Genomic DNA, 288,358 nt, shown 5'->3' with positions numbered 1-288,358 from the left:
AAGAAGTATACATTGAGTGGCCAGATGATTATGCTTTGACTAATGAAAAAGACGTGGTATGCAAATTTCACAAGGCATTATATGGGTTAAAGCAAGCACCAAGAGAATGGTATGAAAGGATTCATTCACACCTGATGAAGATAGGTTTTTAGAGAACCAGTGAAGATAGTAACATATATCTCAAATCTAAAGGAGATAAGATACTGGTTAGTGAAGTGTTTGTAGATGATATCATATTTGGAAACAGTTATGACATGAGCAATGACTTTGCAAATGAAATTAAAAGTGAGTTTGAAATGTCCCTAGTAGGAGAGATAAAAAATTTCATAGGCTTGCAAATTCAGAAAATGAAGAGTGGTATTTTCATCACACATTATAAGTATGTGAAAGAGGTATTAACGACATTTGGTATGAGTGACTGTAAACAAGTTGGGACATCAATGGTTACAGGTTGTAAATTGTCTAAGGAAGATGAAGCCACATTTTTTGATGAAAAGGAGTACAGGTCAATGATTGGGAAATTGCACTATGTTGTTCACGGCAAACCAAATATAGCTCATGTTGTTGGTCTAGTTGCTAGATTTCAAAAGAATCCAAAGGAAACACATTTGATAGGAACCAAGAGGATATTTAGATATTTGAAAGGCACTATTGACTATGGATTATGGTATCCATATGCAGGTAGCTTTGACTTGAAGGTGTATACAGATGCAGACTGGGCAGGTAACACTGATGATAGGAAAAGCACAACCGATGGAGCATTCTTTCTTGGAGGAAGACTTGTTTCATGGAGTAGCAAGAAGCAGAGTTGTATATCATAGTCTACTGTTGAAGCTGAGTATGTTGCAGCTTATATGAATTGTACCCGGGCTATCTAGATGAAGCACATTCTGGAAGGTTTCAAGATGAAGTTTTCAGAACCTGTAAAGATCTTATGTGACAATACCAGTGCCATAAATATTTCCAAGAACCTTATTTTGCATGCATGACCCAAGCATATTGAATTGAAGTATCATTTCTTGAGGGAAAAAGTGCAAAGTAACTATGTGATCTTGGAGCATGTTTCTACCAAGGAGCGACTTGCAGATATCTTTACTAAACCTCTACCTAAGACTACATTTGAGTATCTTAGAAGTTAGCTAGGGGTTGTACCCCTTCATGAGGTGAATGGAGCATGATGTAGAGTACATCAATCCTAGAGCTACTTGCAGAATTTTACAGCAGGATTGGTATAGGAGTGGAGTTATTCCATAGGGGGAGCATCAAGTTGTAGGTTGTTGATGTTGAACAGTGAAGTTTGACATTGCATGTTTTACTTTAACTTTGGCATTGTTGTCAAAGGGAGAGAAGAACTATATGATTATGGGGAGAAGAATTGTATGATTGATAGATAGAAGATCTACAACCAGCTACCAACTGAGGACAAGGAGAGTACATGGTAAAATAGGATTCTTATTCACAATCATAGCAATCAATGGTATTGATATTTGTATTGCCATCAATGCCAAAGAGGGATATTGTTGCAATTTGCATGAAGATTGCATTAATGAAATATTATGTTGTCATTGATGTCAATTAATCGGTAATGATGTTGTTACAATGTTGTTTTTGTAACCGGTAGGAAGAGCTAGTGAAGGGAACTGTAACCAGTAGGTGATTTTGTGGAGTGAACCAGTATTGCTAAGTATTAGAGAGTTGAACCAGTAAACCCACCAGTTGATTTGATAAACCCTAACCGATGAAGTTTGTTATATTGGTTTATGATCTGGTGATGAGCGGTAATGATTATGACACATATGTATATTGCATGAGAAGAGTTTCAAATAGTTTTTGGCGCATTGAGTTAATGTTTTTTGTCTAGGGAATGAGCAAGTATATTGGATGTAATACAAAATGCGTGATGAGTTATTGAGTTCGATGAAGCGGTGATCAAGGAGCGATCGAGGCTATCTTGAATGGTGTGCAGAGATTATTATGTAATCTAATGGTCATACTTGAACTGACTTGTTTGTAATCTCTATGAGAGAATTAGGTTTTTTTTGTGTTACCGACCTAGTGATTTGTTTATAAGGTCGATGAGTTGTTTTGTTTCAGAGTTGGAAAAGTTTTAGTCGAGTGTGTGGTTGCCAAACCAGATGATGTATCTACAATTTGTGTAAAGGCAGATAGGAGCATGAAAAGAATTTGAACAAGCAAGTGTAGTGCTATTTAAATAGATCAGTAAACTCCTGTTGTTTTCTAACAATTACAACAGTAAAATCCCCTAACTGGGTAAGCTCTAACAAGCTTAGTGTTATTCAAATCCTCTAACCAAGTGGTCCATTAGCTTGGATTTCAAATCCTCTACCGAGGTTACTCCTCACATGGTATTGATTTTAATAGGGCATTATAGTCAATCCCTTAACCAGGTGGTCCCTAACAAGATTTGTTCTTAATAGGACTTTTTGTAAAGCTTTAACAGGCTTGGCTCCTAACAGGGCAAACTTCAGAAGAGTTTAGAATACTTGTGAGTCTCATCTCACCGTGGTTTTTCCCATTTGGGTTTCCACATCAAAAATATTGTGTCAAGTGGTGAATGTTTTTTTGGTTATGTTTACTATGGTTGATTTGCTTAACTACTTAATTCACTTTGATATGTTATGATAACCGACAACAATATGAAATGAAGTTTTACTTATGTCAGTAAAGTATTTGGATGTTTGTGAGTTTCAAGTTGTTTACTGTTAATTTGCTATAACAGTCAATCGGTTAAACTTGATAGTGATATTGCATTTAAAGTTTAGTGGTTTAACTTGTCAGTTCTAAGTTTACTTTGAGACGTTGATTCTGAGATTGGTGAAAGTTTATATCAGTTTTCTATCTACCAATCCACCCCCCCCTCTCAGTAGTTGACTGGATCCTTATTCTTTCATCATACCATCAGACTAAAACCTATGGTTAGGCAAATGGGTGAGGTTTAGAGGAAGGATTAGATGAGGGTTAAATTTAAAAGACATGTGGGGAAAATAGAATTAATTAATTCTATGAGAGAATTAAGAGGAAAAGTCAAAATGAGTTAAATAATCAATTTATGGATTTGATGTATTTAATAGAAGAAAGGGGGCAAATTTACTTAATTAATTGATTTATGGTTATCAAATAATTGATTAAAAGGGGACTATAGTGTAATTATTGAAATTAATTAGCTAGAAGGAGGGAACACTGATTATTTAAATAATGTATAATTATTTAATTAAAGACGCTCGAGATAACTTAATCCAATTAATCAAATTAATCAAATTTAGGTCTCTACAGTTTTGCCACTAGTATTTTTAGATGATCTTAAACCAATAATTTTCATTGTGTCTCTAAAATTGAAATTTTGTATCATTTCAACAATTAACTGGCATCTTCCAGTTTTATTTAAACTCAAAATATTTTTTCCATATTCTATTAGCCATTCTTCTACAAGTGTGTTCAAGGATTTTAGCAAGCAGTGCTTCAAAATATTCTCATCAACGTCAATTAGATATTTGGTTTTCTACAAATAATTCTAGGAGGTGTTAATATTGGTGTGTGTTCTTGGTTTACATTAAGTACATTTGCTTGATCATTGATTGGCACTTATTATTGGTTAGCATTAGGTTCATTTGGTACATGTAATTGAGTTGGTGTAGATGGTGTACCTTCTCCTCCTACTGTTCTCACTTCACGTAGTCTTCTCATACGCTCCCTTTGTCTTTCCTTTGCTACCTCTTGTGATTCGGTTGTTCCTTGCTTGTTCCTTCCCATCCTTAATACCAGTTGTCCTAAATAACATCATATGTGTTAGTAAAAATTATACAAACTAAAAAAATGAATTATGTCATGAAAACTATGAAAATCATTAAATTTGACAATCAAAAGTATTAAACAAACAAAAGAACATTGAAAAATAAAATTATTTATATATTTCAATTATTTGAAGTCATATAAAACAAAACAAACTTTTACAATGTCTGTTGATTGTTGCGAGTACAAGAAATAGTTGTAGTGGGACCTTCATTAGAGGTTTTTTGGGCTTTTTTGGTCATTGTGAATCCATTTTAACTCAACATAACAAGTACGGATTAATTTTGCTTAACCCATTCACATTGTTTCACCTAAAATGCCAGGGTATCCAACTGGGTTTCCAAGGTCTATAGTGTTAAAAAATTGTACGGGTTTTTAATGATAAAAACCGCATACAAATTTTTGACACTATAGACTCAAACAAGGCACAAACACATTTTTAGGGGCAATATTGCGAATGAATTAAGTAAACTTAACCTATTCATATTGTTGGTCATGTTGGTGCCCAAAACCACAGATTGGAAAACCAAAGACTTGCCTAATCTTCAGTTAATCCAATCAGCCTTGGCCAACGAACAGGGATGATCGAAGACCAAATCCCTTTGCACTTTAGGCTCCACTAAACCCAGGTGGGTGTACCTTACACTCTCAAGAACAAAAGAGGTTTATTTTAAGTGAACTTAAACTATGAGAATTAGTAGTTGCAGGGACAACAAAAGGTTTTTCCTGTAACTATGCTAACAGAAGTGCTTTTTATTGAATACCCTTAGAATTGATGAAATAAGTGTGAATGTAGTTGTGTTATGTAAAAGATTACTGTTAGGACTTTAAGCCATTATGAAAAAGAGCAGTACTGATAGAAATTAGGAGATTTGTTTCTTTGATAAGGACCTAATGCATATAAAATTATTCAACAAAGATTAATAACAGACCAGTGCCTTATCTGACCATTAAAGAATAACTTTGTGGACAAGAATCACTATCAACTCAAGAGACAATTATAAGACCATCACTGTGAAAGTTTCATTATGTGTTGCATGAACAATGAAAACCCAATCTTATATTCAATACGACATCATGTGATGGCACATCACAATAAATCTAAAAGATTTATCAAGAGGACATATGATTCCATCAAACACAAAATTACACATAACAGTAAGAAGATAAAAGCATGAAATCTTGTATGAATGTACACCAAAAATACACTTACAAGTACTCCAATATATTCAGTTTGCACAAAATAAACTCCTCATTCCCATTAGACTTTCCTAAAACATAATACTTGTAGCCCAGCTAGTGGCAGAATATTGTCTCTCTCATGATACAAAAATGACTCACTACGTGTATGTGAGCCAAAGGATTCAAATGAAAGGACACGCCCTTTCATCTTGTTAAACTAAACTTAACTAAAACCTAATACCTAACTGCCTAACTGCCAGACATAAAACAAAATTACAAACTAAGAAGTCAATTTTGGTTGTCCCATAATGTGTTACATTTCTGAATATGCTCCAAATACTTGTTGTCCAGGTGAGTGCTGGTGTTATATACAGTATCCCTAATAGAGATCTCCATGGTAGCCATTCTCTCCATCTGCTCACCTTTCTCCTTCATATCCAAAACATCTGCCTGGGCAACATTAAGGGATGTGTTGAGTACATTCTGGCATTCTACAATCCAAATCCCTTTGTCCTTTAACTGCTCTGCCTCATCCACAATATCTGGTATACCATATCTGACAATATCCTTACAATCAGTAAATTCCTGCTTGATGTCCACACCGAATGCCTTATGCTTGTTTAGCCTTCTCTGGATCTTCTCAACAATTTTCTCCTCGGCACTCTTCTCTTTCAACAATGCCTTCAGCTTCTTCAAAATTCTTTCGTGAGAAGACATATTATCCTGATTCTTCTAACAGTTGGTCTAGAATTCTTTAAGAACTTCCAACAAATGCTCAAACCTGTTGGTCAACAAAACACAAGCAGCATCCACCCTGGCAGTCCTGATTTGCCTTCTTAGCTTTATGTTTTCTTTCATTTGGTCCTCATATTTCTTCTTCCACTGCACACCAGTATCAGTTATATGTGGTACTTCATGATCACGACTTTTTAACAGGTCTTCATATAATTTTTTTTATTTTTGACCCTCCTTTAACACCCACTACATTTGGGCCTTATTCAATTTTGCATTGTCAATCCCCAAGTCTGCAATGACAATTGGATTAACCTCTCCCACTTTCAGCCTCATCATATACCCAAATGCTTTATCTACATCTATAATCTTGGGTCTATTATTTGGTGGGTATAGGTCCCAAAGCAACATTTCCTCTTCATTTGGATCATATCTTGATCCAATAAAAATGTCATCAACTCCCTATATGTCTAATTTTACATATTTTCTATCTGAATGCAACAAACTGTCAAAAATGAAAGAGGCACTTCAATCCCATCCTGGGAACAAAATGATGTCTGCCTCATTGAGAAGTTGCCTCCCTCTTTGTGGTGTCATTGTAGCCACCTCTACATTGATGTATTCCTTCAATATTTTTAGCATTTCTGCTTCATTCTCAGGGGTGACATTTGGGATGCTCTCCCTCAATATTTTCCCTTTGTAGTGGTACAAGAAGGACTAAAACTCTTTGGACTATACAAAAACTTCATCTGCAACAAAAGCTACATGCTCTTCCATCCTCACATTTGTGTTGGTGTTGAGTCTCACCATAGCTTGCTCCTGAATCTCTGCTAGTTCTTCTAGTTCAGGTGCTCAGAGCGTTGATACAACTATGTTTTCATCAAACTCGCTCTCAGAGTCTCCCTTAAGTCTCTCATTTCCTGGAGCTTCTATTTTCTTTCTTCTAAATTTTGGTTCAACTCCTCTAAGACTGCATTAGCCTCATCCCGCTCCTTGTTCCTAAATAAATCATCAGCCTCCATGGGTATGTGCAAATATTCTCCCAGGTTCTGGCTCTTCTTGCAGTAGTGAATATATCCTTCTGGATCATAATTCTTTTGAGCCTGGTGTCCATACAGATTGTACTCCTCTACCAGCTTCTTTTCAATCATTTCATATGCCTTGGTAGAGACAATGGTGAAATCTCTGAAATGTAAAGTGCCAGGCATGAAAGTCTATTTATGTGCACCACCCAAGTGCTTTGCATTTGACATACTAATCTACCTAACAATCTCTATATATGCAATTATGTTAGGCACTAATGTAGGCAGCATAAATGGAACACCTTCAAAACCATAAACCCTGAAAAAGTGAAATTATGGCACACAAACCAGTCGCCCCAGTTGTGGTTGACCCTAGTGTCTCCAAAAGAATGGGGTCTCAAGAATCTCTTAATCTCCTATGAAATAGACCCGTCACATTATATCCCAAATAATCTATATAAGGGCTTGACGAAGTATTCTTCAAACAACACATAGTGTGATTTGTTGAACCTTGAGTCCCATAGGGATACCCATAATTGGATTGGTTGGTCTTGTCCCTCTTTGTTCTTGGAAGTCATTTTTAATTCTCCTGGCCACAAACCTTGCATCTGACCATAAAACAAAATCATATGCATTAGTAATGAGTAAAACTTGAAAGTAGGGTTAGGCTCTGTTTGCAAACTCAAAAATCCTTCATGCAGCTTCTCTGCCAAGTAGGTTGCATAATCAAATTGCCTTGGCTTATGCATTTGAATATCCGCAGCCAACACCAATGGGCCTATTCTTGTAACATCGGGAACTTCTTCCCCGCAGACTTGGCCGCATGCCCAATATGTGTATTGCAAGTATTCCCTGAATAGGGTAATCTCAAAAGGGGGACCATCCTGCTTCGTGAGTCATCCCTTCTCTTTTTTGTGAATTTCCAACTTCCACACTATGTGGGCGGTGTCCATTTGGATATATTCTCCTTCTAAGTTTGTAAAAGATAGGGGCATGTAAGGCTCATATGTCATGCCAAAAACCTCCTGAATAGACCCGGCAGATATCCGAATGAATGGATCCCCATTGGGCAACTGGATGTATCTTTTTTCCTTGTTGTATTTCCTTTTGAGCAATTCCAACAATATGAGATTCAAAAAAATATTTGGTACCACCAATCTGCCTAAATTTGTCATCCAAGGGTTTGACAATGGCATCTCCTTGTTCCTCTTGAGGTAGTGATATAAAAACAATTTGTGGTCCCTTATGGTTGTCCATATATCCCCAACCCCTTTATACTTATCTTCCAATTGATCCTTGGGTGGCAAATTTGTTTTAGACCTCCTCGACTTAGCACCAAATGACTCTATCTGGTCAGTCATATCCTAGTTCAACTTTTTCTTTTGCATACCCTCCATAGAATTCGCCCTTTTTTATTTAGTTGACTGTGTATCTAAAATCTTTATGACCTTTCTCTTTCCTTGTGAACCAGAAGCCTCCAGGATTAAGTGCTTGAATTCTTAATTACCCGCGCTTCTTGTCTACAACTTCAATGTTAATGGTTGAAGAGACTGTGAAAAATTCCTGACACAAGAACTCTTTCTTTATGCTGGATATGCAACGGCTAGGGTCTGTAATGATAAAAAAACTCATCAATTTTGCTTTATGCAGATCAAATCCTCCTGATCGTGAGCATTAAATAATGATTGTCGTATCAGACATTCTAACGACTAATCGGCGTAACCCCACCCGATAATTCAATTATTTGGCACCATGCATTCCTTCAATTACCTTTTTGTCTTTCTAATAGCTATAGGTCATTCCAATCAATGCATCTGATCTTGCTCTGATCGTTTCACTTTTTTCCTTGAGGCTTGACTTATTCCAATGGATCCACCTTTCTTTTTTATTAGTCAGTGTTTCTTTATATTACATTAGGGTATGTCTCTCCGATGAAACCTCCTTTTGTTTATTTCTCCAGTTGCTCCATCAGCCTTCAGAACGAAATTACTTTACACTTCATCCGATGGGCCCATGACATCTAACTTTCTCTTTTATCAACGTAACTTTCACTGATTACTTCATCGAGCATCGAAGTAGCGTATTTCCCTCACTTTTGATAGTTATTGTCTCCCTGATAGATCGGCCCTCTGTGGCATTCTGCCCATTGAGCATCGACACAACTCTAAAGATGTTTCTTCGGTAGTGTAGGCTATCCCGATGAGTCTTTTGCACCTTACTCTCCTTATCAGGCTGCTTCGGTCTATCGGTGTAGGCTTTCTTGATGTAGTCAACTTAGCTTGTGTCGAGCTCATCTTCCTCATCGGGCATCGAGATAACCCAAAACAATCTCCCTGACAATGTATGTTATCTCGATGAGTCTTACCTCCTTTCTTGTTTGGTATCACTTTATCGAAGAGAGTCTCTTCGATAGAGTCGCCTTCTCCATTTAGTGCATCGGGTATCAAGGTAACATAAATTGAGACCTCCCGATAACCCGATGTCATCGCTATGAAGACATCACTCCATTGGTTGTCGGCAAGAGCTCCACTGATAACCTCATCGGGCATCGAGATGACATTTTTCCTCGTTGCCGATAGTGTATGTTACACTCCGATGGCTCAGACTTCATCGTCGTAACTTGCCCCGATGGATTTCCACTTAGTCACACCTTTTCTTTCTGCTCACTCTTTAAGAAACATCATCGGCATGAGTTACTCTGATTAACATACTCCTTCCTCCTTAGGCGATCTCATCGGGATGACCTATGCCGATAAGCAAAATTTTGCAATTTTTGCAAAAGAAGGCCCTCTTTATGGATGCAACTTTTAATAATCATACTGAAGGGTTTCTCCCACACCATTTACCTCTCTGAACATGCTCACAACCCCGCTCTATGCTGATTTTCCAAAAAGTGCTCTTGCAATGAGACTAATTGTGAAGATGAGGATTACCAGATTGCCATCATACTCAACACTTCCCTTGAATATGCCCAAGTGATGCCTTTTTATGAAGACACTACAACACATCACCTGCACATACAATCTAGCAATAAGTGCTCCTATGATGAAATTATATGCAAAAGCATCCATACATAGCACAAAAATATTTTGTAAAAATATGTGCTAACAGGTCCTAAACATTGGCCTCCACATAAGTGTATGAAGGGGGGTGGGGAAAGGGAGGTGAGAGAGAGGAGGGATAGAGAGAGAGAGAGAGAGAGAAGGGGAAGGGATAGGAGGGGGAGCAAGATTGAGAGAGGGGGGATTAAGATGCTAATAAAATTTGACGTTTGTAGAAGCCTTTCTAAATAACTCTTTCAATGAAAGGTTGTCAGGAATAAAGGTTTCATTAGGCACACATAATTGGATATGTTCACTGCTTGTGTGAAAAATAAAGATAAGGAGGTTTCTCAATAGTAGGAGGAAGTTTCTCAATAGTTCCACCTCTACAAAAGCATTTCCTAATTCTAGAACTTCATCACCCAATATCAATTAGAATAAATCATCAAAGGAAACCCTCATCTTCTTCAAAAATTACCTAAGTTTTTTATGCTAGAGCATATGGTTGACTACATCAATATCCAATCCTACGATGCATCCAAGATTTAACATCTCAAAAAAACCTGCAAAAATATCTAGATGTTCTAATAATAGACATTTTGAAACTACCTCAACAAATTCAGTTTCTAGGCACATCTTTTCCTTTTGGTTGTGTACAAAACTATAAAAGGTTTAGCGACTTCATATGATAGACATTCCAAAAGAGCTCTCATAATTATTTACAGGCCTTTCCTAAACAAAGCCTCTCTTAGTTAAATCCTATGCAAATAGTTGTTACTTGAATCAAACACCTCCTTTACTATTACTTCTTTTGTTAGTTTTTGAGATTCAAGAGATGCGTACATTGCAAACAAGTCCAATGGTATCTTGGGATCTGAAGAAACTAGATTCTAAGAAAATTTGACCTTTGTAGAATATTTTTTGAAAAAATCATTCAATGAAAGATAATTAGGAATAAAGGTTTCATTAGGCACACATAATTGGATATGTCCACAACTTGTGTGACAAAGAAAACTTGAAACAAACATCTCCCTTTTCTTTATTGCTTTTGATAGTTTTTGAGCTCCAAGAGAATCATACATTGAGAACAACAAGTATAATGGTATCGTATGATCGATGGGTTACAATGCCAAGAACATTTTATCTTAAATAACTCTTAAATTCATTCATGTTCCTCTTGTAGAAACAACAACTTGGTCTTCTCTAATGGGACAAGAAATTGCAAAAACCTTAATTGTGAAAATTTTGAGAGAAACAAAGAGAGGAGGAAGGGAGAGGAGGGGGAGAGAGAGTGATCATATACTATGTGGTGACATGGTGGTTTACAAATTGAAAATGACAAACATGCCATGGTTTTGGGTTGTGGGTCTATCGTACTCAACCCATATTGATTTACGTCCTTCCATTCCCTAACCATGAGCAATAAATGGGGCATAATGTTTAGTAGAGGGTCTATTATTTTTTAACTATCAAAGTGAGTATTCACAAGAAGAAAAGAAATGGGGAAATATTGGTGGAATAATTCATCTACAACTATAGAGGAGAGAAGATATGTATGATATGGGTGTGGGCGCATTCACTATTGTTTGGGGGAAAAAAGAGGGTGGAGATGGAGGAAGTGGATGGAGAGGCTGTGAATATATGTATTATGGATGAGGAAAAAACTCCTTCACCCATGGATTCAAATTAACCATCGTGGCTTATACAGATACCTATAACTATTGCATGCAATCCTCAAAACAAACCTCTTTAAGATGAAAAATTTGTATGGGTGAAATGAAAGTATGTAAACCCTGATTGTGAAAGCTTTGGTAGAAACATAGAGAGAGGGGAAAAGGAAGCATTTTCCAAGCATACCATATCGTTGGAAGTAGGATCTTACACTATGTGGTGACATGGTCATATCCAAATTAAAAATGATGAACATTCGCTAGTTCTAGTCTATGGGTCCGGCATACTCAACCCATATTGATTTGCCTCCTTCCATTCCCCAACCATGACCAATAAATGCCCTTCCTTGTTGTATTTCAACTAGGGTTTGTTTTGCATGTCTGAGGTTGAATTAATCCACAATGACAACACCCTCATATTTTTGCTATAGGTGGAGGACTCTAATGAGACCCCATGTTCTCAAATTTAGGTGAAGATCTTATTCAGAAAGCTTAGGTGGGATAGAAGTGAGAAGCAGGCTATGAGAGTGAGCAATTGCATAGGGTTGTAGTTTCATGGCTATGGAGAGGCCATCAAAGCTTTCTAGGAAGGGTAAACTAGAATGTGTGTAGTGTTTCACATTTTCAATTGCTTGCCTAAAAAAATGCAATCTATTTTCCCATCTTTCCACAAAAAAATGGTGAGAAAAAGAGGTTGAGAGAGAGAGAGAGACAGATTGATGGGATTTAGAAGAGCCACTTACCATTGGCCTTGGTTTATTACAAGTTATAAAATATCTAGATAGAACCTATGATGAAGGTGGTGCCTGATGCTCCTGCAACAACTAGAGACTCTGGTACACAATTTACTTCATTAAGAAATCATTATTCCTTTAAAACTTAACCTCGTGTTTCAAATTTATCCTTGAGAGGATAATCTCTCACTTGTCCAAGACTTCATTTATTGTATACACTAATCTTGGTTCCAGTCTGTATATTAAGTACAAACCTTTCTTGAATAGGCCCTCTCCTGCTTGAATCCTATGCAAATAGTTGTTGTAGGAATTTAAATTTGATTACTTTTATTATTCGAATTTAGTTGCCTTTTTCACACCATTGATCAAATAATTATATTATCTAATTAATGTCATGTCTTTTGGCTAAATTAATTTAATTCATTCATTCATTCTCCAATTAATTAATTAATGTCTCTCATTGAGCATTTTATTAATTAAATCCCTTCTTCCACTATTAAATAAAATAAATATATCTATTTGTTTTATTTAATTCATTACAATCCCTTATCTTCCTAGCCTTTTTATTTGAATTAAATAATTCAAATATTCCTATTTTGAGCACATGGCTCCTAACTCTAACTCTCCTCTAACCCTTTTCCTAAGCCTAACCCCACTAACTAACCTTGGTTGCTAACCAACCTTATCCTTCTAACCAACCCTATCCAAATAATATGCACGTTCCTTATTTTTCATGAATTTGAAAAAGAATATAATATTTGGGTGTTTTATTCCCAAATTGACATGTGGCCTCCCTTCCACTTGTCATCTTATGCATTGACACTTGTCCTTAGAGAGGAAATTTGTCACCTCTTGCATTGCCATTTATCCTCAAGTAGGACAAGCAACACATTTCCAAGCAACCTCTCCTCTCCATCCTTTCCTATTTAATCCCTCCCTTTTCCTTCATAATCCATCACATTCAATTGCATAGAAAATTCATAATGTTAGTTTGAAATCACAATCAATATACATCATGCATTAACCATTTAGCTTAATTTTCATTTTCACATCATGGAGCAATTTTGAGCACCTTTGGATATCAAGTGAGCACACATTGAAGCAAGGAAAACCAAATAAAGAAGGACCTTTTCAGTTTGCATTTTCTCATATTTTGTGAATTTAGCTTCCTTTTTTTAAGCATCCTAATCATGAATGTAGGCTTGATAACTGTGTAGTTATATTTTCAATCAATTTAGTTTACTCACATTTTCATGCACACAATTGTCACTTGAAATAGCTAACTATCCCTTGTTTCCACTTGTTGTCCCGTGTAATACTTTCCCTCAATGATGCCAATAGATGGAGACTAAATGATTCACTTCCCTCATTCTTCATGTTCTAAAATACTATTTCCTAGGACCAAAGACTTCATTCAATTAGGTATTTTGATTTTGGACATCTTCATGAATGAAGAGTCTTTTAATTTTGGACATAAATAAAATCATTTATGGGTGAATGTGACCAAGGTGGCCCTTCACCCATTCTACCTTCTTGGGGTGTAAAGGGAGAGTTATAACAATATTGGGAAGCTTTTCTTTGTATTCGCTACAATATACTATTTTGAGATCTTCAACATTTCTCTTGTCAATCCACTCTGGAACTATAAACCAAATTTTGACCCATGGCTCCAATGGTGAGAGAGAGAGAGAGGTGGGGGAGGGAGAGAGAGATAGGGAAGGGAGGAGGGAGATGGAGAGAAATTCCTATATATATATATATATATATATATATATATATATATATATATATATATATATATATATATATATATATATATATATATATATATATATATATATATATATATATATATATATATATATATATATATGACATTAAGTCAAGTTAACACATACTGGTTCCTTACGCATAAAAACTCGATTGGGTTTTTAATAAATAAAAGTGAGATCAAGTTTTTAACAAATAAAATCCTGATCAGGTTTTGTACGTTAAAATCGTGAACAGTTTTTTACACATATGCATTAAGGCTTGTAATTAGGCTTGGATGACAAGGCTAAGGCTTGGGAACCTTATTTCCCTCCTTTTTATTTGTTTTATTCTTCAAATCTAGTTTGTCAACTTCCTCATCATTAAGTTTGCGCATTAGCAAGTGGGTATTTGTAAAATTGCCACCATAATTTCACACATCTTCAGAGCTTTCTAAGCATATAATTTTTTTAGATTTGAACAACATCAACATATTAATTTTTAATTTCTTTTACCAATGTCTCTAGAGTTCTCGGAGACATATGTGTACCATTTTTTAATAATTTTTAAACTACTTGTCCAAATTTGAAAGAAATTATATATTATTGTTCTACACATCATTCTTTACACTTTTATAAAAATGTGACGTGCACAAACATGTAATTGATTTTCAAGATGCGTCCACTTTGAAAAATCATAATAAAAAAATTACTCAACAAAAAAATACACAACTTCTAGTACTCACTCTTAGCTATCTTTCTACCAAAGGGTTTTTCAAAATACTAAATGTAACTATAATTTTTTTGACATGCACACTAGACACTATGTTATGTTTTGCTGAAAAAAATAGGAAAAAAATTTTGTGCATGAAAGATTTGACTGCCTTAATCTTATCCATTTTTGAAAAACTTTTGTAGTTTGGAAAGTATATTCAAAGTACTATTTGTTCTTTTGGTATCTTCAAATTTTGAGTGGAAGAGTCTCAAAATTGCTCCTCCAAGTTTAGTCTTAGATGATTTTAGCAAAAAAGGTGGCTACTTATACTGTCCTTTTTGTTCACTATCTTGGTGCACTTACCTAGACTAGAGATTATTATGTTTCTAGAATAGAGAGAATGGTTGAACTTGAGATATTGTACCACCATGAATGATAATGATCTCCCTTATAAGGCTACAAATATTATATAATAAGGAGCAACAAGCGAAAATTATATCGATTATGATGGATAGGACAAAGGGGAAACCGAATGTCACTTCTCATGTGAAGAAAAAATAGGTGCATCAACCAATGAGATGGTCATATCACAAGAATCAAGAAGTTGTTGTACTTTATTCCTCAAGGCCTGACATTCATTAGTAGAATGGCCAAGAAGTGGATGATATGCACAAAAAGAATGATTATGTTTATGAAATTTCTTATGTGTTGGAGGAGGAAGAGTAATCAAGTGGGATTTTAGGGGACTCATCAATATTTTATCTTCTTCAAAAGAAGAATATTTAAAAAATGGAAGAGAGGACATTAACAAAGGGGAAGGTTGAAAACCTAAAACTGTTCTATAAAGAAACAATGTAGTTTTATCAAGAGCCTTAACTTCTTGTTTCATGCACCCTAAACCATTTCCATTATATCCAAGTTTAGAAAGAATTTTTAATCCAAACCCATAATGTGTCTCCAACTCACATGGAGGTCAAGAGGCCACATTACTAGCCTTGTCTAGATGAGAAGTGTTATTCAATTTTGAACAAGATTTTCATAGTATAATTGACATGAAAGAGGGATTAATTCTTTTGGAAGAATGCAGATCCTTAGTGGTTGTTAAGATGTCAAGATGAGGAGAATCAAACATAGACTTAACCAATCAATGAGGGGTGAAATCCAAAGAGACCCAATCATCATCAAGGTATTTATTAGAAGTGTTCAACACACCAAATGACTAAGGGGAGGGGGGGTGGGGTGGGGTGGGGTGAATTAGTCTGGAGCACAAATAATACTTAGTTTATGATATTTAAACTTTAAACCTTGGCCATATAGTCACAACAATAATAAATCATGAAAGCACAAATCACAACAAGCATGTGAAAACTAGATTTGAGTGAAAAATGCAAGTAGGGAAAAACCATAGTGAGAATCAAACTATGAATATAATTTATTACAATTCCACCTCTAAAACTCACTTCTCCTAAGAGGACTTTCATAACTAAGGTGCACAACCTAAGGGCAAGATACAAATGACTTGCATAGCTGAAACACTGGTGCAGGAGCATCTTCACAATTTTGGCTTGTTTGACCCTGATGGGATCAAGAATTGAATAAATGAATATTGTAAGAGTCCAAGTTTTTTTTTTTTAGGTTTCATTATGGTTTAGGTTTATCTTAGAGTGGTTTAGATAATGTTACTCAAGTTTTCTTTCCAGTTTTGGCCCATAGTACCTTGTAAGCCAAAAATGGCATTATAGTGAAAATGTGTTAAAAACCTTATAACAAGATTAGAAAGGAATTGGATTAGGTCTATTTAATGATTTTACACCATCTCAAATGGTTAGGTGGAATATATTTGTCTTGTAGGTCAAAAAAGACTCAAAAATTGCCAATGTTGTCAAGCAACATTTTGACAAAAAGTGAGAAAAGTTGTAAAATCACTCTACAAGGTAGTTATGGATGCCATAAGGGTTGAAATGGTTTTATTGTGTCTATATAAGGACACTTCAAACATTTTAAATAGGTTGGCTTGGTATTAGCAAGAAGAAGTTAATGAAATATGACTGTTTTTCATGCTTTTTTGAGCAAAAATTGTTGTAACAGTCCGTACAGAGCACTATTTCCATACTTATCTTTCATGGGAGTTTTTTTCATGGTTATATGAAGGTTTTTAATTCTTTGTGTTAGGGTTTTTACTGTGTTTTGGTTTATTAAAAAAAAATATTTTAGTTTTTGTCTGCTTGCTGCCTTGTCAAGGGTTTGAAGCTCTAAAATGTCACCAATTGACTAATCCAGGTCTGGGATGCCACATAATGGATTTAGTCAAGTTGGAAATAATGTATATACTATACATATTCTCTATTGTGTGCCAAAAGTGTGGTTGGAAGAACTTAAGCGAATACTAGGCAAGTATGGTTATTTGGCTAGTAGCATGAACAAAACTCAAGATTTGCACCCAAAAGTGATTTGGAATGAACAAATGAATGAGGAAGAGGTTTGGGAATGTGAAAAAGGTTTTTAAACATCATTTGGATGTGTTATAATAGCTTGTTTCATTTAATCATTCTCTTGTTGTAAGCAAAACAGTGAGTTCACTATTTTTTTGGAATTTATGTTTGTAAAAATGCTCATGGAGTGCTTCAAAGCATGATCCAAGCCTTGTAACTATAAAGGATATGTAATAGGAGAGTTAAAAAATATTTTATAGACCTCATGGAAGTATACTTTTGAGTTCATACTCTTTGTCTTGTAGGGCCAAAGAGATAGCAGCAGATTCACTGGTAAAAGGGACAGTTTGACTGTGACAGTGACAAATTGACTGATTTTGCAATTGTTGGCCAAGTGTTTGGTAAAATTCTTGTATGGAAAGGGTAGGGGAAGATCTAAATTTTTATGTCAGAGGTCTCCAAGTAGTATGGGAGGATGAAACAAGTTTGATGGAGTGAATCCATGGTGGAAGCACCCAAACCCTCTTGAAACCCTATGTTTAAGCCTAAAATGGTGGACAATCATTAAACCACTTTGAAGGAGTCCAAAACCAAATAAATATTTTATCTTAGACCTAATCCACACTAAAAAAATCATTCCCCATGGACAAAAATCCCATCGTTGGGTGTCATGAGCAAAATTTGGCCAATTAGGCCTCCACGGGCTAGTAGCCCTTGACTGCATAACACATACTTTTTTGGAACCCGATTGCAAGGAGGACTTGGGAACTTGTTAAAACTTATGTGATCATCCTAAGATAGTGAAACAAATGGAAAATGAAACCTTGGATAGTGTGTAGCCCCTTTTGAGGTTTTTTGACCTTTGGTTGGAGTATTGAGTAGCTAAGGGCCATGAGCCTAAAACCAAATTGTGAGCATCAAACCTTGAAGAAAACTTTTCTGCCCCTTCATGTCCATGTAGAAGACTCCTAATGCATTCTGAAATAGTATGTTGAACTCCAAGAAAAGAGGTTTGAGTATGAGTAGCTGGGTGGAGTGAGCAATTGAAGCAAGTAGAGTATGGGTGTGAGCCATCACCAACAAGAGGAGGTTGTTAGTGGAGGCTTGTAGAGAGATCTATCAGGTGTAACTAAACTTGTCATTGCAAACATCAGGAACAGATACAAACAACACTCCTTGTTTCCTATTGTTGGCCTTCAGTCAAATTGGCCCTTTTGAGCACTCTCTTAGCAATCTCCCTATTTTGAGGAAAATGGGTTGAAACACTTGATCTCCATGGGTAACCAAGCAACTATGAACCTTGGAGACCAAGTTGGACCTTTGTACATATTTTATTTTAAGTTTTTGTTGTCTGTTGTGATGGAAAAGGTGAATTTGAGCACTTATTAGGCAAGTTAAGTGAGTAACTTGGCTAGTAGATTGAAATTTTGAGCAACATGTTGTTCTCAAAGTCTATTTCAGCTAACAACGTTGGGAAAAGGTCTACACCTTACCTATGAGTGATTTGAAGCAATTTGGAGCTCCATGAGAAGCTATCTTTCCCTTGAAAATCACAACAAACTATTGGGGCAGCAGGTTCCCTGTTTTTGGAGAATTAAGTGGTTTTTGGCAGCAAATTGTCTTTTGTAGCTTTCCATGTTTGAAGACTTCACCAAACTTGTCAATATAGGGTTGATTTATTTTTTGAAGGTTTAATCATGCCATGGTGTAATCATTTTTGAATTCCTAACCCTCTAATGTGCAACAAAGATAGTGAAAAATTAGAAAAACAGTGATTTTGACAGTGTTTTGTTCTTTTTCAATTTGCTTGCCAAATGTTTGGCATAATGCTTGATTGTTAGTGGTAGGGAAATAATTGGTATGTTGTGGCAGAGGTTTATCAATAGTTTGGGATCTTGATACAGAATAGAGAAGTGATTTCTAATGCATCATGGTTCAAAACCCTCACAAAAACCCTTGTTTTGAGGCTACAAAATAAGACAGTCATAAAATGACCTTCCCAAGACCTCTCTTGGCACTAATTCATGATTTTGGCAAAAAGGGTACTCAAAACTATTTTCCTTTTTCAAATATTCCAAGTTGGGAGTGAGTAATGAGCAAAATAGTGTTTTAGGAGGGCTAAAAAGAGCTTATTCCTTGTAGCCCTGTTTTGCAAAAAGTGTGAACCCGATTTGTGCAAGGTTGATTGGTATTGAAGAACCTTTGGAATCCATTTTAAAACACTCAAGAAAGTCTCCTAACACCTTAGTATGAGCAGTGGTACTATATTTGGGGTTTAGACCTATAGTAAGGGTTTGAGTAGGCCATGAGCAAGTGAGCTTGAACTAGATCTTTGAGAACAAAACCAAAAGCAAGTTTTTAACTCCTTGTCTAAACCTTTTTGAAGAAGTTGAATGCTACCAAGAAACATGTGTGGGGGAAAAAGCGAGACTAGGTTAACATGCCCTAATCCTACCTTTTGACACACATTACGGAATATGAAAGAGCCTAGAGGTATCACACAATTGGCTACTTCTTTTTGTGAAAGAGAGAGCCACGGGCTACCTATTAGGATTTCTATTCCTTTGTTGTAACTGAAAGGTAAAATTATGCAAGTTCAATTCCCAACCCTAAAATGCAAGTATGAACTAATAACAAGATTGCAGAATTGAACTTAAACAATGGAAAGTTGTAAACACAAGGATAAAACAAGAATGCAGATGCGTACCCGGAGTCAAAATTTGACTGAAAATGTTCAGGACGAGGGCGCGGGCACCACTGTCCTGATTCTATCCCGGAACTACACCTGAAACTACTGTTTTGCACTCTGGAAAACTGTCTGAAATGTTGTCTGTCAGGAGGACCAGGCACCCAGCGCCTCTGTCCCAGAGACCAGGGCACCCAGCGCCCCTGTCCTGGCAGGACCAGGGCACCCCACGCCCCTGTCCTGGTCTTTGGCTCTGCAATTTGGTGTGGGGTGCTGTCTCGATCGGCTTTTCTCGGATCTGTAACCTGCGGCGTTGTCCGAGTCCTGAAACCTGCACTTATATCTGAAAAAGGGTGTTTGGGCAGCTATATAGGGTTTTGCCTTAGTCAAACCCCCGCTTCGGTGATTTCCACCTCCATGAATAGCCAAGTTGTATTGCAAAAGTAATGTGTGTGCAGACCTTGTGTGTGTGCAAGATCTAAAATGCAAGTAAGCAAACTAGAGCAACCTAGAAAGTAAACCCTAATTGCTTGTAAATGATAATGTAAATGCTCTAAATCAAGATGCAAAGTGATCTAAAGCATGAATAAATGAGATATTGAAGCTTATGCAAAGACATGAAAACAACATGAAATCATACCCAACCCCCAAGGGAGGGGTACAAGCCAATCTTCAGTCGATAATCTCCTATTGTTGTTCAATGTCTTCCAAGCCCTAAATGGATGAATAGAATTGATAAATGCTTGATAGAGGGATGTTGAATGTTGTTGAAGAATTCAAAGATCTACTCTTTTGCTACATATGAGGTTCCTGAAAACAAAATTTCGATCCCTTCAAATGAAGAAAGAGAGCTCTTATGTATGAAACCCTAGGTCGTAATTTCGTCTTTTGGCCGACCTAGAGATTGAATATCCTGCCAATTTCTTGGGGTTAAGCTTTATTTTATGATTGGATCGTGCTCCTAAAATTTTGGGAAAAATGTCTGGGACCGTGTGCACTCCGGGCGCCATGGTCCCGGCAACTTTTCACCAAATCTTCAGGGCCGTCAGATATGATGATTTTAGAGAGAATCCCGAAGTTACAGGTGATTTCAAGATGTTTTGACCCCCGAAATCAAGCCCCCAAGTTCAAAATAAGACTTAATTAGGGTTTTTGATTAGATGATGTATTGGAGGAATAACATGAAAAGGGGCACACTTTAATGAAAGGGCCCGACTTTATGATGTGAAGAATGATGAAATAGGACCTTAGACCTAATTAATTTGATTAATTAAGTGCTAAAGGAGAAATGCAATGCAAAATGTAAAATGCACCAAGGCGGGTGCTAAACTAGGTGTGAAATTGTACCACCCTAGCAAGTGCGTACAATTTACGTTGCTACATTTAGCCCCCACTTTAGCGGTCATATGAGTACTACGTGCATATGCAAGCTAAAGTACAGAAAGTAAACATCATTTGAAAAAGGATATATCCATAAGTTGTCCGACGAAGCCCCCAGCGGTATCTGCAGTACACAGTTAGGAACCGCACCCTACAAAACACACGTTAGATCACAAAATCACCTAATGCTTACTAAGGAAAGTGATGAAATTTGTGAGTAGCTATATGCCCCCCCCTGTTTCGACTTGCTTATTAGGGAGGTGAAATAGGGTAGCATGTTTACTTACGACAAATTGTGTAAGAGAGTATTGATGAGGGATGTTCACTGAAAAGGCTTCATCAGAGCACTTGTTGGAGCATCCCGAGAGTAGGGGAATGAAAATACGATTCCTACGCAACAAACGGTTCAAAAATCGCATCTCCCAAACTCAAGTTATGATGAAATGAGTGATAGAGGAAAATTAGGTTTTTGAAAGTAAAGGTAAAGGAATGAAAGTATATACCTTGAAAGTGACATTAGCATTTGTCACTTTGTTGATTTCTGAATATTGTCTATTGCAGCGGAGCCCACATAGCCATCATCATGCCCTCACGACGACTGGAGCGTCCCACGAGGATTGAGATCCTGCGACAGGCCATGATCGATGACGAGCCACTGGACGAGGTGAGTTGACTGAACGTTGACTTTTGATTTTCTGCATTTGACTTTTTGTGATCATTTGCGGGCCCTGGAATCTGACCGTGGGTCCCACACAGGGCACCATGGTCCCCTCAGGGCGCCATGGTCCCTGACAGGGCGCCATGGTCCCAATCAGGACTTGGCGAGAGATACCAAGGTTAGCATACAATGTTCGACAGTTTGCATGAATGATTTTGATGATTGAGTACTGATTATAGTTATGTTTTTGTGTTGTAGGGTCTCCCATACATGAGAGAGCATATGGCGGGGTAGATTCTTCGCAGTTTGCGAGATCAGATTCCTCAGCTGACTCAGGCAGAGAGAGACACATTGTCGATCGTGGGTTTATGGTCTATGGTTCTTATGCCGGCCATTCGATTTCATCCCGTGATGCTGATGGCACTCATGGAGCGATGGGATCCTGACACATGCATGTTCCAGCTTCCAGTAGGGGAGATGATGGTGACACTTGAGGATGTGTACCGCATTCTTCGCCTACCGATCAGAGGAGCTACCGTGACATATGCGACCGATCGGTCAGTAGAGGATCATCAGAGGGAGCGGGTATATTGCATAGGGAGAGTCATGTCGAGTGAGACGAGAGGTCATATCATGGTCAGCTGGCTCTTACATCCTATAGGAGAGGTGCCCCTCATGAGACGTCTTATGATAGCCATCATTGCACTAGCTATCTGCCCTAATGGGCGAGGTACGCACATACATGGGGATCTCACATGGTGCATCAGGGCCATGGAGAGACATAGGAGAGTATATGCCTGGGGTCGGAGTATGCTTGCACATCTCTATCACGACCTCGAGGAGTATGTTTTCGGACAGGGTTGCAGCTTGATGACATGCACACTTCTGCAGGTGTGGATATTTGAGCACTTTACATGCACCAGGCCTGTCGGCTATCTGATGAGTGCGGCTAGCGAGCGACCTAGGGTATTTGCTTATCCACTTACCAACGAGTGGAGATTTGGAGATCTACTATATTGGAGAGTGACATTTGACAGATTGACAGCTGAGGTGACTGTGTGGAGACCATATCTGCGGATGCACAGATGGGATGGGATGGAGAGACAGTTAGCATGTTTATAGAGGCACCGCCTACTAAGAGGGCGATATCCACACATCATAGTCTCATTCTACTTTGACCGAGTATGGAGGCAGTTTGGGCTAGAGCAGTGTGTTCCAGCCGATGTGCCCATCTACACTCGACACTCCCAAGTCCTTCCCAGACCCAGAGCAGTAGCGAGACCTATGATAGATGATATCGAGATCACAGATATAGAGGGGTCCGACCAGGATGTGGTCACTGATTATGCTGCAGATCCCGAGGCACAGCGCAGGTATCTCTCATGGTTTATGAGATCATACCCAGGGCCTATCTTTCCACCAGATCACCCGACAGGCCATCCAGGCCCATGGAGACATGGAAACTGAGATGAGGATCAGGGATCCAGGTCGGATGAGGGAGAGGGTCATGAGGAGGCAGGAGATCCTGATCCACCCACAGGGGATCAGCCTAGTGCCGAGGAGGAGGAGGATGATGACATAGATATAGATGAGGAGAACGAGGATGCAGGTGAGGATACCGACGAGGATGAGGATAGAGATGATGAGGAGGGGTCAGATGCTGCTCCCCACCATTCAGGAGATGATACGATAGCCCTGGATCCTCCTCTTATTCCCCAAAAGGGGGAACATGAGGCGATACGGAGACCTGTTTCTAGTACGGGCCAGCCTACACCCATTGTGCACAGATTATTTGAGCGTGGGGAGCCTAGTAGTTCCCAGTCACAGATGCTACCATATCACGATCCCTACTGGCGTGAGGGAGATCCAGGTATAGTAGGTTTATATTGATTGATTGATGTTTTGATGATATAAAATGGTACTAATACATGATCTGTTCTACTGCTATAGCTAATGTGCAGGAGTGGCATTCTCTGATCCAGCAAGCAGTGACAGATATCTCCACGACAGCGCAGATCCCTAGTTCCTCACAGGTTGCTTATAGACCTCAAGGGAACGCGGGTCGGCATGATGATTTGTTTTCTCCATTTCGAGTACAGGTAGAGATATGGAGGGAGAGAGAGCGAGCTCTATAAGAGGACCTTCAGCGGGCACAGCGTGATCTAGCAGCAGCTCAGGCCGAGGCTACCTCGTATCGCGCGATCCTTATGGATAGGGATCGTAGGAGTTCCTCTCGGAGCCATTCACGATCTATATCATTGCATACCCCTATGGGTCCACCTACATGACCAGATCAGGAGGGAGCTTCTAGTCGTCACTCTCCAGCCACCAGCCCTAGGGATAGGAGATGATCTTATGATGTAGGGTAGGTCACATTTTGGATGTGTAGTGACCTACCTTTGTATATTGATCCACATATATATATATATACATGCTTCTTTGTCTCAAACATGTTATCTTTAATGTCTAAAAACAATGTGTATTTTGATTAAAGTTAATACATTTGGTAGATGTACATGTATGTTCTGAATTTAATTTCCACGTGATTGATTTCTCAATGCTCCATGATTAAATTGATACATGTGTGACTTAATTAAAATATTTAATCAAGTACTACATTGATGATAGGGAAGAAAAATATGTGTTAAGCCTAAGAATCATATAACTAATGTGATTTAATTTGAATTTAAACACAACATGACACGATTCAACTTAACACATAAAGATATTGTATAATATGTCAGCATAATGAAAAATGTAAATCTTTTGCAATTTACATAAAATGAATTCAAGACAAACCATAAAGTAAAGAAACACACTTGTCAGGAACGAAGCAATATAGATTAAACAAAACATCATTTAGTTCCATTTGCTCTAACAAAGATATGCTAACATATTATCCAATTTTGAAGAAGTGAGAAAGGAAATAGATGAATGATAAGGAATGAGGAATTAAGCATAGTATCTACGCAAGTGCATAGCGTTTATAGGGTCTTTAAGAGACGTACCGTCTACACCCTCTATTTTGTAAGCACCTGATCCATAATCTTCAATAACAATGTACGGTCCAAGCCAATTAGGACTAAATTTTCCCTTTTCTTCAGGTAAGGCATTCACATTGCGTTGATTCTCATAGAGCACTAAGTCACCCACTGAGAAGGAACGTTGAATAACCTTATCATTATAGCTTCGTTGTAGAGTTTTGTGATATGCTTGAATATGCTCAAGAGCATTTATACGTTGTTCATCAAGCATCTCAAGCTGTTGAAGTCTTTGTTCTCTATAAGCGTCATCATCTACTATACCTTTGAGAGAAACTCTAAGTGATGGAATCTCTAATTCTAAAGGCATAATAGCATCAGCACCATAAACAAGATTATAAGGTGTAGTTCCGGTAGCAATTCGTACGCTCGTTCGGTAGGCCCAAAGAGCATAAATTAGCTGAGTACTCCAATCCTTACCATGCTTATTCACGGTTTTACGAAGAATTTGTTCAATTATCTTATTGGATGATTCGGCTTGACCATTTGATTGAGGATAGTACGGTGTAGAAAATCGATGTTTGATATGATACTTCTCGAGGAATTTCTTCACATCCTTGTTCTTAAATGATGTCCCATTATCAGAGATTATAGTGGAAGGTATCCCAAATCGAGAAATAATGTTTTCTAGAAGGAATCGACAAATGACTTCAGCAGTAGTAGAGAAAAGGGGAACGGCTTCTACCCACTTTGTAAAGTAATCTGTTGCGGTTATAATGAAAGTATGTCCTTGAGATGGAGGAGAGATTTTACCGATAAGATCCAGCCCCCATGCAGAGAAAGGCCAAGAAGCTACATGAGAATGAAGTTCTTGGGCAGGAGCATGAATCAAATTATTGTGTTGTTGACATTGATGACATTTCTTAACAAATGAAAAAGAATCCTGCTGCATAGTTTGCCAATAATATCCCATGCAAAGCAATCTTTGAACCAAGGATTGCCTCCAAAATGCCCCCCACAAGCACCTGAATGGGCCTCTTCAAGGGCAATAGGGATTTCTGATTTGTTAAGACAACGAAGGAGAAGACCGTTATAACCCCTTCGGTAAAGAACATTAGAAAGATTGATATATCTAGCGGACAGCTTGCGAACTCTAGCCCTAGTGTTCCTATTAGCGGAATCAGGAAAGGTACCATCAGTCAAGTATCTTACGATATGAGAATACCATTCATCTGAGTCTATAAAGTCACAACATGTCACCAAGCTAGAATCATCTACAATAGCTGGAGAAATAAGGTTGTGAATAACAAATTTAAGATCAACCATAGGGTCCTCTAAAGATATCAAAGAAGCCACACATGCCATTGCGTCCGCATGTTGATTATCTTTTCAAGGAATAGGTTCCATGGTGTAAGAATCAAATTTTTGTAACAAAGAGATAGCAAGGTCTTTATATTGTGATAACTTGTCTTGTTTTGCTTGATATAGTCCTGTTACTTGTCTTATAATCAATTGAGAATCTCCAAAAATATGTATGTGTTTTATATTCAAAGCTAAGGCTGCCTTTATTCCTGCTATAAGAGCCTCATACTCAGCGATGTTATTGGTACATAGGAAATTGAGACGATAAGACAAGGGAATAGACTTCTTTGTAGGAGAAATCAGAACAACACCTGCCCCCGATCCCGTACGACACTTAGAGCCATCAAAGTATAACTCCCAAGTTTCATCTTTCTCTATACAAAGAATGAAGTCGTCAGGAAAAGACTCAGGGTTAGGGAAGGAGAAAGGTGAAGGGGCCTCAACTAGGTGATCGGTCAACGCTTGCCCTTTAATTGCTCTTTGTGAAACAAATTTAAGGTCAAATTCAGTTAACATCATTTCCCACTTAGCTAGGCATCCTGATAAATCAGTTTTAGAGAAAAGATGCTTCAAAGGATCAAACTTTACCATGACATGGACTTCTAAATTTAAGAGATAATGTCTCAATTTCTGAGTCGCAAACACCAAGGCCAAGCATTGTCTTTCTATCGTAGAATATCAGGTCTCATAATCAAGTAAGGTACGACTTATATAATAAACCGGACACTCCTTACCGTCTTTATCATGTTGTGCCAATAATGCTGCAAGAGCATGAGAGGAAGCAGCTGTATAAAGAAGGAAGGGTTGAGAAGGTTCGGCCGGTCGAAGGATAGGAGGATTAGCCAAATACACTTTTAAATCTTCAAATGCTTGCCGACAATCTTCATTCCATTGAAAAGTGATATTCTTTTTGAGAAGTTGAGTAAAAGGAAAAGTACGATCCGCAAGTTGAGATACAAATCTACGAATAGCTTGAATTTTCCTTGTAAGCTTTTGAGTTGAGACACATTTCTAGGAGGTGGCATGTTGACAATAGCATCTATTTTCTTAGTATCCACCTCAATCCCACGATGAGAAACTATGAATCCTAATAGTTTTCCACTATCCACACCAAAAACACATTTTCGGGGATTCAAGCGCATGTGATATTTATGAATTCTTTCAAAGATTTGACGAAGGATTTTAATATGATCTATGCGAAGAATGGATTTGGCCAAAATATCATCAACATAATCCTCTAAAATCTTATGCATATAATCATGAAAGATAAGGGTCATCGCTCGTTGATAAGTTGCATCGGCATTTTTAAGTCCAAAAGGCATCATTATCCAACAAAACGTACCCCAATGAGTGGTGAAAGCAGTTTTGAATTGATCTTGAGGGTTAATGTAAATTTGATTGTATCCTGAAAAACCATCCATGAAGGATAACAAGGCATGTCCTGCCGTAGAATCAACTATCATGTCAATGTTTGGAAGAGGGAAATCATCTTTTAAAGAAGCCTTATTTAAATCTCAGAAATCGGTACACATTCTTATTTTATTATCTGGTTTAGCCACAGCCACAATATTTGAAATCCACAGGGAATAATCAATAGGGCGGATAAATCCAGCCTCCAATAACTTTTCAATCTCAGCCTTAACAAGCAGAGCCACCTTAGGATTCATTTTTCGAATCTTTTGTTTCACGGGCTTAGCATCAGGAACTAAGACAATATTATGGGTAACAATCTTAGGATCTATACCAGGCATGTCAGAGTATGTCCAAGCAAAGATCTCGGGGAATTCATGCAATAAATCTTCATATTGTTTTTGTTCCTCTTCATCCAAACATTTTCCAATTTTAATAACTTTTTCTTCATTGCAAGGATCCATCTTAACATCAGTGGTGTCACTTATGAGAAGATTACTTTGTTGAGTATCCTTTAACTGAGGGAATTCTTTCACAATCTCATCATTATCAATCTCTTTTCCAAAATAGGCTTCAGTGTTCAAACAATAAGGGAGTCCCCTATTGTGATGATAACGAGGAAGAGTATCATATGCTCCTAAAAACTCAGCTAAAGCATCATCGGTAGGAAAAACATCCAAAGCACAGGCACACGAAGGATCCTCATCAATGTACTCGGGGTGTTGCATTGATAGAGATGTAGAAATAGCATTAACACTAATACATGGTCTCTTAGAAGCTTTAGTGCGCTTGCAGGGATTATAGCCAAGTCCAAAGGCATAATTGTGAAGATTATTCTCTAGAGGAACTTTTATCCATTGTTCGTGAGCGCCACAACCATTTCCATGGTACCCATGCTTAGCAAAAATGCGAAAACCACGACCATAACGATCAGCCATTTCAGAAAGAGAAGGCGGTTTTTCATAAGACAAAGAGTCAAACTCTTCAGAATTAGAGGTGTGAGGAGAAGAAGTTTGAGAAGTGGCCACAAAATTATTGCTCATAGGCTCAGGTAATGTTGATTGATTTTTAGTTTCTTCCTTCTTTTCAACTTTAAGCTCTCTAGAAGGAACCTTATATTCACCTACAAAGGTGGGATTAAAATCAAGGGATCCCCAATCGTCGTCTGCGAGAACCTTCTCAAGATCAAAATCCTTCTTATGTGTAGTTTCAAGTCGAGAAGAGTTTTCTTCAGGAGCTCCAGACTCACCCAAAGAATTTTGATTATCAGAGGGTGATGATTCATCCATAGGTATCTTGTTTAACGAGTCATCACTAGAAGAGGAAGGCTTAGAAGAACTCCCTTTGGAAGTAGATGTTTGCAAACAAGCTTGAAAATTAGTATCACCTATCAAGGTATATGTCTTATTGTTATAGATAAATTTAACCTGTCTATGCAATGTAGAGGGGACAGCTTGCATACTGTGAATCCAAGGTCTCCCTAATAACAAGTTGTATGTTAGATTTCCCGACATAACATGGATAGGAGTAGGCAAAGTAACAGGCCCCACTATGATGGGTAAGGTGATAGTACCTAATCAAGTTTTAGCCACATTATCAAAGCCTCGAATAGGACGAGAGTCTGGCTCAATTAGGGATGTATCCACATTCATCTTATGCAAAAGATTAATGCTACACACATTAAGACCAGAGCCATTATCTACTAGTGTTCGTCTTATAGCAATGTCTTTCATGATAACCACAATCATCAAGGGATCATATTGATGTTGAATTTCACTAGTAGGCAACTCATCTTGGGTAAACACAATTTGAGCTTTAGGATTCATCACAGAGTTAACCAAAGATGCTATATTACTAGATGTATTCGGTGGAGGAACATTCAAATCTTTCAAGGCATCTTGTAACATTCCATGATGAGCGGAAGAAGTTTGAATCAAATCCCAAAGGGATATCTTAGCAGGGGTAACTTTAAGTTGTTCTATGAGATCATACTCCTTACTAAGAACTTGTGAAATACGTGGAGCTTGCGGAAGAATCGGTTGAGGATTCGGAAGAGAAACTGGAATAACAGGAGGAGGACTAGGCTGCCTATTATTTCTGGTATGATAACTATGGGCAACCGCATGATAACTCTCTCTAGTTATTTGCTTGGCATAACTATAAGGACTTATAGGTTTTCTTCCTTACACAGTGATGATTGGTTTATTCAGAGTACGAAAGGAATCATGATCATACCCTCCTTGGACAATAAGGAGAGGTGATTTAGGAACTTGAAAGATGGGAGAAGGATAAGCACCTTGAACTTCAAAGAGAGGCTTTGTATGCTCATTCAAGTTTATCATGTTAACCAATTTAGAAGTCTTGTTCTTGTTTAAAGATTTTGATAAAGCCACAAAGTCATCAAGAGAATCATCCAACAAAGTATGATCATAGCTATCAAAAGGTTTATCTTTTGGTTCAAAAGGAGATATCTCTTCATAGAGGGGATTGTTGAAAACAACCATGTTACTAGATTTAGTGGAAGAGTTGATAGGAATGTACCCTTGAGAGGAATCATTCAACTTATCTTTCTCATCACAACGAAATGGCTATACTCATAATAGGGTTCAAAAACTCATCTAAAGCTTCATCTAATTCATCTTGGCTATACTCATAATAATCATCATAAGCATGAACATTTTGCAAATAAAAGTCTGACATTTTGAAATAAAAGTTGCATGAAATTTAAACACACAATGCAAAGAAACACACTCTCTTTTTTTTTTTTTTTTTTTAATGAAAATGAAATGAAAACACACTAAATCTAGATCCAGATCTAACAAATGCAATGCAAGAGGAAGCAATGATAGATTTCACGTCGGGTTCACCAAAATGTGTGGGGGAAAAAGCGAGACTAGGTTAACATGCCCTAATCCTACCTTTTGACACACATTACGGAATACGAAAGAGCCTAGAGGTATCACACAATTGGCTACTTATTTTTGTGAAAGAGAGAGCCACGGGCTACCTATTAGGATTTCTATTCCTTTGTTGTAACTGAAAGGTAAAATTATGCAAGTTCAATTCCCAACCCTAAAATGCAAGTATGAACTAATAACAAGATTGCAGAATTGAACTTAAAAAATGGAAAGTTGTAAACACAAGGATAAAACAAGAATGCAGATGCGTACCCGGAGTCAAAATTTGACTGAAAATGTTCAGGACGAGGGCGCGGGCACCACTGTCCTGATTCTATCCTGGAACTGCACCTAAAACTGTTGTTTTGCACTTTGGAAAACTGTCTGAAATGTTGTCTGTCAGGAGGACTAGGGCGCCCAGCGCCTCTGTCCCAGGGACCAGGGCACCCAGCGCCCCTGTCCTGGCAGGACCAGGGCACCCCACGCCCCTGTCCTGGTCTTTGGCTCTGCAATTTGGTGTGGGGTGTTGTCTTGACCGGCTTTTCCCGGATCTGTAACCTGCGGCGTCGTCCGAGTCCCGAAACCTGCACTTATATCTGAAAAAGGGTGTTTGGGCAGCTATATAGGGTTTTACCTTAGTCAAACCCCCACTTTGGTGATTTCCACCTCCACGAATAGCCAAGTTGTATTGTAAAAGTAATGTGTGTGCAGACCTTGTGTGTGTGCAAGATCTAAAATGCAAGTAAGCAAACTAGAGCAACCTAGAAAGTAAACCCTAATTGCTTGTAAATGATAATGTAAATGCTCTAAATCAAGATGCAAAGTGATCTAAAGCATGAATAAATGAGATATTGAAGCTTATGCAAAGACATGAAAACAACATGAAATCATACCCAACCCCCAAGGGAGGGGTACAAGCCAATCTTCAGTCAGTAATCTCCTATTGTTGTTCAATGTCTTCCAAGCCCTAAATGGATGAATAGAATTGATAAATGCTTGATAGAGGGATGTTGAATGTTGTTGAAGTCTTCAAAGATCTGCTCTTTCGCTGCATATGAGGTTCCTGAAAACAAAATTCCGATCCCTTCAAATGAAGAAAGAGAGCTCTTATGTATGAAACCCTAGGTCGTAATTTCATCTTTTGGCCGACCTAGAGATTGAATATCCCACCAATTTCTTGGGGTTAAGCTTTATTTTATGATTGGATCGTGCTCCTAAAATTTTGGGAAAAATGTCTGGGACCGTGTGCACTCCGGGCGCCATGGTCCTGGCAACTTTTCACCAAATCTTCAGGGCCGTCAGATATGATGATTTTAGAGAGAATCTCGAAGTTACAGGTGATTTCAAGATGTTTTGACCCCCGAAATCAAGCCCCCAAGTTCAAAATAGGACTTAATTAGGGTTTTTGATTAGATGATGTATTGGAGGAATAACATAAAAAGGGGCACACTTTAATGAAAGGGCCCGACTTTATGATGTGAAGAATGATGAAATAGGACCTTAGACCTAATTAATTTGATTAATTAAGTGCTAAAGGAGAAATGCAATGCAAAATGTAAAATGCACCAAGGCGGGTGCTAAACTAGGTGTGAAATTGTACCACCCTAGCAAGTGCGTACAATTTACGACGCTACAAAACAACATAAACAATGTGTGGTGAGCAAGGGTATCCATATGTTGAATTTGATGGGTTGAGGAATGAGAGCATGGTAGTTTGAGTTGAGCAAGTGTATGAACAAATGATGGGAAGAGCTCAAGGAGGAAGTTTTGAGTTGAGTGAAGCTTGTGAACATTGAAAGTGGGCCTTACCAAGAAAACCAAAACCTTTCCTCTCTCATTTGAAGGAGTCTTTTAACAAGAATATTATACTTAGCTTTAATTGGTCCTCCTGTGGGTTTCTCCCTGTCAAAAGTGGTATCAGAGCTAGCGAAAGGTCTGGGATATAGGGGTGAAGATGGAGTTAACAAAATCTGAGAAAGAGATAGTAGGTGCTTACAAGAAGTGGAAAGAACTAATGTATGGTGGACAGAAGAAACGAGAGGAAGAAGAGTTGAGGAAACAAGAAGTCGAAAGAACGAAGAGAGAAGAAGAAGAAAAGAAATGAGATGAGTTGAGAAGTTTAAGAAGGGCTTTAGAAGAAAATGAAGCAAGATTGAGGGAGCTTAAAGAGGAACTAGAAAAAAAGAGAAAGGAAGATGTTGAAGAAGCAGATGGTGCAGCAGTACACAATGGAAGTTTAGAGGAAGAAGTGACCCCAAGTACCATAGAAGGTGAAGTTAAAGAGGTAGACAGTCCATTCAGTAACTTTTGGCAGCAGGTGCATGCTGAAGTGAAGAGTGAGCAGCAAAGAGATGAAGAGGAACCTTATATGGCAAAGGTTCTTGAGGATGAGCAAGGGTTAGAGACCAATGTGGCTAGAGCACATAGTCTTTATCCTGATGATGGAGTTGTTGAGTAGATTGGACAAGAAGAAGACATGGCACAAGGGTCACATGCACTTGAGAAGCCTATTGACAAACTGGATACAGAGATAGTTGTTACTGATCATTATGTTGCTACAGCGGTCTACATGCATGAACACTATCAGATTAGTATTAGTCTTTATGAAGGTTTCATGACCTTTATGGGAGCAATGCTCTATCCTAGGTTACCTATGCATGACACCAAGCACATCTATTGGTCCCCACAAATGAGCACTTCTCCTCACTTTGAGATGAAGTTCATTGAGATTTCTCATATCTATTCATGGAGTTGTTCTTGGACTGAGAGTTTGCTGGAATGGTAGTTGATGGTATCATCTACACCTTGTGAGCAGCTATAGCTATGGTGGATGTTGATTTTTGAAGCAAGGCCTAGAGTGAAGATGAAGGAAGGAGCTTTTCATTTGGCCATGCATGATGAAGCCGAAGACAAGTAAATGCCAAGGGTCAAGATGAAACCTATTTATTTTGAAGGTATCATTTATTTTGCAGGTATCATTTCCAAGAGGACTTGGAACTTTTTCAATTTGGGGGAGTATGGTGCAGGAGCACCTTCACAATTTTGGCTTGTTTGATCCTGATGGGATCAAGAATTGAATAAAGGACTATTTTAAGAGTCCAAGTGTGTGTTTTAGGTTTCATTATGGTTTAGGTTTATCTTAGAGTGGTTTAGATAATGTTACTCAAGTTTTCTTTCCAGTTTTGGCCCACAGTGCCTTGTAAGCCAAAAATGGCATTATAGTGAAAATGTGTTAAAAACCTTATAACAAGATTAGAAAGGAATTGGATTAGGTCTATTTAATGATTTTACACCATCTCAAATGGTTATGTGGAATATATTTGTCTTGTAGGTCAAAAAAGACTCAAAAATTGCCAATGTTGTCAAGCAACATTTTGACAAAAAGTGAGAAAAGTTGTAAAATCACTCTACAAGGTAGTTATGGATGCCATAAGGGTTGAAATTGTTTCATTGTGCCTATATAAGGACACTTCAAACATTGTAAATAGGTTGGCTTGGTATTAGCAAGAAGAAGTTAATGAAATATGACTGTTTTTCATGCTTTTTTGAGCAAAAATTGTTGTAACAGTCTGTACAGAGCACTATTTCCATACTGCTCTTTCATGGGAGTTTGTGTAATGGTTATATGAATTTTTTCCATTCTTTGTGTTAGGTTTTTTACTGTGTTTTGGTTTATCAAAAAAAAAATCTTTTAGTTTTTGCCAGTTCGCTGCCCTGAATTGGGGTTTTGAGGAAAATGGGTTGAAACACTTGGTCTCCATGGGTAACCAAGAAAAAATGAACCTTTGAAACCAATTTGGATATTTTTACATATTTTATTTTAATTTTTTGCTATCCGTTGTGATGGAAAAGGTGAATTTGAGCACTTATTAGGCAAGTTAAGTGAGTAACTTGGCTAGTAGATTGAAATTTTGAGCAAAATGTTGTTCTCAAAGTCTATTTGAGCTAACAACATTGGGAAAAGGTCTGCACCTTACCTATGAGTTATTTTAAGCAAGTTGGAGCTCCATGAGAAGCTATCTTTCCCTTGAAAATCACAACAAACTATTGGGGCAGTGGGTTCCCTGTTTTTGGAGAATTAAGTGGTTTTTGGCAGCAAATTGTCTTTTGTAGCTTTCCATGTTTGAAGACTTCACCAAACTTGTCAATGCAGGGTTGATTTATTTTTTTAAGGTTTAATCATTCCATGGTGTAATCATTTTGGAATTCCTAACCCTCTAATGTGCAGCAAAGACGGTGAAAAGTCAAAAAAACAGTGATTTTGACAGTGTTTTGTTCTTTTTCAGTTTGCTTGCCAAGTGTTTGGCATAATACTTGATTGTTAGTGGTAGGGAAGTCATTGGTATGTTGTGGTAGAGGTTTATCAGCAGTTTGGGATCTTTATATAGAATAGAGAAGTGATTTCTAATGCATCATGGTTCAAAACCCTCATAAAAACCCTTGTTTTGAGGCTACAAAATAGGACAATCATAAAATGACCTTCCCAAGACCTATCTTGGCACTAATGCATGATTTTGGCAAAAAGGGTACTCAAAAATATTTGCTTTTTTCAAATATTCCAAGTTGGGAGTGAGTAATGAGCAAAATAGTGTTTTAGGAGGGCTAAAAAGGGCTTATTCCTTGTAGCCCTGTTTTGCAAAAAGTGTGAACCCAATTTGTGCAAGGTTGATTGGTATTGAAGAACCTTTGGAATCAATTTTAAAACACTCAAGAAAGTGTCCTAACACCTTAGTATGAACAGTGGTACTATATTTGGGGTTTAGACCTATATTAAGGGTTTGAGTGGGCCATGAGCAAGTGAGCTTGAACTAGATCTTTGAGAACAAAACCAAAAGAAAGCTTTTAACTCCTTGTCTAAACCTTTTTTAAGAAGCTAAATTCTACCAAGAAACAACATAAACAATGTGTGGTGAGCGGGGGTATCCATATTTTGAAGTTGATGGGTTGAGGAATGAGAGCATGGTAGTTTGAGTTGAGCAAGTGTATGAACAAATGATGGGAAGAGCTCAAGGAGGAAGTTTTGAGTTGAGTGAAGCTTGTAAACATTGAAAGTGGGCCTTACCAAGAAAACCAAAACCTTTCCTCTCTCATTTGAAGTAGTCTTTTAACAAGAAGATTATACTTAGCTTTAATTGGTCCTCCTATGGGTTTCTCCCTATCAAACACACTATCTCAGGGCAAGATACAAAAAGTTGCCAAGAGACTCACTTTTTTCTAATAGAGAAAGGAATAGCTAAATTGAAAGAAACAAGATCTCTTAATTATAAAATTTTCCTTGAACCACTATGTCAAGCGACCAAAATCATGGCAATCATATCTAACTTCAAACACTGTCTCAAGACATTGTCATACGAAAGATTTTATATTAAAATTTCTTCACAATTATTGATTTTCACACAAATCCAACATCAAATCTACTTGTAAATCATTAACATCTAATGCTTGTCAATTCACACTCTTCACATGCCTTCACTCATACATCCACACTCCTTTGCATGTAAGATTAATTTTTAAAACCCTTAACTAGGTTGACCACTGATAAAATAAACATATTACAAAAATTTGGTAACCTGGACCTAAAATATCCATATCGATCCACTCTAGGAGATAGAGGGGACCCAAATACATCACACACATACTTTCCAAATGATTCTAACGAACTACACATGCTAACACATCCTCCAAGGTTGACATCGTGTAAATAAACATAAAATCACATTAACTAGTTGGCCCCCAAAAAATCTCTAATGCAAATTACACAACATGGATCTCCACATGCTATGGTGAGACCTAAAAAATTAACCAAGCTCAATCTCCAAAGCAAACTTGGACCAAAAGAATATGATCTAAGTAGGATACATCACCATTGTCAACCAAAAACCAGACTAGCTGACAACACATAACTCAAAACATCAAAAATCCACTTGCCAATCAAATCATCACCTGAAAATTGAATTGGAACACTACACAAACCACATGAACACGTCCTCCAAAATGCAACACTTGAATCCACATATATGGAAGCCACCAGGTATTCTTCAGACCTATTCTAACAAACAAACTTACTGTCAGAGATAACAACAACCAATTCTACCATCTAAGAAACAAAGGACTTGCAAATCTGATAGTGCAATATACACAAATGATAAACATTGTATCCAAAGCCAAAACACATAATCTTCACATACTAGAGGAATGTAAGGCATTCTTCCAATAGGACATTAAAAAAACTCTTTCCAACATAAATATTGTTTCCTGCATGTTGAAATTTCCACTGCACCAACCTTTCGGAAACACTTCATCATCTCTACAAGACAACTCGGCAATACCAAAAACACATAAATACTCTTTCCTACATATCAAACTTTCACTACACCATCCTTACTTCAACATATCCATGCGACAACTCAAGAATACTAGATCACATAAATACTCTTTCTCGCATATTGAAACTTCCACTACACTATCTTTACATCAACATTAATGACAAGATGAGATAGGTTGACATCAATGACAATGCAACACAATAACTCATGTAACTTCCAACATTCTCCCCCTTTGTGATTGATGGAAATATTTGTGTACCATCAATAGCAAAGGCAGTTGAACTCAACTTGTATATCTCTCCCACTTTGACATCAAGGACAAAGGGCACTACATTGATTTTTCTCCCCTTTGACATCAAGGACAATAAACACAAATTTGAATAACTCTTCCTTCAATTGAAACTCTTTCTCCTAATGAGTACATCACATTAGACTGTAGCCAAAAATATCATATGAGACCACAATACTCCCCCTAACAGGGATATCATTCTTCTATAACTATCTTTAAAAAGAATCATCCTTATCTTCTCCCCTAAGAGCAACAACAACATCAATCCAGGAAGCAAAACCAAAGCCTAGACAACTCCCCTTGGACAAATGCACCACTAATACTCTTTCTATCATCTATATTTTCATCATCTCATATTTTGTGTTTCTTCATGAATCTTCTAGAGTCATTCCAACAATATTACCTTAAGTAATTTCTTCCTTTGTCATGTCTATATGATTAGTAGTCACTTTCAAACTTGCTCTAGCATAGCAGCTTCTAGGAGCCCCAATATCTAGACCATTTCTTCTACAATTTCAACAACTTCTCCATCTATTTGCATGATCAATCCTCTATAGACTTCCAAATCATAATCGATGATGAGGTAGACTCTATAATTTGTATTGAAAGCACAAACAATCTCTATTATTTCTAGGCAATATACATCTTTTACCAACAAATCAAGTTTTAAGCCAAAACTTGATAAACTGTTGTAGACACTTAAAAATAATTATTTTAATTATTTTTAATTCCTCACATAATTAATTAATTAATTATGTTAATTCAAATTCTCCTCAATATTAATTAAATATAATTAATATTGTCACTATAGTATGTGATTGATTTATTTAATAAATAAATCCCTTTCTTTATTCTTCTAAAAAATCAAATCCTCACAAATCTTCCTCTTAGATAATTAATTTCAATTAATTATTTAACCTACATGATTCCTACAAATCATCTTCTTAATTCATCATTAACCTAATAAATTCTTCTAGAAACTCCCTAAACTCACTTAACATTATTCTTCTAATTTTTTTTATTCCCTCCACTCATTCTCTCTCCTAGTCAAATTATCCTAATCCCACCTAAAATTTCCTCTAATCCCCCTCTTAATGAATCGTTAATGGCTAATCAGCATGATTAGCCACAAATTCAACTCCTTGCTTTTAAATACTCTTTTCCTAGGTGAATGTAAGATTTTTGAAATCTCACATTCCTCCAAGCATCCCCTCTCCCAAGGAATTTTTAATTCTTTTTTATTCCTCCAATCCCCATGATATCCTTTTTTGGAGAATTTTTAATTCCTCCAATGCACCTTGTGGAGTGTGGAGATACGAAATGCCTTTAAGGCATATTTCTTGGTCTCCATACCCTCTCTTGGACCTTGTGTGAGCTCACAAGTAAATCCTGGCCCTTCATCTCGAATCCATCCTAGCCATCCATTTTTCTCTCCTCTTCCTATAAATAAAGGTCTCCATCCCTTCATTCAAAGACATCTCAAAATCCAGTAAGCTTATGCTGCCCTTTTGATCCCAGGAAATCATCTTGGCAACTTGATCATCTCATCCTTATCATTTTCCAAATCCATTTCATTTGTGCACAACATTGAAGAGCCATCCACATCCAACAATCAAAGGAGCACATCAAGTGGAGCATTATCAAGGGGCGCCTTCACTTCATCAAGCTCAATCCGAAGGAGAAGGTAAAATAGCAAAGTGAAATGGTCTTTTCATGATATTTTAGCATTTTGCATGTTTATTTCGTTATGTTTTTTATCATTTGACCTTCTAATATGTTTTCCCCTCTTCAACTGCATCATTAGACTAAACAACATTGTTCATCAATAAAACCATTTTAAAAAACTCAAAAAAAACTATGTCATGCTAAAAACAACTTCAGCATCCAAACCACAAGGGGGGTCATAAGATCTTCATTTTTCTCCCCCCTTAGACAATCCATAATGTCTAGTTACTAGAAGAATAATCAGCACCACTAGAAGGAGAAGACCCATCCTCACACTTTTCTTCCACCTTTTCTTATGATTTCTTCACACATGTCGTATTCACCTTCTCCTTTTCTTTGTTATCAAAAATCCTCTTTATCGAACCAACAAAAATTTCATTCCTTCTTCTACAAAATTTAGCAATGTGTCCAATTTAATTGTAGGTGTAACAAGTTGGTCCTTGTTCTAGAGAATTTCCATTTCACCTAACATTTCTATCTCTTTTGATACTTCCACTCCTTTTGATAACACTTCTGCACTCAACAACCTTATGACCAAAATTATTACAAGCATAACAATATCCATTGAAAGACTGAACATTCTTACCATTTAAATTCCACATCATCTTGATTCTGTACTCATTAGCCTTATGACAAACCTAGTTACAATTGTAACATTGATGATTCAGTAATTGAGATCTAATCTAAATTCTGCATTCACTACTCCATGTGTAAAATTATTGCATGAAAAATAGTTACAATTGAAAGTAGATGAGTACCTGGTTTGAGTGGGAGGAGCAAGATACCTCTTGAATACTTTCTTGTTTTGGATTTGAGGGAAACCATTTTGATTAAAATTACTTACTTCATCCTTGACCTTTTCTCTACTATCTTTATTCAACTTGTTCATGTACTCCCACTTGTCTTCTGCTATATTCTTCTCTACCGAGTTAGGTATTGGTTCTAATGTCTAGCTTTTCTATGTTAGATTCAATTCTTCTTCTACTATCTTTGCCCAAATTTGATCTTCTGAGGAATTCATCTCTTTTATAGTCACTTTACAGTAGCATGGATAGCCTCAGTAACATGCACATCCTCAATTTGATTACAAACTTGTGCTAGTAAATAATTACCTCCATTATTGTCCTTCACATAGTAAGCATTGCCATCGGTCCTTACACCTTCTACAACTAATCTTTTGGAGCTTCCTTTTATAATTTCACATCCAAACCCATGAAATGTGACCTTATAATCTTTGTTATGCATTTGATCCACACTTACAAGGTTATGCCTTAGACCTTTAACACAATGGACATCATCAGTTTTATGCTTACCATCAACAGAGATGCTTCCTTTTCCATAAATAGGCTCAACTTCTTCTCTTGCAAAATTAATTGATCCACCATCATATTTCTCAAAGTTATAAACTTACCTCTATCATCGATAATGTGCTTTAAACATTCAGAGTCGATGATCCATGCTTTTGGTTCCACTTTTGTATGCAGTGTCGTCATCACACTTATAGATTTCACATTGTTCTTTACATCTTATGATCTCGTGGGATGCTCATCATTCTTTTCTTCTATAGTTAGGAACAAAGATTCTTTATTTGAATTGTTGTCATCTTCTTCTTCAGATGAGTAGGCCTTCATTAAAAAAAACTCTTCTTTTGCTTGTCTCCATCGTATCTTTGTTATTCCCTCTATAGTTATCCTTTCCTTTGTTATAATCATTAGGTATTTCACCATAATATTGTTTATACATGCATCTAAAATCATAATGACCAATTCTTCCACAATTGGAACATTTTAGGGGTAACTTACCTTTCTACTTCCCAGTTCCTCTTTTCAATCTTCACATAAAGTTTGCTTCAATCTCATCCATGTCTTCAATTTCTTTTGGTTCTTCTTCAAGATTCTTTGTAATTTTTTATATAGTTTCCTTCCTTTCCTTTTAATGTCATCCAAACTAGCAATATCAAAGGCAAAGACTAAACCAAGGAGTTGATCCATAATGTACTTATTCAGGTCATGGCTTTCCTCAATGACATTCTTCCTAGATTTATAGATTTTGGGCAATGTTGTCATTATCTTCCTTACAACTTCACTTTCTTCTAGCATTCCATCAACAACTCTAAGAGCATATACAATCTCATTTACTCGATGAATATAGCCTTTAATGTTTTCATCTTTAGACATTCTCACATTCTCAAACTCTTTCTTTAGATTTGTAATCTTGGATTTCTTTGTCTTTTCATCACCTTCAAATACACTCTTCAACTTTTCCCAAATTTATTTAGATGACTTTCCCCTATAACTTTGCTAAATACTACATCACTCAAGCAAGGGACAGTTGCAACTATAGCCTTTACATTACTCTCATATGCTTTGATTTCATCTAGAGTTGTACGACCGTTCTACAGAGTATGTATAACCCTTACTTATGCTTTCCTAAATTTTAATTGACATAGTTTCCAAATGGCATTCCATCAATTTTCTCCAATAAGCATAATTTGTGCCATCAAACTTTGGAGCCTTGAAGGTATAATCCTGTGCCATCCCAGATCTTCCTCAAGTGGTTAAGCTTCTCAAGAGGAACCTCACTCTGAGACTAATTATTGAACACACCACGAGATTGACCACGAGATTGAGAGGGGAGTGAATCAGTCTTGAGCATAACTTATAGTTTGTTTTTTATCTTTAAACCTCAACCATATAATCACAATAGTAATAAATCATGAAAGCACAAAGCACAACAAACACATGAACACCAGATTTACGTGGAAAACCCAAGCAAGGAAAATCCAAGTTGAGAATCAAACTCACAATATGAATATAATTTATTATAATGTTTCCTTTGAAACTCACTATTCCTAAGAGGACTTATAGAACTAAGGTGCACAACCTTAGGGCAAGATACAAATGACTTGCAGAGCTGAAACACATTGTCTTAGGGCAAGCTACAAAAAGTTGCCAATAAACTCATTATCTTCTAACAGAGAAAGGAATAGATGTATTGAAAGAAACAAGGCTTCATAATCATAAAATTATCCTTGAACCACTATGTTAAGTGACTAAGATCATGGGATACAAATCTAACTTCAAACTCTATCTCAAGGACTGTCATACGAAATATATTATCATCAAATCTCTTCACAATTGATTTTCACACAACTCTAGCATCAAATCTACTTGCAAATCATTAATATCCATTTCTTGTCAATTCAGACTCCTCCCATGCCTTCACTCACATATCTGCACTCCTTTATATACAAGATTAATCATTAAAACCCTTAACTAGGTCAGCCATAGATAGAATAAACAATATTATAAAAATTAGGCCACCTAGACCTAAAATATCCATTTTGATCCACTCCAAGAGATAGAGGGGACCCAAATACATCACAACACATACTTTCCAAATGATTTTAATGAACCACACATGCTAACAAATCCTCCAAGGTCGATATTAAATGAAACGTGTAGATAAACCTTAAAGAATGTTAACCACTTGGCCCTAAAATAAATCTCCAATGCAAATTACACAAAGTAGATATCCACATGCCATGGTGAGACCTAAAAAACTGACCAAAATCATTATCTAAAGAAAACCTAGATGAAAATAATATGATCCAAGTAGGATACACCACCATTGTCAATCAAAAACCATACCAACTAACAACACATAACTCAAAACATCATAACTCCACTTGCTAATCATATCATCAACTAAAAACTAAATTGGAACACTACACAAACCATATGATCAAGTTCTCCAAACCATGACACTTGAATCCACATTTCTGGAAGCCACCAAACATTCTCCAGACTTATTCTAACATACAACCTTACTGTTTGAGACAACGACAATCAATTCTACAATCTAAGCAATAGAGGACCTACAAATTTGATAATACGATATACACAGATCATATTGTATCTAGAGCCACAACACATAATCTTCACATACTGGAGGAATGCAAGGCATCCTTCCATTGGGTCATTAAAAAAAAATTTCCTACATAAATATTGTTTCCTGCATGTTGAAAGTTTTATTGCACCAACCTTTTGGAAACACTTCATCATCTCCACAAGACAACTCAACAATACCAAAACACATAAATACTCTTTCTTGCATATTGAAACTTCCACTACACGATCCTTACTTCAACATTAATGACAATGCTTGAGACGGGTTGACATCAATGACAACACAAGATAGGTTGATATCAATGACAACACAACATAACAACTCAAGTTTCCAATAAGAAGAAGGCATATCCTTAATTAATTTAATTTGTTTAAAGGCAATACAAGCCATCATTGGGGTCTTTGGTTTTAATTTTGAGACTTTATATTCCCCAATAAAGGAAGGTGTAAAGTCTAGCGACCCCTAATTATCGACAAAGAGTGCATTCATAGATGAATTACAATCCTTGTGCACTACATTTTTATTAATAATAGGTGGTGGATCCACAATTGCTGAATTTTGAATCAAATTGCTAAGAGATACAAATAAAGGAGGTTGACAATTGACCTCTACGTATAAACAACTACTCAGATTATTATCAACCTTAATTGTATGGATTTTGTTATTGTATACGAGTTTAATATTTTACTGAAGAATAGATGGGATTTCACCTGTGACACAAATCCACACCCAAACATTAGGCATGACATGAAAGAGCATAGGTAAAGTCATGAGTCTCACCTTGACTAGTAGCATGATTGTACCTAACGAGTGTCTATCCATATTACCAAAGCCACAAATAGATAAGGATTTAGTTTCAGTGAGAAATGTATCTACACCAATATTAGGGAATGAGTGTATACTAGAAACGTTAAGGCCTAATCCATTATAGATTAGAATATGCTTCATTCTATTTTTATTAATGACAACCATAATCATAAGAGAGTCATTTTGTTGTTGAACTTTCGAGTCAGGTAACTCATATTGTGAGAATATAATGTCCAAGCTTGTCACATACATACAATTTAATAGAGTTGCTACATCATTCAATCTAGTAGAATATGGGACAATTATCCTTTATAAGGCCTTCTGGAGCATTCAGTGATATGTAGGCAAAGTTTGTATCAAGTTCCATAGTGAGATCTTAGCAAGAGTAGTACAAATCTACTCACAAAGATCATACTATTTACCAACATGTTGAGAGAGACAAGGTGCTAGAGGAAATATAGGTTGAGAAGGACGAAGAATAGTTGTTTGTTTAGGTTATTTATTATTTTGAGTATTATATGTGTAATTGCATAATAATGGGATTTCTATGATACATATTGATTATGGTTATTATTTTGAGTTATTTATTTTGCAATGTTTAAGACGTAAACATGTGATCATGATGGTTTTTTAACACCTAAAACAATTATCACTACTTTATTTTGTGATTGGGAAACATCTTGGCAAAGATGAACAACAATTGTACGTTTCACAAGTTCATTTTGATAATAAAAAAACATAAATTATGTTAATCAATCTTCAACAAAGAGATGTTTTAGGAGTCATAGAGGATGACTACATCAAGATCAATTCATCACGAGATTCATCTACCATAACCAAATCATCACTATTGTATGACTCATCAAATGAATCAAAAATATGTAGAAAGAGACCCAACATGGTTGAATAGTCTTATTCTCTCTAAAAGTGTGCATGTATAGAAGAAGAGAGAGGAATAGAAGAAAGAAGGTGACAAGATCAAAAATGTTGATTGAGGGATAGATGAAAGTTTGTTTGAGGTTTTTTTTTTCAATCTATAGGAAAAGAAAAACTTGCTTAAGATCTATATGCTTTTGAAATATACAATAAATGCAATCTCTAATCAATGAATCAATGCAACTATCTAATCAAGTTATCAAAAAAATAGATCTAAGAAATTAATTCTGAATGAAATACAAATGAATAAGAATAATTGTGAGTGTAAGCTAAGTTGGGTTCACCAAAATCTTGTGTAGAAAATAAGCCCTAGACTAGTATGTGCATTAACCTAGGTCCACCCTTCTCCCATACAACATTGAGATATGAGCGGGATTGACTTATTGTCCATAAGGAAGAGCAACATTATCCTAGATTCACACTTTTGTTGATTGCATATGATTGGGATTGATTATGTGTGAGATAAAATAGGTTAAGGAAGGCTAAATTGAACAAGATTAACAAAATACAACAAGTACATAACAAAAATGCACAAGAGAGTAACATATCTAGAAATAAAATATAGAGAAGAACTTAGTGTTGAAATCTGGTGTCGATTATGTTGGACACAAGCATTGAGTGCTCCTATCTTGAAGGTGGTTTTTATAAGCCAATGTCATAAATGAGGTAATGAGCCTATTGGGTTGTTGTCCTCTAAATTTTAGGAAAAAGTGTTCAAACACTAGCTCCCAACTCTAGTCTCCTAGGGTTTTTTAATTGTTCAAAGTCAAATTATTCACCACTGTCTAAAGTGTTCATCTATATAATTTTTCTAATCACAATATTTAGAATTGAATCTATACACATTAAATGAGGGGAAAAGGTTGTGTTGTATAGGGGCTTACCTAAGCCAAACCTCATGTTGGTGTTTCCACCTCCACAACATGTGTAATGATTGATAAAGAGTACATGCACTCAAGGGAGTAGAGGCAACTAAATAATATAATTGAAATGATTATCTTAGGCATGATACCCTTTCTTGAATCTCATGCAAGATGATGTTGACTTGCTTTCATGAAGTCTTACAAAAGGATTAGTACAACATGATTAAAATGATAAATCATAAATAATCACTAGTACATTTGGGGCTGATTTTCGACGGCCTATCGTCGGAATTTTGACTATTTTTCATTGGATTGCTGACAAATGAAGCCTTTGAAAACTCATCATCAGTAATTCCAATGGTGCCATCTAACGTCGGAATTCCGACGATATCCTAAACTCTTTTGACGATGGCCATGATCGCTCATCCGGCCAAAGAATGTCATCGGGCGTAAAGCATCCTCGTCGAATGGACGTCGGAATTCCGATGCCTACTAGGAACTTGCAATGACGACGATTACAACGAGCGACTGACAATAAAGTATCGTCGGACATACAACATCCTTGTCGGATGTTTCTTCAATTGGCGTCGAAATTTCGACACCTGCCAGGAACTATGCACCGATGAGGATGTTGTTTGTCTGACGGTTTCGTCATTGGTGCAAAGTTGGGACGATGTCGGAATTTCGATGGTGATTTTTTTTTTTTTTAAATACACATGCCAATTACAATGGTGTTTGTTGGTTCCCTTTTAGCATGTCCTACTAGATGGACCCAAGTAGTTCAATTTCAAGTATACTGGGATGAATTTCAATGCCATTTGGAATCCCACATGAAGCCACATTGATATTTTATCGATAAGACTTCCTATGCACTACTTCATACAATAAAAAATTGACTTGATTCTCAAATCTCTTATTCCAAATATATCTTTAACACATTATTTTAGGAGAACAAAATCAACACAAAGTCCAAAAATTAGTAAATTCAAGAAGTATCAAGTCAAGTTCATCCTTGTGGTAGTTTGATTATGGTTGCACCCAAGAAAGACGACATATGGTGACTCTACATTGACTCTTATGTCTCAACAAGATCACAATGAAGAACAAGTATCTCTTTCTACACATCAACAATCACTTGGGTCATCTCTAGGCACACTAAACCAAATCAACATATCATCAAGTTTCGATCCAATAATTTTTTTTTTGGAAAACTATATTCAAAATGTGAGGACTCTATGAATGGATGACTATGCCTTTTGACAGTTTCTAATGATCTTGTGACACTCGTGCTTGATAAAAAATGTTATCATTGTCTACATGGATGACATCCTAATCTTTAACAAGATCTTAAAAGAATACATGTTACATGTTGCACAAGTACTAAATACACTAAATCAACACAAGTTGCAAGCTAAACTTGATAAATGCATTTTGGCACCACACAAAATTAACACCTTGGTTACATAATCAACCACACTTGCATTCATGTTGATCCAAATAAAATCAAGGTGATTAAATACTAGCCTATCGCATACAATATTGGAAGAACATATGTTACACATTGCACATGTGCCACATATGCTATGCCAACACAAGTTGCAAACCAACCTCAACAAATGCAATTTTGGCACCATGCAAATTTAGTTACATTATCAACCACTCTCCCATTCAAGTTTATCTTGAAAAAATCAAGGTGTCATGATACTAGCATACCCATGCAAACTCAAATAATTGCACAACTGTCTCAAACTTGAGAACTTCTATAAAAGGTTAGTCCTTGGATTTTCACATGTTCCTTGATCACTCAACAAGGTTATATGAAGCAAGGCAACATTGCTATGGACTCCACAAAAAAACATGCCTTTAATAGCCTCAAACAACACCTCTACTTTGTGCTAGCATTTACTCTAGTGAATATTGCAAAATCATTTGATATTTAGATTGATGCATTTGATTATGTACTAGGCATCATGCTAATTTAGCATGGCCAACCTATTGTCCATCACTCAAACTCTATTAATGATACCTTGTGGCACTATTCAACTTATGAAAAGGAGCCTTGCACCCTCATACAAGTTATCAAACAATGGTGCCACTGTATTCTTAACAAAGAGACTACCATTCAATTGATCATCACCCACTTCAACTACTACACACAAAGTAAATTGGAAAATGTGTGGCATGTGAAGTGGATGATCTATCTACAAAAATTCTCTTTGGCCATTAAGCATTTGAAGGGGCACAACAAGGCTACAAATTAATGTAGTCATTAATGGTATTCATAATTCCAAGGGTGGTAGGTTGAGAGGGGTAATAAAAAATGACAGGAACGTGGTTTGAAGGTAGGGGTTGGCAAAAGGGATCGATGATGGCATGTACAACTCTAAAGTACCAATGAAGAGATGAGTGAAAAAGAAAGTAATGTTGCAACCTTTGGTAGAATGAGAGAGAAGAACAATATCATCAACAAGTAGATTAGCAATAACCCCTCATGTAAAATTACAACTATCATCCATATGAGTATGTAGTCAAATAAGCTCCACCAACTTGTCGATGTAGATGTTACAAAGGGTTGGAGATAGGACACCCTTGTTTGACCCCAATTGTTTTCCTCACCTAGTTGAAGATATTGTAAGCATGAAGTTGTCCAATAAATTTCATAAAGCCTACAAGCAATGCTAATGAGAGAATCCAAAATGTCGGCATCATGTTTTTGTTGGAAAAGCAAGTGTCCCAATTGAGTCAAAGTCCTTTGAAAAGTCTATAAACAACAAAAGACTATGTAAGAGTGGCGATGAGCCTTCTCAACAATATCCTAGAGTGTAAATATGTGGTCAATGGTTTGATAATCTCCCTTGAAGATAGCTTTCCCACAAGCTCAAACATTACCTTTCTCTAGGTACTCATAAAAAAATTGCATGTCTAACATTGTGGCAAAAAGTTTGACAAATGTCTGACCAATCATTATAGTCCTATAGTTGCTAGGATTGGAGAGATTCCTGAAGCCATGAATAGAATGAATTTATGTTGAGACCAAGATCGGGGAAACCTTGAACAAACAACTCTATTGAAAATGTTTGTCAAAGGGGAGGCCAAGGAATCCGGATCATATTTGATAAATTTAGCTTGGAGGCCTTAACAATCAACAACTCTATTGGTAGCTCACTTTAGAATGACTGTCTAAACATTACTTGTGGAGGAAATGGTAGAAGTTGGTAGTGAAGTAGGGACCATGACAATAGGTTAGTTAGGCACATCGTAAAGAGAGAAAGCATAGGGAATCCACTCATTAAGGCTTATGTTAAAAGTTATATTGGCAGGTTTTATTGGGAGAATAGTTTGCGAAAAGTTTGGGTGAATGCTAAAGATCAGCTACATTCAATAATTTTTTTTGAGCTACAAATTTTGTAAAGGAATCTTTCAAATAATCTTCCAAAGTGTGAAATTTTTAGGAAATTTTGATTTTTGTGGAAGAGCCTTATTTTCTATGGTCTAGGAACAAAAATTCCATTAGAAAAAATATTTTGAACTCAACTTCCACACCTAGAAAGTAAAAAACCAAATACAATTGATGAACATGAATTTGTGGGGAATAGCCAATGGTGTTAATGTTAACTGCTCTTCCAATTAGAAAGGAAAGCTCATGTACAATAAAAAATCAACCTGCTATGAACAATATGTACTTGCAATTTACAATGCCATTCTACGGATCACATGTCAAGCTATATAAACTTAATAAACTTTAAAATGAGTCTTTTTGGGTTTGCCTAGGTAAAAGGTTGAGATGCTCTTTCAACACGAGACAAAGAATTCTATGCTTTTTTTATTGAAAATAATTCCTAAGATTAAACACTCCTAATAATGCAAGCACACACAAATTGGATATGTTCAAGCACATACACACAATGTTATATGTTAAGACACAATAGTTGCATTCAAAGCTACATTTATCAACCTAAGATCTACTACAATACAAAGCTTTTGTTGATTGTACATTTTAACTCATAAAGCACAATAACACATCAATAATAAATTAGATATTTTAAATATTAACTTAAAACCTACTACAATACAAAGCTTTTAGTGATTGTTAAGTTTTAAGTTATAAAACATATGGGTGGTTAATAAATTTATACGTACCTGTTTATCTCTTAAACCATATGCTAAATCAATTTCCCTTTGCGTAACATTGGAATCTCCATTATGATGAGCTTCTTTAACCAATGAAGTCACACCTTCCCATGTTAATGTGCAACCAAAATGTTGACAATGTTCAATCCATACCATCATCCAATCAAGATTGTTTGCAATATACAAATGTAGTGCATCCCACTCTAGACCAGCTGTACAAAAAATAAATAGACATCTTACAACCGATTTATTTTGAAGATTAATAATTAATTAACTATAATAACATCTTATAATTACCTCTCACTTTCCTCAATTTACCTTTCCTTGTCAAGTACTCCCCTTCGAATTTGTTAATAGGGTTGGGATCCCAAATGTGATCCATGTGGATCTTTGCTGCAAACTTAGGAAGATATTTAGAAATGTACACCATAGTCTGGTATAGCATATATCCCTCCACCATAGAACTCTCAGGATGTGCTCTTTGTTGAACCAAAGCCTTCAAAAATTTCAAGTGCCTCTCAACTATCCACATTGACCTAGTGTGTACAGGTCCACACAATTCAATCTCCTCAACTTGGTGTATGAGGTAGTGTTCTTGTGCATTGAAAAAAGCAAAAGGTAGACACTTTTGCATTTCACACATTAGATGAGGAATTTTTCTCTTCTATTATTTTATATCTTCTTTATGGATTTCTTTACATGACAACCACCTATAAGATATTCAAGACGCAAAACTATATATTACATAACAAGTAAAACAAATCGCAAATATAATATCTATACAATGAACTGAATAAATATCACTACTTAGCTCATTTATTTTCCAAGATCATGACTTGCTTGACATTATTGTCAAAGTGGTCTGGGAGAGATAGAGGTAGAACGTACTGCAACAATTATAAATTTATCTTTTCATTTTTTTCTAACATAATACAATGAAAAGTACATGCCCAGTATACAAATATATAGTAAATACACAAGAACATGAATTACCTTAATGAAGGTATGCCAATCATGCATTTTCATCCCTAACCCAAATTCACTTTTCTTTGATATGAGATTGTTTATGTTCGCAGCAAATCCTGTGGGAAATCGAATTTTTCGTATGACTTCTTTTATAGCATTGCTTTGCTGATTCGTTAATAACCGAGGAAGGTCACTTATATTAATTTGGTCTCCATGGATATTTGATTGAATGACATTTTTCATTGCATGATTGGATTCGTGAATGTCACTACAAATTTTGACAATTTTTTCTTTGTCACGCCTTCCATCCAAATTTTTCCATAATGTCTCTGCTATATTCTTTCCAATATGCATTGTATCAAACAAATGCACAATTTGTAACTTCTCGTAGTAGGGAAATCTACTAAATTATTGGGGATAACTTTTTAGTCCCTTAGGAAGGTGGTCATTAATGCCCTTACGACCCTCACGATCATCAATCACATCATCAGTAAACAAAACACAATAGAAAAGATGTTTTATGACATAAACCATTAGATGGAATGGCATTACCTTGAAAATTAATTCTATTATATTCCAACGTCCATGGGTGAGGTGTCATTCTTCGTGGCTTTGATGTAATCTTTTCTTTCCCATTGAAAAGATGTTTTTTCAGTATTTCGATACTTATGATTTTTGTGGAGAAAGTGCCTATACTCATCAAACACCAACTTTCCTAAACTTTTTGAATGACGAGATTTCATCTTTGGACGACAAACCAGACATGCAAATTTTCCCTTTGTTTGAAGACCTACAAGATAATGTATAACTGGATTAAATATGTTAATTTTTTTAATTATAATTATCATGCGCAACTTGAACACTATAACATACCACAAAAATGTGTTAGCCCTGGGGCATCATGTATTGTCCATACAAGCATCACATGGAATTGAAATTATCTTTGTCCTATTGGTCTAGAGACATCATACATAGTGACACCATTCCATAACTCCAACAACTCATCGATAAGAGGCTCAATATATACATTCATATCTTTAACTTGGTACTTACCTAATCAAATGAACAAAAACATTACATAATTATTATGACCATGTTACTGCAATATTTATAATTAAATGTAGATGTCTATTAAATGATAAAATACCTAGAACAATCATTGCCAACATTATGTGCTCCCTCTTTATTGACATCCATGGAGGAATGTTATTGTTGATAACAAAAACAGGCCACACTAAGTAAACAGATCTCAGCTCTCCAAATGGATTGACATCGTCCACTGCCAATGAAAGCCTAAGATTATGAGGTTCTTCTTTAAAGTGTGGCCACTTTTCCTCTATGTCCATAAATGTTGAACCATCCGCAGACATTCGAATAATGTCATCTCGACTTCTATTGTGTGCATGGTAATCCATAAATTGTGCCAAGCTAGTGCACTTGAATAATCGTTGCATACGTGGAATAATGGGAATATAACAAAGAACCTTGCGAGGCACCTTTTTTGTTATTTGATATGTTCGATATCTACTGATATGACATTCAGGGCATTCAATTTGAAATTCATGTTATTTGTGATATATAATATGATCATTGGGACAAGCATCTATTGCTTGATACTCCATTCCAATATCTTTCATAATGGCAGATAATTCTCGGTATGAGCGAGGTAGAATATTTGATGGTGGTAACAAAAACTCACTTATCAATCTACAACAAAAAAATATAATTTGTTAATAATAAGAATATTAATGGTACATGATTCATCACTTATTAACTATAATGACATATAGACATACCTTAACATACGTGAGATTGTTATGTTGGATAAACCATTCATAACCTTCAAGTTCACCAACAACAATACAATGGAGAGAAGAGTTGTCTGGGAGCCTTCATAAAGGGCCTCATATGCCTTCTCAAGTAGAGGTAGATCATGAATAACATCAAGGTCATCTTCATCATCATGATCTGCTCCAGTACTAAATGTGTCATGGATCAATGTATTTGTACCATCATCTTCAATTGTGTTTGGTGGCTCATGATCGTCATCTTCCATGGGATCATTATCTTCAACTTCGATATTCACACCTCCATGTTCCTCCACTTTGAAAACCATGTTCTCCGGGTTGTGTTGATCCATATCATGTGCTTCGGGGTGCTCAACCTATATAAAAATGATAAACATAAATAAACCATGATCATGATCTCATCATCAAGTGATTTCTTATGTATATAAATTGTTAAAACGATATAATGAAAAACTTACCAATGGATGATAATCATGTCCCCCTTCAATGTGACCATGCAACCTACAATGTTTCTTAACTATTTTGATTAGAAGTCTTCTAGTCTTTAACCCCTTACAAATTTTGCAGGGACAATAACATTTTCCATCACCTTTTCTTTTCAAGTTAGACCACAATCTAGCAATTGTCTCCTTATTTTGTTGTTCGTTGATATTGTCTGACATGGTCTTTCTTCATAGGCAAAAAAATCGGGCTATAGAACTAGTTATATAGAAGTTGAAATGTTAGTTATGAAATCACATTTTAGTATAATATACCAAATTAAATTACTTGAAGATAGAAATAATGCAAATTGAACCAAAACCATTTAACTCTTATTTTTCATCTCAAAACATATCTAATGGCTTTGTGGTGATTTAGCAGGTGATATGCTAATGGCTTTGTGGTATGCAATCCTTGTATCATATCTTAAGTTGACTAATGTCTAATTGGGGTAATCCATGAGTGTCTAATGTGAATTCATTATCAATGTTGTGAATTCATCGAGAGTATAGTGATAGTCATCCTTACAGGATCCTCTCAATACTGTCCAAATCAGTCTAAAAGGAAAGTAACTATCCATTCCCATGCTCATGTATACTTACATGACTAATGTTGCCCTTGTGTATCCTAAACATTGGAGAGACCTTATTTGACTTGCCTAATCAATGTGGTTGCTGTCATATTATGAAATACTGAGTTCTACCCTTGCCTCTGCATCAAACTTCTCACATCATGTTTCTTCAACAAAACACACTATTCCAATCCCAATCTTCCTCAATACCCTTAATGGAGGAGCATGTATAATGGTTTCAACATACAAAGTCAATGATCATACAGTCCATTCTTCTAGACACCCTTGGATACATTACTTGGCTTCTAGGCTTGGGAAAACTCATATGAATTGAGCCAACACCATGAGGATAGGGTCAAGTATCATGGCAACCAATCATAATATGTGAAGATGGGGTTCACACCTAAGTGTTGGCTCTCAACAATGCCACACTTCCAAAATTGCCAGTCTCAAGACTTCTCCTATTGGGTCAACACTCATTGATGGCCACAAGGCCAAATCAATGTATCTAGGCTTTAAACTCCTTACTCTAGGCTTGCAGGACCCTACACAAGGTCTATGAATACTCACTTGGTATTAAAATAGAAAGAGCCTTCCTCTAGAACTTTGTTTGCAATGCACACATCATTGGTAATCATTTTTATGATGGATGGTCTATTAGGACAATAAATAAAATGCTTATTATTTTTCCACCCTTTGAAACTACAACAAGGCATTTGACTTGGCAGGGTCCCCACATCACTTCAACACCAAACATTAGGCAATTCAACCTTTTGACTTCTCAATGCATTTTTTTTGTCTTTCACTAGTTTTCTCAGTCTGATACATAGGGATATCAGACCTTTCATGGCTTCATCACACACACAAACTTCCCCACATGTCCCTATAAGTCTATTATATTAAATACATTTCACCTAGAACTCTCTGGTACAGATTCTTGTGTCCTATCCATATAGGATGTTTGCACACCACACTATCATCCTTGACTCATGTGTATGATGCAGAGGTAGGGGCATGTATAATGGTTTCAACATACAAAGTCAATGATCATACAATCCATTCTTCCAGACACCCTTGGATACATTCATTGGCTTCTAGGCTTGGGAAAACTAATATGAATTGAGCCAACACCATGAGGATAGGGTCAAGTATCATGGAAACTGATCATAATTTGTGAAGACGGGGTTCATACTCATTGATGGTCATTTTGCAACTCACCTTGAGTCTACACGAGCTGCAAGAGTTTGTGATAAGTATGGATAATTGTCTCCTTCCAATATGTAATCCTTTCATATTTTAGGTGTCTAAACACTATGTTGTTGTTAAGTATTGATGTAGTCTTAAGACATCTCATGAATCCATTACATGTCCACACTTGGGTTTACAAACACAACTTTGTCAAAACAAAAACAATATCACTAGTAAAACTATGACTGTGACAATTAATACCCTTAGGACAGTCATAGAAATTTAATCTATTTCATTTGGTTTTGATCCAAAAACCCTTCTAAAGGTTGCATAGGGTCCCCTCACCCCTCTCTCTATCATCAACCCCTTCAAAATACCAATCGCTTGGTCTTCCCACCAAATTCTTCATTGTTACTACCTTTTACTGTCTGATACATAGAGATATTAGACTGTCCTCATGCCCAAACACGTACCAAATCTAATTTGGAGCCTTTCACACAACATAATATGATACATAGCATGAACATGGGTCTTCCCACACATTTTGGTGAATTTATATGCATGGGAGACCAAACTATACATTATTTACTCCTCTTGGTAAACACTAGGCAGGGTTTTGACATTTTTTGGAAAAATTATGATATCTTCTTTAAAACACAATGAAATTCAATTCCACAAAAATAAAAAATGAAGTTAACTCACTTATCTACCACATCCAATTGACTACCCATCAAATTATGATGATTTTCACAATGAAAAATGAAGAGAATCAAACCAAAACGTCAAAAAATGCACAGAAAACCCCAATTTCATTAAGCAAAACTCTTGGATGACATTCCAAAGGCCTATTTATTCCCATCCAAGTGGGTTAAAACCTCAAACCACCATAAAATAACTTTCCAACCATATTTTTAAGAAGTTGCTACAAGAAATGCAAAAGTTGTCATGGCAAAATAACAACTTTTTTCTCAATGGACCTCAAACTTTCACAATTAGGTCCCAATACATGAATATTTGAATGGTATGGCAGTTTCCAAAGAGGGTAAATCTTGCAGACAAATTGAACTGACATAAAGATTACAATAAAATATTTATTCAAATATGCAATTAACAATCTCCATGCACATCTCCTCTTCACATTTAATGTCTCTCCCTAGCGTTTCAATTTTTTAGATAGTTATTGATTTGATCAAACACATGGCAATTACATTTATGGTAGAGTTTCAAAAGCCTTTACTCTTTGATGGATATCATACCCTACTCTATGGCTCAACCTTGCATCTTTTCTATTCTTGTTTCTTGCATAGCCTGTCTCTATATTGTGCAACACACCATCTCTGCAACCTTCCAAAGTAGTATTATGTTTGTTCATTGCCCCTTTTACTAAACTCTATAAACTGCAATCTTGTATTTATTTTTAATGGATGCTTTCCTACATTGTTTCATCTGCCATCTTGTTAGAAATCTCCTCTCTATTATGCTTTGATGGATGTCGCATCTTGTTACAAACCTCACATTTTGGCACTGGCAGAAAGGATATTAGCAAAGGTTGTGGAATATGGATTTTACACCTACCAATTGTCATTCCATCTTGTGCATATGGCTTGTACATGTAGAAGAAATAAATTTGATAAATAGGCCATATGGTGGATGATAAGTGGAGGATTTAAGTACTAAAGGTGTGACACTAGTGGCTTTGGTACATGAAGGTGACTAGAGGTTGTGGAAGGAGAAATGGTGGAAGTTGGATCTATGGTAGAGGTGGGAGTAGATGTTATTTGTGCATGAAAATGTTAAGCTAATACTCATAAAATAGCTAGGAATCCAACTTAAGGCCTTCTATTTGTTAACAAATTTCTCTACCATTGAGCTACTACCCCCTTTCTTACCATTCCATTGTTGGCTTGAGTGTAGATTATTTTCAACACCCATTATAAGACACATTATAGGTTCTTGGGGCTCCTAACCTAACCTAGCTTTGATAACATTTTGAGCTACTACTCATGGACTAGTTAGGTTACCAAGCTATGACCTTCTATTTGTTGTTAGAATGCGATCTATGACTAAGTATTAGAGGATCTTAATAACTTGGGTATCATGCTTTTATATGTCTCTAACATGACTCCCAATAACTATATAAGGATATTACTAGTCCTAGATCTATGCCTTGTCTTTTTTATATGGTTGAGAATATATGAATCTTACTAGTTCTAAATGTCATAACTTTGTGTTTTTCATGCTCCATGTGTGTTACGAATGTTACTCATATTGCTCACTTTATACTTCCCTTTTATCTCAATATTGTAGATTGACAATATCATAAGTCTTGGGAGCTACCACCTTTCCAAACTTGTAGTCATCTTGACTCTTCAATATCTTGGTGAAAGAATATTTGGTTTCTCCATATTTTTCAAACAGTACATGAGCATAATTTCATACTCTTGTTAAGAGGGGGCTAAATATTGCATCATAAGTTGTATCTCTTTATAAATATACACTAGGTTTGGACTCACTTTATGGTTGTGCCTTTTTTATGCCTAATTGTACTTAGTTTTGAGAATGTTTCCATAAATTTGGTTCATTCCCTTATTCATGATGTTCCTCATGGCTCAATTTTCTAGGACTAGGGTCTTGGGAACCCTTATTCATGGAAATTGGACCTAAAATTTGAAAGATGAATGTTGGATTCACAAATAGTAGAAATTTCCTCTCCAAATTTGGACTTTTCCAAAATTTCAATTTGAAAAGGTGCAAGTTGCAGATAGATACAAGTCTATTTCTCATTTCAAACCCCTATCAACTCCAACCCACATCTACCAATTTTTCAATCAAGCAATTCAAATCAATTGAGCATAGATCTATAATCAAGGAACAAGGCATTCAAAGATACAACTTTGTTACATCATTTATGATCAACTACATTATGTTTTTCCATGATGAAAGCATACACTAACATGTTATAGAAACATTAAGGCTTGTATGGAACTTCATGCCAAGCATTTCAAATTTGAGGTATATTTGTCAATTTTTTATTTACATTTATATTTGGAACATATTAACACAAACTCTAATGTTATGAAGCTTCCTCTGCTAGATACCTCCCTAGAAATGGTTCAAGATTACTCTCACACACATTTGTAAATGTGCAAGGAAACACAATAGACAAAAAAAATAGTAGAAAAGGAAGATGGTTTTCCAACTAAAGACCTTAACATAAAACATGAAAAATTTAAGTAGCTATCCGGAACTACCTCACTGTTAGAGGGGGTGTGGTTGATAACTACAAAAATAGTTTGACAATGGCCTCTCCTACTCCATCTTCTAATGAGAACTAGAAACTCATCAATGCTACCTGTGAAAGGTTGATCCTTTAACCGGTTAGCTCGTTCATCGCTGTGTATACATCCTAGTGCCATGGTAGGGGCAGGGTGGGAGAGAGAGAAAAGAGAAAGAGAGGTCGATTACCCTCAGGGCCGTATACAATTCATGGTGGCGAAAGGGGAAGACTGAACATTGACAACTGAGGCATGGGGGCAACATTAAAAGACTTTCGATGATGTTGACCTAGGAACGACAAAGCATGAGTAGTTATGAAATGTAGTGGATAGCTCAAGCAATGGGTGGGATGCAAGCAATTCAAAATATATGCAAATCAATGAATGAAGGTGAAGATTCAACTACCTCGAATGGTGAAGATTCTACCCAAGCAATTCCTCATATTATGCAAATCCAAAATTCCTCATGCAAATATTATGCAAATCCGAAGATTCAATGAATGAAGGTGAAGATTCAACAATTCCTCATATTATGCAAATCCGAAGATTCAATGAATGAAGGTGAAGATTCAACAATTCCTCATATTATGCAAATCTGAAATGAAGGTGAAGATTCTACCTCGAATGGTGAGTGTGTGAAAGTACCTCGAATGGTGAGTGTGCCGTTTGATCTTGCTAGGGGTTGAGGTCGATGCGGGAGCCTGCGCGGGATTGAATGCACAAATGACTTGCCCTTTTTTTTTTTTAGGTAATGCCCGTTGTCATCGAAATTTCGACGAACGTAGACAATTTTTTGGAAAAAAAAAAATTTTCATTGCTAATGCCTTCTCCGTCGAAACCAAATGTGAAATTATCGTCGGAATTCCGACGAATTCAGACATTTTTTCAAAAAAAAATCAAATTTGGTCAAAATATACCTTCTTCGTCGGAATTCTAGACCAAATGTATTAGTGAATGAATGATACTTGATAGCATATTACAATAAGCTTGATATCCCCCTCAAAATTCTTCACGTGATTGATCATGATTGCTTAGGATTGGAGAGAGATCTTAGAATATGTTGGAAATGAGAGACAAAGTTTCTTTTTATATGCAATTAACACCTACTCACAAGCAACATTTTCAGGAGAGGTTGACATTTAAGATTATATTTGATAAGGGCTCGAGGATTACATTCTAATATTCAAATTTGGAGCCAAATTGGGAGGATAGAGGTGCTATGAAATCTTGTCTAGCCCTTTTTGGTTGTACAAAGGTCTAGGCACAAGGGTTGAGAGCAATATTGCAAATCGACACCCAATTGAGCTTGTTTGAACTAGGTTAGATACAATCATGAATGCTAAACATAGTATGAAATTGTATAGGGTATACAATTTATGACATTACAAATATAACTATGGGCTAAAACCATGAAGCCAATATAATAACTCCATTACACAGTCCAAATAGTTAAGTATTTCTCCATATGACTAGGATGTCAAGTGTAACTACCCAACATGAACACCTTCTCACTACACATGAGAACAAGGTAAAAGAACAAAACCACCAAACAAGAGAATATTCACATATTGTTAAACAAGAACTCTGAGCTACCATTGTGTAAGAAACATGAACAACTCCATGAAGATCCATAGTCATGAGCTTCTAGTGCCCAACATAGATCACAATGACAATATACATGGCTTCTAATCACATAGATTTGTAAGACAAGGTTAACTCATAGAACAATCATTGCATCCCACAGGTATGCAACACTTCAAGAAAGGTAACAAATCCCTCTTCTTACCAATATAATGGTTCTTACACCAGATTATCTCCGATACCACTTGTTCAAAACATTTCAATCTCTATCTAACAAATTGATATTAAAGATATATATTCTCAAGTTATAACATCAGTTGTTGAGATACCAATCTTAGATTACTACAATATGACAATCTAAAGTTTGTATGCAAATCTAAAATTATGTAATTTTAACATGAAATTCCATGATTAGATCTATATTCTTTATGATGCTAAAAATCAACCAACATAGCATGCTTAATAGCATCACCTTATGTAAGCTTAGAACAGTAAATAAAAGACAACAGTAAATAAAAGATAAAATAACCATAATATAGCAACAAAGAGGGATAAATCAACAACATAAAAGAATCATGTGACATGAGATTTATGTGAAGAAACCTTTGCAAGAAAAAACTCCACCAAGAAAAAAGGTCAAGTATACATTATCTTTAAAACAAGATTATAACTTATCACACACTTCTATTCTCCTCTCTGCCTTTATTATGGTAGTTCTAGTGTACCTATGAATGACCTCTCTCTGCTTCAACTTGTTCCTTCTTAGGTTCTTGTACTTGTAGTATACCTCCAAATTCTACTATTGCACTATTTTTTCACATTGAAGGAGTTTAATTTATAGAGTTGTAAAGAGACCTTATGCACCAAACTTGGTGCCCAGAAATGTATCTTCATTCCAAACATCATATTCTTTGATTTCCCTCCTAGAATCTAAACTAATCATTTACTATAGGCTTAATCTATTTAATTAGTACAATATTGATGTAGTGTGCTTTATTCCTTTACAATTATAAATTTTATTTTAAAAAGTTAGAAATTTTTTTATAGAAATTCAAAACATATCTTTCATAATATTTATTTAAAAGAACAAAAATGAATTTAAATTATATTTTCCATCATTATATACAAAATAATATAAAATCAAATCAACTTTTTAACAATTTTGAATTTTTAAAATAACATTTATTTAATACCTTTATTATTAAAAAAATATATTCTCACTCATTTAAACATACAAAACATAATTACATTATATATGTTAAATAAATAACCAAAACAAATTCAACCTAATACCTTATTGCCTTACTATTTCTTTTAATTGCATCTCACTCCTTGAAATTTTACTTTGGTTTTTTCATAATCTCTTGAACATTATTAAAATTTCTTGTATCAATCATAAATCTTAAGGTTAAAAACAAGAATTTTCATAATCTCTTGAACATTATTAAAATTTCTTGTATCAGTCATAAATCTTAAGTTTAAAAATCTTAAGTTTAAAAACAAGAATTCAAATTAAGGTTTCCCATGAAATTGAAGGAAATATAAAACCTATCTTAAAACAGACTACAAATTCAACTTGATCCACCCATCACATATGCTCACGTAAACGAATTACAACAAATTTGGCTTTTAACCAAAAATTTCGGGGAATGTGTACAATGATCTAGAACTTTGGCTGACATTCCCATTTTCTCTACCCAGTGAGCGCTTTGGGATTGGATGGTTAACTCCATCGACCCATGGCTTCTTCCTCTGCCATTGCAAAATCTTCTCCTTCTGCCATTGTAATATCTTCTCCTTCTGCCATTGCATTCAAACCCTTCCAGAAATTCTCTAACAAAACGCTTGCCTCTCATAAATTATCTACAAAATCATCCAAAACCAGTCTAAGCCTACCGGTTAAGAGTAAGCTGCAATCGGATGGCAGCTTTTCAGTCCAAAGCGGCCCTGGTTCGAGTCCCTCCCAAACTATAGATTTCAAATTATTCTTCTCCGCAGGCAGCTCTGCTTTGCTCAAATGCCATCGAGGTGTCGAAAAGCTCTTAACTTCCATAACAGATGCTGATCATTTATTTGTGTGGTGTACAAGCTTAGCGGTAATGTTTTCTGTTGTAACGTGTAATGTGGATAGCGCCAATGCTTTTGTGGTTACTTCTCCTCGAAAACTACAGACTGATGAACTCGCCACTGTGAGACTCTTCCAGGATAATACTCCTTCCGTTGTTTACATTACCAATCTCGCCGTCAGGTAATATTTATATTTTTGTGCTGATTTCCCTGTTAATTGGAAATTACTTTTTGATTTCTATTCGTAAATGGAGTACAAGTAGAGGAGTGATGCCATTTCTGGGAAGACACTTTCTGAGTTAGTTTACATCAATGTTTGTAAACATACTCTGATTTATACCAGTATGAGGTAGAAATTAAAATTAATGGACACCTCACTTGAGAAATTTAGCAAATAATAAAAAATAAGTTCATTACTGAAATTTTTTACTGAATTGTTGAGGGCTAGTTTCAGCACACTGTTAAATGAGGGTCAATTTCTCAGGTTGTAATTTTTTTTTTTTTGCTTTGTAAGTTGTGTTTTTTATTGAGCGATTAACTGTTGAAGCCACAAACGGGGGTGTCATTCCCATACATTGAAATATTCAGGCAACTAACCAACCCAACCAACAGGACAATATGTGGGGTTTGAACTGGATACCTATGAACAAACATCCAATATTCATACCATTACACCAAAGATCAACTCAACCAAAACCACAATATCTACTTTGGGACTTGTAAGGATCAACTTAATACCTATTACCAAACATTCAATAAACATACCATTACACCATGCGCCCATGCGCCATGCACTACTTTGTAAGTTTTGTTACAGAAATGATTCCTGATGATTTGTTGTGAATTTATTCTTGGGAGTCTGTAAAATTTTGGCATTATTGACTTTTTGTTGCTTATTTTTTTAGAGTTTGTTCCAATGCTCTTTAAAGAACTGAAATTTCAGTAAATTATTTTAATACCCTTTATGATTACTTTTAACAGTTACCATTTTTGATTATTCTGTTGAATTCTGTAGTGCTTATTTCACCAGAGTGTGAAATCCAGGGCAAGTTGCTGCCTGTTCTGATACTTAAAAGTCTTGGCTGATGAACATTTTTCAATTCATTCCTCTTTCCTATCCAGAATATAGAGATACTTGGATATTCAGTCTTATGAGAGATGTCCTCTTTGAGAGAAGACTTGGATGATCAGAGAAATTTGCAAACGGACATGGTATATGATAAGTCTGGTTGCTTTCGATTTGTTCTAGAAACAAGATTCAAAGCAACCTTTCTCAAGGATAATACTCAATTCAGCTTAGGAGGGTTTAGTAGTTTTTGAAACAGACCTACCTATGTAGATTTTAGTCTTTCTACCTATCATAGGATGGGAGTTCCCTTGTAACTGTTTCTCAGCTGATGTAAGGCCACCCTGCAAAGGGAAAGTACCTAAAAAAAGTGTTTAGGATGGAGCCATAACAACAGGGAGTTCAAAGCGGCTGTTGCTTCTTGCTCACTAAAAATCGATACTTGGTTGCAAGAGAGAGTTTTATAGGATCAACTTCACTAAACCATGTTAGGCTGTAATTTAGCAAAGGTTTATTACATCATTTCACTTCTACCAGTCTATGTGCAGTGGAATTCTTTCTGTTTGAACTAGATGTATGGATCCATCAATTGTTCTACTACTGTTAACTTCTAAATTATGACAAAATTTTCTCAAAAATGTTGTGCTGTTATGTTGGGAGTGGCCATTTAGTTTCTAATACTTAAAGTGCACTGATATATTATGTTCATCCATTGTTACAGGCAGGATGCTTTCACACTGGATGTTTTGGAAGTTCCTCAGGGTTCGGGATCAGGTTTTATATGGGATCAAAAGGGGCATATTGTTACTAATTATCATGTTATCAGAGGTGCCTCTGATCTCAGGTTGGTTATGTGTATTGTTCATGAACTGGTTGTAGATCATATATGAAATTAGTGTTGACTAATGATGTGTTGATCCAGAACATAAGGGTAGTTACCTGTGTAAATATGAATCCATGACAACTTTTTATTTTTCTAGATGGTATGTATTTTAGGATAATATCCTGGAGAACATTAAGTAGTCTTAAAGATGAGTCATGACAGCATGTTCTGTTGGACTACAACGACTAAAATACAAAATTTGCATCTGAGAAAGGAATATTTGTGAAGTCAGCTCCCCTAGCTGTTGAGTCCATTGAGTTTAATCACTTAACAAGAATTTATAAATTATAGTACACAATTAGAATAAAGCTAGTGCAATATGCTTGCGTTCTTCGTGTGAAGTAGATAAAGATAATTTGTAATACAAGTACTTTTGAAATACAATTAGATATCAGAAGAGGGAAATCATTTTTTAAACCAAGTCCCCTAGCTGATTGAGCAATTAATTTTAATTTTTTGGGGAGCTCTAAATGTCATTTATATACTTTTGTTTCTGAAAATGATTAAACTGCATTTGAATATTGAACCGATCTAGTTCAATGGTCCCACCTTCTGCACTTGAAATAGATGAGGGCAAGCACTTACACTTATTCAAGCACTATGACACTGCAATGATTAAAGCTAGTATTATGTTTGAGTTAGATGCACCTTCACACCTTTAGAGAAAGCTATATGATCAACCAAATCTCTCATGAAGTCTCTTTCCCAATGATTCTACTTGGTTAGCATGTATCCTATTGTTACATGGGCGTGTTGGTGAAGGGATACACAGATTATTGGTACATAGTACATCGTGAGGGAACTAGAACTCAGGTAAAGGGGGATAGGGTTGTGTATATTAATTCCACACAAAGAATTAAAATTGCCAAATTCTATATAATTGTAAAATAAGAAGCTTTTTCACCTAAAGCTACCTTGGGGTGAAATGTAAGAGCTACATCCAGAAATTGAGATTTAGAGTCAATGCAAGTTACAATATCTAGGAACTACCAATAAACCTAAAGTGAAAGTTAGAAGAAAGGAGAAGATGGTGCATCTCTCTGCAGCATCACAAGGGTGAAATTTCCAGGTAGGAGAGTACCCAAATCATTCCCAATTTCTCTCCTGATGAAGACAACACATAGCAACCATTGTTGATACAAAGACTAAATTATATTAAATAAAAGGAAAATTGAATTTTTTTTCAATATTGGCTTGAACATTAACCGATTACTTGGGTAATAATGAGTTGAGTAGATATCACCTTGAGAGAGCATGTAGCTTAGAAATCACACAGAATTACTTAGTAGGAATTTTCAGTATTTAAGATTTAAACAGTTTGTTTAGGACAAGGACTTCAGAAAGTAAACTGTACTTAATAAGCCAAATAGTCAGTATGGTGATGAATATGATACATGTCTTCACACCCAATTGATTGTAGAAAATTACTGAAAATGAACATTGAACCAAAATTGCATTTGAGGTTAGAATCTTAGAGATTCAGGGTGGGTTGATGTTGAACACATTTAAAAATTTGTGCTTCCCTCAGGGTTGGGAAGCCAGGTGCAGAGCTAGTATTTGCAGAAACTTGAGCTTACATTGCCAGCTTTTCCCCTTGAGGGAACCTGTAAGGTATGACTGTCCTGGACTGGTATTTGTAGAATGAAGACTTCCATTCGCCACCTCTGACAGTGGTTTTAAAAGATCTGAGTGTTGGGGCACATGCTGTTTGGCACTGGATTCCTGATTGTTTTTTAACATAACCTTGCAAATATTCTCTTTTCTCTCTCAGTTGTCAAGTTTTGCTCAATAGTTTCAGTCCTGCTTTGAAGATTTTAGCAATTCTGCCTCAAATCATTGACACATTCTGTGTGGTTCTTGAGACATTCCTGCGTAACATCTTGGCACTCTTTCTGTTGCTGGATGTAAGTTACAAGTAGAGCAATACATTTTTCAAATAAAGCAATATCAAGCCTCTTTTCTCAAATTCGCTGCCCATGTCCTGGATGCTGTCTTTCATTTTAAACAATGCACGATGTAAGTTGGAGCTGCCTTCACTCACAAATCTTTTTGCTTTGGACTTGATCAGTTTCATCATCTTGAGTCTGATTGCTATTGGGAGGAAGAGGAGAGTGTACTAAGAACTAGCAATAGCCCAATTAGCATTTTGAAGAGAGTGATATTCCCTCCTGTAGTCCAGCCCAAGTTAACCTGACTGTGAATGGATATGTACTCCACAATGGAAGTCACATGTTCAAATCCAGAGGGTGGTTAGTGCTGTACACCTCAAGTTAATATATATTAAATGGGAAAAGAAAATGCTTGCATAAGGGATCTTTCCTACACCAAATCAATTTTCCACTTGGTGGTGACCCAGAAAACTACCTATACATTTTAAGTTTTATCTTTATGCACTTAAGGAATTTGACATGAAAATTGTGGATATTCAAGGAGTGAATCTGAGCAGGATTTTGCAGATTGGATTGGCTTTCCTACACTACATTGTACCAATTCAGAATTATAAAAAATTATGCTGGCAGAGAAAAAGGGGAATGTGTTGATCGGCAAAGTTTACACTTTCTGTCAATGCAGAATAAAATATTGAATGTATCCTATCATCTCTTGTATAAGGAGATCCTGTATGCCTCCTAACTGTCCAAACAGAAGAACCTCAAGGTTCCCATCGTCAGGTCATGACTATGCCTAGGATAACTCAGTGTCGATGTGATTTGCTGGTAATCATGAGGGGACTTATGCATCTGACAAGATGGCTTGCATCTGGTATGGCAATCTGGTGATGCTTTACTTCTCAAATTGGGTGAAATAAATAGCAAAGGGACAAGGTTTAGAAAACCTAGGGACGATGATATCGATGGTTGATGCCGCAGATAGATAGATTTCCAATAAACTAGTTCCTGCTCAGCTAGAGATAAACTCACAACTCCACAGGAATAGTGCAAGCTCCAAAGGGGAATAAAAGATTTTCAGACCATGAACGTTCATTTGGATACCCGATTCTGGCGCAATCAAAACAAACATTCACAATTGAACTAAGAGCAGTAATAGGCTCAGACTAACCATCCACAGGGACTTACAATCAACAAGCCTCTAATGGTATGAACCTAAAATCAAATCAAATACCCTCACACTTAACCATTAAGACATTGAACTTCAACTAACTTGATGAAAAGAAACCACGCAATCAGGTTAGGGCAAATAGCAAAACACCATGCTTCAATGCTTTATTCATTTGTTCTAACTGCTATTACAACAATTCCTGTCCAACAATTCCTATTCTATTCTACTTCGACTTCTAAGTACAGCTACTTCTAACTTGCTAGCTTTTAAAATTCTAACTGTCTAACCCTTTACGATGAGAGAGGCACTGGCCGTTTATAGATTTTACATTTTGAATTAGTGGCCAGGATTCAATTCATCCAATGGCCCTGATCTGCCTTCTAGAAACCTTGACAGCTTTTGGTTAATGGCCTCAACAACTTCCAACCACCTTTTCAGCTACCTTCAACTGTTTTCAATTAACCCCACTAGAAGACAAAAATTCATGGGGCCCGAGGCACAAAAAGGTAAACTTGGCAGTAGGGGAAATAACTAACTTTTGGCTCCCTTTTGTATTGCATTAAACTGGGCCCCAAAGTAAATATCTTATAATAGGTTATTTGCTATTATAATAAATTCATTTTTCTGTCATCTCTAGCTGTTCTTTTTCTATTTCTGCATACTCTTGTAGCATTCTGGGCGTCTTGTCATTGTTTTCCAGAGTTTTGGAAATAGCACTAATTGGACCTGCTGAACACTACTCTGTGACTCTTCCTTCAACCTTAAGCCCTGGCTTTCATCTTGTTGCGTCGTTGTTGGTGGTAGTGGTCTCCTATCCTCGTACTTTGTATTTGGCACTGCTCTATGATCACACCTTCAATCCTACACGTTGCATCTTCATTCTCTAGCTTGATCACGATCATATCTTCAATCTGTGCGCTGGACTTCATCCTCTAGCTTGATCACGATCATATCTTCAATTTGTGTGCTATACTTCATCCGCCCTTTGGATCCATGGGTGGTCCTTATCTCTTTGGTCCTTCCATCCCTCGGGTTCCCTTGGTAACCACCTTACCCTGCATGGACAAACAAATTCGAGGATCAACCTTATTTTCATCTAGTCATTCATTCATTATTATCACATTCATTGGAGACTTGCTCTCCGCAGCATTTAGCCTTTTATTGAACATCATCATGCCCTATGGACTAGGGCCTGGAAAGTCATCTTTGCTTCGGTATTTGGAAGAGTTTTGGAAGTAAAGGGCTTAGTTTGACTTGGAGTGTCATCACCACATAGAGTATCTCCCTTGAAACTTGGACTTAAGACTGCTGCAAACAGAAGATTTTCTGATTCAAACTCTTAAGTTAGGAGAGGGCTGCGAATTTAGTATGGTGAAACTTACTTTGGAATAAAGCACATTCTGATTTTCAGTGAAAATACCAAGTCTGCAGCAGGGATGGTGAAATTCAGCTTCCTCTTCGGTACTAGGACACCCCTTAGGAATAAGTCCTAATCCCCCTTTGTGTGTTACCACTGAACCTGGAGCATTTGTGCAAAGTTTGGTCTGAACTTAGGCAAAAGGAAACCCATTAGGATTAAGGGCTAATGTAGTTTTAGTGAAAATGCCGAGTTTTTGCAGTGAAAAGATGAAATTCAGAGCTAAGTTCAGAGGTTGGAAGGCCAGAGGAATTTAGGCTTAATCCTCTTTTCATTGCAAATACTGAACTTAGTAAAGATTAGATGAACTTCGGCCTTAGGAATGCCAAAAGGATTAAGGTTTAATTCAACATTTTATGCAAATACCGAGTTTGTGGCTGAAAAATTCTAACTTAGGTCTGAATCTCAGTAAGAGAAAGGCCTTAAGGATGAAACCCCTATCCCTTTGTGACTGCAAAATCAGAATCAGGTCTAAATCTTGGTGTTAGGAAGGACATTTAGAATAGGAGATAAGTCTGATTTTTTTCTTGCTGACATCAAACTTCAAAGGCAAGGTCAGAACTTCAGCTAAAACCTAGGGGTTTGGAAAAGGTTTGGGAAAAGAACTTAACCCAGAACTTTATGCAAAAGCCGAACTTTGCAGAGATTAGATGAACTTGGCCTAAAGTTCGGCATTTGGAACACTTCTAGGAATAAGACATAATCTGACTTTTGAGATTAAAAAACACTGAATTTTGAGTTGCCTTTGTTCCGATCCGGCTTGGGACTGCCATGGCTTGGGCTCAAAACCTATTGAATAATTTCAGCACATGGAATGTCTTAGCAACAATGCTTATTCCTTTTCCAAAGCCAACCACTGAACTTTGCAGAGTGGAGGGCACAGTCTTTTCTGCCTGATAAGAATCAGTCCTCGAGCAATTTTAGAGTGGGATCCTACCTCACTTGTTTAAGCTGAGTTTGTCATGAGTCTTATTGTTTTCATTATATGGCAATCTTTAGACTTTACCCTTTCAATAATCTTTATGCTCTTTTTCAACACTTCTCCCTGGGCCAAATCAGAGTTTTTTATCACAGTCAAGAGTCTTTCATTATTGGCTTGAACTTGAATTCTTGATTCCGTCTTCATGCCCTCATATTCCTTTGCATATGGCCAATTTTGGGGATTGATTCTTACCCCTGCTTTTGGATTTGGGGAGGTGTGGCATTGGGTTCCTCTACTTGGAGTGCCTATGGAACTTGGACTTGAGATTCTACTTAGATTGGGTGTGGTATCTCCCTTGAGATTGGGTTTAGAGCATAGGAAATTTTATGAAATAGAGTGTTCATAGTGTTCCATTTCCATGTTACAATTGGCTTGGTATGCTCCTTTTATAATACCAAATTAGGGTTCCTAGTTCCTACTATAAATTGCTTGCTTCATTTAGCCAAGGATGTTGTCAGATATCTCATAAATCTCTCCAAGACTAGGAGAGTCTATGTGAACATACCTAATCACATGCACAATGGATGAGATGAAAGAGAAAATGCATTTGCAAACAAAAAACTGAAAAAAAGAATAAAACTTAAATCTTAAATCTTGTAGTGCATTTTGGATATTCTTAAATATTGCCCTAAAATCACAAGTTCAATTAAAATAAGAAGTATAGTTCATAAAAATACAAACTTACCAATTAACAATGTCCTTTCCAACATAAACTTTGGTTTAATCCTTGCATTAACGTTTGTCAACATTTGAAATGTAATTCATAAGGCCAATTATTTCCATAAGGGCCAAGGATCCAATAATATATAAATGCATATATAATCAATTGTACTAATAATAAAAAAGTATACTATAATCAAATCATACAATAGCTATTGAATCTTTAAAAAAAACAAATAAGTATTTAAGTTGAATAACATCACTCATTGGGGTCTAATCTACATTTCATTTCCAAGAATCAACCATAGTAGGAATTGGAGAGAAAAGCTTGATTGGGTGCCCAGAACCATTTGCCGCAGCTAAGCCCAAGGGTATAATATAACAACCCTTGGCCCACAAGTGGCAGGAACCCTTGTCCATCCAACATGGGGTGGTCTACTTAGAGGGGGAATCCGTATTTGCTCTCTCAAGCGTGTCTCCTCACTAACCCATACACAATTGCTTCTATTCTTTAGTTTCACTTCCCACAACCAACCATCATAGGGATTGGAGAGGATAACACAAAAGGGTGTCCGGAACTATTCATTGCAACTAAGCCCAAGGGCATGATCTCCCTGGCCCACAAGTGGCAGGAACCCCTAAAGTATGTGCCAAACTCCTCAATTCTTACAATTACATTCAAATTTCACATAAAATTGGCCAGTGGCCCAATACCTCTAATCATCCCTAAAGTATGTGCCAAACCCCTCATCAGTCAAATTTTTGGACTCCTTGAGGTCAATCTCCTCCAAATCAATATCAAATTAACCTATCTATTTGGCATCATCATCAACTTGTGTTGGCTCCTCTGGCCCTACATCTCATGGGGCTGCTAGATTGTTCTTGTATGCAAGCATGTTGTGGTCAATGAAACACAAGGTGCCATGTACAACTACAAGTTTCTCTATCCTCTTAGAGTTAAGGTTGTTTCTATTAATACAGTGGATGAAGTTATAAGTAGACCAATTCCTTTAGTAGTAGAAGAAGTGTCATGTGCCCCCCACTCCCCTTTATAAAATTAAAAGAATTAATAATGTTGGGCACAATCACTTTATTTTCAAATGGGTTACCAAAATATGAATCTTAGGTCCTATGTGATGCTTAATAAGTGTTTTTATTATTTTAACCCTTTATTCAATGTATTTCAGAAAGGGCCTTTGGATGTAATTTCGAAGTATTTAAAGTACTGTTGTGCGAATCGCACACCCATCCCCGTCTTGGACAGGGACCCCCAGTTTGTGCCTTTCTGTCCTGATCCTGAAATTTGGCTAACTCTGAAAACTGAGGAAACCTCCAAAAACTAGAATTTGCAATATAACTCCTGGAGGGCCGAAACCACTCTCAAACATCCTGAAAGTATATATGGAATATAACTTAAAGTATAAGTGACATTTCCATATGTTCACTTATACTTAAATGTTATATTCCATATGCTCAATTTCGGACCCAGAAGCCAAAAGTTGGAAAAGTTAAAAGTTGCCAAACGACCCTCAAGGTCCGAAATTCACTTTAAACATCATTTTCGGACCCTAGGGCCGAAAATTCTAAATATAACAAAATCGCAAAAAGTGTTTCCAGGTCCGAAAATCACTTAAGCACCAATTTCGGACCCTAGGGCCGAAATTCGAAGTTTCTTCTAAATTTCCAAACGCGTTTTTAGGCCCGAAAAGTGAAAACGCGATTTTACAAAAGCGCCTCCAGGTCCGAAATCACTTAAGTCTCATTTTCGGACCCTTGGAAGAAAATAAAAGAAAACGCGAAGTTTTAAAATGGACGCTTCAGGTCCGAAAGTCCTTAAAACCCCATTTTCGGACCCCTGCGTTTAAAGTGAATCGTGAAATGTTTAAAACACGCCCCAGGTCCGAAGTTTAAAACGCAAAAACGCCTCCACCCCCCGAAATCACTTAAAACCTTATTTTCGGACCTCAGGTCCGAGGTTTTTGAACAGGGCGAAAAGTTTTAAAAAACGGACGCTTCAGGTCCGAAAACCCGAAATACCCATTTTCGGACCCCTGGGTTTAAAAACGCGAAATAAAAAAGGACGCACTAGGTCCGAAAACTGACGATAGCGCTTCAAGCCCCGAAAATCGTTTAAAGTGTCCATTTTCGGACCATGGGGCGAAATCGAAAAAAAGGTATAAAGGTGCGAAATCCTACAAAGCTCCTCTAGATCCGAAGTTTGCCTTGGACACCCATTTTCGGACCCCAGCCCCGAAATTTTAAAACTCAGAAATTTGTAAAACGCCTGTAAGCTCCGAAATTTGCAAAAGGATGGCAAGGTCCGAAATTCGCCTTAAGTCTTCAAAATCGGACCCATGAGCCAAAAGTGAAAGGTTTTGAAAACTTGCAAAAAACGTTCAATGCTCCGAGTTTGCAAAATCTTACAAAGGATCCGAAGTTGTCTTTAATTTGCAGAAGTGTTCAAGGTCCGAAAATTACCCTTCAGTTTGCATAAACTCCCCATGTTCCGAAAATATCTCCAGTTCAAAATGTCTAAATTCTCCAAAATTCACCAGAAAAGCATGAGTGTTATGATTTTAAAATTTGCAGAAGTTCTCCAAATCTCCGAATCGCGCCATAAGAAGATTTCAAAACGTCCAGGACTCGAAAGGTAAAAACGCGTAGAAGTAAATCGCCCGAACACCATCAAGACCAAGGATCAGATTTCACAATCGAAGAGAAGGAGAAGCATTTTCAAGATACATCTCGCAAAGAGCTTCTCAAGCCAGACGTTGTAATTGAATTAATGTTTGTTAAAATTAAATTATTTAATTTTTTCAAATTAATTTAATTAAGTGAAATTGGTTGATCGCAGGACGTCATCGAAGAACCAGGAGAAAGACTTGAAACGCAAATCGAGGAAGGGTCGCAATTCAAGGCCAGGTGCTAAAGATTGAAAAAGAAAGATGCAGGAGCGCAAGAGCAACCGAGCATTGGGAACCGTGCCATTGAACATAGATGAAGTCCATCGGCGAAATTGAAGGCAAAAAAGCAAAAGAACACTCAGTCTATGCATTCTCGAGAAAAGGAGACACAGATGGATTTAATTCAAGGAATTCAATTCCTAAAAAGCTGAAACTACTTTATTGTAAACTACCTATGGGTCCCGTGCAAGATATTTTTGTGGATAACTATTCCCAACCACCAAGAAGACCAGATAGACCTGAATTAAAGCCAAAAGTGGTTGCTAGTTGAGATATTTGTTGGTTGGATAACTGAGAATTAATTAGGCATGGGTCAAGGCTGCCAGCTTCTGGAAGACAGATCAGGGCCCTTGGATGCAGTCCATCCTGGCCTCTGATTCAAAATTGTAATATCTATAAAAGGCAGAGGCCTTTCTTCTGTAAAGGGTTAGATAGTTAGATAGTTAGATTGTTAGAGAGAGATTGTTAGAAATTGCTAGATAGTTAGATTTTAGAGTTAGAATAGGTTAGATCTTAGCAGTAGCATAGAGATGCTACAGAAATTGTTGTAATAGGCAGATGAGATCAATATATAAACATTGATTTGGTGTTTATTGTCTTGTTTTCATCCTGTTCGCATGGTTTCTTTCAGCATTTTAGATAGATCTTTATGTTTTAGGTGTGCAGGTATTTGATAGATTCGGGCTCATACCACTGAGGATCTGCTGATTGTGTATCCTTTTGTGTGGTTAACTTGAGCCTTCGATTGTGCTTAGTTCAATTGCAGGTGTCCGTCCGAGCTGCGCCAGAATTGGGTGCTTAGCCGTGCGTCTCCAATCTGAAAATCTTCCAAGTTCCTTTGAAGATTGCACCGTTCCTGCAAGGTTGTGAGCTATTCTGGCCAAGCAGGAATTGGTTATGTTGAATCCGTCTACCCGCATACCCGTGTTGTTAGTTTTAGATCTCCTAACCCTTTCCTTTTGCTCTTTATTGCATAATTCGAGAATCACAGCAGACTAGCTTGTTGCCAGTTAAACGTAAGTCCCCCTTGTGTTTCCAGCATAAACACATCAAGCCACTGAGAGATCCCGCAGTCAAGACCTGACAAAAGAAACCTTGAGGTAGTCTCCTTTGATCAAACTTAGAAAACAGCATTAGAGACTTCCTTATCTCAAGAGAGAGTAGGATAATCAGTCGGCTATTCTATTCTGCGTTGGCCGTATGGAGTTTGCAGCAATGCGATTTCAGACACGTCAACAAGTACTTGGAGGGAATAGTAAATAAAAATAAAAATCAAATAAAATAGAGAGCCTGAAGTAGGCACCTATAAAAGAAATTTCAAGGCTCAAAGCAAATCATCTGATTTTGTTATTGCGTTATTTGTTCCATTTTGGAGATTTAAAATTCAAGGACAAAACCCTTGGCATAGGAGATTCATAGGATGAAAACTATTTTGTCTTTCCACGGTTGGATTTGGGGATGAAAACCCTCATCTCCATTTGAGGTGATTCTATTCAATGATCACACTTGGGCCTATATATTGAAGTCATTTTCAGCTTGTTGTAGTGATTTATCAAAGATTTCTGCTTGTGGAGGTTTGGGTTGATTAATATTTGCAAGCAAATTAGATGTATTTATTTGTTTGGCTGATTGGAAGGCATTTTTAGATCTTTTGCAGATCTAATATAGATATTTTTGAGGGTTTGTTGCTGCTGTTGTATACATTATTGTTGATTGCATTGGCTGTCATAAATAAATGTTAGATTTGGGGTTTCTATGTTGGTGTTTCCATGTTTATAGCCGCTGTCATAATTAATCTAGCAACTCATTATCTAATTCTACTTTCTTATTTGATTAAATTTAAATGTATAAGGGTTTCATATAAACATTGGTGAATGATAGTATGACTGTCCCTAAGAAATCAGTCATAAATCAAGATTGATAATTGATATTTTGACACATATAATTTAGATCTGTTGTTTATGTTGCATTCTAGGATGTATACCAACATTATGAGGGTTTGAATTTGCTGTTTGGAAGTGTTAGGTTGATTGTACAAAGGGTTTACAATATTGCATTATTGCTAATCAACTAAGATTTGGCCTCTACATTGGTCATTTGATTATTGTTTCAGCTTTCACATGTTTGATAAATCACCCATTTCCTATAGTTGTCTGACTGGAGACATTAGTAGACTTTGGCCAATGGGCGAATGACTAGTGTGGTTGTCAAAGAAGTAGGTCCATGCATATTCTGCCATAGAATTGGGTTCCTTTGTGCCATAGTTTCCCTATCAAGCTTGGCTTCTTTTGGATATCCCCTAAGAGTGGCAAATTTTGACTACTCAGTACAAATGATGTTAGCGTTTTTAGTATGATACATTTTCTGTATATGCTCTAAATAACTATTTTTGACCTCTGCACATACCTCTTTGGATTGAATGCATTGCCAACCATGTGCAATGGAGTGTTGATCTTCTCTCATCTTCAATAAATGATTGGTTGAATATGTTCATTGTAGATTTGCAATGAGGGGTCTTTTATCTGGAAATCTTCACCACTTTAAAATTGGCCCAAAAATGCTAATTTCATTGTAGCGACACTGTAGTAGCAACATATAAACTTGGAACTTAACCAAAAATGTTGATTTGATTATGTGGTACAATTTTCTTGTAAATATGAATTGAACAACCACAATCAATAAGCACAAATGCAATCCTTGAGTACAACTGCCTTAAAGGATCTGAGGTTTTTTGTCCTCCAAGATCTCCAAAGAGCCAAGGTTTTTCATTCTCAAATGCAAACGTGAACACAAAGCTAACTAGAAATTCAATCGCAAAGTGATGACAAAAAACATGAGATCCAAATGAATTCAAATTCCATCCTTTCATAGCACTTCAATTGGGCCCATGATTCCAATTTCCTTAATTATTAACAAATACTTTTTGTTTTTAAGTATTTAAAAATACTTCTTATTTTACTAGTGCTAAAAAGACTTTATTTTAATAATAATATTATTATTGCTGCTCCTTAAATAAAATTTATTGGGCCCAACTTGAAGTAATATTAAAACAATTCTTTGATTTAATATTGGGCCTTAGAGTTTTTGGCTCAGTTTTTTCTTCTTTGATAAACAACTCTTTGATGCCTTGAAGATTTCTTTCATACACACTCACTCTTAATTTGTGCAGTCTTTGGATTGTCTCCTAACTTCCTTCGTCTAGAGGATGTATTGACTTTTCAACTTGGTTTGCAATATTGACCCATGCTTTGTTTGGTAATGGAAGGTGTCTTGCTATTTCCACCCACTTGTCCTTCATGTGATTATTTATTTGTTTTTTCAACTACGACTCTGACTCTTGTGTAGGCTCCAATTTCTACTTTGAGATGGAATTTAGTTTTGAATTTGTATTACTAGGGTTTCTTTTGCTACTTTTTGTAATCTTCTTCTTCGTTCTTTTTCTCTATCAATCTTAGAGATCACCCGATCTCTTGGTCCTAACCACATTGTGGTCTCTTCCTACTTTTATCGGAGTCTAAGGACGTGGATATCTTATATCAGACTTAATTTCTTTTAAGGCGATGGTGCCAAATTTTTATTCTTCTTTCTGATAAAACTAATACTTGAAATGATGAATAAATATAGTATTAAAATATATCTTTATTCACACATGAAGTTATTGCAAAAGTAGACTAAAGATGATCAAGTAAGGATCAGAATCCTTTCCTTGACATTTCAAAGTTTTATTAAAGACCCTATTAGTTGCCAAGCATAACATGACTATCCACTGACTCCTATAACTATCCGGAAGCCAACAAACAATTAAGATATAGCTGGATAAAAACATAGTAACAAAATATGATAAAGGTATTGTATACTGACAACATAGTTCTTATCCATGTTTGTTGTCTTCAATTTTTTAATCCTTGGTGGCACATATGATGGTCTAGCTCTCATCATTTTTGCCATAGCCTCCTTATAATATGGAGAGCTAGTCACATGGAATAAAATGACATCATCTACCTCATCCTTATTATGCATATTGAAGTCCTAGTCCTAGTAGTAGGATGGCGACCCCTCAATGGTAAAGTAGCAGGTACAATTGTTTGGTTTTCACCACAACCCCACAACTTGTTTATTTCAGCTCTTTTTTCAAGTGATGATTCCTTACATGCATCTACACCTCGGCCTTGGATATGAAGAAGGTGTGCATTAACTGTTGTGATGCTGTCTTGAAATTATATTTTACAGTAATGACATCTCCATAGCCTAGTGCTTCCATTACCCTAGGTTTTGCTTGTAGTTTGGTTGCAAATTGTCTTAAAGGGGACTTCTTATCAAAGGAACCCTTGGAAATTTTTTTAATAATTTGGGGGGGCCAATTAAAAGCAACATAGCCAATAGAATTAGTTTTCGCACCCCTTTATCTGTACTTGGAGTCTCAGATTCAATCCCCATAGCCTTTTCCTCTTGCTGACCCTCATCATCACTCATTTTGAGAAGTAAAACTCATAGTGACATTGCAAGAAATGAAATTTATAGTTACCATACATATGTCATTGAAAGATCCTTGATGGATCTTTTAAGCTGACAGGCTGTAATTTTTAATTATTTGTTTTAAAATAAATTCTTCCTGTTTATTAAATGATCTTTCAGAGAGAGACAGAAGTTGCAGAAAGGTTGTGTCTTTTGTTTTTGTTTGTATTTTTCCAGATATAGGTAAACAATGAATAACAACAACAGCAAATATGAAATAGGCTGGAAAATAATGTGCAATAATATAATATTCAGCCAATCCAGAATAGCTACAAATCGTACCAGGCAAAATACATAAATGATATGCTAGCAAAGTATCTACCAACCAAAATAATGTTGCCGGCTGCAAGAAAGACCATCCACGCACAATGAAAAGAGATGGCTGATGAATACCAATCAGCGACCCACGTGCCAGCTAGGAGGAGGCCGTACGGCTGCTGCAGTCACATCTAGGCAGCCAAGGAACTCCCACGTGCCAAGCAATATACCCAACATCCAAAGCCAAAGCTCTTCCAATGCTGAACTTGCACTCCAATCAAAGTCTGAAACCAAATGAAGCTGCTGAAACCTTCTATTGAGGTTTGCGTCCCAATATCCAAGCCCTAGGGTTTGCGTCCCAGTTCTCCAGAAATCGCTCCTCAGAGCAAATTCACAAATGCCAAGTTTGAAGATGTAAAAAGATAATAAAATAATGAGCCAACATCTCCTTTTATCTCCCTCTCAAAGCTACTCGAACCCTAAAGGGAGAATATGCTTTTACCTTTATTAAATAATGGCATATTCTTAATTAAAAGGCCTTTATGTATAGGAAAAACACCCCTTTCATCAAATAACAAAACTCAAGGTGCCAGAAGGTCTCCGGATGATGAAAATAAGTTATAATAATTCAAGACCTTTCCAACGAGCTATAACACATATGCTTGCCTGACCAGAAGAAGCCAAAATCCCCTTATTACTCCAATTAGCTATATAAATAGCTTTATTTAATTAATAAGACGCTAACTTAGGAAATATTAAAAATATATCCCAAATAGCCGTATAATGCTCATCCGACTCTACAAGTCTGAAACGGACCCTGCCACCTGTCTGTGACTGTTGTCGGAAATCATGGATCCTCGAGCAATCTTGTCCCTAAAATCTAGGGATACTCCTAGAAGCTAGGAAACATACCCAAATCTCTTGAAACTGAACCCAAGGAATAGTCTCATGGTAACCCAACCTGGGTACTGTCAAATCCTCCTAAATAGTAGGAATAGCCTCCACAAAAGAAGGAAATGCCTCCTAAAATTAAGGAACTGCTCCAAACTAGTCTACTACTGCCAGAATACCAAATCCCAAACACTGAATATCCTCTCTGAGTCTCTATCCACCACTGTCAGCCTACAAGACCCTAAAATAAGCTGACTCACATGTCTCTGCTAGACAGAGCTAAAGAGGGGACATGACAGTCATAATGTCGTTAAATCGAATAATTAGGTTCCTCACCCCTCCATCTGTACTTGGAGTCTCAGATTCAATCCCTGTAGCCTTTTTATTTTGCTGACCCTCATCATCACTCAAATTGTGAGAAGTAAAACTCATAGTGACATTGCAAGAAATGAAATCTATATTTACCATACATATGTCATGATGTCATTAAATTGAAAATTGTGCATAAGCCCAAGATACAAGGAATATCTTTCTGTTTTTCTTATTTTAGGTTGCACAAAGTGAAGAAGCAGATGATAGACTTTCTTGTTCTTCAACCTTCGTCAAAGAAGGATTCCTATTTTTTTTTGTACTTGCATGATATTTACTTTTAACCTCCATAGGATACTCACTTCATGATTGCTTATCTCTGTTTTGGTGTCTGCTACCTAGGGTCTGCCAGGTATTTGTTTCAACTTGGGGCATACCTAGGTCTGCCCATGGTCTGCCTGGTTCTCTTAGGATCAATTTCTACATATGTAAGTAGTTTTAACTTATTGATGTGGCAAATGTTAAGGGAACTAGAACATGGTAGTTTGAATTATAGGAGAAAAGGTGCAAACCCCTAAGAAAGAGCTACTTTCTACTTCAAAAATAAGTAAACCAAACACTAATAAGAAAGATGTCAGCCTGCACCTGCATATCTAATTATGATTATATACAAATGCTTTGAGCACTGACGACAGGGAACAAGTAGACTTATATTTTCTTTGCTTTTAATGGTGCTGCTTCTCTTTCTATTTTTTTGGTAGCATAGATTAGTTCAATTGCAAAAACTAACAGGCAAAAGTCACAAATTCTCAAACAGAGTGACCCTTGGTGACCAGTCAACATATGAAGCAAAGGTAGTTGGATATGATCAAGACAAAGATGTTGCAGTGCTACGAATTGATGCCCCAAAAGATAAATTAAGACCCATACCGGTTGGAACCTCTACAGATCTTTTAGTAGGGCAGAAAGTTTTTGCAATTGGAAACCCAGTTAGTGTTCTTCATCCCATCATTTTCCATCTATCAATTATCTGTTCTCTTCTATGTTCAGACAATATATCATTTCTTTGTTTTGCATGTGGCTTTTCTTGGATTTATGCTTAAACTGAAGACTGTGATCTGTAAGTTGTCGTCTTTGTTAAACAAAAGATTGATTTCGGAAATACAACACTATCCCGTTTCCTTTGAAAATATAAGCATTTGTTTTGAATCAGAATCAAAACATAAGGTTTCCAAAAGTGTATATACGAAGGGAGAATGAGTACAGTGCTGGCTGTCAATATTTTTGGTGTAAGATGCAAAGCCATTGTCCTGTGTAATTGTTTTTCAGTAAACATGTTCAGTATTCATGGAGAACAACACTTGGAAATTCATTTTAGTGTTCATTTATTTGTTCAGAGAAAATGGAATTTTAAAAACATGGTAGGTAAATGTAGTTTCTCAAGTTCATGGTTTGTTTTTTAATCCATAATATCTGGGAGACTGGGACATTCTCAGTGTCTAATGTTTCTATTTTTTTTGGTTCTTTTTCTCTTTCTTGCTGTGAATATGTGCATCTGTAGCATTACCTGCTTGTCACTCACAGAATCTCCAACTCCGAATAGACCTATCTTGGTCTTATCTTAAATGAAGAACAGGGATGCTTTGCTATCTATCTCCAAGAAAAGTGTTAAAGAGAAACACATGATTGAGTATAATAAGGTAGCGACCATTGCTGATCAAAGGAATACCAAAAAGATCAAAGGAATACCAAAAATCTTAAACTGATTGATAACAAGTCCAAACATGCATAGGGAAGAAGTCAAGTGTCTCTGAAGGATTCGTACAATTTGCAAGCCTATTGAGGACTTAGAACAATTCACGATTTAACCTACAGGACTTAAGTTCACAGTTTTGAACAACCTAGAGTCAGGCTGATGTTGGGTTTTGACATGTCAGCAACACAATAATTTTCTATTCAGCTTCATCTTGGCCTATATGGTTTTAAAGTAATGTCTTTTCAATGTAAGATCAAGACTAGAAAGAGCACACTTACAAAACTAGAAAGAACAAAACTAAAAAGAAAATGCTCACCCTAAATCAATGTTATCACCGACTTGACATATACAAACCCTAAACTAGGTCTTTGCTAACAATTATCCTGTACTGGAGGATCAGATCCCCAGTTTTTATTGAGAACAATAATAGGTTTGAAATTGATATAGCCTTGGAGTTAGCATTAAAATGATTGAAAAATAGTATACTTTATGGGAAGCTATGTTTGGATGAAAAGGGAACTAATTTAAATAAACCTATTGAACCTTTAAATCATGGCGTTTGGGACTCTTCAAAACTTGCCACTTCTCCAGTGTACATAAAATATGCATCTTTCTTATGTTTAATGTGTAAATGTTACTGCTCTCACTGTTGTGGGTCTATAGGTCGTGAGAAAATCTTTATTGTTGTTGCTTTGATGTCCTTGCTAATGTATTGGTGTTTGCAACTGTTACATAAAGGAAATAATAAAGCCCTTCAAGTAAGTATTCAAACATATATATTTATCTACTGCTGTATACCAAACCACATTTTTTCATACTAACAGAGAAATAAGTTTGAAAACAACAATTAAGTTTATTCATCTTATTCACGCAAGAGTTTTGTAAATTACTTATGTCAATCAATTCAGAATATTGACAATACTTAAGATTTTAAAAGATAAGATCAATTTAGTGCAATATAACATATTTAGAAACATAGGTTATCCTATTTCCAGCTTTGCAACAAGATCACATTCTCATAGGCATATAAATGAAAGTCTCATTTATGCCTTGTAATTCGATTCATTCATATTCATAAAAATCCGTGGAACAAATTACTAGAAATTATGATAACAATCTCAGGAAGCAAGCACAATTGCATACTACAATTCCCTAGCCTCACATTATCTATCCATAATACATCATATCAGAACATACAACAAAGCTGAACCACTCTCCTTTCTAACTCAGCGTAGAGTTGAAACATGAACTTATAGATCATAGTTTAGGCTAGACAATACTTACATATTGTTTGCAAATACTAAATAAAGGAATCATAGGACAAATACTAATGAATAATGCCGTTTTCAATATTGTATAGACTACATGCAGCATACTGAACATCAAGTGAATAAAGGAGACTGATCATCTTGGGAGTTGTTTCCCACCAACCATAAAGTTGCATGACTCCCTCTCATGCCACCTGTAAAGATGGGACCCTACCCTTCACAGATGAAGGGATCAGAAGAGCATACCGCATAGGAAGAGACTAGGACATGTGTAGAAGGCCAGTATGATTCAAATTGCAAAACACTAATACCTTCACAATTTACAATCCCTTGTGTTAATGTGTTTTTATGCACCTCCAATACAGAATAAAATACCAAAAGTATTCTATCCTCTTTAATCAAAATCTTCCTAGATGCTAAATTGAATGATCAACCGAGATGACTCCAAGGTTTCTATAGTCAGGTCTTGACGTGTAGATAGCTCAATTGGTTGATGTGATTGCTGGTAATCCAAGGGAACTTACATTGAATACTTGAATGTTGAACGTTTGGATGTTGCTGGAACTTAGATTCTAACTACTTGCTTGGAAAATAAAATGGCAAAAGACATGAGGTTTGAGGAGTCTAATCTAATCCTAAGAATGCAAGAAACAATGAATGATTGAGTGAAATTCAACTAAGCTTTGCTTCGCCATCAAAGAACAACTCCACAAAGCTAGTGCGATCTTCTAAGGAGAGCAAAATGATGTTCAAATCACCACCAATGGCATAGACACCATCAAGGCAATGCATATCAATGAGGCAAGTAGCAATTGAAGTTAAGCTCATTTAAGGATTCCGGTTGACCACACAAGGCAAACTTACAATCAACAAACTGCTAGTTGTATGGATAAACGAATTTTACCATCAAAATCATTCACAATTCCTTTCATTCATCTAATCAACATGGAAACAAATGAGAAGTAGAAATCATGCAACTTGTTGAAACAATACATTTCACGATATCTTCAATGAAAAGAGTACTTCCATTTACAAGTCTTAGCAACAATTTCCTCTTCTCCTACTCTATTCTAACTTCTAACTTCTAATCTATCTATTTTTTTTAACTGTTGTTAACCTGCTATTAACTTTACAAATGAGGAGAGTGAGCCTTATATAAGGCTCTCTTTACAATGAGTGGCCAAGATCAAATCAACATCAAAGGCCAAGATTACAAGATGAAAACCCTAATTACGGTTTCTCACAACAAACTCCTGGCCAATGAGAAAATTACATTTAATTTGACATGTGTTCCACTTTGAATGTGAACCAATAGAAAATGAGGTTAGGTATCTCGAAGTTTGTGCCTCCATGGGTGAGTTGGGTGCATTGCATTTGGACACGACGATGTGGAGCTTCTTGGTTGGTGGAATGATGACTAGGATGCCACCTGAGCTAATTCCTTCTCTTGTAACTCATCATGAATTGTAGGTGATTGAGGTGTATCTCTTGATACTCAACATGTCCAAATGCCTGATGTGATGAGGACTTTGCTCAAATTGATCTTCTAACTTTGATTAGCTCTTTTGGAACTATCTCTTGTCTTGATTAGAGCTTCCGTCTGGCTATATTGACAATGATTCTTGGATTTCCGGAGGAAATTCAAGATTGTGTAAAATTTTTCTCTTTTATCACATCCATTTCTATGCTTGCTCTTGTGAATATTGTGCTTCATTCTTCATCTCTTTGAACTCCTCTATGTTGATCCTTCGTGATGTTGACCTTCATTTTGTGAGGATGATCTCATCCTTGATGCCGGTGACCTCCACTCTTGCCTTATAATGCCTTTCCTCTGATGTTTCCTTTGAATAACGAAGTCTTCCTTCCATGTTTTTGATGTAGACTTCCGTAACATATGCATGCTGGGTGTGCATCCATCCCTCATGCTGATGATTTTGATTCTGACGTAGCCAGTTGATCAGCTGCAACAACAAGCATGCAAGCATCAAACACTTATCATATATGCATTTCCAAGTTTTCTAACCTTATATATCTTTCTAATGATGTTCTGATTTTTGTCCTTATGTCTGATTTGTCATATTCAGTCTAAGACTTTGCTTTCTCAGGTCTGATTAAGGTCTGATTTTGCTTGATTTCAGGTCTGATTCCTATCTAAACATATGCAGAGTCAGGCTTTTAGGAGTCATTGATAGTGCTTAGGAGCAGATTTGACTTTGACAGTCCACTTGCTGGACGAGCTTTTAGCATGGCAAAGGAAATGTATCAAAGACAGATCATGGTTTAATAGGCCAAAGGAAATGGGCCCAAGCTTGATCGTGGATCAAAAGGGTCAAAGACAGTTCGTGGATTTTGGACCCCAAAGAAAATGATTGAAAGGAAGCTCGGGTTTTAAGATGGGCAAAGGCAATTCCAACCTTTTTACTCCTTGCTGATTTCGGGGGTCAAAGGCAGTGCTTCATAAGCTGGTCGTGGATTTGACCCAGCAATGGAAGTCAACCCTTAGGCTAGGCCGGGGATTAGCAAGGGCAAAGGAAATAGGTCCTCAGCTCGGTGGGGGATTAGCAAGGGCAAAGGAAATAGTTCTTAAGCTCGGCGGGGGATTAGCAAGGGCAAAGGAAATAGGTCTTAAGCTCGGCGGGGGATTAGCAAGGGCAAAGGAAGTACTTGTCAATGCCATGGAAGGGCAAAGGAAGTACTTAATGGCTAGGAAGGGCAAAGGAAGTACTTGTCAATGCCATGGAAGGGCAAAGGAAGTGACTGTCAATGCCACGGAAGGGCAAAGGAAGTACTTGTCAATGCCATGGAAGGGCAAAGGAAGTACTTAATGGCTAGGAAGGGCAAAGGAAGTGACTGTCAATGCCACGGAAGGGCAAAGGAAGTACTTGTCAATGCCATGGAAGGGCAAAGGAAGTGACTGTCAATGCCACGAAAGGGCAAACGAAGTGACTGTCAATGTTCAACTTTGCTCATTTTATTTCTCTACCCTAAGCCACTTCATGATTATTCAGGCCTTGGCTTACCCTCCTTCCAAGTATTCACTCTATATTGACAATTGACCTCAACCAAATTCAACACTTCATCTCTGATCTTGCAAGCCAATGATGATGATCAAATGGAATGATCATCATATAACCATTCATTTCCTAAGTCCTTGAGAGCTAACTAACCTTAATCCACCCAAAGAGATAGACATGACTTAATTGTTTTCTGGCAATCTAAGACACCGCACTTCCTCAAGCACAAGGTTCATAGCCAAAAAGGCTACAACTAACCTAGAACAGGAGAAAAAAAAGTGGGGGGTCCCCATTTGCAATGGGGTGATGTGTGAAAACGTCACAACACCTTGACTTTGACATGTCAAAACTATGAGCAGGTATTGACTCATTTCATCACAAGGTCAAAAGATTCTCTATATTCTTTCATATATATATCACTGATGCTAACATTGCCTCATCAGACAAACAATAGATCATATCATATTGCTGCTAGGACTGCCAATCCTTATCCAAATGAAGTCTCATGGCACCAACAATATTCATGATCAATGTTCCATCGAGTTTCTTGACATAGGGATAGGGGGACCAAGGGCCTAAGTTTGGCGATGGCAAGGGGACTGTGACTGGGGGCGGTGCCGATATACATATAGTACTTGAAAAACTAGTAACGAAAAGATTTATAAGAATTACATTTCAAATGAAACTTTGGTAAATTAGTAAAATAGCAAAATTGCAACTACTAAATACTAAGATTTAAGATTTTATTTTAAATACTTGAATATTAAATAAAATTTGACAAATGAAAATGTCAAATTGAAGTTTTTTTATTATATCGAAAATATCATAAAGATGATTACAATGAGTAGCATGATATCAAAATAAGTACAAAATGTCAAAATGTCGTTTTTCCACCAGGTCTTTTGTGACAAGTTTTGACAATTTTTGTCTGGATTTTCATCTAGACTCGTAGGAAATGTTTTTCATGACTTTTGAGTCTGGATTTTCATCCAGACTGAGGTCGTTTTTCCACCAGAGGGGTATTTTTGTGTGATGACTTAATTTTAAGTGGAATTTTTTCATTCCACACCCATATCGATTTTCCCCTAGCCCCATTTTGTGCACATTCGATGATTTTGAGTCCGGATTTTCATCCAGATTGGGATCTATTTTCCACTAAGGGGATATTTGATGATTTTTAAAGTGATTTTGTGAGGATTTTTTAATCCTTACTAGGATTGATTTTCCCAATTGGCCCATTTTAGATTTAAATCGAAATATTTTAATAAATGAGCCTCATTTTAATTGTTTTTTAATAAAAGGCAATGATTATTTAAAAGATGAAAAACAATTAATAAATGATTTGCAATGAGCATTTAATGTTTTTCAACCTTCTAGAAGCAAATTAGTTTCACCCAAGCAAGTATAAGAACAAGTGTTTTATCTCACATTGCTTGTGTGGTGAGATTTGATGATAAAAGCAGGTTTAAAGGGAGGAGTCCAGTATTATTTTATTATTAAGTTTGCCAGGTGTCTCCATGCAAGGGCGATTTTCTCCATAGTTGGCAATTTTGGAGCAAGTGTTCAAGTGAAGTGTTTGATTGAAGACTTATTTTTTCCTCCATTCTTTCCAGCTGGGCAATCCACTCCATTGCTGCCATTGAAGCTTATTGACTCCATTGACTTCAGATTTTCGATTTTGGGAGATAGCGATTTCTAAGTGGCGATTTTCCTCCAAACTTTTGCGATTTTGAGTTTTGCGATTTTTCCTTGGGTGAAATCTGCCATTTTTGTTGCTGTTATCAGACTGATTTGCTGCCATTGAAGACCCCCCCATGCCACGATTTTTGGTGAAGTTCGCCATTTTTGAAAAAACTGTGATTTTGGTGAAGGGCGATTTGTGCTGAGGTTTCAAACTTTGAAGATTTTTCCTTGATATTGCCTAGTTTATTTGCTGTTCTCAGACCATTGTTGGCAGATTGGAGTGTGCTTTGATGACATTTTTCAGACTTGTGTGAGGTGGCGCCATAGTTGGGAAAGTTCGATTTTTTGTTTGGCAAGTATTTTGTGGCATATTTTGGTGGATTTCATGCATGTTTGATACCGCCATTGCTCCCTACTTGCTGCCATTGCCTCAGATCTGAGTTTTGACGCCATTGCTTTAGCTGGTTTGACCTCCATTTTTGGCTGTCCATCAATCTTCAGACCTAACTTTTATTGCCCAGCCAGCTGCAACTATAGCGATTTGCATTTGGAGACATTTTGGAGGCATTTTGGTATCATTTTCAGACCATTGGAGGGTTGTCTCAGGTCTGCAACTGTGTTATTGGCTGCTTGTCCTCAGAAACTTATCTTTTACCAGCCATACCTATGCTCCCAAGATTGATTATTTTCATCATCAAGATTGCTTTTTTATCAAGTTTGTGCATTTTTTTTGAAGGATTGCAACTTGTTTTGAGAGGTTTATTCATTTAGTTGCAGGTTGTCTTCAGATATGTGACCTCCATTGTTGATTGCGGAAGGTGTCTTCAAACATAATTTTTTGTGAAAACACAACCTTTCACACCTTTCCCTAGTCACTCTTAATCCGATGTACTCCTTTACAGTATGATTTGCACAAAATTTCTAAGTATAAGGAGGTGTTGACTTCATGAGGGTTTCATACCCTAGTCTTGTCACATTTTGTATTTGAATTGTTAAGATCTACCTAGAGTGTGGACTATTTTTCTGACTTCATACCCTAATTAGCCTAAATCAATAGGAAGTCAGGAATTTTATTAAGAATATTATATTTTTCCTAAGTTCTAACTTCAAGCTTTGTACAAGTGCGATGTCGAAGTCCGGATTTAAGGAAATAAGAGAACAACAAAAGATACTGGAGGCTGGATTCTATCCAGAGTCTAAGATGTCATCCAGATGGAAGGAGATTATGGATACAAACATGCATTTTCTGAGCCTGAACCTGATGCGACAGCGGATGTTTGGAGTCGGAAATCAGATTCCTTTCCCAACGTATGTAAACATTATGAAGAGTGGTATTTTTCAAGCCACTGGATTTCCATAGTTCATACTATGCAGTGAGCTTATCTTGGAGCATGCACGATGTTATGATCCTTGCTCGCGAATGATCAAGACTCCTAAGGGCGTTGTCATTGCCTACCTTGTTGAGGATGCGATTGCTGAGGTGTTTGGAATCCCACTTGGAGCAGATATGAAGAATGCAACTAGGGATGAATATGAAGAGCGGTACACAAAGAAGATGGATGCGTGTAAGAGTATAATAACAAAGAGTGGATGATCGAGCCTAGGCTTCATCATTCCAAGGCTCCCAAGACACTCATGTGCACAGACTTCAAAGAGGAATATAGTGACTTAGTATTCCTGCTTAACAGAGTGATGGAGATGCCGCAGGCTGCAATATTCGATGGATGGATGTTCTACTTCATCCAAGATTGTCTTAGAGGGACATTGATAAATTGGTCTAGAATCATAAGTGACAATCTGGACTTTTAGCTGAGGAATGTAGAGCGGTTCAAGTCATTCACCTTGACTTCCTACTTGGTATACCTGCTTGCACGGTTTGTTTCATACAAAGGATTGATATGCAGAGGTGAAGTCGGGAATGGGCAAGGACAATTCAGGAGTCATGAGTGCTATCCCCAGCTGAACATGTATAGAATTGAAGACTATAAGAGAGTGAGTGATGTATTCACCATGTACATCACGCGGATGCTGCAAGGCGGAATCCACAGAAGATTGTCCAAGGAGGCAATAGAGCTAATAGAGAAATATGGATCATGGTATATTCAGTTTCCCACTTTCACGTACCTTACGATTCATGGGTTTCAATCCGAACCCTACAGGCTTCCTAGGTATCATTCCGACATAATGATCTTGTTGGAAGTGGTGAGACAACTTTTAGAGTTTGATTCCATTCAGAGAGAGAAGTATAGGACATGCATGACATTCCCTATTTCAGTTGGGAAGATGTTGGAGGTTTGCCAGTTTGCCTTAGCCGCCAGCACTACGAGTGAGGAGCTTGCATTCTATTGATTTGCAACCTTCAAGAAAAGAGAAAGATTTGATCCCGATAAGAAAGTTGGAAGGATTAGGGGAGAGAAGTTCATCCACAAGGTAGACATAGAAGATTATTGGGCCAATCTGATGGACGAGCAGGCAGTGAAGAGACGAATGTGGTCTAGAATGTCAGTGGAATTCATGAGGAAGTATGGACTTTTCCCCATTCCTGATCAGGTGTTAGATGACAGGGATCATACGCATCCACATTATGAGAATGAAATGAAGAAGGCAACCTTATTGCCTAATTGGTTAGAATCAGAAGAGATTGATTTGAATGTATTGATGAGAGAAGTCTTGAGTTTCTCCCGTGCATGGGTAGATATTTAGACGAATAAGTTAGTTGATATGGGTGTTTCCTTCACTTATGAAAAGATGAAGTCGGAAGAGTCTACTTCTGAAGATGATCAGAGGACTATCAGTGATGTCAAGATTCATGCAGATGAAGAGAGTCAAGCCCCTAAGAGAAGGAAAAACACCCCAGAAGGAGTCAAGGCCAGAGAGAAGAAGATTTAGGAGGTGAAGAAGAACAAACAAAAGACTATCATTCCTTCACCTATCATCCGTTCACCACCTCTCAATGTCTCATCAATTAAGGAAATTGAAATAACAGAACAAAATAAGGAGACCCAACAATGTTCCAACACAGTGATACTACCAAAGAATATTCAGGAGTTACATGCCACAACGACATCTGCTCCACCAAATGAGAATGACGATCAGCCGGGATCCCCTACTGTCCTTTTGGAGGTTAGTTTGGGAAATGAGATATATGATTTGACCAAGAGTAATCCTGATGATGATGATGATGTTATTTCCACATTGAGAGGACTTGATCGAGATATGTGTCTCGATGATGGAATGGAGATGGCCGCTATTCCTGATTGGTTGATGAAAAGTATGGAAAAAAGTAAGAAAATGATAAAGGTACAACTTATTGATAACATTGATGACTTTTGTTTGTAACTAGGTCAATATATGGGTTCGGATTGCCTTAAGGCAACATCCGAACCCATTTAGGACTTTGCCCTATCCTAAAGGGTAACGTGCCCCCAAGATTAAGCCCAACCATATGCTTGCACGCCATCCTAAATACCTGTTGTGACGTATTCACACATCGCCCCATTGCAAATGGGGACCCCTGCTTTTTTCGCTTTGTGGGGTTTCGCTTTCTAGGTTTTAGAGTTTTGTCTGTTAGCCTTTTCTTTTTGAGTGTCGCCAGGGGGATCACTTGGATAGCAGGCTCTGCTTGAACTAGGTTGAGTCTTTCGGGCCCCAGAATTAGGGTTTCTTTGATAGTCTTCCTTAGGGCTTGGTTTTGCTCTCGTTGCTAATTGTGTCTTGTTTGAGTTCAAGGAGGTCAATGAAGCTTGGTGAGTGAATATCCTCTTTGAAGGTCCGAGTTAGGTCAAGTTGGTGAGTGATGAAGACTGGAATGTCATCCTGATCTTCAAATGCCCTGAAATTTGGCTAAGTCTGGAATATCCTGATCTTGAAATTTTTGACTAACTCTGGAAAACTGAAGAATCCTCCAAAAACTAGATTTTGCAATATAACTCCTGGAGGTCCGAAACCACTCTCAAACATCCTGACAGTATATATGGAATATAACTTAAAGTATAAGAACTTATACTTAAATGTTATATTCCATAAAATGATCCTGACGGAGAGACCAAAATGTCAAATTTCGCTCCTGACCCTTCCAAAGGGTCCAAAGCGAATTTCACTCCTGACCCTTCCAAAGGGTCCAGAGTGAAATTCTCCATAAGACATTCTACTTTGACCAAAACCTAGAACTAACGCATTCCCAGGCTTGAATGAAGGTAAAAACGCTTGTTTGAATGAGGAAATGTGAAAATGAAGTCAGGATTTGAGCCCAAGGATGATTTTCGCTCCTGACCCTTCCAAAGGGTCTAGAGCGAAATTCATTTTTCTCCACTTTTCTCTTTGATATGACCAAGTTTGTTGACTTCTGGGGTGTGATGGGAAGGTTTTGATGCACATTTGTCTTTGAGAGGAGATTTAAGGTGACAAAATGATGGAAATTAGCCCAAAGTAGGAATTTTGCTCTTGACCCTTCCAAAGGGTCTAGAGCGAAATTCTTGAAAACCTCATTTTCTCCCTTGTTTGGACCAACGTTCTAGTTTTGAGGTGATGGGATGTGAAAATGTGAAGGATTTTGGCCAAGATTAGGAATTTCGCTCTTGACCCTTCCAGAGGGTCTAGAGCGAAAATCCTTGAAGACCTCAAATTCTCACTTGTCAAGGCCAAATTTCTAGTTCCTAAGGCATGTTTGAAGGTATTTTTGAATGTTCTAGCCTTAGGGAGTGAGTGAAGATGAAGGATTCCAGCCCAAAAGATGAATTTCGCTCCTGACCCTTCCAGAGGGTCCAAAGTGAAATTCTTGAAAACACTCATTTTTTCCTTTAGCCAAAGTCAGGACCAAGGTGGAAATGAAAGGAAAGTAGTCTACGTTTGCCTCCCAAGGAAGATTAGAATTTGAAAAATCAAGAATCAAGGTCAAAACATGATTTTCGCTCCTGACCTTTCCAAAGGGTCCGGAGCGAAAATCCTTATATCTCTTGTTTTCTTCCTTGTTTTGGCTAGGCGTTGACATGATGGGGGATGAATTGGTATGTTCTTGCCTTGAGAGGGAGTTGGATGATTTTGAAGATCAAGATTTTAGCCTAAAAGAGAATTTCGCTCCTGACCCTTCCAAAGGGTCCAGAGCGAAATTCACTATAAACCTCATTTGCTACTTGATCTTGGCATCAATCCTTGTTCCTTAGGTGAAAAATGATCTAAGTTTGCCTCTTGAGGTGGTTTGAAGTTTGAAAAGTGAGTGATCAAGCCTAAACTAAGATTTTCGCTCCTGACCCTTCCAAAGGGTCCAGAGCGAAAATCCTCCTAAGGCTCATTTCCTCCCTAGTTTGACCAAATTTTGATTTGCAAGGCATCTTGAAAGGAAGAATGGACATCTTTTGCCATTGCAAATGTTTGAAAGCATTGAAAAATGAAGGATTTTGAGCCAAATAGTGAATTTCGCTCCTGACCCTTCCAAAGGGTCCAGAGCGAATTCCTAGAAACACCTTTTTTTCCTTGGATAAGGTCAAGTCCTTGGGTTTTTTATGGCATGGATGGAAGTGAGATAGCATGTCTTTGCCTCTTGAGGTGGTTTGGAATTGGAGAAATGAAGAATCAAGCCTAAAAAATGATTTTCGCTCCTGACCCTTCCAGAGGGTCCAAGGCGAAAATCTACTTAGACCTCTTTCCCTTCCTTGTTCTACCAAATTTTGATGTCCAAGGCATGTTGAAAGGGAGAATGAACATGTTGTGGCCTTTGGGAATGTTTGAAAGAGTTGAGGAATGAGTGTTTTAGCCAAGGAAGGAAATTTCGCTCCTGACCCTTCCAAAGGGTCCAGAGCGAAATTCCTTACAAGCCTATATTTTTAACCTTGCTTGAGCTTAGATCTTGTTCCTAAGGCGAAGAGAGAGGAGATTTTACCTTGCAAAGAAGATTGGGATTGAAAGAATGATGATTTTGGTCTAGAAAGGGAAATTCGCTCCTGACCCTTCCAGAGGGTCCAGGGCGAAATTGTGCAAAACCTTTCTTTTCCCTTAAATATATGCAAAGTCTAGTGAGGATTGAGATCAAAGAAGGCCTTAAGGATGGCTTCAAATCGCCAAAAATTATCAAGTTTGAAGGAATTGAGTCAAAATTGGAAAATCGCTCCTGACCCTTCCAAAGGGTCCAGGGCGAAAATTCTTCAACCACCTATTTTCCCTTGCAAAATCAAGTCAAGCTTGGGTTGGATGTGAGAGGAGAAGTGTTTTCTAGCCTTTTGAGGTGAATTCAACTTGAAATGATGGAGGAATAAGCCTAAATTAAGAAATTCGCTCTTGACCCTTCCAGAGGGTCCAGGGCGAATTTTCCCAAACCCACCTTTTTTCCCAATATTGTGCCAAGCCTGGTGCAGACTAAGGTGAATTGTGGTGGTAGAAGTCCTTAGGAATGATTCCAAATTGCTAATGATTATCAAAATTGAAGGAATTGAGCCAAATAGTGAATTTCGCTCCTGACCCTTCCGAAGGGTCTAGAGTGAAATTCCTAAAATCACTTATTTTCCTAGCAGAATCAAGTCAAACTTGGGTTTTTGTAGCTTGGATGAGTGTCAGGATTGGTTTTCTTGCCTTTTGAGGTGGATTCAAGTTGAAAAGATGGAGGAATAAGCCTAAAACAAGATTTGAGGAATAAGCCTAAAACAAGATTTTCGCTCCTGACCCTTCCAAAGGGTCCAGAGCGAAAATCCTAAAATCCACCTATTCCTTTCAAATTTGTGCCAAGCCATGCCTAGACAAGGTGAGGGATGCCCTTGAGATTGCCCTTGAATTGATTGTTGTCTCAAAAAATGATGATTTTGGGCTAGAGAAGAAATTCGCTCCTGGCCCTTCCAAAGGGTCCAGGGCGAAAATCCTAAAATCCACCTATTCCTTTCAAATTTGTGCCAAGCCATGCCTAGACAAGGTGAGGGATGCCCTTGAGATTGCCCTTGAATTGATTGTTGTCTCAAAAAATGATGATTTTGGGCTAGAGAAGAAATTCGCTCCTGGCCCTTCCAAAGGGTCCAGGGCGAAATTGTGCAAAACCTATCTTTTCCCTCAATTTTATGCCAATTCTAGTGTGGATCAAGATTAAAGGTGTCCTTGGGCATGTCCTTGATTTGCCAAAAGTCATCAAATATGAGGAAATGAGCTCAAAACAAGAAATTCGCTCCTGACCCTTCCAAAGGGTCCAGAGCGAAAAACACTAAAACCATCCTTTTCTCCAAATTTTGTGCTAAGTCAGGCCTATACTAGGGTGAGAGAAGCTATTTGGAATGCCTTGGAAAGATGTTTGATCACCAAAGATGCAAATTTTGAGCTAAAATTGAAATTTTGCTCCTGACCCTTCCAAAGGGTCCAGAGCGAAATTTTGGATAGGTCCTGTCCCTGGCTAGGTTTTTGAGTGAATGTGACTTTTTAGGCCTTGTGAAGATCAAACCAATGTTGCCAATTTGGGAAGTGGATTCAATATGGGGGAGTCCAGATGAAGTGAAGTGAAGAAAGTGAAATTTAGTGTGAATAGGCAAGCAAAAGGTGAATTTCGCTCTTGACCCTTCCAAAGGGTCCAGAGCGAAATTCATCAAAGTCACTATTTCCTCTTTGTGTCAAGACAAGATTTTGATTCCTAAGGAATGAAAAGACTGGAGAGAGGTTATTTAAGCCTTGCAAGATGATTTGAAGTGAAGGAAAACAAGCAAAGAGAGAAATTTGCTCCTGACCCTTCCAAAGGGTCCAGGGCGAAATTCTCCAAATCAACCATTTTTCCCTTGAGTGAAGCTAAAATGTTGATACCTATGGCATCGTTGAGGCTGGAGTGAGATATTCTTGCCTTGTAGGGTGAATTGAAGTAAAGGAAGTGTAAAATAAAGCCTAAAGAAGGAATTTCGCTCCTGACCCTTCCAAAGGGTCCAGAGCGAAATTCTCATTATCACCTAATTTGCCCATGTGAGAAGCTAAAAGGATGGATCCCTAGACTTTGTTGGACTAAAACAAGCATATGCTCACCTTCTGAAAGATTTTGGAGTGAAAAAATGGGGTAATTGAGGCCTAATCAAGAAAATCGCTCCTGACCCTTCCAGAGGGTCTAGGGCGAAATCTTTTGAAAACTCGTATTTTTCACCTTGTTTGGGCTAGGCAAAGTGCAGTTTGTGAGGTAATGTTGAAAAGAGGTCTAATTTGGCCAAGAATGCAAATTTCGCTCCTGACCGTTCCAAAGGGTCCAGGGCGAAATTCTTATAGGGCCTGTCCCTAGGGAGAATCTTGAACAAGCTTTATTTTTTGTATCTTCTTGTTGATGATTTAAGGTGGAAAATGCTATGTTATATGACCTTAATCATCTTTTGGTTTGTTGTGCAGATGAAAGAAGACCAGGCCAGGGCAAGGACGACCTTCTCCAGTCCAACATCATCAAGGACGATCTCTTCCAGTCCAGCATTTCAAGGAAAGGTACACCATCCGTCCTGCACATCAAAGACAAAGGAGGTTAAAGCAAGGGTCCGTTGAAGAAGCAAATAGTTTCAGAAGAGTTAATTAAAATTATCTTCTCAGCATCATCAAAGTGAACATCTACCAAGTTACAAGTGTTAGACAGGGTGGCATCCCAGTCATCTTTCCTCCAGTCGGATTGGTCCACCTCAGCGTGTCCAGATTCAATGTACCTGACTCATCAAAGATGACACAAACTTCGATGTACCTACCCCGGTTATCCATTGGTCGAATATTCCAGAGAAGACATGTGTCCAAATAATGCAATTATTTCATTGGCCAGAATTGAGTTTGTTGTAACAAACCCTAATTAGGGTTTTTATTGTAAAATCTCAGCCATTGATCTCAAATTGATCTGGGCCATTGAATTGTATTGTGAGTGCTATATAAGCTCTGGCTCCTCATTTGTAAAGGCTAATAATAGTTAGTCAATGGCTAGAAGGTTAATAGTTAGTTCATAGAGGTTAGAATAGCTAATGATTAATAGCAAATAGAATAGCAGTTAGAGTAGAATAAAAAGAGAAGGCAAAGATTGTTGCCAAGATGTTGTTGTAAAAGACTTGTAAACTTCATTGAAGAAATGGTGAAATCTATGGGTCGATTCAACAATTTGCATGGTCTCTATACTTCTCAGATTTGATTTCATGTTATTAGATGAGTGGATGAAATGTGTTTGATTGATGGTGAAATTTGTATATCCATACTACTAGCAGTTTGTTGATTGCAGACTTGCCTTGTGTAGTCAACTGGAATCATTCAGCTTAAGCCTAACTTCAATTGTCGCTTCTTCACTGATATGCATCAGCCTGATGGTGTCTATGCTTGTAGCGATGATCTGAACATCATAAAGCTTTCCTCCGAAGATCGCACTAACCTTGTGGAGATGGTCCTGGGATGTCAAAACAAGACTTAGTTAGAATTTCATCAAAGGTCATTCATTGCTCCTACATTCTTACTGTCAGAATTAGATCCTTTCCTCGCCCTCTTCCTTTTTTCTTTTTTTTCAAAATCTAGGCTAGTGAAATCCTGTGTTCCAGCAATATTCAAAGCAAATCAGACGTTCAGTCATCAAGTGTAAGTCCCCTTGTGATTCTAGCAAAATCACATCATACCATGAAGAGCTTATCCACACGTAGAGATCCTACATAACAGAACCTTGGAGTTACTCTGACTGATCCTTCGGCGAGATCTTCAGCAGTCGGGAAACTTTACTCAAGAGAGGATAAGATACCTCTAGGTATTTTATTCTATGTTCGCATGTGCATAAAAAACACATCAACAATACCCCACGCCACAATAACTATATTGGCGCCAAAAGGAAGGAGGCCGACTTGAATCAATAAAGGCTAAGACACATATAAATAAAGATATCTTGCAAAGACAATTCATTCAAGTATTCAGTGAATCAGCTCTGCATGAAAAAGTGCGAATTTACACAAGGAGGGTGCGAACTTGTCTAGACTTATGCGAACTTGTCCAAGAGGACATAGGCAATTTTTGGTGCAGACTTGAAGAGCTTAGAAGTGCAGATCTGTCATACAAAAGGGATCAGATCTTACAAGGAAGCTAAGTATTGTACTTGTGATATTAAGGGAGAATATATAATTTGACCCGTGGGTCTTTAATGCTGGGTTTTTCCTCCTTGGAGGTTTTCCCAGGGTATTTGTGTTTGTCTTTTGTTTGCTTCCTTCATTTCTGAGTTTACTGAATTATGATTTACTAAAATGTTACAAATCTGATTAACAAACTAGGGCATAATTAAAGGACATAAATCTGATTACTGATCTAGGGCACAAAAATTACAATGACTACCTAGCTAGGAGCAATAAGGAGAAAGAAACCAAGAGAGCTGAGATTTTGTCACACATAGCTAGAGATGAGACAGGAATGCAGATTGTGTAGGTGGCTGTTCCTATTGGAGGTGTGACAACAGACATTGCTACTCTTATGGATTTCTAGATTACTTCAGTTGCCCTTGGCCGTACATCAAGAGAGCAAGAGTTTCAGGAGGTTGGTGATAACCTTAAGGTGATCAACGCAAGGTTAGATAGAGAAATTGAAGAGAAGGAGAAGTACATAGAAGAGAATATCAAACTTAGAGAGTATATTGCGGGGATAAGGTCTGAGAATCCTACCCTTATTTCCCCTATTGCGGTTGATCATGGACTACATTCACACTATGAGGCAGTGAGAGATACACTCTCGGAGGTGGAAAAGTGGATTGAGAGTGCAAGAAAACAGGCAAATGATTTCCTTACTCAGTTTGCCCAGGCATATGATGGACAACAGGGCTCATGTTTAGAATCCAGTATTTGGAGGGAGTTTGGGAAGAATTCCGGCCTATTCAGGAGAAGACTATTCCATGCCTTAGAGATTTGAAGAAGATTCCCAAGTCCACGTTGATCAGCGAAAACGTTGTGTACAGTGGAGACAGATACGATTTCCATGGCTAGTATTGTTCATTGACCATGAAGAAATCAACTTATGAGAATGCCCAACTGAGTTGTACGAAGATGGAAGGATTGATTCAGGACATTCAGATGAAGATCCTTGCCTCAATTGAGGAGTTATTGGGTGTTGATGTCAGTGATGCTAGTGGTTTACACTTAGTCGAATTAAGAGACAAGATGAAACTTATGTATTTTTGTCAGTTGGACAATTTGAAGAAGAGTCAGATAGATGATTTGGTCTCTTTGTTGATTCATGTTCATAGTTCGCTGAAGCTCATGCCAGATTGGGAGAACACTTTGGACGCTTGCTCGGATTCATTGGACGTGATTGATTTGCAGCAGGATACTTTGCCTAGCATTTCCATGGAGGAGTTAGATTCTGTATTGGCTAGATTCTTGGAGTATGCTAGGAGAGAGAGAGATGCAGGGATGAATCTTCCAGAAGATTCCCTATTCGATGATTAGGTATCTTTTTATTAGACCATATGTTGGTGGCACCATTTTTGATGTGAACCTTAATTAGGGCAATTCTAGGGTTTTGTTGCCATGATCTTGGTTGTTGATCTTGAATCAACCTTGGCCATCCATTTTTCTAAGAGACTCTATATATACCTCCTTGTCTCTCATTTGTAAGAGAGTTTTTGTAGAATTGTTGGTATATGCTGCAACTATTTGAATCTAAATCATTGTTCAATTGTTGGTGATTTTGCTCTTCAAATGTTGTCTTTGCATTCATGGTTTTCAATTCTTCCAAGTTAGATTAGAATTTATTTTCATGTTTATTAGATTGAGTGAAAGATTTGTTGAATATATTTGTGTGGAATCTTTAATCCATACCACTAGCCTCTTGCCGCTCGTAAGTGCACCTTGTCTGGTCAACTAGAGATTTGAGTAAGCTTAACTTCAACTATTATGCGTCCCTTGACAAGCATCAACTTGGATGGTGTCAACGTTTGATGGTGATAGTTTGAAAATCCATAAGTATACCTTAGATGATTGCACTAAGCTTGTGTCAATACCTGTTTGTGAGACCTTGCCTAGTTTGATTCCACTAAATTTGTTTATCATTTCCTACATTCGTAGGTGTAGAATAGATTTCCTGAACCGTATTCCTTTTGCCTATTTTTTAGTAAGAATCAAGTCCAAAACTACATTGCTAAATCCCAAGTTGTCAGCATACCTATTTGGCATATTTCATGATCGAAGAAGATAATCCTAACATTTGTGTAGGTCCCCAAGTGAACACAACAATTCACATTGACCATTGAGTTACCCACTCGTCAAGACCTGACATGTAGAAACCTTGGAATCATTTTAGTTGATCTTACCCTTAGCATCTTGTTGATGTGTAAATACCTAAAGGTACCTTATCCTCTCTTGAATAAAGCTTCCCCGAATGCTGAAGATCTCGTAGAAGGATCAATCGGAGTAGCTCCAAGGTTTTGGTTGTAGGTTCTCTACGTGTGGATAAGCTCTTGCGGTATGATGTGATTTTGCTGGAATCACAAGGGGACTTACATTCGATGACCTGAGCGTCTGATTTGCTTTGGATATCATTGGAACGTGGGTCTTTATTGATCCTTGATTTTTAAAAAAGGGAAAAGGATAAGGGTTGGAGAAGGATCTAATTCTAGCACTAAGAGTGTAGGAGCAATGGATGACCTTTGATGAAACTTTAACTAAGTCTTGCTTTGACATGCCAGGGTCATCTCCACAAGGTTAGTGCGATCTTCTAAGGAAAACCTTATGATGTTCAGATCACCGCTACAAGCATAGACACCGTTAGGTTGATGCATATCAATGAAGAAGCGATAATTGAAGTTAAGCTTAAGCTGAATGATTCTAGTCGACTACACAAGGCAAGTTTGCAATCAACAAACCGCTAGTAGTATGGATATACAAATTTCACCATTGATCATACAAATTTCTTCCATTCATCTAGTAACATGAAATTAAACTTGAGAAGTATAGAGACCATGCAAATTGTAGAATCGACAAATAGAATTCACCATTCCTTCAATGAATTTTACATGTCTTTTGCAACAACATGTTGACAACAATCTTTGCCTTCTTTTTCTACTCTACTCTAAAATGCTATCTCTATCTCTTTTTGCTAATTCTTAACTATTAACTAATCTCTGACTATTAACCTTTACAAATGAAGAGCCATGGCTTTATATAGAGAGCCCTTTACAAATTGACGGCTCTAATTGACTTAGAATCAATGGCTAGGATTAAAGTATAGAAACCCTAATTAGGGTTTGTTATAACAAACTTCCTTAACCAATGAGAAAATTACATTCCAGGAGTGAGGACCAATAGGAAGCAAGGGTAGGTACACCGAAGTTTGTGCCATCCCCGATGAGTCAAGTACATTGAATCTGGACATGCTGAGGTGGACCAATCTAATTGGAGGAGCAGTGACTGGGATGCCACCTTGTCTGACGTTTGTGCCTTGGTTGATCTTCCTTCGTCCTGATGTACTTTGATGAAAAGCATACCTCCTCCCATATGCTTGATGAGGCCTCCTTACTATCAAGTCTTTCCTTCTTCTCTGATAATTCATATTGCTTTGAAGTGCTTGCAAAGCCTTTCTTTGTCATCTTGTGGTTCCTTTGTGTGGCGAAGTGAAGGTTTTGGAGATAGCTGGCAACTCCTCGAACACTTGAAATCTCCCAATGCTTTTCTCGAACACTTGAAGTCTTCCTCCATGCATTTGGAGTGTCCTTGATGATGGTGAGCTTAGAATAGGTCGTCCTTGTCCTGGTCTGATTTTCTTTCACTTGCAACACAAACAAAAAGATGATCAAGTACACATGATATATCTATCTTGTTCATAGTATTTCTTACCTTAAATTATTAACAAGAAGGCATCGAGATAGAATTTGCCTTAGAATCCTTCCCAGGGACAGGCCCTATAAGAATTTCGCTCAGGACCCTTTGGAAGGGTTAGGAGCGAATTTTGACAAAGTTGCTCAATCAGACCTCATTCTCAACATTACCTCACCAAGATCAAGTCATTAACCTCCAAAATTGCCAAGGAATAGGTTTTGCTCAAGGACCTAGGCAAAATATTAGACCACTTAGGAATTTCGCTCTGGACCCTTTGGAAGGGTCAAGAGCGAAATTTGCATTCTTGACTCAAATTATTCTCACTTTGTGACCATACTCACTCAGATGCATGTCTAAGGATGCCCTCAATCTCAACCAATACCAAGATTGATGCAAAATTGGAGAAAAATGGAGTTTTTAAGGATTTCGCTCTGGACCCTTTGGAAGGGTCAGGAGCGAAATTCCTGAACTAGGCTCAATTTCTATCATTTCTTCACTCCAAAATGCCTCCAAGACAAGCATATGCTAGCCTTCTCTCCACCAAAGCCTAGGAATCCACCACTTGACCTTCATCATGAGCAAATTAGGTGAAATTGAGAATTTCGCTCTGGACACTTTGGAAGGGTCAAGAGCGAAATTCTTGACTATCTTGTTTTCCTTCACCAAGGTCTATCCTTTTCACTCTCTATACTTGGACTCTCATCTTTGGATCCCTCTCTCATGCATGCAACAATTGTTTGATCCTCAAAATGGCTAGAAAGGAGAATTTCGCTAAACATCATGGCCAGGGACAGGACCTATTTAAGATTTCGCTCTAGACCCTTTGGAAGGGTCAGGAGCGAAATCCTTGTCCTAGCTCAAAATCTTCATTTTTGGTGGCCAAAATCCATTCAAGGGCAATCCTAGGGGCATCTCCCAACTTATCTCATCTTGATCAAGACTTGTTTTGACACAAATTTTGGAAGATAGAATAGGTTTTAGGATTTTCGCTCTGGACCCTTTGGAAGGGTCAGGAGCGAAATCCTTGTTCTTGAGCTCATTCCTTCATTCTTCCACTTCAATTCACCTCAAAGGTCAAGGAAATGTTACTCCATTCCTCTCTAGGCCATAAAAACCAAAAGTTTGACTTGTTTTGAAGGGGAAATAGGTGATCTTAGGAATTTCGCTCTGGACCCTTTGGAAGGGTCAGGAGTGAAATTCTAGTTTTTGCTCAATTCCTTCAAATTTGTTGATTACTAGCAAATCAAAGTCATGCCTAAGGATCTCTTCAATCTTGATCCACACTTGGCTAGACACAAAATTGAGAGGAAAAGATAGATTTTAAGAATTTCGCTCTGGACCCTTTGGAAGGGTCAGGAGCGAAATTCTAGTTTTAGGCCAAAATCCTTCACTTCTTCACATTCTATCACTTCAAAAGGCAAAGACATGTCATTTCCCTTCCAAATATGCCCAAGGAACAAGGTTGGTAGTCTAAACAAGGAAGCAAATGAGGCTTATGAAGAATTTTGCTTTGCACCCTTTGGAAGGGTCAGGAGCGAAATTCATCCTTTAGGCAAAATCTTCATCTTTCAATGCTTTCAACCACTTCTCAAGGCAAGAACATATCAATCCACCTTCCAACATGCCTTAGAAACCAACACTTGGCCAAAACAAGGAAGGAAATGAGAGCTATGGGGATTTTCGCTCTAGACCCTTTGGAAGGGTCAGGAGCGAAATCCTCATTCTTGGTTGATTTTCCACTTCATTCATCCAATTCTCTCTCAAACTTGATCAATTTCAAGGTCCTTTCATCATAATCAAGGCAATCCATCATCAAACTAGCTCAAGACAAGGCCAACCTAGGGCTTAAGGTAAAAAAGAAGGTCAAATGGAGGATTTCGCTCTAGACCCTTTGGAAGGGTCAGGAGTGAAATTCTCCTTCCAGGTTGATTTCTATCATTTCATCGCCTCTAACCTCCTCTCCAAGGCAATTATGCATCCAAGTCTTCCAAACCATCCCTTAGAAGTTCCAAACTTGGTCAAGTTAAAGAGCAAAATAGAGGAAATATGAATTTCACTTTGGACCCTTTGGAAGGGTCTGGAGCGAAATTTTCCATCTAGGCTCATTTTCACTTTTTTCCTCCCTTCTTTGGCTTGGATATAACTCATTAGGCTTCTCCTGATCATCCTCCAGTCCAAGTTAGCATGCACTTCAAGGTTTTGTGAAGAAAAAAAGGGTCTTGTATGAATTTCACTTTGGACCCTTTGGAAGGGTTAGGAGTGAAATTCCTCCTTATGCTCAAATCCTGACTTCATTTTCATATTTCTTCACTCCAAATAAGTGTTTTGCCCTCAATAATGCCTGGGAATTCACTCTGAACCTTTTTGGAAGGGTTAGGAGCATAGATGAAAAACTCGGCGAGCAATTCAAAAACTCGCGAGTAATCGCGATCCATAATCCCGCGCGAGTTAATCGCGGAAATACTCGGGGCGATTTTTTTATATACTCGCCGCGATTTTTTTGGCAAATAATCGCCGTTAATGGCCAAAACCCGCCCGAAACGCGGCACAAAATGCGAGAAAAACGCGACTTAAGTCGCAGGCAAAAAAAAAACCGAAGTCTTTATTCCATTTCGCGGCTCGCGCGACTCCGGAAGGCAAAAAACGCCACGCGATTTGCATAGGGTTTGCATTTGCACGCACGACCAGGTATCTTTTTGTATTGTTTCATTTCGAATACACAGTCATTTTGACTGTGTAATACACAGTCATTTGAAATGACTGTGTATTACAGAGTCAAAATGATTGTATTGTTTGCATTTGCACGCACGACCAGGTATCTTTTTGTATTGTTTTATTTCGAATACACAGTCATTTTGACTGTGTAATACACAGTCATTTGAACAATGTTATTTATCTCTAAATGTTGCCTCTCTTTTGCTAGGTTCTTTTCCACATCTTTTTGAAAGAAAATGGATTCAGCTTCTACAGTTAAAGTTGGTGGCAAAAAGAGAGACCCTTGTTGGAAACATGGGAGACCAGGTCCAAAACGAGGAGATGTTTTTTGCAACCATTGCAAAAAAATTGTAAAAGGTGGCATTAATAGGTTCAAATATCACCTTGCAAAAATTCAATGCCGAGATACCACAAGCTGTACGGAATGTACTGAAGAGGCTACGAGAGATGCAATAGCAACGCTTGAAGCATATGATCAAAGGAAGGCAACAAAAAAGAGAACAGCAGAGGCAATGGCAGCCCCAAGGGCAGATTTGAGTTCCATGGGGTCACATACAGATGTGGGGACATCTGGTTCTTCCCTTGGTCCACGGATACGAGCAAAGGGAACTTTGGACAGCAACATGGAAAACTTCTTTATTCCACGTAACACTCCTGGTGCACAACCTGGATTGCTTGGCACTGCATGGAATAAAGAGGCTCACCAACAAGCCAAGGTGGCGTGTGCTAGATTTTTTATCTACAACGATGTTCCGTTCAATGCTATTTCTAGTCCATCTTGGGACCAATTGGTCACCGCGTTGACTGTGGCAGGTAAGGGGTTCAAATCCCCAAGCCGTTACGAGGTAAGTGGACCGTTATTGCAGGATGAGGTCCAAAACACTCATGCATTAGTGGAAGAGCAAAGGACTATTTGGGAAAAGAATGGCTGCACCATTCTTTCTGATGGATGGACATATGGTAGGAACAGGACACTCATCAACTTTCTAGTTGCTTCAGGAGGACAGTTAGTATTTTTAAAATCAATTGATGCCTCCAATGAAGTGAAGAATGCGGAGACCTTGTGCAACATGTTGGATGAAGTGGTGATGGATGTGGGAGTGCAGAATGTCATCCAAGTTGTGACTGATAATGCAGCTGCATATGTGGCAGCCGGCAAACTTCTAATGGCTAGACATCCGACATTATTTTGGAGCCCTTGTGCTGCCCATTGTCTTGACTTGCTCCTTGAGGACATAGGGAAACTAAGTTGGGTAAAGAAAGTGGTTGAAGATGGAAGGAATATCACCAAATACATCTACAATCACACATGGGTCCTGAATCTTATGAGAGAACACACTGAAGGTAAGGATCTTGTGCGGTCGGGGGTCACACGCTTTGCTACCAATTTCCTCACCTTGCAGAGCATACTTGCTACATTGCCCAACCTGAAGCGGATGTTCGTGAGTGAAAGATGGTTGGGGAGTCCTTATGCTACAAAGCCTGAAGCAGAGAAGGTTGTGATTGCCATTTTTGATACTAATTTTGCCAAGATGGTGGAGGAGATCATCAATGTAAGTTTTGAAACTTTAATTGATGATTTATTATTTAATTTTCTAATATTTCAATCTGCTGATTTTGTTAGATTTTTTATATCTAGGTGTCGGAACCGTTGGTGAGGGTGCTACGAATGGTGGATGGGGATCATAACTCCATGGGGTATCTATATGAGGCCATGGATAAGGCCAAAGAGGCGATTCAACACTTGTATGGGTCGAACAAGACCAAGTATGAACCCATATGGCGCATAATTGATCGGAGGTGGAACCATCAACTCCACCAACATATTCATGCTGCTGCCTACTTCTTGAATCCCAAGTTTTTTTACTCTCCGAGTTTCAAAGCAGATGCAGAGGTTAGAATTGGCCTTGACACATGCATTCGGAGATTAGTTGATGATGAGATCCTTCGAGACCTGATACTTGATGAGTTGCAGAGTTATAAGAAGGCCTTAGGGGAATTGTTTTCTTCACCTGATTGCAAACGTAGGAGAGCCACCTTACGACCAGGTAAAAAAAAACATATGTTTAATTTTTACCATTTATTTCTCTCTTTAAGATTATTGAAATCTTTACAAGTTATAAATCACATTTTGTATCCTTGCAGATTTGTGGTGGGAAGATTATGGTGCCACAACGCCTAATCTTCAAAAGCTTGCCATCCGCATATTATCACAGCCTTGTAGTGCTTCTGGTTGTGAGCGCAACTGGAGTGTTTTTGAGAACATCCACACAAAAAAGCGCAATAGGTTGACTCAACAACGCTTGAATGATCTTGTCTATGTGCGGTACAACATTCGATTACATGAGAAGAAGGTGCTAGGGCAAGATTCACATGAAGCACTTGACTTGGATGACATTGATCCATATGCAGCAGAATGGGTTGCTTCTCCTGATGATGTTGATAATGATTTGGATCCATTCCTTACTAATGAGCAGCTGAGTGAGTTGGAGAGGGCAGGAGAGGAATGGGATGCGGAAGTGGCAGCACGTGAGGAGGAGCAGGAGGTTGATCATGCAGAAGAGGCACCTGTTAGTGTTGAGGATGTTGCCACTACTTCAGCACCACCCACCTAGCGGCCACAATCTATTTTGAGCTTTAGTCGTAGACGCAATTTATGATTTCTTATTTTCATAATTTCATTGATACCAAACTTTGAACTTGATATGTAATCAGAATTTCAGAGGTTCTTGTTTTGTGGTCTATGACTCTATAACTCTATGAGACTGTCACTATGATACGTTGATATGTATTGAACTCTTATACATATGTTGCACTTGGTTTTTGGTTTATGCTATGATACTTGCATTTGTTGCTATGTATTACCAAAAAAATTTGATTTATATATCATGGAAATCATATATGTTATACAAATTTGGTGTAAATGTGTGTTTTTGAATTATATATAAAAAAAAAATGTATTTTCAAATGTTCGATAAAGTTGCCGAGTTTTGCCGAGTTTTTTGCCGAGTTTTGGCGAGTCCTGAGTTTTTAAAATTTTTTGGCCTTGCCGAGTTATTGCAAAATCCGAGTTTTTCATCTATGGTTAGGAGTGAAATTGAAATTCGCTTTGGACCCTTTGGAAGGGTCAGGAGCGAAATTTGACATTTTGGTTTCTCCGTCAGGATTCATATATGAAAGTATAAGTGACATTTCCTTATATCTTTCTTCTTTCTTATACTTTAAGTTATATTCCATATATACTGTCAGGATGTTTGAGAGTGGTTTCGGACCTCCAGGAGTTATAATGCAAAATCTAGTTTTTGGAGGATTCTTCAATTTTCCAGACAGTCAAATTTCAGGATCGGGATGACATTCCAGACAGCCAAATTTTAGGACATTTGAAGATCAGGATGACATTCCAGACTTCATCACTCACCAATTTGACTTAACTCAGACCTTCAAAGATGATATTCACTCACCAAGCTTCATTGACCTCCTCAAACTCAAACAAGACACAATTAGCAACAAGAGCAAAACTTTGTTCTAAGGAAGACTTTCAAAGATGACCCTAACCCGGAGCATCCACTGAATCACCTTTAGCTGAAATAGAGCCTGCTATCTTAGTGATCCCTCTGGCAACACTCAGCATGCAAAGGCTAATAGACAAAACCCTAAAAGACCTAGAAACAAACCCTAGAAAGCGAAAAAGTAGGGGTCCCCATTTGCAATGGGGCGATGTGTGAATACGTCACAACACATTTGAGGTGATTTTGTTCAAGAGAGGGTAAATTACTTTGGTATTTTATTCTGAAATGTTATGTGCATAAAACACACATCAACATAACTGTAATACAAAATTTACCCTAACTGAAGACATTTTATTATGATATTTAACTTAAAATTTGAAGAATAGTTTGAACAATAGAACTTATCTTCACAATCAATGCTATCAACCCTTCTCGTCAAGTTGCTCTACAAATTTGTTATAGGTCTGCAACACTACTTTCTTTTTAAATCTACTATAATAAAGTTCTTTATTTCCTCTCACACTTTATATCTTCATGAGTAGAGATAAATATCATACACGTCTTTATTAGTTGCGCTTTTTGACTTTATAAACTTTATTTCTTCATCATATGCTACTCGTATCGTTTAATTTATTCCTCTTGCTTGATCGCTGCTAATGACATAGTTGTTAACTGCCTTTTGGACAACCAGCCACCTTACAATTACGTCTCTGGGTTATGACAAACGTATCTAATGACCATCACACCTTTCTAGTAATTAATGAATTGTATCATCGCACCTTGGTCTTCATGACGTCTCGCTACTTCTGTCTTAAACATTGTTTGCCTAATATAACTCACAAATATTTTAATGAGTTTCTTCAAACAAACCCACATACCTCATAAAACTAAATGAAGCCATCTTTCCTTCAAGGTTATGGTTGTATGGGAGCTGACCAATATAATGATTATATTAACTGCGATAACATTTGTTCGCAAGCACCAGCCACTTCACTACTGCTCTATGGCTCCATTCCTGAACGTCGAGGATTTTCCTCTTTACTATGCTCCGATCTGTCCAGTCACCAATATGTGTTTTTTTGTTGTATTTCCAATGCACACCTATTCCTTACTTCGACTTCAATGTACAGACTTCTCAAGGTAGTTTCTGTGACATTTATGGTATGGTACATTGCTGTCTAAAACAAATATATTTGTTTATATTTTTCTTGGAGAATCGACTACAATGTAGAATGTTATCGCTATTCCCTTTGACTCGTCTTTGCTGTTCTTGTGAATGGTAGTATCGTTGTTTACAGTTATTGTCCTGTCCAACATAGTCGCTACCCAAGCATCGGAAGTCGGTTCTATCATGAATTTGCACAGTCTTATTGCATATGATTAACATAATCTCCTTCTAGCTCATGGACTGGAATATTAAATGATCCCATTAATGAATTGTACTTGTACTGTCTGAATCTTAACCATACCTCTTCTTCCTCAATCGCTGCATTTCCTTATTTCTTCCACTACTTCAAATGCTGCATATAAATCCTTATAAAAGGTCGCTGTATCGTCTTATGAGCAAAGTCTGACAGCTAAACAACCAGCATCATTGTAAACTCCTTTGAGCGATCCAAATATGGATAAGTATCCACAAAGAGATAATCCCCATAGAATATAATAAACAAAAGTAAATTCCCCTCCTTTTTTGAAATGGAGTCGATCCTCATTAAATATATTGGTATCAAATGGTTGCATTCTTTGGGAGTAGACATATCTTTGTCAAGGACTAATTAATCTTTCTTAAGATCGTACCTTTTCATTATTCATGAGTATTTGTTATTTATACAGAATGACTTTTCCTCTTAATCGCTGCCTTGAATCACTATTATAACGGTTGTCTAAAGAGTAGTCATCTTTTGAATAACTAATCGGTTGTCAGCTAATATATGTAACAAATCCCTTCATGGGTGGTGATATCAATAATATTTTGCTGATTAATACGTACGTGGTAATCTACGAATTTTATTGCTGACAGTAGTCATCCCTTGGCGAAAGCTAATATATTTGTATCGCTTAATATTCGTATCTTTCCCTTATGTGAATCGCTGGCTTTAATGGCTTGTTATCACTGCTATCGTTGGCTCCATCAACCTATTAATAGAACCAATGTCTAATCAACTCTATAACTGATTCTTATATTCATCTTTATATTTATTATTATTATTATTTTATTTATTTATTTCTGATTTCATTTATATGATTAAAGAATATTATTAAATATTAATTAAATAATAATATTTAATAAATAAATAAATATTTAATAATTTCAAATAACCATTCGTTAATAATTATTATATTGATAATAATAAGTGTTTCATTATGCTATATATAATGATTGAGGGGACATGACAAATTGACATTAAAATATAAGCAATAATATCATATATCATACTAATCATTAGTAAACATCATAAAATCATATAACATTCTCATATTAAGATCTAATTAAGGCATTAGCCATTCCAATTTGGATTCTCATAATAACGTCTTTAGGAATTAATTGAAACGTTTTCAAACTGCAATCTCAAGGTTGGTTGCCCTTGTACTGCAAGAGCATGGAAGGCGGGCTGCCCTTCCATCCCTCAGTTCATCTTGGAGGCTGGCTATCCTCAATCGAGCCTAGAAGCACTCATCAGCTTCCAATCCCATGCGGCTTAACCCTCGATGGGTGGCATGCCAGATAAGAGTATGAAAACTGTTAATTTTAAGCAATCAGATGTAAATTTAGGCAATTAGATTATAATCAGACTGTGAATAAACAGTAACAGCAATAAAGCGCAAGACAAAAGACACCAATACCCTGGGAAAACCTCCCTCTTGGAGGTGAAAAACCCAACCTTAAATACAATATGTATTATCTCAAATGTAGGCAATTACAATATAGCGAACTTATCTCAGATTGCTGTCCAAACAGCAAGTTAGCAGAGCAATGAAGGATGCAGCTCTAATCAATAGCAGATGAGTAAAAGAGATCAGTAGCAGATGCCTAAGGTAGGCTGGAGCAGAATCGCACAAGGAGAGCCTTCAAGTTCGCTTGAAGATCTTGACAACTTCGCCTAACAATAGCCTTAAATAAATTTGCACAAGTGAAGGAGAGTTCGCCAGTGTAGGAGAGCAGATTGTATCCGTGGTAGATTGATGATCAAATGACTTCATTTTGTTGTTGGTTTTATATCAACCTTTTGGCGCCAAATATCCCCAAGTCGGCTTGCATGTTTATTTAATTATGTTACATTGTCATTGTACATTCCTCATGTTACACATTTGGGTCCAGCCCAATAATTACATTTAATTGCCTTTCACGTTACATGCTTCCTCACGTTACACATTTGGGTCCAGCCCAATAACACATTTACATGAGAGATAATACATATGAATTTTAATTGTCATTGACAACATTAAAATTCAATAATCAGGTATCCGAGCTAGCTATTATTTCAACACTCCCTCTTAGCTAGGGAGGATATCTGCCATTTGTCATGATCCATTCATGACTTTCATCTTGCATTGCCCGCAAAGATGAATGTATAACCTCTATAGAGTATACCTGCAATAAAATACATAAATATCATGAACTTATTTCATGATGTCTGTTAATGCATTAGTAGCTTTTGCAAGATAAGACTCTCCTAACCTATTAATCTCCTTTGTTCTGTTTTGATTATACTATCTGATTTATGCTTTCCAAACTGAATATGTCTTTCAGATTATAACATTGATCATGATTATGATATTGACATTGATAAAGATGGATTAGATCGACGACTTGCTTAACATAGTTAAGCGTCGATCTAATGCTATCGGGCTAGTAACCCGATAGCACATTAATGTCTATCCATAAATGGATCGGCATTAATATGCTATCGGGGTATTAACCCGATAACATATATAATGCTATTGTTATCGAGTTTAGTTCATAAACATTTTCGGGCCATTAACAAAGCATCATAACTAAACACCGCTTCGATAACAATATGTTTAAGTATTAATGTTAGTTACCAAACATAACATAGATCGGATGTGCAATATGAAGAGGCGCCGATCAATAGGTGCCTTGATCGGTCATGTCTAAATGACATGACCGGTCAAGACATCTGACCGGTCCTCTTAACATATAAAGCCCAATATGAATCATTTGGAGAAGACATAGAAAATTCTAAATGATCTCTCTCCTTCAGCCTGCATACGAAACAATAAAATATTAGACAATATTATCACATATATAATAAGTTCTTTTATTGCAATTGAATATAACTTTACAATGTCCATCTTGCATTGCCCGTAGAGGATGGATCCACCTTGCATTGCCCGCAGAGGGTGGAAGAGGTCTTACACCTCAGCCTTCTCCCAGAGAAGGATACAATGTCACCTTGCATTGCCCGCAGAGGGTGGAAGATGCAAATTGAATTGCATCACTAAGATTGAGACTCCCTCTTAATCAATGCCATGTTCTCCACAATTCCAAGCTTCTCTCTGAAGTACTCAAACTTCACCCGAGCTAGAGGCTTGGTGACAACATCAGAAACCTGTTCATCAGTGCTGATATATTTCAGCTGGATGGCACCTCTTTGTGCCATATCACTAATATAGTGATAATGAGTTTCCACGTGTTTTGACCTGTCATGAAATACAAGATTATTAGACATTTTAATACAACTCTGATTATCACAATAAATAATAGTGGATTCCCAAGATTGTGCAAACAACCCAACAAGAAGCTTGCGAAGCCAAATTGCTTCTCTAGTTGCCACACTTGAAGCAATTTATTCAGCTGTTGTAGTACTTAATGCAACTGAGGACTGTTTCCTACTGGCCCAAGAGATCATAGCGGAACCCAAGCTGAAACAGATTCCTGAAGTGCTTTTCCTGGCAATAGCACTTCCGGCCCAATCAGAATCAGAGTAGCCTTCCAAATTGATTACTATGTTGATTGGATACTTCAGTCCATAGCCAACTGTTCCATGCAAGTATCTCAGGATGTGCTTGGCTGCCACCAAGTGAACATGCTTTGGCTGGTTCATGAATTGGCTAAGTGCACTCACTGCATAGCGAATATCTGGTCTAGTGTTGACTAGATACATCAAGGATCCAATCAACTACCTGTACTCTGAAGGATCTGGAAAATCAGAGTTAACTGCAGAAATACTTAACTTCTTCAAGTTAGTTTCTATAGGAGTAGACATGGTTTTACAATCCATCATACCAAATCTTTTCAATATATCAATAGTATATTTACCTTGACTTAAAATAATTTCATTAGGTCTTTGCCATACTTCTAACCCTAGAAAGTAATGCATTAGACCTAGATCCTTCATTTCAAATTCAGTAGCTAATTCTTTCTTACACCTAATAATGAGACTATTTTCACCAGTTAGAAATAAAATATCCACATATAAAACCAGAATTAGCATTTCACCATTAAATACTTTAAAGTAAATGTTAGGATCAACATCATTCTTATAAAACCCTAAACTAACTAAGTACTTATCAATTCTTTCATACCAAGCTCTAGGAGCTAGCTTGAGGCCGTAGAGAGCTTTCTTCAATCTGCACACATGAGTTTCTCTATTATGAATCTCATAACCTTCAGGTTGTTCAATATAGACTTCTTCCTCAATAACACCATTAAGGAAGGCAGTCTTTACATCCATCTGATGTAACTTCCAACCTTTGGCTGTAGCAATAGCTATAATAGTTCTAATGGAAGTATATCTAGCAACAGGAGCAAATGTTTCTTCATAATCTATGCCTTCTTTTTGAGAAAAACCACCAGCTACAAATCTAGCTTTATATTTCTCTATACTACCATCAACAACATGTTTAATTTTAAACAACCATTTGGAAGAAACAACAGACTTACCGTTAGGTCTAGGCACAACATCCCAAACATCATTCTTGATGATGGATTGATACTCTTCATCCATAGCTAACTTCCATGCTTGCTGGTTTATAGCTTCTTCTATGCTGGATGGTTCAGCCTCAATGATGTTCCACATCAGTGCAACATAGTTGGAGAACTTCTGAGGTCTCTTACTTTCTCTGAAAGTGCCACTAGGAGCTGCAAACTTTTCTGCATCTTGAATTGTGCTTCTAACTGTTGATGTGTCTTTTGTACACAACCAAACACAGAATAAAATACCTAAAGGTACCTTATCCTCTCTTGAATAAAGCTTCTCCAAATTCTTAGGCATATCATGATATACTGCATATTCTAATGGTGATGGATTATCGATTATCCATGTAGCGCCGTTGAGTGCATAAGCAGGAGGAGGAGGAGGAGGAGGATTGTGAGCCATCGTGCTTCCCGAAGGTTGGAAACTTGATTGAGAACTTGATGAACCGACTTGACTGACTGGCTATGTAATTGCCTGGATACTTGCCTGAATTGCTACTTGTACTTGTTCTTGAAGTGATGGAGCTTGTGATGAATCAAAAGTATCTTCTAACCTCAATTCAGGTTCTCTTGAAGTATTTCCCTCTTAGCCCACTTCGTTCTAAAAGTGAACTGAAGTTCAGTCAGATCCTTCATGCCTGGTGTAGACCTCAATATCCTTTGGTGCTTTTTGGGCGAGAAAGAACCAATACGATCCAGCGTGAAGATCTTATCTTTTGAGAATTACTGCAGGTTCCTTTGGTTACAAAGTTCTCTGGCAGCAGCTCTTTGGCATTCTTCAGCTCTATCTGCTTCTTGCTTCAAGATAATTCTAACTCTAGTATACTCAGCGTCACTTCTCCTTAGGTTCCATGCAAGGTCATTCAATCCTGAAACAATGTCTTCTTGTATGTTGCCTATCTCCAAATTGGGTTGTACTACCTCATTCAATCCTCTATGTGGCAACACCATAGTGATACACGTTCATCTTAAAATTTTCCGAATTCTTTTGAGGTAGGATTTTCTGAATAGCACTGTTCCTCTTGATGATCAAATTTTGTATAGAAAAGTAGGCAGGCCCTCCTTCTAGTGCCAATAAATGAGGCAGAAAAGATGAAGAACTTAGCCTAACTCATGAGTACATGGATTGATGGATCCTACAAGGTAGCCATGTAATTTGTAGCAAGAATGATGAAGACAGTCCACAGAGATATCCAAGTCCTTGAGATCATTCATAATCTAGTAGTGACTGTGGATGCCTTCACTCATACTAGAGATGTTGTCATCCCTGTATTATAGGTAGTAAGATGGACATCAAGACAAGTTTTAGCACAAGAGAAGATAATTGGTGGAGGAACCCATAATCTTCTACAATGGTCAACTTTACTCCAAATGAAGGAAGTTCTATCCGAGGACATCAATAGTAGATGCAGCCGAGTGGAGAATACTATCCATCCTATTCAGGATAAGGTGTTTGATGTATTATGTACAATCCTTGACAGAAGGATACAGATCGAAACAGATGTGGATGTCCAAGAATTGGAAGATAGGATCAAGGTTATTTTTGCAAAGAGGAGAACATGATCACAGAAAAGCAGCGAGATGAGATGTATGCTACTATGTTCCTGATCGAGAGAACAAAAGAACTAGAGCACGGGTGGGAGAGGACCCTTCTTACAGCCTTTGATCAGGTCCTTCACTTGGAAGAGCGGATGAAGAACCTGCATGAGATTCCCGTTGCAGAGATCGAAGGGATTACGTCCAGACTCATTGAATATGCCAGAAAAGAACATAGAAAAGGGAACAAAATTCTAGATGAAAAGTTGTTATGAAATGATGTGGCAATCCAATTCTTATTGAGCTATGTTTCCTTGTTATTTGTGCCAATTTCTATTGGCTATGGGGTGATAATACTTATCTAAATAGGGTCATTTTTGTAACAAACCCTAATTAGGGTTTAGGTGTCAAAATCTCAGCCTTTGATCTTCTTTAGATCCAGGCAATTCATTGTATTTGAGAGTGCTATATAAGCCCTCACTCAATTCATTTTAGGGAGTTAGAAAAAAGAGAAGAAGAATAAGATTGTTAGCAGCAGAGATAAAAGTAGTGAAGAGAGAAAGTTGAACAATTGTTGTTATATTTTGCTATGAGATCAATGAAATATTGAAGTTATGGTGTTTTATTGCAATCTTTGTGGCTTTTTACATGGTTGTTTATCTTCTTGAATCACTCTTAGTGGAGATAGTACTCAGATTTTAGAGTTAGATTGAGTGACAAATGTTGTGTTTGATCTTTTGGTAAAGCTCATAGTCCAAACCACTAGCCACTTACTGATTGTAAGTGTGCCTTGTGTGGTCAACTGGAGATATTGAAATTGTTTAGAGTTCAATCATTATTTGAATACCAATACGTATCTAATTGATAGTATCTATGTTCATTAATGATTCGAAAATCCTTGAATTCCCTTAGAAGATCGCACCGATTCCAGTAGAGTTGTTGTTTTATGGCAATACTGAAATTGGTAGAGTTTCACCAAGATCGCTCTCCATTTAGTCATTCTTAGGTCTAGTTTAATATAACCCTCTCGAATCCCCTATCTTTTGCCTTTTTTTGAAACATCAGTTAGTAGTAGGAAAATCCAGTTTCCTCATTGAAAAGTAATTGCAAGAACAAGCTTTCTTAGAAAGTACGTAAGGCCCCTTGATGAAACAGCAAACACAACAACCACTGGTGCTTATCCACAAGTAGAGAACCTACATATCAGAACCTTGGAGCTGCTCCGATTGATCCTTCTGCGAAATCTTCAGCATTCAGAGAAGCTTTATTCAAGAGAGGATAAGGTACATTTAGGTATTTTATTCTGTGTTTGGTCGTGTACAAAAGACACATAAACACTAACCAAAAGTGGTCTTTTCTTGCTAACTGCAATATCTCTAGGTCCATCAGTTGGAACCAAAGGCTCAGGAGAATCATCATGCTCAATAGGTTCGGGAGGCTCAATAGATTCCCTCTGTATCTCAGGGTTAGTATCAATATCCATATCTTGATTATCATTAACTTCTTTATCATTATCAATAAGAGAACCTTTAGATTTCTTGAAAGCAATATTTTCTTCAAAGGTGACATCCCTACTTACCTCAATATACCTTTGACCAGGAATGTAGATGCGAAATGCCTTGGAAGATTCACTATATCCAACGAGGATACCCTTCTTTGCGGAAGGCTCTAACTTAGTCCTCTTTTCCTTTGGCACATGAACATAGACAAGAATTCCAAAGATCTTTAGGTGGCTGATATTTGGTTTGACTCCAGTAAAAGCTTCCTCGAGTTATGTTCTTCAGGACACGGTGAGGGCATCTATTTTGAATGTACACTGGAGTCTTGGATGTTTCAGCCCATAAGGAGGTCTGCAGGTCCTGATCGTGAATCATAGCTTGGGCAGCTTCAAGAATGGCTCTATTCTTTCGTTCAACTACACTATTTTGCTGAGGATTGTAGGGAACACAGATGTCTCTCTTAATTCCTGTTTCTACACAAAGTCATTGAAACCACTTGAGGTGTATTCACCTCCATTGTCAGATCTTAACACTTTAATCCTTTTACCAGACATATTTTCAGCTAGAGCTTTAAATTCTTTGAACCTACTTAACACTTCATCAGATTCTTTAGATTTTAGAAAATAAATCTATCTAGAGAAATCATCTATAAATGTAACATAATATAGAAATCCGCTAGGTGAAAGAACAGACATGGGTCCACATAGATCAGAATGAACAAGTGCTAATTTTTCCTTAGCTCTACTTTCACTTTTATGAAATGGACTTTTAGTGTTCTTACCTAATGCACAACTTTTGCAAGCATCATCATGAGATTGATTAAGTTTAGGCATACCTTTAACCATCTTTTCAAGTGAAGGATGTGCCTGATAGTGAAGATGGCCGAGCCTTCTATGCCATAGTTCACAAGATTCAGGGGCTTCATGAATGAGTGCTCGAATGGGGTTAGCTGAAAGCTTATACAAACTATCATATCTATTTCCAATAACACGAGCAAATTTAATACTAGATTTCTTAGGCCATGCAAGTACTTTACCCTTAAAAAATGCTATTTGATAACCTTTATCTTGTAGGGCAGAAATAGAAATTAAAATCTTCTTAATTCTAGGGACAAATAAAATATCACTAAGATGCAAGGACATGCCAGATTCTAAATTTAAAGAAGTGCTACCAAAACCACTTACCGAATACTGAGCATCATAACCAGTTACCACATGAAGGTTAGACTCTTTCTCCATCAAGTTTGAGAGATGCTCTCGATATCCCGTGATGTGTCTAGATGCACCATTGTCTATCAACCAAGTGTTATTATCGGTTGGCACATTGCTGGACAAGGCAGAAATGAAGAGATAGTCTTCATTATCCTTGAAGTTTGCAACTTCATTCACGTTGGCCTCTCCTTGCATGGGCGGATTTTGACATTCTTTAGCATAATGTCCAAACTTTTCGCATCTGAAGCAACGGACACGTGAAAGATCCCTTGGCCTCTTCCTTGAATCGAAAGCAGGAGGTCTGAAGTCTCTATCTCTTTTGAAGCTGTTCTTCTTCCAATGGCCTCCCTTTCTTCTAACATGTTGAGATGCAAGCACATGTTGATCTCCTCCATGAGAGCCTTTATGCATTTCTCTGGCAGCAACGTGTGACTCCTCTTGAATGCAATCTGACTGGAGGCGATCGAAGGAAGGGAATTCAGCTCTTCCACTTATGCTTTGAATGAAAGGATCCCAAGAGTCAGGAAGACCATTCAAAGCAATCATGACAATATCCTTGTCCACAACCTCACTTCCAATGGCGTTGAGTTGGTCCTTCAATTCTGAAATCTTCATGAAGAAGGGCATGACTAAATTACCTTTGCACATTTTGACTTGAAGAAGTTGCTGCCTCAATGTAAGTGTCCGACTGATGTTGTTGATCTCATATATCCCTTCTAGATGTTTAAACATCTCTTGGGCTGTCTTCAATTTGGAGATGACTGGAACAAGATGATCCTTCACGGAATCAATAAGGAACTTCTTTGCTTTGAGAGCATTCTTCTTGAATTGCTTTAGCTCTTCCGGATCTGAAGGTTCGGTCAGATCCATGTCTTCCACAAACTGTAACAGCTCTAATTCTTCAAGAGCAAGGAGGACACAAACCTTCCACGATGTAAAATTGAGGGCACCTTCAAGTCTATCCTCTACTTTCAGACCTGTAACCATCTTGCAAAACTAAAACAGCAAACTGAAAGTGAAGGACAACTAATAATCTAATTATTTTGAATGAACCTAAAGCTCTAATACCATGTTAATTTTAAGCAATCAGATGTTAATTTAAGCAATTATATTATAATCAGACTGTGAATAAACAGTAACAACAATAAAGCACAAGACAAAAGACACCAATACCTTGGGAAAACCTCCCTCTTGGAGGTGAAAAACCCAACCTTGAATATAATATGTATTATCTCAAATGTAGGCAATTACAATATAGCGAACTTATCTCAGTTTGCTGTCCAAACAGCAAGTTAGCAGAGCAATGAAGGATGCAGCTCTAATCAACAGCAGATGACTAAAGGAGATCAGCAGCAGATGTCTAAGGTAGGCTGGAGCAGAATCGCACAAGGAGAGCCTTCAAGTTCGCTTGAAGATCTTGACAACTTCGCCTAACAATAGCCTTAAATAAATTCGCACAAGTGAAGGAGAGTTCGCCAGTGTAGGAGAGAAGATTGTATCCGTGGTAGATTGATGATCCAATGACTTCATTTTGTTGTTGGTTTTATTTCAACCTTTTGGCACCAAATATCCCCAAGTCGGCTTGCATGTTTATTTAATTGTGTTACATTGTCATTGTACATTCCTCACATTACACATTTGGGTCCAGCCCAATAATTACATTTAATTGCCTTTCACGTTACATGCTTCCTCACGTTCCACATTTGTGTCCAGTCCAATAACAGATTTACATGAGAGATAATACGTATGAATTTTAATTGTCATTGACAACATTAAAATTCAATAATCAGGTATCCGAGCTAGCTATTATTTCAACAAAAACTACCTCCCTCCACCAAGCCCGGCAGCACACATATGCCTCCCGACCCATGAGGCTTAACCCCTATGGGTGGCATACTTGATGGCGGGTATGCTCTTCACCTCTCATGTACTTGAAAGGTTGATCAACCTTCCTATTTTGCAACCATTTCTACCCTATTCAAAATTGATTATTAAACAAATCCCTTATCACATAATAAATAGGAACATTTAGATTACTTACAAAGATTATTAATTGCATGCGAATATTACTATAGCATGGACATAAAATATTCCTATAATTGTATTATATTCATAGATATATCTTTGGTCTAATTTGCTGCTATAGCATATTTATTATCTTTTCTTACTCAGTTCTGATCCTTAATTATTTTCTTATTTTCTTGATCATTCGATCTTGATCCTTCATGGATGTCTTTTACAAATGAATTGATCTTCCTTTTATATCCTCCACGGATGGCTGAATGGTCACAACCCTTGTTTGTATTCACCCCTTTCCAAGAGATGCAACTCTCCAAGTGGATCGCTCCCTTGAGTGCATTTAAATAATAGTTGGTATTTATATTTTCTTTAATCTAGTGACTTGCCCTTGCTATAATCCTAGTCAGCCCTTAAAATAAATTGCTGCCATTTTAATTCCCTTAATAGGGGTCGTCTTAATTAACTGTTTTTATATTTAATTTGCATTGCCCAGGTTTTAATTTATTTATTTAGAGTGCGATCTCAGGGGCATGCCACGTCTTCCAATAAAAAGCATAGTCAAGGAATTTAAAAAATAACATTAAAAATTGAGCTTGTTCCACACAATCATCTTACAATAATGACACAGAGGCTAGATGCCTATATGTTCTCCATTATCAAAGGCAATTAGGCAAATGAATATTTTCACAAGAGAAGCACACATAGTTCAGATCTCCTATGATAGCCAAGGTCCTGATGTTTATACTAATGACAATGAATATGGAGGACAATTCTTTAACTCCTCTATTATCATCCCTTGGGAGACCCACGATGGGTTCTAAAAAAAATCTCAGCCTACCCTAAGGAATAACCTTAATGACCATTTACAAAACCCCCTCAATTCTTATATCAATCTTTTAATTAAACATCAAATCTGTTAAAGATGCGACTGATCATGGCTTGTAATAGATATAGTAATGTTTCTTTATTGGTCATCTTAGTTTAGATTGTTTCTAAATTTGTCTTCAGTCAATGATTGTTTCATTAAGAAACATTGTCTTTGTAAATCTATCTAAGGAGCCTTCGTCTCCTTTGTTTAATACAATCGATCATTGGAATATGGTATCAGAGCGGGAGCTGGTCTGCGTTTGACTCCCTCACGGGAGGGCTCAAGGTTTTTGGGTATTTTTTTTCCTTTGTAATTCGCGTTTTTTTTTTGAAATTTGCGTGAGGGTTTCTGTGCATATCAAGATTTGGTTCTCCCTCACGGCCGTGTCCTTTTGTGGGCATTTGTTTTTAGCATCAATTGTTTGTAGAGCTTGTGGAATTTTCTTTTGATTGTTTGGGCATTTTTCACTCCCGTGCGACTTGTTCAAGGGTTTTTATAATTTTTTTGTCGTTAAAAAAATTTATTTGTGGGTTTTTGTAATTTTTTGCCCTTAAAAAAATTATTTGAGGGTTTTATTATTTTTTTCCCATAAAAAAATTATTGGTGGGTTTTGATCAATTTCACCTCAAAAATCATGTGTTGTTTTACGATTTTCCTCCACAAAAATTATTTCTGAGTTCATAATTTTTTCCTAAAAAATTATTTGGTGGGATTTTCTAATTTTTTGTCCTCAAAAGAAAAAAAATAAATCTGTAAGGGTTTATAATTCATTCCTAAAAAATTATGATGGGTTTCCTGTTTTAGGGTTTTACTGTTTTTTCCTCAAAAAACAAAGTTTTGTATGCTGATCTGTGTCTCGGATTTTGTTCTAGCTACTCATTGATGTTTCGGTGTCGGTTTCGCTTAATTTTCTCCTCAAAAATTGTGGTTTCTTGCAGCTATTCTGGATCGCACCTAGAGTTGCTAGGGCAACGGTTTGCACGAGGGTTTACCGGTTTCTCCTCAAAATTGTGGTTTTAGTTTGAGAAGGTGTTCTTGGGATCTTTGGCTACAGGGAGGGACAGTTTTGTTGGATGAATCTCAATTTGTTTTGGTTTTCTTGGACATTTCCAAAAGTTTTGCAGAATCAGGGAGGGTATCAACAACAGGCTCATTTTGCAGTGCATTTTGAAGAGAAGGGGGCAGCCTTCTATTCATTTGTGACCAAAATACCTGCAAATTGTCTTCTGTAGGGTAGTTAGAATGATGACCATTAAGGGAGGGTATTAAATATTGTAATGTTTCTTTAATGGTCATCTTAGTTAGTTTGGATTGTTTCTAAATTCGTCTTCAGTCAACGATTGTTTCATTAAGAAACATCGTCTTTGTTAATCTGTTTAAGGAGCCTCCGTATCCTTTGTTTAATACAATCGATTATTGGAACAGCCAGTAGCATTCAACTCAAACTCAATTTAGCAAACTTTAGAATTTTACTAGATATCTTTATTTATGAAACATTCACAAAGCAGAAAACAAAAGAAAGGCTGGATGTATTGAATTTTCCAATATTCAATAAGTCAAAAAAGAAACCAATTCCATTGGGTCACTAGACATTGATCTAGAAGATGGCAAGCTACCGATATTTTATAAGCTAATAATTTGTAGATCATCTTGAGATGAGTTAAAATTATTTATGGGCCAGTCCTAAGAAATTTAAAATTCCATTGAAAAGCTTCAATATGTAACACTAGCTGTTAATGTTCAATTTGTGAAAATTATGCATGTGAGATGAAGGGGTATATTTTGCATCTTTTGTAAAGGTTATACGAGCATGCATTAGTGATTTACTTAATAACATTTCCAAAACTCATCTTACTAGTCATCTTAGTTTGGTCTTGCATGTTTATACACATTTTAACACAAGCTGATAATGTTCAATTTCTGAAAAGTTACACATGCACGATTGATGCAGAGGCATCCTTGGGTTGGGGCAATCTTGCATCACCAAAAAATGCTTGTTTAAGCTTCTTGTTCATAGGCTTATCTTGTGCTTGCTTGTGTTGTGGTAGCTGGTTGTGCACAAGTTTAACTTGCACATGCTTGTGTTGTGTTGTGTTGGGCTGCTTTATTGTCTCACATGGCCTATACTTGCTTGTGCAACATTTCTTTTGTGTGTCTTCTTGTGTAAGACCCATGTGCTCCAAATGTTCTAGCGCAACTTGCTTCACCCATGACCTTACTTGTCATTGATTGTGCAACCTAGTCCAAGTGCACACTTTGAAGGATTAGTAGATGTTTAATAGCTGGTCATTCTATTAGAATACTTTTGATAGACAACACGATCAAAATTTTTGATAGCTTGGTAGAGTGGAAGGTCAAAATAATGTTAGCTTTAAATGCATTGAGGAATGGCTAAATGTTTGTGCATTAGACAACACCCTATTGATTGGATTTTCTCTTGAGTGTGCATTATGGTGATGACCTAGTTCAATCGTATGTGGTAGTGTATTTTGTTGGCACTATATAAGGAGTTGCCTTGGTCATTGAAAGAGGCTGGTTCATGTTGGCGAAGAGATTGTGTTTTGAGTAGAGCTTAGGGCTAGATTGGTTGTAATTATAAAGAGTTGCTACACATTTCTTAGGGAATTGAATAGCATAGCATGACTAGGTTTCACATATTGGTGGCGGCCTGTTTGTAATCTTTCATTGTTTTAGCAATTTTTTTATTGTTTTCTAGTTTAATTTTCATTGTTCTTCCTTGTTTTGGCCTGTGTTGTGTGCTCTATGTTTTTGGTCAATTGTTCATTCAACCTTGGATTTATAGCTGCACCAATTTGGCATCAAAGTAGAGTTTTCTGATTCCTATTGGTGAGATGAGAGTTTTACTGGCCAAGCTTTGTTGAAAGTTTTGTTGCATTGCAGGTGCACCAAAGGAGATGGCTCTCAGAGTAGGAAAAAGAGATTCTAGAAACCATCATGTGACTCTTGTCCCAAATCTAGTTGAAGGTTTAGAGTCATTCAAACTTGTCTTGAGGTCATAAAAATCACATAGAGAAGAGGTTTAATGGTGATGGAAGACATTAGGGATGATGAGGGAGGAGATCATGATGCACAAGGTGGTGTTGTGGATGTAAATGGTGATGAGAACATCACAATAGAGTAAAAATTCTCAAATGCATTGGTGAAGGTAGGGAGGAAGTTGTGGTTTGATTTCCTGAGCTACTCATGAAGTTTAAATCTAGAAGATTGGACAAATACTTTGAGTTTGAAGTAACTTAGAACCCGAGGAGAGTTATATATGCTTCCTTGAAGTTGAAAAGGCATGCTACCTTGTGGTGGGATTTGGTCTAGAAATGTGTGTAGAAAGGGAAGTGCAATTTCTCGAAGTAGGAGTGCCTAGTGACTAAACTCAAGGGAAAAGTTTATGCCAACCAACTATGCTAGATCTATACAAGAAGCTTCAAAACCTACAACAATGGGAGACATTATGGAGTACATGGAGTTCTGTTGACTACACATTCGCATTGGTCATGTGGAGGATGACATTTGAGAAAGTGTCTAAGTATGTGAGTGGATTGTGCATCTCAATCTAGGATAAGATGTGTTTGTTCATGATTCATTTTGTTGGGGAGGCCTACGAGCTAGTGCTAAAAGTTGAGGAGAAATTGTCTAGTAGACAATCAAGTATGCACACCAATATTAAGAGCAAGGATGGAAGGAGCAAACAAAATGTAGGAAGACATCTTACATGCAAGGAGAGGAAGAAACTAGTGGTGCCATGTCAAAGATAAACCATGAAAAGGATCTTTGGTCGTGGTAGAGGTAGAAGATGAGGCCATGGGAAAGGCTTTAGATGTGGCAAAGTGGGTCATTGCATGTTTGAGTGTTTAGATGCCATACAAGAGTAAAGTCATGTAGAGAAACATGTGCATGTTGTACAACTTGAAGAGGCAATTTCGTTAGGTGGCAAAATAGATATCACCAACGTAGAGGCTGGGAAGAATTTGATGATGTGCAAGGTTCTATTGAAACCTACATGCAAAGACGAGGAGTTCTGGTTGAGGAAGAGCCTGTTTTAAGCTAAGTGCAAGTTAGGAGGAAAGTGTTGCAAGTTGGTTATTGGTGGGCGCAACACTAACAACTTAGTGTCCACAAAGATGGTGCAAAAGATGGGGTTGAAGATAGTTTCCCATCCCATGCCATCCAAAGTCTCTGGGTTACAAAAGGGACAACTCATGGTGATAGAGTAGTGTTAAGTTGCATTTTACATTGAAGAATATGTGAATGAGGTATGGTGCGATGTGATTTCGATGGACACTTGCCATGTGTTACTGGGAAGGTTGTGGTAGTATAATAAATGCACAATACATGATTGGCGCAAGAGCACCTTTTCCATCAAGAAGGATGGGAAGAAGTTTGATTTACTTCTCATAAAGGATGAAGAAGAGTTTGAATAGAAGGGCAAGTTTTTCTTGCCAACAAAAATGTTTATGAAAGAGATGGGAGATTTGTAGAACTGCTATGTGCTAGTAGTCAAGCCCACTAGGAGGAGCATGCTTGGAAGAGTTAGAAATTGACACACTACTCAAGGAGTTTGTAGATGTGATTAGTGAAGGAATATTGCTATGCCCTTAATCCTATAGTGTGCATTTGGCTCATGGATTGCATAATCCTTAATTAAATCATATGATCATTTATTTAGTCTTATATAGGTAGTTAAGTTGGCCTAGGTGGCATCCATCACATAATTATGGTATATATAGGAGGTAGTGCTTACTTATTTAGCATCATATAGAGAATTGTGTTCTTATAGGAGTGTTTTGGAGGCATTCCCCCTTGAAATGACCTATTATTCTGAAGTACTATCAAGTATTTCACACATATTTCCTATAATATTATTTTGATGTGCAAGTTATCAAATTACAAGTGGTATTAGAGAATGATCTTGGCATTTGAAAGGCAAGAAATAAGGCAATTTTTTTTAGATTCAAGAGGATTAATTGTGGAGCTGATATCTCTTTCAACAATTTTCTTTCTGGTTTTGAAGGGTTGATTGAGGCCATATTAAAGCTGCTATAGTTCATATTTGAAGTCATTTGGAGCAGATTTGAATGAGTTATTGTGAAATTAAGTTTTTTGCCAGATTCACTCCCAAGCTTGTAAAACAATGATTATTTATTTTGTGAATTCCGGATGGTTGATCAAGAACACATTGAAGCTACTATAGTCCAAATGTGAGGTCATTTGGAGTAGAAATGAAATAGTTATTGAGAAATTAGGGTTTCCATCAAATTTGCTCCCAAGGCTACAAGTCAGCAAATTTATTGCAAATTTTTCTTGATAATTGAGATATACGTTGTGGTAAGCTACAATATAAATTTCAATGTTTTTGGATTTGTTTTGACTAGTTTATTGCAATATTATTTTGTTGCACCTTGGCAATGGCTTTAGCAAGGGGCAAGGGAAAGAATCTTGTCACACCTAGAAAATCTCTGAACAAGGTTGATCTAATAATTGAGAAGGGTTCTATAGATGTGGAATATTTTAATGATGATATTTCGGCATTGAGAGAGGAGATGAAGGGTTTGCTACAAGTGAAGATATCTAGGAATTTGTGAAAAAAAATTGATTCTCTTGAGAGTTCTATGCAGAGTTCCCAGACTTGCCGCGAGTTAGGCGAGTTTGCCGAGTTGGTGAGTCGAGCCAAGCTCGGCGAGTTTTGACAACTCGTGACTCGGACTCGGCGAGTTTTTCTCATAACTCACCTAACTCGTGAGTCAGGCGAGTTATGGAAAAACTCGCCAAGTTCGAGCTCCAGGACTCGCGCCATTGCAGGTCAATGTTTTGACTTGCAAAAAACAAAAAAAACATGAAGTTATTTGACAAGTTAGTCTCTCCGTCAGGATTCATATATGGAATATAACATTTAAGTATAAGTGGCATTTCCTTATGCCTTTTCTCTTTCCTATACTTAAAGTTATATTCCATATATATTGTCAGGATGTTTGATAGTGGTTTCAGACCTCCATGAGTTATAATGCAAAATCTAGTGGAGGATCCTTTAAATTTCCAGACAATCAAATTTCAGGGCATTTCAGGATCAGGATGACATTCCAGACTTCTAAGGCGAGTTCACTCTGACCTTGATGTAAGGGACGGGACCTAGGAGGACACTATGCATTCAACCAAGGTTTGATTTAGCAACTTGAAGTGTGACTGGATAGTACACAAAAACCCTAGGAATGATCTAAATAACCCCTAATTACTCAACTGACCTAACCTTCTTCACTCCACCTTGAGGAGATCCGCCTGACTTGATGACCTTTGAGAAACTCAATCCCTTGAATGCAAAGGCTAAGACACTAAAACAACCAACAACAAAACTAAAAGAGCTAACCCTAGCAAGCAAAAAGGGGGGGTCCCCATTTGCAATGGGGTGATGTGTGAGTACCTCACAACAGGGATGTTTCTTAAAATTTTGAAAAAAGGGGGGGAGTTGGGGACATTTCGTACTTGTCCCCACATCCCCAAAAATCCCCCTATGGGGCACAAGGTTATTTTTGGCAAGGGACATGTCTCTGAGGAGCATATTTTCAAACCCTTCCGGTCTCACAATTCCCCCTTCCATCCAACATATATATAGCCCAAAAACTAAGAAGTCCAAGAAAGACCAAGGTCAACTATAGTCCCAAGGTAAAACCTAAGTTCAACAAGCGCACTATTTAATGCTACCATACACAAGCACTCCTTAAAGTTTCCAAGTGAAGATGTTCATGATGTCTCATGTTGGTGCTCCCAGAATTTCAATTTGGCCAAAGAAAATACTAAACAAAAGCCCCAAACAAGTAGATACTCTACCAACATGCCTTTCATGGCATAACAAACTAGCACACATTATAATTGGGCTTTATACAATAATGGGTGCATGAAACAAGTTTTAAATCGTTAAAAATCTCTTAATTTCAAGGGTTTTTTAAATTTTGCCCAGTCATTGCCGAGTCGTTGCCGAGTCATAGCCGAGTCATGAGTCAAGTTGGCCTTGCCGAGTTCGAGCCGAGTCCGAGTCTGGGAACTTTGGTTCTATGGACCATAGGCAAGTGAATTCTCATTGTAAGATTTGGGAAGAAGATGTGTCTTTTAAGGGACATGGTGCTTTTGGGATTGACTTAGATCTAAAGATAAATTGCCACCTAAATGATTCTATGATTAGGTAGTTCCCACTAAAGATGGATATGTGGAAATTCAATGGGAAGAATTTAACCAATTGGCCCTACCAAATGGAGCAATTCTTTGATCTTCATCATGTTCCATTTCTAAAGAAGGTTGCAATGACATCCTTATACTTGGAACTAGAACAATTCATTTAGTATCGTTGACTATGTGAAGCAAAGATAAAGCAGGAATGTGTTGTCACATGGTTTCTTTTTCAAGAGGATCTCATTGCACATTATGGCGACAATCTTATGGATATCTACTTTAGCCAGATTACCAAAATAAAGTAAAAAGGTATGGTTAAGGACTATACTGAATTCCAAACTTTGTGTTTAAAGTGAAGCATGTTATAAAGGAAAACTTGAAGGAATTATTTCATGGGGTTTTAAAGGGCCACATCAAATATGAGGTATGCATGTTCAGTCCAACTTCTATGTCCCAAGAATGATTATGGCAACTCAAGTAGAGGAAAAGGTTTTGCCTAATAGAATCGAGGAATTCCCTAGAAACAAAGATCAAAGGACCTTTGCATCATCATTTCTTCAACCTATGAGATTGACCTCTCAACAAATTGAAAAAACAAAGGTCTAAGGGTTATGCTTTAATTGTGATGGAAAATATAGTAGAGGTCATAAATGTGCTAAAAAGAAATTATCCTACATTGAGGACACCTATGATGAAGAAAAGGATGAAGAAGAGGTGGTAGTGGTTGTGGAAGACTTAGAAGATGTTGCTCCGACTGTCTCTTGCCATGCAATGTTAGGTATTAGCATCTTGCAAAACCTTAAGGTATTGGGTTTCCTTAAACAACAAAATTTAACAATATTTGTTTTAGGGAGTGTAAAGCGGAAAAATCGAACCCTAGTCGTTCTCCCCTCCCCAACTCCGAGGAGGGAGAAGGGAGAGTCACTAGGGTTGATGGTTTTCACTTAGGAGGGACTTTACATTCAAAAGAGGGGTTGAAACCCACAAGATCCAATCCCACGCAATGCAAGATTGGATTCTATATGAGTTTCAAGGGTTGTGATAGCAAGGATACCCTCTTTTGTAAAGAATGTAGATGGAAAGATTGAACTAGGAATGCATAGAAAGTGAGAAAGATTCGCTTATAAACTGAGTTAGGGATATAGGATGAAGCTGCGGACCTGGAATTAGCAGTAAAATGTCGAGACGGCGCTGTCCTGCAAATTTGAGCAAAAGTTGACGGGACGATGGCGCCCGACGTGCACACGGTCCTCCAAAAAATCCGCGAAACGAAAGGGGATCTGTTCGTCTCTGCACAAGGATTCCAGATCTTCAATTTCAGCCGCGTACCTGCAACCTACACACAGAAAAGCGAAGACGATTGGGGGGTTAGGGATTAGGGGTTTGCCCTTAGGTCAAACCCCGGTTTTGGAATTAACCAAGAAATGAGAAATGCTGTAAATGTAATGTAAAACAAGTACTAGTACCTTGTTGTAAGGATGTTTGTATCCTTATATGCGAAGGTATAGATGTTGTTGTTTGTTGTATTGTTGTATGTTGTATGTAGCATGTAGTATGTGATCTCCTCTTCAATGGTTGAATCCTTGTCTTGAATGCAACACTTAGCCTTGAATGGAGACTTAGAATGATCAATTGCTCGAAAGAATGCTTGAATGCTTGAATGCTTGAGTATAGTTTCCACGCTTTTTCCATCATCTTCCCCAAATGAGAGAGGAAAAGTAGTTTATATACTTGCCAATTAGGGTTAAAAGACTGATTTTCCCGACCTTAGGCCGACCAGGAAATGTTATTTTCCAATTTGCAAACAAAAAGGCCCGAAGTCCCATAGGAGACCGGGCCCAAAATAGGGCCAGGGACCAGGGCGCTGGGCACCCTGGTCCCACCTCCCGGGACAGCAGGGTGCAAAGGAGGTTCAGGCCAGGGTGCAAGAAAATGCAGTTTTTGGTGTCATGAGCAAGTTTCGGGGTCTCCATTCAGGTTTAGTGTTGCGTCGCCATCGTGAAGACCCAAATGCGGTCGAAATTGCAAGTGTCGCAATTTTAGGACGCTACATTTAGCCCCCACTTTAGCGGGAGTATAAGCGTACGCTCATACTTTCGGTAAAGTACAAGGAAACAACATTGAAAAACTTTCACCACGTCAAGGAGGCAAGATACACCAAGCCCCCAGTGGACTAAGGATCTTACGACTTCGATTGACAAAGTAAAAGGGAAGATCACGAGGGAGAACCATGACTGTCAGTAGTAAGGTTCCCTCACTATGAGTCATGCAAGAAAGATATCAAAAATTTTCAAGGCAAAGCTAAATTTGCCAAGAAATTTTCAAGTATCTTGAAAAGATATGAACGGGATATATGCCCCCCTACGTTAAAGTGATCGCACACGCCTCACCGGGGGTGATTGCTTTAAGGTAGTGATACATATAATAAATGAGAAAGGAGCACGTTATCACAAGGATTTAGCCCCCAAGTGTGCGATAAGCCCAAGGATAATAGACACAAAACACAAAGCACGAGGTGACTTCGCTTTCCTCGGGGTCAGTATGCTGTATGATAATTCATGTATATCATATGTATGTATGCATAATTGTTCTTCATTCCCCAATCAAGGAAGGTCACCTAGAAGAAGGGAACACATGTGTCTTTTGAGTCAACATGAGAGAGATCGAGAGATCTCAATGCTTTGCATCGTCCTCAAGTAAACAACACTAAGGACAACAAATAGAAGAATGATAATAACACATAGAAGAAGTAACGAAAGAGAGGAGGAGAGAATCTGCTATGGTAATGAAACTAGTCTAGCACGTCATCTACCCCCCGATCTTGCTGATCAATGTTTCGGGAAGGCAGGGAACACGCTAGAGGAGGAACATCCAACATAGCAGATGGAGCTATCACAAGATCCAAACAAGGGCTATGTTCATATCCCAAGCCACGGTGTTCTTGTCTAGGAGCTAGGATAAGTGCTTTAGAAAATTCGTTAGATAAATGGTTATCAATATCAACAAGTTCATATTCACTATCAGAATGAACAGGAGAAGTAGCATTTTCATCATGAATAACATTTTCATCTATATCATCATCAAGATTTATAAAAATAGGATCTTTAACTCGCACAGGATCAAGACCATCATGCATCTTATGTTTAGGAGATTTCGGCTCAATCGTCGGCTGAGGAGAAAATGGAATAATGCTTGTTGAAGGTGTTTTTGGGGATTGTAAAGTTTGAGCTCTAAGACGACGCTTTCGCCGGCGTTCATGTGCAGAACGATTTCGTCTAGTCTTAGTAGGAAGTTGAGAAGATTGAGGAGGAGGAATGTTCTCATCCTTATCACTTGGGTGTTTAGGTTGTGGTCTCTTAGGTTGAAAAATAGGAGAAGAGGAAGGTCTCTTCTCTCCATAAGAGGAAGGAGGAGGAACTGCTCCATATAAAGGAGGAATATTTGGTTTTGGAAGGAGACCAAGTCCATCATGACGAGGAGGGATAGGTCTACTTTTGGGAAGTTTATTAGATATAGGCATAGTCACATCCATAGGAATGGGTGAGGAATCTTCTTGAGGAAAGACATTAGTTTTATCTTTCAAAGCAAGAACTTCCTTCTCAAGAATGATAGGAATGTCAAGTTTGGGTGTTCTAGGTTCACTTAGAGATAGGATCATATCTATTTTCCACTTTTGATAAGATTTGAAAAGATGATCACTTCGCGGAGGAAGAGATTGGAATTGTTTAGGCCAAAAGTAATCAATAGGAATGCTAGAAGTTCTTTCAGCTGGTTTAAAGAGACTATGATTGACAGTAACAACTTCACCATTATGGGGAAATTTCAAACACTTGTGAATAGGAGAAGCAATAGCTTTCATGGAAGATAGCCAAGGATAACCAAGCTTCACACGAAATTGTTCGGAAGATGGAATAATAGCAAAGTTCACATCAAGGGATTTGTTACGGACCTCAATAGGTAATGTAATAGAACCAATTGCAGGAGAAGAAAATGCATCAAATAGTTTCACAACCACATCTGTTTTGTCATAGATCACTTGATTCAATTGCAAAGTAAAAAGAAATTCTTCAGTAATGATATTAACCATACAAGAAGGATCAATAAGCACTCCATGGCAAGGTGTGTTCTTGACTTTTGCAACTATATATAAAGGACCATCAGGTGCCCTGATAGTTTCACTGGAATCAAATATGATGGAAGGTTCTTTAGGGATTTTCTGTTGCTCTACAAAGTTAATCACATTTGGAGTCATGGACACAAGATCATCAGGTGAGACAGAGGAATCAGTAGTATCAATCGCATTAGAGGTATGAGAAGGTAATGGATCAGTGAAAATCTGAAGATTTTGGTTAGGAGGAGCTACAGATGTATTGCCTTTATCATTCACACCAGAAACAGAGATAGTATTATTATCAATCAAATCTTGAATTTTCCCCTTTAAAGCAAAACATTTTTCAGTATCATGCCCAGGTTGACGATGAAATTGACAAAAAGATTTGTTATCAAAATAGGGTGAATTAATCTTTGCAGGATCAATTTGCCTTATAGGAGGAAGAGTAAGCACATTTTGTTCCAATAACTTATTCATAATACTATGCAATGATTCATTCAAAGGAGTAAACTTTCTTTCTTTCTTGAAAAACTTAGAAATAGGAGACACACCTGATGCTGCATTCACATTGTTGTTGATGATGTTTTCATTGAATTTAATGGAATCTCTGTTCGGTTTAAACTTCCCAAATGGTTGTTGATTACTATCACCCTTATCACTCGGAGTCATAGGATGTGATTGTTCCATTTGACTCACAGTCAGTTGATAATTGTGAAGAGTTGCGCACAACTGTTGGAAAGAAGTAAACTCAGAAAACAAGAGTTTTTCTCTAATGTCTTTTTGTAAATTAGAAATAAAGATTCTTTGAATATCATTGTCAGGCACTGGAAAAGAAATTTGAGCATACAAATGCTTATATCTACCAATGAAATCAGTCACTTTTTCTTTAACACCTTGTTTACAATGCATTAAATCAATCAAAGTAACTTTAGGACTTATATTGTTTTGAAATTGTTGAATGAAAGCATTTGCAAGTTGTTCGAAAGAAGTAATAGAATAGGAAGGCAACGAGCAATACCATTGTAGGGCTTTGTCTCTTAATGTTCTAGTAAACAATTTTGCAAGCAACCTTTGGTCATAAGCAAAATCAGTACATATTGTTTGAAAGGTCTTAACATGTGTTAGAGGATCACCCTTACCATTATAAAGCTCCAAATGCAGAATTTCAACATGTTTAGGGGGAATAGCTCGAACAATGTCAAGAGAAAGTGGACTCGCAACATCAAATGTGGGCACACTAAACTTAGATTGATTCATAGAGGCAATTTGTTGCTGTAAAGAAGAGACAGTTTGTGCAAGATTGTTAATGGTCGCTTCAGTTGAAGAGTTCATATTAGACGTGTTAGATTGTGATGGAGGTGTTATGTTATTGAAAGAAGGTAGAGAGTAAGGTGGTGGGACACTATGATAGTTAGTCATAGGAGATGATTGGATAGGAGGAACACTGCAAGGAGGAATGGAATGATTAAACGAGTTGCCCCCTTGCGTCATGTTCATTTGTGGTGATATAATAGGAACACTCATTGAAGGAATGAATGAAGAAGTTGGATTGAATGAAGGAAGAGGGTTAATTGAAGAAGAGGGATTGCCCCCATGACTAGTGATCATAGGAGGAATGTCTTGTATTGAAGTAGTCATTATGTTTGATGTAAAAGTAGGTATGCTAGCAATAGGAGTCGTTAAAGGAATAGAATGATTGACTTGAGTAGGAGGTTGTGTATAACCTAAGGTTTCGGCACAACTTTTCATAGGCATCACATTTGAATCCACAATGTGTGCAATACCACGCAAAATATCAATTCCATTCTTATCACTTTGAAGCATACGTTTTAGACCCTCAATTAAAGGAAGATCTTGACTATCAGGGTATTCTTGAGACATCCATTGTCGAAAATCGTCAAATTAGTTATCCAATTTTGAAAGTTGTTCTACAGAAACCTCATGGAGAGCTTCTTCATCATTAAGAGGATTAGGGGAATTACCCCTGTCCTCGTTAAAAAGACCATTCAAATTAGGTTCCATCTCCTCAGTAATTAAACCTTGGAAGGACTTAATTCTAAGGCTTTGTCTAACGGGAATAGTGTAAGTAGGGCTTATTGTTGTAAAACTCATGCACTAGAGAGAGAGAAGATTTTGAATTTTGAGGTAGCAATTTTCAGTAAAATCAGCCAATCTTCTAGATTTAAGCTGTTAAATACAATCATGACAGTCTCCCGAAATTTCGGAAAAAATATCCGGGACCGTGGCGCTCGGGGTGCACACGGTCCTCGCAACTTTTTTCGAAATTTGCAGGGATGAAAGTTATGATGATTTTACAGCTAACCTGAAAAAATTGAGTGATTTTACGATCTGTAGATAGGCCAAATTAAAGTTGCAATCTCAAAATTGAACCCTACCAAGATTGTCGAAAAAATGCAAAATTTGAATTTTGAAAAAGAGAGGGAAACTGAAATTTTGAATTTTATGATTTTAGAGGGAATACCAAAAGCAATGCAAGTTTTGAAATTTGAAAGTTGACTTAATTTCACGCAAAATTCAATTTTGAAAGCGGAAATCAAAGTTGTTGTAATTAAGCACTTAATTTCAAAAGTCACAAATTGCAAAAATTTGAATAAATCACTGAAATTTCGAATGAATGCTAACACACTTTTCAGATTTAGGACTGTAAGAAACACAATTTTGACACAAATTTCAATTTCGACAATTTTTGAATGATTAGAAGCCTCAATCCAAGCAATCACTAGACCAACTTTGACTGTAATTTTGAAGGTGTTAAAATTGATAAAATCAGCCAAAATTCTGGATTTTAGCAGGAAAATACAGTAAGATCTCGCTTCCGAAATTTCGGAAAAAATGTCGGGGACGATGGCGCTCGGAGTGCACACGGTCCTCGCAACTTTTTTCCAAATTTTCAGGGATGAAAGATATTGTGATTTTATTGCGGAATCCAAAGTTACAGCTGATTTGGAGATGTTTTGATCAGTGAAATTGTCGGACAAAGGTTGAATAAAGAGGGTTTCAAAAATTAGGGTTTTGACACTTAACCACTTAATTTTCAAAATCAAAGCACAAATATGAATTGATAATTTGTAATAGAAGGGCAGATCTGAAACAAGCATCAACAATTAAACATTTCACAAGTTTAATTACTTAAAAAGAAAATTTAGGGTTTTTATGCAATTAACCTCTAAAATTTTGCCAAAGATCAAACATGGAAATGTAATCAAGGAATCCAATTTTCAGATCTAACTATGAATAATCAGAAAGGATGTTCACGTCAGGTTCACCAAAATGTAAAGCGGAAAAATCGAACCCTAGTCGTTCTCCCCTCCCCAACTCCGAGGAGGGAGAAGGGAGAGTCACTAGGGTTGATGGTTTTCACTTAGGAGGGACTTTACATTCAAAAGAGGGGTTGAAACCCACAAGATCCAATCCCACGCAATGCAAGATTGGATTCTATATGAGTTTCAAGGGTTGTGATAGCAAGGATACCCTCTTTTGTAAAGAATGTAGATGGAAAGATTGAACTAGGAATGCATAGAAAGTGAGAAAGATTCGCTTATAAACTGAGTTAGGGATATAGGATGAAGCTGCGGACCTGGAATTAGCAGTAAAATGTCGAGACGATGCTGTCCTGCAAATTTGAGCAAAAGTTGACGGGACGATGGCGCCCGGCGTGCACACGGTCCTCCAAAAAGTCCGCGAAACGAAAGGGGATCTGTTCGTCTCTGCACAAGGATTCCAGATCTTCAATTTCAGCCGCGTACCTGCAACCTACACACAGAAAAGCGAAGACGATTGGGGGGTTAGGGATTAGGGGTTTGCCCTTAGGTCAAACCCCGGTTTTGGAATTAACCAAGAAATGAGAAATGCTATAAATGTAATGTAAAACAAGTACTAGTACCTTGTTGTAAGGATGTTTGTATCCTTATATGCGAAGGTATAGATGTTGTTGTTTGTTGTATTGTTGTATGTTGTATGTAGCATGTAGTATGTGATCTCCTCTTCAATGGTTGAATCCTTGTCTTGAATGCAACACTTAGCCTTGAATGGAGACTTAGAATGATCAATTGCTCGAAAGAATGCTTGAATGCTTGAATGCTTGAGTATAGTTTCCATGCTTTTTCCATCATCTTCCCCAAATGAGAGAAGGAAAAGTAGTTTATATACTTGCCAATTAGGGTTAAAAGACTGATTTTCCCGACCTTAGGCCGACCAGGAAATGTTATTTTCCAATTTGCAAACAAAAAGGCCCGAAGTCCCATAGGAGACCGGGCCCAAAATAGGGCCAGGGACCAGGGCGCTGGGCGCCCTGGTCCTGAAGGACCAGGGCGCTGGGCGCTCTGGTCCCACCTCCCGGGACAGCAGGGTGCAAAGGAGGTTCAGGACCAGGGCGCTGGGCGCTCTGGTCCCACCTCCCGGGACAGCAGGGTGCAAAGGAGGTTCAGGCCAGGGTGCAAGAAAATGCAGTTTTTGGTGTCATGAGCAAGTTTCGGGGTCTTGTTGACGTGTATTTTGTACACCATCATACACAGAATAAAATACCCAAAGGCATCTTATCCTCTCTTGAAAAAATAGTCTCTAACTGCTGAAGATCTGCAAAAAGGATCAGTTAGATGGACTCCAAGGTTCTTTTAGTGGGGTCTCCACGTGTGGACAAGCTTTTTTAGTGGTATGATGTGATTTGCTGTTTCCTCCAAGGCGTCTTACGGATTCAAATGCTCGAAGATTTTACTAAACTAAAAGGAACTTTCAAAAAAAAAATGGAAAAAGGACAGGGTTTAAGGAAGTCTAATCTAGCCTAACCCTATGAACGACTTAGCATGAATGAGATTTGGCAAGACTCAACTAACTTCAATTTTGCCATAAGGTAACAACTCAATTGAAATTAGTGCGATCTTCTAAGGTAATAATGGTATTCAATGCATCAAAGACCAAGGACACTACTATGAAAGTACATATCCTAGATACGAAAATGCTTGAAGGTTAAGGACTCAAAATGTTTTCCAGTCGACCACGCAAGGCGTTCCTACAATCAGCAAGAAGCTAGTGGTTTGGATTGCGAATCCTACCAAATATCAAATCTCACACTTAGTCTTTCAAATTAACAAACTACCTTGATTGAGCGTGATTCAAGTACATCCAACAACCATGAAGATAACTTAAGAAATTTGCAACAAAACACCATAACTTCAATATTTTATTGATTTCCAAGTCATCATATACAACAATTGCTTGAATTTCTCTCTTCAAGACTCAATCTTGCTACAAAATAAAATTTGCTTCTAACTCTAATCTCTCTATTACATCAACTATTATCTCTCACACTATTCACTATTTTTCTATTATCAAATGAAATGAAAAATGGGGGTATAAATAGCATCCCCAGTTACAATGAAAGGTCCAGATTGAAAGTAAATCAACGGACAAGATCATGACACCTAAACCCTAATTAGGGTTTGTTACAAATGACCTCCTTTTTACTGAACAACATTAAATACATAGCCAAATATTAAATTTGGCACAAAAATCTAGGAGGTATCAACCAATGAAAAATAAGATGTCATGTCATCTGTAACAACCTTTCATCTAGAATCATATTCCCTTTCCAATTCTCTTTCTTAGCATATGCAATGAATTTTGTCACGATTCCTTCGATTTCTGTGCTTGGAATCTCGGGAAGATTCTTGATACTCTCTTCTAAGTGGATAACCTGATCAAATGCATCTAGAAGAGCTGTGTCCCAAGTAGGTTCAAGTTCCTTTGTTCTATCAATCAGGAGCATGGTGGCATACATCTGATCATACTGCTCATCTGTAACATCTGCGTCCTTGCGAAAGATGATCTTGATTCTATCCTCAAATTCTTGTAAATCCACATCTGTCTCGACCTCGATCCTTCTGCCAAGAATGGTATGAAGTACCTCAAATACTCTGTCCTGGATCGGATTGATCACCTCCTCAACTTGACTACATCTAACACTGATGTCCTTAAAGAGAACACTCTTTATATGGAGTAAGGTTGACCACTGAAACAAACTGTGAGAATCACCTTCTAAGATCCTCTCTTGTGCTAAAATTCTTCTGGATGTGTGTCTTATAACTTTCAAGACAGGGATGACAACGTCCTTGGTATGGGCAAACGCAGCTACTGTTGCCATCAATCTGTGAATAATCTCAAGAACTTGGATAGCCTGATGGGTGATCTTCGACATCCTTGTAACAAACTCAATGGCCACCGTGTGAGATCTATCCATCCAACCACATGTACGCTGGACCAGGTTCCTGAATCTTTCTGCTTCATTGATTGATTGAAGGGGCAATGCCTGCAATGGTGATCTAACTGGATCCTGACGTCCCAAAGGTTCATTGATGTGACTGAAATATGTCCTCCATGCACCGACCTCTCTCTCAAGCTTTCTATTCTTTTCCACTTCTTCTCTAAGCTTGTCCTTTAATGCCTCAAATGTGTTGGTGGCATCGTCTAAAGTCTGCTCTGCTGTGGATGGTCCTAACTCAATAGTCTGTATATGGTAGTCTTCTGCTAGGATCTCACCCTCATATTTGTCTGCTGCCGGTGTAGCTATCTGCAGTTTTCTAGATCCAGTCTCATCTCGAATCATCTTGGACATTTTTGTAGCCTTCTTCTTCTCTGTTGTCATATGTGAACGTCCCACGAGGCTCTCTAAATCAATTGCACTGTCCTCGTCCTCTATTACGATCACCTTAGTCAATCTTTCCTTCAACCAATCTGGGATATTTGATCTTGTCTCTTGAACTTGAATTTCTTTGTGTACTATTTCTTCTTGTCTGGGAGGAGATGTTACTTCATTATCATTATCCAAATCATAGTCTTGGAGAGATCCATTGGACGAAACATGCTGTGCCTGTCCTTCCTCCTGTCTGTCATTCTGTACCATCGATTCCATGGACTCTTCCACTCGAACTGTTCTATCCTCTGGTCTGGAAGAAGTACCTGGTGTTTGATCTTTGTTGGCACCTTGCTTTTTTTTGGAAGACTCTTTCTTTTCTGATCTTTCTTTTCTCTTCGAACCTCTCGAATGGAGATTGCCCTCACTGGCACATCGAAGGTTACCTTCACCTGAATTCCTAGGATTAGGATTGCCTTCACTAACACTGGCTCCACCTTCGGCTGGCTTTTCTTCCAAAGTAAAAGACATAGCTATGCCTTGTTCCCTCAACTTCTGATGTTGAACGTCTACCCATCTGCGAGTACAAGACAAGACTGGTGCCATCAAATCATCTAAATCCACGGCCTCGGGCTCATTCCAATTCAAACTAATTGTTTTGCTTTCTCTATCATATGAAGATTGGATGTGCCTGCCGTTGTCCTGAGCTTGGTCGGCTACTCTGTAAATCTTACATTTCCTGATGAAATCCAAAGGCAATCTAGAATGTATCTTCCGTTTCACTTCGAGATCATCTAGGAGATTCATCATAAAATCTTCAATCTGGTACTCATGTCTAAATCTTCTACCGACCGTCTCCTCTAAATGTCCATGGGGATCAAAACTATTCCTCCAAGCAAAAGATGAAAAAGGATACAAGGCTAACTCCTTCTCTGCGTCATCCATGGCTAAGACATTAGGACATACCTCAACTGAATTACCCAAAATAATAGGTACCTGAACTCCATTCTGATGTCTGTGTCTGAATGCCTTCACATATGCTGCCAACTGCCTTGTTACTTCAAGTAACACAATTCTGTCTGTCGGGTACCTCGGCAACATGTATGGAGGTAAAGGACATCCATGCACTCTAATGTAAGTGAACTTGGGAAACTGAATGAACCAAGCACCGTACCTCTTGATTAACTCCTGGGCATCCTGAGATAATCTGTTGTGAATCCCTCCTTGCAACGTCCTTGTGATGTTCATCGTGAAAGTATCATTGATTAACTTGTAGTTCTTCCCTGGTGGATGATGCAAGTAGGTATAGGATTCACAAACTCTGACCTCGCCGGGTCCTCTTCCAATCACTCCTCTGTGAGGTAGTCCTGCGTACTCAACGCTCCTGATTAAGGCATAGATGACATATGAACTCATGTGGAAGGACTTAGTAGCCCTGAGTCTTCTCAACTGTACGTCCAAGCAATGGCTAATTATCCTAGCCCAATGTATTGTACCCTTTCCTTGAACAATCACCTGGATGAAGTAAAACATCCATTTCTCAAAATAGAAGGCATGAGGTGCTCCTGTAATTCTGTTGAGCATGGTAATCAAATCTCTGTACTCCTCTTGGAAATCAATCCTGTGTGGTGTGTTCGGTACTTTGCTCAGACGGGGACGACTCTTGAGTAGCTAGTTCTTGTTGATTATGCTTAGGCAAGCATCTGGATCATCATCGTATACTGATCTGGCTCCTTCAATGCTCTTGTATATCATGTCCCTGTGCTCTGGAAGATGGAAGGCTTCACTTATGCCTTCCTCTGAAAGGTACGCCAAAGTGTTTCCCTCATTGGACACAATTGTCCTGGACTGTGGATTGTAATGACGGGCACACTCGATCATCAACTCGTGGCACTGAATAGCTGGAGGAAAACCGGCCGCCTTAATGATGCCACTCTCTATTATTCTCCGGGCGACAGGTGATGGCTTGCCAATGTAAGGGACCTCTCAGAACTTCTTCGTGCTAAAGTTCCCCAAGTTGGTATCTCCAATGTTGCTCCACTTTGACACGATCTTGGTCTCCACTTCTTCGGTCTTCTGATCTTCTTTCATGAGAGCCGAGCGACTGGTGGATGCTCCCGCCTTTGGGGTCGCCATACCTACACAACATTTCATTATAAGAAATAGATTTTGCAATAAATAACGTAAATAAGAGAGATAAATTTTAGGAAACCTCATGATAAGTCTCTAGAGTTATCATTTCCTAAAATACAACGATTGAGCTAAGAGAAATCACACCTCAAAATTTCAAAATTTGAAATATGACGATGAATGAATAAAACAATAATAATAAATCGCCATACCTCGATAGAGAGCTAACTCTAGAATGCAAAAACAAAATTTGCCTAGGCAAAATTGAGGTATAAAGTAATCTTCAATATGATCTCCTCAAAATTGACTTCGCCACCTCTGGAGAGAATGTGATCTTCAATTATCGCCTTGGACGTGGTCTCAAATGGATCTTCAAGTTCGCATAAACAAATCTCCAAGTCCTTAGCAAATTCGCCTCAATGTATCCTCAAGTTCGCATAAACAAATCTCCAAGTCCTTAGCAAATTCGCCTCAATGTATCCTCAAGTTCGCACCACCTTTGGTCTTCAACGCAATTCGCACTCTATACTTGATGATATACTTCGCATCACTTTTGGTTTGGATAAAGCGCCACCCTTTGGATCGAAGCGCCACCTTTGGATGAATGAAACTCGCACCACCTTGGATAATATTCGCACTATCTTTGAACACACTTAACACTTTCCTTCGTCTTCCTTAATTCGCATGTAGAGAGGTAAAATAATGATGTAGAAATGATAGTTTTTACCCCCCTTATATATAGCGCGTTCATCCTTCACCCCTTTGGCCGACTTGGAGATAAAAACACTTTTAAAAAATAATTTTAAATGATTTGCAATAAAATAAGAAGGCCGACCTCCTTAAATGAGCGCTTGAAATCGATTTTTTATTAATTAAATAATTAATTATTAATGCCTTGCGTTTTTTAAATTGAGAATTTCGATTTTTAATAAAGGCAAAATAATTAATAAATATTTAACGCCATATTAAATGCCAATTTAAAAAATGGATTTTCAATTTTTAATCGATTTAGCATTTAAGGAAATTTAAATTTGTTTACTTGGCGCCAAAAATATGAAAATAAAGGGACGTACCTCATCGCTCTGGTCCCTTGGAGAGGGACAGGAGCGATTCACCATCTTTGGCATGATTCTTGCGTTTTCAACGTTCAACTCCTTCATCTCCATGTTGATTTTGCGATGTTTGTTGGGTCCTTCAAATTTGAATTTCATTCCTGTGCGAGCAAGTGCATCTCATGACCATTATCGCCCTGGTCCCTTGGAGAGGGACAGGAGCGATTCTAAGGTTTTTGCTTGAAATTCTCCATTTTGGTACGATCCTTCCCTTGTATCATCTTCCAGATGCCATTTAAAACCTTGTGCGTCCTTGTCTTAACGTGATTTTCAAAGAATGTCATGTGTTTTGCCTAACATCGCCCTTGTCCCTTGGAGAGGGACAGGAGCGATCTCCATGTCTTCACGTTCATCTTGTATCTTTGACCTTCGTACCTCCATTGTAAGGCGAATAATATCATTGCTTGTGTCCTTTGCGCTTATTCTATTTGTCTTCATTATGTGTTTGGACGCATTAAAGGGACCATCGCCCTTGTCCCTTGGAGAGGGACAGGAGCGATCCATTATTTCTCCTTGATCTTGGCGACTTCTAAACTTCGATCTCCTTTGCAATGTCCTTCAAACGTCGTCCTTCGCACTTCCTAACCTCGCTTCGCCTTGATCTTTGAAGGAACGTGAGTGTTTTGATAGTATCGCCTTGGTCCTTGTCCAAAGGACAGGAGCGATATGGGGCTTTTACACTATTAGGCGATGTTTGGACGTTCAAAACCCTTGCGAATTATCTTCAAACGATGCCTTGGACCATATGCAATCTTAGGACGTCTTGACTTAGCTTGAACTTGAAACAAACAAGGAATCCAAAGCAAATCGCCCTGGTCCCTTGGAGAGGGACAGGAGCGATATGATCCCTAGGTCCATTTTGGTGATTATTTAACGTTCGAAACTCTTGTTTATCATCTTGTTGTCATACCATGGACCCTCCAGAACATTGCGACATATTGTCCTTACGTAAATTTTGCCTGAAATGGCTAATACATCTAACATCGCCCTGGTCCCTTCCTGAGGGACAGGAGCGAAGTTCATCATTGCGAGCTTGTTCTTGTTTTTACCAACTTGCAATTATCTTCATTGCGTGAAATGACGTCCTTTAAGTCCTCTTGGTAGCTTAATATTTGCTTGTCCTTTGAAATCGATGCCTTAATGGAAATATCGCTCTGGTCCCTTGGAGAGGGACAGGAGCGAACTTGCTCTTGTGGCCTTCATTTCACTTTGTCACCTTCCAAATTTATATTCAATGGATTTGTCATGCTCTACTCCATTCATCCATGCCCTGACATCATCTGCGACCTTGCAAGAAAAGCAATTATATCAAAAAATCGCTCTGGTCCCTTCCTGAGGGACAGGAGCGAACTAGGCATTTAACACTGTTATGGACGTCCCAAAAATCTTCAAATTATATTCAATGCGTTCATCTCATGTTTTCCCTTGCTTTTGAACGTAAACTTGCCTTGACCCTTGTCTGGATTTTGCAAAATGAAGGAAATCGCTCTGGTCCTTGGGAGAGGGACGAGAGCTACAAGGTACCTCGCCCTGGTCCCTTGGAGAGGGACAGGAGCGATTTGGTCAATATAGGTCATTCTCCTTCGTTTTTGCATCTCAAATTATATTCATTTGGCAAAGTATCTTCCTTCGGACGTCCTCAAATCATTAAGTTTTCGAAATCTTGCAAGGACAAGGCGAAATTTGAATTGTAGCTCCGGTCCTTCACTGAGGGACAGGAGCGATTTTCCTCCTGGAGGCATTTCTGTGCTCGTAAAAATCTTCAATTTATATTCAATGAAAGATCTCGTCGTTCTCCATCACTTCAAACGTAAAACTTGTCTGGACTCTGCAGGGATGATGAGATATTTGAAAATGAGCTCCCGTCCTTCACTGAGGGACAGGAGCGATTTTGCTCCTACAGGCCAAAATAACAAGATTTTTCACATTTTAACACTTCACGAGGCGAAAACAAATCAATTCCAATGCCCAGGATCAAAATTCAAAAAAGTCAAAATTTGGTCAAAATATTCAATCAGACAAAAATTCACATTGACGGTCAACACTTAGACAAATTTAAGCTCTGCATGAACATTCCAATTGAAAATTAGACCATTTTGGCGAAATCATTGCATTCAAAATTTGCATTCTAGGAAAGGAAGCTCAAAAGCTCTCAAAAAACAACTGGATTTTGGCTTGAAAAGGCAAAATTTAAAACCCTAAGGCTTGGCCCTAAATCCAGACAACTAACTAACTAACAAAACCCTAAAAACGAAAGCGAAAACGAGCGAAAAACAAGCAAAAAGAGGGGGTCCCCATTTGCGATGGGGCGATGTGTGAAATGGTCACAACAGGTCTCCATTCAGGTTTAGTGTTGCGTCGCCATCGTGAAGACCCAAATGCGGTCGAAATTGCAAGTGTCGCAATTTTAGGACGCTACAGGGAGTACTCATAACTTCATGAACAATAAGTTGACAACATAATTGAACTGTTCTATTTACACAACCCCACAATTTAGGTCTATGAATTATAGATGGAAGTATAGTTTTCTGTTTGTGGAAAGGTCACAATATTAAACTCACCATGGAAGACATCATTTTAGTAGACCATTATGACACTCCTTCATTGTAGGGTCATTCAACCAAGTGATCCCTACTGGTTTACTTCACGAAGTGATACAAATTTACAATTAACCATTGCAAGCATATGTTGTGTCAGTTGATGTGTGTTGAATGGTTTTAAATTTATTCTGAATATGTTGTGCATTATGTGGAAGTTTATGATTTCATCGTGCATTCTAATTGCTATTATCAAAGGTGAGATACAATCATACACAATGTTTTAAGACTAGAGCTATTCTAAAAACTATAACAAACAGTAATGATTTTAGTATAAATTATTATATAATAAATTTGTATTAATACATGTATTTTCATTAGCCTTAAGTGATGGCCCTAAAATGAAGAGAGTTCTATGATAGAAATGTTCCCCTTTATGTTGATATTTGGGTTGTACCATCAATCTGGGGCTGATGAATTGTTGCTCTGACTTTGTATAGGTGATATTTGGTTTGTTGGGCTGTAGTCAACTTGGTATAAGTGGGAAGAATATGAAAGGTTCCCTTCATTTGTCTCTAGATTAAGCACGATGGAGTGGTTATAGTTTCTTATTTGTTTTCAGCAAGAGTTGTATTGTTGAGTAATTTATATTTGGTTTATGATGTTTTGGAAAAATTGCTATTGACCTATTCTGAGTTTTCCATGTAAATCCATGCTAATAAACACTAAGTACATTAGAAGGGTCAGCCTATGTTCATTGGCAATCTTTTAGGTTTCTTTCATCATGCTCTCTTGCATTACTAGGAATAGTCTCTAAAGTATTTTGAGTGGGCTTCTTGCCATCCAATTTTCCTTGTAAAGATGCTTTGCATAGTGGATTCAATTAATTTGTTTGAAAAGAAGCAGCTTGAGTTCAGTATGGTAAAGGACAAAATATATAACTGACTTCAAACTGTTAGGATTAATGATAGTCCCAAAGATACTGAGAGGGGGGGTGAATCAGTATCTAACCGGTTGGATAAATATTTAAACTTATTAAGAACTTTGCATCCCAAAACAGTGTACCGGTAAATAAGAATTAATGCAGTAAACAAGAACAATAAAGACAGCATAGAAAACACACCATAACACAAGATGTTTAACGAGGAAACCCGGTGTGGGAAAAACCTCGGTGGGATTTGTGACCCACAATATTCACTCACTGACCAATGAATATATATATTACTGACAATGAGAGGCCTACACATGCAGGAAGGCCAACTGCCTAGAGCACACTGCTCATTAAGAGTCACACTGACTACAAAAGTGGATTATAAAATCCAATACAATGTACTGCTTCAAAATAGCATCAACTATGCCAGGTTCAGTACCAGTTTAAGCTCATTCCATTACCAAAACCTTCGCTGTCAACTATATCACAATATCATCCTCTATCTCTTTCTTACTTGCAAAATGACCTATAAGATCTCATACATATATATGAGTCTTTTACAATATGCCATGTCGGCTTTACAAAAGATAATTACATTTAAATCCAATAAACAAAAGTTTATTCCCTGTCAGCTGGGGTGCCGGTATGCATTGTTGCCGCTGCCGGTGTATGTAGATGTCTATTGCCGGTGTTGGTAACTGCTGGTGTCTTACCAGTTGGTTGCCAGTTGGTTGCCATCAATGACAACACCGACTATTCTCATAAGAGTGTAGAATGCCAACAATCTCCCCCTTTGGCATTGATGACAACACTCATGAGAAAAATTCAAAAACTGTTCCAAAAACCGAAGTCCAAAAAAGTTACCAAAAAGATGTGCTCCCCCTGAGCAGATGATCTCCTCTGATTAATCATTTTTCTCTGTCCACTACTCCCCCTTTGACATCAATGACAAAGGTTGTCAAAAATTGTCAAATGAGTGTAAAAATGTCACCTCAAAGTTTTTAACCGGTTGGTTACAATCTGGAATATATCTGCCCAAACCAAATTTAGAGACTACATGAATTTGTTGTTGTCGTTCAGGGTTGCCTCAGTCTGTTGAATCGTGCCGGTGAGATGATGCATGTGCTCTTCCGATGATCTTTCTCCTTGAAGTAATGCCTTAGAGATTTCATTTCTTAGAGAGATAAGATTGTCCAACTTAGGACCAAGTTTATACTTAAGTTATCTGGCATTAGCCTTAATCCTTGCCTTCTCTTTCTCAAATTTCTCCAATTTCTCCTCAAAACCTGCTATTTCCTGCTCAATAATTGATATAGGTTTGGATGAACCAATTATGTTATCAGCCATGTCATCTATTTCTTTCTGTATTCTATTGATCTCCTTTTCTATGTCCTTTGTCAAAAGATGTGGTTTGCATGTTTCTCTGTACAACTCTTTGTATTCCAAAATTGTAGTGTTCAGTGCCGGTAATAGTGTATTCATGTGTTCTGTACACTTCTTTATTGTGTCCTCAAAGAATTTATCCTTCTCCTTTTCAACTTTCTCTTTGAAGGTGTCCTCATTCACCTTATCAACCGTTATTACATTGTCAGTAATGAATTTGGACTATGTGTCCAATTTACCTAAAGAATCCTTTATATGATCTATGTTACATTTTGGTGCAATCAATTTAAGAATTGGTATAGTGTCATCAATTGCCTTGTAGGCCAATGCATTATAGTCTGTTATCTTCTTGATTGAATCCAGGAGTACCTCTGTTACATTAGTAGGTTTGAATTCACTTGATGAAGTGCCGGATGTCTGACTTATTACCTTAATTACCTCTGTGCTTCCAACATTTGTAACCACTTTGCTTGTGTTATCCTCCGGTGGATCAGTCTGAGTTTGTATTTCAACCAGTAAAGGTTTGTCTGATTGTTTAGGTATCTCAGTGATTGCCGGTTCCTCTGCTTCAATATGTACCTCTGCCTCTGTAGGTTTCTCTGTATGCTCAACTGTCGGTGTCTCAGTCTCAATAGGTTTCTTTATGCCAACATCTATACCTTCAGTATTCTTCCCAGTATCCAATGGTTGCTCTGTTTGTAATGATTGTTCTAATTGCTCTGTTGGGATCTCAACCTCAACAATTTCTACCGGTTTTTCAGCAATGTTGCCACTGTCGACATTGTCATGCTTAACCTCTGCAGTGTCCTTATCCACAACAATATTCACTTCTTGAGTATCCACATTCATGGTGAATAGTATTTCAGATTCAGGATTAGTGTCATCATGCGTGATACCTTCACTGTCAGTAACCGGTGGATCAACAGTATGTACCGGTGCAGTATCCAAAGGTGGTGGCAAATTATCAGTTATCTTGATGTTCGGTATTCCACCAACTTTACCTTTCCCCTTGTCCTTATTCTTCTGATATACCTTGAATGTTTTCTTTCGCCGGTTCATTTCATCTTGTTTTTCCTTTTCCACAAAAAAGATATCCCATTTATCAGCAGTCTCCTTTTCAATCTCATTTACTCTACCTGCCATCAAACTTACTTGCCGGTGACCACTAGCAAAAACGGATCTGTTAGCCTCACAAATCAGGTCATCAATTTCCTCTTTTGAGTTAATCGGATGTACAGCTAGAAGTTTTCAACTTTCAGTTTCTTATCCAATTCCATCATTGCAATCTTCTTTGCATCCAATCTTCTATTTAGTTCATTAGGTAAGTCATCCACTACTTCAATTCAAACTTTCTTGTATATATCCAGATTTAAAATTATACTATTTTCAATGCTTTCCTTATCTGAATCTTTGAATGTGTTATACAATTTACTCACATTAGCCAAATTGCCATCATCAGTTATTTCATTTAGCAAATTATCTAATGAGGGTATGATCGGTTCTGTTTCTTCTTGGGAGTTAGTTTCTTAGCTGGTTGCCTTACTGCCTGTTGTTTCTTCCTCAAGGTCCTTGTTCTTTTGGGTGGAGGAGAGGGTACCGGTGAAGGTTTTCTCTTCCTCTCAACTCTTTTGAATTCAGCTGGTATCTCACTGTCAGAAGATGTGCCAACCGGTGAGATGCGTGCCTCCGGTTGCAGTCCTTCCAGCTCACTAGCCGATATACCAGTAATGTGCATAACATTTTCTTTGATTTCCTTTACCTTCTTTGATGCATCCCTAATATACTTTTCTCTTTTCTTCCTTTGCTTCATTGTTTTCACACCACTCTCAATAGTTTCAGCACTATCAAAAACTTGTTCTGTTGGTTCTCTTGGTGCATTTAACAAAGATTTTGCATATGTCTCAATAATGTTGAGATCTACCTCATAGCCCATTTCAGTTACCCATACAGTCCTAGGAAGTACAACTTCCATCCATGTCTCGTCCTTTTTGATTACAAAACATATTTCTTTGTCATATTTGTCCACTACACTCTGCAGTAGTCTTTCTCTAGTTTTCATTTTGGCTTGAAAAGCTTTAAAGTATTCAGTTATATTGTTGTCTTTTGCAGTTCCCATGCCGGTAAAAGCTTCCTGTAATTGTTTTCCTACCGGTATGTCATATCCAAAATCTTTTGGTCCTATACTGAGAATTTCCTTAGTGAAATACAGCATTAAGCATACTAAAAGATTACCAAAGTGAAATGCCCCTTTCTTATCTCCTTTGATCTTTTTCAAATTATCAATGAGTTCATCTTTCAGCCACTCACACACATCAATCATTGCATTGTTGTTGACCATTTCATAATCACTATTAATGCAAAGACTAGAAACTGAATTGAGTCTGTTTGCATGTGTAGTCTTGTAACCAAGTATCATACTTATGAATCTCACATTGATGTCTTTGATGTCATTCACTCTTAGTGATCTACTATTTGATGTTGCTCCAGTTAGGGTCATTACTTTTTTGTTAGGAACTTTCTTTGTTTTATCTGGTCTGCTGCCGGTTGAGGGTAAACCTGTTACTGCCCTAATTGCTTGCCGGGTAAATTTGCAGACAAAATCCAACCATAGAAATTCTCCATGTGCTCTACTTAGGACAATTCTCACTACTTCTTCCAGAAATTCAATGATATTCAATATCTCGACAAAACTTAAAGTCTCCACAATCTTGTGTTCAGGTTTGATAGTGCCATTTTCATCACAAATTACGGTTCTAAACATTTTCAACAATTCCTCAGAACCTAATTCTTCAATGTTGCAATGAATATAAATCCTAGGGTCTTCAACATAAGCTACACCTTTAGGAATTTTTGAAAAAGCACCTATAGAATCATCTTGCTTAGCAACTTCAGGAATTATCTTAAACACGGGCTTAGGGTGTTTTACATTTTCCACGATAGTAGGGTTCACAATAAATTCGGGAGCAGAAGAAGAAGCCATTTGAAAAAATACCTTTAGCTGCCTGACAATATCTGAATGCTTGAAAGAAATTGCTTCACACCTTCGCCTTGAATGCCTTAGCTCTTTTTCGCGCTCTCTGCTGATTTTGAATGCTCGGTGAGTAAAAAATGAGGGAAATCCGATGATTTATAATGACTTTTCTCTCAACAACAGCATTAAATGCTCGCCGGTTAAGTGAAAACTTAACACATCTGCCGGTAAAGAAGAAATCTATCTTCTCACCATCAACCGAGGGTAATCTGCATGATATTCAATTTGCTGCAATACCCCCAAAGGGTTACTTTTCAGTTGGATGAAGAATCTCCTGCCGGTGGAGTAGTACTCTGTTCTACCGGTGAAGAAATAGTCTCATCAACATTGTGATCTGTCTTCCTAATCCATTGTTTTGAAAATTCTTGCTTTACCTCATCTACCTTTTCTTTACCTTTCAAACTGGATCCTTTATTATTTGTCGGTGAAGTCTTGCTTCTACAGAATTTTGCAATATGTCCAATCTTGTTACAAGCATAACAAGTCACATTATTCCTCTGAATAACTTTTCCATGTCCTATGCCGGTTTGCGTTCTGCATTGATTAGATAAGTGTCCATATCTTCCACAAACATAACATTTCACATTCATTATGCAGTTTTCTGAATTATGACCAACTTTGTTGCATTTGGAACATTGACCAGTGGGTGCATTAATGTTCTGATTGTTTCTAAATCTACATTGATTTGCTTTATGACCATATTTGTTGCAATTGAAACATTTGCCATTAAACTTTTAAGCATTAGGTTGTCTTACCGGTTTACTGTGATCATGATTGTTTGCAGTACCGAAACTTTCTCCAACCTCAAATCCAAGTCCATTAGTATCTCCATTTGGTTTTTGACTTTTCAGCATGTCATCAAGTTCCTCTAAACTTTTCTTGAATTTCTCTTTGTGTTGATTTGCAGTAGCCAACTCATTTTCTAGAAGTCCCTTTTGTCTCAAAAGTTCAGTTTTACCATGTTGCATGTGAATCAGATCTGTCTTCAACATATCATTTTCATGACTGAGTCTTAGATTTTCATTTCCAGCATCATTGAGTCTCCTAGTCAAGTCATCTTCATTCTTCTTTCTGTCTTCAATGTCTTTACAAAACCTCATAGTCATATCTTGCATTTCATTCTTCATAGTACTGTTTCCTTGTCTGAACTTGTTCACAAGTTCATTAAGAGTTTCCTTTTCATCATTATCATTCTGCATCTTCTCATGAAGTTCTTTTATTTTATTTCGAGCTATAGTAACATTCTCCTGAAGTCCTTGAATGAATTCCTGTGCAGTCCTCAGATCATCTTCAAGTTTGATATTCTTCAACTTCTCTACATCATAATCTACAAGAGCTCCTTCCAATTGTTTTCTTAAGTTCTCCATCTGTACCAGTGTCAGAATCTTCCTCAAGCTGTTAGGCTTTTGAAAATAGAGGACCAAGCTTTGATACCAATTGTTAGGATTAATGACAGTCCCAAAGATACTAAGAGGGGGGGGGGGGGTGAATCAGTATCTAACCGGTTAGATAAATATTTAAACTTATTAAGAACTTTGCATCCCAAAACAGTGTACTGGTAAATAAGAATTAATGCAGTAAGCAAGAACAATAAAGACAACATAGAAAACACACCATAACATAAGATGTTTAACGAGGAAACCAGGTGTGGGAAAGACCTCAGTGGGATTTGTGACCCACAATATTCACTCACTGGCCAATGAATAAATATTACTTACAATGAGGGGCCTGCACATGCAGGAAGGCCAATTGCCTAGAGCACACTGCTCAATAAGAGTCACATTGACTACAAAAGTGGATTATGAAATCTAATACAATGTACTCCTTCAAAATAGCATCAACTATGCCAGGTTTAGTACCGGTTTAAGCTCATTCCATTACCAAAACCTTCGCTGTCAACTATATCACAATATCATCCTCTATCTCTTTCTTACTTGCAAAATGACCTATAAGATCTTATATATATATATATATATGAGTCTTTTACAATATGCCATGTTGGCTTTACAAAAGATAATTACATTTAAATACAATAAACAAAAGTTTATTCCCTGTCGGCTGGGGTGCCGGTATGCATTGTTGCCGCTGCCGGTGAAGTGTCTGCGGGTGTATGTAGATGTCTATTGCCGATGCCGGTAATTGCCGGTGTCTTACTAGATGAATACCAGTTGGTTGCCAGTTGGTTGCCATCAATGACAACACCAACTATTCTCATAAGAGTGTAGAATGCCAATACAAACAAGACCCTCAAGGACATAAGTGGCATGGGTCTGCTAATTGCATCTATTCATTGTTAACAAAAATTCCTTTGGTTCTGAGGAATCTATATCTCAAGGAAGTTTTGTGTGTTCATCTTTAGAGTGAGGATATAACAGTATTTTTTTAGCATTGCGTACAATTCAGAACTGTATACATGCATTTATATCTCAAAAGCTTATCTTACTAATCAGTAACTGGTTGTTTATGTGCAAATTCTTACAGTTTGGTCTGGATCACACCTTGACAACTGGTGTCATCAGGTAATAATGTATGCTTTTTTTTCGTTTTTGGTATTTAAGAATTTTTATGCATCTTGTTTCATCTGTGTGTATTGGGATTTTCAGTTTCTTAAGTTTACATTTCCATGTGATAAATTATCAGAATAGAATGCCTCCTGATATTTTTGGCTTAGTCTAAGAATAGTAAAAGACTGGGTTATATCTGAAATTGTTTCAACTTTTAAGTAAATCTGGTACATATATCTTTTTTCAGTGGACTTCGGAGGGAGATTAGTTCGGCTGCAACTGGTCGTCCCATACAAGATGTAATTCAAACAGATGCTGCTATAAACCCTGGGAATAGTGGAGGTCCATTGCTTGATAGCTCAGGAAGTTTGATTGGTATAAATACTGCTATATACTCTCCATCAGGAGCATCATCTGGTGTGGGCTTTTCAATTCCAGTAGATACTGTGAGTTGATTCTATATATATATATCAGTTCATTTCTTCTGACTTATTAATTTCAAAATGAAGTATATGTCTTTGAATTGTCATAAGGGTTTATTTAGGTTGTAATCTTATACATGGTATTGTTCTTGCAGGTAGGTGGCATTGTTGATCAACTAGTTAAGTTTGGGAAAATCACTAGACCTATATTGGGTATTAAATTTGCACCAGATCAATCTGTTGAGCAACTTGGTGTAACTGGAGTACTGGTGCTTGATGCTCCCGCAGATGGACCAGCTGGAAAAGCTGTAAGGCTAAATTTGTAAAATTTGGCATTTTATTTGGACTCTAAGCATGGCATGTGTAGTGCTTTAGTCTGTTAAGAGACTACAATTGATTCCATCAACTTGTATTATTTTATTTCATTTCCCCTTGGATGATATCTTATTACACAGAATTCGTTTATATTTCAATTTACTTTCTCCTTTTATCTTTTTCATTTCTTTCCATACAAATAAGTTAATAACTGAAAATTAACATAATGAACTGGAGACAAAAAGACCTGGCTCATAAGGACAGACTTTGGATAAAATTAGAATCAATTGAGTGAAATTTCAGTAACAGGTAGGAAGTTCAAGAGGTTCAGATATCATTTTTCAGATAATTTATGAACGATAGAGAAAACATAAACTATTGAAGTGGAAAAGTAAATAGAAGATCTAGTTTGCACTCTTTGTGCTTTAAGATGCCAAATAAAGAATTTATTTTGAAATAAAATCTAGTTGTGGAAAAGCATGGCTGAATTAGTAAGAGAGGAAGGAGTAATTTTTAATAATAATAAAAGAATTTATCATCTACATTAATACCATACTATGCAGTCATAGTGTTCCAAGAGAGTAAAAAGCAAAAGCATAAATTACAGTAATTTTTTTTGTAAATAGATTCTGTAAGGGAGCTGCTCTCCAATTTATTTTTTTATAAACCTGGGGATTTAACTAAGTTCTACCTATAGAACAATGGTCTTAGAGGTTGAATTCGCATTTATTAAACCATGAAGATTTAATAATGGAATATTACATGGTTTTAAATAACATCTTGTGCACTGGGGCAAGAGAGAGTCATCTAAGGCTTACTATCATTTTCAAATGTGTTTATATGCCCCAAGTCAACACCATATATGAAATGGTAATTGATTAGATTAACAAAGGAGACGAAACTCCTTAAATAAGCAAGTACAAACGATGTTTCTAAAACAAAAACGATTGAGAACGAAAACAATAAAAGAAAGTTACTAAAACTAATTAAACGACATAAATGATCATTATATGCTAAATATTAACTATATTACTTTAATACCCTCGCCTGATGGTCATTCTACTAACTACACCAAGTTGCCCCCTAAATTTTACAAACTTGTCTAGGCTTAGAGACTTGATTAGAATGTCTACAGTTTGATCCTCAATTGGCACATACTACAACATCATAGATTCATCTTCAACAAGCTGTTGTATGAAACGACAAAGCTCTGCATGCTTTGTTCGCTCGTGAAAGACTATATTGTTGGCAAGCTTTAGAACCCCTTTATTGTCAAAGAACAAGGTTGAAGGCCCTACTTGAGACATTTTCATGTCAAAAAACATCTTTTGTAGCCGTACTGCCTCACATGTTGCTTTAATAGTTCTCCAATATTTTGCTTCTGTTGAGGAAAGAGCTACTACCTACTACTTCTTATTGGTCCATGTGACTGCACCCGTACCAACATTGAAAACATATCCAAAAGTAGATTTCCTGTCATTAACAAAGCCTGCTCAATTTGAATATGTGAAACCAATCAGCTGAGGATCTTTGCTTCTACTATATAGAATGTCAAAGTTAGGTGTCCCTTTCACATATCTTAGTACACGCTTTGCTACAACTCAATGTTCTGCCTTAGGAGTTGTCATGAAGTGAGAGATGTAATTCACAACATAACTATGATCAGGTCTATTGGTTGCCAACTAGTTGCCTGAATGCAGACTTATTCACCACTGGTGAGTTTGATTTGGCTGAAAGTTTCAACCCATCCTCCATAGGTGTAGATGAAGGTTTATAATAAGTCATCCTAAACTTGTCCAACAAACTCTTGGCATACTTCTATTGAAAAATGAAAATGCTGCTACCTGTCTGCCAAACCTCTACACCGATACAATAATGCAGAAAACCCAAATCAGTCATATCAAAGGCTTGACACAAGTTTAGTTTGATCTGATCAAGCAAATGCCCCACTACCAGTAATGATGATATCATCCACATAGATGACACGAAGAATGATGTCATTACCAATGCTCGACATACAAGTTAGGATCTAAAGGACTTATTTGAAAGCCCTATGCATCCAAATACTTGTCAATCTCGATGTACCACACATTGGGGGCTGGGGGCCTACTTTAGGCCGTAAAGATCCTTCATTAGTTTCCATGCTTGGTGTTCTTTGTCTACAACCTTGAAACCTGGAGGCACCTCTTCCTCCAAATCACCATTGAGGAAGGCACTTTTCATGTCCATTTGATGGACTTTCCAGCCATACTGTGCTGCAATGGCTAGAACTAGCTCGATGGCGCTCATCTTTGCTATAGGAGCAAAGGTATCCTCATAGGCAATGCCTTCTCTCCACGAGAATCCTTTAGCCACCAACCAAGCTTTGTATTTATCAAGAGTTCCATCAGCTTTGTATTTCACTTTTTAGACCCATTTGCAACCAACGGGTTTCTTCATTGGTGGAAGATCTGACAAAACCCAAGTATTGTTCTTCAAAAGACTATGATATTCAGATTCGATAGCCTTTTCCCATTCAGGTTTACCTTTCGCCTTTGAATAGTCCCAGGGCTCATAAAAATTCTAAATGTTAGTTATAAGAGAAAAATTGACAGTATGTCGCTTGCTCTTGCCTTTCGATGATCTACCCTCAACAAGCTCGTTATTTTGAATATCACTAATGAACTTTTACCACCACTTAGGACGGAGAGTAGAAGCATCTTCTTCCAAGTCAGGATGATCATCATGACTTGGGCTGCTTGGAATGAAATCATCTGGATGCTGATCTAGGTTGTCTTGAGGGAAATCTGCTGGTATAGGTTTGTGCCTAGGAGATTCCACAATTTCGGAATTGTCAAAATCCCTTCCTTTAGGTGGAGCTAATGGAAGACTAATCTACAAAGGCTGATCTTTAGGAATCTCGATGAGAGAAGAGAGCTGAAAGGGCTCAAATTCTTCATCAAAAACAACATCTCTATTGAATGTGTGACAATTAGTGTCCACGTCAATCAGGTGATAGGATTTATGATTGTCATTGTAGCGTGTAAGCATCAACTTTTGACTTTTGGAATCTAGTTTAGTCCTCTTTGCATCTGGAATCCAAACATATATTGTCAAACCAAACACCTTGAGAAGGCTGATTTTTGGTTTCCCTCCCAAACCATGCTTCCTCTAGGGTCATCTTCTTGACGGCCTGTGTGGGAGATTGGTTAAGAAGGTGCATTGTAGTATACATTGCCTTAGCCCAAAACTTCATTGGAAAATTTTTGTTCTCTAACATACAACAGGTCATCTCTGTGATAGTATGGTTCCTCCACTCAACAACACCATTCTGCTGTCTTCTACTTGGTCAACAACTCTAAACACCTCCGTTGCTCTCACCAGGCTCAAGGGAATCCTTGACCAAAATCTCTTCCTGACCTCGAAACTATTGGCTGCGTTAGCCCAATAATCTTCTAAATCAATTCTATGCTCAAATGTCATCCCTTCGATCCTTTTTATTTTGTGGAACGGATCAAAATTCTTCCTTGCCTTGTACTAATAAAAGGGGTACCAAGCCAGCTCCTTCTCAGTAGTGGCAGTAGCTTGTGACGACGGACATGTTCTGAGTCCATTCTCAATCATGAGAGAGGAGGTTCCTGCTTTCTTCTGCTTTTCTCTTTGAATTGCCATAGACCCCTCCAATTGCCTCACAACTTCGAGCAACACAACTCGGTTGGTAGGGTAAACTGAAAGCTTGTAGGGAGATTCGGCGAACCCCTGGATTCTAAGGTAAGTGAACTTTGGGTATTGGATATACCAATATCCAAATCTACTGATGAAGTCCATAGACTCTTGGGAGAGTCTTTGATGCAGTCCACCTTGCAACGTTTGTGTGATGTGTATGAGAAATGTGTCATTTACTTCCACGTGGAGCTAGGGGTAACAATCATAGACTGGAAACTGGTTTTCTTTGTTTCCCACTTTCCCTCTGCAAGTAAGACCTCTATATCTGTAGGTTCTAGCCAGGGAATAAAATATGTACGAATTCATGAAGAAGGTCCTATTTGCTTCCAGGTTCTTCAGCTGGCTATTCAGGTTGTCACTTGTCATCCGAGCCCAATCTATCATCTTCACTCCATTCATTATTTCATTAATAAAATAATACATCCAGGGCTCGAATGGAGCACCTTGAGGATTCCCCATTATCCTGTTCAACGGGACGATCGTATCTCTGATATCTTCCTTGAAGTATGCTCTCACCAAGCTCTTCCTTTGAAGTTTGGAGGCACCTTTCCTTGGCTTATCCAACCAGGAATGATTGACAATGGCGTCATACTCCTCTAAGTGGTCCTGATACATGCGATCAGCTTCATCTTTGGTCACATACACGACATTGTGATACTTCGGAATTCTGAAGGCTTCCCTGATGGCCTCATCATTGATGTTCACCAATATTCTCCCATCGGGTGCAACAATATCCCTAGTGGCGGGGTTGTAATGCCTGGCACATTCAGCTACTAATTCGGTGCATTGCATGGTGGGAAGAAAACCAGCAGCATGCACAATGCCACTCTTCATCATCTTTTGTGCGATTGTGGTAGGCACGAGGTTGTCCAAACCAAACATCCGTTCCTTGAACACCCTCAGATTGATGTGCCTGAGCTTAGCGTCGCTAACATTCTTCCACTTTGAAGTCATCCTTGACTCAGGAGGAGCATCTTTGTCTACTTGAAATTTCATAGTGCCTAGAATCTGCAATTAGAGAACGAAGCTTAAGTTAGAAATTAATTCGTGAATTGAATAAAATAGGGGCTGCAAATGGCTAAGTGTTTGAAAATTTTATTTCATTTTCATACTTAGCCAAAAAAAATGGATTCTCGTATATAAGTTCTTCAATCTCAAGGATGGTTGTGATCACAATACCACACTACGTGTTATAACTCCAAAACATTCTTTTACTTAGTCAAAAAAATGATTTTCCTTCACTAAGAATTCAAATAAATCCACCAAAAATCATTTTCAATAACTTTGGAAAAACTCAAAAAATGCACAAATCTGCATCATAAATTCAACTTCACCTTCGAATAGATTGAAATAAGGCTGGAATTTTGTGATGTCCCCGATATAATTATATAATTATCTAATTACTTTTGTAAGGCCCCAAATTGAATAACAAATCTTTCGGGCCCTTTTATTTAATTAGATTAGGCAAGTTTTGGTTGGTCATGTCGGCCCGTTTGTAACCTTTGAGAAGTTTCCTGGAGCCCATATATATGGCCGTGTTAGTCATTGTTGTAGGTATGCGAATTTTGGTATTTTTTCTCTCCTGTGCAAATTCCTGTTGGAGTTCTGCTAGCCGCCATTTCAGAGGTGAAAGACCCTCCCTATTTGGTATTTGCAGTTTCGGTGAGATTCACACTTCACCCTATTCTGTTTATTTGTATTCATTCGGGATCTGGTAAATCTTGAATCTCATCATTGTTTATCACTCCAATTGCATATTTGTTAATCCGATACATGCACAAGGAATTCCTAATATTTAGAATTTATTGCTTACGGAAGATCAACCCTTCACCGCACATTCACTGGAGCACACCGTACACCTCACACCTCCACCGTACATCCCCACCATACACCATACCTCCACCGTACACCTCTCACCTCACCGTACCTCTCACTCCACCATACATCTCACCAACCCCACCGTACGCCATTCCTCCACCGTACACCCCACCGTACGCCATTCCTCCACCGTACGTCATTCCTCCATTGTACACCCCACCGTACCTTACCACCGTACACCTCTCACCACCTACACCTTCCCCACCGTACACCATCTCCTACATCCCCACCGTACATCATCTCCTACATCCCCACCGTACACTCTCATTTGCACCGTATGGTTCCACCCCCTCACCGTACGTAGCACACTCACAGGTCACCTCCACCGTATGCCCTCACCTTCATCGTACGGTCACACCCGCACACTCTCCATATTGCCGTATATTGGCAGGGGAACATTACAAATTTTCTCAGAAAACTCAGAAAGAATTAACAATTCTTCCTTATACCAGCTGGCTTCACTCAAAAATCCGTGAATCCTTCGTCAAGAAGTTTGTCCAACTGCAAGCAATATCGAAATTTTCTCCAGATGAACTCCAATCTGTAAACACTTCTTTATGCTCTCCTCAGCTAAAGAAGTTCGAACTTCTTGATGTGTAAAATGAAGTTACAAATGATGCATTTGTAATGAAGTTGAATTCCTAATTAGAAATATGCAAAAATCATCCAATTCATGTTTCTAATTCTAACTCAAATCCTGGGAAAGTATTGTCATCTTCTTTAGTTCGAAAATCCTTTACTTGTGCAAGTTTCTAAATTGTTTTTAGTTGATTAATTCGAAAAATAGTATCTTCCATAAAGTTTCTAATTTGGAACTCAGTCTGAAATCATAAATATCTCCTTTCCCATTTTAATTTTGAGTTTCCATTTTGATTTTCCAGCTCGTTGATCTTTGAAAATCTCAGTTTCCAACATTCTAAATTGATTATAAGTTCGATTCTTTTGAAGATTTGATGACATCACTCACATTCTTGTTGACTTTATTTGACTTCCAAGAGTAGGGCGGAGTTTTAAGTGTTCAATTTCATACTTGGGTGGACTTTTGAAGGCCTTCAACATGTTTGTTTGTCTTCAATTCCAAGTTTGGGCGGACTTTTGGAAGCTCTCTTCATGGGTGGCCTTTCTCCTTCGCATCATGTGGGCGGACTTTTTATGACGCCACCATCTTCTTTATCAAACTTGGGCGGACTTTGATTACCTTTTCAAGGCGAACCTCTCCATTGCTAGCATCTTGGGCAGACTTTGATGCTCTTCCTTTGCATGGTGGAGTTTAAGTGTTGGTCATCAACATAGGGCGGAGTTTTAGAAGGTTGGCTACTTGCTTGGAGGGCGGAGTTTTGGGCTACCTCTTTAAGCATGGCAGAGTTTTGAGACCACTCCCAAGGCATAGGGCGGACTTTCTGCTACCCCTACATGGCGGACTTTGGACATTCCCCATGATAGGGCGGACTTTTGGACTTACTATCCAAGGCGGAGTTTAGGAACTACCCCTACATGGCGGACTTTTGGAGGTCTTCATCATAGGGCGGAGTTTGAAGGCATCAAGGAGGGCAGACTTCTATGACATCTCCACCATAAGGCGTAGTTTGACGGCATCAAGGAGGCTTGCACACCATCATGACCGGACTTTAGACATCACTCTACATGGTGGCCTTTTGGGAGATCACCATCATCTTGCTTGGATAGGGCAGAGTTTCATAAACATCATGACTCTTTGCTAGGGCGGACTTTTTGAATACCTCCAACATGGGCGGAGTTTTGAGACATGGCTACCAAGGGCGGAGTTTGAAGGCATCAAGGAGGGCGGACTTTTGGTCTATCACCAAGGGGGCGGACTTTTGAAGGCATCTCCTTCATCATGTATGGCGGACTTTTAATACTTCTCAACACAAGGCGAAGTTTAGAGTGTTCCCCTAAGGCAGACTTTTGACTCCCTTCATCATGGCGGACTTTAGAAGGTTTCTCAAGGCATGGCGGAGTTTAGAGTGTTCCCCTTAGGCAAACTTTTGAGTCCCTTCATCATAGCGGACTTTAGAAGGTTTCTCAAGGCATGGCGGAGTTTAGAGCTCCCTCTTTGTGGCCTCTTTAACATGGCGGACTTTTGATCACCCCCATCATAGAGCGAAGTTTGAAGCCTTTCTACCAAACTTGGCGGACTTTTATGACTCCTCCATTGCTACCATCTTGGGTGGAGTTTTTCATCACCTGCCATAACACTCAACATCATCCATTAGTCAGACAGAGAAAATTTTTGGAAAATTTCAAAATTTCACAATTTAACCAAATTTAACCAGATTAACTTGAAATTTGAAATCCATATTTAGGCAAACCATCTGAAGCATCATGACCCCTAAAATGTAGGATACTGGCTTTTTAGGTCAAAACTTGGAAATTTTGGATCCCGGTTGAAGCAGGTTAGTGGTATCAATGCAAACCCTAGGTCCCCACTTTGAAAAAGCAAAAAGCAAACACCTCTAAAATATAGGGAAAACATTCTAAAAATAGCCATACCGGGGATCGGGCTAAAAGTGCCAAAAACAAAACTTCCTAAAAAATAGGAAAAAGCAAAAAAGCAGACTTTCTAAAAATAGAAAGTTGTTCAAATTCGTCCAAATCAATTGCGATCTTCGTCCTTTGGCCTTTCTAAGCACTCTGACGGTGTCCTGACTCTATAATCACTTGGTTTGCAAAAACTAACTTTCAATCCTTAAGGCTTGAACTACTAAAAACTGAGCAAGGCTTGACAAAACTGAAGCAGAAGGCCACGGGATACTAACAAAAAAACCCTAGAAAGCAGGAAAAGAGAGGGCCCCCATTTGCAATTGGGCGATGTGTGAAACAGGTCACCACACTTACATCTGAATGCCTGAGCGTCTGATTTGCTGGAACTCAAGTCCTATCTACTGGCTGGAAGATAAAGAAATATCAAAAGATATAGGGCTCAGAAAGTCTACTCTAAGTCTTAGAATGCGAGAAGATGGATGAACAACTTGGTGGAGTCCTACTCGGCTAGGTCTTACCATCAAACTGAACAATTCGACACCAGCTCAATGCGATCTTCTAAGGTAGTTCTGAAGATGTTCAAATCATCACTGTCAAACACTGGTCATCATTCAAGTTAATGCATGAACAATAGACGCGTAACGACTTGAGATTAAGCTCATTCGATGCCAGTTGACCACGCAGGGCGCCCTTACCATCAGTAAGAGGCTAGTGGTTTGGACTAGGCTGATTCCACGCGAGTGCATTCCACAATTTTTCTCCATCCAATTTAATTATCTAGCATCTAAAATTGAAGATTCAACAAGAAACCATGCATATTGCAAGAAAGAACACATTTCACCTTAACTTCAATGAAAATGGAGTTCATTTACAATTTAGGCAACAATTTCTTGCCTTCTCCTCCTAATCTACTCTAATTGCTATTCTATTTGCTATTAATCATTAGCTATTTACCTTTATGAACTAACTATTAACCTTTACAAATGAAGAGCCAGAGCCTTATATAGAGAGCTCCTTACATTTCAATGGCTCTGATTGATTTACAATCAATGGCTAGGATTACAAGACAGAAAACCCTAATTAGGGTTTGTTACAACAAACTCCTTTAGCCAATGAGAAAATTACATTTCATGAGAATGGACCAATAGATGTCAGGGGTAGGTGACTCGAAGTTTGTGTTATCACTGGTGAGTCAGGTACATTGAATTTTGACATGCTGATGTGGACCTATCTGACTGGAGGAACAGTGACTAGGATGCCACCTTGTTTGGTACTTCCTCTGTGATGACTTTTGTCGATCCTCCATCGTCCTTGATATACTTGATGAACGATGTACCCTTCCTTTAACTCTCTTGTGTTTGCCTATGAGATCCTCTTGAAGAGGTCTTTCTCTGACCTTGATGTCAAAATATCCTTCTTGAGATCCTCGTTCCGATCTTCCTTCCAACTTGGTCCTTCTGATTTCTTTCTTTTCCTTGATGAACTTCAGCTTGTGGAGATTGTTGTCTTGTAATTGACAAATCTGGAATTCACTCCTTTAACTGTTGGTGGATCTTGTTCTTTAAGTTCACCTTTTTTGAATCAGGTGTAAGCTGGAGAGATGTTGATCCTTTCTTGAGGATTTGCCTGTTGACTGCTGAAGTTCGCTCTTCAAATCTGATCTTGAATTCGCGTTGTAGGAAGATAAGATGTCTTGAAATGAATGATGGATAACTAAGATTCAACCTCCTTTAAATAGGCGCCTTCACCTCTTTCTCTAAAAGCCGACTTTGCTTTGGATAAATAAATTTAATTGCATCTCCCTTAAGTTGGCCGACTCTGACATTGTAAATTCAAATTAGTCTTTGGCGCCAAAAGGTGAAATTGGTTTTGTTATTGCATTAATGCTCATAGGCCAACTTGCTTGCTTTTAGTCTTCTCTCCAGCCGGTCTTCCAATGCAAAGCACTTGCTCTTCACCTGATTTCGCTCTTGTACCTTCAAGAGGTACATGTCCCTAATAAAATTTCGCCTCGGTACTTGTTGATGTGTCTTTTGTACACGACCAAACATAGAATAAAATACCTAAAGGTATCTTATCCTCTCTTGAATAAAGCTTCCCCGAATGTTGAAGATTTCGCAAAAGGATCAATCGGAGCAGCTCCAAGGTTCGTATATGTAGGTTCTCTACTTGTGGATAAGCATCAGTGGTCGTTGTGTTTGTTGTTTTATCAAGGGGCGTTACGTACTTTCTAAGAAAGCTTGTTCTTGCAATTACTTTTCAATGAGGAAACTGGATTTTCCTAATACTAACTGATGTTTCAAAAAAAGGGGCAAAAGATAGGGGATTCGAGAGGGCTATGTTAAACTAGGCCTAAGAATGACTAAATGGAGAGTGATCTTGGTGAAACTCTACCAATCTCAGTATTGCCAAAGAACAACAACTCTACTGGAATCGGTGCGATCTTCTAAGGGAATTCAATGATTTTCGAATCATTAATGGAAATAGATACTATCAATAAGATACATACGAATATCTTGAATAATGATTGAACTCTTAAACTATTCCAATATCTCTAGTTGACCACACAAGGCACACTTACAATCAGTAAGGGGCTAGTGGTTTGAACTATGAGCTTTACCAAAAGATCAAACACAACATTTGTCACTCAATCTAATCCTAAAATCTAGGTACTATCTCCACTAAGAGTGATTCAAGAAGATAAACAACCATGTAAAAAGATACAAAGATTGCAATAAAACACCATGACTTCAATACATCATTGATCTCATAGCAAAATATAACAACAATTGTTCAACTTTCTCTCTTCACTACTTTTATCTCTGCTGCTAACAATCTTATTCTTCTTCTCTCTTTTCTAACTCTTTAAAATGAATTGAGTGAGGGCTTATATAGAACTCTCAAATACAATGAACGGCCTGGATCTAAAGAAGATCAAAGGCTGAGATTTTGACACCTAAACCCTAATTAGGTTTGTTACAAAAATGACCTTATTTAGATAAGTATTATCACTCCATAGCCAATAGAAATTGGCACAAATAACGAGGAAACATAGCCCAATAGGAATTGAATTGCCACATCATTTCATAATAACTTTACATCTAGAATTTTGTTCCCTTTTCTATGTTCTTTTCTGGCATATTCAATGAATCTGGATGTAATCCCTTCGATCTCTGCAATGGAATCTCATGCAGGTTCTTTATCCAGTCTTCCAAGTGAAGGACCTGATCAAAGGCTGCAAGAAGGGTCATCTTCCACCCGTGCTCTAGTTCTTTTGTTCCCTCGATCAGGAACATAGTAGCATACATCTTATCTCACTGCTTTTCTGTGATCATGTTCTCCTCTTTCCAAAAAATAACCTTGATCCTATCTTCCAATTCTTGGACATCCACATCTGTTTCGATCTGTATCCTTCTGTCAAGGATTGTACATAATACATCAAACACCTTATCCTGAATAGGATGGATAGTATTCTCCACTTGGCTTCATCTACTATTGATGTCCTCGAATAGAACTTCCTTTATTTGGAGCAAAGTTGACCATTGTAGAAGATTATGGGTTCCTCCACCAATTATCTTTTCCTGTGCTAAAATTGTCTTGATGTCCTTCTTACCACCTGTAATACAGGGATGACAATATCTCTAGTGTGAGTGAAGGCATCCACAGTCACCACTAGAATATGAATGATCTCAAGCATAGATGAAAAACTCGGCGAGCAATTCAAAAACTCGCGAGTAATCGCGATCCATAATCCCGCGCGAGTTAATCGCGGAAATACTCGGGGCGATTTTTTTATATACTCGCCGCGATTTTTTTGGCAAATAATCGCCGTTAATGGCCAAAACCCGCCCGAAACGCAGCACAAAATGCGAGAAAAACGCGACTTAAGTCGCAGGCAAAAAAAAAAACCGAAGTCTTTATTCCATTTCGCGGCTCGCGCGACTCCGGAAGGCAAAAAACGCCACGCGATTTGCATAGGGTTTGCATTTGCACGCACGACCAGGTATCTTTTTGTATTGTTTCATTTCGAATACACAGTCATTTTGACTGTGTAATACACAGTCATTTGAAATGACTGTGTATTACATAGTCAAAATGATTGTATTGTTTGCATTTGCACGCACGACCAGGTATCTTTTTGTATTGTTTTATTTCGAATACACAGTCATTTTGACTGTGTAATACACAGTCATTTGAAATGACTGTGTATTACACAGTCAAAATGACTGTATTGTTTGCATTTGCACGCACGACCAGGTATCTTTTTGTATTGTTTTATTTCGAATACACAGTCATTTTGACTGTGTAATACACAATCATTTGAAATGACTGTGTATTACACAGTCAAAATGACTGTATTGTTTGCATTTGCACGCACAACCAGGTATCTTTTTGTATTGTTTTATTTCGAATGACTAAGACTGTGTAATACACAGTCATTTGAAAATGACTGTGTATTACACAGTCTTAGTCATTTCAAATGACTGTGTATTACACAGTCACAGTCATTTCAAATGACTGTGTAATACACAATCATTAGTAATTAGTAATTACAATTTACAGTCATTTCAAATGACTGTGTATTACACAGTCATCAGTCATTTGAAATGACTGTGTAATACACAGTCATTTGAAAATGACTGTGTATTACACAGTCACAGTCATTTCAAATGACTGTGTAATACACAGTCATTTCAAATTTTCAAATGACTGTGTATTACACAGTCATCATTACACAATCACAGTCATTTCAATTTTCAAATGACTGTGTAATACACAGTCATTTCAAATTTTCAAATGACTGTGTATTACACAGTCATCATTACACAGTCACAGTCATTTCAAATGACTGTGTATTACACAGTCACAGTCATTTCAATTTTCAAATGACTGTGTAATACACAGTCATTTCAAATTTTCAAATGACTGTGTATTACACAGTCACAGTCATTTCAAATGACTGTGTAATACACATTCATTTTCAAATGACTGTGTATTACACAGTCATCAGTCATTTGAAATGACTGTGTAATACACAGTCATTTCCAAATGACTGTGTAATACACAGTCATTTCCAAATGACTGTGTATTACACAGTCATTTTCAAATGACTGTGTAATACACAGTCATTACAGTCATTTCAAATGAGAAATGACTGTGTATTACACAGTCATTTTCAAATGACTGTGTAATACACAGTCATTACAGTCATTTCAAAATTTCAAATGACTGATGACTGTGTAATACACAGTCATTTTCAAATGACTGATGACTGTGTAATACACGGTCATTTGAAATTTTGAAATGACTGTGTAATACATAGTCATTTTCAAATGACTGATGACTGTGTAATACATTAATCATTAATGTACATTGTAATTAATGACTGTGTATTACACAGTCAATTGTGAAATACTCATAGTCATTTGAAATGACTGTCAACTGTGTAATGTCAATGTGTATTAAAGTATTTCATTTAAATTTAAATTTGAAGTTAAAAACTTAAAAAAATACACAACCAATTAAAAATTTTAATTTTAGAGAGTCATCTATTTTGACTGTAAATAAAATACAGTTATACAGTCATTGTAATTTTTGGATGTTTGTGATTTTTTTTGGTAACAATGTTATTTATCTCTAAATGTTGCCTCTCTTTTGCTAGGTTCTTTTCCACATCTTTTTGAAAGAAAATGGATTCAGCTTCTACAGTTAAAGTTGGTGGCAAAAAGAGAGACCCTTGTTGGAAACATGGGAGACCAGGTCCAAAACGAGGAGATGTTTTTTGCAACCATTGCAAAAAAATTGTAAAAGGTGGCATTAATAGGTTCAAATATCACCTTGCAAAAATTCAATGCCGAGATACCACAAGCTGTACGGAATGTACTGAAGAGGCTACGAGAGATGCAATAGCAACGCTTGAAGCATATGATCAAAGGAAGGCAACAAAAAAGAGAACAGCAGAGGCAATGGCAGCCCCAAGGGCAGATTTGAGTTCCATGGGGTCACATACAGATGTGGGGACATCTGGTTCTTCCCTTGGTCCACGGATACGAGCAAAGGGAACTTTGGACAGCAACATGGAAAACTTCTTTATTCCACGTAACACTCCTGGTGCACAACCTGGATTGCTTGGCACTGCATGGAATAAAGAGGCTCACCAACAAGCCAAGGTGGCGTGTGCTAGATTTTTTATGTACAACGATGTTCCGTTCAATGCTATTTCTAGTCCATCTTGGGACCAATTGGTCACCGCGTTGACTGTGGCAGGTAAGGGGTTCAAATCCCCAAGCCGTTACGAGGTAAGTGGACCGTTATTGCAGGATGAGGTCCAAAACACTCATGCATTAGTGGAAGAGCAAAGGACTATTTGGGAAAAGAATGGCTGCACCATTCTTTCTGATGGATGGACAGATGGTAGGAACAGGACACTCATCAACTTTCTAGTTGCTTCAGGAGGACAGTTAGTATTTTTAAAATCAATTGATGCCTCCAATGAAGTGAAGAATGCGGAGACCTTGTGCAACATGTTGGATGAAGTGGTGATGGATGTGGGAGTGCAGAATGTCATCCAAGTTGTGACTGATAATGCAGCTGCATATGTGGCAGCCGGCAAACTTCTAATGGCTAGACATCCGACATTATTTTGGAGCCCTTGTGCTGCCCATTGTCTTGACTTGCTCCTTGAGGACATAGGGAAACTAAGTTGGGTAAAGAAAGTGGTTGAAGATGGAAGGAATATCACCAAATACATCTACAATCACACATGGGTCCTGAATCTTATGAGAGAACACACTGAAGGTAAGGATCTTGTGCGGTCGGGGGTCACACGCTTTGCTACCAATTTCCTCACCTTGCAGAGCATACTTGCTACATTGCCCAACCTGAAGCGGATGTTCGTGAGTGAAAGATGGTTGGGGAGTCCTTATGCTACAAAGCCTGAAGCAGAGAAGGTTGTGATTGCCATTTTTGATACTAATTTTTCCAAGATGGTGGAGGAGATCATCAATGTAAGTTTTGAAACTTTAATTGATGATTTATTATTTAATTTTCTAATATTTCAATCTGCTGATTTTGTTAGATTTTTTATATCTAGGTGTCGGAACCGTTGGTGAGGGTGCTACGAATGGTGGATGGGGATCATAACTCCATGGGGTATCTATATGAGGCCATGGATAAGGCCAAAGAGGCGATTCAACACTTGTATGGGTCGAACAAGACCAAGTATGAACCCATATGGCGCATAATTGATCGGAGGTGGAACCATCAACTCCACCAACATATTCATGCTGCTGCCTACTTCTTGAATCCCAAGTTTTTTTACTCTCCGAGTTTCAAAGCAGATGCAGAGGTTAGAATTGGCCTTGACACATGCATTCGGAGATTAGTTGATGATGAGATCCTTCGAGACCTGATACTTGATGAGTTGCAGAGTTATAAGAAGGCCTTAGGGGAATTGTTTTCTTCACCTGATTGCAAACGTAGGAGAGCCACCTTACGACCAGGTAAAAAAAAACATATGTTTAATTTTTACCATTTATTTCTCTCTTTAAGATTATTGAAATCTTTACAAGTTATAAATCACATTTTGTATCCTTGCAGATTTGTGGTGGGAAGATTATGGTGCCACAACGCCTAATCTTCAAAAGCTTGCCATCCGCATATTATCACAGCCTTGTAGTGCTTCTGGTTGTGAGCGCAACTGGAGTGTTTTTGAGAACATCCACACAAAAAAGCGCAATAGGTTGACTCAACAACGCTTGAATGATCTTGTCTATGTGCGGTACAACATTCGATTACATGAGAAGAAGGTGCTAGGGCAAGATTCACATGAAGCACTTGACTTGGATGACATTGATCCATATGCAGCAGAATGGGTTGCTTCTCCTGATGATGTTGATAATGATTTGGATCCATTCCTTACTAATGAGCAGCTGAGTGAGTTGGAGAGGGCAGGAGAGGAATGGGATGCGGAAGTGGCAGCACGTGAGGAGGAGCAGGAGGTTGATCATGCAGAAGAGGCACCTGTTAGTGTTGAGGATGTTGCCACTACTTCAGCACCACCCACCCAGCGGCCACAATCTATTTTGAGCTTTAGTCGTAGACGCAATTTATGATTTCTTATTTTCATAATTTCATTGATACCAAACTTTGAACTTGATATGTAATCAGAATTTCAGAGGTTCTTGTTTTGTGGTCTATGACTCTATAACTCTATGAGACTGTCACTATGATACGTTGATATGTATTGAACTCTTATACATATGTTGCACTTGGTTTTTGGTTTATGCTATGATACTTGCATTTGTTGCTATGTATTACCAAAAAAATTTGATTTATATATCATGGAAATCATATATGTTATACAAATTTGGTGTAAATGTGTGTTTTTGAATTATACATAAAAAAAAAATGTATTTTCAAATGTTCGATAAAGTTGCCGAGTTTTGCCGAGTTTTTTGCCGAGTTTTGGCGAGTCCCGAGTTTTAAAATTTTTTTGGCCTTGCCGAGTTATTGCAAAATCCGAGTTTTTCATCTATGATCTCAAGGACTTGGATAGCTCTGTGGATTGTCTTCATCATTCTTGCTACAAATTCCATGGCTACCTTATAGGATCCATGAATTCATGTACTCATGAGTTGGGCTGAGTTCTTCATCTTTTCTGCCTCATTTATTGACTCAAGACGGAGTGCCTACAAGGGTGAGACTGCTGGATCTTGTCGTCTTAACGGCTGATTAAGGTGGCGAAAATAATTCCTCCAAGCGTTAACCTCCTTTTCCAACCTTTTATTCTTTTCCATTTCTTCCTTTAGTTTATCATTAACTGCTCTGACTGAATAGGTCGCTTCTTCCATGGCTTGCTTCAAGGTAAGTGGACCAAGATCAGATGTCTCTAAATCATATTCTTCTACCATAATCTCATCCTCGTACTTGTCCCTGCTGGTGTAGCTATCTGTATCTTCCTGGATTCTGCATCATCTCTAATTACCTTTGACATCTTGGTAGCCTTCTTCCTTTCGATCTTTTCCTGACCGTTTCCTAGAAGACTTTCCAAATCAAATACTTGCTCTTCATCTTCAACCACAACTACCTTCGTAAGTCTTTCTTTTAGCCAATCTGGAATGGAAGATTTTCTCTCCCTTACTTGTATTTCCTCAGGCAAAGGTCTCTCGGCTCTGAAATGAGATGTTGCTTCATCATCATTCTTTTCTTCTTGTTGCTCATTAGCACCGACTTGGAGAGGAAGAGACTAACTTGATGAGTGTTGAGGTGTTCGTCCTTTGCCTTGTTTATCATTTTGTACTATGGATTCCATAGACTCATCTACTTCATACACCTTCTCTCTTTGATCCTTTCCTTGACCTATCTCCTTTTCATGTCTAGAAGAAGTACTCGATGGATTATCAGGATTCACCTTTTGTTTCTTCTTGGATGGTTCTCTCTTTTTAGGTCCCTCCTTTCTCTTTGACCCCTTGGAGTGTGTCATGTCCCCTCTTTAGTTTGTCTAGTAGAGACATGTGAGTTAGCTTGTTATGGGGGTCTCGTAGGCTAGCAGTGGTGGATACAGACTCACACAAGGTATTCAATATCCGGAGTTGGTGTTTCAGGCAGTTTGTGGGCCGTTGGGAGCAGTTCCTTGATTTTAGGGAGATTCCCTACTTTTTAGGAGGTTGTGGCAGTTTCCATATTTGAGGTTCCACGGGACCATACCATGGTTTCAGTTTCAGGAAGATTGGCTGTGTTTCCTAGTTTCTAGGAGCATCCCTAGATTTTAGGGATGGGACTGCCAGTTGGCCCATCTTGTCCGGCATCAGTCACAGACAGGTGACAGAGTCAGATTCATGTTTGGTTGGTTATTTTGGGCTATTATTGGCTCTATGGAAATATTTTAATATATTTAAATATTTCCTAAGTTAGCGATTAAATAAATTAAAATAAGGCTATGTATATAGCCATTTCGGAGTAATAAGGGGTTTTTGGCTTCATCTGGTTTGATATGCCTATGTGTTATAGCTCGTTGGAAAGGTCTTGAACTTTGCTACATGATTCTCACCTCCCGGAGTCTTTTTGGATGCTTGAAGCTATTTAATCGCAATAAAGTGATATTTTTCTATAGTTTGACGCCATAATTGGGAAAGTGTCACTTTAATTATAAAGCACAAGCTTTATTATTCTTTAGGGTTCAACTTGCAAAGGGAAAGGGGTTATAAGGAGATGAAAACCTAAATGATAGCATCTTTCATCATTTTGAAACTTGCAAATTTGGGAATTGCTTTGGAAGAGTGATTTTGGTCTGGGACGTAAACCCCAGGTCTGAACTTGCTGGGACGTAGCCCTTAGTAGGAGTTGACAGTGGATTTATCCAGGATTGCACAGAGATTGTCAGAGGTCATAGGTTGTCTACCTTGAACCCTAGGGTTGTCGCAAGAGGTGTTTTACCTTTCAGGGGAATGAAGATGGATAGATTGGTTGAAAGAGATGATAGGTCTCAGGTCAGGGTAGGTCTGGAATGTTGGTTTTCTTGTCAGAGTCTTGTTTTCCTCCATGTCAGAGCCTATTAAGCAGAGTCAGTGGCCAAGGGGAGATTCAGGAGGTGATTTTAGGGACTAATTAGCAAAATCACTTGATGATGATTGAAGAGGTCTTGGAAAGTTATAGCCAAGGCAAGGAAAGGAGGTTTGAGTTGTAAAATGAGCCAAAACCATGAATTTCGCTCCTGACCCTTCCAAAGGGTCCAGGGCGAAATTCATGTTTCCTCTGCTCTGCTCCTTGTCTTGACCAAGTTCGAAACTTCTACTGCACGATGTCGGAGATTGGAATGCATTTTTGCCTTAGGAAGAAGGTTTGAAGCGACAAAATGACGGAAGTTAGCCTGGAAGAGGAAATTCGCTCCTGACCCTTACAAAGGGTCCAGAGCGAAATCCTCACCTGACCCTCAATTTTGGCCTAAGACATGGAGAATGAAGATTTTTGAGCTAAGTGAATGGCAAGATGACATAAGGGTGATAAGGAGAGTCGACTTTAACCAAGTTTGAAGTAAGTTGAGAAGGAAAGAGGTGAATTTAACCTAATTGGATGAATTTTGCTCCTGACCCTTCCAAAGGGTCCAGAGCGAAATTCCAAGTAGACACCTTTTTTTCTCCTGGTTTGCTCAAGAAGTCTTGTGGTCAAAGTTTTTTGCGTAAGAAGTGATTGAAAGCATTAAATGATGAAGATTTTGACCTAAGGCATGGATTTCGCTCCTAAAAAGGGTCCAGAGCAAAATCTACCTTTTTCTCCACTTTGTTCAAGGATATGACCAAAATTGTAGATTTTTGAGGCATAGATGAGAAGGTTTTGATGTATGTTTTCCTTGCAGAGGAAGTTTTAGACCTTGGGATGATGAAAATCAACCTAAAAGGAGAATCTCGCTCCTGACTCTTCCAAAGGGTCCAGAGCAAAATCTTCCATTTTGCCTTCCTTTGGCCTTAAAAACCTAGTTTGAACTTGCCTAGACCTAGTTGGACGGAGGATTGTCTTGATTGCGATAGAAGGAAGTTGAATTGATCAAGTTTGGACGAGAATGAGATGAAAGGAAGTGAGAAACTAGCCAAAAGTGAGGATTTCGCTCCTGACCCTTCCAAAGGGTCCAGAGCGAATATCCTTATGCACCTCAATTTCTTCTTTGTCCAAACCAATTTCCCAGTTTCTAAGGCATGTTTGGAGGTGTTTTTGAATGTTTTAGCCTTAGGGAGTGAGTAAAGGTGGAAAAGATGAAGGATTCTAGCCTAAAAGGTGAATTTTGCTCCTGACCCTTCCAAAGGGCCCAAAGCGAAATTCTTGAAAACACTCATTTTTCCCTTAGCCAAAGTTAGGATCTTGGTGGAGATGCAAGAAGAATGATCTATGTTTGCCTCCCAAAGAGGATTAGAGTTTGAAAAATCAAGAATCAAGCTCAAAACATGATTTTCGCTCCTGACCCTTCCAAAGGGTCCAGAGTGAAAATCCTTATAGCTCTTATTTTCTTCCTTGTTTTGGCTAGGCGTTGGCATGTTGGTGAGTGAATTGGTATATTCTTGCCTTGAGAGGGAGTGGACGCTTTGAAAGATGAGCCCAAAGTATGAATTTCGCTCCTGACCCTTCCAAAGGGTCCAGAGCGAAATTCATTATAAACCTCATTTGCTCCCTTGTTTGGGCTTCAAATCTTGTTCCTTAGGTGGAGAATGATCTATGTTTGCCTCCCAGAGAAGATTGAAGTTGGAAAAATGAACAATCAAGCCTAGAACATGATTATCGCTCTTGACCCTTCCAAAGGGTCCAGAGAGAAAATCTACGTAGAACTCATTTCCTTCTTTGTTTGACCAGGTTTTGATATCCAAGGCATGTTGAAAAGAAGAATGGACATGTTGTTGCCTTTGGGAATGTTTGAAAGCGATAAAAGGCAGAGATTTTGTCCTAGAAATGGAAATTCGCCCCTGACCCTTCCAAAGGGTCCAGGGCGAAATTTCACTAGAACCACCTTTTTTTCCAATTTTATGCAAAGGCAATTGCAGACTAAAGTAAATTGAGATGGGAGGGGTCTTTAGGAATGACTTCAAGTTGCTAGTGATCCATGAATTTGAAGGATTTTTTGCTCCTGACCCTTCCAAAGCGTCCAGAGCGAAAATTCTACAATCACCTACTTTCCTTGCAAGACAAGTCAAACTTTGGGTTTTTTGTAGCTTGGATGAGTGTGAAGAAGTGTTTTCTTGCCTTTTGAGGTTGATTCAAGTTGAAAGGATGGAGGAAGAAGCCTAAAAAGTGATTTTCGCTCTTGACCCTTCCGAAGGGTCCAGAGTGAAAACCCCTAAAACCATTTTTTTCTCCAAAATTTGAGTGAAGTCAGGCCTAGACAAGGGTGAGAGAAGCCATTTGGATTGCCTTGGAAAGACTTTTGATCCCCCAAAATGCAAATTTTGAGTTTAAACTTGAATTTCGCTCCTGACCCTTCCAAAGGGTCCAGAGCGAAATTCTGGATAGGCCCTGTCCCTGGCTAGGTTTTTGAGCGAATTTTCCTTTTTTGGCCTTGTGAGGATCAAACAATGTTGCCAAGTTGAGAAGTGGATTCAAAATGAGGGAGTCTAGATGAGTTGAAGTGAAGAAAATGAAATTGACTGTGGATAAGCAAGCAAAAGGTGAATTTCGCTCCTGACCCTTCCAAAGGGTCCAGAGCGAAATTCTTATAATCACCTAATTTGCCCTTGGTGGAAGCTAGAAAATTGAATCCCTAGGCTTCGTTGAGCTAAAGCTAGCATGTGCTCACCTTTAAGAGGAATCTGGAGTAAAAAATGAGACAATTAAGGCAAAATCAAGGAAATCACTCCTGACCCTTCCAAAGGGTCCAGGGCGAAATCCTTGGAGATACCTATTTTTCACCTTGTTTGGACTAGGCAAAGAAATGATGACAAGAGCATGAAGGGGTGAAAAGTCAAGGTCATGAAGATGTTGATTAATGAAGTAAATATAACTAAGTGAGATAGTCAAACGAGCTTCCTTGGGGTGATCTAAACCTCTCTCATACCATGGACATTCTAGTGTCTAAGAAAAACATCTTCTAGATTTACCTTGTCTCTTCAAATAACTCACATGTGAATCTCTTCAAGGCACGTTTTTCCTATTTCAAATCATTCGCTAAGCCTTATCTTTGATAAATAATGCAAATATACCTTGATTAAGCTATTCCTAAGATTGGCAAAATCAACCTAAAATCAACCTTTAGGCTTTGAAATTATCCTAAAATTAAAAAATCCACACTTTGGCGCCCAAAACATTTTATTTTTGCTTTATAATCAAGTCGGCCAGCTTGTAGAGGGGTTTTTATTTTATTTATTTATGCACTAATCAAGGCAGCCTATTGGCAAAATGAGGTGAGCGCCCTATAAAGGAGAGGTGTGTTTTGAAATCATTAATCAATCATTCATTTTCTCCTATGCAAATTAGAAGAGCAGATTTGGAGGTGCGAAGAAGAGCAGATTTGAAGGCAAACTTCCAGATTTTGAAGGCGAACTTCTTGCTGGAAGCTGATTGAAGGTTAAGTTATCAAAAGGAAGGACCTGAAAAGTGATCGAAGACCTCTTATCCAGCAAATTCTCATTTTCCTTTATCTATTTTTTTCAAGGTTGATAGCTAAAATCAAGGAGGAGGTATGTATAATCAGATTTTGAAGGCATATTGAAGATTAGATTTGATTTTTTATATTAATCCTTTGTAAGATTAAGTCTTGCATAATCTGATTTAATTTATAAGTAATATCAATTTGGAAATTCATAATTCTAAGGATTTATCACATTGTTTTCAAATTGTAATCTATCACTTCCTTGAAAGGTCTCAAATCTACTATTTTAAGATATCATGCTCAAACCTAACTTAAGCGTTTCTTGCAGGTATCAAATGACAACCCCCAAAGCTAGTGGATCCACTACCCGACAGGCTCTCATCAAGGAGGGTCAAAAGAACGATGATTTGGAGACCAGGATCGTGTCCAAGTGGAGCAATACCAGAGACACCAATCTAGGAAACTTCAATGTGAAGAAGTTTCGGGAAGCGCCCTACATCGGCAAGCCGTCGCCTGTTGCCAAGAGGATAATTGAGAGTGGCATCATCAAGGCCACAGGTTTCCCTCCTGCAGTCAAGTGTCACGAGTTGATGATTGAATGTGCTCGACACTATGATTCACATTCAAGGACGATCGTAGCTGAGGATGGAACTGTCTTAGCCTACCTTTCAGAGGAAGCTATAAGTGAAGCTTTTCATCTCCTGGAGCAGAGAGACATGATCTACAAAAGTTTGGAAGGAGCTAGGTCTATCTACGAGGATGATCCTGATTCTTGTCTGAACTTCATCAACAAGAATTGGTTACTCAAGAGTAGACCTCGTTTGAACAAGATTCCCAATACGCCGCACATAATTGATTTCCAAGAAGAATTCAAAGACTTGATAACCATGCTCAATTGGGTTACTGGTGCCTCTCAAGCCTTCTTCTTCGACAAATGGATGGTCTTCTTCATACAAGTGATTGTCCAAGGAAAAGGAAAGCTCAATTGGGCTAGAATCATCAGTAATAACCTGGACGTGCAGTTGAGGAGGCTAGCCCCTACCAAGTCATTTCACATGAGTTCATATGTTATATATTCCTTAGTCAGAAGTTTTGAGTATGCAGGGCTACCACACAGAGGAGTTGTTGGGAGAGGACCCGGAGAAATAAGAGTTTCTGAATCTTATGTTCAACTACATCATCCGCCAAGGAATGACTACAAGCTAATCAATGACACCTTCACAATGTATATCACCAGGACATTGCAAGGAGGGATTCATCACAGATTGTCTCCGGAGGCACAAGAACTCGTGAAGAAGCATGGTGCATGGTTCATTCAGTTTCCAAAATTCACCTATATCAGGGTCCATGGATGCCCTTCACCTCCCTACATGTTGCCAAGGTATCCTACAGATAGGATAATATTACTTGAGGTGACCAAATAGTTGGCAGCCTGTGCTAGAGCATCAAGACATAAGCATGGAAATGGAATCCCTGTACCCATTCTACTAGGGAATTCAATTGAAGTATGTCCTCATTCTCAAGCCGCGGAGGATGCAGAGAAGGAGTTATCTCTATATTCGTTCACATCTTTTGCCTCAAGGGAGAATTTTGACCCTCATGGTCACATGGAAGAGACAGTTGGGAAGAAATACAAGCATGAGTTTCAAGTTGAAGACTTCTGGATGAATATTCAGGATGATATAGAAGTGAAAAGAAAGATGCACTCCAGATTACCCTTGGATCTCATCGGGAAATGTAAGGTTTATAGAGTAGCCGATCAAGCCCAGGACTGTGGTAGATATCTCCAATCTTCCTATGAGAAGGAGGATAAAGAGGTGAAGATAGATTGGAACGAGCCCGAAGTTGTAGACTTAAGAGCATTGATGGATCCCGTTTTAACTTGCACTCGCAGATGGGTGGACGTACAACATCAAAAGTTGAAAGGGCAGAATGTATTTATGACATTCACCCTGGAAACAAGAACAGAGGAAGGAGAAGCAAGTGTGAGTGAGAATGCTTCTCATTCCAAGGGATCAAATAGAAAGGAAGGACCTGAGAAGAGAGAACCTTCCAAGAAGAAGCAAAAAATAAATCTTGATCATCCACCGAGTACATCTTCTAGGCATGAAAAAGAAACAAGTCAAAGAGAAGATCAAAGACAGATAGTGTATGAGATTGATGAGTCTATGGAATCCATGGTGCAGAATGATAAACAAGGTAAAGGACAAACACCTCAGCATTCATCAAGTCAATCTCTCCAGGTTGGGGCTAATGAGCAACAAGAAGGAAGGAATGATGATGAAGCAACATCCCCCCTTTAGAGAAGTTAGACATCTGCCTAGGGAAATACAAGTGAGGGAAAGAAAGTCTTCTATTCCAGATTGGCTAAAAGAAAGACTGACAAGGGTAGTTGTGGTCGAAGAGGAAGAACAAGTGTTCGACTTGGAAAGTCTCATAGGACGTTCCCATGAAGAGATCGAAAAGAGGAAGGCCACAAAGATGTCAAAGGTAATTAGAGATGAAGCAGGATCTAGAAAGGTACAAATAGCTACACTAGTGGTAGACAAGTATGAGGATGAGATTCTAGTAGAGGAATATGATCTAGAGACATTTGATCTTGGTCCACTTACCTCCGAGCAAGCCATGGAAGAAGCAACTGATTCAGTGAGAGCACTTAATGACAAACTCAAGGAAGAAATGGAAAAGAATAAGAAGCTAGAAAGAGAGGTTAATGCTTGGAGAAATTACTTTAGTCATCTTAGTCAGCCATTGAGACGACAAGATCCAACAATATCACCTTTGCACGCACTTCCTCCCGAATCGGTAAATGAGGTAGAAAGGATGAAGAACTTAGCCCAACTCATGAGTTCTTGGATTGATGAATCTTACAAGGTCGCCATTGAATTTGCAACAAGGATGATGAAGACAGTCCATCGGGCTATCCAGGTTTTTGAGATCATTCATAATCTATTAATAACTGTGGATGCATTCGCTCACACTAGAGATGTTGTCATCCCGGTCTTGCAAGTGATAAGAAGGACACCGAGACAGATTCTAGCACAAGAGAAGATAATGGATGGAGAAGCCCATAGCCTTTTGCAGTGGTCAACTTTGCTCCAGATGAAGGAAGTTCTTTTCGGAGATATCAATACCAGATGCAGCCAAGTTGAAGACACCATCCATCCTATTCAAGACAAGGTGTTTGATGTATTGTGTACGATCCTTGACAGAAGGATTAAGATTGAGACAGATGTGGATGTCCAAGAGTTGGAAGATAGGATCAAGATCATTTTTTGCAAGGAAGAGAACTTGGTCATAGAGGAGCAGCGAGGTCGGATGTATGCTGCTATGTTCCTGATTGAGAAAACAAAAGAGCTAGAGCCTGGATGGGAGACGACTCTTCTCACTGCTTTTGATCAAGTCCTCCACTTGGAAGAACGAATGAAGAATCTTCATGAGATTCCCATTGCTGAGATTGAGGGGATTATGTCCAGATTCATTGAATATGCTAGAAAAGAGCATAGGAAAGGGAACAAAGTTTTAGATAAAAAGTTGTTATAAAATGATGTGGCAACTTTATTCCCATTGGGCTATGTTTCCTCGTTATTTGTCCAATTCCTATTTCCTGTGGATTGATAATGTTTATCTAAATGGGGACTTTTTTATAAACCCTAATTAGGGTTTAGGTGTCAGAATCTCAGCCATGGATCTTCTTTTGATCTAGGCCGTTCATTGTATTTGAGAGTGCTATTTAAGCCCTCACTCATTTCATTTTAAAGAGAGAGAGAGAGTTAGAATTAAAAAAGAGAAATAAGTTTAATATTGTCAGCAACGGAGAAGTAAGTAGTGAAGAGAGAAAGTTGAACAATTGTTGTTTTATTTGACTATGAGATCAATGAAATATTGAAGTTATGGTGTTTTATTGCAATCCTTGTGGCTATTTTCATGGTTGTTTATCTTCTTGAATCACTCTTAGTAGAGATAGCATTTAAGTTTTAGGATTGAAGGACGAATGTTGTGCTTGATTTTTGGTAAAACTCATAATCCAAACCACTAGCTCCTTACTGATTGTAAGTAAGCCCTATGTGGTCAACTGGAGGCATTAAGATTGTTTGAAAGTTCAATCATTGTTGTGGTATTGATATGTATCTAATTGATAGTATCTACCCCATTGATGATTTGAAAACCATTGAATCCCCTTAGAAGATCGCACCAATTTCAGTGGAGGTGTAATCTTTGGCAATACTGAAATTGGTAGAGTTTTATCAAGACCAGTCCTCATTGAGTCGTTCTTTAGGATTAGTTTAAATATCACCTCCTTAAAACCTTTATCTTTTGATCTTTTTGAAACATCAGTCAGTATTAAGAGAATCTTGTTTCCTCATTAGAAAAGTAGTTGTACGAACAAGCTTTCCTTGAAAGTACGTAAGGCCCCTTGTAAAACAGCAAACACAACGACCACTGGTGCTTATCCACGAGTAGAGATCCTACATAACAGAACCTTGAAGTTCCTCCGATTGATCCTTCTGCGATATCTTCAGCATTCAGGAACTTTACTCAAGAGAGGATAAGATACCTTTGGGTATTTTATTCTGTGTTTGGTTGTGTACAAAAGACACATCAACATGTCCCCATTTTGATGCGGCGATGTGTGAAATGGTCCCAACAGTACCTTAGAAAGGGACGTGAGCGAATTGAGAAAATGATGAAGTTTTTACCATTATTTGATTGAGGCATGTTTAATTCTTATGATTTTTAGGACGTTTGGCCACTTGAAATTACCTTGAAGAAATCCTTTAGGACGTGAGCGAATTGAGAAAAGATGAAGTTTTTACCATTATTTGATTGAGGCATGTTTAATTCTTATGATTTTTAGGACGTTTGGCCACTTGAAATTACCTTGAAGAAATCCTTTAACACGCCTTTATTAGCAAATCATTCACCATTAATGCATTTCGCTTTGGTACCTTAGAGAAGGACACAAGCGGATTTTGTTTTCAGCTGAATTCACACTTAATTCCTCCTTTATCTTGCCTTAGACTTGATTTCTTAATTCCTTTCTCACCATGATCAAGTCAATTCGCCTCCATCTTAGCTTAAAACAAGATCTTCTTAGTGCATTAAGTGAGATAGGGGGTCGTTCTAAGAAGATCGCTCATGTACCTTTGGAAGGGTTAGGAGCGAAGTTCTTCTTTTTTATTCAAACACTTCATATTCCTTCAATTTTGCTCTTAAACTTAGTTTTTGAGTCCTTCCACCTTGATCAAGTCCATCTGCCCTCAACCTAGCTCATAATAGGATCCATTTAATTGTTTGAGTGAGCAATTAAGGCCATTTGAGGATTTCGCTCTTGTCCCTCTGAGAGGTACATGAGCGAATTAGCTTCTTTACTAGCTAAATTCACTTATTGCCTTCTTTTCATCATTTTAGGCTTAGATTCCAATTCTTCCATATGAAAATATCATCATTTTGACCCCTAGGAAGGCCTAGAAGAGATTTTGCTTGGGTACCTTTGGAAGGTACATGACCTCAAAGAAAATTCGCTCCTGTACCTTTGGAAGGGTCACGAGCGGATTTGTCAAGTTTGCACAAATTCTTTTCTTTTTCATCGCTCAATTTTGAATTCACTTACTTCAAGGGCATGTATAAGTCAATTCCTTCTCTTTGTCCATTCTTTCTCCAATCCTGTCTTCTTGATCTTAGCAAGGTACATGAGCTTGAATAACTTCGCTCCTATCCCTTTGGAAGGTACAGGAGCGAATCAGGAAATTCACTCAAATGTTCAAATGAAGTTGAAATCCAAACTTGAAATTTAATACATCCTTTGCCCACTCCTTTCATTTCATCCATTCAAGTGCCTACATCGCTCCCAACTATAAGCAATGGAAGCAGATTTTACTCCAATCAGGGAGCACTTCCTTTCAACCTGCTTCTTAATGTAAGTGTGATCAGGTCTCTTAAATGGTGGAGGAAGTTATTTCTGAATAATTATCTTCCAGATTGATGTTGTCGTGACTTGTCCTCCATGCTTCCTTGGGTGCTCATCTTTCTCTTTTCTTCTATCTTCATATCAAACACCTAATCAGAACCTTGGAAAATGATCTGAAATTCCTTTGAAATCTGCTCCTTTGCCTTTGTATCAAACTCCAATTCTGTTTAAGGTGTTCAATATCCTGCATTCAGCTCTGTAAGTGCATAGTATTGGTCTGATCCATCTTCTTCATGTGATTGAATTTTGATATTGTCTCTTTTCAAATGTGGATATTGATGTGCGAGTCCTTGAATTCAATTTGCCTGAGTGTAGTCTGAAACCATCTCTTTATCAGCTTCCGATCCTCCTATCAAAACCTGGAAGACATATAATGAATCAAGAAACATGCAAACAAAACAATTCTTCACACCCTTAATGCATCATTAATTCAAATCTGGGAAATAACAATCAGAAATTTGGGAAATAACAATCAGTTCTGATCTGAAATTTGATCCTCAAATTTGTAGCTCTGCCTCTCTGTCTGCTGCAACTTGACTTAAACTCAAATTTGTTCCAATTCTCCTTATCAATGTATGTTTGATCAATGAAATGATCAATCATTTTATCTAGATTAGATTTCTATAAATTGCTTTGATCGATGCCTTAGAATCAGGATTAGTGTCTTCTTATATAGCCGGTGGATGTTAAAGGGTTTGTTTTCTTCTATCTTCACTAAAGTGACACATCTTCATTAAGGGCCACCTCCTTATTTTGTGTTACCACACCTAGCATAGACTGATGAGGTGGATACTTTTTTTTTTAAGAATTCTTTTAAAAAATTTTCTTTTATTTCAAAATTTTGGTGGGGCCAAATCAAAGCTATGTGGTAAAGGAAATCAAAGGAAATATTATGTCTTGAAACAAGCTTTCCAAATCTCCATTTCAGATTATGTGGGCCTGTTGTGACGTTTTCACACATCGCCCCATTGCAAATGGGGACCCTTGCTTTTTTTTTTGCTTTTTAGGGTTTGTTTTTTGGTCTTTTAGGGTTTTGTTAGTTAGCCTTTGCATTTTGAGTGCTGTCAGGGAGATCAATAGGATAGCAGGTCCTGCTGGAGTGAAGTCCTGATCCTGAAATTTGACTAAGTTTGGAATGTCCTGATCCTGAAATTTGACTAAGTTTGAAAGTCCTGATCCTGAAATTTGACTAAGTCTGGAAACTGAAAAACCTCCAAAAACTAGATTTTCCTATATAACTCCTGGAGGTCTGAAACCACTCTCAAACATCCTGAAAGTATATATGGAATATAACTTAAAGTATAAGAAAGAACTTATACTTAAATGTTATATTCCATAAAAATTATCCTGATAGAGAGTTCAAAAAGTCAAATTTCGCTCTTGTCCTTCATTGAGGATCTAGAGCGAATTTCGCTCCTGTCCCTCTCCCAGGGACCAAGGCGAAGCGCTCTTGTCCCTCACTAAGGGTCCAGGGTGAAAAGGCTTATTTGAGTCATTCCTGACCTTGTTTGGACAAATTGAGACATCAAAGGCATGAAGGAGGACGTAATCAACCCATTGAAGATAGTTTTGAAAGTTAACAAGGCATAAATGAGCTCATAAAGGCCAGGGCGCTCCTGTCCCTCTCCAAGGGACTAGAGCGATTTTCCCTCAAGACAAGTTTTTGGCAAAAGGAAGGCAAGTTTCGCGTTTGAGGTGGGTGAAGGAAGACGCAATCGATCCGTTGAAGATAATTTTTCGGAGTGAGCTTATAAATGCAAAATCGCTCCTGTTCCTCTCCCAGGGACCAGGGCGAAAAACACATTAGCTAACCTTCCTCTCCAAATTCAGACGAATCCAAGTCAAGACGCAAGGTCAAAATGATGTTTAAAAGGTTTCACGGAGGAATGAAGTAACAAAGACCACCAAATCGATGAAAATTGGCTAGGGCGCTCCTGTCCCTCACCAAGGGACCAGAGCGAAATCTTCAAATTTGCTAAAAAAACCTAACGTTTTGGAATGCTACTTTCATTGCCAAGACTCAAGATGAAGGGGGGAATGATATTCTACGTCTAGAAAGTGATTCAAGGTTGATACGATTAAGAATTTGTGCAATAAACTAAAAGGCGCTCCTGTCCTTCAGTCAAGGACCAAGGCGATATTCATTAAAACAATCATTTCCTTCCAAGACCACGCCAAGGCAAGGTTGTGCAAAGTCAGAAATGCCTTTAAGAAGATGGTGAACAAAGAAATTACCCCAAGAATCAATAATCTTAGGCTCAAATACAAAAATCGCTCCTGTCCTTCACTGGAGGACCAGGGCGAAAATCTTGGAAGAGCCTCTTTTGCCTTGAAGAAACGAATTGAACATACATAGGACGAACAATAATGACCATTGCCTATCTCACAACTTGCATTGGCGATTGGAAAAGACAAAAACAAAGGGCAAAAGGCAAAATCGCTCCTGTCCCTCACCAAGGGACCAGGGCGAAAATGGTTCTAAGGAGCATTCGTTCCAAAAATTGAATAGATCAAACTCAAGATTTCAAGTAAAATGCCATTTTGGACGTCCAGGATGAAGTGTTGAACGTGAAAAACAACAATTGCAAGGCTAAAGTGTAAGGGCTCTCCTGTCCCTCTCCCAGGGACCAGAGCGATCTTGTTGATGTCCATTATCTTGCCATGCCTAGGCGCCAATATCATCTATGACACATTAAATGCCAATTTCGATAAAACCTTGAAATATTTTTGAAATTAAATTGACATCTAATAAGTGCGCAAAACATTTAATAATTAATTTATGCCTTTAAAAAATCGAAATTTTAATTATAAAGGCATTTAAAATTAATTATTATTAATTTAAAAATAAAATTGGGGCGCTTGGGGTATTATTTAATGTTTTTATAAAGTCGGCCTCTTCTTTTATTAAATTTTTATTTATTTTTGGCCTATTTTCCAAGTCGGCCTATGGGAAATTGAAATCGTGAGCGCTCTATATATTTGGGGTGTGTGTTTTTTTTTCATTATTCAAATCATTCACTCATTGTTTCAAGTGTGATTTGGAGAAGCAAGGAAGGAGGTGCAAAATCTAGCTTGTGTGGAGCGAATTTCTACCAAGTGTGGAGGCTAAGGAAGGCGAAATTCATCTTGAAGGCTATTGGAGAGGCGTATTTCTTGCTAGATTGGAGGATAATTTCCAGATTTTTGAAGACATTTGAAGGCGAATTTCCAGATCTTGAAGAAGCTAGTGGAAGATGGAGTTCCTTTCCAAGCTAAAGGGGGCGCATTTTGCTAAAGGGAGTCTTGATCTACATTTTGCCTAGCGAATTCTCCTATTTTTGCATTTTTTTTTTAGAATTAATTCCCAAGTGGAGGTATGGCGTAATCACCTTGGCACCCTTTTTTTGAAGATTTAAATTTTGCTTTGAAAATCCTAAATTAGGAAATGATAACTCAAGATTTATCATGAAGTTTCCTAATTAAAATCTTGAATCTTCCTTTTAAAGTTTAATTTTTAGATTTCAATATATATTATAATTGTGAAATGTTGTGTAGGTATCAAGATGGCGACTCCAAGCTCGAAAGATCTACAAGTCGGAAGACTCTCCTCAAGGAAAATCAAGCCAAATCAAGCCAAATCAAGCAAGGACAAGGACGACCTTCTTCGATCCAGTCTAGCACTGACAAGGACGGCCTTCTTTGGACTAACGTCATCAAGGGCGACTTCTCCAATCCAGTATTCCAAGGCGAGGTACATCAATCATCCTACACATCAAGGACACAAGAAGTTAGAACAAGGGTTCGTTGAAGAAGTAGATAGTTCCAGATGAATTAATTAAAGCTAGCTTCTCAACAACATCAAGTTGAATATTTACCAAGTTACAAGTGTCAGACGAGGTGGCATCCTAGTCATCACTTCTCCAGTCAGTGTGGTCCACCTCAACACGTCCAGATTCAATGTACCTAACTCATGGAAGGTGGCACAAACTTCAATGTACCTACCCCGGCTATCCATTGGTCGATTTTTCCAGAGAGGACATGTGTCCAAGCAATACAATTTTATCATTGGTCAAGCATTAAATGTTATGTAATGGTTGTAACAAACCCTAATTAGGGTTTTCATTGTTGAATCTTGGCCATTGATCTCAAATTGATCTTAGCCATCGAATTGTATTGTGGGCACTATATAAGCCCTGGCATTTCATTTGTAAAGGAATAGAGGCAATAGTTAGAAAATAGTTAGAATAGTTAGGAATAGTTGGAAGCAGTTAGAAGCTAGTTGATAAATTAGCAATTAGAAATTAGAAAGAGAGAGCAATAAGAAATAGTTAGAGTTTAGAGTTTTGGGGAAGCAAGTTATTTTGTAGCAAGATTGAGCTTTGAAGAAGGAATTTCAAACAATTGTTGTTTATGATGGCTTTGAGATCAATAAAATATTGAAGTTATGGTGTTTTATTGCAATTCTTGTGGTTATCTTCATGGTTGTTTACTTTCTTGAATCATTCTCAGTCAAAGTAGTATTTAAGTTTGAAGGACTAAGTGTTGGGCTTGATCATTGGTGAGATTCACATTCCAAACCACTAGCTTCTTATTGATTGTAGGAACGCCTTGTGTGGTCGACTGGAAATATTTGGATTGCATAAACCTTCATTCATTATTGAGTCATAGATATGTACCTTCATGGTAGTGCTTATGATTCTTGATGATTTGAAAATCATTATTCACCTTAGAAGATCGCATCAGTTTCAGTAAAGTTGTTATTTCATGGCAATACTGAAGTTGGTAGAATCTTGCCAAGTTTAGCCTACGTTGAGTCATTCTTAGAATTAGGTTAGGATTTATCTCTTGCAAACCTTACCCTTTTGATCTTTTTTGGAATTCAGTAGTATTAGGAAATCTTGTTCCTGCAATTCGGAAATGTAAGTCCCCTTGTGATTCCAGCAAATCACATCATACCACAAAGAGCTTATCCACACGTAGAGACCCTACATCGAAGAACCTTGGAGTCATCCTGCTTGATCCTTTTTCGCGACATCTTCAACAATCAGAGGCTTTATTCAAGAGAGGATAAGGTACCCTTGGGTATTTTATTCTGTGTTTGATTGTGTACAAAATACACGTCAACAGGGCCCAAGATGAGAGTCCTTGAAAGAATTTATTTAATTCTCCATTTTAGAGTGTGTGGGGCCCAAGATGTGATGAGGCAGGGATTGACGAAGAAATGTGAGGTGTTGTGGGGGAAGGGAAGAGTGGTAAGGGAAATGCCACGTGAGGAAGGGAAGGAGAAGATGCTGGGGAAAGGGAGACATAAGGGGTAATTGAAAGTGGATACGGGGCTATGCAGAAAGGGAGACATAAGGGGTAATTGAAAGTGGATACGGGGCTATAAGAAGTGCTGCGGTCGGAGGTAGGAGGTAGGATATGGGGAGTAAAGTGGAACGGGAGGTATAAGGGGAATTGAAAAGGGTAAGGGGTGTGAGATGTAAGGGGGTTGGGATAGGGATAGGATAGGGGTAGGCTAGGATGAGGGTAGATGGTAAAGTGGAAAGGTGTGTGTAGGAAGAAGGTAATTAGGAATAAAGGTGGGAAATGAGAATAATTAAGTAGGTAGGGAGGCTAGGATGTGGTAGGCTAAGGGGTATAGAGATAGGAGGGTGGAAGATGTAGGTGTGGGCAAGGTAGGTGTAGATGTAGATGAAGGGTAGTGGATGAGTATACTAGGATGGGGAGAGGGTTAGGTAGGTAAAGGTATAGGTTAGAAGATGGGATGTAAAGTAAGGGACATGGAAGTGGTAGGTTAGGATAGGGATAGGAAGGAGGTTAAGGCATGGGGTATGAAAGGTGGATGGAGGATAGAGGATAGGAAGGTGAGGGTGTGTTGACCTGTATTTTGTACACTATCAAACACAGAATAAAATACCTAAGGGTACCTTATCCTCTCTTGAATAAAGCCTCTGATTGCTGAAGATATCGCGGAAAAGGATCAATCAGGATGACTCCAAGGTTCTTCGTTGTAGGATCTCTATGTGTGGATAAGCTCTCTGTGGTATGATGTGATTTGCTGGAATCACAAGGGGACTTACATTTGATGATTGAATGTTTGATCTGCTTTGAATATTGCTGGAACATAGGCTCTTACTAGCTTTGATTTAAAAAAAAGAAAAAAGATGAGGGCGAGGAAAGGATCTAATCCTAACACTAAGAATGTAAGAGCAATGAATGATCTTTGATGAAATTCTAACTAAGTCTTGTTTTGACATCGCTGGACCATCTCCACAAGGTTAGTGCGATCTTCGAAGGAAAGCTTTATGATGTTCAAATCATCACTGCAGGCATAGACACCATCAGGTTGATGCATATCAATGAAGAAGTGACAATTGAAGTTAAGCTTAAGCTGAATGATTCCAGTTGACTACACAAGGCAAGTCTGCAATCAACAAACTGCTAGTAGTATGGATATACGAATTCCACCATTAATCAAGCACATTTCTTCCATTCATCTAATAACATGAAATCAAATATAAGAAGTATAAAGACCATGCAAATTGTCGAATCGACTCATAAATTTCACCATTTCTTCAATGAAGTTACAAGTCTCTTACAACAACATCTTGGCAACAATCTTTGCCTTCTCTCTCTACTCTACTCTAATTGCTATTCTATCAACTAGCTAATCACCTTCTAACTACTCTCTATCTATCTTCTATTAACTGCTTCTATATGTCTTTACAAATGAAATGCCAGGGCTTATATAGTGCCCTCAATACAATTCGATGGCTAAGATCAATTCGAGATCAATGGCCAAGATTTTACAATGAAAACCCTAATTAGGGTTTGTTACAACCATTACATAACATTTAATGTTTGACCAATGATAAAATTGTATTGCTTGGACACATGTCCTCTCTGGAAAATTCAACCAATGGATAGCCGGGGTAGGTACATAGAAGTTTGTGCCACCTTCCATGAGTTAGGTACATTGAATCTGGACATGCTGAGGTGGACCAATCCGACTGGAGAAGTGATGACTAGGATGCCACCTTGTCTGACACTTGTAACTTGGTAGATATTCAACTTGATGTTGTTGAGAAGCTAGCTTTAATTAATTCATCTGGAACTATCTGCTTCTTCAACGAACCCTTTGCTCCGACTTCTTTTGTCTCTGATGTGCAGGATGTAGATGTACCTCACCTTGGAATGCTGGATTGGAAGAGGTCGCCCTTGTTGATGTTTGATCGAAGAAAGCCATCCTTGTCGATGCTAGACTGGAGGAGGTCGCCCTTGTCCTTGCTTGACCTTCTTGGATGAGACCGTCCTTGATCTAGCTTGATTTTCCAACTTCGGGATCCCCATTTGATGCCTACACAAAATATTAAAGTTAGTCTTTTGAGCATCAAACCTCAAAGCATGAAATTTAAGACCTTTCAAAGGTAAAACTTAAGATATTAATTTGAAAAAGTCATGATAAATCAAGAACTATACATTTTCAAATTAATAATGAATGGAAATTGGATTTTCAAGACTTAGATTCAATAGGAACACAATAAGTTTTGAATAAGAACTTCAAAAAAGTAATTCTTCATACCTTCTCTTGAGTATTAAACTCTAAGAAATGATGCAAAAAAATAGATGAATTTCGCTAGGCAAAGTGTAGATCATAGCCTCCTCTTGGATGAATCACGCCTCCTCTAGCTTGAAAAAGAATAAACTCCACTAGCCTCTTCAAAAATCTGGAAATTCGCCTTCAAATGTCTTCAAAAAATCTGGAAATTATCCTCCAATCTAGCAAGAAATTCGCCTCTCCAATAGCCTTCAAGATGAATTTCGCCCTCCTTAGTCTCCACACTTTCGCACTTTAGAAGGGATGAATGAATGATTTGAACTTGAAACAATGCCCCCCCTATTATATAGAGCGCTCACCTTCTTTCCTCCAAGAGGCCGGGCACCTAGGAAATAAGCCTTAAAATAAAATATAAAAAAAACACTAAGAAGAAGGCCGACTTGATAAATAAAGACAAAATAATGCCTTGTGCGCTCCACATTTAATTTTTTGACATTTTAATTGGAGTCTTGAGTTTAATTCACTTGATTTTTAGGACGACGGTGCCTTTAGGACATTTTCGCCCTAGACCCTGGGTGAGGGACAGGAGCACTTTTTCACTTTTGGGCTAGGATTCTCAATTTTTTGAAGTCTAACCTTTGTTCATCATGCTTTAGAAGTTCCTTCCTATTTCACACAACTTTGTCTTAGCATAATCTCGGAGGGAATTTGTTGTTTTCATAAAAAGCACTCTGGTCCTTCAGTGAGGGACGGGAGCACTTTTGAGTCGATTGCATGAATTCTTGATCACGTTAATCTTCAATTTACCCTCAAGGCGTAGAATATCACATTTCACTCCATCTTGAGCCTTGGTAATAAAAATATCCTTTCAAAATGCAAGGTAAATGGTCATATTTGGAAATTGCGCCCTGGTCCCTTGGTGAGGGACGGGAGCACTTTTGCCAATTGTCGTCAAAATTTGCAACTCTCACATCTCAATTCCACTTCAAGGCATTTTAAACACTTTTTCAAACTTGTGCTTGGCCTCAATTTGTCCAAAATTGGTGAAAAAGGCTAGATAACATGTTAAGTGCTCTGGTCCTTTAGTGAGGGACAGGAGCACTTTTTCAACTTCAAGCTTATCCGTCCTTTGCTAGCTTCCCAAATTATCTTCAATGGGCTAATCATGTCCTCTTTCATTCATTTCAATCACAAACTTGCCTTGGCCTTGCAGGAAATTCACACTTTTTGGAAAATCGCTTTGGTCCCTTGGAGAGGGACGGGAGCACTTTTTGGAAAATCACTCTGGTCCCTTGGAGAGGGACGGGAGCACTTTTTACATCTTGGCATACTTCTTTGTTCTCTAAACCTCTCAATTGCGTCCAAGGCATAAAACATCATTCGTCCTTCCCATCCAAGTCAAGTTTTGCCATAAAATATCAAACAAAGAAGAGAAACTTGAAAAAGTGGCATGGTCCTTCAGTGAGGGACGGGAGCACTTTTTGTCATTTTGGCATACTTCTTTGTTCTTTAAACCTCTCAATTGCGTCCAAGGCATAAAACATCATTCGTCCTTCCCATCCAAGTCAAGTTTTACCATAAAATATCAAACAAAGAAGAGAAACTTGAAAAAGTGGCATGGTCCTTCAGTGAGGGACGGGAGCACTTTTTGTCATTTAGGTTGATTTACTCCTTTGTAGACCTCTTAAATTATATTCAATGGACAAAACATGCCTCCCTTAACCTCTTCAAATCATAAAATCACCTTAACCTTGCAAAGATAGTGTGAATTTGAAATTTAGTGCTCCGGTCCTTCAGTGAGGGATGGGAGCACTTTTTGCTTTCCAAGCCAAATTGTCTCACTTTTCACCTCAAAATTCCTTTGCTAGGGAAGATTTCATCTTACTTCATGCTATGAATACAAGTTAATGTCCAAGAAAGGTCTAAAATTGTGCATATAATGAAAAGTGCTCTGGTCCTTCAGTGAGGGACGGGAGCACTTCTCCTTCTAGGCAAAAACTTCATCATTTCATTGTTTTCAATCAGGTCTGGATGCTTTATCATGTTCATTTCGTCCTTCACTATGCCTATGATGTTTCAATTTGACCAAACAAGGCCAGGAATGGCTCAAATAAGTCTTTTCGCCTTGGTCCCTTGGAGAGGGACAGGAGCGCTTTTGCCTTGGTCCTCCTGAGAGGGATAGGAGCGCTATGCGCTCTGGATCCTTAGTGAAGGACAGGAGCGAAATTTGACTTTTCGAACTCTCCGATAGGATAATTTTTATGGAATACTTATACTTTAAGTTATATTCCATATATACTTTAAGGATGTTTGAGAGTGGTTTCAGACCTCCAGGAGTTATATTGCAAAATCTAATTTTTGGAGGTTTTTTAGTTTCCAGACTTAGTCAAACTTCAAGATCAGGACTTTCAGACTTAGCCAAATTTCAGGATCAGGACTTCACTCCAGCAGGACCTGCTATCCTATTGATCTCCCCGACAGCACTCAAAAATGCAAAGGCCAACTGACAAAACCCTAAAAGACCTAGAAAACAAACCCTAAAAAGCAAAAAATATGGGTCCCCATTTGCAATGGGGCGATGTGTGAAAACGTCACAACAGGGTGTAAGATGGAAGGGTAGGTTTAAGTTAAGTGAAGGGAGATTTAGGATGGGTGTTGAAAATTGAATACCACTGAGAGGGGGGGTGAATCAATGGTTTCTGGCTTTTTCTCTTTTCTAAACTAATCTCAACATATCAATTACTCACTTAAGTTTTAAGCAGTCACACCGGTAATACAAGAAAGAGAACCAAAGAGATCATTCACACACAAGTGATTCACAACTCCGGATTTACGAGGAAAACCCAATATGGGAAAAACCTCGGTGAGAAAAGCTGCTGGAGTCTACTGCTTCAATCTAGCCTCACAGGTAAAACACTGACTTACAAAGATTTTGGGCACCAACCCAAGGAGCACCAACCCTTGCACCAAGCTTCAACTTGGCGATGTATATTGAAATACTATTTGAATACAATTAAGGCTTCTTGTTGCAAATGAATTCTGCAACTCTTTGATCAAATAACACTCTGCCGATTGACAGTCTTTTCTCCTCCACTGAAACTCACACTACCGGTTGTGGAATTATTGTCTCTGTTTCTCAACCTTTGTTATCTTTCTCTCTCGCTCACACACGATCTCTCAACACACTGGATCACACTAGGATGCTGCCTGCTCTGCCACGCCTTACCGGTTAGGCTCAACTACGAGACTATAGAACTACCGGTAGAATCCTCTCACTGGTATGCTTGCTCACGCACACTGCAACTTTCTTAGAATTCTTTCTAAGGCTCACAATTCTTTTTCTTTTCTTACTCTTTCTTCACTTATCCTCTTTCGTAGCATCAATCTTTTTTGTTTTGAGCTCTCATTTCTTATATGGTGATTTCCTGCCAAAACGTAATTCAAAAACTTGAGCGGTTAGGGTTTACTCTTTTCGACACAATCTTCATGAGATCCAATCCTACCTATCTCGGATCGATCACCTGTCCTCGAAGGATGCACCTGTACACGGTTTCCATTATCCAATGCACATTTTTTGGAAATGACAATCTGGAATCAGATCTTTTGTCACAAAATCAGTCGACACATAACGCGCTTCAGAAGTTTTCTTTTCAAGGACTTCCTGAATCAGATTTCCCTTGCATAGATTCAGGCGCCAACTACTCTCTGATCTTCCTTTGTCATTCCTTCTTCGTCAAGCCGCAATTAGTCAGATACAATCCCGTGATTTGTGGCTCCTCTATTAATGGCGATTATCTGTTTCATCAACCTTGTCGATGAGGTTTTACCAACCACAACACGTTTGCCACCTCTGCTTCACATGGCGTCACAACGATCAAGACATGACCCACCAACACACAGTTGGTCCGGAAAACACATACTGGTACAACTCTTTGTCGATAGAGCTTTCTTCTTCTGTAAACCGGTAGAACATTCTATACCGGTAACACATATTCACTTCCGATGGTGTGAGACTACCAGTAGGCCTTCGTTCTTTAGGCTAACCCTTATGTGAGTATTCATCATGTCGGTTGACATCAATGACAACTTAGTGCCAAATTGCCAACAATCTCCCCCTTTGGCATTGATGTCAACTTCTAGTGAGATACTCCATACCGGTACATTTCTCCCCCTTTGACACAATGACAAAGGGTACTGTGCACTCCCCCTTTGATTCATACAAAACTCCCCCTTTGACCACTATCAACTCTCCCTAAGCCACATAAAACTTGCCTAGGTAGATGACACAACTCCCAACTTGTGTCAGAGGTACTCAAAAGTGCTTACCGGTAATGGTTTGGTGAAAATGTCTGCTACTTGTTCATCGGTAGGAACATAATCCATCCTTACCTCTTGTCCTTCAACCTTCTCTCTGAGAAAATGATATTTGATAGCAATGTGCTTTGTTCTGGAATGCATGACAGGATTCTTTGCTATGTTGATTGCACTTGAATTGTCACACCGAATGAGAATAGGATCAGTGATGTCCACCTGTATATCTTTGAGAGTCTGCTTCATCCAAAGCACTTGAGAGCAACATGTAGCAGCAGCAATGTACTCAGCTTCAGTAGTGGATAGAGAGACTGAGTCCTACTTCTTGCTATGCCAAGAGACCAACCGGTCACGAAGAAAGAATGCACCACCACTTGTGCTCTTTCTATCATCAATGCATCCTGCCCAATCAGCATCAGTGTATGCTTTCAAGATAAAATCTCCTTGTTTAGGGTACCACAAACCATAGCTGAGTGTTCCTTGTAGATACCTAAAAATTTTGCTAACAACATTCATGTGTGACTGCTTTGGGGCAGCTTGGAATCTGGCGACCATGCACACTGCCTGAACTATATCTGGTCTTGAAGCAGTTAGATACAGTAGACTACCTATCATGGAACTGTACAGAGTTTGATCCACCATCGGTGATTCATCATTCTTGCTCAATTTGCTGCCAAGCACCATGGGGGTACTTACTGGTTTACAATCTTCCAGTTGGAATTTCTTCAACATCTCCTTTGCATACTTGATTTGAGAGATAAAGATTCCTTTATCTTGCTGTAATATCTGCAAACCAAGGAAGTAAGTCAATTCACCAAGCATTGACATCTCAAATTCTGACTGCATCTGATCAACAAACTCTTTGCAGAGGGTATCCTTGTTGCCTCCAAAGATGATGTCATCTACATACACAACCACAATAATCATGTGATTCCCATCTTTCTTTATGTACAAATTGCTGTCAGCACTTCCCTTTTTGAATCCCTGCTCCTTCAGATACTGATCTAATCTTGAGTACCACGCTCTAGGAGCTTGCTTTAGACCATACAGAGCCTTCTTTAACCAACACACAAATGTCTCATCATCATGTAGCAGAAACCCTTCCGGTTGCTCCATGTATACTTCTTCCAAATTTCCATTTAGAAAAGCAGATTTTACATCCATTTGGTATACTTTATAGCCCTTGTAGGTAGAGTAAGCTAGAAACATTCTAATTGCTTCTAATCTAGCCACTGGTGCAAATGTTTCTTCAAAGTCAATCCCCTCTACTTGAGAGTATCCTTTGCATACTAGTCTAGCCTTGTGCCTTACAATCCTACCTTCTTCATTCATCTTGTTCCGGTAGACCCATTTTGTGCCAATGATATTCTTGTCTTCCGGTCTAGGAACTAATTCCCAATTCTTGTTCTTCTCAATCTAGTGCAGTTCTTCTTCCATAGCATCCATCCATTCTTGTCTCTTACTGGCCTCAATGAACGTTTTGGGTTCAACTTCAGTCATGAGGCATAGGTTGACTTGTTCATCATTCCGGGCAAGTCTTCTTCTAGTCTGCACACCATCACTCATATTTCCCAAAATTTGCTCTTCTGGGTGATTCAGCTGTACATATTGGTTGGGGGCCTTCTTGGATGCTACCTCTGGTTTAGTATTTGTTTGAACTTCACAATATTCATCACCGGAGTCATCATACCGGTTAACCTGTGGTTGACTTCCTTTGTGCATATCTTCATCAACTTTTACATGCACACTCTCAACGACCCTTCTTAGTCTTTTATTGTAGCATTTGTAGGCTTTGTTGTTAGATGAGTAACCAAGGAAGATTCCTTCATTACTCCTAGAGTCAAAACTTCCTAAACCATCCATATCTTTCTTGATGAAGCACTTGCTTCCAAATACTTTGAAGTATTTGACTGATGGCTTCTGGTCATACCATAACTCATAAGGTGTCATTTTGTTGTTTGTTCTTAATTGAATCTAGTTCAAAGTGTATGCAGTAGTATAGTATGAACAACTTCTTTTCAATATGTGTCTGACAGACTGGCCTTATTTAACATGGTTCTGGCCATCTCCTTGACTGTCCTGTTCTTGCTTTCTACCACACCATTTTGCTGTGGTGTTCTAGGAGCAGAGTATTGCCTTCTAATTCCATGTATTTCACAACAATCTTCAAATTCATTTGATGTGAACTCTCCACCCCTGTCTGATCTTAGGCATTTTAATCTGTACCCACTTTCATTATCCACCATTTTTTGAAAGATCTTGAATCTTTCAAATGCTTGTGATTTATCTTGCAAAAAGGTGACCCATGTCATTCTTGAGTAGTCATCAATGAAGAGCATAAAGTATCTTTCACCGGCAAGAGCTCTTGTTTGAGTTGGACCACACAGATCTGTATGCACAATTTCAAGTGGTCTTGATGTGTTGTGCTCCTTTGTCCTGAAGCTCACTTTTGTTTGCTTACCTTTTACACATTCATCACAAAATGTGTTTACCGGTTTGATGATGGGTGGAATATTCCTCACACACGCCTTTTTGCTTACTGCAACTAAGTTATCAAAATTTATGTGGCCTAATCTTCTGTGCCACAACCAACTTTCATCTACTTGTCTTAACATACATTGGGACTCATAGCATTCCTTCAGATTATAAACATTTCCATCAGTACTCTTTCCTTCTGCCACAACTTTACCGGTATTGTCTTTCTTTATATGGCAACCGGTTGAGTCAAAGGTGAATTTGTAATCTTTGTCACACATCTGACTCACGCTCAATAGATTATGCTTGAGGCCTTCCACATAATATACATCATGTGCCTTCAGTTTTCCATCAATGCTTAGAGTTCCTTTTCCCTTTATTTTGATGGAGGAATTGTCTCCAAACCTTACTGATCCACCATTCCAGTCTTCAAGTTTGATGAATTTCTTTTTGTCACCAGTCTTATGGTTTGAACAGCCACTATCTACCATCCACAAATTTTTCCTTTCAGCATGCAAGGCCGTTTGTACTAAGAGACTTGATTTTGCCTGTTCCTTTTCTTTCTCAACCCAAACTGGTTGGATTTCCTTCTTCTTGTCTGCTGCTATATTGAGCTCAAGTTCAATTATCGGCCCTTGATCTGGATTTGCCTTCATTTGCTTGATCTTGTTTTTGCATATCTTTGCTATGTGTCCAAATTCTTGACAGTTATAGCATTTTACATTTTCATTAAAGGGAACGTCCTTAAAATTATTGTAGGGTGCAGGTTTATTCTTCCTACAATCAAAACTCTTATGACCATATCCATTGCACTGATAGCATACAACATTCATATCACAGAGTGTATTAAATGGGTTTCTGCTTTCATAATTCATAGAAGGCTTATTGTTTAATCTACAGTCAGCTATTCTGTGTCCAAATTTATTACACCGGTAACAGTAACCATGAAAGTTTGAAACATACCGGTTAGGTTGTCTTGGTCTTGAATGGAACTGCCTCATGGAGGGTCTTCCCTTCATGTTGTTAAATCTGGTGAATCCTTCACGGTCAATTCTGGCATTTCTCTTTGGGTCTGCATTTTGGTGCAAGTAGTGTGGCCTCCGGTTCATTTCTGCACCGGTTTGAGTGACGATTTCCAACAGCATCTGCATATGTCTTTTTGTCGGTATCCTTGCTTAGAGTGAATGTCTTCTTTCCTTCACCTTTGATTGAGGAGGTGAACATTATTTCTTTGTTAGATTTATCTTTGTGGTTTGAACTGTGACCTTCTTCAAAGCCTAAGCCACCAGTGTCTTTGGATTGCTTTTGTTTGCTCAACATCTTATCTAAGGCCTTAGTGCTGCCTTCATACTTGCTCCTTATTTTTATTTCTTCCTTGATTTCTTCAAGCTCCTTTTTGAGCTTTATTATTTCTGCTTCCAGCTCTTGATGTTCTTTTTCTTTGTCAGATCAAAGGCTGTAGCTTCACAAATCCTCTTAGTTTCTTCTAGTTGCAGCTTCAAGTCAGATATGACTTGACCGGACTCTTCTAGAGATTGTTTCAAAAGATCTTGTTCATCTACTGCAACACGCTTAACCCTCTTAAGTTCTCTTCTTGTTTTACTCAATTCTTCAAGAGCACTGATAAGTTCTCTTTCCAAATCCACTTTAGCCTCAATATCGTCTTCTTCCTCATCTTCATCAGCTGGTCTGTCAAGTGCCATGAAGAGATTGACTTTTCCGTTGTTCTCATGGTCATCATCTTCTGATGCATTTTCATCATCTGTTGTGTCATCCTCAAAGGTATATAAGTTGTTCTGGTTCCGGTAGCCTCTCCTTCCTTGCCGATAGTCATTCCTTTCACTATCTTTGCCGGCACATCTTCTGAACTCTCTTGATTCATCTCCACCGGTTTCTTTGTGAGGACAGTTTGCAGTGAAGTGCCCTACCTTTCCATAGTTGAAGCACTTAAGTGGCAGCTTTCCTTTGTACCGGCCAGATCCTCTTTTGAGCTTCCTGACAAAGTTTGCTACTTTTGCGTCAAAATCTTCACTGGATTCTTTATGAGTAACAACTTTTTTGCCCTTTTTGGTGATGTTGAATGCTACTTCTTTCCTTGAGGAAGTATCACCGGTTGTTCTCATCTCATAGGTTGTGAGAGAGCCAAATAGCTCATCCATTGTAAAAGTCTTCAGATCCTTGGCTTCTTCTATGGCTGACACCTTAGTATCATATTTGGGAGTAAGAGATCTAAGTATCTTCTTGACAAGAATCTCATCTGCATCCTCTTCTCCAAGTCCTCTGATGGTATTCACAGTCTCATCGAATCTGTGTGAAGATAGTCTGCAATCTTTTCATCATCTTTCATTTTGATGCTTTCAAGTTGGCCTCTTAGTGTTTGCAGCTTGGCTTCTTTGACTTTTGCATCTCCTTCAAACAACCTCTGCAATTTGTCCCATGTCTCCTTTGCTGAAATAGAGTGCATGACTTTGACAAATTCATTATCGGACAATCCACTCAAGATAGCATGTTTTGCCTTTGCATTATTCTCATACTCCTTTTTTGCATCCGGATCAGTGGGAGGAGTATTAGGAACAACATACCCATTCTTGATGGACATCCACACATCAAACCCAAGAGATGAAATATAGGTCTCCATTCTTCTGCTCTAGAAGGCATAGTTGGATCCATCAAACATGGGGGCTTTTCAGGAAGCAGACTCACTTTTTGCCATTGTGTTCAAAGTCTAGAATCAACCCAAGGTTTAACTATAACCGATAACTTTGCTCTGATACCAATTGTTGAACACTGAATACCACTAAGAGGGGGGGTGAATCAGTGGTTTCTGGCTTTTTCTCTTTTCTAAACTAATCTCAAAATTACTCACTTAACTTTTAAGCAGTCATACTGGTAATACAAGAAAAAGAACCAAAGAGATCATTCACACACAAGTGATTCACAACTCCAGATTTACTAGGAAAACCCAATATGGGAAAAACCTCGGTGAGAAAAGCTGCTGGAGTCTACTGCTCCAATCCAGCCTCACAGGTAAACCACTGACTTTCAAAGATTTTGGGCACCAACCCAAGGAGCACCAACCCCTGTCTTTTAGGGCACCAACCCAAGGAGCGCCAACCCCTGCACCAAGCTTCAACTTGGCGATATATATTGAAATACTATTTGAATACAATTAAGGCTTCTTGTTGCAAATGAATTCTGCAACTCTTTGATCAAATAACACTCTGCCGGTTGACAGTCTTTTCTCCTCCACTGAAACTCACACTACCGGTTGTGGAACTATTGTCTTTGTTTCTCAACCTCTGTTATCTTTCTGTCCCTCTCACACACGATCTCTCAACACACTGGATCACACTAGGATGCTGCCTGCTTTGCCATGCCTTACCAGTTAGGCTCAACTGCAAGACTATAGAACTGCCGGTAGAATCCTCTCACCGGTATGCTTGCTCATGCACACTGCAACTTTCTTAGAATTCTTTCTAAGGCTCACAATTCCTTTTCTTTTCTTACTCTTTCTTCACTTATCCTCTTTTGTAGCATCAATCTTTTTTGTTTTGAGCTCTCATTTCTTATATGGTGATTTCCCGCCAGAACGTAATTCAAAAACTTGAGCGGTTAGGGTTTACTCTTTTCGACACAATCTTCATGAGATCCAATCCTACCTATCTCGGATCGATCACCTGTCCTTGAAGGATGCACTTGCACACGGTTTCCATTATCCAATGCACATTTTCTGGAAATGGCAATCTCGAATCAGATCTTCTGTCATGAAATCAGTCGACACATAATGCGCTTTAGAAGTTTTCTTTTCGAGGACTTCTTGAATCGGATTTCCCTTGAATAGATTTAGGCGCCAACTACTCTCTGATCTTCCTCTGTCATTCCTTCTTCCTCGAGCCGCAATCAGTTAGATACAATCCCGTGATTTGTGGCTCCTCCATTAATGGCGATTATCTGTTTCATCAACCCTGTCGATGAGGCTTCACCAACCACAACATGTTTGCCACCTCTGCTTCACATGGCGTCACAACGATCAAGACATGGCCCACCAACACATAGTTGGTCCGGAAAACACATACCGGTACAACTCTTTGCCGATAGAGCTTTCTTCTTTTGTAAACCGGTCGAGCATTCTATACCGGTAACACATCTTCACTTGCGGTGTTGTGAGACTACCGGTAAGCCTTCATTCTTTATGCTCACTCTTATGTGAGTATTCATCATGCCGGTTGACATCAAGGACAACTTAGTGCCACATTGCCAACAATGGGATGGAGGTTTAGGTGTGTAGTGGTAGGAGTAAATGTAGGTGAAGGGTAGTAGATGAGTATGTTAGGTGAAGGTGATAAAAGATGAAGAGAGATAGAAGGTAAGGGATATGGAAGTGGAAAGGGTAGGGTGAAATGGTGATGGCAGGAAAGGGGAAGTGGAAAGCCGTGAAGATGGATGGTTATGTAATGAAGAGAGACGAAAAGGATGGAAGGCTGGAATGGTGATGGCGAAGGTGAGGAATGAAAATGAGATTGATCGGGCCTGGGCAGTGCTGGGAGAAGTGGAAGTGATAAAATGTTGGCTGGGCAAAGGAGGTGTCGAACCTCGGTACATCTTAAATAGACAAACTTGATCAACTTTTGACCTCTTGACCCACTATAGCTTTTCAATGCAAAGGTTCATAGCAAAAGACTCAATACTAACCAGAACTAAGCGAAGAGGACTAATCCTAGAAAGCGAAAAGTAGTGGTCCCCATTTGCAATGGGGTGATGTGTGAATATGTCACAACATCTAGCGCCACCTCGAATAAATGTTCCTGAACATTTTAGAGATATAGACTCAATTGACACTTAGAACCTCCAGAAAATTCAACCCAACTTATCAAGAGACTAGAAAATGTACTCAAAGTGGAAGGAGGATTCCGACTCGGATCAAGATACTTAGTTTTTGATTACCTACGTGTGTGCACGTGTATTCATTCCTCTCGACAAGACGACTATGACCTTCAGGTTCCCCTGTGATTGGCTACATAGTGTATCTAAACTTCATAATCATCTTGGATAGAGCCTCGTTGCCAGTCAGACGTCTATAGTCCCGACGAGCTTATCACCGCAATCTCACGAATATTGCTCCATTGCCAGCCGAGAGTTATAGCCCCGATGGAGTTACTCGCATGTTCCCATTAGCCAATTTTTTGATATCTCTTTTCGTTCATTTTCTTTTCAAATTTTTCTCTTTAATTTTTTCATTTTTCTCTTTTGATATTGCTTTTTCGTTCCGTCAATTCCTTTGGCTCGTAAGCAACAAAGCTTACTAGGGTTTGAGGATTGCGGTGGCGCTGAATCCAGATTTTAGATTTTTCACTAATCACAGTTTTGCCTGAAAATCATAATGACTCAGAGTTTATTAATGTGTAAAGATATAGTAATCAAAAGATGTCGGCATCAAGACACAGAAAGTGATTCCCTTCCAAGCCAAATACAAGTCCTGATCAGATGATAAAGCTGGAGAGGAATACCCTCGGATTCAAAAGTACTTCATGAATAGATATCTAAGAAATGAGTCTAACATAAGATCCAAGATGTTGCCAGTGTATGAGCAAACAACACAGATGCCTTCCTCACAAATGGAGGCTCCTACTCAGGACACCTAAACTAAACAAACCAACCGACTCAAAAGCAAACCAAAAGCCAACTAAAGAAAGCAAGCGACTAGCTACCTGAGCCACTCAAGATCACGAGTCAAATGACTCAAGGTAAATTAAGAACAAGGCTTAAAAGATCCCTAACTTAAACACACGAAAAGAAAACCTACTCTAAAACTATATACCAGACTCCCAGACTTGACAGGACTCAAAGAAACAACATATGTACGTGAATTTACATGATTTCTCAGGTTGTGCAATAGGAGCGTGGCAAAAGTGATGGTTCTCAGTTGAGCAAATTCATCCTTAAATACGGAAAAGCAAGCTCTCACCATGCATCTCTCATATTCAAGCAAGGTTTCATGTAAGATAATCAGCTGAGGTAACTCATTAGGACCATGATCTATCCAAATGCAAGTTGTTGTCCCAAGACCCTCGTAATCAAAATCGTAATAACTTTCAAGGCTAGGATTAAGGAAAGAGACAACCTGGCATTGTTCGTGTTTGAATGAAAGTGTATTTTCGGAAGCGAGATCACCAACTGCTTTAGGAGGTCGCCATTGATGATGAACCATTCCACGAGCATTCGCAGTATGTTGATCTTGATTTGGAAGCTCCATTTGAAATAAGCCTAGCGCTCCTTCGAATAGCTCAACATTCTTTGCTTTCAGTGAGACATCTTGCATAAACCAAGTATCTTCATGAAATTTTGTAAGCATATCCTCAAAAACTAAGCACTCCTTGATGAATTGAGCTTCAAACATCTCCTCTAGTTGATCAAGTATAATCTCTGGTGGCATTTCATCTTCAAGCATAGTCTCGGGAGGCCGGATCTGATGATGAATCACATCACTCACCATAACTTATTTATCTTGAAAAAATTTGGCTGTGATTCCATTTGTACTTCCTCCGTGAGATCTTTTAGCGTGCCTTCAAATAGCATAATGATGATGGTGTCTTTGAGTGCCCCCTTGAATTGTTCTTCATATCTAAGCTCACTTATGATGGTTTGTATTTCCTCATTCAACATCTCAACTTGATTGTCCTCTTCAAGGATGCTACTTGAAACCTCTTGTATTTCATTCTCAAGGATTTCCTTTTGTAGCATAAATGAGAATTCTTCAAGGAATGAGTCATCTTCTTCTTTGATTGCTTGCTTGCTCAACACTTGGATCTTTGTTTATCACTACTTGAGCATTCTCAACTGCTTCTTCAACTTTCGTTTCATGGCATTCTTCTTCAGGCACAAGGCATGGTAAGCTACCCACTATAATACATTGATTATCGGGTGAACTTGTATCGTCGACGTTGAACTGGCTTCCTTCACAATCAGGTGGTGTAGTGATATCTTGTTCATGTGTTCTTTTGAATTCAGCTGCGAGATGTGCACCCCAGGATCTGTTCACGATGCACTCTTCTTTGGATAAGACTGGCATTCCAAACTGATACCTGACTTGGTTGATGGCCATTTCACACAATGAGCAAGTAAACTCGGAGTGAGGTGCATTGTGAATCCTACACCATAATGGTAGTAATATGTTTTCTAAATGCATTTCACCATTCAAAATAAGCCGACTCTCGATCATCCACCAAAAGCTTGTAAGAGGATCCTTGCTCTCTGGGACACTGAAGATGCCTTCTTCTGCTTCTGGCCTGGGGACATCCCGAAAGAAGATTTTTCCCTGCGCTGCCAATTACATCCTTGATAAGTATTTCAAGCAATGCATTTCATCATGTTCATCTGTCTCATGGATTCGACACTGCCCTGGCCTTGCAAACTCGGACAATCTGCGTGGATAAAGCTGCGTATTCAATCTCCACCAAAGTTGAGGAATATCAACTTGTTGCTCATCATGAAACTGTTGTTGCTCCATTGAGAAATCCTTCTTTTTCTATTTTTTGATTGATTTTTCTTTTTTTTGATTTTCTGTTTTTCTGCTTTTTTTTTGGATTTTCTGGAATAAGAGAGATCTTGAATATCTCAGATTCAACTTGAAAACCCAATGGTTCGAACTGCACGGAGTGCTTCCTTCTTTGCAAGTCCAATTGACGACCCAGCGATCACCTTCCTTCTTTGTACCACTTCCGTCGAGCATTGAAGATGGCTTTCCATTGATCTTCCTTGGATTCAAGAGTTTGCATTCACTCACCTTCCTTCTGCTTCAATTTTGTTGAGCGTGAAGAGGGTAAAAAGCTCTGGATATCTCCTCTAAATATGACAATAAAATCTGGATTTCAGTTGCTTAGTGTTCATCGCGATCAACCATCCTTCTAGCACCAATTCTGTTGATGTGTTTTTCATGCACATGCGAACATAGAATAAAATGCCAAGGTATCTTATCCTCTCTTGAACAAAGTTTCCCCGAATGCTGAAGATTTCGCCTAAGGATCAATCGAGGCAACTCCAAGGTTTTGATTTGATGTTTGATATGAAGATAGAAGAAAAGAGAAAGATGAGCACCCAAGGAAGCATGGAGGACAAGACACGACAACATCAATCTGGAAGATAATTATTCAGAAATAACTTCCTCCACCATTTAAGAGATCTGATCCCACTTACATTAAGAAGTAGGTTGAAAGGAAGTGCTCCCTGATTGGAGTAAAATCTGCTTCCATTGCTCATAGTTGGGAGCGATGTAGGCACTTGAATGGATGAAATGAAAGGAGTGGGCAAAGGATGTAGTTTGGATTTCAGCTTCATTTGAACACTTGAGTGAATTTCCTGATTGGCTCCTGTACCTTCCAAAGGGACAAGAGCGAAGTTATTCAAGCTCATGTACCTTGCTAAGATCAAGAAGGAAAGAATGGACAAAGAGAAGGAATTGACTTATACATGCCCTTGAAGTAAGTGAATTCAAAATTGAGTGATGAAAAAGAAAAGAATTTGTGCAAACTTGACAAATATGCTTGTGACCCTTCCAAAGGTACAGGAGCGAATTTTCTTTGAGTTCATGTACCTTCCAAAGGTACTGTTGTGACCATTTCACACATCGCCCCATTAAAATGGGGACCCCCTCTTTTTTTCGCTTTTGTTTTGCCTGTTCTTCCCTCTGCTTTTAGGGTTTTTTGAGTGAGTGAGTGGTTTGTTTGGGCTAGGGCTAAACCTTAGGGGTTTCTTTTGGACATTATTCAAGCTGAGTCCAGTCAAATTTTGAGAGTTATTAAGCATCCTCCCGAAGATTGGGATTGTCGAAGGTAGGTGAGTCTGTTAGGAAAGTCAGATAGGTCCCAGGTTAGGTCTAGTCAGGGTTTTTGAGGGAAAATTCAAATTTTGTCTAAGTGTTAGCATTTTGAAGATGAAATTGTGTATTCTTGCCTGGGTAAATTTTGATCAAATTTTGGAGGCAAGATGATGCCTGAAATAGAGATTTCGCTCCTGTCCTTCACTGGAGGACCAGGGCGAAATTTATTCTATGTACAATCTCTTGTTTTGAGAGGCTTGCTAATTGATTCCTGGCCTTGAAAATGACCTAACTCTGCCTTGTGAAATGTTTGGAGACTTGAATTTTGAATATTTTAGCCAGAAAGGACAAAAGCGCTCCTGTCCCTCACCCAGGGACCAGGGCGAAAATGTTATTTAATGCATATTTGTCACTGACTTTTCTATTTTGTTTTGTGCAGGGTCTCTCGGAGTGATGATCGAACGTGGCTTGATACTTTTGAAGATTTTGAAGGCATGAAAATAATGAATTTTGAAGGATAAAGTGGAAAAGCGCTCCTGTCCCTCACTGAAGGACCAGGGCGAAAGGACTTAGCAGAGTCATTCCTGACCTTGTTTGGTCAAATTGAAACATCAAAGGCATGGTGGATGGCGAAATGAACATGATAAAGCATCCTGACTTGATTAAAAACAATGAAATGATGAAGTTTTTGCCTAGAAGGTCAAAGGCGCTCCTGTCCCTCTCCCAGGGACCAGAACGATTTTCTTTATATGCACAATTTTAGACCTTTCTTGGACATTAACTCTTATTCATAGCGTCAAGTAAGATGAAATTTTCCCTAGCAAAGGAATTTCGAGGTGAAAGGTGAGGCAATTTGATCATGGTGACAAAAGGTGCTCCTGTCCCTCACTGAAGGACCGGAGCTTGAATTTCAAATTTGCACTATTTTTGCAAGATTAAAGTGATTTTACGATTTGAAGAGGTCAAGGGAAGCATATTTTGTCCATTGAATATAATATAAGTGGTCCACAAAGGAGTAAATCAACCCAAGTGACAATAGGCGCTCCTGTCCCTCACTGAAGGACTATGGTGTTTTTTCAAGTTTCTCCTCTTTGTTTGAGATTTTATGGCAAAACTTGACCTGGATGGGAAGGACGAATGATGTTTTATGCCTTAGACGCGATTGAGGGTTTAAAAGACAAAGAAATATACCATGAAGTAAAAAGGCGCCCCTGTCCCTCTCCAAGGGTCCAGAGCAATTTTCCAAAAAGTGTAAATTTCTTGCAAAGCCAAGGCAAGTTTGTGATTAAAATGAATGGAAGAAGACATGATTAGCCCATTGAAGATAATTTGGTAAGCTAGCAAAGGATGGATAAGCATGAAAGTGAAAAGGCCCTCCTGTCCCTCTCCAAGGGACCAGGGCGAAATCTCCAAATATGCCCATTTACCTTGCATTTTTGAAATGCTATTTTTGTTTTCAGGACTCAAGAAGTAGTGAAATGTGATATTCTACGCCTGGAGAGTAATTTGAAGATTAATGTGATCATGAATTTGTGCAATGGACTCAAAGCGCTCCTGTCCTTCATTGAAGGACCAGGGCGATTTTTATGAAATCAACAATTTCCCTCCGAGATTATGCTAAGGCAAGGTTGTGCGAAGATGGGAAGGATCTTCTAAAGCGTGGTGAACAAAGATTTGACTTCAAAATTTGAGAATCCTAGCCTAAAATACAAAAAGTGCTCCTGTCCCTCTCCAAGGGACCAAAGCGAAAATCTTTGGAAAATCAATTTTGCCTTGCAAAAACAAGTTAAGCATGCATGGAACAAATGAAAGCGATCATCACTTACCCCACAACGAGAATTGGCAATTAAAAGATGAAGGATTGAGGACAAAAGTGAAAAGGCGCTCCTGTCCCTCTCCAAGGGTCCAGGGCGAAAAAGCCTTAAAGGCACGTTCCTTCTAAAGATCAAGTGAATTAAACTCAAGACTCCAATCAAAAATGCCATTTTAAAATGCCTAAATGAAGTTTTGAGCGTGAGAATGAGGAATGCAAGGCCTAGATTGAGAAAAGTGCTCCTGTCCCTCTCCAAGGGACCAGAGCGAAGTCATTGGCATTCATTATTTTTTGCCATATTTCAACATTAATATCCTCCAAATCGCATTACATGCCAAAATCACCAACTTTGAAATATTTGAAAAAAATTAATTAAATTGGCATTTAATAAAGGCGCATGGCATTTAATAAATTAATTTTGAGCCTCAAAAAATCGAATTTTTTATTATTAAGGCATTTAAAATTAATTTTTATTAAATTAAATTTGAAAATGGAGTGCTTGAGGTATTATTTTTATCTATTTTATCAAGTCGGCCTCTTCTTTTTTCAATTTTATTTATTTTTTTAGGCCTATTTCATCAAGTCGGCCTATGGGGAGGTGAAGTGGTGAGCGCCCTATATAATAGGGGTATTTTGAGCAATTTTAAACAATCATTCACTCATTATTTCAAGTGCGAACTTGGAGAACAAGCAAGAAGGAAGTGCGAAATCTGGTCTAGTTGGGGCGAATTTACCTCAAGTGTTGAAGACTAGAGGTGGTGGAGTTGATGCTTGTCAAGACTAAAGGAGGCGTATTTTGCTAAAAGAAGGACCTCGATCTACATTTTGTCTAGCCAAAATTCACCTTATTTTTGCATCATTTTTTAGAATTAATTCTCAAGTGGAGGTATGGCGAAATCACCTTGACACTATTATTGAAGATTTGAATTTTGCGCTTTGTTTTGAAAATCCTAAGTTTGATGTAGTTAATTAGGAAATGATAACTCAAGATTTATCATAAAGTTTCCTAATTAAAATCTTAAATCTTCCTTTCTACTCTATATTTCTACGTTGCAAAATATATTACTCATTATGAAATGTTGTGTAGGTGTCAAGATGGCGACTCCAAAGGCGGGAGCATCCACTAGTCGTCCAGCTCTCATGAAGGAAGATCAAAGGAATGAAGAATTGGAGACCAAGATCGTGTCCAAGTGGAGCAACATTGGAGATACCAACTTGGGAAACTTCAGTGTGGAGAAGTTTCGAGAGGTCCCTTACATTGGAAAGCTATCGCAAAGAGAATAATTGAAAGTGGCATCATCAAGGTGGCCGGTTTCCCTCCAGCAGTCCAGTGCCATGAGCTGATGATCGAGTGTGCTCGCCATTATGACCCACAATCAAGATCGATCGTATCCAAGGAAGGGAACACTTTGGCTTACCTTTCAGAGGAGGCTATAAGTGAAGCTCTCCATCTTCCAGAGCATAAAGATATGATTTACAAAAGCCTAGAAGGAGCTAGGTCGATGTATGAAGATGATCCAGACACTTGCTTGAGCATCATCAATAAGAATTGGTTACTCAATACACCACATTGGATCGACTTCCAGGAGGAGTACAGAGATTTGATAACTTTGCTCAATCGAATTACAGGGGCCCCTCAAGCCTTCTACTTTGAGAAGTGGATGTTCTACTTCATCCAAGTAATAGTTCAAGGGAAAGGAACGATTCATTGGGCTAGAATTATTAGCCATTGCTTGGACGTGCAGTTAAGAAGACTAAAGCCTACCAAGTCATTCCACATGAGCGCATACGTCATATATGCCTTGATCAGGAGTTTCGAATATGCAGGACTACCTCACAGAGGAGTGATCGGAAGAGGACCCGGAGAAGTGAGAGTTTGTGACTCTTATGTTCATTTGCATCATCCACCAGGAAGTGACTACAAGTTAGTCAATGATACCTTCACGATGAACATCACTAGGATATTGCAAGGCGGGATTCACAATCGACTATCTCTAGATGCACAAGAGCTTGTAAAGAGGTATGGTGCTTGGTTCATCCAATTTCAAAAGTTTACTTATATCAGAGTTAATGGGTGTCCTTCACCTCCCTACATGTTGCCGAGGTATCCGACAGACAGGATAGTGCTACTCGAGGTGACTAGGCAGTTGGCAGACTATGCAAAGGCATTTAGACACAGGCATAGAAATGGAATTCCCGTGCCCATCATATTGGGGAATTCAGTTGAGGTATGTCCTAATGCTCTAGCCTTGGATGATGCAGAGAGGGAGTTGGCCTCATTCATTCACGTTCTTTGCCTTAAGGGAGAATTTTGATCCTTATGGGTATATAGAAGAGACATATGGTAGGAAGTACAAGCACGAATTTCAGGTAGAAGACTTTTGGATGAATCTCTCAAGTGATTTAGAAGTGAAAAGAAAGATGCATTCCAGATTACCTTTAGATTTCATCAGGAAATGCAAAGTTTACAGAGTGGCCGATCAAGCTCAGGACAGTGGCAGACATCTCTAGTCATCCTGTGACCGAGAGGACAAAGCAGTGAAGATAGATTGGAACGAGCCTGAGATCTCAGACTTGAGAGCTTTGATGGCCCCAGTTTTGTCATGTACTCACAGATGGGTGGATGTACAACATCAAAAGTTAAGAGAACAGAACGTACCAATGACTTTTACTTTGGAGGAAAGACCAGAAGAAGGAGGAGCGAGTGCAAGTGAAGACAATTCTCATCCTAGAGGCGCGAAGTGGAAAGAAAGATTTGAGAAAAGGGAACCCTCCAAGAAGAAGCAAGAGGCCAATCGAGATAACTCATCAGGCACATCTTCTCGACATGAAGAAAGGACAAGTCAAGTTGAAGGACAAGAGAGGACGGTACCTGAGGTTGATGAATCTATGGAGTCAATGGTACAGAATGATAGACCTGAGAAAGGGAAAGCACCTCAGCATTCGTCAAGTCGATCTCCCCAAGCCAATGAGCTACATGAAGACAAGAATGATGATGAAGTGACATCTCCTCTCCGGGAAGACGAACCATTGCCTAAAGAAATACAAGTTAGAGAGACGAGATCCGCCATTCCAGATTGGTTGAAGGAGAGACTGACAAGGGTGATTGTGATTGAGGATGAAGATAATGTAATTAACTTAGAGAGCCTTGTAGGAAATTCTCAAGAAGTAACGGAGAAGAGGAAGGCCACCAAGATGTCCAAGATGATCAGAGATGAGACAGGGTCCAGGAAGTTGCAGATAGCTACACCGACAGTGGACAAGTATGAAGGTGAAATCCTTGCAGAAGAGTACGATGTAGAAACATTTGAGCTTGGTCCACTCACTGCTGAGCAGGCACTGGATGAGGCAACCGATTCATTTGAAGTACTTAAAGACAAGCTTAAGGAAGAAATGGAAAAGAATAGAAAGCTTGAGAGAGAGGTCGGTGCTTGGAGAGGCTACTTTAGCCATCTCAATCAGCCCTTGGGACGTCAGGATCCAGCAGTGTCTCCTGTGCAAGCACTTCCCCTTGAATCAGTTGGCGAGGCAGAGAGAGTCAAGAGCTTGGTTCAGCTTATGAGCTCTTGGATTGACAAATCCCACACAGTAGCCGTTGAATTTGCAACAAGAATGATGCAGACAATCCACCGAGCTATCCAGGTCCTTGAGATCGTCCACAACCTAATGATAACGGTAGCCGCTTTCGCTCACACTAGAGATGTTATCATTCCTATTCTGCAAGTAATCAGGCAAACATCAAGAAAGATCCTAGCACAAGAAAAGATAATGGATGGAGGAGCTCATAATTTACTTCAGTGGTCAACTCTACTCCAGATGAAAGAAGTTCTTTTCGAGGACATCAGCACCAAATGCAATCAAGTTGAAGGCGTCATCCATCCAATTCAGGATAAGGTGTTTGAGGTGTTATGTACCATTTTTGGCAGGAGGATTGAAGTTGAGACAGATGTGGACCTTCAAGAGTTGGAAGAAAGAGTCAAGGTCATCTTTTGCAAAGATGAGAGTGTCATCACAAATGAGCAACGGGATCTAATGTTCGCTACTATGCTCCTGATTGAGAAGATCAAAAAGCTCGAACCTGGATGGGATATAGCTCTTCTCAAGGCCTTTGATCAGGTTATCCACTTGGAGGAACGAATGAGGAATCTTTCGGAGATTCCTATTGCTGAGATTGAAGGAATCGTGTCCAGATTCATTGCATATGCTAAGAAAGAGCATTGGAAAGGGAATAAGGTTCTAGAAGAGAGGTTGTTATAAAATGATGTGGCATCTTAATTATCATTGGTCTATGTTCCCTCGATTTTTGTGCCAATTAAATATTTGGCTATGCATTTAATAATGTTCAACTAAAAAGGGAATTTTTTGTAACAAACCCTAATTAGGGTTTAGGTGTCAAAATCTCAGCCGTTGATTTTCTTTTGATCTGGGCCGTTCATTGTAATTGAGGATGCTATATATACCCTCACTCATTTTCATTTTGTCATTAGCAATTAGATATTAGAGATTGGATAGGTAGAAATTAGAAGATTAGAGCTTTTGGAGAGAAGAAAGTTATTTTGTAGCAAGATTGAGCATTGAAGAAAGAATTTCAAGCAATTGTTGTCTATTTTGGCTTTGAGATCAATAAAATATTGAAGTTATGGTGTTTTATTGCAATTCTTGTAGCTATTTTCATGGTTGTTTACTTTCTTGAATCATTCTCAGTCGAAGTAGTATTTAAGTTTGAAGGTGTGTAGGGGAAAAAGCGAGACTAGGTTAACATGTCCTAATCCTACCTTTTGACACACATTGTGGAATACGAAAGAGCCTAGAGGTATCACACAATTGGCTACTTCTTTTTGTGAATGCATTAATGGTGAATGATTTGCTAATGAAGGCGTGTTAAAGGATTTCTTCAAGGTAATTTCAAGTGGCCAAACGTCCTAAAAATCATAAGAATTAAACATGCCTCAATCAAATAATGGTAAAAACTTCATTTTCTCAATTCGTTCACGTCCCTTTCTAAGGTACCAAGGCGAAATTTTATTAGGGACCTGTACCTCTTGAAGGTACAAGAGCGGAATCAGGTGAAGAGCAAGTGCTTTGCATTGGAAGACCGGCTGGAGAGAAGACTAAAAGCAAGCAAGTTGGCCTATGAGCATTAATGCAATAACAAAACTAATTTCACCTTTTGGCGCCGAAGACTAATTTGAATTTGCAATGTGAGAGTCGGCCAGCTTAAGGGAGATGCAATTAAATTTATTTATCAAAAGCTAAGTCGGCTTTTAGAGAAAGAGGTGAAGGCGCCTATTTAAAGGAGGTTGATTCTTAGTTATCCATCATTCATTTCAAGACATCTTATCTTCCTAAAAGGCGAATTCAAGATCAGATTTGAAGAGCGAACTTCAGCAGTCAACAGGCGAATCCTCAAGAAAGGATCAACATGTCTCCAGCTTAGACCCGATTCAAAAAAGTGATCTTAAAGAACGAAATCCACCAAAAGTTAAAGGAGTGAATTCCAGATTTGTCAATTACAAGACAACAATCTCCACAAGCCGAAGTTCATCAAGGAAAATAAAGAAATCAGAAGGACCAGGTTGGAGGGAAGATCAGAACGAGGATCTCAAGAAGGATATTTCGACATCAAGGTCAAAGGAAGACCTCTTCAAGAGGAACTCATAGGCAAACACAAGAGAGTCAAGGAAGGGTACATTGTTCATCAAGTATATCAAGGACGATGGAGGATCGACAAAAGTCATCACAGAGGAAGTACCAAACAAGGTGGCATCCCAATCATTGTTCCTCCAGTCAGATAGGTCCACATCAGCGTGTCCAAATTCAATGTACCTGACTCACCAGTGATAACACAAACTTCGAGGCACCTACCCCTGACATCTATTGGTCCATTCTCATGAAATGTAATTTTCTCATTGGCTAAAGGAGTTTGTTGTAACAAACCCTAATTAGGGTTTTCTGTCTTGTAATCCTAGCTAGAGCCATTGAAATATAAGGAGCTCTCTATATAAGGCTCTTGCTCTTCATTTGTAAAGGTTAATAGTTAGTTCATAGAGGTTAGAATAGCTAATGATTAATAGCAAATAGAAGAGCAATTAGAGTAGATTAGGAGAAGGCAATAAATTGTTGCCTAAATTGTAAATGAACTCCATTTTCATTGAAGTTAAGGTGAAATGTGTTCTTTCTTGCAATATGCATGGTTTCTTGTTGAATCTTCAATTTTAGATGGTAGATAATTAGATTGAATGGAGAAAAATTGTTGAATGCACTCGCGTGGAATCCGCCTAGTCAAAACCACTAGCCTCTTACTGATTGTAAGGGCGCCCTGCGTGGTCAACTGGCATCGAATGAGCTTAATCTCGAGTCGTTATGCGGCTATTGTTCATGCATTAACTTGAATGATGATCAGTGTTTGACAGTGATGATTTGAACATCTTCAGAACTACCCTAGAAGATCGCATTGAGCTGGTGTCGAATTGTTCAGTTTGATGGTAAGACCTAGCCCAGTAGGACTCCACCTAGTCGTTCATCTATCTTCTCGCATTCTAGGTCTTAGAGTAGACTTTCTGAGCCCTATATCTTTTGATATTTCTTTATCTTCCAGCCAGTAGATAGGACTTGAGTTCCAGCAAATCAGACGCTCAGGCATTCAGATGTAAGTCGCCTTGTGAATCCAGCAAAATCACATCACACCAACAGAGCTTATCCACACGTAGAGACCCTACATATAAGAACCTTGGAGTTGCCTTGATTGATCCTTAGGCGAAATCTTCAGCATTCGGGGAAACTCTGTTCAAGAGAGGATAAGATACCTTGGTATTTTATTCTGTGTTCGCATGTGCATGAAAAACACATCAACAGGTTCCAGGGAGGAAAAGACTTAGGGACTTGGGAACTTCGGGGTTCCGGGGAGGAAAAAACTTAGGAACTGGGGAACTTCGGGGTTCTGGAGTTCTGGTGTTTTGGAGTTTCGGGTTTCTAGTGAGGAAAAGGCTTAGGAACTTGGGAACTTTGGGTTTCCGAAGTTTGGAAGACTTTTGCCTCCCTACAAGACAACAGTTCACATTTCATGATTCCCTTGTTTCTTTCCTTGATCAACTGGGGTAGCGTCGGTCCATGGAACATATCTCTGATGAGTTCTTACTGATGGACCAAGGGTGTCATAAAAATGACAACGTTTTGGAGATTTCTGTGGGATGCTTGCTTGCTAAGCATGTAATCCAAAAGCCTTGAGCATCCATTGGGCACTGAGTCATTGGAAGGACCCAAAATATGTGTGTGCCATTACTTGGAGGGAAACTGGAAACTAGAGCACACACCCTCTTAAGGAGAATGTGGCAGGTGCAAAAGCACTTATGAAAGCAAAACAACCTCTAATCTAATATTTACATTGCTTTATATGGAAAAGAGTTTAAACAAAGCCATTGATTGGCTTATCAAAATAGCTGCCTTTCTTGATCAACTTCGGATGCTCCTCATTCTTGTCGACAACCAGGCAAGAAAAGAAAAATTATAGGCACCCAAGAAGCTGTTGGAATGCCTCCCAAAGCTTGAGAACAAAGGAGTTCACCCATGTTTGAATGTTGTCCTCTTGAGGTAGATGGGTGAAAAGAACTTGCTTGCCTTTATGCTCAACTTCGTGCTTAGAGGTAAGCATGACTAAGGGAGACTTGTAAGTGTGGGCAAGATGCCTAATAGGGCATCCCCTTGAAAGTGCTGAATCAAAGCAAGCAACCTTGGATTCAGTGCTATGCTCTGATTCTTTGATATCTTGTTGGCTAGCAGAGGCTAGCCCTAATGAGTCAGCTGATGGTATGTGGACCTCTTTCTGCTATTGCTCATGGCACTCCTCTAGCTGAGGAGATGATGATTGGATATGGATGGATGAGCAAAAATCTTCCAACTCATCCCAAAATTGATCTTCATCAATCTCCTCCATGCTTCGTCCCATGCTGGGAAACACCCTCACATTACAATAGTCCTCATGATTATTGGGAGAAGTATGAAGCTCCTCCCTTTGGAACGTAAGCTCTATTGTGATGTTATGCATAGGTTGAGAAAAACCCCTATGCATGCCAGCCATTTCATCCTCGAGGAAAAAATTATGCCCATGCTTCGCGACCTCCAACTCAGTCTCATGCGCATGTTGCAACTCCTCAACGTCCTTGACCTCCATCTGTTGATGATCAAAGACCTCATCAGTTGTAGGCATGTCCTCTTCCTCATTCTTAAAGAAGAAAGGAAGCTCATCAAATAAGAGGAATGAATCTTCTTCCTCGTCGTCATTTTTTGCTTGGATAGAGGTTCCCTGGGAGTGATTATCTTCAATCACCTCATGCGACAAGCCTGATGTTGCACCCTCATAAGCGCGTGAGAGCTCACGAATGGCTAGCAACACCTCCCCCTTCCTCCGCTCACTGGCACCATCAACTCTCCATACAATAGTTCCACCCCTAAAGGGCGAAATAGTATCTGGACAAGAGAGCTGAGTGGTTAAAAATTTTTGCAAGGGAAGCTGAGGCATTTGACTTTGAATTTCTTGCATAGGAGAAGACCCCCGAGGTGGGCGCCTCGGTGAGATGGTGGATTGGGAGCCTCTAAATTTTGGGATGTTGAATCTTGGAGGCTCAATCGAAGGCTTGGAGGGTACCTCCTGTCTAAAACTTGGAATTTCAAATTTGGGCACCTTAGGGGAAGATTTTTCTTCCTGCATGAGATGCCTCTCCCAAGCTGTTAATTGCCTAATTTGTTCCTCATGGACAACAACTTGCTTTGCGAGGAATCTCCCAAGCTGCTAATTGCCTAATTTGTTCCTCATGGACAACAACTTGCTTTGCGAGGAACTGCTCATGTTGTTGCTGTGCCTTTTCATGTTGCCGTTGGAGTTGAGCCTGATGAGCAAGTTGAACTTGTCGTAAGTAGCTCTCTTGCTCTAGGTCTAAAGCAGTCACCGGTTAGGAGGGACCTCAAAGAGATCGATCCGGACCGCTCAGCAAGAGTAAACACAACGGAAACACAAAGACATGATAGAGGCAATGCAAAACAGATTGTATTATAACATGAAAATTGATTACAACCAACCAGTAACAACCGGGTTACGGCATAACTGGCTCACAGGCTTGCTAAAACGTGCTCAAAGTCCAAAATAGGTCACAACTGGGACCTTCAATCTTAAGATCTATCTTCTACGCTCAGTCTAGCTACTTTATTATTCAATTGATACATTCTAATTCACAATTACAATTATATATACGATCCAAGGGATCCGGTCGGCCCAAAAGGGGTCAAAACCCGAAGAACAAGACCTAACGTGTAAAATCAACAAGGTCGACCTTTGCCAAGAGATTCCTCTAGAAAATCCAAAGGATGAAGTGTAGATCGCGGGAAAAGGTCGGCCACACGCCAAGGAACATCAGAATCAACGCCCAAGGCTCCGCAAGCTTCAGAAGGGTTTCCGGTAGATCACCAAAATAGGTCCAGGCAACCGGTAATCAAGAAACTGTCAACCAATAATAGGAAACTATCAAGGAAACCGATAGCGATAACTTGCCGGAAGATGATCCAAATGCGTTGCGGTCTGGAAATAAGAAAGATGATCAAGTCTTCAAGTAGAATCCAACTCCACAGGATCTGGTGAGCCAAAACCAGGACACACAGAAAGAAATGCTGAAACTACAAACAAAAAGCAAAACAGAAAGAAAATGTTTTTGGTTGATGCAAGATTGCTATAAACCGGGGATGCTCCTGCATCAAGGTCGATGGCCTTGAGTTGTTCCTGGAAGCTCAGCATCATACTTCTGACGTTGATTTCCTCTAAACTTTTCACATTTTGATGCTGGCTGCGAGGATGAAGGCATCTTGGGGTTGTTGATAAACATGTTATGGATGCCAAGAAGGTTGAGCAGGGGTGCCTGGGTGGTAAGCATCAGGAAAGTACCCACCTGATACTGAAGTGGAGCTGCTTGGGTCGAAACTAGGAACAATCCTAGTTTGATCTTGTTGGCAAGGAGGTGGATAATAACTTGCATATTCATGAAATGGAGGGGGAAAAGGGTGCTACTCATAATATCCTTCCATGATAGTATCATAGAGAAGGCCAAAGCTAAATTTAAAGATGTTACAAATAAGAGTAACAAGTCTGTTCTAATCAGAGAGCTGGACACATACCAATAGGTTCACCAAATTGATTGAACTACAGAGTTGCCAGCTGCTTGAAATGCGACTCTTGAAGGCTGAATGTACTAAAGTATGCACCAATCTTCAGCCTGATGAAGAACTTGTCTCACCGGGCGTGCCAAAAACTGTTGTCACAAAAGTTTGCACCCTTGCTGAGCTATCAACTCAACAACCTTGTGAAACATGGAAACAACCCCGAATTGTGGAACCTTGCACGAGGGGGTTGAATCTCCGGAGTAGGCCGACTTCCTTCTCAATTCAAGTGTAGGTGTTGAACCAACTCAACACTACAAATTCAACTTCTAAACCTATCCTAAAAGCTTGCGGAGGAAAAGGGAAGAGAGAAATGCTTAAAATGAAAGGAGGTGATGCACCAAGATAAGAGATGTTTCTCTCCCCACCCGAAATAGCACAAAGAATCAACCGAAATACCTTGGAGATGCACAAACTTCAGTTGCATGAATGACCTCAATGCATGTATGGAGGTTAGAACTTGCTGAATGTCAAGAGGGGAGAAGGTTTCCCACAAGTCACACCCAAAAACAGGTTAACACAACATATATGTGAAAGAAAGTCACCAACATACACGTACAATGAAGGTAAGAACACATACACAACATGCATAAGTTGAAGGAAGGCAAGAATGATGATTTCTATTCATTATAAGGCCAATGGCCAAACTTACAGTTGCAGAAATGCAAGATAAATGCAAGTCTTCAAGAGAAGTGAAAGAGCATAGAATAGCTCAAGTCAACAGGGAGAGAACCCTTTACAATGAGGCTTAGTAGCCTTTATATAGAAAACTGGTTGTAGAGGAGGGACCATTGGTCAAGGAAGAGAAGCCTTGACCCTTGTGTGTGTAGAGGAATGTTAGTTAGGGAATGCAGGGAAGTGCATGCACCTGACATGGTGTGCATGCAAGCAACCCGACCATACCTTGACAAGGCAATCCGAAGAAGAAAAGTACTTCTAGAAGGTGGATTGCCTGACATTCCACAGTCAGAGCATGCAGGCATGACAAGAAGGTCAACAAGTAACCATAAATAAGCATGGCCTTGTACTCCACTTGATGAAAATCCTACAAGAATCATTAAATGCGCCCCTGTAGCTCCATGAAAGAAAGTGTACAAGTCACAAGAGTTGGTGGATCATTAAGAGCTTTGAGTGTTGATCACACCATCTGGAAGTGTTGCAAGTCGTCGAAAGTTAGAAGACTTGGGAAACTTGGGTTTCCGGAGTTTGGAAGGAAAAGGGACTTAGAACTTGGGAACTTCGGGGTTTTGGGGAGGAAAAGACTTAGGAACTTGGGAACTTCAGGGTTTCGGGGAGGAAAAGTTTTAGGAACTTGGGAACTTCGGGGTTCCGGAGTTTGGAAGACTTCCGCCTCCCTACAAGACAACACTTCACATTTCATGATTCCCTTGTTTCTTTCCTTGATCAAGTAGGTTAGTGTTGGTCCATGGAACATATCTCTGATCGGTTCTCACTGATGGGCCGAGGGTGTCATAAAAATGACAATAGATACGTGAACCAGATTTTTAGTAGTCGTGCTTTGCAAACAAGATTTCCACTTATTGGAAGAAATTAAGTACTAATCTAAACACACTCAAATGACATCCTCAAGTTGAATAAATGGAGACTAGCTAGTCAATGCAAATATAATTCTGAAGGAATAAAATACAACTTCAAAAAATAAATCTTTAAGTTATATTCAAAGCCACAACTTAGATAGACATATATCATGAGTACAAAGCTTGAACTAGTACAATCTACCTTCAATCTAGTTGATGAAATTATCAACACAAGAAATGTAGACACAAAGTAAGCAACTTCAACAATGGTTTCTACAGCATAAGTGTGGCTTTAACTATCCTCTTATGTTAATGTGCTGAAAGCACTTGTTTATAGATTACAAATGCTCAATCCTTGGGTAGTCTTAATTTGTCCCAAAAAACAAGCTTTAAAGAGAAATGCTTAAAGGCTGCCTGAAATTTGGAATGAAAGAAACTTGAAAAGTTAAAACAAACATAATCCTAAGCAAAGTTCCCAGACTCGGACTCGGCTCTGACTCGGCAAGGCTGACTCGACTCGTGACTCGGCTCGGACTCGACAATGACTCGGCAACGACTCGGCAATATAAGAAAACCCTTGAAATTTAGAGATTTTTAACGATTTAAAACTTGTTTCATACACCCATTATTGAATTAAGCTTAAAGACACTATAACATCATCAAATAGAAGCTAATTTGATCACATACATAAACATACATCCATCACATGCGTAGAAATGTAAATTGTAGCTGAAGGAATTAGAAAACATAGATATATAGAGTTATAAATGTTGTCCAATGTATATAAAATCCATGACTTCAAATGTTCCCAAACATATATGTAACTGTAAAGTGTAAACAAAAACAAGTCTATGGCTCAGGCTCTAGCTCAGCCTCGTCTATCTGCCTCCTAGAAAGGCGTCAAAGATAGGTCCTGGATGACTGAGTAGCCATAGTCTCTGCTTGTGATGTGCCAGTCTGAGTAGCCATAGGTGTTGGGGACGAGGGGACGTGTTTCCGAGACGGGGGGACCAAGGGCCTAAATTTGGGGACGGCAAGGGGATGGCGACAGGGGGGTGGCGGGGTGGTGGTGCTGATATAGTTATACATATACATATAGTACTTGAAAAACTAGTTTTGAAAAGATGTATGACAGTATTACAGTATAAGAATTACATTTTCAAACGAGACTATAGGAAATTTGAAATACTAAATCTAAATACCAATTACCAAGATTTCTAAGTTGCGTTGTTATATGGAGCCTAATCAGAGTCAGAGGTTAGATTTTCCCTACTTCTATCGGTGCGGTTTCCCCCTATATTTTTCAACGGGGGTTTGGGGGCAGCACCCCCAACTTGGGGCCAAGGGGCATCGCCCCTTGCGGGGTCAAGGGGCAGCGCCCCTTGCGCGTTCCCTGTTGCGATACAGGGCGGGGTCGAATGGCAGCGCCCCGCGAGGCCAAAAATACTTTTATTGTTTTCTAAAGGCGTCGGGTGTTATAAGAAAGGGAAATGGCGAAAAAAGTCATTAAAAAATGTTATGTTTTTTTTTTTTTTTTTACTGCACTTTATTAAGTGACTCCAGCCGGTCACAACCCTTAGACTCGGCGAGTCAGGCGAGTCACGCCCTCTGACCCGTCCGAGCCCGGGTCAGGGTCACCGTGACCCGGCAGGGGTCACCCGGCCCGCTGACTCGCGTGACTCGCCGCGAGTCACGGAACTCTGATCCTAAGCAACTAATTAAAGGAACCGAAAAATAGGCCCTCAGTGTTTCTTAGAACGAGAATATGATCAGAAACAGCCACTACTAGATGTAGCTATTGCTAAAACTAGTAGTTTGCACACAAGCATCCCGATGCAAGACTTTGTTTTGATTAATCCTATGATGAAACTTAAACCCGAACCACCATGAAATCGTGGACAACTCCATCATTCTGACTTGATAACTTAAGTCCAATCTTTTGGTGATCCATTTGTAATTTAAGAAATTCTTCCTAGGGTTTTGGGTGCATTTGCAAACCATGAAGAAACTCAACAATCTGTGCTAAAACACAAAACCTAGGTAGCTGGAATGATCTGCTGATCTTCCTCCTCAAATGAGTGAAACTTGTCCTGAAGCACTAGGGTTTTGATCACATAATGACAAGTATGAAATCCTTGCAAGCGATTTGATGAAAACAACCACCAAACACCAGAGAAACAATATTCCAATTGGCAGCAAAAGTGAAAGAAAGTTTGCTGATTATGTGACTTTAAACCCTAACTACCAACTGCCCTGCTAATTCTACTTTTCAAACCATCAATCCACAGATATTTTAATGGAATCAGGGACATATTAAAAGATTTGGAAATTGTCATCATCCAAGCAAGAGAAAACACTCACATATGCAACTAAAATTGGCCTTTTGCTGCTGTTAAAGTCTGGAAATCTGCTGAAACTAGGTCAAGCACTTGGCAAGAGAGTTTGTCACTCAAAATACTTTCCAAGCACTGATTCATGTCAAATTTACTACTCGAAACTGCCTTTCACTGCCCAAGTGCACCTACAAGGTGTTTTAGCCACTGATATGCTGCTGGGTGGAACTTTTCATTAATTTAACCAGTTCTTCACTAGCAGGCGAAGGTTCTTAAATGTTTAGCCATGAAACATGTGTGCTGGCAGAGTTCTACCAGTTCTGATGTGTGCCTAGGTCGTAGGAAATGACTTAAACATGGTGGATAAGCCAAGATAGAGTTTATAACAACTTTTCAGATGATGGTTGGAAAGTATAGATGATTGAGCCACCACTGTGTAATATCCCTTGCCCAAACTGACTGATTTTGGCTCAAGGAATATTGTCAAACACTTTGTATGCTGTCTTTCTCTATTCTGATTTTTGTATTTCAGATTGTTTGATACACTTTGAAAGTTGCCAAGAAATTTAGGAAGTTCACCAATGATGTTGACAATACCTCTTACAATGAACTAGTATGCGAGTGCAGTTCTTTTTGGTATTTTTAATGCATATACATGAAAACTAGATATGGAATGCATACCTACAGCCAATTGACATTTCGACAAACAACTGGCATGCAACTATTATGCTGATCATATATGCTATTAAAAGGACATTTCGTCAAACAAATGGTATGCAACATATATCTTCTTTATTGAATCCATTCCTAAGTACAATGCTGCTATGGATTTGCCAAGACTAATTGGCTTACAAAAAGACTACATCAATGCCAAATCTGATTCTAAGTTATCACTTACAACAGCAAAATTATATGCCTAATATTTCAATACTAGCTACTAATAGTTGCAAGAGGAACCTGATAATAGTGATGCTTAATGATGGAGATGAAAGTTGCAATCGGAATCAAGCAAAATACTGTAGCGTGGCACTGTTCATGTGCACTGTTCACGTGCACTGTTCATGCGCACTGTTCATGCGCACTGTAGCAGCAAGAACAAACTTGCAATCTGCTGTTAAAACCCTAAATAATTTGTTGATAATCTCTCCCAACAAGAATGATATAACTCCATGTGCCAAAGAAGGACGATTCACAACCAATTATAAATGTTCTCCAACAATAAACTTCAAACCCTTGTAGAAAAATTCACCAATTTGCACAAATGAAAGAACTGAAGTATTCTTTCCCACAACTGCAATAATTCAGGTGTTATTTCACACCTTCAAAATTACTATCAATAGGAAGTTTTCGTTTCCTATGATCAAAGAAGAAAATTGCGAAAGCCCTAGGCTCCACAATAAAAATCAATCAAAATACTATTCATCAACTGGATGCTGAGAATGAACTCTTGCCTTTCCTTTTATTCTTTCCTTAAGAGAGCTCAAACACCTTCCTGGCCAATGTGGGATAAAAGATTTATTCCCACATTAAATTATTCACTTAACGCACTTTATTATATTAAAGTGACTTTATTATTATAAAGTTACTTTAGAACTTTATAATAATATTAAAATATTAAATAAATCACTTAAGTCTCTTAAACTTTAATATCTGTTGATGTACTTGTCTGATTGCTAAACCGTCTGAGCCAGGAGTCAACTCTCCTTGTTCTCCATGTGATTGGATGCCTGTCTAAAAATAGAAACCTTGAATAGTGACTTACTATAAATAGTAAGTATGTGGAACTGAGTCTAGAAATAGCTGCAAAGGCCCAATCAAGGTTGACACTGTCAATAAGCTCTGCTCGGGTGTCTTTCTATTAATAGGAACCCTGACTCTCACAAAATAGTAACTTTCTATAAATAGTAAGTGTGCCAATCTGAGTCAAAAAAACCTGTGCAAAGGCCAAAACCTGAATCCAGCTGAAGAGTAATGTCTCTAATCACCAAGTAACTGCCACACGAGGCCCTCTATCAATAATTATTAGCCTACAAGGGTCAAATGATAGGCTAATTCTTACAAACTCTGATGCTCGCAAAATGGGGACATTACACACTGACCTGCACCTAAGGGGTTACTGCCACTTTTTTGTCACTAGGTGGAATTTTGATGTGCCTTTGGCAACTCATATGTGCAGCTAGGTTCTTGAGTGAAGGAGCTGAACTTTATGTCACCTGAACCATGTTTTGACTTGGGTGGAATTCTTCTCCACTTATACCACTCTGGGAAAACTTTTGAACACTCATGCCACCTTATATAAACATGGCGAAACTTAGGTGAAATTTTTTTCCACTTAAGTAAATTTTGCAAATTCGGGCAGAGATCTGACATGATTGAACCACTAAAAGTGTGTGCTCAAGCCATGCTTGCCAATATTCATTCATTAAAAGTGGAACGTTATGGCACTTATGCCACTTATGCCACTTTTGCTCTTTTTTGGGGTTATGCTACTCAGGCACATAGCCAAGCTATGTCTGCCACTTCTCATTATATTTTCTATGTAGGAATTTTACTCATCTAAGGTTGAGTTTTGGAATCATCATGTCACTTTTTCAACCATTGCTAGGTAGAACTTTGAGTCACACTTGCCAAGGCAAAACAAGTAATTTAGCTATCTTTACATTCCTCCTTTTTGTGCATGTTATTGGCATCATCTTAAATTTTGTCATCATTTATATCGAACAGCTGCAACCTGCATCATCCTGCAAAATCTGTTGATGAACAAAAACCATGACGTGACAGCCTTACAAATGACCTAGGAAGGCCACAAACTGAATTGGGTTAAAACACAATGATGATAAATTCTGACAACAAATGGAAAAAGGAAAGTAAGAACATTGAGTTTGGGAGGGGTACAACATACTTATTGTAGTGTTTTGAAACTGTTGATATAATTATTTTATGATTTTACATCTTTCATGCCATTGTCCCTTAGCTCAGTCTAGTCTAAACTTGGGTATTTCTATGCTTTATCATAATATTTTGCCTTTATAAAAGAAAATGGTTGTGTAAACAAACGTTTCCTTTTTCTTTGCATGATCTTGCTTCCTTCCCCACCCCACAATCTTAGGGCTATACGTATCAAAACCTGTTCCAAGATTTAATGAAATCAACACACATTATGAGAGAAGATTTAAAAAAAAAGGACAAAAATTATTAGAGATGATATCCATTCAAATAAAGAATATAGACTAGTTTAGTTAGTTATATCGTCAAGGGATAAGGATTAGTATATATCAGATAATTACAACATTGTAATGGTGAAATTCGCATACCATGGCAATTCCCATTAATTTTTTTGCCCATTTTGAGAGATGTCTTAATGTGATTACATAGAGACGTGTAACATTTTGTGCTAAGTTGGCTCCATCCCTGACCCATGTCCATCCGCACTCCCTTACATACATCCTTGTACATGCAACCTTATCACTGCCTTGCCTGCCCCAATTCCCACACATTCCCCTCATTTACTAGTCCATACTTCCACACATCCATTCCTGATCCCTTGATCTGGGGTCCCCTGTCCTGGCTCATTTTTGTGACACGTGCTTGATCCTGCATTGTGTGGGTCTGACCCAAAATTCAAAATTTTCAAATTCAAATTGCTGATTCCCATCCTTTCCTCGTAGCCTTTGGCAGCTGATTTGGTATATGTTTGTGCTTCAATTCATTATTTCATGGTTTATAAAGATGTTCATTTGAGCTTTGATTGATCATCCAAGAAACATTTTGTCATATCCTATGATTGATCATCCAAGAATCATTTGATCATGTCCTATAAGCTTTCAAAATTGTAGAGCATTAAAAGAGCATCCAATAGGTACATTTTGACATGGTGCACTAAAAGGAACAATATTTGCATGAGAATTTGCACCCTAGATCATTTACATGCTTGCTATCCAGTAACACTTTCAAGACCATAAAGCAAGTCATTCCAAGGGGTTGATTGAGGAGAATGTGAACCCTCGTAATTTAGCATTCTCCCAATGGAATTTCTAAATCCTGACAGTCCTTAAGCATTGACAGACAAGAAAGATTGGATATTTTGTCAGATTTGATCTGTGGGTTACAGTGCGTATTGGTGGGGCACAGAATTGATCCGTAGCTGTGAAATCAACCCACGATGAGTTACAGGCCTGTGCAAACCCAATGACGGTGAGCACTCCAAGCTCATCATATTTCTATTAAGTGGCAAATCAATTCTGTAGGTTGTCAAATTGATAATCCATCCTCAGATTAAGAGCCAAGTATACTTATCCTTTGCATTTAATTTACTGAAATAGCATTTATTATTCTTACAATATAAAACCATGTGAAGGCCATAGATAGATTTGTTTGAAATTTTTAGATTGTCATGTGATTTTGTAGAAATTAGTTATATTTATATTGCATCATGATGAAGCAAAGCTTCTAGTATTGTATTGCTTCATAATGAGGCAAAACTTCATTATTGACAACATAAGTTTACTTGCCCATTAATATTACAAGCCATGAGGACATGACTTTTTGGATTGAAATCATGCATTTGCTCTTAGTTGAAGATTGGTTGTCTTCAAAATTGGGGGCGGCTAACCTGCAAGCTTGGACTGTTCTATTTATTGGTCATAATCACAGCAGGTGTGTAGGAAATAATTATATTAAAAAAGTTTCTCTTTAATTTGTTTCTTTTCATATCCATGTCTTGGAATTCTGAAGACAGATTTCTCTTCCAGCTTCAGCTTCATTGATAAAAAATAGAGATCAGCAACATGTCTAGTTATGGATTCCCTATCAGATTGTCTTTCCGGTCTTCTACATCCCCAATACAGCCATTTAAAGCCACCATATATGAAACAATTCTAAGCATGAGAAAGGTGATCTCTAGTAAGGAATCTTCTCAAGGAAATAAGACAGGATGTACATGAGGATGAGCAATAACCAATATGAGGACTACAGAGAAATAAAAGAAACCAAATATGTCAGCAGAAGCACATCTGGACAACAAAAACACCTATTTGATTTGTAGAGTGCTGATCTATTTGAATCATACCGAATCTAAGGGCCATACAGAATAATAACACTATCTCAGACTGTCATAACTGCATTTGACAGTCACGCTAAGAAGAGTCTTTGAAGATACTTTGGATATCACAATCCAGATAACTGGGTCACACACTAGGGTACCAGTTTATTCTTTATCTTTTAGAAGTTAGTTTTCAAGAGAATGCAACTATATTTAAACAATTTGTGAATATTATTAGAGGGGATCATAAGATGTTCTTACAATCAAAAGAAAATTGTCTGGTTTAGATGGCAGCTATTTTGAAATAAATTAGATAATGGAATAGAGGGTTGTAACTATGAAACTATGACTTTGACCATTGAGAAAACTAAAAAATTACTGAAATAATTTATTAGATATGAATATCAAATATCTGGTTGTATCGGGCATGCTGGAGACTGGAGATCAAAGGAGTTATGTATTCAAAAGAAAAATCCAACATCCAGGCCAATAAGTTGTCAATAAATCACTTTATTTTGATTTTACAAAGAAATGTATGATCTCTAGCATGATATCATTACATGATCAGACTCCGTATTCCACGTTGATGTTACATTTCTTGATTATCCTGGCCATAGGACACTTCAATATCTGTTTATTCTGCTCAAGTCTCCATTGGTGCGATAAAATTTAAAGTTCAAATTAAGAAAATTTGCTGCCAATTCATGGTTAGCTTATCTTAGTAGCTAGAAAACGGTAATTATTTTCTTTTAGAAAAGTTGACACAGAAGTTTATGCAGGTCGTTCCTGTTTTCTTGGAATGTAACAGTTACTGTCCTATATTGTCTTTTTTTTCGTCTGAAATTTGTGGCATGCACTATGTATTATGTATACATTGAGATGAATTTTTAATTACATTGTTTCTCAGGGTCTGAAATCAACTAAACGAGATGCATATGGCCGGCTTGTGTTGGGTGACATTATTACAGCTGTGAATGGGAAGAAAGTCAGCAATGGAAGTGATCTCTACAGAATTCTTGACCAGTGCAAAGTTGGTGATGTGGTGAGTTAAAAGAATCACAATTGTGTGTTTGGACATTTCTTTGTTTTGTACTGCACTTTTCTTCTTTTTTGTACAGGTGAATCACCATCTTCTGAAATTTCTGCTGTTTATATTTTCATTTTATGGTCTTGAAGAACATATTTCTAGACTGTATCAACACTTCTCTTTGGTTTCATTCAAACATCTTGAAGGATACTGGTTTGGAATCTTGGATAATGTCCTGTTTGTGATGTTCTGATAGGATGAAATACAGATTCGTCTATGAAAGCATGACTGTAGGTTGATATCAGCTTGTCTTTACCAAAACAGATCATTTGTCTATGCTTTAAAAGGCATTCTTTTTTCAGTCCTCTTAACATGCTCGTTGAAAAATTATTTTTATTAGTCAGATTAGGCCCTAGGGAGATTTATAAATTATAACCCAATCATTTACCAATGTTTGTGCATGTGCACAAGATATGAGCTACAAGTATGTTATTATATAAACATATCAGATTGTGAATGGATAGCTTAGTGGGCACATTAATAATGCTTTATAATTTGATTCTTCAAGTATTGGTAAGAAATAGAACTGCGTCTTTAGTCAATTTTATCCAGTATACCCATCACAATGTACTCTGAAGTCTGCAATCAAGCTGGTTTCAAAACTAAAAGCTTTTGTTAGTTTTTAATTTTAGTTTGGTGATGATGCCAATGATAAATGCTATTTGTGCACATTTTACTAAAAATGAAGAGATGGTTATCAACTTCAATTTTTATTATTATGCCTGCAAGGTTACTGGAAAAGATTTAAGAATAATATCGTAATACTATGTCTATGTTAGGATTAATATTCAATCTGAGAATTTAAATGGGGATTCTTTGGTCTATCTTTAAGAATATTTGACAACCTTTTTTCATTATTTACCTTGCATGATCAGGTAACAGTGGAAGTTTTACGGGGAGACCAAAAAGAGAAAGTTTCCGTTACTCTGGAGCCAAAAGTTGAAGAGGTCAAATCTACCTAAACAAAAGTGAATTGTTTCTATGGAGACAAGCCTTAATGTTGTATTGGTAACTATTTTTAGTGTACTCTTGTCAATGCATGTAAGAATATGTAGAATTGAGAAACTGAACTGTAAATGTGCATTAACTTTTCCCTTTTAAACATAAGGGACCTTCTAAATCTTGTCAGGTGAAAAGGGAAATTTTGAGATTCAATATCTCACCATTTTTTCCACTATGACACTAATTATAGACATTTCATCATTTGTACTGAAGGATGATACATATTTTGTATGCCTGACATTTTGTTCTGAGAAGAACTACTCATGGTAATTTTGTATCATGCAATTGTTACCAATTAATCTTCTATTGAAACTCTCAACCAATCTTTGTCGGATTGTTTGTGTGGGTTTCAATTTCTGTTTCTTCCTTTAAGCGATGTGATCCCTCCTAATGAAAATATGAATTATAATTTTGTGAAAACATGCCTGAAAATAAGGGAATGCAATTAATCAGTGACAGAAGATAGGACTGCCGATTGCTGTGATTCAATCATTCAATGAATGACACAACCCTGTTGTACTTGTGTACTATATCAGATGACACATGGTGAATGAGGTAACAAAAAGAAGAAATTTGGATGGTCTTTGTCACCCTAAACACAAAAAGCTTGAAAATTAGTAGTAGGGACCTAATGAAGGACGAGAAGTTAAAACTGGTAATTGGACAGAAATGAACAAAATGAGAGTATCAAGGACTTAAATAGAAAAAGGCAGTTATGGTGAACAGAGAAAAATAAAAATGGTCCCAAGTACCATTGGGAATAGCTTGATTACTTAATGTCTCTATCATTTTTCAACTAATTAAACAATGGATGATAGAAAATTTGCTAAAAGTAGATATATGCGGTAGCTGTAATCACCACTATCTATCATCTTCAGTTATCTTCAAAAGCAAGAGACATTAATGAAAAACCTTATCCATGTCATATAAACAAGTATTAATAGAAGATGAGGCAAAGTTGGATGATTGCAAAGAGTTGCAATCATACATGTACCTTCTCAAAATTCCCCACGTAAGCCTATCTTAGTGGTTCAAGGTGGTTATGCTAATGATTCTTTTTGCACTCCTAAGAAGCCTATTATTACTGTGCAAGGAGGTTATCCTACTAAGAGCCCTTATGAGTATGCTAAGAAAATTACTGGAGAGAGTTATCATACAGTTGCTCATACTTACAACACAAGAAACAATAGGCAACCTAGTTCTCCTCCATTTATCCAAACTTCACTTCCTCTCTCTCAACCTAGCCTTCCACAAGCACCTCGTATATCAAATCTTGGCAAGGAGTATGATCTCATTGAACAACTTAAGGCCACTCCTGCTAAGATTTCTATTTGGGATTTGGTTCAAACTTCACCTGCTTATCATGGGATGTTACAAGATGCTTTTAAAAACTTAGATGTCCCCCCTGCAGTGACACCTAATAACATGCCCGCTTTGATTGATCCTACAAACAAATCCAAAGCTCAAATTGTATTCACACAAGATGAGTTACTTGCTCCTGGAATCCAAAATCAATATGATCCTCTTATGATTGTGGTTATTATCCATGATAGTGCTATAAGATGAACCCTTGTGGACAATGAATCTGGCCGTAATGTTTGTGGTTTAGACTTATTGGATAAGATTAAAGTGGATCATTCTCTCATTGAATCTTCTTCTCTTACTATTCGAGGCTTTGATAATGTTGCTAAACAAAGTCTAGGTGTCATAACCTTGCCTGTTAGGGTAGGTCCCGTTGTGTTACCTACACCTATTCATGTTATGCCTGGTAATTTGACATATAACCTTCTATTAGGGAGACCTTGGATTCATAGCATGCAAGTTGCCCCCTCAACTTTTCATAGGAAAGTCAAATTCATTTACAACAATATGACATATACCTTGTTAGCTGATACCAAACCTCAAGAATAATTAAAATCTAGATCTTCTTGTTCAACTACTTCCCATTCTTCTTCCAATCCTTCTACTTCTTCAAATACATGTACTTTAATGATCTTGTTCCTTCTAGTGCTCCCGATTCTTCTACTCAATCGGAATCTCCTCCCAATGATATCTTTTCTCCCGAAGGAGTGCTCTCAGATGATAATGATGATGATGATGATGAGTGCAAGAAAAGTATGACTTAGTGGCCTATTCTTCTTCTATAAACTTTTCTTTCTAAAGAATTTTTAACATTCACCATCTTATACATGTTTTTAATCTCACTTATAGTAGAGAATTTAACATTTCATATTCAAATACCTCATTCAATCTATCATGTCTTTAAATAACATTAATCGCTATTATGTTGCTCATCATTATGTGACATTGGTAGCTCACTTATTGGGGGCTCATTGTCATTCATGATGGTACAATTTTACGTGCAATCACACTTTTTGAAGCAACATAATAGCCTATTTCTATTGCATCTCCTCTCCCTATATATAGGGAGGCAAGAGTGATTTCAAACATCCCCGCTCCTTGAAGATTAAAATTTCTCCTTTGTGAAGTAGTGTCTTCTATAAGGATTTCTTATTGATGGTAGAGGTGTATTCATATTTGAATTCCTTCTCTCATATTGGAACAAGCATCCCTAATGGGGATCTTAAGTACACATCCTTCACTGCGACCTCCTCCTTGGTGTTGGAAGTCTTTGATCATTCATTGATTTATTTTCTTCATTAAGTAGTATCTTTTATAATAAACCCTTCTATTTTGTGCACGTGCATATCCCTGATGAGGATCTCTTGCCTTCTTTTAGAAGATCGTGGTTATAAATAATCTCTCTTTGATGTCATCTCAATCCTCTACTCTTTTCAAAAATCTTGCATTCATTCGTTCTACAAGATGTTATATTTGTTTAAGACAACTCCTCTTGAAGGTAGATGTCTTTTGAACAAAGATCTCTTCTCCTCCAAGGATCTCCTGTACACTTATATAGCAAGATATATCTTTTCAACTATCTTATCCTTTCTTGAAGAGTATTCCCTCTCTTGCTTGGATTTATGACATTGTTGCATGATGGCTATCTTCTTGGTGTCAAAGGTAGGTATCCTTGTTCTACTTGCATACACATGCACGAGGTTGACTGGAACTAATAGTGTTCTCACTCTCCTCCCTTACATGGATCACCCAGACAGAATCTGTGGGCAAGTTTTCCATGTCCTTCTCTCCATGGATTATCTAGTTTTAGGGGCGAGATGTCCATGGTTCCTTTTCTCTTTTCATGGATCAAAAAGTGTGTATTCATGATTTCTATCTCTTCTTCCTTCTCTTTGCATTTGTTTCCATTTCAATCTTTCATCGTGTTAGAGAGCTCTCAAATCTGCAGACTCTTTGTTGTGTTGGAATTGAGGTTTAGTTCTCTTTCTTACCAAATTATTGTCCATTAGTTTTTTGATCTTGTATCAAATCTTCTTGTGAGCATTTATCATCAATCTTCTTTCACAATTCGATGTGGTAAATATGATACCCTATTTCAACTCACTAAAATTAGCAAGCCGAAATAGGGGGGCATATAGCTACCCTCGAATTTTCATTACCTTCCTTAGTAAGCATTTAGGTGATTTTCTGATTTTATCTAACATGTGGTTTTGTAGGGTGTGGATCCTAACTGTGTACTGCAGATACCGCTAGGGGCTTCATCCGACAACTTGTGGATATATCCTTTTTTCATGAATGTTTACTTTATCTTGCTTATGCACGTAGTGTCATATGACCGCTAAAGTGGGGGTAAATGTAGTGTTGTAAATTGTACACCCTTGCTAGGGTGGTACAATTTCACACTTAGGTTAGCACTCGCCTTAGTGTGTCTTGCATCGCATTTCTAATTTCCCTTTAAGCATTTAATTAATTAATTAAATTAAATCTAAAGTCCTATTTCATCACTTCACACATTATAAAGTTGGGCCTTTTACTCTAAGTGTGCCCCTTTTTATTTTATTCCTTCAATAAATCATTTAATCATAAACCCTAATTATGTCCTATTTCGACTTTTAAGGCCCAATTTCGCATATCAAAACACCTCGAAATCAGCTGTAACTTTGGGATTCGCTCTAATATCATCATATCTAACAGCCCTGAAAATTTGGTGAAAAGTTGGTTAGACCATGCGCATTCCTGCCATGGTCCTCGACTTTTTTCCCAAAATTTTGGGAGCACAATTCTATGATATTATAACGCTTAACCCCAAAAGATTGGCGGGAAATTCAATTCCTAGGTCGGCCTAAAGGCAGAATTAAGTCAAAATTAAGATCTAGGGTTTCATACATTAAATCTCTCTTTCTTCATTTGAAGGGTAGGGAGATCTATCTACTCTAAGGAGGTTTTCAACAAAGCAAACACAAGGAGCCTTCTATATAGTGAAAGAGAAGTCTGTGTGGAGTCTTCAACAATATTCAACAACATTTCATCAAGCATTCATCATCAATTCGGAGCCTTGAAGACATTGGAGAATAATAGGAGATCTAGTGGCAATATCTCTCCCTTGGGGATTGGTATGATTTCATGTTATTTTCATGTCTTTGTATGAGTTTCTTTACATCAATTTTCATATTTACATTCATGCTTTAGATCATTTAGCATATTTAGTTTGAAGAATTGTTATTTACATTCACATTTACATTTAGGGTTTACTCTCATGCGTAGGGTAGCTCTAGTTTCTTATCATTTAGGATCTTGCATACACACAAGGTTCTAGCACACACATTTTCAGTACATTATTGGCTATTTGTGGAGGTGGAAATCACCAACACAAGGGTTTTACTAAGGCAAAACCCTATTTAGCCACCCAAAACTTCCCTTTTCACTTGCAAGTGCAAAAACAGGTACCCTGAGGCACTTTCAGCTCAGCAAAAGGCACAAGAATCACTCAGAATCATTAGATCTGCCCTAATTTGCCTGGGACAGGGGCATGGCGTCCTGGATGTGCCCAGGATAGGGGCGTGGCGCTCTGGTCCTGCCCAGGACATGGGCGTGGCGCTCTGGTCCTGCCCAGGATAGTGGTGTGGCACCATGGTCCCTTTGCTTTTCAGTGATTTTTAGCAGGTTGCAGCTTCAGGATCTCAGATTTGCAGTGTCTCAGTTGCAGCCTCCTGTCTGTAGAAACAGGACAATGGCATGGCACCCTGATCCATATTAGTTTTGTTCAATTTGCAACATCAGGTAAACATCCAGAATCCTCCCCCTTTCATGCTTTCAGTATCTCAGTTTCATATTTGCAAGTTTGTGCAATTCTGAGTTCATTTATGCTTCATTCTTTATCTCCTAATCTAGTTGATCATTTAAACCCTAGTTTTTTTCATCATTTGCAACAAGAGGAATAGAAACCCTAAGAGGTAATCCCTGGCTCTCTCTTTCTCACAAGAAGTATCCAAAGTGATCTATCTCTCTTTCGTATTCCCAATGTGTTGGCAAAAGTGGGATTAGGTCCTAGTCACCCGGTCTCGCTTTTCCTGCCCCCACAATAATCATGGCTAATAATGCCATTTGAAGTAATATTGTTCATGTATTGTGTCATTTTGTAATAGGTTGTCAAAAGTTGTCTTTTGGGCAAAATGATGTCAAAATGAGTAATGTAATGGGGTTCAATGGGTAGAATAGGAGTTTAATAAGCATTTTGAGTTTCATAAGGTCTCATATGACCATATTGATGTAATGGGATGATTAAGTTGAGTCATGTAGCACGGAAGATCAAAACTTGTCAATTGACAACTAAAAGTGTCAAGTTGACAACAAATTAGGGATGTAACGCCATAAAGGTGGTTGTATGGGTGGTTAAGAGTTGGTTGTCGGTTTTCATGAAGAATATGTTTCTAAACATTGGTTTCCATGCCAAAAATGAGGAAGGTGTATATATGCAAATGTAATAGTCTTTGATTGTCAATAAAACTCACAGTTTCCTGCACATTTTGATTAAAATCTGCCTTTATTTGGACTAAAACTCTCATCTATTTACTTCCTTTTTGATTGATCATTGATTGGGAAGTGTAAAGTAGGGTTTATTATTTGATTTGGTGTTGTTATTGAAGGTTTTACAATCAAATTTGATCCATTTATACTAACTATCTTAAATACTACTGTAGGTGATGATTTTGAAGGGGTTTTGAGAGTCATGTTACCTAAAATTTCATTACCCATGTAGTTTTAGCCAAAGGATGCATTTTTATCAAATGATTGCATTTACAAAAAGGTACATTGCAGTGTTTAAAAAAAAAAAAAAGGGTATTTTCATTTGTATTGAACAATGATAGATGACAAATTGAGTTCATGCATTTGAAGCATATTTATACATGCGCTGAATTTCTTAAAACCTCACACAAGCCGTGAGCTTAGCATTTCTATCTTTCCTACATATCCAAAACAGAAAAGGATAGAATCAAATAGTGAGTGTAAGGATAACCAGTCATTGCCTTGGGTTGCTTTGACTGGTTATTGGCTGTCCCGTTGCCCTTATGACTCTTTTCTCGATCTTCAAATTCTGAAAAAACCCCTACTTTCCTACACAAAAGAGAAGAGGTGTTAGATCCAACAGATCTAAGCAATGAAAGATTATCCTACAATATATCATTTATCATATCCTATCTTATTTCTGTTTTGAAAGGGCAGGAAAGATAAAGACACAAATCAATGCTTCAGGAGAAAGAAATGTTTATGCTAATGTGTTTGTTTCATGTGCAGATAATTAGTTACTCTAATTGGCATGTGCCCCTGACCGAGGCTCCCTTTGGGTATGAGCCCGACATACCTTTTAGAGTAACTAATCTCAGAATATCAAAATGGAATGATGAAGAAACCAACTAAAGTATCAAAGAGACATGTCTGTTTTAAATATGAAACCTTTTACTTTACTATTCATGATATACATAAAAGAAAACATTAATGGATAAACTGTTTTAAGGGACATATTATTTCAATGTGAAACCTTACATTATTTAAAAGGGTCAATACCACATAATGAAGATAAACAATTCAATGCAACAGGTTGGTATAGGAACAGAGTATCTGAGTTATTTTAATGCATGTTCAAACAGTAAACTTCAATGAAATCAGAATCAACTGGTAATGAAATGAGTGTCACGAGCTCGTGCTCGAACTTCATTTCTACATAAGATCAAAATGCACAGTCAGGAGACATAAGGTAGCAATGGCATTTTATGACTAATTGGAGCAAGGAAAATCTGCACTGTTAGTCAATCTATGTTGGTAAGTCTGGGAGCATTTTCAGTTCACCTGGAGACTCCTCTACATATCTTCAATTATTAGACACTTGCATTCTCAAGAACATTTTTTTTTAAAGGGGAAAATGTCCACTTTTTCATCAATCACAGAATATTTGTATTTGCTACATGCACAATTTTTCAGAATGAGCTTATCAGCATGTATGTGAAGTGCGGAAGTTTGGGAGAAGCTTGTAAAATGAATACAGTTATTACAGCATACAGAAGACATGGGTACCTTCACAAACCAGTCACATTATTTTACCAAATGCAACTAACAGGTCTCCAAATGAATCATTTCACATTTGCCAGCACACTCCCAGCATATGCCAAAGTCAGAAATTTAACAAGGGTAAAACACAATCTCATCAAAGAATGCAATGACAGTCAAGGAAAAGAAAGTTCAGTCAAATGCCTAGACAATACAAGTGCTGCAATATCAATGACTGTTCTTAGAGGATGTAATGAATGAAAGAGAAAGCTTATAACGATTACCAAACATCAAGGATATCAAAGATGGGTGAACCACAGCTTACAAAGCTTTTTGCAGGTCAGATGTTAGTGGTATACTAAGGAGCAAGGCATTCACAGTTCAAGGACACCCCACTATCATAAAGTTCCACAGAATGTGTGCTTGATAACCAGTACAAGCATGATCCTTTTGAACTTAAGTAACTCTGGAAATTGCTATGAGGAAAAGTACAATTCTCTCAAGGAAAGAACGTGGATACTTCATCAGCTAATAATCTAACATTCTGGAGATTATATATAGCTGTTGGAAAATTGATGGTTTATCTGAAATATGCATTCTATGGCAAACTGGCTTGTATTTCTTATTCTTCTATACTGTCCATGCTTTATAGCTGCAACAAATGCTGAAGGTCAAGCATTACTTGAACTCAAAGCAGGACTAAATGAATCTACAGACTTACTTGGAACTTGGGATCTAAATTTAGTGGAACCCTGCACTAGTTGGTCTCACATCACCTGCAGTGGAGGACATGTTACAGCTGTGCACTTGGAATCTATGGGATTTTCAGGTACCTTATCCCCTCATATTGGCGAGCTGACGTACCTCAATATCCTAGGACTAGAGGATAATCACATATCTGGTAGCCTACCACCAGAACTTGGTAACATGACAAATCTACAAAATTTGAATCTGTCAAACAATGATTTCACTGGAGATATCCCTAGCTCATTGGGTCGGTTGTCTTATCTTCAGTACTTAGTGCTAAAAAAAAAACAACAATCTCACAGGAGAGATACCATCTTCAATAACAAAGATTTCAACTTTGATAGAAGTGGACTTGTCTTTTAATGATCTCACTGGACAAATCCCAGAAGCCCTATTTCAAAGACCTGAATACACTTTCTCGGGTAATAAACTTAATTGTGGTTCAAATTTACAGCACCCATGTGCTTCTACTCTCAATTCAAATTCAGGTGGTTCCAAATCAATAGTTGGAATCCTGATTGGAAGTATTGGAGGGACAGTTGTAGTTTTGACATGCTTTATCTTCCTTTTGTGGAAGTGTTGGTGGTTGCGCTACAGGAAAGAGGTTTTCGTTGATGTTTCTGGTGAGGATGACAGAAAGATTTCTTTTGGGCAGTTGAAGAGGTTTTCATGGCGTGAATTGCAGCTTGCAACAGATGATTTTAGTGAGAAAAATGTGCAGAGATAAGAGAGGATAGCCTATTTCCTTCTAAGATCAGCACAGACAGATCACGTTACTTCCCTAGCTGACATGTATGCAAAATGTAAAATAAAAAAACAGACAGAGCACGTTACTTCCCTGGCAGATGTGTATGAAAAATGTGGAAAAAGTAGACAGATCACGTGAATTGTTTGACAATACTCCTCATAAAGATGTCTTCTCATGAAATGCAATGATTGTAGGCTACAGACAAAATGGGTTTTTTTTAAAAGGCTTTACACAGATTTGAGATGTCGAAGAAACAAAAGAGAAGATGTATTATAGTAAAAACCCTCTTCATACTTCCAACAACGGCATATTAACAGAGAATAAAGCAAGAAGGAGCCATTTCATACTTGTAGAAAATGGGATTTGCATTTAAAGAGAAGATTCAGAAAACCCCAACACGCCTTCAAGAAAAAGTCTAGCTTCTAATGCACAGTCCAACACCAGTAAAAACACATGTTCTTCATCAAAGACTTCACAACGCGATGGAAAAATCAGAACAGCAATGGCAGCACCAAAGGGTCTCAAACCCTCGAAAAGCTTCTTAATTGTTTTCATTTTGCAAAATTGGAAATGTGCGATAGGAGTGTAAAGCTTTTAGGGTAACAAAAAGCCCTTTGTAATTTTTATATTTTCCTTCAAGTCCGCTGGGCTTTGTGAAAACAAAGTAAGAATAAATAAAACATATTTGATAATATAAATGTTTAAATTTTTCATCAATATTATCAAATATGTTTTATTTTATTCTTTTTATATATTTTTGTTTTCTTTCTTTGTCAAAAGCTGGTATCTCTTTGTAAAGGTATTTAATTACAATATAATTATAAATTGTAATTAAATATTATTATTTAAAATGTAAAAGGTGTATCCATGTGCAAGAAGGAGACTAAGTCTTTTGACTTAGTTTTGAAGGATGAGTTAATTTTGGAGAGATAAGGCTCTCATTGAAGAAGTCTTTTCGGTTTGGAGACATAAGGAGAGCATATCGGAGCATGCATAACCACTTGGGAAATATTCAACAGGAGTTGAGATAATTTTGGAGACAAGAACGTTTTTATAGGAACATGAGGTTGTTTGAAATCAAATGGAGTGAATTTAGGGAGGTTGGAGCACTTTTAGGCGAAGGGTCGAAGTTTGACTTTTCCACCATTATTGGGGAGCTTTTATTACTTGGTTGAGCTTTTTAAGGCTGTTTCTAGTGGTTTGTTGGGTTGGTTATTGATTGAAGAAGACTTTTCCATGTTTGTAGCCCTTTTTGGTGTCTTCTAGACTCCTCTTTTTGAGGCCCTTTTCTTGCATCCGACCCAATCAGTTGGAGAATTTTTGTACTTAGTGCCTGGAGACACTTGATTTGGAGTTAGTTCAGATTTATGCAAGAACAGTGTTTTCAGAGACAGTTTTCTTGTCCTTAGCATTTCTTTTGCACGGATTCTGTAACTCAGATTTAGAGATATTATATATGTGACAACATCTTTTGGAGCGATTTTCTATGGAATCAAACCTTGTTTTCCTTCCAATTTTTTGTGTACAAGCATGATTGATGAAGCTAAATTTGTGAGTTATATTGCTCCTTGTTTACTTGTCTCAGTCAGTACCTTAATATAGGAACGTGTGTATGTTTGCAGGTCATAGTATGTGTTTAAAAGTTCAAAATTTTTGAGTGAAACATTACTATTCCTCATTGGTTCATCTCAAGACCTTATTATGAAATACTTATGCAAACTTATAACATGAAAGAAGTGTTTATCAATTAAAGTAGAATATTGTAGACTGAGATCGGTTTTTATCATTTATCTCTCACATTTTGGTGTATCACCAGGTTCTAGTTAAGTTTAGTTAAGTTTTAAGTTCCATTTCTGTAATTTCTTATCCTTTACCCTGCAAAGTTAGTCCAATACTAGAGAGTATCAGGTGATTATCCAATAGGAACCGGCCTAGGAACCAGAGGTTTCATTTCAGGTTATGCATTGCCCACATGCAGAAGTGAATCCCATGTTAGGCCAGATTGCTAAACTTATAGTTTAGTAGGGTGCAAATTTGTGCTTTAACAAGTCAAAAATGTGAAATTGATTCATCCTAATTTATGTAATTTCTTTAGCTTGTAGGATGAGTCTACAATGTTTACTATAAGTGTTTTTGTGTTGAGAATGTAGGGAAGAAAATGAACATGTAAGCAAAGTGCCTTATGGGTGGAGAGTCACAAGTTGACTTAGTGAGTAACCAGTGCCATGTGAAGGTCTAAAGGATTTCATTTACTAAGGGTAATATTTTATGTTGGATTATGTCTACACAAGTCATTTTAATGGTGTTGGATCCTTTGGTCGGGTCTAGAAGTCATCAGAAGTGAGAGATTAGGAAAGCCCTAGGTTTGGGTTCCTTAAAGTGAGGGTTTTGTATTTGAATAGGTAAATGGGCATGGCACTGCCTAAAACCCTAAAAATATTTTGTTTTGAAACATTTCCTAAGACTTTTTTTGGGTGTGAAGGTCTAGAGTTGTGATCCAAAGGGTGTTCCTTTGGAAAAGTGGGCTAATTTGGCCTAATCCTAGTAGGACATGGTATTGTAACTAGGTATTGGTCCAAAACAACCATATCTGAAATTTATGTATGTTGTGAAACATGCAAATGAGTATCTGAATTTTTTTTTTTCCTAGTGGTTTGGGAAAGTTTTGAGTTAATATGCAAATACCAGTTGGAAGGGCTAGTAGGAATAAACCGGTTAAGTGTTGTTTTGGTGTATTGGGGTTTGAACCAGTCAACTTGGGTATGTGGAATCTTGTGTCAGGGTGTCATAAGTTGACATAAGGATCCACATCATATTGGTATCAAAGCAAGGGATTAGGTCTTTTTAGGTTGTTGTTGATTGAGGATAAGAATGGCAAAGATGGAAGTGTTAAGAAGACATTTGCAAGCAGAGGAGGAAAGGAAAAAGAGAAAGAGGCAAAGGAAACTTGATAAAGAGATAGCAACATTGAAGCAAGAAGTGAGAAAATGGAACTTGGAATTCCAAGAGATGAACAAAGGACTTGAGGCTTTAGAGGAAGCTTTTGAAGATGCAGAAGAAGACTTCATGGATGAAGATGTTAAGGAAGAAGTAAGTTGTCCATTGGAAGGGCAAGAGAGAAAAGAGAAGCAATTGGCTTGTGAGGAAGATGATGAACTTGAGGACAAAGAGGTTCTAAGAGTTGAGAAAGAGATGGAAGACAAAGATGTTGGTGATAACAAGGTTTCAAGTCTTGGATGACTTGAGTGTGATAAGATTGTGAGTGGGACTGTGTTATGTCCTTTGAATGAAGATAAGGGTACTGAGCGGCAAGGTACTCTTGTGACAACAGATGGTGAGGCTAATGATGTAGCCTTGAAGTTGGATAGAGAGTTGGTATGGCAAGAGGAATGGCATGAGAAGGTTGAGTTGGTCTCAGTGGAAGAGGAGACTAATGATGAGTTGGTGGTAGGCTTGAAAAGGCCAAAGAGTTTGTTTATTCTCCAAGCATGGAGATTGAGGATATTGAGTATGTTGATGTTGTCAAGACAAATAAATGTCTTTGGGTGATGAAATTGATTTGGTTGTAGGTGTATGCAATAGTATTAGTGATGTTGAGCATGACAAAGTTGCTGATGGATGGAAAAGGACAACAGGTGGTACTACTTTTGCCAAGTGGAGGCAAACCAAGAGTGAAGATAAAGGAGGTAGATCAAGTCCAAGTGAGTAAAGGACAAGAAAGGTCATGGTTTCATAAGGAGGAAAAGTACAAACCAAAATTCAAGATGAATTTTTTTGTTTTGTTTCTCTAATGTGTGTTTTGTAGGTGTTCCCAAGGGGACTTGGAAATTTTGAACCCCCGAGAGTATGGTGCAAGAGCACCCAAGATAAGATTGGCCACAATGAGGCCATAATGAATATTTATGAGATATTAAGTCTATGATGTTAAAATGACCATTTGATATTGTAATCATGGCTAATAGTGCCATTTGAAGTCATATTGTTCATGTATGGAGTCATTTTGTAATAAGTTGTCAAAAGTTATGCGGGCAAAATGATATCAAAATGAGTAATGCAATGGGGTTCAATGGGTAGAATAGGAGTTTAATAAGAATTTTGAGTTTCATAAGGTCTCATATGACCATATTGATGTAATGAGATGATTAAGTTGAGTCATGTAGCAAGGAAGATCAAAACTTGTCAATTGACAACTAGAAGTGTCAAGTTGACAACAAATTAGCGATGTAATGCCTAAAAGGTGGTTGTATGGGTGGTTAAAAGTTGGCCATTGGTTTTCATGAAGAATATGTATTTAAAAAATGGTTTCCATGCCAAAAATGAGGAAGGTGTGCAGATGCAAATGTAATAGTCTTTGATTGTCAATAAAACTCACGGTTTCTTGCACATTTTGGTTAAAATATGCCCTTATTTAGACTGAAACTCTCATTTATTTGATTCCTTTTTGATTGATCATGGATTGGGAAGTGTAAATTAGGGTTTATGCTTTGATTTGGTGTTGTTATTGAAGGTTTTACAGTCAAATTTGATCCATATATACTGATTGTTCTAAATACTACTGTAGGTGATAGTTTTGAAGGGTTTTGAGAGTCAAAAATGTGAAATTGACTCATCCTACTTTATTTAACTTCTGTAACTTGTTGGATGAGTCTACAATGTTTACTATAAGTGTTTTTGTGTTGAGAATGCAGGGAAGAACATGAACACGTAAGGAGAGTGCCTTATTGGTGGAGAGTCACAAGTTGACTTAGTGAGTAACCGGTGCCATGTGAAGGTCTGAAGGATTTCATTTAATAAGGGTAATATTTTATGGTGGATTATGTCTACACAAGTCATTTTAATGGTGTTGGATCCTTTGGTTGCGTCTAGAAGTGACCGGAAGTGAGAGATTAGGAAAGCCCTAGGTTTGGGTTCCTAAAAGTGAGGGTTTTGCCTTTGAATAGGTAAATGGGCATGGAACCACCTAAAACCCTGAAAAATATTTTGTTTTGAAACATTTCCTAAGAGTTTTGTTGGGTGTGAAGGTCCGGAGTTGTGATCCAAAGGGTGTTCCTTTGGAAAAGTGGGCTAATTTGGCCTAATCCTAGTAGGACAAGGTATTTTAACTAGGTATTGGTCCAAAACAACCATATCTAAAATTTAAGTATGTTGTGAAACTTGCAAATGGGTATCTGAAAATGTGTTTTTTTTTCCAAGGAAAGTTTTGAGTTAATGTGAAAATACCGGTTTGAAGGTCTAGTAGGAATAAACCGGTCAAGTTTTGTTTTGGTGTATTGGGGATTGAATCGGTCAACTTGGGTATGTGGAATCTTGTGTCAGGGTGTCATAAGTTGACACAAGGCTCTGCATCACATGGTTTTAATAATATCAAGAGAAAGTGGGCTCACAACATCAAAGGTGGGCACACTAAACTTGGATTGACTCATAGAAGCAATTTGTTGTTGTAAGAAAGACATGGTTTGAGCAAGATTGTTAATTTTCATTTTGATAGAAGAATGGATGTTAGACATAGTTGATTGAGAAGGTGGTGTGATGTTATGAAAAAAAGGTATGGACTGAGAATAAGGTGGTGGGACATTATGATAAGTAGGCATAGGTGATGACTGGGTAGGAAAAGGGACACTTAAAGGAGGAATAAAGTTGTTGAAGGATTTGTCCCCTTGTGTCACACTGATTGGTTGAGGAATAATAGGAACACTCATGGAAGACATATGTAAAGATGGAGGATTAAATGAAGAAGAGGGATTTCCCCCATGACCAATGGTTGCAGGAATGACATCTTGAGTTAAAGTAGCCATGATGTTGGAGGTAAAAGTAGGAATACTAGTCAGAAGAGTAGTCAAAGGAATAGAAGAATTGACTTGTGTTGGAGGTTGTGAATAACATAGGGTTTCAACACAACTCTTGATATGCATGACATTTAAATCAACAATATGTGCAATGCCACACAATATATCAATTCCATTCTTATCATTTTGAATCATGCACTTAAGGCCTTCAATTAATGGAAGAGCTTCACTATTAGGGTATTCTTGGGACATCCATTGTTGAAAGTTATCAAATTGATTGTCCAATGTGGAAAGTTGATCTACAAAGACCCTAGTTAAAGCTTCTTCTTCATCATGGGATTCATCAATGGGGTGAATAGGCACATGATTAAGATGGGAAGAATTAGCATGATCCTCATTAAATAAGTCACCCAAATTAGGCTCCATCTCCTTGGTATTTAAACCTTGGGGAGACTTAATTCTAATGCTTCATCTAACGAGGATAGGGTAGGTAGGACTAATAGTGGTAAAACTCATGCACTAGAGGGAATGTTTGAATTTTGAATTTTGAAACAAAGCTTACAAAATTGGGTAATGCAAAATTTAAGAAAATAATGATTACACAATTTGAACTTTGTTGGGGGAAGAGGATGACACAATTTACAAAAATGAAAGGAGATTGAAATTTTAAAATTAGGGCCAAGGGAATACCACTTAATATTAAAATCAAAATTTTTAAAATCAGGGCAAACTATAATTAACCTCTTAATTTAAAAAAATTTCTTGAAATTTGAAATGTTGAATTTTGAATGTATTTCCGATTCTAGAGGGATCAAAAATTGATAAAATCAACCAATCTTCTAGATTTAGGCTATTAAATACTGTCATAACAGTCTCCCAAAATTTTGGGAAAAAAGTTGAGGACTGTGGCGGGAACGCACATGGTCCGACCAAATTTTTTTGAAATTTTTCAGGGATGGATATTATGATGATTTTAAAGCTAACCCCCCAAAATTGACAAATTTTACAACCTCTAGATGGGCTAAATGAAGGCACAAATGTGAAAATAGGACCCTATTAGGGTTTTGAAGAAAAAGAGGAATTGAATTGCAAATTTGAAAAAGGTCAAACCCAATGGATAGGAACACCTTGGAAAATGTTTAGAAATCTGAATTGGAACAAAATTGATTTGAAATTTGTGCAAAATCCAATTAAATTTGAAAATTAGGGTTTTATGACCTTACCACTTAATTTTAAAATTTGAATTTTTGGAAAAAGGGGGAAAATTGAAAATTTGAATTGTAGGATGGAAGACAAATCTGAAAACAATAAGAAATCTGAAAATTAAATGGAAATCCAATTTTTGCACAAGTTCAAGATGATTTTTGAAAATTAGGGTTTTAACAAGTAACCTCTTAATTTTGTAAATTTTACATGCAAATTCAACAAAACAATGAGGAAATTGAATTTGACAATCAAAACAACTTTTAGATCTAAGATAACCACAAACAATTTTTTACAAATTACAAGTTCAATTTTAAATTTAAAAACTAGGGTTTTTAATGATTTAATCACTAAGTTTGCAGAAATTTGAAACTTGTAAATGAAAAATACGCAACTTTGTTCAAAGGAAAGCATGCAAGACGTCGGGTTCACCAAAATGTGTTGTGGTGAAATGTGCATGAGAGATCAAGAGGAAAATTACCCTTTCCGTCAAAGAGAGATGAGAGTTTCACTATTGATTACCCTTCAAACACTTTTCACCAAATTACATTTGGAAGAGGAGAGGAGAATTCACTAGATCCAACTCTCCAGAAGATGATAGATTGGATTCTGAATGAAATGTGAATGATAAGTTGATCCCCTCTTCCTTATTTGAAATGTAAAGGAATTGATTGAATTATGTAGTGCAAAAGTGACAAAGAATTGATTATAACTTGAGATCAGAATATGGAATGAAGTTGTGCACTTGGATCTTGCAGTAATATGTTGAGACGAAGTCGCCTAGTGAATTTGAGGAAAAGTTATTCGGACCGTGGCAGGAACGTACACAGTCCTTTGAAAAATTGGCAAAATGAAAAGGGTTTTTTCGCCTCTGTAAATGGAGCCCGAATTCCAAAGTACAACTACGTACTTGCAACCTACACACATAAAAGAGAGGAAAATGGGTTGGAATTGGGGGTTTCCCTTTAGGTCAAACCCCAGTTTTGGAATTAACCAAGTAATGAAAGAAAGTACTTGCAAGTAGATGTAAATGAAAGACTGAATTGTAAATCACCTCAAGGGAGGTTGTGGTAGAAATGTTGATAGAAATACTTGTGTGGAATTGAATGTTGGAATCAATCTCCTCTTCAATGGTTGAATCCTTGACTTGAATGCAACACCTAGCCTTGAAGGGAGACTTGAGAATGCTTAATGCTAGAAAAGAATGTTTGAATGCTTGAATACTTGAATGCTTGATCACTTGTGCAACTTCCATCTATCCAACTGCGACCTATCCAACTTCGGCCTATCCAACTTATGCAAATGAGAGGACGAATTCCCCTCAAATACATGTTAGTAGATTTGATTTTCATCACAGGATGACATCGGGGGAGTTTCCCGCCCAAGGTACAACCAACAATGCAACCCTAGGAAGGGTCCTGCCCCAAAATAGGGCAAGGACAGGGGCTCCACGCCCCTGTCATGGGAGGACAAGGGTGTCACGCCCCTGCCCAAGGGGGGAAAGTGGCACCACGCCCCTTTCCTACCCCTTTCTCCAGGGCAGAGTGCGGATGGGGTGATGTGGAAGCCAAGAAAGAAGCTGTTCTAAGGGTTGAGCAATCTTTGGTCTTCGATTAGACTAGAGGATTCGATCTCGCGTGCGTGAGGACCCTAATGCAGTCAAAAATTGCTAGGGTCACACTTTTATGACACTACACTACCACTATAATTATACCTCTTAGCATAATAATTACTATCATATCTATATTTAAAAAAATATGTAAAAATGGTAGGAGATGTCCTTTCTAAGGTGCCTAATAAAAAAAAATAGGCACTTACTAATAACTCAATGATGAGAAAATAGTACCAAACTTGCACTGAGAGGGGGGGGGGGTGTGAATCAGTACAAACAAAATACAGTCCTAAACCGGTTCAATGGCAATTACTCCAAATGACTGGCAAACAGTGACACTGGTTTGAAATAGAGTGCAACCAGTAAAACCCCAGAACAACTAAAACAATCATAAAATGGTTACTCACTTAGCTTTCCACTCAACTCAAATCTACACTACCATTTCACCTTTGTGCATGAACAGGTAATCTATCATCATATCTTCACAACAGCTAGTTCAACATGTTTTATTGACAGACATAAAACACAGAACCATCATATGCTTAACAGGCAATAACAAAGCATCACAAGATAAAAGCATCACACATGACACACATATTTTTTCACATGGAAACCTATCTGGGAAAAACCACGGTGGGGATGAATACCCACAAGCTGTTTTTGAACTCTTTGGAAGTCCGCTCTGTTAGGAGCCTTGTCCGGTTAAAGACATTACAAAAGGTTCTGCTAGGAACCGATCCTCTTAGAGATCACCTGGTTAAGGGATGGCTACAATACCTGGTTAAGGGTTAAACCTTGTTACAGGTTACCTTGTTAGAGGATTTCAAGAACTCAATAGCTACAGGATTTCCAGAGCTCTCTAGCTTTCCAGATCTCAATAACTTTGAGTTAACCTGTTAAGGGATTTACAGCAAGTTGGTTAAGGCTACTCGATTAGGGGATTTTCCAAATGTTGAGGTGGTTAGAGATCAATAGGTATTACAATGATCTGGTAATAACACTTAATGCCAATGCAGATCCGCTTAAGCTCCTCTTCACCTTCTACACTTACACTTTGTAGGTATCACTTCTCTCCTCTGGTCTGGAAAGAATCGCGTATCCCTTCTCTTGGATACTCACACACAACTTTTTCCAACAACCTCTGAAAGGATCACAACATCGACCTTATAGGACAACAAATAGGTCAGTAGCATAAACCCTAAACCCTAGACCTGTTAGGTTAAGGAATTCAAACAGTTCAATCCTGACCGTTGATCATACTGTATTGAATGCAACAGTCTTGATCCAATCTCAAGACATTCTCCATTGTTCGTTTTCCACCGATTTCATGGTGGTTGATAACCCATCACACGTTATCATCGTTTACAGACTTCACACATTCTCGAGGTAGATAGGAACAATCTCCTTTATGCAAGATCCTTCACGCGCACAAGGTTGACGTGACAACATGATCTGATCTTCATTACAATGCTAACTCATCACACAATGTCACCGGTTGAGCCATACAGGCTTGAAGCACTTCAACCGGAAACCCTGAAGTTGAGACTACCAACCGGTAGTCATACAACGCTTCCATGTGCCGGTTCCCATAACCATATGCCGGTTCACCTTGAACAAGCACACCGCTTCACTTTGGCACAAATGCCGGTTCACAGTGTTATACCGGTTCTCACATATGCCGGTTCATACCTCTCCAACATATTGACATCAATGACAACATACAATGTTATTATGTCCACATACCGGTTCACATAATGCCAACACTTACCAAAGGGTCACAATCTGTGACACTGATAGTATGTTCCTTGATTATGACATTTGTATACTATATTTTAATGTGATCAAAATATGAAAATCAAGATCAAAAGATAACATACTAATGAAACTTTTGAATACAAAGATTAACTAAGTTTAAACTAATATAAATAAGTTAATTTCCCAAGATGTGTCTCATTGTTCTCTATCTCACATGATCCCTCAAGTCAATGGTTGCTCTCAAATCATTGAGCAAATGACCTAGGAATGACAACTTTAAGAATGAGTGATTAAATGATCTATGTGCATGAATGCATCTAATATCTATATGATGTGCTTTAGATATGATACTAAGCTATGATGATGAAGAAATTATAGTAAAGACATTTAACAAGCTAAGCTAGCATGGTATACTAACATGTATAGGCTATATTAAGATGTTCCTAAATGATTAAAATGCTATTCTAACAAAGAAAGGCAAGATGCTTGATATAATTAGACTATAGTGTGGATGCATAAAAGACTTGGATATTGATAATGAAGGAATTCAGTCCTATTTATAGAAGAAATAGGGAAATGGATGGTTAAGATTAAGAAAACTTAACAAGGGCTAGGATTGAAAGCTATTCAATCCATGTTTACAATTTTCACCAATGAAATGGTGACAATTGTCAATAAGAGGTGGCTTGAGAGAGGATGTAAGAGGCATCAAATGCCTAAGAAGACATGGGGGTCACCCTAGGAGGGTGTGGTTAGGGTTAACCAGTAGATAAAGTTTTTACCCAAAGGGTAAACTCTTGTGCAAGGGTTAATAAGATAACTAGGGTCAAAACAATGAGTGCTTGATGAGATCCATGGGTTAAATGATGGTTAAGTTAGAGAGAAAGTCTCTAACCATGAGTTGAGGTTGGATTAACTATTAATGGTTAGGAAGACTTTGAGGGTTAACTTGTTGAGGACACAAAGCCTTCAATGCATTTCAAAGACTTCGAGACATTTTTGAGAAGTGACCCTTGTTTGGGATTGTGCAAATGTTTAAAGGGATGGATTATGCTAAATAGGAGGATTGGAAGGACCTAGAAGAGTCTAGACGAGGTTTATGCATGCAAGTGGCTTTGTTAGGAGAATGCAAGTGGAAAGTATTTTTTGATTTATTTTTGGAATAAAGTGATATTCCAAATGGTGGATGATAGCTTGCAATTTAGGGGATATTTAAATAAATTTGATTTATTTAAATTGGAAGGGGATATTTAATTAAATGTGAATTTAATTAAAAGGAGAAAGGGATTTTAATTAAATAAAGTGATTTATTTAATTAAAAGCTAGAAAGTGACTAGATGGATTTAATTAAATAAATTTAATAATTTATTTAACCAAATAGATGAATTAATTAAATATAATTTAATTAATAGAGGAATGTGGTTTTGATGAATTAAATAAATATTAAAAATTTATTTAACTAGATGGTAAGATTTATACGTCTACATTTTACCCCTCTTTGAAGTGACATGTGTACTTGTTGATTCAAAGAAAATCGCTTGATATGTTGCAAAATTTTTATCGATATGGTGTGACATGTCAAAATGTTTGATATGATGCCCTAGATGTGGATTTGATGAATGATATTGATTATGCCTCCTTGGGAGATGAATCAAGGGTTTGTTTGATTTTTGAAAAAGAGTTATAATTTTTTTCAAATTGTTGACCTTTTGATTTTGTTTTGACGATGTTTAAATTTTGGATATGCACAATTTGATTCATGTCTTTAAAAAAGAAAAAAAAAATGATTGTTGATAAGGTTAATAAAAGAAAAAGTGGAAAAATATATGCCCCACTTATTAACCCTCCCTTTTACCCTCTTGAAAAGGTAAAAAGTGAAAAAGAAAATTCATTTTGCACTTGTCTTCTTGTGATTTGTGCATTTAGAGATCTGAAGATGATGTTGATTCCCTACCATTCTCACCATTTCGAGCGCGTCAGGTGATATCAGAGACCTACCGTGTGTCTTTTTGTACGATTTTTACGAATTTTTGGCATGTTTTTTATTTTTTAGGTAAAAAATTTCACGTTTTAGCACATAGGAGAAGGACTTTAGCACATATGCAATGAACAATAGCGCATATAAACCCTAGGGTTAGGTTTTAGGGCATACGATTGATAGTCTAGCACGTAAATTAGATTTAGCACATCCAAAACACATAGTAGCACATTGGATTTGACATTTAGTAGACATGCATGGTTTAGCACCTAGGCTACATAAGTTAGCGCAATTGAGGTCTGTATTAGCACATAGTATCATTTTAGCGCATCTACTATGATTTTTAGTGCATTCACCATGATTTTTAGCGCGTGTAAAGTAGTTTAGTGCATTTAATGTTTGATTTAGCGCGTGATACTGAAAAATGATTTATGGTTATCTACTGAGTTGATTTTTATTTTGAATAAATTGAGATATGATGTGATCGATGTGTGTAGATCATTTTGATGTCGATATGGGTTTGATTGTTTGAAATTCCTAAAATGAGTCCTGATATGGTTCACTGATATGAGTCATGATATGGATCATGATATGTTGCTCTGATATGGGTCACGATATGGCTCACTATTTTATTTCACTGATATGAATCACTAGTATGGGATACTAATATGGGATACTTGGATATGAATTTTTTGATCAAATTTCTTGATATGTTGCTGTGATATGGGATTCTATGGTATGTTGTTCCAATATGTTTTGTCGATATGTTATTCTGATATGTTTCTGTAGCGTTCTAAAATTGCGACACTTGCAATTTTGACTGTATTTAGGTCTTCACGATGGCGATGCAACACGGAACCTGAATGGAGACCCCGAAACTTGTTCATGACACCAAAAACTGCATTTTTCAGCACCCTGGCCTGATCCTCCTTGCACCCTGTTGTCCCAGGAGGTGGGACCATGGCGCCCAATGCCCTGGTCCTTCAGGACTAGGGCGCCCAGTGCCCTGGTCCCCCAGGACCATGGCGCCCAGCGCCCTGGTCCCTGGCCCTATTTTGGGCCTGGTCTCTTATGGGGCTTCAGGTCTTTAAGTTTGCAAATTGGAAAATAATGTTTCCTGGTCGGCCTAAGGTCGGGAAAATCAGTCTATTAGTCCTAATTGACAAGTATAAAAACTACATTTTCTCTCCCATTTTGGGGAGATGGGAAAAGAGGCGAAAACGATATTCAAACATTCAAGCATTCAAGCATTCAAGCATTCCTTCAAACAATTGATCATTCTAAGTCTCCATTCAAGGCTAAGTGTTGCATTCAAGACAAGGATTCAACCATTGAAGAGGAGATCACATACAATATACAACATACTACATACATTACACCTTCGCATGTAAGAATACAAACATTCTTACAACAAGGTATCAGTACTTGTTTACATTACAAACATTTACATTTATAGCATTCTCATTTCTTGGTTAATTCCAAAACTGGGGTTTGACCTAAAGGCAAACCCCTCATCCCTAACCCCCCAATCGTCCTCTCTTTTCTGTGTGTAGGTTGTAGGTACGCGGCTGTAATTGAAGATCTGGAATCCTTGTGCAGAGACGAACAGATCCCCCTTCGTTTCGCGGATTTTTCGGAGGACCGTGTGCACGCCGGGCGCCATCATCCTGTCAACTTTCGCTCAAATTTGCAAAACAGCACCGTCTCGACATTTTACTGCTAATTCCAGGTCCGCAGCTTCATCCCATATCCCTATCTCTGTTTATAAGCGAATCTTTCTTGCTTTACATGCATTCCTAGTTCAATCTTTCTATCTACATTCTTTACAAAAGAGGGTATCCTTGATGTCTTAACCCTTGAAACTCATTTAGAATCCAATCTTGCATTGCGTGGGATTGGATCTTGTGGGTTTCAACCCCTCTTTTGAATGTAAAGTCTCTCCTAAGTGAAAATCATCAACCCTAGTGACTCTCCCTTCTCTCTCCTTGGGGTTGGGGAGGGGAGAACAACTAGTGTTCGATCTTTCCGCTTTACATTTTGGTGAACCCGGCGTGAATCATCCTTATTCTGATTATTCATGGTTAGATCTGAAAATTTTGCTCTCCTAATTATATTTCCATGTTTGATCTTTTGCAAATTTTAGAGGTTGATTGCATAAAAACCCTAAAATTTTCTTTTTAAGTAATTAAACTTGTGAAATGTTTAATTGTTAATGCTTGTTTCAGATCTACCCTTCTATTGCAAATTGTCAATTCATATTTGTGCTTTAATTCTGAAAATTAAGTGGTTAAATGTCAAAACCCTAATTTTTAAGACCTTCTTGATTCAACCTTTGACTGATAATTTCACTAATCAAAACACTTCCAAATCGGCTGTAACTTTGGATTCCGCAATAAAATCACAATATCTTTCATCCCTGAAAATTTGGAAAAAAGTTGCGAGGACCGTGTGCACCCCGAGCGCCATCGTCCCCAACATTTTTTCCGAAATTTCGGGAGCTAGATTTTACTGTATTTTTCTGCTAAAATCCAGAATTTTGGCTGATTTTATCAATTCTAACACCTTCAAAATTAAAGTCAAAGTTGGTCTAGTGATTGCTTGGTTTGAGGCTTCTAATCATTCAAAAATCATTGAAATTAAAATTCATATCAAAATTGTGTTTCTTACAGTCCTAAATCTGAAAAGTGTGTTAGCATTCATTCGAAACTTCAGTGTTTTATTCAAATTTTTGCAGTTTGTGACTTTTGAAATTAAGTGTTTAATTGCAGCAACTCTGATTTCCACTTTCAAATTTGAATTTTGCATGAAATCGAGTCAACTTTTAAATTTTGAAACTTGCATTGCTTTCAGCATTTCCTCTAAAATCATAAAATTCAAAATTTCAGTTCCCCCCTCTGTTTCAAAATTCAAATTTTGCATTTTTCAACAATCTTGGTAGGGTTCAATTTTGAGATTGCAACTTTAATTTGGCCTATCTACAGATCGTAAAATCACTCAATTTTTTCAGATTAGCTTTAAAATCATCATAACTTTCATCCCTGAAAATTTCGAAAAGAGTTGCGAGGACCGTGTGCACTCCGTTCGCCACGGTCGCGGACATTTTTTCCAAAATTTCGGGAGATTGTCCTGATTGCATTTAACAGCTTAAATCTATGAGATTGGCTGATTTTATTGAAATTTGCTACCTCTAAAATTCAAAATTTTCTCTCTCTCTTTAGTGCATGAGTTTTACAACAATAAGCCCTACTTACACTATTCCCGTTAGACGAAGCCTTAGAATTAAGTCTTTCCAAGGTGTAATTACCGAGGAGATGGAACCTAATTTGAATGGCCTTTTTAACGAGGACATGGATAATTCCTCTAATCCTCTTAATGATGAAGAAGCTCTCCATGAGGTTTCTGTAGAACAACTTTCGAAATTGGATAACCAATTTGATGATTTTCGACAATGGATGTCTCAAGAATACCCTGATAGTCAAGCTCTTCCTTTAATTGAGGGTCTAAAACGTATGGTTCAAAGTGATAAGAATGGAATTGATATTTTGCGTGGTATTGCACACATTGTGGATTCGAATGTGATGCCTATGAAGAGTTGTGCCGAAACTTTAGGTTATACACAACCTCCTACTCAAGTTAATCATTCTATTCCCTTGACAACTCCTATTGCTAGTATACCTACTTTTACATCAAACATAATGACTACTTCAATACAAGACATTCCTCCTATGATCACCAGTCATGGGGGCAATCCCTCTTCTTCAATCAACCCTCTTCCTTCATTCAATCCGACTTCTTCATTCATTCCTTCAATGAGTGTTCCTATTATATCTCCACAAATGAACATGACGCAAGGGGGCAATTCATTTAACCATTCCATTCCTCCTTGTAATGTTCCTCCATCACAATCTAACACGTCTAATATGAACTCTTCGACTGAAGTGACCATTAACAATCTTGCACAAACTGTCTCTTCTTTACGGCAACAAATTGCCTCTATGAATCAATCTAAGTTTAGTGTGCCCACATTTGATGTTGCGAGCCCACTTTCTCTTGACATTGTTCGAGCTATTCCCCCTAAACATGTTGAAATTCTGCATTTGGAGCTTTATAATGGTAAGGGTGATCCTCTAACACATGTTAAGACCTTTCAAACAATATGTACTGATTTTGCTTATGACCAAAGGTTGCTTGCAAAACTGTTTACTAGAACATTAAGAGATAAAGCCCTACAATGGTATTGCTCGTTGCCTTCTTATTCTATTACTTCTTTCAAACAACTTGCAAATGCCTTCATTCAACAATTTCAAAACAATATAAGTCCTAAAGTTTGATTGATTTAATGCATTGTAAACAAGGTGTTAAAGAAAAAGTGACTGATTTCATTGGTAGATATAAGCATTTGTATGCTCAAATTTCTTTTCCAGTACCTGACAATGACATTCAAAGAATCTTTATTTCTAATTTACAAAAAGATATTAGAGAAAAACTCCTGTTTTCTGAGTTTACTTCTTTCCAACAGTTGTGCGCAACTCTTCACAATTATCAACTGACTGTGAGCCAAATGGAACAAGCAAATCCTATGGCTCCGGGTGATAAGGGTGATAGTAGTCAACAACCATTTGGGAAGTTTAAACCGAACAAAGAGTCCATTAAATTCAATGAAAACATCATCAACAACAATGTGAATGCGGCATTAGGTGTGCCTCCTATTTCTAAGTTTTTCAAGAAAGAAAGAAAGTTTACTCCTTTGAATGAATCATTGCAAAGTATTATGAATAAGTTATTGGAACAAAATGTGCTTACTCTTCCTCCTATAAGGCAAATAGACCCTGCAAAGATTAACTCACCCTATTTTGATAACAAATCTTTTTGTCAATTTCATCATCATCCTGGGCATGATACTGAAAAATGTTTTGCTTTAAAGGGTAAAATTCAAGATTTGATTGATAATAATACTATCTCTATTTCTAGTGTGAATGATAAAGGCAACACATCTGTAGCTCCTCCTAACCAAAATCTTCAGATTTTTACTGATCCATTGCCTTCTCATACCTCTAATGCGATTGATACTAATGATTCCTCTGTCTCACCTGATGATCTTGTGTCCATGACTCCGAATGTGATTAACTTTGTGGAGCAGCAGAAAATCCCTAAAGAACTTTCCATCACCTTTGATTCTAGTGAAACTATCAGGGCACTTGATGGTCCTTTATATATAGTTGCAAAAGTCAAGAATACACCTTGCCGTGGAGTGCTTATTGATCCTTCTTGTATGGTTAATGTCATTACTGAAGAATTTCTTTTTACTTTGCAATTGAATCAGGTGATCTATGATGAAACAAATGTGGTTGTGAAACTATTTGATGCATTTTCTTCTCCTGCAATTGGTTCTATTACATTACCTATTGAGGTCCATAACAAATCCCTTAATGTGGACTTTGCTATTATTCCATCATCCGAACAATTTCGTGTGAAGATAGGCTATCCTTGGCTGTCTTCCATGAAAGCTATTGCTTCTCCTATTCATAAGTGTCTAAAATTTCCCCATAATGGTGAAGTTGTTACTATCAATCATAGTCTCTTTAAACCAGCTGAAAGAACTTCTAGTGTTTCTATTGATTACTTTTGGCCTAAACAATTCCAATCTCTTCCTCCGCGAAGTGATCATCTTTTCAAATCTTATCAAAAGTGGAAAAAAGATATGATCCTATCTCTAAGTGAACCTAGAACACCCAAACTTGATATTCCTATCATTCTTGAGAAGGAAGTTCTTCCTTTGAAAGATAAAACTAATGTCTTTCCTCAAGAAGATTCCCAACCCATTCCTATGAATGTGACTATGCCTATATCTAATAAACTTCCAAAAGTAGACCTATCCCTCCTCGTCATGATGGACTTGGTCTCCTTCCTAACCAAATATTCCTCCCTTATATGGAGCAGTTCCTCCTCCTTTCTCTTATGGAGAGAAGAGACCTTCCTCTTCTCCTATTGTTCAACCTAAGAGACCACAACCTAAACACCCAAGTGATAAGGATGAGAACATTCCTCCTCCTCAATCTTCGCAACTTCCTACTAAGACTAGATGAAATCGTTCTGCACGTGAACACCGACGAAAGCGTCATCTTAGAGCTTAGGCAACTGCTTATCAAACTTTGCAATCCCCAAAAACACCTTCAGCCAATATTATTCCATTTTCTCCTCAGCCGACGATTGAGCCGAAATCTCCTAAACATAAGATGCATGATGGTCTTGATCCTGTGCGAGTTAAAGATCCTATTTTTATAAATCTTGATGATGATATAGATGAAAATGTTATTCATGATGAAAATGGTACTCCTGTACATTCTGATAGTGAATATGAATATGTTGATGTTAATAACAATCTATCTAACGAATTTTCTAAAGCACTTATCCTAGCTCCTAGACAAGAACACCATGGCTTGGGATATGAACATAGCCCTTGTTTGGATCTTGTGATAGCTCCATCTGCTGTGTTGGATGTTCCTCCTCTAGCATGTTTCCTACCTTCCCGAAATATTGATCAGCAAGATCGGGGGGTAGATGACATGCTAGACTAGTTCATTAGCATAGTAGACTCTCTCCTCCTCTCTTTTGTTACTTTTTTTATATGTTATTCTCATTCTTCTATTTGTTGTCCTTAGTGTTGTCTACTTGAGGACAATGCAAAACATTGAGATCTCTTTTGGTCTCTCTCATGTTGACTCAAAAGACACATGTGTTCCCTTCTTCTAGGTGACCTTCCTTGATTGGGGAATGAAGAACAATTATGCATACATACATATGATATACATGAATTATCATACAACATACTGACCCCGAGGAAAGCGAAGTCACCTTGTGCTTTGTGTTTTGTGTCTATTATCCTTGGGCTTATCTCACACTTGGGGGCTAAATCCTTGTGATAACGTGCTCCTTTCCTTTCTCATTTCTTATATGTATCACTACCTTAAAGAAATCACCCCTGGTGAGGCATGTGCGATCGCTTTAACGTAGGGGGGCATACATCTCGTTCATATCTTTTCAAGATACTTGAAAATTTCTTGACAAATTTAGCTTTGCCTTGAAAATTTTTGATATCTTTCTTGCATGACTCATAGTGAGGGAACCTTACTACTGATAGTCATGGTTCTCCCTCGTGATCTTCCCTTTTACTTTGTCAATCGAAGTTGTAAGATCCTTAGTCCACTGGGGGCTTGGTGTATCTTGCTTCCTTGACATGGTGAAAGTTTTTCAATGTTGTTTCCTTGTACTTTACTAGAAGTATGAGCGTATGCTTATACTCCCGCTAAAGTGGGGGCTAAATGTAGCATCCTAAAATTGCGACACTTGCAATTTCGATTGCATTTAGGTCTTCACGATGGCGATGCAACACGGAACTTGAATGGAGACCCCGAAACTTGTTCATGACACCAAAAACTACATTTTTCAGCACCCTGCCCTGATCCTCCTTGCACCCTGCTATCCCAGGAGGTGGAACCATGGCGCCCAGCGCCCTGGTCCCTGGCCCTATTTTGGGCCCGGTCTCTTATGGGGCTTTAGGTCTTTAAGTTTGCAAATTGGAAAATAATGTTTCCTGGTCGGCCTAAGGTCGGGAAAATCAGTCTATTAGCCCTAATTGACAAGTATAAAAACTACATTTTCTCTCCCATTTTGGGGAGATGGGAAAAGAGGCGAAAATGATATTCAAACATTCAAGCATTCAAGCATTCCTTCAAGCAATTGATCATTCTAAGTCTCCATTCAAGGCTAAGTGTTGCATTCAAGACAAGGATTCAACCATTGAAGAGGAGATCACATACAACATACAACATACTACATACATTACACCTTCGCATGTAAGAATACAAACATTCTTACAACAAGGTATCAGTACTTGTTTACATTACAAACATTTACATTTATAGCATTCTCATTTCTTGGTTAATTCCAAAACTGGGGTTTGACCTAAAGGCAAACCCCTCATCCCTAACCCCCCCAATCGTCCTCTCTTTTCTGTGTGTAGGTTGCAGGTACGCGGCTATAATTGAAGATTTGGAATCCTTGTGTAGAGACGAACAGATCCCCCTTCGTTTCGCGGATTTTTTGGAGGACCGTGTGCACGCTGAGCGCCATCGTCCTGTCAACTTTCGCTCAAATTTGCAGAACAGCACCGTCTCGACATTTTACTGCTAATTCCAGGTCCGCAGCTTCATCCCATATCCCTATCTCTGTTTATAAGCGAATCTTTCTTGCTTTACATGCATTCCTAGTTCAATCTTTCTATCTACATTCTTTACAAAAGAGGGTATCCTTGATGTCTTAACCCTTGAAACTCATTTAGAATCCAATCTTGCATTGCGTGGGATTGGATCTTGTGGGTTTCAACCCCTCTTTTGAATGTAAAGTCTCTCCTAAGTGAAAATCATCAACCCTAGTGACTCTCCCTTCTCTCTCCTTGGGGTTGGGGAGGGGAGAACAACTAGGGTTTGATCTTTCCGCTTTACAGTTTCGTCGATTTGTTGTTTTGATATGGGATACTGATATGGATTATTGATATGGGGTTGATTAATCTCGATATGATAATCTCTTATTTCTTTGAGTTTCCTAATATGCTAGTGATATGATTCTCTTTGATATGGATTCTTGCTAATATGATGCTCTCTAATATGGATATGATTCACTGATATGTTTATGATTTTGTCGATATAATATGATCTTGATTTGATTCCTAATATGAATTCCGATATGATTTTGATATGATGTTTGTGATATGATTCACTAATATGTTTCTGATTGACCTTGATATGATGTTCTTGATATTACATTTGCAATGTAATTGATTGAGTTGATTTGTATTGATAGAATTTATCAAATCGATAACTAATGATGGATATGTTATGATTTGCAGGCAGTACTAGGTGTGCTATAGTCTTGGGAGAGATTCCCAATGCCATGGGGACTTATCCTTCGACTTACATAGGTAGAGAGAGATATTATTGAGAGATGTGGATTATCATCTCTTTTGGACATGCCCTGGTATACCATTGACCAAGGTTTATTGACAACTTTGGCAGAGAGGTGGCATAGTGACACCAACACCTTCCATCTGGCGACAGGGGAGATGACGGTGACGCCTGAGGATTGCTACAGGATCCTACAGATTCCGGTGGTAGGAGACTTGCTACCCTATGCGAAGACTAAGGAGGACGGTACAAAGGCTCTGTGTTAGGTGTTTCAGGATGAGAAGATCCATGGTTACGAGATCCCTGGGCAGGAGATAGTAGACAAATATGCTCCTCTACCATCTGTACTCGAAAGTTTTATTAGTGGTTTCTTATATCTCAACCGTAGGTCGAAGGGATTGGTTTTTGGATGGGGTTTGGTGCTAGAGGATATGGTGACATAGGGGAGGAGGTTTGCGTGGGGGTCATGTATGTTGGCCCACCTATATAGGGAGCTACACTAGGTCGTGTATCGGGGATACACAAGTTTATCGACAATGGTTAGATTGCTACGGATGTGGGCCTGGGAGCATATAGTGGTGACACAACCACTTGCAGATAGAGACAAACCAGCTGGCCGACCTTATGCATATGGATATATAGGTGTAGTTGTTTAGTGAAAGCTGGGGAAACTAGAGTACTAGTGGAGAGTGTTGGATGATATAGACATGGTCATCTGGAGGCCTATATGGATTGCAAGGTATAGGTGGAGGATGGGCTTGAGATGCCCTATGTATATATGTCCAGGTATTTGATCGGGCAAATGCCCTTTATCGTTGAGATATTTTTGCATAGTCAGGTCTACAGATAGTATGGGCGACAAGGGATACCATAGGGAACTTGTTTATATGCTCGTCGTCAGTAGGATGTACCCAAGTGGGGGCCTACCATTGATAGTGCTATAGAGATGGATGAGTATATGAGTCTAGCCGATCAGATCTAGGATTACAGAGCCAGAGTGGTAGATGCAGGTATGACGAAGGAGTACTCTGCATACTGGATTGCACATGTTGTGGCCTGTTTATGACGGAGCTAGTGCCTATTTTTGATGATGAGCGTCCACAGGATCAAAGAGGACAGAGGCGCAGATAGGATGATGAGGGGGATGATGGAGTTGGTGGTGGAGGTGGTGGTCTTGTGGTAGGTGCAGTTGGAGGTGGGCGAGATACATAGAGGAGGAGATCAGACGTTCTCCCTCCATCGGCTCCTCGGATAGGGATAGGTACACTAGTACATTTGGGGCTTATTTTCGAAGGTCGCTTGTCGGAATTGTGACTCTTTTTTGTCAGACTATCGATAAACGCAACCATCAAAAACTTGTTTTTGGATACTCCGACGGTGCTCAACAACGTTGAAATTCCAATGGAAACCATCAGGTTTCCATCGATGTATGTCTTACCGATAGCCTAATCGGCTATTGACAACATCAAATGTTCGCTTCGCTGCTAGTGTAAGTCTTGTCGATGGATTTCATCAGCATGTACTACCCCAACGACACTCAAGACATTAGGTCTCCATTGGTGTATGTCTTTGGCTATCAGCAAGACATACACTGATGGAGACCTGATGTCTTAAGTGCCATTGGGGTAGTACATGTCGATGAAATCCATCGATAGGACTTACATTAGTGGCGAAGGGAACATTTGGTCTTGCCGATAACTGATGAGGCTATCAGTAAGACATACAATGATGGAGGTTTCAGGTCTCCATCAATGTATGTCTTACTGATATCGTCATCGGCTATTGGCAAGACCAAATGTTCCCTTCATCACTAGTGTAAGTCCTGTCGATGGATTTCATCGACATGTGCTACCTCGACCACTCATCTGCCGAGAGAATGTCGTTGGGCATATAGCATCCTTGTCAGATGTTTTCATTGATTTCCATCAGAATGCTGACACCATCTGACGACAACCAATAACTATGTACCGATGAGGATGTTGTATGCCCGACGATATAGTCATCGGTACAAATATAGGGGGCTTCAAAATTCCAATGATTATTTAATTTAAAAAAAATAATAATACAAAAAATCATATAATGACTACTGAAAGGTGATAGTTTCACGTCAACCCGTTAATTGTTTTACGGCGTGAGACAGGTTTCAGGTCAAAACCCCACACAAAATGTAGCCTATCGGCTAATAATGCAGTAATATTTTGATCAATTCAAGCAAATCATTAACTATCCTTTTTAACTATGCTTAATACGGGGATTTGTCTCTAGGTTTCTATCATGGCTAGTGCTCTATCAAATCTCCTCTATTTGAGCTACCTTGAATGCATGCCTACCACTATTTGAAACTTTGATAGTCTATATCCTCTATGTTTCTAACGTTGAAAGTCTCGTTTATCACCATGAATATGGATATGGGCTTAGGTGTATGGCTTCTGCAATAAGCATAGGATAGTATTTATATTGATTTGATACAAAAATTCTTACTCACAACTAGATTTGCAATAGTGAATGTCCTTATTGTTGTAAGGAAAGAACAGTGCGGAAAAATGATTCCCTAATGTCAATTTGCAGGGGAAATAAGACTAGTATGTTTTAAAACTTTATAGAATACTAAGATTAGCATCTATGAAACCCTTTCGAGAAAAAACCCACCACCGACAACAAGAGCACTTTATTCACAGCAAAGAATCTTTACAATAAAGTCTGTTATCACAATACAAATGTTCACTCTGATCACTTCGGCTACACACCATAGTATACGACTTATCATCAGAACAACAACCATGTTCGAGTTTCCTCTTGGCTTCCTATACATTTTCCATGTCGACCGTTCAACTGTCAGTTTGCACCAATCGGTTAGACATCTAATTGTCTGCGTCGGTCTGCATTCGTGAGAAAACAATTATCCCACATGCATCTAGGAATCGAACCGGTTCGTATTCAAATACACTGGCTCAAACAAGTCGACTCCATCAGGTATCGGCGTCACTTCAAAACTACATCTCTGATGGCCGATGACAGACCCGATCGCTGAAGGCAAATTCATCGGGTATCAGTGTAGCAAACAACTAGTTCTCCTGATCTCCGATAATACCCCAATCACCGAAGGCAATTCCATTGGGTCATCGGTAAGACAACCAAACAACTATCCCGATCGTCCGATCTTCCTTGATATGCTCAGTCTCTCTTTTTGTGCTCCGCCACGTTGCACCCCCTGATTGGCTCCGGGGTCCCCGCCCTGCCACCTTAGCACGAGCTCACTAACCACCCAGAATGAAGCTCTTATTTGTTAGGCCACACCTTGGTCACCAAGTCATGGAGGATAAACTTCATGCATCTTGCCATAGCGGTATAGCAACAATCATCTGATCATCCCTGACTTGGTCACTTGTTAACCCGCTTGAGCTGCTATCTTGCTGGGCCCCACCACTTGGTCGCCAAGCCGTGATGGATAACATTTGTGCATCTCCATCATGTGGTATAGCGATGACCGTTGGATCTGGATCTAACCTGCACGCCTTTTATCCTTTTATCCATCCGATAACCGATGCTACCTTGATGACTGAAGACGACTTCGTCGGGTCATCAGGATGACTTCAAACTTGCTACTCCGAGCTCCATTACACTTAAAGACATAGGAAGGAGGACTTATCGGGTATTGGTATAGCAGACCGAAATTGCTCCCGATAGCTGATACCTACTTCGATATGTCGAGTTCATTGGCAAAGGTTGTGCCGATAGAGCTCGCATATTTTCTTCACATTGTTTCATCGACCAGAGTTAACCCAATTAGTATGAACAAAGGTCAAGTGAATTAGAGGCACATTTCCAACAAACTCCCACTTGACGAGGAATTCACTGGACTGCTTGAGCACTTTCCAAACATTATAGAGAGGGATGGGCACTGAGACCCATCGAGTTAGAACACCACCTAAACTTGTGAGTGCACACTGGTTTTGTTAATGCATTTGCAACATTTTCCTGAGTGTCTACCTTGTTCAGATTAACCTTTCCATCTTCTACCATGTCATGCACAAAATGGAATTGCACATCTATGTGTTTAGACCTGGCATGGTATGTAGGATTCTTCGGTAAACATATAGCACTCTGACTGTCATTTCCCTGCATCAAAACCAACATCTGTACTCAAACACCTGAGCCAAACAAATTCTTTACAAGTAGGTGTGGTTGCCATGTATTCTTCTTCTGTAGTGGACAAAGTGACTACATTCTGCCGCTTGTTCATCCAGCTTATTGCTCAACCATTCAGAACAAAAACATATCCACTGGTGGATCTTCTGTTGTCAATGTCCCCTACCCAATCAGAATCCACATAACCACAAATGCTGAGAGTTATCTTTGAATCATTCAGATTACCATGATAACATAATGCAAAGTCTGAAGTACCCTTCAGATATCTAAAAACTCTCTTTACAACATCCCAATGTGGTCTTCCTGGGTTTGACATAAATCTTCTTAATACTCCCACTGGTTGGGAAATCTTTGGCCTTGTACAAACCATTGCATACATCAAGCTGCCAATAGCACTTGCATAATGTATACTCCTCATGTCATCTATCTCTTCTGGAGATTTCAGATTGTCATGCGCAGATAGTTTGGTTCCCTGCAAAATAGGAACAACCTGTTGTTTACAGTCAGACATATTAAACTTATCAAGAACACTAGTGATGTATTTTCTCTGGCTGAGCTAGAGGTTTCTCTTAGACCTGTCCCTCTTGATTTCCATTCCCAGAATGTAGTTTTTTGACCCCAAATATTTCATTTTGAACTTCAAGGATAATTGGGACTTCAAGTTTGAGATCATACCTTTGTTATTTCCAATGAACAACATGTCGTCAACATACAAAGCAATAATAAGTATCTTATCATCTTCAACCTTGTAGTACACACAATGATCAACTTTCGATCTCACAAAACCCAAAGACAACACAAACGTATCATATTTTTGATACCACATTCTGGGAGACAGTTTCAAACCATAAAGAGACTTCTTTAGTTTGCATACCAAATGTTCTTTACCTTTTTTCACAAAATGCTTAGGCTGGGACATATAGATTTCTTCTTCAAGGTCCCCATGAAGAAATGTTGTTTTCACATCCATTTTCTCAACTTCCCAATCATATGCTGTTGCAAGTGACAAAAGAAATTTAATAGATGTCAGCTTAGCTATAGGAGAGAAGATTTCTCCATAGTCAATACCTTCCTTTTGAGAATACCCCTTTACAACCAATCTGGCCTTGTACTTGTCAATGCTGCCAACTGGACCATACTTCCTTTTGAAAACCCATTTACAACCCACCGACTTTCTGCCTTTAGGCAAGGATACCAGATCCCATGTTCCATTCTTGTCCAATGATTTTATTTCATCATTCATGGCTTCCAACCAAGAATCTGAATCTGACATATCCATGGCTTCTTTTACAGTCCTGGGCTCATCAGTATCAACAAGTAAAGCATAGGCACAATTTACATTCAACATTGAAAACGTATACATACCTGGAGTAAACCTATCAGGTTGTCACCTCTCTCGTGTGGATCTTCTTAACACTTGTGGTGAGGCTTCATTTTGTTCTTCTTCTGAACTTTTAGAGCCACTTGAACTCTCTTCAGTCTCATCTTCAAGTACATCTAGCATTTTCACTTCTTCTCCTAAAGGAACTTCAACCACATCCTTCTCTTTTTCCTTCTTTGTTGGTTTATCTATAGACATAGGTTTCAACTCTCGGAAGATGACACTTCTGCTATACACAACCTTTCCAGTCTCAGGATTCCAAAGCTTGTATCCTTTAAATCCAATTCCATATCCAATAAAAATACATTTGACTGCTTTGTTATCCAATTTAGATCTTTTAACATCAGGCACATGTGCATATTCCTGTGAACCAAAAACACGAATGTGTCTTAGAGAAGGTTTCTTACCAGACCATGCTTCCATAGGTGTCTTGTCTACTAACATTGTGGTAGGTGACCGATTCAATAGGTAACATGTTGTAGCAACTGCTTCTACCCAAAACTTCTGTTCCAACCTAGCACTACTCAACATGCTTCTTGCTTTCTCCATTAGAGACTGATTCAACCTTTCAGCAACTCCATTTTGTTGTGGAGTATAAGGCATAGTTCTATGTCTTTTGATTCCATGATCTAAATAGTACTTGTCAAAATTTGTATTGCAATACTCACCACCATTATCAGTTCTTAAACATTTTATTTTTCTTCCAGTTTGATTTTCAACCAAGTTTTTAAATTCCTTAAACCGGTTGGTCAGCAGACCACTGAATATCACTGACTCCTGGGAAATAGCCTTGGAAGTAGAAGAACAATCCGACCAATAGTTGTCCAAATTTAAATTTCAAGGCATTGTCTTGTTTAATTGACTTCAGATTCACTAGAAGTTGTCTTTGCATACAGGTGCATAGATCAAATGAGGCATCTTCCATGATCATCCTATAGGCGGCATTTACCGCTGCAGCAGAGACAGAGTTAATTATGCTAGCATGGAATGTCCGGTAACCTATCACCATGCAGGCATATTTGACCAGATTGTCCTTGATGGTATTGACAGTCATTCCCCATTGGTTGCTCATAGAATCGATGAGCTTGGTCACTTCTGTCTTAATGACTTTCCTTAGGGCTGGCACATCTCCAACGTTACAGAAACTGGTGACGACATGAATTGCTTCCGGTGTGATGTCATGTGTTCGCTCTAAATACATTTTGTCACCGTGCATCCTGCTTAGAATGATGCGGATGTGATCATCTGTAAATTCTTCAAGGAAATAGACCGCATTGTGAAGCTTCTTCTTTTCCAAGATGCTGTATTCCGGTTTGATCTTCTTGTCCTTCCCGTAGAATAAGCTTAACTGAGAATGGATCACTAGAGATCCTAGGTCTTCAATTTTATAGTTAATATAATCTGAAATACCTTCCTCTACTATAACACCAACGGGAATTTGGGATAAGGCATTATATTTTGCCTTTCGTTGGATGAAATCTATTGAATCAACAGGTGGACTAGAACTAGAGTGCGATCCAAAAGCCATGATAAACAAAGAAACTCAAAAAATACCTTCGCAAGTCGAGATTTAGGGCTTACAACTTCCACTTCACCACACACTACTTTGGTTGCTAGATTACCGCTTTGAGTTCTACACTTGATTGATTGATATTATCTTTTGATTCTTCTTCAAAATTTTGAAATCTCTCTGAATCGCAAGACAAATCGCCTTTTGTTGCTCTGCACATGAAAACTTCGCTTGCAAATTGATAAGTGAAAATGACTTGAAAATCCCTTTTAATTGAATTCTTCACCTCCCATAATAAATGCTCCACCATTAGGGCGTAAACCCTAATTTTCCTTTTACAGTTTCCGGTCTTCTGCCAATTGACAGGTATCACATACCTGTTAAGGTCTTTTACCGGTGTAAACTGGGGGTTCAAAAAATTTCACCGATTTGTTTCCCCCTAAGCTTTTCTGTAGCTTAGTTTGCCAGTTCACAAATTTCGACACTAGGTGCAGAAACCGGTTCTTCTTGAGTCAGTTCTTCTGGCTTCTTTTTCTAGGTTTTCTTCATATCCACTTGAATAGTTTCAACATCAATCTTTCCTTCCGGAGTGACCGGTATATCATCCGATATATTCTTTCTTGTTCTGCAGAATCTTGTTGTATGACCCAATTTGTTGCAATGATAGCAAACCATTCTAGGTGGTCTCCAAGGTCCATTATTCATGTTTCCATTCTTTCTCCTGCATGTTGCAACAGTGTGACCACTACCATGATAGATCAAACATGTTACTCTCCATCTGGTTGCCGCTTGATAGCCACCGCTACCTGACTGATGATTATAGGTATTAAATCGGTTTGGATTCCGGTTCCCAGAGGGTTCAAGAAAAACTCCTTGACTCCTTTGAGGATACCTTCCAGTGTTGTGCATGATAGACCTGCATTCAAATTCTCTATGCCCAAACTTGTTGCATGCATAACAATTTCCATTGAATCTATTGGATCTAGGCTTATTGTTTAGAAAGTAAGGAAAGATATTGTAAGCTTTGTTTCTACATACATTAGCAGTATGTCCTTCCTTGAGACAATTAAAGCAATCAGGTTTGAATTTTTTCTTACCTTTATCCTTTGATGTCGGTTTCTTCTTTGATGCTACATCTTTTGCTCCAGAGGTCTCACCTTCCACATACCCAGAGAAACCAAGTCCATTAGTATTCTTTACCGGTTTAGCTGATTCAAGCTTTTGCTCTAGCTTAACAGTGCTCTTATTGAATTTGGCAAGTATTTCCTTTGACTTAGTGAGTTCTTTGGAAATAGAAGCATTGGATTCCTTCAAAGTTGCATTCTCAGAAATAGCCATGTTTAGTTCACCTTGCATTTCCTCTTTTTCCACTTTACTCTCTTAGAGATGAGCAGTAAGTGCACTGATTTCTTGCTTCAGCTTGAAGATCTCATGATCTTTGTCTTTTACCAGATCTTAAGTTTTTCTCCGGTTCTCAAACTCTTGACACATCCTGATAGTTAGTCCTTCAAGTTCCCTTCTTAGGTTGGTATTAGACTCATTCAGTTTTTCAACTTCTTCAACTAGGGCTTCCATGTCCGCTTCATCAGAGGAACTATTTTCAGTTAGTTCCATCAGTTTCTTAGCATTCTCTCTTCTTTTTGCCAGAGAGGCCTTATATTTGACTTTGAGTTCATCATAGGCTTTCTCAGTCTGAGTGAGCCGATGAGTAAGTTCCCTCACAGTGTATTTCCCCATATCTCTTTCCAAGTGGTTAAACTTATAGAAATGATGGCTCTGATACCAATTGATGAATACTAAGAGGGGGGGTGAATTAGTATACCAATAATTACTGAACTTAAACACTTAAACAGTTTAGCAGTAAATCGGTATAACAGTTTTACTAACAAACCGGTTAGCACAAATGCAAACCAAAAAACAAATAAGGCATTCACCCACAAAAGCACAATCACCATAACACAATAGATTATGACGTGGAAACCCAAATGGGAAAAACCACGGTGAGATGAAACTCACAAGTAACTATCTGTAGAATAGTAACCAGACCGGTTAAGGTCATACAATGTTCTTTACCAGAACAGATCCTATTAGGAATCTCAATCTCTGTTAGGAGATGAGTCCGGTTAAAGACTACCTTGTGAGAGGATTTCAGATCCACAGTTGTGAACCACCTTGTTAGAGGATTTACAAAGGCTTTGCCAGACCTACCCAGTTAAGGGTTACAAACTTGTCGAAGATGTGAGTAATCAACAAGTGAGTGATCTAAATACCAGCACAGTATGCTTGGTTAGATCCTTGATAGCTCATTGTTAATGCATCTCAACATTACTTCAGTCTTCAAAATCTTCACACTCTTTTTCTTCACACTGACCTAATCTTCTTCTGTGATCGCACATGCAAAAACCTCATCAACCACACAAAACCCTAACTACATAAAAAACCCTAGACATGATATCCTTATAAAGGAATCTGATTTCATGTCGGTCCAATAGGATTACATTGCAAGTTACTAGGTTCAGTGCATCTGGACATATTTGGTAACACGACACAAAATCACCACCAATGTGTCAGTGGATGATAACTCATCACAAAAATAATACCGGTTGGTAACTCATCACAGAGTAATACCGGTTCATATATTTACCTATTACCGGTTCACATATTTTACCGATTACTGGTTTGCCAAAATGAAGACTACGAAAAATGATAACAACCGCTTTGTTTCTTCGTACCGCTTAGGGATCTTCAAAGCACTTGAGGTCTTCATACCGCTTGGGATCGGTAAACACTTTTTGCAAAACATTGATAGTCTAAAGACTATAATACATAATACCGGTTTGGAACAAATACCGGTTGAGCATAACTCATACATACAGAAAGTGATCTCAAAGCAAGTGTGTGTCCATCAACAACAATCACAACATCATCATCAAAAATGCCAACAATCTCCCCCTTTGGCATTGATGGCAACACTTAGGAAATTTTTTGACATCTAAGTGTTTACAACAAAAACATGTCATGATCAAAATTACTCCCCCTAAGCATATACACTATGCCTTTTGTAGAAAATACAATGTATACTACTCCCTTATAGAGATAATCATGAAAGTATACATAACATGCGTCAAAATTTTAAATACAAAATACTACTCCCCCTTTGCCAACAATGACAAAGTACAGTTGAATAACCCTTGTTTCCATTATCATTAAAATCATAAGTGTTTATGACAATAAAGAGTGAAACTTGTCAAAAACTAATTTAAAGTCCTACATAAATGTCTTCATGGATAAAGACCATGACTCAAGCAATGAGGTAGCAACCTTACTTTCTGTTTGCATTTGGAAAACCTATTCCTGCATGGCATCCAAGGTACTTATCTCTTGAGTGATTGTTAAGGCATCCAGATTGAGATAACACTTCTGAAGTATTTGTAGTCTTGATAGTAGAAACAATTGAAGTTCTTGCAAATCTCATGTCTGGTTGTTGATCTCTAACTCTATTCTTGTAGTCTGGAGTTGAAACTAGTGAATGGTTTGCCCATATGTGGTGAAGGAATCATAGGGCGCTTTGAAGGTGCTTATGTATGTCTGTAAATCAGATTGTAGTTTGTCTTTCTGAGCAAGCACATCATCACAAAATAGATGGGGTTGGCATATCTTACTGAGTAGTAGATTCCCCTCATCTATAGCATCTCTTATGTCCTTTTGTGCCTTCTGAAGTTCAGATCAGAGCTCATTTAACTTCTTCACTAAGGCAGTGTTCAATTCCTTTTGATGCTTCTTTTGAGCATTGGCTTCAGCAACATCTTCCAAGCATTGCACTTGGTCCTCTACAACTGTGCATCAAAGTTTCAGTTGAGCTAGAGAGGAATCAATACTTGGGAGGTTGGTACCAGGAATCAAATTGGTAAGAGTTTCCACCGTAGTTTGAATAACATCTTGCTCCTTCTTTCTCCTTAGCGCTTCCAATTGCTCTTGGGCAAGCTTAATGCTTTGCAGCAGCTCTGTTTCATTTGCAGATTGGAGGTCAATGGGACTGATAATATCAGTCAGTTTGGCTTGACTACCACTTGCCTTTGGGGTCTCCACTTGTGGGCTCTTTGTTGCTTCCTCCATGTCCTTGGCTTTTTGCTTTTCTTCTTCTGCCTTCTTTTGCTCCTTTGCTTCTTTCTTTCTTTTCTGTTCTTCCTTCTTCCTTTCTTCTTCTTTCCGCTTCTCTTCTTCTTTCTTCTCCTCTTCCTTCTTCTTCTTCTTCTCCTCTTCCTATTTCTTCTTCTCCTCTTCCTGCTTCCTCTTCTCCTCTTCTTTTCTCTTCTCCTCTTCCTGCTTCTTTTCTTCTTCTTTTCTCTTCTCCTCTTCCTGTTTCTTTTCTTCTTCTTCTATTTTTTTCCTCTTCTCTTCCTATTTTCTCTTTTCCTCCTCTTGTTTCTTTTTCTCATTCTCTGCTTGCTCTCTGTCAGCCTTTTCTTTGTCCTGTTTCTCCTTGTCCACTTTCTCTTTGTCATCTTTGTCCTTTGCTGTATCCGGGGTGACATTTTCACCATCCAAAGCATCAATGTCAATAGGGTCCATTTGTTCAATGACTGGTTCTCTTGCACTGTCATACACCTCATCTGGTTTTTCAATTTCCGGTTCTTGTTCAACCTTCTTGTTGGCTTCAGACATTTGGTGCAACCTCAGAGTGACTTTGGCATGAGAGTGGGTATCTTTTACCACTTCAGGGACTTTCCCTTCTAGCAGCAAGAGTCTCCTTCTCATGAAGAAGAGGCCTTTATATTTTTCCATAACTTCATAAAGTTCTGAATTAGACACATCAGGAAAATATTGAGCAAATATTTCCTCTTATTTCCTGTTCCTTTTCTATGGCAATGCACCATTTGTTATCTAAAGAATTGTATAAAGAATCCGGTGTCACAGATTTAATTTCTGATGGCGACCGATCATTAATACATAAATATTGAATGACTTCTTGTTCTACTTCCTCTTTCTCATTGTTGTTGAAATCATCAAAATAATCTACTAAATCACTCAACACTTTTCTCGTAATATTCTTGATAGTTCTTTGACAATGTGTCCAAGGTTTGTAAGAGGAAATATCAATATTTATCGGTGCTGATGATGCCGGTTCATTGCTGGTTGTCTTTGTCTTCTTAGGCTGTTCTTCAGATTATGTGTCCTCTGAGTCCGTGTGTTGCCTTTTGTCTTCCACTTCCTCTCAAATACCTTGGCGGGTGCAACTTCTGGTTTCTTCTTTGCCAGTGACTGCTTGGTCACTTTAGGATTTGTTGAAGTAACCAGTGCCGATACAGATGGCACTGCCTTTCCCTTCTTTATTGAATGCTCTTCAACCGGTGTAACCCTTTCTAGATAGGTGTCGGTTCTCTTCTTCTTAGGATCAAGCGGTGAGACAAGTAGGGTAGAAGCATACCCGTCTAGCATATCATACATTACCTCATATCCCATAGGTTCCACCTTTTCTTTTCTAGGCTCAACTGCCTCCATTATACACTCATCTACTTTGATGGTGAAGTAGATGTCCTCTTCATACTTCTTGACAATATCACCAGATTTTCTCACCCTTTGGCTCATCTTGCGTCTGAACTCATCAAAGTATTTGTTTAGGACTTCAGGATAACCGGTTCCAACCACTTGAAGACTTTCTCTGATTTGCTTGGTAACCGGTTGGTCAGCAAACCATTGAATATCACTGACTCCTGGGAAATAGCCTTGGAAGTAGAAGAACCATCCAACCAATAGTTGTCCAAATTTTAATTTCAAGGCATTGTCCTGTTTAATTGACTTCAGATTCACCAGAAGTTGCCTTTGCATATAGGTGCATAAATCAAATGAGGCATCTTCCATGATCTTCCTATATGTGACATTTACTGCTGCAGCAGAGATAGAGTTAATTCTGCTAGCATGGAATGTCCGGTAACCTATCACCATGCAGGCATATTTGACCAGATCATCCTTGATGGTATTGATGGTCATTCCCCATTGGTCACTCACAAAACCGGTTAGCTTGGTCATTTCTATCTTAATGACTTTCCTTAGGGCTGACACATCTCCAACGTTATAGAAACCGGTGACAACATGAATCGCTTCCGGTGTGATGTCATGTGTCTGCTCTAAGTACATTTTGTCACTGTGCACCCTACTTAGAATGATGCAGATGTGATCATTTGCCAATTCTTCAAGGAAATAGACCGCATTGTGAAGCTTCTTATTTTCCAAGATGTTGTATTCCAATTTGATCTTCTTGTCCTTCCCGCAAAATAAGCTTAACTGAGAATGGATCACTAGAGATCCTAGGTCTTCAATTTTATAGTTAATATAATCTGAAATACCTTCCTTGACTATAACACCAGCGAGTATTTGGGATAGGGCATTATATTTTGCCTTTAGTTGGATGAAATCTACTAAATCAATGAGTGCACTAGAACTAGAGTGCGATGCAGAAGCCATGATAAACAGAGAAACTCAAAAAATACTTTCACAAGTCAAGATTTAGGGCTTGCAAATTCCACTTCACCACACACTACTTCGGTTGCTAGATTACTGCTTTGAGTTCTACACTTGACCGATTGATATTATCTTCTGATTCTTCTTCAAAATTTTGAAATCTCTCCAAATCGCAAGACAAATTGCCTTTTGTCGCTCTGCACATGAAAACTTCTTTGCTCGCAAATTGATAAGTGAAAATGACTTGAAAATCCCTTTTAAATGAATTCTTCACCTACCATAATAAATGCTCCATAATTAGGGCATAAACCCTAATTTGCCTTTTACCATTTTCGGTCTTCTGCCAGTTGACAAGTATCACATACCGGTTAAGGTCTTTTACCGGTATAAACTGGGGGTTCGAAACATTTCACCGATTTGTTTCCCCCTAAGCTTTTCTGTAGCTTAGTTTGCCAGTTCACAGATTTCCACACTAGGTGCAGAAACCAATTCTTCTTGAGTCAGTTCTTCTGGCTTCTTTTTCCAGGTTTTCTTCATATCCGCTTGAACAATTTTAACATCAATCTTTCCTTCTGGAGTGACCGGTATATCATCCGATATATTGTTTCTCATTCTGCAGAATCTTGCTGTATGACTGGATTTGTTGCAATGATAGCAAACCATTCCAGGTGGTCTCCAAGGTCCATTATTCATGTTTCCATTCTTCCTCTTGCATGTTACAGCAGTGTGACCATTACCATGAAAAATCAAACAGGTTTCTCTCCATCCGATTGCCGCTTGATAGCCACTGCTACCTGACTGATGATTATAGGTATTAAACCGGTTTGGATTCCGGTTCCTAGAGGGTTCAGGAAAACTCCTTGACTCCTTTGAGGATACCTTCCGGTGTTGTGCATGACAAACCTGTATTCAAATGCTCTATGCCCAAACTTGTTGCATGCATAACAATTTCCATTGAATCTATTGGATCTAGGCTTATTGTTTAGAAAGTAAGGAAAGTTATTGTAAGCTTTGTTTCTTCATACATTAGTAGTATGTCCTTCGTTGAGACAATTAAAGCGAACAGGTTTAAACTTTTTCTTACCTTTATCCTTTGATGTCGGTTACTTCTTTGATGCTATATCTTTTGCTCTAGAGGTCTCACCTTCCTCATACCCAAAGAAACCAAGACGATTAGTATTCTTTACTGGTTTAGCTGATTCAAGCTTTTTCTCTCACTTAAGAGTGCTCTTATTGAATTTGGCAAGTATTTCCTTTGACTCGGTGAGTTCTTTGGAAAGAGTAGCATTGGATTCCTTCAAAGTTGCATTCTCCTTGCATTTCCTCTTTTTCCACTTTACTCTCTTGGAGATAAGCAGTAAGTGCACTGATTTCTTGCTTTAGCTTGGAGATCTCATGATCTTTGTCTTTTACTAGATCTTCAGCTTTTCTTCGGTTCTCAAGCTCTTGACACATCCTGATAGTTAGTCCTTCAAGTTCCCTTCTTAGGTTGGCATTAGACTCATTCAGTTTTTCAACTTCTTCAACTAGGGCTTCCATGTCCGCGTCATTAGAGGAACTATTTTTAGTTAGTTCCATCAGTTTCTCAGCATGCTCTCTTCTTTTTGCCAGAGAGGCCTTATATTTGACTTTGAGTTCATCATAGGCTTTCTCAGTCTAAGTGAGCTGATGAGTAAGCTCCCTCATAGTGTATTCCCCCATATCTCTTTCCAAGTGGTTAAACTTATAGAAAGGCAGGCTCTGATACCAATTGATGAATACTAAGATGGGGGGTAAACACTTAAACAATTTAGCAGTAAACCGGTATAACAGTTTCACTAACAAACTGGTTAGCACAAATGCAAACCAAACAACAAACAAGGCATTCACCCACAGAAGCACAATCACCATACCACAATAGATTTTGACATGGAAACCCAAATGGAAAAAACCACGGTGAGATGAAACTCACAAGTAACTATCTGTAGAATAGTAACCAGACCAGTTAAGGTCATACAATGTTCTTTACCATAATAGATCCTGTTAGGAATCTCAATCTCTGTTAGGAGATAAGTTTGGTTAAAGACTACCTTGTGAGAGGATTTCAGATCCACAGTCGTGAACCACCTTGTTAGAGGATTTACAAAGGCTTTGCCAGGCCTACCCGGTTAAGGGTTACAAACTTGTCGAAGATGTGAGTAATCAACAAGTGAGTGATCTAAATACTAGCACAATATGCTTGGTTAGATCCTTGATAACTCATTGTTAATGCATCTCAGCATTACTTCAGTCTTGAAAATATTCACACTCTTTTTCTTCACACGGACCTAATCTTCTTCTGTGATCGCACATGCAAAAACCTCATCAACCACACAAAACCCTAACTACATAAAAAACTCTAGACATGATGTCTTTATAAAGGAATGTGATTTCATGTTGGTCCAATAGGATTACATTGCAAGTTCCTAGGTTCAGTGCATTTGGACACATTTGGTAACACGACACAGAATCACCACCAAAGTGTCGGTGGATGATAACTCATCACAAAAATGATACCGGTTCATACATCTACCTATTACCGGTTCACATATTTTACCAATTACCTATTTGCCAAAATGAAGACTAGGAAAAATGATAACAACCACTTTGTTTCTTTGTACCGCTTAGGGATCCTCGAACTGCTTGAGTTATTCATACCACTTGGGATTGGTAAACACTTTTTACAAAACACCGATAGTCTAAAGACTATAATACATAATACCGGTTTGGAACAAATACCGATTGAGCATAACTCATACATACAAAAAGTGATCTCAAAGCAAGTGTGTGTTAATCAATGACAATCACAACATCATCATAAAAAATGCCAACAAACCAAAAACACGAATGTGTCTTAGAGAATGTTTCTTACCAGACCATGCTTCCATAGGTGTCTTTTCTACTAACGCTGTGGCAGATGACCAATTCAACAGGTAACATGTTGTAGCAACTGCTTCTACCCAAAACTTCTGTTCTAGCCCAACACTACTCAACATGCTTCTTGCTTTCTCCATTAGAGACTGATTGAACCTTTTAGCAACTCCATTTTGTTGTGTAGTATAAGGAGCAGTTCTATGTCTTTTGATTCCATGATCTACACAGTACTTGTCAAAATCTATATTCAATACTCACCACCATTATCAGTTCTTAAACATTTTATTCTTCTTCCAGTCTGAATTTCAACGAAGTTTTTTAATTCCTTAAACCGATTGAACACTTGTGACTTACTGTTCATAAAATAAATAAATGTCCTTCTCGAATAATCATCAACAAAGGATACATAGTACTTTGATTTAGATAAAGAAGGTACATCCACTGGACCAAACACATCATAATGCACATAGTCCAGGATGTCAGAAGATTTATGAGCGCTTGAATAAAATTGGACACGGTTTTGTTTTCCTTATATGCAATGTTCACAGAAATCAAACTCAAGGTTACAATCAGTAAGTCCTACCAGATTTTTAATCTTTAAAGTTTTCAAACCTTTTTCACCAATGTGACCAAGCCTATAATGCCAACACATTGTCTTTTCTGCAGGAAGTTTAGGTTCCATAGAATTTACATCATATGTCAACTCGGTAGTTCTATCAGATTTCTCAATGACTATATTACAACACACAAGTTCAACATCTAACTTGTACAATGTACCAATACATTCACCCTTAGCCAAAATAATAGACCCTCTAGTCATCTTACAACCACTAGAGACAAATGTTACCTAGACTCCAGCATCATTCAACTTGCTTACAGAAAGTAGATTCTCTTGCCAAACCTGGTATGTGCAGAACTCCATTGATTCCCTTTATTCTCCCATCAGGAAATTAGGTTTTAATTCTTCCTCTCCCAACAATCTCTAGTGTTGAGTCACTTGCTAAGTACGCCTTCCCACCAGCATACGGTTCATACTTTGAGAACCACTCCTTGTGAGATGTCATATGGAAAGATGCCCTTGAGTCAATCAACCACACATTGTCAAAAGTAGGAACTGCCAAAGCTGCTACAAAGGCATCTTCATCACTGTGAGAAGATTCATTATCAAAAGAGTTCTTTCTCTTCTTCTCCTCTTTGCAGTCCTTTCGAATATGACCCTTTTGTCTTCCAACATTTCACCTTAGACTTCTTTCCAGGAGACTTGGACCTCTCTTGAGACTTGGACTTGGACTTCTTGTCCTTCTTTTTGCCTTTGTCCTTTGGTCTTCCTCGAACAAAGAGCACCTCTTTAGTTGTCTTAGAAGATTTCTTCCTCATTTCTTCTAAAAACAAAGAAGCAACTACCATATCCATCTTGAATTATGTAGTAGTGTTTCCAATGGCCATCACCAAATGTTCCCAAGAATCTGGCAATGAGCATAGCAATAACATGCAACGTTCTTCTTCTTGAATAGCCGCACCAACTGATGTCAATTGGGCGAGAACCATGTTGAATGCATTCAAATGATCTGCCAAGGGTGTTCCTACATCCATTTTCAGAGAATATAAATTCTTCCTAAGGAAGAGTTTATTCACCAAGGATTTTCCCTAATAGATGTCTCCTAACTTCTTCCACAAATCTCTTGCAGTCTTCTCCTCATGTACGTTCAACATAACTGAGTCAGCAAGGCATAGTCTTATGATTCCTCTAGCTTTCCGGTCTGCTAAGTCCCAAAATTATTGCTTCATGCTTGAAGGTTTCTGTCCACTCACTGCAATCCAAAAATATTAGTCAACCAATAGGTCCTCAAATTTAAGTTTCCATAACTCAAAATTGGAGCCATTGAACTTCTCAATTTCAATTCTTCCAGAAGTGCTTGCCATCTTAATCTGTAAACAAGTAGACACACTAAAACACTCCCACTGAAATAAATTAACACAAAAAACCAACCCTACCCAACAAGGATAATACAACTGGCCAATGCTCTGATACCACTTGTAAGGAAAGAACAGTGCAGAAAAATGCTTCCCTAATGTCAATTTGTAGGGGAAATAAGACTAGTATGTTTTAAAACCTTATAGAATACTAAGATTAGCATATATGAAATAGAAACAATATCAAAATTCAAACACACAGAGATAAAAACCATGAATTTACGTGGGAAACCCTTTCAGGAAAAAACCCACCATCGACAACAAGAGCACTTTATTCACAACAAAGAATCTTTACAATAAAGTTTGTTATCACAGCACATATGTTCACTCTGATCACTTCGGCTACACACCATAGTATATGGCTTATCATCAGAACAACAACCGTGTTCGAGTTTCCTCTTGGCTTCATATACATTTTCCATGTCGACCGTTCAACTGTCAGTTTGCACCAATCGGTTAGACATCTAACTATTTGCGTTGGATTGCATTTGTGAGAAAACAATTATCCCACATGCATCCAGGAATCGAACCGGTTCGTATTCAAATACACTAGCTCAAACAAGTTGACTCCATCGGGTATCGGCATAACTTAAAAACTACATCTTTGATGGCCGATGATAGACCCGATCGCCGAAGGCGAATTCATCAAGTATCGGTGTAGCAAACAACTAGTTCTCCAGATCTTTGATAATACCTAGATCACCGAAGGATTTTCCATCGAGTCATCGGTAAGACAACTAAACAACTATCCCGATCATCCGATCTTCCTTGATCTCCTTGATCTCTCTTTCTATGCTCCGCCATGTGGCACCCCCTGATTGGCTTTGAGGTCCCTGCCCTGCCACCTTAGCACGACCTCACTAACCATCGGGAATGAAGCTCTTCTTTGTCGGGCCCCACCTTGGTTGCCAAGTCACGGAGGATAAACTTCATGCATCTTGCCATAGCGGTATAGTGAGAATCGTCCAATCATCCCAGACTTTCTCATTTGTTAACTCACTTGAGCTTCTATCTTGCTGGGCCCCACCACTTGGTTGCCAAGTTGCGATGGATAACGTTCATGCATCTCCATCATGCGGTATATCAATGACCATTGGATCTGGATCTAACCTGCATGCCTTTTATCCTTTTGTCCATCCGATAACCGATGCTACCCTGATGACCGAAGATGACTTCGTCAAGTCATCGGGATGACTTCAAACCTGCTACTCCGAGCTCTGTTACACTTAAAGACATAGGAAGGAGGAATCATCGGGTATCGGTATAGAAGACCGTGACTACTCCCAAGAGTCAATACCTACTCTGATATGTCGAGTTCATTGACAAAGGTTGTGCCGATAGAGCTCGCAGATTTTCTTGACACTGTTTCATCGGCCAGAGTTAACCCGATCAGTATGAACAAAGGTCAAGTGAATTAGAGGCACATTTCCAACAATTGTCACATACAATGAGTATGATGGCATCCTTGTCATCTTTTAAAAATGATCTCTTATCTAAGTGTTTTCTCATATTGTTTTGATTATCTCATCACTAAAAAACCTTCATCACTGTGATTTGCTAACTATCTACACTCATGGACAGTTATTTGACCGCTCTTTGTATCATTTATGGATCTAGGGCTTTTGGTTTGACTGGCAACTCTTGGTCTCTAACTTTATATGACTTCTATTGTCACTACTCATTCTCTTCAAGTTGACATCTACCTTAGTGTTGCTATATATTTCCTGTGATTGAAAGCTTTGATATCTCAACTATAGTGAGGTTTGACTATGAATGAGGATAGTTCACGACCCCTTTTGTGATAAGTTTCTTTTAGATCAAAAGTTGACCTAGATGATCATCAAATGAGAACTATTGGCTATCATAATCACTATGCATAAGGAGTTTTTGTTAGAGAGATCAAGAATTATATTAACAAAGTAATGAATTTACAAGGCTATGTGTTCAATGGGTCTCTTAACTTGTAAAAATTGCCAACATTCATGAAGAAAAATGAAAAAATATCATTAGTGAAATGATTACTCATTGAGATCATCTTAAGATGACTTAAAACACAACCATCATATCCCACAAAAATAAATACTGGCCAAAGATGCCTCAGAAGCCTCTAATTACTTAAAAGTTAATACCATCCTCTAGATGTCAAAGGAAATTTGGTCATGTGCATTGACCGCTACAATTTGGAGTGCAAAAGAGGGAATTTACCTGATAGTCCGTTATAATTTTAAGAACAAAGAGACTCTATGGCACTGAGAGGTTGCAATTGTAGCCTATGTTGGCCATAATCCCCGTTGTAGCAATAACTAGATGTGAGGTAACAATTATAAAATTTGGATGAACTCAAAGAGACATTTACAAATACAACCTACCTTTTATAATAGCTAATTGAAAAAATGGATGCAATGCAAGTCCTTGTATCAATAATGTCCCGCAAATAGTAAAAAACAGAACAATAAATTTCATATAAAAGTGGTTAGTCTTAAAATGATAAGGAAAATTAAAAAATGCTAAAGAGAGTGTCAACTAATAAAAAAAATTACAAGGATGAGGCATACTCACAACTTTTGCAGTCATGCCATGCATATCAACACTAGAAGCAACTCACAGTGTTAGTGTACATACAAGAAAATATGGGAGTTCATTATACCCAACAACTTGTGGTGTTGTTGTTCGTGTTGGCTTTGTTGGACCCTGCAATTAAGATTCAATATACATTATTCAATAAGATTAACTATGCAACATAATGATCATCTATCATCCAAAAAAGAAATGGCGTGTAGGGTAGGGTTTCAAGCGGTTTAGGGGAGGGTTTCAAGTGATGCTTCTGTGGTCCCTGACAAACCCCTTCTGGGTTCCTAGGGAGATGTCTTGAGATCCTCAGGATCTGTTGGCTCTAAAGACAACCATGGTGATGCGGACTCTGAAGATGGTGGGGACCCAAAAATGGGTTTTCAGGTGGACCCATGGGATGGATCACAGGTCAAGCTGGTTGTGGTGGAGTGACATGGGATCACAATGGCAACTTCATTTCTGCTATTACTATCCCTCTTGGTAAATAGACTAATAATGTTGCTGAAGCTATAGGGGCTTATCACAGTCTTAAACTTGCAAAACAGAACAACTGTAAGCTTGTTTGGGTCGAGGGGGATTCTAAGAACATTATCAACTACCTTAAAGGAAATTCTACTCTGGCTTTGAATGTTGATATATGGATGAAAAAAGCCAAAGACATTATTAAAACCCCTGATAAATGTATGTTTGCTCATATTTATAGACAAGTCAATGTGATTGCTGACTTCCTTGCCAACAAGAGAGTAACATGTAAGACCCAACTTTGCTGGACCCATGGTGACAGGCCTTGGATTTGAACTTGCGATGTATCTGCTCCATGAGTGAAGTTAGGGGAGTAAAGTTAATGATTATTAGTGCTATTATGACTTTGCATGTTTTTAGAACTGCCAATACCTTCCGTTCTTAGACAGGTGGCCAGAGAGGACATAATAATCAATGCAAATTTATTTCGCATGCCTTGTGGGTGATTTCATACATTTTCTAGAGTATCGCCTTAAATCAGGAAATTCACAGCAGAGAGAATTGCAGAGAGCCTGGGAAAATGGGTGGTGCCAAAAAGAGAATTGAGCTACCTAGCTATGTACAACTTAAGAATGAAAAGAAGCTTTGGCACATTCTAAAGAAAGGTGGGTTTACTAGTTACATTGAGAGGCTTGAAGGGCAAAATCAAGATGTTACTAGGTATTTTGCTAAAAAATGGAAGGATGGCTCGATTATTCTTCATGGTCAGAGGGTCCTGGTAGATGAAGCCTTTATTTGCTCAAGTTATTGGGTTATCTATGGAAGGTATGAAGTATTATAGAGATAGGGTGTATGCGGAGCAAGCTATGTAGGGTTTCCCTAAGGAGGAGGAGGAGCGGGCTAAAATTGTCAAGAAGATGGTTAGCTTCTATGATATTGCAGTCATCAAACCTTTCGAGAAAAAGATTCTCAAATGAATTATGAGTTATCTTACTTTGGATGGTCAGTATACTAGGGTGTATGGCCACCATTTTGTTATTCTAAATCATTTCCACCATGCGGTGAAAATTTCTTTCCTGTTCTACCTCATGTCTGCCCTTAGGGATAATTTCAGTGACCATCGTAAGAACCCTGCTAAGTTTCCCATTGTGCATGAAGGCTTGCTGGTTCTTATTGATGCACATTTTGGTGCTCTTCCTCCCCCTAAGGATTTTGTCCATATTTCTTCCGAGAATGATGAGAAGAGTGCGGGAGACTCTGAGAATGATGATTCTGGGTCTGGGTTTGAGGAGACTACATCTCCCTTGAAAAAAGCTAAAGTGGAAACTCCTTCGAGCTCTAAACCCAAATTGAGGAAGGGATCATCTAGTCACAAGAATATTGTTATGTCCTCCTCCTCTACTTCGAATGAGGTTGGCTCCCCCTCTTCTTCTGAGAAGGCTGATAAGAACCCTAGTAACCCTAATGTCTCGACTTCTCCTCTTTCCTTTAAGGAGACTGGTAATATGGGTGTGGTTGGTATTGTTGACCTTAATCCTAAAAGTGATGAGCTAAATTATAAGAGGGAGGATTATGAAAATGTACTAGGTTTAGCTCGTGATCATGTAATCGACACCTTCAATTTGTTCAAGTGGCTATTTCATGAGCTCAAAGAGATCCATATTAACCAAAGAGTTGTGGGTAGCAAAATGGATTCCCTCTTTGTTGGTTCATCTCTTGGTCAACACAATGATGGGAATTGGATTGAGGATGAGAAGAATTCGATCATGAACTGTATCAAGAAAACATGGGAAGGGGTTGACCAACTCAAGAAAAATATGGAGGAATGCATCAACCGGATTGAGGATGCCTATAGAAAAATGCAGGACACCCTCAAGACCATTATGGTTAGCAGTCATAAAATTGTTAAACAGTCTGCAATGCTTATGAACACCATGGTGAAAAGTTTGAACCAATTGGATAAGGTTGTTGTTGTTATTGGTGAGGAAGTTGAGGCGGCTCAAAGTGGTGATGGACCCTGCAAAATGACTTGAGGGAACATGAAGAAGAAGGTGGCCTTCCATAACTCAGATCATAATGCTATGTGTTGGCAATATTACATTATAATAGACAATGAAAGATTGTTGACATTTCAATAAGGATATTGAGAAGGTTGTTGATGATTATGGACATAACTGATTAAAGATGTTTTACTATCTTGATATTATTATTTTGTCATTGATGTCAAAAAATTGATTTTCTAATTCAGTATGATGTTGCCATATCTTGAGAAGTATGATATGAAGATTATAAAGAAGTCGGTAAAGACACAAGAAAGAATATGATGAATAAGGGGATAAGTTATTCAATGGGCAACTCTACCGAGTCAGACAATCATGAGAACTTGATGTTTTAGATTGTTTTAACATCATACATATGTTGTAAAATGTAAAGGTTAATACTATATTATGTTATCAAGCAAGGAACCTAGTTGGTAAACCCTAAGGTTATCGCTATCGGTTAATGAAGGCAGAATGTCTACTGAGTGAAGTTTAGTATTCACCGAGTTGTAACCAAGCTATAACAAAATGCATGAAATGTTTACATGTGATATTTAATGAATGATGCTGATGAGCTGGAGAAGATCAATGATTGGTAAGCCATGGAAGTAGTTTGTTAACGAATCTAAGGCAATGGAAAGTTGACAAGAAGATCTACAGCTCAGATTGAACCACATTACCCTAACACAAGTTCCAAGGTGAATATGCAAGTTCCAAGGCGGGGTAAAACATTTTCAGATTGAAAGATACATTGAACCTAGACAAGATTGAAGATCTGATGGCTATGATTGATCATGGGAAATGTGATCAATGAGATTAAGCGGTTAGAATATTGTTTATAAATAGGAAACTGTTAATAAACAATGAATGCGGGCAAGTGTATGCACAGGGATGCTACATAGTGATTATCGAGCACAGAAGCTTGAAGACCTATTAGAATAACAAAGTATTGATGCACAACAGATAGACAAGATTAGTTCTATGTCTAGATTGTATTGAACAAATAGGAATATGCTTTAGCATTTTAGATGTGAAGTTGCAGATAGATTTTTATTACTGTTATTTTGTGAAAGTGATAGGAAATCTCTTAACCGAGTGGACTTAACAATCTTATATGTAAATCCTCTAGAAAGGTGACATTTTGATTGAGTGTTTGAAATCCTTTGACAAGGTCACTTCTAACAAAGTGAAGATCCTAACAGATTTGAGGGAAATCCCTTAACCGAGTCACATCTAGCAATGTGTTTATAATCTTTAACAGGATTTGCTTTTAATTGAGCATACTCTAGAAGAGTATATTTCTTAGTGGGTCCAAAATCCCACAGTGGTTTTTCCCTATTTGGGTTTCCACGTTAAATCTGGTGTTATGAGGTTTATATTGTTCATATGCTTTTGAGTTTGCATGTTTGACAATTTTTGGTTATATGATTGATATATGTGTTACCGAGGTTGAATATTATGTTTTTATGGATGATTAAGTTTGTATGATTCACCTCCCCCTCTCATCTTGTTGGCTATTGGATCTGTACTTATATTAAGTATCAGAACTATATATTGGTATCAGAGCTTTGGACTTCGAAATAAAGTTTAAAGGCACTTGAGTTAAAGATCCAAAGATGTATAAGAGGGATGCACCTAAGCTGATTAAGTCAAGTTTCTCTACATAGCAGAAAAGGATGAAGCTACATCTATCAGGAGTTGGAGAATATGCTATATACTATCTGGAGAATGATTTTGTAGCACCGAGCACCTATCCATTGACTATGGAAGAGATAAAGGTGGAGCAAGAACATATTCAAGCAATGATTGAAATAACATCTGCATTGACCGATTCTAAGTTTAATGATCTAGAAGGATGTATTGATGCAAAGGCAATGTGGACTAAGCTCATATCTGTATATGGAGGAGATGAACATGTTCAAAGAGCAAAAGTAGATAGTTCAAGAGGACAACTTGAATCTATGAGGATGAATGAAGGTGAGAACATAACCTAGTACAATACAAGACTAAAGGAGATTGTAAATCAAATCAAAGGAGCAGGAGGAACTATTGAAGAAAAGGATGCGACAAGTAAGTTGTTAAGAACCCTTCTACCTGCCTATGTAATCTGAGTCTCTGCAATCAATGAATTGAGGTCTATACCTAATATGCCAGTTTCCTTGGATGCTACTATTGGTAAGCTATATGCATTTGAGTTAAGTAATTTTGATAACAGTGGGTCATCGGTAAATAAAGTTGAATCTACATTTAGTTCTTTTCATCTGAATGAATCTAATGATTACAATGAAAGAAAGTATAAGTGCTCTGAAAGAGATCACAGTGGAGCAAGTGAAAGATTTCGGAAGAACATGGAGGAGGTACACAAACTGTATGAAAAAATCAGAAAGCAAGAAGAGTTTGAAGCACTATTGGCCAAAAGGTTACCGAGAGGCAAAGGTAAGTATAAAGGAAAACTACCTTTGAAATGTTTCAATTGTGATAAGATTGGACATATGGCTTCTAACTGTCCTGACAAAGATTTCACTAAAAAGAGAGATTACCGAAATGACAGACAAAAAGATAATCATTACAGAGGACACCGAGACTTCAGAAGAAGAGATAGAAAGACATGCTTAATTGCTGATGAGGAATCTGACGATGATAAATCAGATGAGACTGATACAGAGGAAGTTGTTTATGTGGCTATCAAGGATGGATCAAATGAAGAAAGGTATGAAGAAAAAGCCCTAATATCTCACATAAACACTAATGATTCTTGGATTATAGATAGTGGATGCTCACATCATATGACAGGAGATAAACACAAGTTTGTTATGTTAGAAGATTATGATGGAGGCTATGTTAGATTTGGTAATGATGCACCATGTCCGGTAAGAGGTAAAGGATCCATAACACTTCTTAATAATGCAAGATGCAATGATGTTTATTGGGTTGAAGGTTTGAAATACAATTTGTTGAGTGTAGCACAACTAAACAACACAGGTTACCGAATAGAATTTTAGAAAGGAATTGTCAAAGTTCATGACAAGAATGGAAAGTTAGCTGCTACCGGGACACAAACAAAAGGTAATACATTTCACCTTGACTCAACTCACAATAAGTGTTTGCATGCAAAGATTGATGATACCTAGTTATGTCATAAAAGGTTTTGTCATGTTAATTTTGATAATCTGATCAAAATAAGTAAGAAGCACCAAGTAAGAGGTCTATCGAGTCTTGAAAAACCTAAGAATGCTATGTGCCGAGGATGTCAGATGGGTAAGATGACAAGATCAAGCTTTACAAGTAAGTCCTACACTTCTAAGGGAATTTTAGATCTTGTGCACACTGATCTTTGTGGTCCTATGAAAGTTCAAAGTTATTATGGTGATAAGTATTTCATATTATTTGTGGATGATTATTCAAGGATGATGTCAGTAATGTTTTTAAAAGAAAAATCAGAAGCTTTTCAAATGTTTAAATGGTACAAGGCTAGAGTTGAAAATGAAACAGGAAGACAACTAAAATGTCTTAGATCAGATAGAGGAGGAGAGTTCACATTTGATGAGTTCAACCTATTTTGCAATGATCATGGTATTAAAAGACAAGTCTCTGCACCGAGAACTCCATAGCAGAATGGAATAGTTGAATGAAGAAATAGATCTATTGTGGATTGTGCTAAAACACTGATGATTGAGAAGAAGGTTCCACAAACATTTTGGAGAGAAGCAATAAGCATAGCTGTTTACACCTTGAACTGAGTTCAATTGAAGAAAGGTACTTTGAAGACACCTTGTGAAATCTAGTATGGCAAGAAACCTAATGCAAGTTATTTTAAAATCTTTGGAAGTAAATGCTATGTTCATAAAGATGATAGGAATGGGATGTTTGATCAGAAAAGTGAAGAAGGAACATTTCTAGGCTATTCTTCCAGAAGCAAAGCATTTAAATGTCTGATCAAATCATCTAACAAAATAGTAGAAACTGCAAATGTGAAAATTGATGAATTTGCAGAAAGAAATGATGAAAGAAATTCCAAAGAACCAGAAGACTATGATGAATTTGTCTATGTGCAACCGAGAAGTTCTACTGAGATAACTGTTGAAGAAAATGAAGAAAATATCCAGTTACCGAGTGATGACGAAGATCATACAGAGCCTACCGAGCCTGTATTAGCCAAGTATGTCAGAAGACACCATGCACCAAGTCAGATTATAGGAGATAAGGATGATCCAGTGATGACAAGGAACAAACTGAGACAGAACACATGTTTGATATCTGAATTTGAACTGAGAATAGTGAAAGAGGCATTTAATAGTGAAGATTGGATAAATGCTATGACAAAAAAGATTGATCAAATCAAGAAGAATGACACATGGACACTGGTCCCAAGACTAAAGGACAAAAATGTAATCAGTACAAAGTGGATCTTCAGAAACAAGCTAAATGAAAAAGGTGAGGTCATTCAGAACAAAGCGAGACTAGTTTGCAAAGGTTATGCCCAAGAAGAAGGAATTGATTATGGTGAGACTTTTGCACCTGTTGAAGGAGTAAGAACATTGTTGGCATATGCTGCTTTCAAGAACTTCAAGGTATATCAAATGGATGTCAAATTTGCATTTCTAAATGGAATATTAGAAGACGAAGTTTTCATTTAACAACCTGAAGGATTTGTTGAAGACAATAATAAAGATCAGGTATGTAAATTGAACAAAGCTTTATATGGTCTGAAACAAGCACCAAGAGCATGGTATGAAAGATTGCACTCTTATTTGATTAAGATTGGTTTTATAAGGACAAGTGAGAACAACAACATGTACATGAAGAATGATGAAAATGGAATACTAATCTCAACCATATTAATTGATGATATTATATTTTATGGAAATGACTCTTTATGCAAGAACTTTGGAAATGAAATGAACAAAGAATTTGAGATGTCATTAATCGGTGAGATAAAGTATTTTATAGGTTTACAGATACTGCAAATGAAAAATGAGATTTTCATTACCCACTCCAAGTACATAAAGGAAATCTTGAAGAAATTTGGAATGAAGGATTCAAAACCAATAAGTACTCCTATGACTACCAACTGTAAACTATCAAAGAATGATGAATTTGCATCTGTTGATGAGACACTCTACCAATCCATGATTGGAAAGTTGCAATATGTTGTTCACAGTAGGCCAGATATAGCACATGCAGTAGGTATTGTTGCAAGATTCTCTGCAGATCCTAAGGAAATACACATGACAACAATCAAAAGAATTTTCAGATACTTAAAAGGTACTGAAGAGTATGGCTTAGTATATCAGAAAGGAAATGATTTTGATTTAAAAGTTTATACTGATGCTGATTGGGCAGGCAACATTGATGACAAGAAAAGCACAAGTGGAGGAGCTTTCTTCTTAGGAGAAAGACTAGTGAGTTGGCTTAGCAAGAAACAAGGATGTGTTTCTTAGTCAACAATAGAAGCTGAATACGTTGCTGCAGTACTGAATTGTACCAACATTGCATGGATCAAACAACTATTGGAAGGTATAAATGAGAATGTTACCAAGCCAGTAACTATATTCTGTGACAATACTAGTGCCATTAATATTTCAAAGAATCCTATTATGCACTCTAAGACAAAGCACATATCTATCAAATATCATTATCTTAGAGAAGAAGCTCAAGAGAAGAATGTGGTGTTGGAATATGTTAACACAAAGGAGCAAATAATAGATATCTTCACCAAGCCACTACCAAAGGACACTTTTGAATATCTCAGAAGTAAGTTAGGGGTCCTACCCCTATCTTCTACTCATTGACCGAGTTCGGTGAAAGCGTCAATTCGATGACTCTATTGAATATCTTTTGGGGAGTTGATGCTGGAGTGATACACTTTAGAATGTTTTTCTGAAAGTGTACTGGAATTAATACTAGAATAATATAGAGAATGATACAAGGAACAGGAATTGAAGACAAATACTCTGACCAAGACTCAGTTGATACACAACAACAGGAAATAACTTCTACAGAACGAAATTATGTTTTAGTTCTATTCTTTTTGGCATTGTTGTCAAAGGGGGAGAACACTATAATGGGGGAGAAGATCTACCAAAGGGGTAGAAGACCTGAGAAGACTGAGAGGAGACTATAGATTGAAATAAAGACTAAAAACAGAAGAGAAGTCTAATGTATGGCGGAGAGAATTTCAACATTTCAGAATCACAGCAATCTGAATCTTTTAAAGGTCAAATCAATTGGTTTTTCCATCAATGCCAAAGGGGTAGATTGTTGGCAATATTGCATTATAACAGACAATGAAAGATTGTTGACATTTCAATAAGGATATTGAGAAGGTTGTTGATGATTATGGACATAACTGATTAAAGATGTTTTACTATCTTGATATTATTATTTTGTCATTAATGTCAAGAAATTGATTTTCTAATTCAGTATGATGTTGCCATATCTTGAGAAGTATGATATGAAGATTATAAAGAAGTCGGTAAAGACACAGGAAAAAATATGATGAATAAGAGGATAAGTTTTTCAATGGGAAACTCTACCGAGTCAGACAATGATGAGATCTTGATGTTTTAGATTGTTTTAACATCATACATATGTTGTAAAATGTAAAGGTTAATACTATACTATGTTATCAAGCAAAGAACCTAGTCGGTAAACCCTAAGGAACCTAGTCGGTAAACCTTAAGGTTATTGCTATCGGTTAATGAAGGTAGTATGCATACCGAGTGAAGTTTAGTATTCACCGAGTTGTAACCGAACTATAACAGAATGCATTAAATGTTTACATGTGATATTTAATGAATGATGCTGATGAGCTGGAGCAGATCAATGATTGGTAAGCCGTGGAAGTAGTTTGTTAATGAATCTAAGGCAATGGAAAGTCGGCAAGAAGATCTATAGCTCAGATTGAACCGCATTACCCTAACACAAGTTCCATGGTGAATATGAAAGTTCCAAGGTGGGGTAAAACATTTTCAGATCAAAAGATACATTGAACCTGGACAAGATTGAAGATCTGATGGCTCTGATTGATCATGGGAAATGTGATCAATAAGATTAAGCAGTTAGAAGATTGTTTATAAATAGGAAATTGTTGATAAACAATGAATGCGGGCAAGTGTATGCACAAGGATGCTACATAGTGATTACCGAGCACAGAATCTTGAAGACCTATTAGAATAACAGAGTATTGATGCCCACGAGATAGACAAGATTAGTTCTATGTCTAGATTGTATTGAACAAATGGAAATCTGCTTTAGTATTTTAGATGTGAAGTTGCAGATAGATTTTTATTACTGTTATTTTGTGAAAGTGACAGGAAATCTCTTAACCGGGTGGACTTAATAGTCTTATATGTAAATCCTCTAGCAAGGTGACATTCTGATTGAGTGTTTAAAATCCTTTGACAAGGTCACTTCTAACAAAGTGAAGATCCTAACAGATCTGAGGGAAACCCTTAACCGGGTCACATCTAGCAATGCGTTTGTAATCATTAATAGGATTTTCTTTTAACCGAGCATACTCTAGAAGAGTATATTTCTTAGTGGGTCTGAAATCCCATAGTGGTTTTTCCCTATTTGGGTTTCCACGTTAAATCTGGTGTTATGAGGTTTATATTGTTCATATGCTTTTGAGTTTGCATGTTTGATAGTTTTTGGTTATATGATTGATATATGTGTTACCGAGGTTGAATCTGATGTTTTTATGGATGATTAAGTTTGTATGATTCATCCCCCCCCTCTCATCTTGTTGGCTATTGGATCTATACTTATATTAAGTATCAGAACTATCACTATGCAGGCTGCTGCTCACACGATGAATGCCCTAGAGGTTGAGGTCACTGAGACCCTTAGAAGCCTAATGTAGTTGGGTTGTTTCTATTGTTGGTTTTTTTTGTTCCTAGGTTTAGTCTTTCTGCTGTCTTTTTGTGCCTGGTTGGGCTTTTGATGTCTCTTCGGCTGCCGATTTCTATGCCTATCCTTGCAACCCATTTTGTTTTGGAAGTTGCTATCTCATTCTAATCCTCTTAAAATCATTTTGTAAAGGGTTTTGGGGCCCCTTCAAAACCTGTTTTTGCTTTAATCCAAAACCATGCAACATAATGAAATATTGAAAAGTGTGTTATCTTATTGATATTCACTTTGTTTCAAGAATATTAAAATATTCACTACTTAACAGGGCCAACCACGTGAAGGTGGAAGCTCATTTGGCCCCCCCCCCCACCCTAACATCACTCTAAATTCCCCGTTAACATCTAACATTCATTCATTCTTTCATCCATTATTAAAATATAGCATTCATTCATTATCACATAACCTTCATTAACACATAACATTCATTAACACACAACATTCACCAATATTCAGTAACATTCATGAACATTCATTAGCACATAATTACATTCATTAACACATAAAAATCAGTCATTATCAAATAAGGTAGATTACAATCATTTTTTTTTTTTGAAGCTATGTAAAAACTAAGTGGAGCATCATTTTCTTCATCATTGTCCCTCATCTTCAGTTGCTCTTCCCTTTTCTTGTGATCTTGATATATGCCTAGTCCTATACAGAGGACAAGGACACTGAACCAAAGGGGGGTCGTCTGCAATAACAAAGAAATGGGTTAAATTCAAAACATTTTTTATTATTGTTACAAGTATTTCATTAATTTAAAGAACATAACTGTGGCACTCTTTACTTGATGGGGCGACATCAACTTCCACATCATTTTGTCTAGCCTCAACCTCAACATGCTGAACACCCTCTAGATCCTCTAGAGTTGAAATACGAAAGGTTACATTAATCAATACACCAATTACAATTAAATTTGTTTAAAGGAATAATAGTGGTCCTATTTACCTGATTGGGGAACATCATGTTCCTGATGTTGTCTACCCAAATCATGCTCCACTTGGTCACCACCAACTACATGCTCTAAAATATTAACAAAAAAGGTTACATTAATTACTACAATAATTATAATTTAATTAAG

At 38.0% G+C, this 288,358-nt stretch overlaps 1 protein-coding gene across 2 annotated transcripts; it reads left to right on the top strand.

Moving 5' to 3' along the window:
* Positions 1–60,906: 60,906 nt before the first annotated feature.
* Positions 60,907–226,088, top strand: LOC131064329 (protease Do-like 1, chloroplastic). 2 transcript variants are annotated; one of them, XM_057998438.2, is made up of 9 exons: positions 60,907–61,411; positions 61,520–61,563; positions 63,170–63,292; positions 79,201–79,372; positions 150,683–150,720; positions 150,953–151,151; positions 151,283–151,435; positions 224,546–224,680; positions 225,601–226,088. In XM_057998438.2, exons 1-9 carry the CDS (start codon positions 61,055–61,057, stop codon positions 225,685–225,687), a joined length of 1,308 nt encoding a protein of 435 aa, XP_057854421.2. In that variant the 5' UTR covers positions 60,907–61,054; the 3' UTR covers positions 225,688–226,088. The 2 variants fall into 2 exon arrangements, with proteins under 2 accessions (XP_057854421.2, XP_057854420.2); XM_057998437.2 differs by having other exon boundaries at positions 60,908–61,563.
* Positions 226,089–288,358: the final 62,270 nt, after the last annotated feature.

The sequence above is a fragment of the Cryptomeria japonica genome, chromosome 3 (assembly GCF_030272615.1).
Source record: "Cryptomeria japonica chromosome 3, Sugi_1.0, whole genome shotgun sequence".
In the NCBI taxonomy this organism is placed as follows: Eukaryota; Viridiplantae; Streptophyta; class Pinopsida; order Cupressales; family Cupressaceae; genus Cryptomeria; species Cryptomeria japonica.
Note: the sequence above shows the minus strand (reverse complement) of the source record. Positions and strands in the feature narration are given on the sequence as shown.

Excerpts from the sequence above, each read along its gene's own strand:
- LOC131064329 (XM_057998437.2), top strand. The coding sequence starts at position 61,055 with ATGGCTTCTTCCTCTGCCATTGCAAAATCTTCTCCTTCTGCCATTGTA. Across the intron at positions 61,564-63,169 it reads ATTACCAATCTCGCCGTCAG|GCAGGATGCTTTCACACTGG; the intron begins GTAATATTTATA and ends CCATTGTTACAG. Across the intron at positions 151,436-224,545 it reads ATGGACCAGCTGGAAAAGCT|GGTCTGAAATCAACTAAACG; the intron begins GTAAGGCTAAAT and ends ATTGTTTCTCAG.